Here is a 238,844-nt window from a genome sequence, read left to right on the forward strand (position 1 = left end):
CCCCCCCCTCTGTGTTCATGTTTCCTCCTCTCCTGATCGCCGTTCAGATGATGGAATAGGGGTGCACGGGGATCGCATCAGGCGGGACAAGGGCGTACGGCGACAAATAGACACAGGTACCCATGTGGGAAATGACTAGTCGTCGGCCGACCTACGTTGTGCGCCGTTGGACGGCGACCTGTAGGTCTCGCGAGTGTGGGGAAGTGGGAAGCGGGAGGCTGGCAGCAGAGCAGGAAAAAGGGGGAAGCAGCTGTTATGGACAACTCTTGGGGCTTGTTTGGCCTCCAGCTCGCTGTCGAGCTGACCTGCAGGTTGAAGTCATGGGCTCCGTATAGGATATATTGGCCCTAGGCTCAACTGTTTCGTTGCCTACAGCAGGTTTTGGCTGTTGGCGTCAAGACTGGCAGAAGTGGTCGTTACCTTAATTTTTACTGCTCAACATACCCCGCCTCACTACCATGTCAGGCATAGGTATGAAATAAAATGACGATTCTATTTCGAGATCTCATCGGCCGTCCATTGTGTGGGTAATGTGACCGATGACGGACGCCGGGTAGGCGGGGCACGGGCACGGTCACGGGCACGGGCATGGGCGCACCGGGTATCTACACGGAAAGCCGCCGTGTCATCTCCCGGGCCGAACCAACGCTTCCCTTCCCGACGTCGTCCGAGGATCGTTCGCTGCTTCCCAGAGTGTCACAGGATTTTCATCCAGCCTATGAAGAACGAGAGGCTGTCAGGGTGCGGGGGGAGCACCAGAGATCGCAGCATCGTAGCATGCTTTTTTTTTTCCCCTTCTCCCTCATTCCTGTGCTCTGTACTAACTCAGACGCCGTCATGGCAGTTCCACGAAAACTGAGCCCCTCTTTTCATCCTGAGGTTTGTTCTGCAGGCTCCCGTTGACCTCAGGGGGCTGTGAAGCTATTTTTGAGGGTATTCTTGGTGGGATTGGAGAGCTGTACGAAGGGTATCGCGAAAGGGTGCACAGCGTCTCGAATCAACTTTTTGCGTTGCAGATTTTGGGGAAGGTACACCGCGTTGGACTCCGTGGGTCACTGTCCCAATGCGACATGCTTTGGCTTTCGTCTCCTCTAAACCTGACGAGGGCGTCAGGAGTATCTTGCCCCTCGAACGGGACTATGAACACCGTGCACATAGCCAGCCCTCCTCTACCCAAGGTTAGGTACCTTAGATGGTGAATGGAATCCGACCGTCTATACCAACCTCACCTCACCGTTTCTGGTGGCTTCCGTTTTCCCCAAGCAGCATAACCCCTTCCAAGGACCATATCGGCCTACGAAACGGTGGCAGCGCCTGTCTTGATTCAGGCGCAAAGAAGCGAAGACGCGAACGAACGCTCGTCATCGACTCTTCACCCAGAGGCGTATGGGAGTACGTCTCCGGGTTCACCTGGACCCAAAGAAATCTTGAACTGCAGTAGAACGTGCCTTAGTCGGGGTAGATGGCACGGGAGTTGTCATGCATTCTGCCTTTCTCTCTCTGTCTGTCTGCGCAACCTAGACCTTTGCGAACCCGCAAGCTCACGCATGCGCGCCGATTTGATGCATCTCTCTGCATGGCCAATGCTAGGGAGATCGATCGCCTCTCACCCCCTTCTCCGTCAGATACATCACGGAGCAGCTGTTCATCTCTAGTCAAGCGTTTGCAGAGAGCGGGAGAGAAAGAAAGAGAAAGAAAATATCGGTGTCGAAGCTAGGAGTTACTGGCTAAGAACTAGGGGCGAAGGAAGGTCAACGGATCCAATGAAAAGGTGCAACGTCAGCAAAACCACCAAGCTTCCCTTGGCCGGTCCTCGCTCTTACCATCGCAAGGCTCACCTTGGCCTCACCTTAGTTCCATTTCGAGATGCAATGTCCGCGACGGTAAGAGGAGGAAAGGAATTCTCCGCAAAAGGGATGAACCGCTCCTGCCTCTCGTCTCCTCTCCCCCATCCGAACTTTGCGGATCGCAGAGACGCAGCTAAACTTTGGCTTGCATTTTCTCTGGCTCTTTTCTGCTCACCTGCCCCCGTCATATTTGGTGAAGGAAGCCGGGCGGGCGAGCGGGCGGGCGGACAAGCCTCGGAAGAAAGGTCGCGGCCCCTTCTCGCCACCAGACCGTTCGTTTCCTTCACCTACAGCATCAGTTGCAGCCTACCAAGGCGATGCCAGGAATGCGAGAATCGCGACGCGCGGAACCGCTTCCTCCTGTCCGCCATCACCTTTCAAGCTAATTTACTCACCGTCCTTGACCTAGACTTTGACCTTGCCTTAGCACCTCCCGTCTTTCTGTAAAGTGCGGTGATACTAACGAGACTTTGACCTCGTGGCGTTTTTCAAGGTATTCAGTCCAGCTCTATTACACGCATACTGCACATGACAATTCAACTTACACGCCTCCTCGCATGTTTTTCTGCATTACACGCAGACGCAGCAGCAGCGGCGGCCGTCGCGGCTGCAGCCAGACGGGGAAGCATCAGGCAAACTCATGCAGGACAAAACCTCGGACTGGGGCGGGAATAAAGACATCCGCGGATGAAAGAAGGAGAAGGAGAGAGAAAAAAAAAACAAAAAAAACATGCTGCCATCAGCTCAAAACCATGGCCCCCTCCACTGCCCGCTCTCGCTCCCGTGAGCGCGAGCCCAAGCATGCGGCCTCTCGAGTGTCTAAGACACACATACGAGCACGGCGGGTGGTGGTGTTCTTCTCTTCGTAACCCTGTCCCACGACGGAGTAAGGTGGTAAAAACACCAATGAAAGCCAACGCGAGGGAAGAAGGATTCTTGTTCCTCCCCTGTCTGCGTCTGCTTGCCGTCTTACCCCCTTCCTTCCTTGCTTCCTTGGTTCATTGATTGCTATTTTCGAAAATGGTAAGAAATGAAACCATCTTGAGGTCCTGTCGCCACCTCACCAATACCATCTGGAACGTCTCTCAAAATGTCGAGAATACAGGTTCATCTCGCCGGCGATCTTCTCAAAGTACCTCACCTCGCCCTCGCTTGATTTCCTTTCCATGGCTTATAGATGAGCTCATCGAAAGGGAGCTAATCTTGGCTCCATTACTGCAGGAAGAAAATCCTGGCAACGCCCACCAGTACCACCACCCTCTCCATCCTCCCACCCGCACCGCCCGAGTGACTACTGTAGCGTTGCGCGTACAAGTGTGGCTTGCCTCTCGCTCTCACTGCACACCTTCCGCAGCCCTTGCTGCCGCGCGGAACAATGGGATTGACGCTACTCTCGGGCCGGAAAGCTCCCTGGCGAAGACAATACCATTCTTCTCCAGCAGCTCTGGTGCTAGCATCTAGGTACTGCATCATAATTGCCCCAAGCTCCAGAGCTCTCCCCGAGCTTCCATTTCCCAGCCACCCAGATTTGTCCCCACACCAAACTCACTCACCTCCGCGGCTTCGCCCCCATCCCAGACTTACATCCTCGGCCGGCCGGCCGGCCGACCGGCCTCACTTCACATTGGATTCTTAACAAACCGAAAAAGTCCGTCTCGCTGCACCCGCGTGTCACTAATGTAGAGTAAGTAGCAGGTAGCTCTGCCCACACTCGACTCAACCCTCGCACCGGTCTCACGCGCCACGCGGAGAAAGAAAAGATGTATTATCGACCAATCCTACTCCTCAAACCTCCCCCCCCTCTCTCCTTCAAGGCCCCATGCAACCATTCAAGAGACCAACGCTAACGCCCGCCATGTTCCCATACTTCTTCTCCTGGCTGCCTCTCCCATCTTGCACTATTCCCGGTCTTCTAGGATGAGAATGATCATCCCGAAAGTGGAAACTAGAGTAGGCAACCTTGTGATGGTCAAAAAGATAATAATGGTCACTCACTCACTTCTCTCGAATCTCAGTGGTCAATATTCACCACTAGATCCGAATCCTACCTCGCATTCCCTTTACCTTTACCTCTGCATTACCTCCTCCCCACGGCTCGTGGTACCTAAACAAACGTTGCCAAACTACGATTGCTGGCCAACGGAAACAAGTCACACCCACGCACACACATACACACACACACTTCGGAAACCGGGAACGATCATGTTGCTCTCTATACCTTGCCCCACCCCCCTAGCTACCTGACCTTATATGCGCATCTTATCACGTACAACCGAACAGACCAATAAATGACCATTCGCCGCTGCGTTTGACAAAATCCCTTTTCCGCAATTCGTTCGTACTGTGGCCCCCCCATCCGTATCTTCGCCATCTTTCCAAGTTTCCGGACCGGCGTCGCTTGCTTTCGTAACTTCGCTTCGCACCACCCCCCGCCCCCCCCCCCCCCTCCCCCCCCCCCCCCCCCCCCCCCCCCCCCCCCGCCAAACACCCCCCCCGCGCCGCGGCGGCCCCCCCTGTCTCCGCTCATGGAGACCCACCTGTCTCTCACCCCCCCCCGCCTCTGCGAACGCCCCCCCCCCCCCCCCCACCACCCCCCCCCCCCCCCCCGCCTCCCCCCACCCCCCCCCCCCTTCCCCCCGCCCTTCCCCTCAACGAACCTTCCCCCAATAACAAGCCGTTCAGGCCGAGAGATGACCAGCTTTGATCGTCGTAGTAGAACCGATGCTATATGGCACCCGCCGTCCTTTGGACAAGGAAACCTACACTACTCAGCCTCTGACCTTGCCCGCACTGGTGTTGCCTACCCTGTTTCCTCTCTCCATCATCAAGGTTTCCCGCGCTCCTCGCGGATCGGATCAACGATCAGCGACGCACGAGGAAGATGGCTTCTAATTTTATTTTTTAAGCCTTGACTTCATCCTCACCTGGGCAACGAGAAGCAAGGATCTCAGTGTCACCTGTTCGTCATGTTGGCAGTGTGTCACATTGTGAAAGTAACGATATGCACATTGCAAGAGAACCTGATGATAACGTCCATGGTATCTTTTGGATTGGCAAATACCTACACGAATAGAATGGGCCAACGGCAGACTGTTTGGCTGCTCGTCGCCGAATATCCAAATGCTCCCTCTCCCTCTCCCCTCGCTTGCTGTCTGTCCTCTGTTTGTGCGCGCGGATGTGTGCGGTATGATTGTCGGTATATGTCGCAAAAGTTATCAAGAAATTGCAAAAGGTGTAAAAAAAAAAACAGGCTTTCGAAAAGCAGTGATGTAATAATTTCGTTTCGTTTGATTGTCATTGATCATGAGGTTCGTTTCGACTCATTTCCGTTTCCACGTTTCGTCGCGAGACGCATTCTCGTTTCTCGTCAACAATCTGCAACTTGTGCGGTGCTGTCCATCTTTCCAGATAAGCAAAAAGGAAAAAGAACAAAAGAGAAATCAGACAAAAGAATAAAACCAAAAAAAGAACATGAATCCCACCCAAACACCACCCCTCAGTTCCCCCTGTCTCCTGTGAGATGACGTCCCTCGTTGTGTGAGACCTGCTCTCCTCCGGTAACCCAAGATCCCATGTGACCACCCCTTCGTTTCCAAGCCGATCCCCGTTTCCCCATTGTACAAACGTCGGATAAGCTTGCCCGTCCCGTGTTCCCAAGCTCTTCTCCTGCCCACCCCACCTTGCCTAGATAGAGCAATAGATACCAAACTAGATATGTGAAATACAGTGACATCAGACTAAATCCAGAATGCTCGCTCGCTTGCTAGATACCGGAGGGAAATGGCGTCCCAAAAATGAAAACACAAAAATAAAACGGTTGAATGTAAATATGTCCGAAGAGCTTCGATCATTTGGCGGTTAAAAGAGGATTGTTTGGTGCGTGAGCAACAATGTCTGGGGTTTTGTCCGCGGGAGCGGTAGAAGTGTATGACGAGCTTCGGCTGAAAGAAAAATAAGATGTTTGGTAGAATGATATTTTGTGCTGAGAGTTGAGAGTCGTTGATATGATCATGGGATCGTGTTTTTTTTTGTCTTCGTTATTCGTCAGCGCCAGCTTTTGCGCTGTTACTTTCGGACACCATTTTGGCAAAGTTTCTGACAACTTCGCTGGGGATCTGATCCCAAAGTAGTGATCTAGTGTAGACGTCGGCAGCGGATTGCTTATTGTTCCGCATCGCTGAGAGAGCATCGGCAAGGTTCTTGCGTCCTTGGCTGGTGGTGCGCTCGGGGGCATTGTTGAGGAAGTCTTGGGAGCTAACGCCGTTGTACTGGGCAGCCGAGAGCCCAAAGAGTTGCTCATTGGCTTGTTCATCAGTAGGCTGCGTAAGTGAGTCGCCAAGCTGGCCGAGCATCGAAGGCGCGACACCGCCCATTGAGGTATCACCCATAGGCATGGCAGAGCTGTCAACCCACGAGCCGCCAGAAGGTTGAGGAGCGAGAGCGTTCATGGTGTTGGATGCTCCATTCACACCGGCATCCTTGAAAACGTTCTCGAGGAGCGTGGCAGCTTCAGCGCGGATGTCCTCGGACACTCGGGGAATGGCGGGAGTAGAGCGGCTGGACAGAACAAAGGCGCCGACGAGGAACAGCATGAAGAGGATGCCGCCCTGAGAGGAAGACTTCTCGGAGTCGACGGGGAAGGAAACATCGGCCTTCTTGGCTGGAACAACCTGGAGCTCCTGTTTGACTTCCTGCTCCATGGGGTACTCGCCGAGGAAGTTGACATTGTCCCAGCTGCCTGGCATAGTCATGCCATCCATGTCGTCGTAGCCGGATACATAGTTGTTGTTGGCAGGGGCAGTCATGGCGGCGCTCTCGAGACGCTGGACGTGGTCGGTCAGGACACTGACCTTCTTCCGGAGTTCGCCCGTTTCGATCGTGTGGGAGCGTATCATCTCCTCCTTCTCCATGGTGAGTGACTCAATGTACTCCTGGTTGAACTGCTTCTCTCTCAACAGCTGCTCCATCTGTTTCCTCATGTCGGCCATCTCTTCCTCCATGTCGGTGAGCACAGCAGTGAATTGCTTCTTCTCATCTTCAAGTCGCTCGGTGTGTTGCTTTTTTCTCTGGCGAGAGTCAAGACTTCTACAATGTCAGTGGGTGGGATTCAAGGGACGTGGGTGTGCACCTACGCTGCCTGGCGATTTCTCAACAGTCGCTTTTGCTGCTTAAGCTCCTTGATCTCTTGCTCATCAGTGGACTGCGCGATGAGGTGATCGATGTTGCTGAGATTGCGCTCGGCCGGGATATCGAAGCGGGCGTTCTTCTTCCGAATGCCATCACCCCTTCTCATGTCGTTGTGTGAGCGAATCGTAGGGCTTCCGGGGCGCATCTTCTTGGCCATGGATTCCGCCTGACCGATCCACCCCTTTTGCGGTGAGGTTGGGATGGACTGGTTGCCTGATCCGATGGGTGCAAACATGTTGATTTGACCGGTAGGGTTGGTGAAAGGCGTCTGGCCCGGGACGGGCCTTTGGAACATGGGAGCACCATTGTCGTATTCAGCCGGCATACCATCGAATTGCTGGAGGGGAGTACAAGAGCCAGAGGTATTGCTCAGAGACCAAGCGTTGCCTTGGGGGCCGAAAGGGGAGGGCTGGGCATGATCAAGGCGCATAAAGGGGTTGTTGTTGTGCTGCTCGATGAACGGGTTGTTGGATGGCACAGATTGCATATCGACCGATTGCCAGTCCTCCGTCTTTGGTGAGAAGAGAGAACCGCCAACGGCGAAGGAATCTCTTCTGCTATCGACCATAGGAGGCGACATTTCCAGGCCCGAGTCGAGTGCGCTGTGGTCCAAGATAGTTTCGTCGAGGATGCTGTGGTCCTCCTCTTCGTAGTACTTTTGCGCTTGTGTTGTGTCTACGGTCAAAGGATTCGGTCTGTAGTAGGACGGCATCTGGTAGTTTGAGACCATTTCTGGTATGTGCAATCAGCAGTCGAGAGTAGACTGCGATGTTGTGCTGTGATGGCAATGGTGGCCTATTTTTCCAATCTTGCGAGGCGTGTTAGTCGAGGGCAGCGGTGAGGATGGTTGGTGGCCCAGGGTTTATTTTTGGGTGAGTGAGATGTGGAGACGGTGCTGCGCACTATGAGAATTGCAGTTGAGGGTAATGCGCTTGGGCTGCTGTGAATGTGTATAGAGCGACGAGGATGCATGTAATGTACAGCGGGAACTGGCAGCCAGAGGCGAGAAGCGAGCTTTTTGTGCGAGACTCGTTCAGGGAGCCAAGCAAGACGTCCGCGGGTTGAGTAGAGGGCAAGAGGATAGGGAAAAAGCAGAGGGCGGAGGTGGTCGAGCGGGATGAGTGACAGGAGAGGTTGGTGGGGATGGGATGAGAAGATGGATGTGCGGGCGGAGGGTGGTCGGAAAGTTTTAAAGGGCAGTGCGTGCAGGACGAGGGTAGAACAACGGCTGTGAAGGGGGAAAACACACTCACAGGCTTGGGGGATCGGTTCTTCCTTTTTTTTTTTTTTTTTTTGGTGGGGTATGGGGCGGGGGGGCCCGGGTTGGGGGGGGGGGAAGGGGGGAGGGGGGGGGGGGGGGGGGGGGGGGGGGGGGGGGGGGGGGGGGGGGGGGTTTTTGTTTTTTTTTTTTTTTTTTTGGAGTGGTACGGTGCTGCGATGCACTCCAGATCTTGTGGCGAGGTAAAGAGTTGCAGTTCGGTCAGACACAGGGCGGGGAAAAGCCTTGAGTATGTGCGTGAGTCGATGATGCGGCGTAGATGGCTGCGTCGAGAGTGAGACGATGTGGAAGAGGGATGATGGGACAATAATAAACAAATGTGTGTTGCAACGATAAGGAAAACCGTCAAAGGATGGGGAGCCGAAAGTATGTATATGTATGTACGTGTATGTACGAGGGGGAGCGAGTGCGGATAGTGTATGGATATATGTGTGTGCGTGTGGTGTGTGGTGTGTGATCTCGTCTTCTTGGTGGGCGGGCAAGGTAGAGCTGGAGGAGGAAGAGTGATGGTTTTGTATTTTCAACAGCAAAGGCAGCACTTCTGCGCGAGTCCCGGGATGAGGTACCTGTTCAGAAACGGTGGCCGGGGGTGAGGTACTTTGCTTGGCTTCGAGAAGAATACGGTGGACATGGGACGGGGGGGAGGAAAAGAGTCGCAATAAGGAAATGGAAGGTCGCGGGTAGTGTGGAAGGAAGGTCAGGCTGGCCCGGGTCCAGATCCCAGTCGAGGGTTAAAGGCAGTGGGGAAAGAGCAAGAGACAGAGGTATTCGGACAGAGAGCATGGGATCTTACTGAGGAGTTGTGAGCACGGTACGGTACGGTACGGACGGCGCGAGAATAGAGAGGAGGGGAACGAGACGGAGAGAGCTGAGTGGAGCTGGAGAGACAGAGGAAGGAAACACTCTCCGAGGAGTCTACCTGGGACTGGGAGAGAGAAGCCCGTTGCGGGTGGGATGCGATGCGCATTGGTGGGTGTGTGGTCACTCGTTTGTGGAGGGTGGCCGATTAGATGGACAGGGTGGGTGTGTGGTAAAACGGGCCCAATCAGTAAGAGAGCACCAGACAAGTTTCTGGCGAGTGGGAGCTGCCATGGTCTTCGGCGTAAATACTTTGGGTAGGCTGAGCCAGATGGAGAGTTAGCCGAGGGAATAGATCATGATGCCAAGGTGAGATAAGTCCTCTTGTTCCTGTTGCCCCAAGATACTTTCGGGCTCTTGACGCTGGATACCTACTACGCTATATCCGCCTTATATCTCTGTATGCAGTATGCCTTCGCCTCGTTCCTTGGGAGATCTCCAGTCAGAGGTGTTACCGGTGTCTTTTCCACAATGTCTTGTGGCGATGACCCGATGCAAACCTGGCGAAACCGAAAAGCCTGAGAACGGCAACGGAGGAGTAGGTAATGCGACGGGCGGACGGCGCCGTAGAATGCTTCCTTGGAACAAGACGCGAGACAAGGGGCGCGGGCAGAGTAAAGGAGCATTGGGCAGGGGTTCCGTTTGGCCTTAGACCGCCTCGAACTCTCCTCACGGACTCTATCAAATTGATAGACTTGGTTGCCATCATCTTCTGTTTTCTTGGTACCCAAGAAAAGCCAAGTTGGACGAGCTAAGGTACTGTTCGGCGTACTAAACTAGGGGCGAGGTACCTGAAGACCTAAGGGACTGGTGGAAGAAGGTCTGGGGCTTGCGAATTTCAAAAAAAGACTCTGGGGGTTGATAGGAACGCGGCGCGCGCGCCAGGGCCGGCAGAGGAGGCAAGGCACGAATACAGAGCAATGGGCGGACGGGGATGCGAAACTACACCAACCGACTACTCATAGCCAAAGCGAAACCCAACCCCACGTCCAGCCGATGCGCTCCGACTGGATTCTCTGTGCGCTCTCTCGGTCCAGTGGCTCACTGACGGGGGGGAAGTGTGGCCGGGTGCACCGTATGCGTCTGTCAGTGTAGGACTGCTGGGGACGACAGCCTCTGGCCGGCGAATGAGGTCGGAGGTGAGCAGGATGACAAGAGATTCTGGGTTCTGGGCCTTTTGGGTCGTGACCTCGATGCGCCGGGTCTGGATGGACGGGGATCTTGCCGGAAGACAGGCGAGCGGCGGGCGGGTCTGTCCAGGGAGAGGAGACGACAATGAGAGGCCGAAGGAGGGGACACGGCTCGGCCGCAAGCCGGAGCCGCCCAATAGAAGGCAGAAAAAAAAAAGAATACTTTTCTAAATTAAAAAGAAGCAGACAGAGAGAAGGAAGGGAAAACTTGGTGAGCGAAAATGGAATGGCGGTCACGGTCACAGAACGGTGGGGGTTGGGCTTGCAGCTCGGGCCACTGTCCGTTCGGCAAGTAGTTGATCAATGGCTGAGGAAGCTGGCACGAGCAGGGAAGGCAGCGTGGGACGGTGGACTGAACGGAACGGTACCCACTGCGGTGGCGGGCGGCAAGGTTGGACGGTGGGACGGTATATACACCGTTACGACTGAGATGCGGTTAAGGGGAAACGGTCACGACGTTCGACGTGGGGAGGTGACTGGACTCTTCCTACCTGACACTGCTCCGTATGGCGAAGACCGAACGGCCAGGGATAACGTATCCTCGGTACTTTGATGGGCGAAGTCGTGGTAATGACCAAAAACGGAAGGAAAGATACAAAATCTAGAGGTGAGATGAGCCATTGAGTGGTGAGCACACCCAGGACCCTTGCGAATAACATGATGGCCCTGGCGGTTCATCCTTCTTGCCTCCCGCATCCACTGGACCAGACTGAACGAGCAGACTTGCGGAGAGGCAGCTCCAACAGGTTGGGCATCGACGGCCGCTGCCTCTCGCGCGATAGGCTCATTCACTCATGTTATTGATACCCAAAAGCCCAAGAATACCCCCAACTGCCCCGAGACGTGACCTATGAAGCCCGTTGCAGCCCTCCTGCATCCACTAGCAAGCCACTGTTTCTCGTCTCCGGGTTCCTATTGCTCGGCTCTCAGTGGGGTGATCACACGGGTCTGAACACTGGCTACGAGGCAAAGGCGGTACATCGGGGATCGTTGTGAACTTTGAAGCGTGAATGGAACCCTCCCGTCCCGTATCAGATCCCATGGAGATGGTGCTATCAACTGTCATGCTCAGCTCTCTCTCTCTCCAGTGTCATTACAGCCAAATTAGATAACGAGGCAAACAATGACAAGGCGAAGCACAAGCAGCCACACTGGGCTAGGGGAACTGACCGAATCCAGCGACGATATCAGTACCTTTGGGCTCAAAGATGGAGCATGACGAGTCCTCGTTCAGAGTCGTATCGTCCAATATTCCCCAGATCATCTGGTCCGGGTCGCGACTCACGGTCTCACCTGCTCAACCACCAAAAATCAGAGACCCAACTGGCAACAGGAAGACAAAGCCCCGATCCGCTCGATTCCTCTGCCATCCTTGGCCGGAATGCCGTAGCCGTAGAAATTTTTTTCTCTGTTCCTAACTAGCTTCATAGTATTCCTAGAATGCCCCATTTGTTCTCCCAGTCCCGCGAGACACAATGCGCAATTGGCCAACCTCGTCTCTTGAGAAGTCGGGATCATGCTCGTACTCTCAGACGAATCCTCAGCCACATCCCTGGAATACGGAAAGCCACCCATCGCCTATATTTCGGACGCATCGTCCGACAGACAAAGCCAATTCTGACATCGGGAGAAACTCAGAAGGGGCAGCAGACACTCACAGAAGGAGCAGGGGCAAAAAGTCGGTGGCTGGGAAATCAACATCCGGGTAAGCTCTCCAATGCCGCCGGTGATGCCCAAGCAACAACGTCCAAGAACAGCCAGCCACTCAGCCTGGAGAGACGCGTGAGCCACCAGCTCCACTGTGCTTCATGGCCGCATACAGAGCGGCCCATCACCAACTTGAAGACCCTCATTTGCTTTGTCGGTGTGCCACGGTGCTTGTTTCGGGCCTCGTGCCCAGAGCAAGTATAAGCAAGCAGGTACATCGAGGCCCGCTCTATCATATTGAAGAAACATCCTTCCATACGTCTCGGCCTCTTTTCACTCATGAGGAGGTCTGGAGGAGAGGCCATTGTGTGCGTGTTTGCTGCATCCCCGCCAGTGATTCATCTCACGCGTTTCGCGTCCTGAAGCGCGCCAGACGACCGGACCAAGACCAGCGAGGTGCTCCAGGAGTCGCGACGTCACGGAGATGCATCGGCGACGTGAATCATGCGCGACTCCACCGATGGACCCGGGGGGGCCACAATCTGGTGAATCTGCAAAGGTGAGATGCTGCACTCCCACGTCCTCGCATTGATGCCGACTCTGCACTTGCTCTTTCCCCTTCCCATCAACCTTACCTAATGACACCAAGGTCGACTGGGCTAAGGTAGCTGCGTTTCTCGCACCAATCCGGCAAGTGGACCCCCGGTCGTCTCCTCACCTTCTGGAAAAACTCGGCCACCGCGAAAGCCGGAAGGAAAGAACCTGGAAATAATGGAAGGTGTGCAAAAGTCTAGTGGGTACTGGCAGTAGTGGGAAACGCGATGGCGCCGCTGAAAAAGTGGGAACGCCCTTAGACGACCCGTCAATGGACCGACGCCGTCCCCGTCATAAACCAATCGTCCAAGTGAGGCGAGCGAAGTCTGCTTCACCAAGACATGAACGAAACTTGCGACATCCACTGTCGATTGCTGTGAATCCCAAGTCAAGTCCACCTCACCAACCAAAACTCGAACGGCCCTTGGCCAAATCGGTCCCTTATTCTCAGCTGTGCTTTCCCACTCAAGAAACCACTCGATGAGAACGTCACCCACATAGCCGCAGATGCCTAACCACACCTCCGCTGTGCCTGAGGTACCTCGACACCAGCCAACACAAGCACACAAGCCAACGCCGAGGTCAGCGGCCATGTGGGAGCTGGCGCCGGACCTCGACTCCCCATACGTCGTATCTCCTCGTTGCCTCTCGCGCGTTCCTGGCGACGGAGCCCAACGTATGGCCTAGACCTGGCCAACTTCGGCCCACGACCCCTTCATCTGAACGACTCCATGTATACAACGACGTACAGCTTCAGACCGCCAAACCCGTCATTGGGTGCACCGTGTACGACACACCTCTCTCCGACGGCATCTCACCCCATAACGCCCAACGCCCGCATCGCGCCTGTCACTTGGACTCGGATTATCCACACGGAAACCTCCCCTGCCTCTTTAACAATGATCGCGTTGCCTCATCGTACTGCTCATGCGCCTTGCATGAACAAGAGAGACACTTCGTCATGTCATTCCCCGGTCACGTCCACGGCCCTTCATTTCCCAAAACTCCCACCGCCTTGTCATTCTCTCCTGCCAACTTCTTACTCTTGGAAGGAGCCGCGGCTGACATCGGGATCGTACCCAAACGTATGTTGTTGCCCGAGTCTGCATATTGGATCGAGATCATTTGTCAAGTTGTTCCTCTGCCTCAGAAGAGCCTCCTCCGCCGCATCCCAACTTCAGAGCATCTTTTTGGGATGCTTCGGCAAGCAAGGGGACTAGTCGTCTGTCGGCAAGCGCGGCCATTTCCTTGTCGTTTGCCCTTACCCAACAAGCTGGGCGAGGCTTCGTCTCGCCATTGTGTCTTACACGTGAAGCTAGGCAGGCCAGCCACTAAGAACATGGCCTGCAAGGCTTTGGCAAACATCCTGCAAAGTTCGACAGTAGCCGACGTTCGCTCATACTTGGAACCCTTTGCCGAGAAACTTGGTTCAACTTTGGTACCAGGTCTATGGCTGCCGATGAGAATCAATATCACTCTTGGGACGGTTTCCTGACAGGGCTGACCCCAGCGGGGCATGGAGGCTTCAGAGCACCCCTGTTCCCTGGATTTTTGACTTAGATCCAAGACCATCTTCTCCGAATTAGCATCCCGGTGAGGATCCCCGGTCTCACTTCGCACTGGGAGCAAAGGGTTCCCAGTTCATTATGGCGGCTAGTGTCGCGGACCAGCAAGTCAATGATCAAAAACTACGCGTGCCCTTCGATGATCGAAGGAAATGGAACACCAGGCTCCTTCACGCAAAATTTCTTCATTTGAGTCATAGACAAACCGTCTCTGCCACCAGCTTTTGTGTCGGTGAGTCCCAACCGGCAGCTTAAGCTTCTCATCCCCGGCATCCACTCCGGAGCCACCGTAGAGTTTCTCCCTTGCCCTTCCACCTTCAAAATCGGAGATTGAGCGTTAAGCGATGGATCCGACCCCCTTCGCTTGTCATGATGCGAGGCCGCGATCCACAGCTTCCGTTTTACTCTTCCGACGTCATTCCAGAGTCCTGGGCCGTCGGTTGTCTTCCTTCTCACTGTTCCTTTCGTCCTGCGCCAAAAAAGACCAGGATCGATACGCACGGTACCGCCATGTACTAGAACTTCAACAGAGCTGTATCCTGGCATTCAACCTTCGGAGCTTGGATCATTCGGTTCCAAATTTCATTCATGCACACGCCCAGGGTTCCCGTCGTGCTGCAAACAAGTGACTGAGACTGGTGGATTCGAAGAGCAACCGGAATCTGTCCCCGTCCACAAATTCGACGCCTCCATGGCGGTGAACAGAGGCCTTGCAGGCCACCATCCCACGTACGGCTATCATCCCGCTTGTACGGTAATCTTCAGAAGCAAAAAAACTTCGTCTCCAGGGCAATGACTCTTTGGAAACGAAAACTCTGCGCTCTGGGCGTGAGACGCAGTCAAAAGTATCCTATCAGTTGTCACGATGTGCTGAAGAAAGGGAGCGAAGGTCCCGCCACAGGACATTGCGCCTTCAACCACGTTGTCACTTCTCACTAACCTCCACACGCAAGCGGAAAGTTTATGGCGCATCGCAGAAACCCGCAGCGCATGCGTTATCGTGTGGCCCCCAAACGGATCCAAGCGATCAAGATCCTGTGTTGCAACAGGCCGAACCGTCACTGGCACCTCGGACCCTTCAGTCTACGATCGCAGTCACTCTCCGTTTGTCCGTTGCAGAGTCGTAACGATATCCGCCGATGAATTTTTACCTCTTGATATCACTCAGTAACGCCAGGTTTTCCCAACCTTTCATTCAGGTCTGCATGCTTGTGGGCGATACAGGGAACTGGGATCTGGTCTTAGGGTTCATGTCCGAATGGTCGACAAAGGCCAACCGGTAGGAAGACAAACTCTCGGTTGCTTCACCCAGCCACTTGCATCGTCTTCTTCTGCTCTCCCAGCCCCGAACTGTTGGTTTTCGAAGTTGGAGATGTTGACTCATCGCTCCCTGCCCGAAGGGTTGGGCATGGTTGCTTCTTTCGTCCCACTTTTTCGTCCAGTCGTGCCTGGCAGACGACTCATCCCAGGTTGGCGGTGAAGCTGTCCAGGGATTCCTTTTCCCTGTCCCTTCGCGCTCCTTTCGCTCCCCTTCCAACCTGCATGTCCGGATTCGGATCCCTTGCTTGCCCGCCGGGGGATTTGACGTTTTCTTTGGTTCCCTCAAGTTAAAAACAGATTGGTTACTTGGGTTTGCTGGCTCCGGGAGCCACTCATCTGTACATTTGACGGATATTCTGAAACGGAGCTTGTTGCCTGTTGCATACGCAAGATGCGCGCCGCGCGCCGCGGGTAACTAGGTTTCCGGACTATCCCTCTGATTCATCTCTAGTACTCTACAAGCTGCAGAAAAACAGGAGGAAATCTCCACTGGTCATACGACTGAGACTCTTCGACGTCACGGGCACAGAATGTTCCCTCTCTCGGGTGAGGCGGTCGATCCGATTCTAAAATTAAAGGAATACGGAAATGTTCGGTGCTTGGCGGCGGCAGCTCTGACTAGCTGCGGATACTAACGCTGAGCTGTTGCGATGGCCATCGAACTTGGGGGAAGGGAGTCGAGATGTGTCAGGGATGAATGCTTTTTCTATCAGAATATTAGTGCCGCTCCAGTATTGGAGTATTAGTAACAGAACGTGATGATTCCAAATGGCGCCCAATGATGTAGAAAATAGAGAACCTAGCAGGCTTCCCAAACCCCCTATATCCCAGACTGCTTTTCAAACAATTACGAGCTTCTTTTGGTACGGAACACTTGCTTTGATGAGCTGAAGCGCGAGAAAATGTTCAGAGCACGTGTTTGAGTAACGGCAGGTGCCAGTATCGGATCGGCGCGCTGAGCCTGTGCGACAGCTTGTTTTGCTCTGCTTTTTTTCTTCTCTCTCTAATTGGAACAATGGGCCTTTCTCGGATTTCTCGGGAGGCACATGGCGAGCTTCGTGTCATTGCATCTGGTTTATCATGGGCGGGCTTGTCGATGAATGACCTGAGTGTGCATAATACCCTATGGATTCCCCCAATGTATGATGTAGCTTTGTCTTGAAGCTAGAGACATTGGGGTGTCAGGAAAGAGTGAGAATCAGAGCAACATTTGTTCCCCATCGGCTGTATAGGGGCATGGTTATTCATAGAATAATATGTGATCCGGAAATGAGTCATCGATTCATATGGCCGTGGCTGCGTCGATAGTCTGTTCCTTAGATTTTAAATCAACCTTTCAGCTCGGAATTTTTGAATAGACCATGCCAAATCACTCTTTTATTTCTCAACTAAAGTGATTCAGATGATTCTTTTTCGAGAGTTTGCGCAGTGCATGCCTTGTCTGATAGACCTTGCTGCCAAAGTCTATGTAAACATGCCGTCTGTGTGTGGGGAGATCAGACGTCCCGAGCTCTATACACATGTCGTCCGAGCTTCAGGGTTTCATTAGAGAAAGTCTAGAAAGGGGTATGCCATTGAACATCTCGATGGGAGGTTATCGATCTGGCGAGATCCGGAACCGAGATGGGAGGTTCATTGGCCTTACGGAGCAGCACACTTCTCAGTAAGCTGAATTATGTGCAAGTCGGCCGACATGTGGCGATCCAACGAATAACATGATCAAAAAATATGAACTACATGGAATGTTCTTCTGTTTACGTTGTGCTTTATTCAATGGACGTAGCTAGTCCTTGGGGAATGAAATGCATGCTGAATCCTCTGACGTGCCGGAGTGAGCTTCATGTAGAAGCCTGTATACGGAGCCAGGTCAGAGAATGCTTGGAACGACTTGACAGTATCCTTTTGCCTGTCCTGTTTCGCTGAATCGAAGGAGGCATGCTCCGGAACTGCCGTCATATGCAGTCTTCACACCTGGTGTAGACAAGATGTGGGAGAGTCGGTTCCAGCCATCCTGATATTGACGAATATCTGCGCGTCCGGAAAACATCAGGTTGACCGACGCAAGACGATTCGGGTTCACAAACTCTCCGAGGTTCTGACCTTGTCATGACAGTATCTCATTCAGTTGCAAGAAGAGTACTAGAATCCACTCAAGCTCCTCTGCTCTGGATACGGCTGCAGGCTGCTGGCCGTGAGATCCGTGACATGTTGACGCTCTTCAGATGCATCGAGAGGGAGGGTGAGGACGGGAGAAACAGGCGCGACGGTTTTGAAAACGGTTTCGTCGTCCGATGTTGAAAATTTAGGTTCCGTCATGTCCGGTCTTTTCCCACTGACAGCTGACCGTCTCATGAAATACCATCGCAAAGGACCCATCCAGAGGCCAAAGGAGGGCCCTGTGAGTTTTGGTCTAGGTTACTGGATTTCGGATTACAGCAGAACGTGTAAGCCAGTAGGTTTTCCGCCACGGTCCTCGAGCACAAAGAGAAGCATGCGGTTGCCTGTGATAGGCTCGTCACCGTGGCATGATGTTTTCTTCTGGTATTCATGTTAGGAAGAGACATCCCCCAGGCCTTCCAGTACTTACAGATGGAATATCAGTTGTCTGAGCGGCCGGAACCAAACACAGCAACTGGCCGTAGGTCCAAGGACAAGATTCTGAACCCTTTTACGAGACTGTTGTTGACTCCAAGTCAATGACAACCAGAAATTCCACCCCCTTTTATATACAGGTATCTCTAACACACAGAGTGAGATATTCCAGAGGATCGTACTAGTTATGCTTGACTGTGTCGACACCTCGCTGTTTTCGATTAAAAAGGGCCGGCAATATGCGGAACTCTCCATGCAACTCGACGCGTAGGAGGAGTAGGCGACTCCAGTCATAAAAGTTTTCTGACAGAAAATGGTTGTCCAAGAGGACCCAAGTGAACGAGCCATAAGTCTCTCTATCGACGTGAAGTAAACTTCAGCGCCGCTTAAGACGTTATTTATTGGACCAGTAAGACTTGTGTAGATTGTTGCTTGTGTAACGACTGATGGCATGCAGTAACATGCAGCAGTCTACTCTTATTTTCGAAATTGACCACGCGAGATAGTCACTAACAGGATTTATACCATCAAAGTCGAGTTTCTCCCAGAGTCAAGGATGAGCGAAAACTGTACATTGTGAATTCCCAGCCAGCTGCGGCTGACCACACCCGACATGGCATCGTCGGACCTTCTAGGGTTCATAGTGTCTTTGGTAAGATCAACTACAGAAATGGCGAAGTGGACGCTTGAGCATTCCTCTTTCACTTTCGATGGATCAAAAAATATCATCCCGTCAAGTCAACTGTGATTTGTTTATGGAATCGTCGTCTACCAATAATTTCTCTTTCTGAGTCTTCCCTCCCCCCCCCCCCCAACCCCAATGGCCATTCCCATGCGTGACGATTGGTCGATCGCCTCTCTTGATGGTGTGACTCAAGACCTTGCCTGGCCTCGTAGCAAATCCGAAACTCCAATATACAGCCCGTTCTTTCTCTTTTCTCCCGGGGCTGCTGCAAATGCAATGCGTGCTTGTGTTTTAAAAAAGCGTTCCCTTAGTTTTCTTCTTGTTGTCGTGTTTGGCTCTGAACCCCGTTTGCTTCTTAGGCTTTCTGTGGTAAGAGCGTGAACCAAGTTGTCAGATGAGTCCAAAAGCAAGCTTTCCAGAAACAGATATGCTGAAAGGCACAGTGGAACGGCCATCATCTGTTCAGGTTCGATGCTCCTAACCGCCGTGCCCGACTCGTGTGCATAAATTGCCTATCAAACGCCGGCAAGTTGCATCAGGCGCTCGCCAGCGCGAAGGTTGGCATATTCGTAAGCCTTGGACTCGGGTGGGAAGGTGCCGTTGGCGGCCCAAAGGTCAATCAGCGGCTGCATGGGCTCGAGCTCATGAGGCTTGAGCATGTCGAGGGCCGTGGCGGTCAAGATGAAGTGGCTGAAGCAACTGTTGAGAGATTTCTCGAGGTTGAGGTGGTAGAAGGGCTCCGTGAAGTGAGCCCAGTAGAGGTGAGAGTAGACGCGGAACATCTGGCGGAAGATGGTCTGGCAGACGTCGATGAAGTTCTGGGGAAAACCTGATCGCTTGCCGATCCAGTCGGGCTCACCGGGGTTCGTGAGCTGCGAAAGTGGCGTGGTAGTGATGTTTGAATTGTGAGCGTACGAGACGCCCGAGGGGTCCGTCGGGAAGATATTGGTGTCGTCAATCTTGCCCGAGATCCATCTCTGCATAAGAGTCATGTATTCGTAGGCAGGAAGCTCGACAGGCTCACGGCGGCTGTTGAGCCAAGTGAATGAGTGGTTCCTGCGAGGGGTTAGATCGTGTCGAATCAAGATGTCAGCGAGACTTACGCTCCAGCGGACATTCTGGGGCACGTAGTGCCGTTGCAGATCGTCGAGCCATCTTCCTCCTTCTCGTGGAGAACACGGACGAAGTTCCAGAGGTTGCGGTAGTGCTCGACCACTATAATGGTTAGCTACCAGGTATATAGGAGCAAGAATAAATACATACCTTGATGAGCGATCCACTCGCCTTGTTCAACCGTCTTTGGTCTCGCACTCAAAGTCATGAAGTTACCCTTGACGATATGCTTGCCGTAGTTTGAGTTCAGCCAGACGGGCATAGGCCGCGGCAAATGGTAGGAGCCGAGGAGGCCGTCGCCGTCGGACAAGCTGCCCTGGTCGTCCATGCCAATAGAATGGGCGAGGGAAGGAGAGTTGGGCAGAGGCGGGACCTTAGGAGCCAAGTTGGTAGATGACTGGCTTCCCTGAGAAACGGTCGGTGACGTAGGCTGACCGACGGTTGAGGATGTCGGAGACTTGTTCGAGCCAGGCGGTTTGGCGGCTTGGCCCCGGAAGCGGGCGTTGCTATTCATCGGCGTCTGGTTAGCTGATGGAATCTCACGACCATAATCAACACTCCAAGACATAGAAAGGAGTCGAGCATGATGGTAACGCCGACCACTAGGCCAGCTACCGAGGGGTACCAGGCCTCAAGGGTTTGCTCCATCCATGTTGAGAGGACCTGACTGAGACACGGCATCTGCGCGTCCCAGAGGCTTATTCTGGTAATGGAAGGGATGTCTGAGACCTGTGCCGACGAGGCCACAAGGCACTACTAATGGTTTTGAGATTAAAATATTTCGCGAATATAGTGTTTGATGAAGTTATTTGGGGGGGAAAAGGTTAATTGGAGGAAAAGAGTCCGCGGGTTTTTGGAAGTGTCGTAGTTTCTGGAAGATAGGCTAAGATTGCCCGGCTGGATCGGATCCAAGGGTAGTAAAAATGTGCTGCTCTCGAGAGCCTCGAGCTGATGAAGATGATCATGTGAGGAAGGCGCAGGTCTGAACATGTGCGTGAGGGCGGGTCCATACCAGACAACTATCTGGGTGTCATGGAGCGGTGAAGGATCAAGATGCATCTTGCTGCGCTCTTTGTCAGGGAGATGATGAAGGGATTCGAGACTTTCATCTTGTTTCCAGCAGTGATCCGTCCTCCTCTCTTTGGAAAGTCCTGCTCACTCAAACGAAACACAGGCGTGGTGAACATCCAGTCCGGCTCCCGTGGTTGTTGGGTACGGCTTTGGCATGATAGCAGAGTCGGTCAATCAAGACCTTCCAATTGGAGACACGGTTTCTTGGCTTTGAGTTCGTTGCTGTCCATTGCGTGTATCCGGATGTTTTGTGTTGGTTGTACCACGCTGATGGTTTCGAATATGCCTGGGTTTCTTGTTGCCACCTGTTTCTCTTTCCGCTTAAAGTTGAGGATGTATTTCGCAATTGGCAGCCGAGCTGAATGATTGGCAAAGGGCAATGCTGCAACCAAAGGCAATCAAAGCATCCACTCTCCACTGACCTCACACATATTTCTGTGACTGATGATTCCAAGCCTGACATATGGCGGCAGCAGTAATGTCGAACATAGCTGAGGGAGGAATTCGATAGCTCCTCATCCTCGAACAAGAAACCGTCGACAGGACCCGAAGCATGCCGATCGAATGCCCAGGTCTGGCTCGCATCTTCATAGCGGATGTTCTGGCAATGCCTTCATGTGTGATGATGCACCCCATGTCTCGGCGGTGGTGGCCGGGCCGTGTTGCATGTACCAAAGTACGGGCTGCTGCGGCACTAGCCGAGAAATCAAACTTCACAGCTGTCTGCTATGCAGCCGCCGTAGATCGCTCGATGGGTTCTCCCTCTTTCCATCATGCAAAGAACAATGAGGGGAAGGGGAAAGAAACAATTCGCATATTGGAAAGCAACAAAAAGCAACAGATAGCAACAGAAAGACAATGAAAGGCAACTCACATTCCTGAAAAGAGGTTCGACATGATAAGAGGAAGTATCGCGGTGAGGGGGAGTCGGATGGGGTTATAAAGTTGGGTCGACCGGCGCACCTCCTGGGAAGAGTAAAGAGGCTGGGACCGTCGAGTTTCAGCTCTGCTGATTCGAGTTCAGTCCGTTTGATAATCGAAAATGATCGGATATCGAGCAAGGACAGAGGGTTAAGCTGAAAAGGGGCGATTGAAGGTGAGCTTCTTCGGACAACGTTCGCTCCTGCATCCACGAGGAGTAGCGGCATAAGAAACGCTAGACTTGAATTGTCACATTAAGCGAGCGCACGGGCCTAATCCCCACAGCATTTGGGTCCGAATGGTATGGCTCCATCGCCATTGGGCTCGCGCTACCTAAGGTAGATGCGAAGGAAGGAACGTTTCTCAGCCTCGTGTGGCGCAAAAGAGGTTGGGAGATGAAATGCACAACTTGGTTGTTATTCTATCTCCATTCCTCAAAAACAAAGAGGAACAAGGTTATTTGGAGATATTGCAAATTTCTTCCAGCGACTACCCCGGGAAGTATCCACTCTAGCTGGCGTATATACCGAAACTGCAAGCAAGTGTGGCGGTGCCTCAGCCTCATCGATAGGTACTTGAACTCAGGTCGCTGCAAGTGGGTCAGAATTTGGGCAGGGATCTCTCAAGCCTCACTCTTCATCTTCTTCTGCGCAACAGGAAAGAAGCTGGGCTACCTACCTACCAACAACGCCCAATTGACCCCCAACCTTCCATATCAAACACACTCCATTGCCCGTAGCAAAACCAGCGCCGTCATGTCAGATTCGGAAGAATTGAACGAGCTTCCCGAGGATGAGGAGGAGGATCTCTTTGGTGACGCGCCAGCAGATGAGGTTCAAGAAGACCGGAGTCGCGCCGGCAGCGAACGCGAAGACGCATCCGACCAAGATGAGGGAGACGGCTATGGTAGAGATGACGAGGCCCCACTACCCGCTGATTATGAGACGAAGGTCATCGAGGCTGTTGAGATGCAGCGTCATCGCATTCCCAAGGCGAAAGACCAGAGAGTGAGTTAATGGAAAAGTTGAGTACACCCGGCAGGCGCTGACAATGATCAGCTACGATCTCTTCGCGTCCCGAAATTCATGAAAATCATTCCAACGATTTATGATCCCGACACTTTCGAGCCCACTGAGCACGATATCGAGAACGCAAAAGCCGACGTACCAAAGGCCGACATCCGTGTCCGAAGGCAGGGAAACAAGCTGCAAAGCAACACCATGATTCACAGATGGAGCGATGGTTCTGTGACAATGACAGTCGGAGACGAGCATTTTGAAGTTTCGAACAAGGCATTGGCTCCTGGCCCTGACCAACCCTACTCTGAGCTTCAGGATGGACACTACTATGCCGCCGCGGCGGAGTTGACCAGTAACTTCCTCATGTTCGTTGGACATGTTACCGATCAGTATATTGTACGACCCGGAAAGGAAGTGGCGGACGACGCTCTCGCCGCACTCGCTGAGCGCATGGCGTCGATATCGCAAAAGCCTCAAGAGAAAGATATGATCATCAACACCATCCAAGACCCCGAATTGCGCATTAGACAAGCGGAGCAGGCAGAGAAAGAGCGCATGAAGATGCAGAGACGTCGGGAGACACAGACTGCTCGCATGGACGCTAGCCGGGGCTTCGGCCGCAGTGGAGGCCTCTCAATTGGCGACCTCGAGGGTGGAAGACGTGCCGGTGGTTCGCGAAAGAGAGGCATGCCTGGCGCACCGAAGCAAAAGAGAAGACGTCCTGAGTATGACTCTGACGATGATCTGCCTTCTGGTGCTCGCAGAGGAGACGAATACGATATGGAGGACGACTTCATTGTGGCGAGTGATGACGAGCTCAGTGAAGTAGATCACGACGATGACGAGGAGGAGCTCCTCGATGAGGCACCACGATCCAAGAAGCGACGCGTTTCGGACGACGAGGACGCCGATGGAGATGATGATGACAACATGGAGCCAAGTGGTAGAGGAAGACGCCGTCACGTTGTCGAAGACGACGACTCGGAGTGAGGTCATCGACGATTAAGGGGTATGCTTGACCGCGGCTTCAAGTTGGTCGGAGATCATCAACGTTTGTACTATACCAGGGCATTCTCTTTCTTGCAAGCCGCGACTGTAACTGCATTCAAATCCATGATTGGCATGTGGAAGACGAGCCCTTTCGATGAGTTTTGATTTTCCGAACCTGATGAGGCAAATCATGTAGTTTGCTTCGTGATAATTGTCCTCCGAGTCTTGACCGTACTGAGACTGGCGCGAATAAGCGGCACGACACATGCGGCGTTTGACCTTCGTCTTTGTCATCGCTCTCAGACCGGACCGTTGGTAGCTGATTTGACTTTGTTGGGACCGAACAAGTAGCACATCATTGTGGCTCAATGATCCAGCGGGCTCTGCATCCTGCGCTGATTTGATAAACTGAAAAAGTCGAACACTATGGCATCTCTCGGTATTCACCGAAATGCATGTTGAGTACCTTGTGGGACCTGGGTGACGTGAAGGCCGTGGAGCCTGGATACGGCGGAGCTACGGATACCTTGCACTGTCAAATTGCATCCATTGTCACATGTCGAAGCTTGCCTCAGGGGGCCTGGGGCATTGGGGCGGCACAGTCTAGGAGCTGACGGAGCTTGGCCGCCCTTCCCCCAACTTTACAGCTCGGGAAGCAGCGCAAGTGTGTGGGGTGGGGTCTCGTGGTCAACATGAACCATGGCATTGCGGGCAACTGCAGCACTACACTGCAGCAACACACGGCACTGGAAGCGCAGCAATTGGGCAGAGAGGGGATCCCCAGGGGAGGGGGGACCTGCTGCAGCCTGCCCCAGATCATCCGGCAGCATCCAAGGGAACGTCAAGCTGAGGTGGAAATCGGCGGGAGATCCGGACGCTGCTACCTGGTTTCCAAGCAGGTGCAGGCGTAGTCGTGTGTATCCGTTACTCGTTTATTGCCGTGGGCCGAGCCAAACCACAGACAGCTGCCTGTCGTCGGCACGGTGGTCGAGTCGAGTCAACAAGTACCTTTTCCTTCTCCAATTTGGCATAGAAGAACACACGGGCTGCGAGTCGTCCCTCTCCCGCAGATCAGCAAAGACACGATTCTCTCTCGCGTCTCTCTCCTTCTCCATCTCAGTGTCCACCATCCGCTCGCCCGCTCGTTCGTCCGCACGCGCGCTCCTTCTCTCCTTGAATTCCGATCTCATCAGACCCGCGAGAGTCACCCTCAACCCCAGTTTCGACGTTGCAAACCTGACGTCCCTCTCTCCGTGTAATTACCCATCAATCTACCCGACCTACTACCTATCATCCAACCTGTCTTATCCGTCCGACCTTCCGTCGGAACTGGAATGCAAGCACCCTCCTAATCAGAGACACGACGCTCGCCTCACTCGACCCGCCCATAATGCCATAATGCCATGACCGCCCAATATCACTCGTCATTATCCTCATCAGCATTGCTATTCCCCACCAGCTTGGGATCCTCCATGGTCTTCACCACCATAGTCGCCGTCGCGCAACCATGGGAGTAGTCGTTGCGCTCTGGCAAGTGGCCGTAGATGTGACGCAATTCTGGCAGCAGGTACGTGTGATGATTTCTTGTAAAGCCCCGTGGCAGCGTGGCACCGCCTCCTCATTGGACACGGGCTTGTTCGCGAGCGACAGATAGCTTGACTTGCCCGTACTGCAGCTGACCTCGATGCGCATCTGCAGAAACTCCGCGATTGGTATACACGCAAGACCCCCGTCGAACTATGGCTCGAACTCCTTCGCCATGCCGAAGCCTTCGAAGACTGGGAAGAGGCGGCCCTGCATCTAGATAACCTGCTTGGACTGGACCTGTGGTGAGAAAAATTGTCGCCTCGTGTCAATGTCTCACAAGCACATGCTAAAGGCTTCGTGGTGCAACAGGAGGAATAACCCAACGTCCAAGTACTATGACTACCGCCTGATCAACGAGCGCCTCAACTCCCTCATTACCGCGAGAGAAGACGGGAACCTGAACCAGCTGGTCAACCTCCTTCGATCCGGCCTGGTTCGCAATCTTGGCAACATCACTGCCCCGACCCTTTACAACCGGTCCTTCGCCGGCACCAAGTACCTGATAGAAGAATATATTACGCAGATTGCTGAAGCGGTCGAGGACATCACCCATTTGCCAACGACACCTGGCTCCGACCCTCATGGAGCACCCGTTGGATTGACAAACCAAATGAAGCTGGATTTCATCCACGACACTCGCCAGGCTTTCGGTAGGAGCACGCTTGTCCTGCAGGGCGGCGCCATATTCGGCGTGTGCCATCTCGGTGTCGTCAAAGCACTGTTCCTTCGAGGTCTCCTGCCGCGGATCATCACTGGAACCGCGACAGGTGCTCTCATTGCCGCGTTGGTGGCCATTCACACTGAAGAGGAGCTTCCCAACGTGCTCAAGGGAGAGGGTATCGACCTGTCTGCCTTTTCTGGAAAATCCAAGTCTGAAAAGGGCCCGCAAAAGGAGCAGTCCTATGCAACGAGATGGAACACGCTTCTGCGGAGGCTGAACAGATTCACTCGGGAAGGCTATTTCCTCGACGTGAAAGTATTGGAGGACTGCGTGCGAGCCAATGTGGGCGACCTGACTTTTGAGGAAGCGTATAATCGAAGCAAGAGGGTGTTGAATATCACTGTTGCAACTGCCGATCAAGGCGGTGTTCCGACGTTGCTCAACTATCTGACAGCACCAAACGTGGTAAGTACTGGGGTTTCTCCAAAAAGGAAGCGGCAACGTACTGACACGTATAAGCTTATCTGGACTGCCGCAGTAGCTTCGAATGCTTCCACTGCAACACTTTATGGTCACCGGGAAACCACAGTTCTTTGCAAAGATGCCCATGGCAACATCGTGCCTTGGGCGCCCGCAAATACCATCGACTTCCATCACTGGACTCACGTGTCGTATTCGGATCGCGAGTCACCGCTTCTGAGAATCGCCGAGCTGTTCAACGTGAACCACTTCATCGTCAGCCAGGCTCGACCTTACCTTATTCCATTCCTGCAGAGCGACATGCATGGCCCATCGCTCATGGAGACGCGTAACAGCACGACGTCAATTACGGCATTCCTGGCTCGTATGGTCGGGTTGGAGCTCAGACACCGGCTGCGTCAGCTCGACACGTTGCGCCTCCTTCCGGCAGGCATCCGGCGCTTTCTCGTCGACGAACAGGTGCCGGGAGCGTCTATGACACTAGTTCCAGAAGTTACTGCCGGCGACTTTGTGCGCCTGCTCGAGACACCGACTAGGGAGACACTAGATTACTGGATCTCCAGAGGGGAGCGGAGCGTATGGCCCGCCGTGGCTGCACTTCGTATTCGTTGCGCGGTTGAGAACGAGCTAGACAGGTCCTATCAGACCGTCCGGAGGTTGAAGGCGGGCGGGCTCAGGAGGAAGGGTTCAACGGCGGCGGCGGCATCAATGGACCATAACAACAAAGAACGGAGGGCCAGCAGCCTGGGGGCCGCGTATTGACAGCATTGATGTCAAGCAGGCTGCGAATCGCGGCTGATCACAGGAGGCGACGACAAGGGAGCTGCGACTCGAGGTATTTGCCATGGTCCTGGAGCATGCAACGTCCACGTTGAAACCAGACGCGAGGCTAACTACTCCACGAGGCGCACTGCAGTTGGGGGCGGCTTATACACAGATACAAGTAGATTGTGGTTGGCTGAGGCGGAAGCGAACATGCAAGCTCAACAAAGGGCACGGCGTTCTTGATACCATGTGGGTATTGCGCAGGATTGTGCATGTACTGGTAAGACCCATCGGTAGCGATCGACGTCAAGATGTTCTCGAAGCTTGCCCTATTGAGTTGTCGGTCAGGCTTGGATGTGGGCTCCGCGAGGTTCAGGAGGTGCAGGAGGTTCAGCTCGGCCGGGATGAGTGGAGATGCGATGGGTGTTCATAGCTTGTATGACGAAGAGACGCGTCCGGTGACGAGTCTGATGACCCAAATTCACGAGAGCCTTTTTTTTTTTTTAAACCTCATACCAAACCTAGAGACAACGGATGGGCAGCTGACGAACGCACATTGAGCATGAAGCATGAAGAAGAGCGGAACCGTGAACGCCTTGCCGCGCGCCCTCTCCGTGCAGGTGCCTGCATGCTCGTTTATCCCTCATCAGAGTCGCAGTTGCCCCCATCGACACTTGTGAGCCTTGCCAATGGCCCGGATGGCTAGGCGGAGGTTTCCGGTGCATGAAGCGAGCACACCCTACAGGGTCAGCAAGCAGATACAGGTACGAGAGCGTGAGAGCGATTGGGAAAGGGGGCTGGCCAGTGAACGAGGAAGTGACGGCCTGCATATCTTGGGCGGCGCTGCGGCGGCAGCCGGCAAGGCCCCGGCGCGGCAGAGATCGGCACGTCGCGCGCTAGAAGCCTTCTCGAAGTTCATGAATGGGGCAGCCAGGAGGACCGACGCTAGGATTGGTAGGCAGGGCTGGCGGCGATGGGTTGGGCAAACAAAAAATCGGGGAACCTCACTGCCTTAGTTTCCTTTTCCCTGGGTCATTCGGCACAACGGCTCTCGAGGCAGGGCCAGGAAGTATTTCGCGCAGAGGTCACGAGAACCCGGAGGGTGCGTGGGCCTCCTCCTTCTCGAGCAAGGCGCTCTCTTTCAAAGGGCGCTGGTTGGCGGCTGAAGACCCTCGATCCTCAAGCCGTTGTTATCGTTGCATGCCAAGGGGCCCGGGGAGGTATTCCGGGCTGCCCAGGAGCACAACAATCTCAAGGGCCGGCCGGGTCGGACATGTCGCCATCCTCTTTGAGCGTTATTTCGAGGGCAGTTTAAGAAGCTGACAGAGGTGGTCGGTCGGTCCGTTGCCAAATACAGCGTCGCAACGTGTAGGAGTCAGTCGGGAGTCCTGCATATGTCCTAGGATGGGACAGAGTTTAGGACTCGCGCCCGAGAATTGTGGCTCCGGGTTTCGAAGCTGCCGTTCGGTGGTGCCCGGGCTCTGTGCCGTCATTTGAGAAGGACCACGTCAAGTATTTTTCCTGTAGCAGCAGGAGTTGGGCCCCGTGGTGCTTTCGAAGGCTCCTACTCACTCAATAATAGCCCCTTGGGCCTTGGGTGCTATTGTGCCTATAGTAGACCGATATAGTCCGGCTCTCTGGGTGGTTCGTCAGCTTGCATGCACTTCCTGCACCGATGCTGTTGGTGTTGCCGGCAGCGCGCCTATGGGGAGCTGCGGGGAACTTGGACACCTTGGAAGACGGGGAAGCAAAGAGCAAAATGGTTGGCTGCTCAAAGATCCAAGTGATTCAGGCCAGAGGTGGCATCCAGACGTACAGTGTCGTGACGTCGATGAACCAATCTGTCCACTGTAGGGTAGCTGAAAGGTTCCCCTCGTGTGTGCTGGCACTGCTGCTGATGCGATGCAGGGCCGGTATGTCGGCAGGTTATTGATCGGTGTACGTCCCCGACGTCGGGACCTGTGCGGTGACTGACAGGCATGCAAGACATTAGATGGCAGTGCGCCAAGACGTCCGAGTCTAATGTAAAGTTGAGTCACAATCCAAGATCCGACGAAGATAGGTACCCAGATGGCCTGATAAGTCGCCGTGAGACGTGAGAGGTCCTGAGCCGACTCGCTGGCCGCCGGCACACAACCGAGAGCAGAAGCGGGTGAGCTGATTCCGCACGGAACAAAAGATATCATTGTTTCGCTAATGAAGCGTCGGTATCGAACCAATGACGCCGCCGAGTCCAAGCATATGGGGAGTCCAGGCCGAAAAGTACCCGTCCGCGCTACCAACTGTGACCAGCTCACGCAATGCCGTTGCGATCTTGCTCGGTAATCTTGTAGTCGTCGAGAACAAGTGATTGGGCCGGGGGACTCCTATCTGGCCTAGAAGCGGAATAAAGGTCAAGGTGTACGCGATTTGAAGATTGAATTAGATAATCGTCCAAACGACTCTCTATAGGGCAACGCCAATGTGCAATCATGTCGCAGGTGGCCGGCGGGCTGCGTCACACAAGGGCGGGAGATTACCAAAAGCCGACATGCCTATTCGCAGGCCCCTTGAACAGAAAAAGTTGGTGGTGCACTGCCCGGTATTGGTTTACGCGGGGAGGAAAGACTGGGAATTCATGACGAGGTCCGATTTGCTTCCGTACGGAAGGTATGGCTCTCACTTATTCGGTGAGAAAGCTTAGCTAGATGACGCTCATCTTGACGATCTCCAGAGGGCACATGGCCGGCGTGGGCAATGCACTGCAAGACATTGGTCAAAGGTCGGCGCAGCGTCTTGTGTTTGTTTGCTTGCGACATCATCCAGCGAGATCGCCCCAGGATACGATGTCCACAGCGACCTGGCGTGGCTTGGCTTTGACAAGACAAAATGAAGCGACATCGCAGTGATATCTTGGTGTGAGAGCGCAGGTATGCTTACTTGTCGAGTGGCTTGCGTCTTAGCTCGGTTCGAGGACGGGGCGGATGAGTTGGCAACGGTTCGTTGGGTTTCTCGCTCTGCATCGGACCGCGAGAGCTCAAACCTTGTCAGGATTCGAAGTTGATGCGGCAGCCAGTGTTGTCATCTGTCATGTCTCACGACGCAATTGCGCGGGGTAATTGGTCGGTCTCGAAAGAAGCTAGAGCGAGGAAGACAAACATAAATATGTAGCTGCTTCGAAAACGCGAGCGTCAAAGCGGTAAGACAAGAGCTGGTGTGAAAGTCAAGGTCCTTCCCTCCGGTTGCTAGCCAAATGGAAAAAAACGAGGCGGGCAGAAGGAGGGAAGAAGACAAGACTAGGTAGTTCAATGGGTGTCGTGCATATAGGTAGCGCCAGCCCAGGTCTTGGGCCATCGCTTTCCTGGGGAAGGTGAGCACGTCAGGTAAGGTACAGAGAGGTAAGGTAAGGTACCTACCCACCTTAGTACCTTAGGCGGGAGGGGGGTGCGCTGAACAGAAGTCGCTTCATAACATCTAGAGGTTTGATACCTTATGCTTTAATAAAATAATAATGCCCTTACTAGTCACTGCCTACGTATATAATACAGTTCAACATTAACGTGACGGTAAACACGCGCCTTTTTCTCTTTTAGAGGTGCTGATCCAGCAGAGATCTCAAGGGTTCAAGGAAGTCCAGCAATAGTCACCTAGATTAGAGAGTAATTAAAGGCTTTTTTTAATATTCGTATCAATTGCTGGTACAATAAAGGGCCAGACTGCCAACGGAGGGACCCCATAGGGACGTACCCCCTCTAAGTGGCAGCTAGACAGAGCTGTGTCCATCGTACCCCCTTCCCGGGGAGGTACTTTTCACCTGGCCCTGAAGAGAACCTGCGCACGAGGTAAGGTACGCTGCAATGGCGATGACCAACGCAACTTGGGTACGAAAAGTCGCAAGGAGGGAGCCGCTGAACCGGATTTGGAGACAACGTCCAGTGTTTCTGCTCTTTTCCTTTCCCTGAAGAACTAAAGAAAAAGTACCACACATGAGGGTACCCCACCTCCCCAATCCATCCTCCTCCTCCTCCTCCTCCTCCTCCTCCTCCTCTTCACTCTCCTAGGTACCTTACACCTCGTCAACCCCCTCTTCACGCATCCACGGACAGTCGCACACACCTCGCTCCATCACCCTGGCTTTGCCCACATGCACCAGCTTACAGCTCGGCATAGGCAGTCAAGTAGCTGCTGGGAGTACTGTGCCTGACATGGGTCAGTGAAGGGTCCAAGGTGGGAGCAAAGAGGGAAAAAAGTGACAGAGAAAAAATAAGGGAATAATACTGGCCAACCCATTCTTGCATCCACCGGGCCACCCCTTTCCCCCCAGCTCATCACTACTTACCTACCAACCCAAGTCAGACGCCTACCTACCTTGGTATAAAGCTCTCACGTTCACCCTCCACCTTTTCTCATCAGTTCCCATTTACTCCCCAGCATAATAAATTATCTTGTAAGAACAACTTTATCACCTCGTACGATTCTACTCTTTCACCTCAGATATAAGAGATCTTGACCACTGCTATCCTGGAACGGACGGCGACCTTGCTTCTCAGAGACGAAAGCATCGAGAGGTCCTTCTCATAGCTGGATGCTGACAAGCTCAACACCATCACTACTCTTCAACTCTTCTCCGCTGTGCCTTGTCAAAGCTTCCTTGACTCCTGCCGGACTTGTAGTGAGCAACACCACCTCATCTCCTACCCTTGGGCCGCTTGACAAGGTCTGACGTCGTCTCCGTAACAGCATATTCTCGTCCATCTGCGACCGGCTTGCATCACTTGATCGCTAAGCTCACACGCACTCGAATTACTCTCCCCTTTTCGCACATTCTTCTTAGATCACCATGATGGCCCATCAAGAAGACAACATGCCCCCACAACATGGCTTCCAGAACGCCACGCCGAAACATCATTCCGTTGACAACTACTCGGAAGATCGCAGTCCGCAATACAAGGTCTCCAACGAGCCTGCCTCCTCCATCGCTGACCGTCGGGTCGCCCTCAATGTTTCACGCTCCGACCAAACATACACGTCGGATGTTGACGATGACGACGGCTTTGACATGATCTCTTACGGCGAGGTCACTGCCTCAAGGACTTCCTCGGAGACAACAGGCTCTGACGACACTGTCGTCAATTCGCTCGCTATTGTGGCAATGGCTGCAACTCCGGTTGTCCCTGGGTCTGCTCTGACCAAGGACAATATGAACCTCCTCGATACGCAGTTGCCCCTTGGTAACGTGAGCACATATCAGTGGATCTGGGGCCAGTCATGCCCTGGTGGCTTCGATATCAAGGACAACTCGTCCAAAGACAGCATGAAGGTCCACATCTCGCACTCGCGTGTTAGCAGGGCTACGGACGCACTCGAGAACGAGTACGGCATGGCCAACCACCCTTCCGAAGCTTTCATCGCTTGCGCCGGCGACTGGGCCGACGTTGCAGCCCGTCCCGCTGCACCCCATCTAGATCTCTAGTGTGATGATCTTGTTGGTTTCCTTCATGTCCGATGTCATGCGCCACCTTGCGTCTCGACTTGCCCCAACCCTTTCTTCGCTTTCCTTACCCCATGCCGAAATATTCGGGGAAGTAAGGGCGATGGAAGAGATCGCCAGTGGTCGGTCATGGCTACTCTTCAATTCCTTCTCTCGTTTTCCAACGCTTTGGCTCGGCGCTTCTTCTTGATTGATACTGTGGTAGATGGATGTTGTCCTAGGAATGTCGCTCACTAGTCGTTCGTTCGGTTGTAGTTGGGATTGTTTGGATGAACCACGTTCGTTTCTGGGCGGACTCGAGCCGCTCGCCCCTCTTCTTGTACACAGGTGCACATTGGTGTACAGTTGGAATGCCAATCATTGATCTTCGCTCCCATCCTCGTCATTGTTGCATTATCTCCCGTGACCAAGTCTCATAAACCTAGTCCCTCCTTCCCCGTTCGTCGCCGACCCCAAGATCTTCCCCAGGCCAGGGCAGCACCACTGGAGTGTACCCAAGCGGGGAAGACAGCGGCCCCAATGTGGGACTTGGGGAAACGGCGTTGCATCGCACGGGACGAACTGAACGAACTCATCTCCGGTCCCCAAATATCGCCACGATATTACATTGAATTTAGCCTGAACTTCAACCGGGTTGACCCCATTACCCAGCGCCCACCAGTTCCGCGTTACCGGATGGCCTCGCCATGCCAACATCGCGAGCGTTGCAATGGAAGCCCAATTGGAAAACAAAGTTATATTGAGGGACAGACGACGCAATGAAAACACCGAATTCCGTACCTGGGTGCCTGTATAAGACTCACGGTCTCCTCTTCGTTTCGAGCCCGGAAACCAGAGTGATAGACCTGTAGCCAGCCCTCGTTTCTCAGTAGCTTGCCACAATGATCCCCTCCTTCAAGACGGCCTTTACGGCCTTGCTCTTCCTGTCGCCTCTGGCAGAAGCACGCCCCCAATACTCCACGCGAGATGAGAGGGAATGGGTCACTGTCTGGGGAACGATGCCCCAGCTGGTTGAGCCGGGCAACCTACCCCCAACCCCATTTGTAAGTTATCTCCTTATCAGACCTCAATGATACCCTTAGAAGCGACCCCTGACTCTCCCCAGAACGAGACAGGCCGAGTCTTCCGCGATGCGACCCTTCGCCAGACCGTCAAGGTCTCCCTTGCGGCCTCAACCCTCCGCCTGCAGATCAGCAACGCCTTTGGCGGCTCAGACCTCCCCATAACATCCGTGACCATTGGCCGAACGGCGAACAACACAGCCGGCACGAGCGGCGTCGACGCCAACTCCCTCCAAGTCGTCACCTTCTCGGGCAGCGGCGGCTTCGTCGTTCCCAACGGCGCCGTCGTCTTTTCGGACCCGATCAACCTCACCGTCGAAGCGCAGTCCATCGTCTCCGTCACAATCTACCTCGCCAATGGCCAGTCGACCAACAGCATCACCGGCCACCCGGGCAGCCGCACCACGTCTTTCCTCGTGCGCGGGAACCATGTCGCCGACCACGACCTCGTTGCCGCCAGCAACGCAACCACGACCGCGACCACGACAGATCACTGGTACCTCATCAGCGCCCTCGAGGGCTGGGTTCCAAAGGGCGCTTCGGCGGTCGCCATCGTAGGCGACTCCATCAGCGACGGCAGGGGCTCAACGACCAACGTGAACAACCGTTGGCCCGACAGGCTCCTCGCGCGGATGCAAAACGATTCTTCCACGCAGGACATCGCCATTGTCAACGAGGCCGCGGGCGGAAACCGCGTCCTGGCCGACGGTCTGGGCCCCAACGGTCTCGGCCGCATCGACAGGGACGTCGTCGCGCAGTCGGGTATCATGTATGCCATTGTCTTCATCGGCGTCAACGACATTGGCACAGCGGCCAACACGACCGCCGCGCAGGAGGCGGTGGGTGACCGGCTCATCGCCGCGTACGATCAGATCGTCACGCGGCTTCACCGGTTCAATATCGCGGTATTCGGGGCGACCATCACGCCGCTGACGGGAGACGGGCAGCCGTACTCTGATCCACAGAGGGAGAAGACGCGGCAGAGTGTGAATAAATGGATTCGGAATAGCGGGCGGTACGATGCCGTAATCGACTTTGACGCGATCGTAAGGGACCCCGCTGCGCCGGAGAAGTTGAAGGTCGAGTATGATTCGGGTGACCACTTGCACCTGAATCCGGCGGGGTATAAGGCCATGGCTGCTGGTATCAATCTCTCGCTGTTTGATAAGTTCAAGCACGGGGTGTCCAGCATGACTTAGGTACGGATCAAGGGCAGACTGCTCGGCAGTAAGATAGATAGATGAGGTGGCGTTGTTGGTGAGTCAGAGATCCTGTATAAGCGAACCCAACCTATAAGCGAAGTCAGGTTACCGGGGAGGGTTCGTCAGATAGTTGGCTGGGTACGTGCGACTTGATGATTGGGCCGCCAACGTAATTGGCCGTACGTGAAGCATTTGGAGCTTGCTCAACAGAGATTCTCGATAGCGGAAGGGGACGCCACAGATCTGTTCATGAATAACCAGCCATAGCAAGCTTGACCCAACCAAATCCTGTCTTTGACTTCTTTTCTCATGCTTCAACACTCTCCTTATCGGGGGAATAAAAAAACTAGAAGGAAAAGTCCAATAATGAGCAAAAGAAAAGGGAAGGAATGGAAGGGGGAACACTGACCTGTTTCTTCACGCCCGTGTCAGAATCGAATACCTAGAGCGCCCCTTGGTAGCCAGCACTTCTACTTCATTGGAGTATTTGTTTCAGAGTTGGTATCACTCTGCCAGACGCCTTCGATAGAGGAGGCCCTGGTTATACTTACGAGTGGGTGCTGGTGACGGGAACGGCGTTGGGATGTCATATATACTGGATAGGTAAGAAACATGGAAGGAAAGATCGGTGAAGTGTCCGCATGACGGCGCTTCCTTCTTTTGTGTCACTTCCGCGTTCCCAAGGCAGGTACTCATCTACTCAGACGAAGGGCCTCGGGCCAAGATTGGCACGTACGTCCCTCTGACATCACTGGAACTCATTATTGTATTGTATGTACATCTTACGGAACTCAATAGTGTGGGCAGAAGCAGTATGTCTACCACAGGTGTACCGCCATGTGCGACATGTGATTAGATTATGTCAGATAACGAACTTTATACCAAGATTTCTGTTGTAATTTTGCATTAATTATCAAGTCGATTTCCGCAGTTTGAGCTAAAGTATAAATATCTACAAAGAACATTGAGCTAATAATAAAGCCATATCAAATATTCACCAAGGGGGCCCTAGACTGCTTCATGCAACTTTTTCATCACAAGTATTGAAAGTTGTGACGTTTGTTTACCAGTCAGCCTCCTGAATCTCGAGGACAGCAACACCCGCAACGGTGTTCTCATCAGAGACCTTGGTGCTGTTGCCGTCGGCGGTGCTGAGAACGGCGTAGACCTGGCCCTCAGGGCCCTCGGGCAGCTGGTCGACAATGTACTGCGGGAACATGTCAGTATGGAAACGAAGACCAAGGGTAGTATTTGAAAGAAAGGCGGACTTACATCGTTACCACTGATGGCGACCTCGGAGTAGTAGGTGTCAAGACCAGAGAAGAAGACAGCGTAGACGGTAGCCCCGGCAGGGACAAGCTGGGCGTCGCTGGCGGCCTTGTACGCACCCTCAAAGAGGGCACCGTGGGAGGTCGAGGTGGGGGAGACGGTCAGCTTGGGGAAGGCCTTGAAGGGGAGGGCGGGGGTTCCCGGCGCGAAGGCGACGACGAACTGGGAGGCGAGGGAGTGGACCTGGTTGAAGTCGAGGGGTGTGTCAAACGGCGTGGGGAAGGGCTTCTCGCGGAGGGCGGCGCGGATGTAGGAGGAGTGGCGGGCCTCAACGGTCAGGATGCTGCCGGCGACGGGGATGTAGGCCTTGTTTGCGATGACAGCGGCCGCGCCGAGGTAGGCGGACACACCGACGCCCTCGAGGACGGAGGCGAGGGCGAGGAAAGAGTCTGCGTCGGAGACGGGGAAGTCAAAGGTCGGCTCTGGGATGGCGGAGGCGCCGAGGGCGTTCTTGAGGAAGTCGACGTGGGTCTGGGTGTTTGTCGGGCGTTAGTTTAGATACATCCCAGTGAAGCAGTATTGTGTTGATTCTCAGGGTCTACTATCCAGAGGTTTGGGTTGGGTGTGTTGGGGCATAAGCCTTTACCTTCTCGTCCTCATAGATGGTCTTGAGGTTCTTGTAGAACTTCTCTCCAACCTCACCGGCGTACTTGCAGAAGTCGGCCTCAGTGTAGTTCGCCAAGCCCTCCTCGTAGAACTTGCGCTCAAGGTACTCAAGGGTAAGAGCGTAGCTAGTATACTCATGTTAGATGAGGCCAGACAATTGCTTCCGCAGAATAGATTTACTTCAGAATAGTGATATCGCCACCAGGAAGGGGGTCATAGTTGGCCTTCTTCTCCAGAGGGGCGCCGAGGATGGAGGCGGCGGACGCGGCCGCGAGGATGATGGATGAGGTGCGCATATTTTGTGTACTGTATTAGATGGAGTTGGAGGGATGAAGTGACTATGTGCCTGTGTGTAATAGATTCACGAGAAGAGTTGATAATTTGTTGGTAAGGAAGGACTGTTGGTGAGATGGCTGTACCTACTCAAGACTCTTCCCCATCCATGTCGCCCGCCCTGCTGCTGTTATATATATCAGATACTGTGAGCACCATCTTGTCAACAACATGACGCCTTGTGATAAACTTTGCAACAAGATTACTCAGAGACAACCCGCTTTTCACAGGAATATGCTTACTGCACTCTAAATGCTGCTCCCTCGGATAGACCCTTCCCATGGAGCTATGGGAAAGGATATGAGACGAACGCACGCTAGCGTGGTAGTACCTCGGAAACTCACGAACATTCCCAGAGAGATGATGGTGATCTCGTCATGGAGAGGGACAGTGGCGAGATCTGTGGAGTGGTAACAGCCGTATCACGGCTATGGAAGAACCAGGAGCCCTACTGCCCGACTTTGAAGAAGAACCACTAATACCAGTCCAGTAGTCTGACTGCATGTAGTGCTAGCGTGCATAGAGGGCTTCTCAATTTCTTCCTCCGTACATAGTAGAGAAGGAATCCACTTCAAAAGCCTTGGTTGGTTGAGATTCAGCCGAGCTGAATTCCAGACCATGTGAGGAATGAATAGCAAAGAACCCAATGGCATGTTGGACGCGAAGGACATTGGCACTGCGATCTGATAGTCTTGGCTTGTCTCGGACCAAGACAGTCGCCAGGAGCCGAACTTTAGCCTGGTGGCTTTCCTCGTTCCCGGGCTCAAGCTCGTCGGATGGCGAGCATTCCGGCACTGTTAGTGTGCGGGGGAGAAAGGTGGTCCGCATCATGCATTTTGTTGTTGCACGCTGGTCAAATCTCAATGAACCCGTGGAGAGTGTGATCAGATCAAGGAAACGGGGCTACGATCGACACTATTTCAAAGAAAAATAAGCTTGTATTCTTCCAGCGTTAATATAGCGAATGCGACAGCATTGAATTCCCGGCACAATGACTTGCCGGTTCTGCCAGACCCCAGTTCGGAAGCAAACGATTCGACATCACAGGTTAGCCTTCACATCCCCGCCGTACCGAACCTGCCGAAGGATGGAGGGCTTGAGCTCGGAGAGAGTCTTGAAGCCGGACAGTCCCATGGTCAGGTCCAGATCTGCGAGTAGTCCAGCAATGACAGCCTTCGCGCCCTCTTTACCCGCAATGCCCAGGCCGTATATGGCGGGTCTGCCAACGAAGACAGCCTTAGCCCCCAAAGAGAGGGCCTTGACAATGTCCGCCCCAGTTCGGATCCCGGAATCGAACATAACCGTGAGCTTGTCGCCCACGGCTTCCACAATCTCCGGAAGCACCTCCAGCGAAGCGACCCCACCATCGAGCTGTCGACCGCCGTGGTTGCTGACGATGATGCCCGACACGCCGTGCTCGACAGCGAGCTTGGCGTCCTCGACGCTCAACACGCCTTTAAGAACGATGGGCCCGTCCCAGTTCTTCTTCAACAGCGCTAGATCCTTCCAAGAATGGTGATCACCGGGGAAGGCCTGGCTGATCCAGTACCGGGAGGCGCTAATGATGTTATCCTCCACCTGGTCGCCGTCGTTCTGCTCAGAGAACTTCTTGCGGAAGACGGGATCGCTGAAGCCAACCGAGTTCCCCGTGCCCGTGATGAAGGGGAGATATGCCTGGTCGAGATCTGCAGGTCGCCAAGCCACGGTCACGGTGTCGAGAGTCACGACGAGGACCTTGTACCCGTTGGCCCTGGCGCGCCTGAGGATCGAGCCCGTAATATCATTGTCCATGGGCCAGTACAGCTGGAACCACCGGTGCTGGTCGCCGCAGACTTTGGCGACCTCTTCGATGGTTGAGGTTGCCGCCGTGCTCAACGTGTACGGCACTTGCAGCTCAGCGCAGGCGGCAGCCAGACCTAATTCCTTGTCCTCATGGAAAATGCTCTGGACCCCGATTGGAGCCATCAAAAGGGGAGACTCTGAGCTTGTTGTCTTAGAATAATGTCTCACTTCGAAATTGGTTTGGCATCTGCAACGTACCATAAGTTGCGCCAAACAACTCAGTTCTCAAATCCCGAGGATTGCTCGGTCTCAGGAAGCGTGGGACGATTTTCCACTGGCGAAAGGCCAGGCGGTTCGCGTCCATGGTTGACAGCTCCCCGGCCCCTCCGAAGACGTAGTTGAAAGACTTGGGGTCCATGGCCTTTTGGGCCTGGGCCTGCAAGCCGTTGGGATCCGTCGTCACAACGGGCAATTGGCCTGCCATTATGGCATTCTGATAGATGCTGACGGCGTATGCCGAGTAAGGGGTCCGTTCATCTCCGTCGCCTGAGTCTGCCATTGTGAAGAGGTAAGAGCTCGTAGAAATTTGGAGGAAACCAAGGAGGTTTGATTGGTTCAGATACGTATGCCGTTTTATCTCAGCGTGTCTAGAAATTGAACAACGATGGATCGCGGGGATGGCATTGGCGTCTTGAAATACTCTGAAAAGTGTCAGATGCTTAAGTTCCCCGATCGGGACCCTCGGCCCTCCGTGTTCCTCGTCATAGTAACATTAGGAAGCGAGCATTCTCCGTCGGACTGTTCGTATAATCGGGAACACGGCAGCAGCGGAACGACCGGCAGGTTGTCTACCAGGATCCCAAGGTAAAGTATCTGCGGGCAATTCAGAAAGAAATAAACCAGTAGCAACTTTCTGTATCACAAAAAGTCAAGGAAATAGACTTGTTGGTTAGAAAGAAGCTATGTAAAGAAGGTGATGACAATGGGAGAATCAGGTAGATAGAAAGATACCTTGACCCCAGCTTCTTTCCGTGGCGCCTGTGCGTATCCTCTTATCTGCGCTCCATGTAGCTCCATACCTACCTTAGCCCCACCCTCGGCTAGACCCCACCATCGAAGTCAATTAGCACCCCGCGATTCTTCCTTTCTTGAGTATCCCGCGATCCAAAGTCGACCTCGAAATCGCGTTACCAACACCGCTGCCGAACCTAGCCGCACCATGTTATAGCACCCACTCTTGATTGCATACGCATAGAAGCCAGCAACAATGGACATTGACGATATCCTACGCGAGGTCGACCCGGTCTCGTACTCGATTCCTTCAGAGACACGCGACTTACAGGCTCTGACGCGTGCTTGGGTAGCAGAGCGGTCCGCCCCAGAACTTCTAGAGTGTGTGCCTGCCTTCCGTTGCCCAGCCTCTCTCCAACGGACGATACGCGACTATACAACATGCTGACTTGCGACACCTCAGGTGGCCTGCCGATGGTCTCTTTGAGCGCGTCAACGACCGCATCAAACGCCAAATCGAAAAGGTCGAGGACATGACGGGTGACATGGACCCCAAGACCAACTTCGCCCTCATTGTCATACAGACTGAGCTAGAGCGCTTCAAGTTCCTCGTCAGAAGCTTCCTTCGCGCTCGAATTGCAAAGGTACAAAGTCTCTGCAGCGCTCCAACCGAACCCGGCGCATGTCCATTGGCACGAAGACTCAATGGCTAACAGTCTACTCTGCTACTGTAGATCGATAAACATGCGCTCCACTACCTCTCGTCACCGGCTCTTCGCGCCCGTCTTTCCGAAACAGAACTCGCCTACGCAACCCGCCATCAAGCACTACTACATAACCACTACCTTTCCTCCTTCCTCTCCTCCTTCCCACCAAACCTACAGAATCTCAACGATACAGCCGGCAACATCAGCATGATCGACGGGCCAGATCTCGATACTGCAGTCTTCATCCGTATGTTGCGAGACACAGTAGTGGAAGGGAAAGGAACGGACTCGGACGGCTCTGTGCTAGCGAAGACAGGGGACATCTTGATCTTGAGATGGTCTAGCGCAAAGCCTGTCGTTGATGACGAGAACGCTGAGCTAGTCTGATGCTTCCTGCCAGCTTGTAGAAAGGAAGCAAACAGTCTCGTCACTGGGTAGTGGTTTGGATCAAACGGTTAGAAGACGGCGAGACGTGACTATGAGGATAATCTGCCTGCGATTAAGCATCCACAGGGCTTGCCCGGATGTCAGCGGTAGAGTTGCTCACTAGTCTAGGATAGATCCGGATATTATACCGCATATCACGGTATAGGACTATCCTGCCACGACGGCTATGCGAATTACTTGCCTAGTTCGGACTCGGGCTGAGACTGCCTCAGGAGAACGCAGGTTCGAGTCTTTTTGACTGCTCAAAAAGCCGTGTAGGAATTGAGGAGCCTCCCTACTCCTTGAGTCCTTGCTTTGAGTCTGCGCCGTCAATGGCAAGGCTTGTTTCGGCCAGCCAGATCTGAGCCGGAAGTTCTCACTTGTTGATGGGCATGATCGCACGTTGATGTGTCCAGGTTCTGGGGACAGATCATGGGAACGTCAACTTTATGTGACGTCTGGATGGTAGACAAACAGAGATGCTATCAAGGGCTAACAAGGACGCTTGGAGTAATGACCCTCTGGTAAGGATAGTTTCGTAGCTAGGGAATTTTTCCAAGATCAAAGGCTTTTGCTACCACAAATCATCTATAATAAGCAAATAGTATCTGAAGGATCCAAGTGTCAAGTAGAGGAATACCAAATCCGCTGGTCATTCTCTAACTCATGTAGGTAGCCTGCAGAATGCGGCACAACTAGACAGTAAATTAGGCCATGACCACAACTTCAAAGCCAAAGCTGTGCTATGATAAACTTCATCCACGGAACATTTTCATACCCGGCCAGTCAGCACGTGGCGAGTGCCTGAAGGGGACTCATCCCCCACTACAATCACATCACAGGCCCCACTAAAAGGCGATCGGCGGAGGTGACTTTAGCGGCAGATGTCACTGCTGTGGACGGGCAAGACCCGACCGCCCGTTCCCTAAACTCGACAATATCGCCGCTAAAGCACAGCACCAACGGCCACACACCTCAGTCACTTAGCCTCATTCAGAGAATTTTTTCGCAGATGACTCAACTTGACTATCCATCTCATCCACTTGATCTGCAAGAGCAGACCTTTTGTTGATACCCAATTAATCACATATGACAAGGAACTAGATTCTTCGTTTGATATTAGAGACAGCCATCTAGTTAGACCCTCTGCTGTCAACTTAGTCTCCTCCAACCTTTGGATTTTATGCAATCTCGACCCTGTTGTCTTGTTGCATTGGCTCTCATCCATCGTATAAGTCGCCAAATTGCAACTTCTAGCCACAACTGCCGACGACTACTTTCAACACAACACAACAGCAAAGGCACAATGGAGACCCGCATTGTGAAAGTTGATGCCCAAGGGCTTGGGAATTTCAGAGATGTGGAGGGACCAAAGAGGTTAAGCAACTGGGAAATCGCCAACTCCGCCTCCGGCGCATCCATAGCCGCCCTACGAGATGCCGCGGAACACCTGCGCACCAGGGACACGCCCGTGGCATTCCCAACCGAGACTGTCTACGGCCTCGGAGCTGACGCCACGAGAAGCGGCGCCGTCAAGGGCATCTACTCGGCCAAGGGTCGGCCATCAGACAATCCTTTGATATCGCACGTCTGCGATTTGGATATGTTGAGGGGGCTGCTGCAGTCCGAGAAGCAGACCAACGGCGATGCGTCAAAGGACCCGATTCCGGAAATTTATAAACCGCTCATCGAAAAGTTCTGGCCTGGACCCCTGACGATCCTGCTGAGGAATCCAGAGCCGAGCAAGCTCGCTCCCGAAGTCACGGCGGGTTTGGCGAGCTTTGGTGTGCGGATGCCGTCCTCGCCGCTGGCGTTGACGCTCATCAAGCTCGCCAACGTGCCGCTGGCGGCTCCCTCCGCCAACGCATCTACCAAACCGTCTCCCACGACAGCACAACACGTTTTCCACGATCTGGAAGGGCGCATCGAGCTCATCTTGGACGGTGGGGCTTGTCAGGTCGGTGTGGAGAGCACCGTCGTCGACGGTCTCTGCGACCCGCCCGTCGTCCTGAGACCGGGCGGCGTGGGCATGGAGGAGCTGCGAAGTTGTCCCGGCTGGGAGGGCGTCGTCAAGGCGTACAAAGACGAGAGCGAGATGGGCAAGTCGACGCCGCGGGCCCCTGGGATGAAGTACAAGCACTACAGCCCCAAAGCAAAGGTGGTGCTGTACGAGTGGGCTTGCGAGGCGGGGGCTGATGGCATCATCGCCGAGGATCTGCAAAAGGCGCTCATCCAGCAGAATGGCGACGTGACCGCTTCGAATGGCTCAGGGCCGATTTCGCTCAACATTGGCATCATTCGCACGAGGAGGTGGAAAATTGCGGGTGGTTTGCACCACGGCGCGTTGCAGGTCTCAAAGGTCCATGTTGACGGGGCCACGGAGGCCAATGTGAGGGACGAAGCAGCGTATGAGGTTCAAGAAGGCGAGCTCCAGGACGCAGAGAATAAGCCAATGGCGACGATTCTCGACATAGACCTGGGTGACGGCATCAAGGGGATCGCTCAGGGGCTATTCTCAGCTCTTAGGGATCTGGATAGAAGAGGTGCCAGCGTTATCTTCGTAGACGGCATCGACGACAGAAATGACATTGCAGAAGCGGTAATGAACAGGCTCCGCAAGGCGGCCTCCGAGATCCGAGCATAGACAGGGTTTGGACAAAATAGAATCAAGCATAAATTCGAGGCATTCGTCATGACATCCTCCTTCAGAGGACTTTACTTTTGATGATGGGTTCACTTTAGAAGCCACCATAAAACTCCCGTTTATAAACCGTCCTTGGTTTATATCTGCATCCCCTCTCCCTTACACCGCAACCCCTTACAAGCCTTGCCGCAGCCAGTCCGCCAGTTTCGATTTACCCAGCTGGGCCAGGTTGTTGACACCTTGTTCACTGAGGTCGATGCGACGAAGGTCGACGTCTTGCGCCGGCGCCTTGCTGACTCTTTGGACGATAATGGTAGGGTCAGTCTCGAGGATAATGCCGTCGTCCACAATCTCGTCAATAGCCAGGGAGACGAGGTCGTAGTTCTCGACGATTGTACGCTTGTCGACGGATTGCCTAGCAGAGCTATTAGAACCACCAGCTTCCTGCGACAGCCGGGGAACACAAAGGGTATGGCTTACTTGAAGAGCAGGTGCAGGGAGTCCCTCAGGGCCAGGATGACGTTGTAAAGAAGAACCTCGTTCTCGTCGACACCTCCAACAACGTACATCATGACGTCCGATTCCATCTTGTAGAGAACGATCCGGTTGTCGTATAGGATGATATCGCCGGTCTGCTTGGCCGTCTTCTCCAGGAGACCCTTCTCGAAGGCCTTTTGCGACTTGACATCGGGGTAAGGGCTTGACTGACCTATCATGAATCGAATCCGTCAGTCATAGAGCTCCAGAGCTCGGCGTCGGAGGGGGGCCAGCGCATACCGTCCTTTTGTGTGCCTTGGTGGGGTGCGCTATAGTACTTGGAGAATAACCGCGATCCGTCCTCAATGCTGAGGATCAGGATCGCATTGACGGAGAAAAGTGACATTCCGGGAGCCATCTTGATGTTTGTTTGGGGGTCGTTGCGCCGGACTGCGCTTGTTGGTGGGTTGCTAGGTAATGTCACTTTACTCAACGGTGCCAGGTAGGCAGCTCTGGCGGGATGCAATTGACCACCTCAGCATCCCAGGATCGGTGCAAGTCGGTGGGTGGTTTCGCCGATGGCCGGATAGCAGGGGTCTAGGTAAGGTACCCACCCACCTCACCTCGAGGCTTTACCTTAGCGGTAGATAGACGCACAGGCCACGCTTCCACAGCGCGTAAAGTGGAAAACGCGAAACTCCTTTTCGGAACGCGTTGAGACCGGGTGAGCGCGTAAAGTGCTTTTCAAGATTGCAATGCAGCCCACCTTTTAGTTGCTCCTGAACGACGCCTCTCCACAACTCCCCTCTCCCCAGCAACGCACATATTCTTTCAGTCGCATCCCCCATCCCGCCCCCCGCTTGACCAGCAACCGTAAGGAAGATTACGAGCGTCAACAAGAAAATGTCTTCACCCTCGAAAAGGTCGACGAGAAGCTCGACGGCTGGAACTCCCCGTCGTTCTACGAGAAACAATCCGGATGCTGATCGCAGTACCCCCGCGCCGGCAGACGAAGAGGCGCAACGCCCTGCAGAGACCCCTCGCACAACCCGCCGGTCCCAGCTTGCATCCAGCCCTCTGTTCTATGAATCCTCCTCGCCGGCGCAATCTAACAATGGTCGTCGCAATGCACCTGCCAATGGCGATGTTTCGTCTCCCTTGCGGAACATGAGCAACAGTCAGAGCACCGCCGTTGGCCCTGCTCCCAGCTCACCGCTGCGTCAAGACATTGACACCCAATCCACCGGTGATGGAGATAGGACACCGCGTGCCAGCGGTATGATGAGGGGTAAGTGCACCATCAGTATCTTGGCGTGCAAATTACTAACTTACATGTCCAGAGTCGTCGCCTATCCGATACGAAGCTAGCTCCAGTCCGGGACCATCGATGCGGCCGCCTCAGTCAGACTTGCGCAGTGAGAGCAGTGGTCTCTTTGTCTCTGATCGAGCATCCCGTTCCCGCAGAGGTGATATCAACTCAGAAGGCATCAGAACCCCCCGCCGCCGCATTGTCTTGGATCCCTCCGGCAGAGTGACCACAGATGCGCCGGGCTCCGATGCGCTTTCTTTCAGCAACCCAGACCCGAACACTTCAGAGGCAGATCGCCTTGGTGGGACAGGAGAGAGTGCCATCTGGGGTACCACGGTTTCTGTTGACGACACTTTTGCAGCCTTCAAGGATTTCCTCAGGCACTTTACACGGAAATACCAACTGTACAGAGAGGGCTGGAGTGAGGCAGATGTTCAAAATGCGCCCGACGCCGAGTCCAAACCATACTGGGAGGCTCTTGAAAACATGCTTCTTCTCGGTACCACTAGGCTCTACCTCGACGTCGCTGATCTGAATACCTACCCCCCGACGCGCAAGCTCTGGTACCATATCCAAGCCTATCCGCAGGAAATCGTCCCCATCATGGATCAGTCGGTGAGCGACATGATGGTTGAGTTAGCAAGAGCCGAAGATCAAAGACAACGTGCTTCTCAGAGCAGTGCTGGCGAAGCGGCCAGACGAAGCAATACTGCACCCAGCTCCGACATTGCCTTCCCGAGCTCAGACCATGCCGGCTCTGACGCCCCGACACCTCGACCTACTCTGGATCTCCCTTCGAAAGAGGACGAGGTTTCTGGCTTGCTATTCATGGTCCGACCTTTCGGATTGGAGAAGACGACCAACCTCCGAGACTTGAACCCCTCTGACATGGACAGGCTCATCACCATCAAGGGTCTGGTCATCCGCACCACGCCAGTCATCCCGGATATGAAAGACGCCTTTTTCCGTTGCAGTGTCTGCAATCACTCAGTCAACGTTGGTCTCGATAGGGGCAAAATTCGCGAGCCCACCGAGTGCCCGCGTACTCGCTGCGCCTCCAAGAACTCCATGCAGATTATCCACAATCGCTGTGTGTTCGATGACAAGCAGGTAATCAAGCTTCAGGAGACCCCCGATGCAGTTCCTGCTGGACAAACGCCCCACTCTGTCTCGGTTTGCGTGTACAACGAATTGGTGGACTTCTGCAAAGCTGGTGATCGAGTTGAGCTCACAGGCATTTTCCGCGTCAACCCTGTGCGTGTGAACCCTCGTCAAAGGACCATCAAGAGCATCTACAAGACATATGTCGATGTTTTGCACGTTCAAAAGGTAGACAAGAAGAGGATGGGTGTCGACCCTTCTACCCTCGGCCTTGAAGGTGAAGAAGAAGAGACTGGCGGCGACAACAACCTTGCTGAAACCAAGAAGATCAGCCCAGAGGAGGAAGAGAAGATCAAGGAGACTGCCGCCAGACCAGACATTTACGATCTTCTTTCCCGCTCACTCGCTCCATCTATTTACGAGATGGACGATGTAAAGAAGGGAATCTTGCTGCAACTTTTCGGCGGCACCAACAAGACTTTCACCAAAGGTGGCAGCCCCAGATACAGAGGCGATATTAACGTCCTGCTCTGTGGTGATCCTTCGACGTCCAAATCCCAGATCCTCTCTTACGTGCACAAGATTGCTCCTCGCGGTGTATACACCAGTGGCAAGGGTTCCTCTGCTGTTGGTCTCACTGCGTACGTCACGAGAGATCCCGAGACTCGCCAGCTTGTTCTTGAGTCTGGTGCTTTGGTCCTGTCGGACGGGGGTGTTTGCTGTATCGACGAGTTTGACAAGATGTCAGAATCAACTCGTTCCGTTCTCCACGAAGTGATGGAACAGCAGACGGTTTCGGTTGCTAAAGCCGGCATCATCACCACCTTGAACGCCCGGACGAGTATCCTGGCTTCCGCCAACCCGATTGGCAGTCGTTACAACCCCGACCTGCCTGTGCCTCAGAACATCGACCTGCCACCCACTCTGCTGTCTCGTTTCGATTTGGTCTATCTTATTCTTGATCGCGCTGATGAGAAGAGCGATGCTCGTCTGGCTCGTCATCTGCTTTCCCTGTACTTGGAAGATAACCCAGATTCTGCCCAGCAAAAGGAAGACATTCTCGTAAGTACCTGATAACTCCCCTGATTTTTGACAGTTCCTGACATTGATGCAGCCTGTTGAGTTCCTGACCACATACATCTCTTACGCCCGCTCTCAAATACAACCTACTATCGCCCAGGATGCCGCTCAAGAGCTGGTCAACCAGTACCTCGAGATGCGCAAGCTCGGCCAGGATGTTCGCGCTGCAGAGAAGCGCATCACTGCCACCACGCGTCAACTTGAATCCATGATCCGCCTGTCTGAAGCTCACGCCAAGATGCGTTTGTCTACAACCGTTGTTCGCGAGGACGTTATGGAAGCCGCGCGCCTCATCCGCTCCGCCTTGAAGACTGCCGCCACTGATTCTCAGGGCCGCATTGACATGAGTCTCCTGACAGAGGGCACCAGCGCTGCCGATCGCCGCAAGAAGGAGGAGATCAAGAACGCCGTGCTTCACCTGCTTGACGAGTTGACTAGCAATGGACAGACCGTCAAGTGGAGCGAGGTCGCACGGAGGCTCAGCGAATCGGCAAGCGTGCCCGTCGAGCAGAGCGACTTTAACGAGACGATGCGGACCTTGGAGATGGAGGGTCTTGTCATGATCAGTGGTGACGGCGCGAGGAGAAGTGTCAGGAGAGTGACGGCGGTCGTGTAAAAGAGCACTTTTGGAATAGAAAATGGTGTGACGACGCCCTTGTAGATGAGATTACGTGGAATGTGGGCTTCTGATACTTCGGGCCGCCGGCGAGGAAAGGAAAGTTCGGCGTTGGTATTTTTTCTTGTTCTCTGCCATTTGACAAGCTGCGAGATTCCTTGCAGAGGAAAATAATGAAACCAAAACGCGTTATGGTAGACTTAGAAATCAAGCGAATGTTGAGATGTCAACCCTGACCTTTCTGTGAGGTCCCAAGGCCGGCGTCCGCCTTTACTAGGCTCATCAGAAAATAGAGGCTCCCTCGAAGACACGCAGTCTCGCAAGGCTGCCCCTGTGGATATTGGGCATTGCTTGCGTCACTGTCACCTCTCCTCTTTGCTTGCTATGGTATGGTGTTTGGGATGGATTGGTCCACGATGTGGCGCTGTGATAACACATAATGGCACCCAATCCTCAGCTCCGTGATTGAGGAAGCCAGTCATGCCTGGGACTCCCCGAAGAAAGATTCCCTTGTCCCAGTTTGGCGTATGCGTAAGATCTGGTGACTGTACTCTCAATATGGCCGGTGGTTCTTCTTAGCCCGCACTGCTTCACTTACAACAGATCGCGAGATCAGAATTAGATCATCCGCATTGAATCCTTGCCTTCCCTTCGTATGCTTGTTTCCTCAGCTTGCCAGTACCAATGAGCTCTTGCCCATATTTCGCTTTGATCTTATCTTCCCGACGAACGAACTCGGTCAGCACTAAGCGGAGGCTGTGGCTTCTTCCCTCTCAGGCCTACGGCCGACGACCGAGTAGCTGGAGAAAAGTGAATCAGCAAAAGATTAAATTTTCATGGCTTGTACAAAGAAAAGGTTTGGGACGTACATGGGAAAGTAGGCGTGATAGCTCCTGTTGTTCAAATCCTTGCGGACGTTGACGAGGAAGACGTCGACTTCATCGCGGGACCAACCATGAACACGGGTGAGCAGCGCCATACAAACGGCTTCGAGGGCGCTAGAGAAGTTCTCGTGGCACCAGAGGCCGAGCTTTTTATACCTATCGCGGGGTGTTGGTGTAAGTCCCCTTCGGCTTGACCATTGACTGCCTGTCCCCGATACAAATGGGGATGAGGAAGATGGAGAAAGTAAACTGGAGGAAATACCTCTTGTCCTTTGACCAACCGTTCATGGGCCACTTGAATATCCGGAGCTCAACGTCAACGAAGCCAGCCTCGATAACGAGACTCTTCAGTGTAGAAACGTCGACGAACACACGACCCATTTTCTCGGACCCGGAACGGATGAGATGGACGTACTCCAGAATCGACGAGTCTTTGGGAAGGCTGTTGTCGTCGGACACGGGATCGACTTGGTTTTCGAGAGGCTCGAGGTATCCGCCCGGGACAGTGTTACTGTGGCCGACGTCAGTTGTGAACCTGTTGGTTAACTAGATGACCAAGGGCTCGGAAAACACCAACTTGTAGCATTTTTTGACATATTTCTTCCAGTCTGCGATGCTCGCGTTCATGAAGCGGCTGTGAATGTAGTCGAACGGCTTCGAGTACGTCCACTCTTCCTCGATATCATCTATTTCGAACCTTACATTTGGAGGGACGCTAAGTTCACGTGTATCAGCCTAGGCGAAATTGAATAAGTGCTTGATCTGATACCCAAGACCGACTTACAAATCATGCTGAGGAGCAGAGAGATCGACACCAAGAACCTGGCAAGAGAAGTATGTTAGACGCGTGACCACTCATGTACGACGGCCCACTGAGCCAAACGGGGAGGGTCAAATATACCTCAGCTTGGGGGTGCAAGTCTCCAAAATCGTTGGCCCAAACCCCGGTGCCGGTTCCGACGTCGAGGACGCGGCCGACTTTGGAGTCCACTTTGCAGGGAGGGGCCAGACCGAGTTTACCTTCGAGAGTGTAGATGAAGATTTCATGTTGCTAGTCTGCTCCTCGAGAAAGATGGTTGAATCAGATGAGGTGCTTCCTCAGGAGGGGCGAATGTAAGAGTGCGTCAGAAAGCGAATACGCACCTAACCTGTCGCTCTCTCTTTTATCGTTGGGAAAGATGTATTCTGCTTCAACTCAGCTTCCCAAGATCCGAATGTTGTCCCAAGTATGGTGTGAAAGTTGTAGTAGAAGAGGAAAATGCGTACGTACTGCCGTCTTTACATCGGTGGTACGTTCTGCAATTCTCGATCCGGTAGTCGAGGATAGAAGCGGTGATGCTTGTACTCGACGAAGCAATGCTCTGCTATTCTTTCAGAGATTTTCCAGTATGGCACCAACGTATAGAGATTATGGCTTTGATCAAAGGTTAAAATATGACCTACCTCCATATCTGATACGTCGTGGTCCAAATCCTGCTTGGTAGAGATAAGCTTCGAACTTCTGAGGTAGGTAGAAGCAGACGGCAGGTGTTATGAATCAAATACCTCATCTCCCGGCACAATCATAACCTCGTGGACGACCTCAGCCATGATTTTTATATGTTGTTTTCCCAGGGACTTGTCTACGTCGTTTGATTCTCAGCCAATGTCTCGGATCTTCCTCGATCGTGTTCCGACGCAACTTTGACAACAGAATCAAGCGGTGACTCTATTAAGCACTGAGATACAGAGAGAAGTGAATGATGGGGCGATTAATCGCTCCTTTTATGTCAGCATATACGGGCAACAACCCCTCTTCTAAGATGGACGGATGGAACCATATTCCTGCGAAACGGACCAACATGCATATGCGGTTTGACGGCGAAGTGGCATTTTTGCCCAATTGCAGGGATTCTCCTGTAGAAATACTTTTAGAGGACCTAGCAACGCTTTCTGTCGAGAACAGCAGTGAGAACGTCTATCTACTGATGTAAGAAGGACAACAGTTGAATGGTAAGCACGCTAGACTGTACCGTTCCACGCCAACAGGTAATCAGGCAGCGACACCCAGACCGGCCGCGGCCTCCACGGTCCTAGAGACCTCGTCCAATTTCGTCTTGGCCTCCTTCGCGACAGCCAACGCATCATCCAACGTGTCCAAGAGGTCCTGCACATCCTCCAGCCCGGCAGAGATGCGCACCGTCTCCTCCAAGATCCCATACGACCGATGGAACGCCGCCTCGCTGGGGTCTTTGCCTAAGGCGAGCGTGTTGTAGGCCAGGCAGAGCGTGCGGTGCGCGCCGAGGTGGGGGCCCGGGTAAAAGGCCAAGCGGTCATAGAATGCGCGCGCGGCGTCCACGGAGTCGAAATCGACGCTCAGGAGGCACCCCGCTCCTGGGTCGGGGAGCTCCGGGGTAGGTTTGCGGAGGAAGGATTTGTAAGTTTCATAGTCTGGGAGGACGGACGGGTAGAGGACTTTTACGACTGGTGACGACGACGACGACGACGACGACGAAAAAGGGTTGTTCTGATTCTTCTCGGCTTCCGCGTGGAGGTGAGCGGCCATGGCCGCGGCGTTGCGGTTCAGGATCGCGGTACGCGGGAGGTAGTCTTCCGAGTTGGAGAGGAGCACCTCGGCGTCGCCGAGGAAGAGCTCGTTGTGGTGCGTTTTTGACCAAAGGAGTGAGAGGGCAGGGTAGTGTGGTGAGAGCGGATTGAGGACGATGCTGCCGCCCATGACGTTTGCGTAGCCCGAGAAGGACTTTGTCAGCGAGGAGACGAGAATGTCGGATCCGGGCAGGACGTCGATGTTGCTGAAGGAACCGACTGTATCATCGAGCACGAGAACAAACTTGTGCTTTTGGGACTACAAATGGGTGTTAGCTTTCAGTAATTTTTGCGCAACCCCCCCCTCGGCATCTCCTGATATTATCACTTACAAGCTTTCTAATACGGCGAATATCAATACTAGCCAGCAGAGGGTTACTGGGGAACTCGGCAATCACATAGCTCACATCTCTCCCCGATGCCGTTTCCGTGTCGAGCCAAGACTCGAACTCGCCCACGCCCTTTGCGTCGACGGGGCCAAAGTGCTTGTAGCCATGCGGCGAGGCATCTTGGAGGTAGTGCACGGTACTGTGGAAGGCGATGCCGAGGATGACGACGCTGCCGGGGCGGTACTCGAGCAGAGTTCTGTGGGTGGCAAAGATGGCGGCCATACCTGTGGGATACAAAAAGACGTCCCCGGGCTCGACTTTCACCTCGTCCGGGTCGATGGCGGCCCTGTGCAGGAGTCCCCTGATGCGTTCTCTCAGCTTGCCGTGCGCCTCTCCCTCGGGGAGGTACTCTGTCGGCGGTGGCGAGTCTACCACGCCGCCGAACTCGACCTCTCTCAGCGAGTCAATATCCGCCAGTAGCTTCTCGGCCAGACGGATAGAGACGCCGATGCCGGGGTTCTGCCAGGCGCCGATGACGCCGGGCGTCTTGGGCATCGGGTAGGTGACGAGGTAGAGCCGCACGCCGCCGAGTTCCACGCACCGGTAGCCCAGATCCTCGTCGGCCAGGACTTGCTGCTTTCGGTGGGGGTGGAGGGCGTGGGCCCGGACGGTGGCGAAGGAGATCGGGGAGGTGAAGAAGAGCGCGCCATGGCCCTCAGGGGTTTTGATCTCAGCACATATGGCCATGAATGTCTTATATTCTCTTGTCAGTCATGTTTCTCAGTATGGCAGGTTCCGCATCTGTGCACCAGAGTAGTCTTGTCGATTCAGGGGGGGGTTCTTCAGACAAACTGACCTTGGAAACGGGTCCAAAAGGCCCAAATCTCGGATATATGTGCACCACACGAGCCATTATGGCTCGGTCGCCTTCCCTGAACTTGATGGCGTTTTCCCATCCTGGTGCGTATGTGGTGATTCCATACTGCGTCTCCGGGGGCACGCAATGCCCGAATTCTGTGTTGGGTTTGAGTACGGGCATTGTTGGAGCTCGGTATACTGTATATCGTATGTATCTCGTATACACCAAGCTGGATATCGTATGTCTTGGATGACAGTCTTGGACTCTTGACAGCTTTGTAAAATAACGACTATTGGACCATGCATTTCTACCAAAAACAGAGAGGATCCCAACGTCTTATCAAGAAGAACCCGGCGCGCCCAGCTAGCCCAAAGAGTATAGCTCCGTGAGGGGCAGCTAAGACAGGGTTGAATTCCTTCGTCGTCAAGCTGTGTCTTACTCGACGCAGTGCAGCCACTCGGCTCGGCGGCATCTCAGCCTCTCTCAGCTCGCACTCGCTTCTCGGGCAAGCCGCATGTAGGCCCTACGCCAAATTTGAGTCTCGACATGATGCCGATAAGTCAATCTTCAGTACTTCTCCAAATGCGATTTGGGGTTCACCAAAAGTTCCTTGTGCTTATTTCCTTTGGGAATCTGCTAGAATAAGCTGCTGCTGCTGTGGTAGCTTCTGATAGCATGGAGACAAGACGTGCCTAAATATGCAACCTTCGTCGTCTCTCGTTGATAGGACTGAGTGATGCTGGGGAGGGCTGGCAAGGTTGACGTGAGATATGGCTGGCCATATCAGACACGTGTTCGGTCACGCGCTTCTAGCCTCGCGGCATACAACGTCTGTCTGTAAATTACGTCGAATAGTTCCGACTTTGAGTTCCTTTCAATCATAGCTGGCAATTCGACTCCCTCACCAGTGTAAATTATAGAACCCTTCTGGTCTGAACCCCTCACCAAGGAGACAGCGAGACCTTGCAGATTCGTATCATACCTAGCCGCATGTCCATACCCCTGTTACCGACCATTTAGACCTCTATAATGCCAGGTCTATATCATCACACTACACGAAGATTACTCACTAAGCCGATCTTCTATAAAATGTACTGTTGTGTCTACGTGGACTTACTCCAGACCTGTTGATATCTAACAAGACATACTGTACGATACACACAAAGGGCAGCGTGGGAAGAATCAATGAATCCTTCTTGTGACCACTCACAACCCCTACTATCTGGCATATTGTAGACAGCTGCATAGGCGAGTGAAACTGAACGGGCCAATGCTCATGTGAGAGCAAGAGCTAATAGTCTGTTGCTTGACAGCATCCATCTCGTTTACGCAAGCTGCTCTTCGCACTATCAAGTCAGCTCACAGGGCTCAGAGTCGCAGCCGGGATCGTCCCGCCGGACCGCTTCCGCAGCCGCGTGAGATATCAACTTCCTCATTCTTGATACGGCCGGCATCAAAGTGCGAGCCGGGTTGCAGCACCCTCCAAGTCCTGTCAACTTGATCTAGCATGATGAGCATGAGACAGCCAAGCACATTCATTAGTTGTTCTTTATGCCGATGGAGGCCTCGGGGGTACGGCGCGGTACAAAAGTCTGTCAACAAGTCCTTACTCGCAAGAGTCACTCCGAAGTTACTGCCGCCCGCAACTCTCATCCGCCTAAGCCGCGCTTGCGTCGGTAAAGCTGTGTCGGATCATGCGGGTAAGGCGTCCGTCCGTCACCAGACGACCCGGCAGCTGGGATGACACCAACCCAGGGCAACTCATACAGCATATGTACGTATCTATTCGGCATGTGATCGGGATATCCTAGCTGTCGACTCCTTGTAAACTACGACTGTGATATGTTCAAGCAGGAACTGTTTATGTGGTATGATTGAAACAAAGTCTCATGAAAGATCCAATGCATGAAATGCAGCCGAGTGAGACGGTCTGTCGGAAATAGCTTCCTTCCGTAGAGCTTTATGGAGGACAAGATATGCGAGAAGACATCTGAATCTCCAAGTGAGCTCAGAAAGTCAGTCTGCCAAGCGAAGTTCTCGCTTTTCCTTCTATATGAAAAGGAGTGAGTAATTGGTCCCAGCACCGTAAGAAGCCCACGGGAAGAACAGACGTACCTTGGCTTACCGAAGGTACGGACGGCGGGAATAGGATGATTTCAACCAGCGGACGAAAGCTTATCCCAACGATCCCCCCACGTGATAGCGCCAAAAACCCCAGGGCCCAGCGCGCACTCAGCACTCTTGCCAAGTGGGCATACGTCAGGGTGGTCAGGGGGTCAGGGGGTCTGGAAGCCAGATGTCAGATGCCAATCCCAGTCCCCAATTCCCCCAAATCTGCCCCACTCTCAGGAGGTGATGGGCCATCCAAAATTGTACTCGCAGCCACGCCGACACTTCCCTACCTTAGCTGACCCTAGCTGCCATGAACGCAGGACAGGTTTCGAAACCACCAACTACCACCACAACCACCACCACACCCCAGAACCAAGTTGTCACTCTTTTCTCTTGTTGTCCTTGGTGTAGCCCACTTTGCATTGACAAGCACATCCAACCCCCGAACTAGCCGCCCTGCCACCCGTCACTTATTGCCATAAAGCCCGTCATGCACTCCTTCGCGCCCCGTCTGCTCTCCCGAGCTTCTGCTTCTTCCATCTCCCCCATCCGTTCTTCTAATATCTTGACTTCCACTACTCGATCTTCTCTCCGTCTCCAGCAGCGACTCCCGGCGCGTCGCTTTTACTCCTCGGAACCCCCGAAGAAGTCCTCGGGCGTCAAGTTCTGGCCCTTCCTCGTCGTCGTCGGTGCTAGTAGCTTTGCTTATAAGCTCCTCGTCGATCAGAGAGCAGGTAAGCCATCTTTTGTCGAAACCCTCTCTCCAACCAAACAATTCTCTTTGGCCCCGGGGCAACACGCAGTCTTTCCCCCCCCCCAACAACAACAAGACGAGCGCAGAAAACAAATCCTCCACAATCCGTTGCAGCCTCAGAAACACTTGACTGACAAACCACACCCAACCACAGAAATGGCCGCTCTTCCCGCCCCCGAGGCTAACCAAGCCCTCCCCTCCCCGACAAAGTCGACCCCGACCTTCTCCCCCTCCGATGTGACAGTCCTCTTCGTCCTCGGCGGCCCCGGTGCCGGCAAGGGAACCCAGTGCGCCCGCCTCGTCTCCGACTACGGCTTCACCCACCTCTCCGCCGGCGACCTCCTCCGCGCAGAACAGGACCGCCCCGGCTCCCAATTTGGCCAGCTGATCAAGGACTACATCAAGGACGGCCTCATCGTGCCCATGGAAGTCACCGTCCAGCTCCTCGAGAACGCCATGACGGAGACGATTAAGACCAACCCGGGCGGCAAGGCGCGCTTCCTGATTGACGGCTTCCCCCGTAAGATGGACCAGGCTGTGAAATTCGAGGAAGCCGTCTGCCCCGCCAAGCTGGTCTTGTTCTACGACTGCCCCGAGGATGTCATGGAGAGCCGCCTCCTCGAGCGCGGCAAGACGAGCGGCCGCGCCGACGATAACGCCGAGAGTATCCGCAAGCGCTTCCGCACGTTTGTCGAGACGAGCATGCCCGTTGTGGATTACTTTGAAAAGGAGGGCCGCGTCGTCAAGCTCGACGCCACACCCCCGCCGCAGGACGTGTATAGCAAGACGCGCTTTGAGCTCTCTAAGCGCTTGGGTATCTGAGTTTTGGCATTGGGGAAGGATGTGACCCCCAGCTGCTACTCGGCCAAAGAGATGCGAGTACAGGTTAGAAGAAGGGGATGGCGACACACCGCTGTCGGCTAGGAACTGGCGTGCGTCATCCTATTTTGCTCCCGCCCTGTGACTCTGGGAAACGTCGTCTTCCCAGTGTCACGGGGCGTTGAAAGCGAATGTCAAGCTCACTAGAGTGTCTGGAAGGTATTTTAAAAAGACAATCGGTGGCAAACGAGTGAGGGGGGAGGAGGTGGTTGGTTCGTTGTTTTGGCATAGACTCTCAACAGAGGCCCCTTGCCGCTTATGGTGTGCTTGTATAAGAAGTTTCGGACTCTAAAAGGACCATTTGTTTTCTCTTTTGTCGTTGTCTATTGTATATCCTAGATAGATACTTTTGAGTTTTTCAATCAAACTGTGGAAAGAATAAAGACTTGAACAGCGAAGTATGAATCACCAACTAAACGCTCTTCTCACAGTTGAATTCCCGCCTTGTGGTGGGCCTACTATTAGTGAAATGCCTGTGACGTCTATGCCATCAGCAGTGGATGTATCAAATGCGCCGTTAGTCGTTCAAAAGTCATCAACCAACAACAGCCCAAGACAGGAGTATCAAAGTCAAGCATAAAAAAAGACGTCTGTATCGTAATCTCTTCGTTACGCCGGATTCATTCGGGGACTCCCTAAAACAAATTTAAAAAAAAAAAAAAAGACCTTTGCTTTTTCTTTCTTCCCGCGATGCAGCAGCCAACATGTCCCCAAAGACACAAAGCTCTTAGATGTGGATTCCGTGCGGTCTCATGGACGTCCCCTCTTCCCTTTTCCCTCGCCGTAATTACATAAACACGAACGAAGTTTCCTCTCTTCCCAGTCCCCTCACAAAGACCCTTTCTGTCTTCTTTCGCCGTATAAGTGGCTCTCGCTTCCCCATCATACTTTGAAACCCCCGCAAGCCGCGTGGAGGGGAGGAGGAACCTTCAAGGTCAAGAGGGGAAAAAAAGCCAAGCTAAGCACAAGGCAAGTTCCTCATCAACAACGGACCAAACTCATGCCCTCTCCCTTTAATCGTCGTCCTCCGTCCGCTCCTTGGGCTCGCGCGGCTCTCTAGGCTCCCGGGGTTCTCTGGGCTCCCGGGGCTCCCGAGGCTCCCTGGGCTCACGCTGCTGGTTGTTATCGCGACGTCCCTGTCCCCTCTGCTGACGACCGCCGTCGCGGCCGCCGTCGCCACCGCCCTGCTGCTTGCGCTCCGCCTCTTGCGCCTCGCGCTCCTTTTGGGCCTTTGCATTGGCCTGCTCCTTGCGGATGACATCGTACAGGTTCGTAAAGGTGCCCTTCCACGAGTCGAGGCGGGTGGCGAGCTCCTGCCATTGCCGCGTGCCAAAGACACGGTAGGTGACCTTGTGGACGAGGAAGACTTGGTCCTGCTGGGAGAGCTTGCCCTCGACGAGGCCGGCGCGGATCACGTCAATGGCCCACATCTCAACCTCCTCGGCGGGGACCTGGAGGGCTTTGGCGACAGCGGCGTACTCGATGCGGCGCGAGGTCGTCTGGGCAGCGAGGGAGGCGAAAGTCAGGAGGCGGATCTTGCGGTGGAGCTTGTCGTGGTCGAGGTTCTCCTTCTCGACGAAGCCAGAGTGCTCGTCGTTAAAGTCGTTGTAGTCCTCGAGGTCCTGCTCCGCAAAGACGTCGAGGAGCTGCGAGTAGACGGGGTGGGTTTCGGAAAGGTTCTGGACCGAGGGTATGCTGCGGATGTCCGTGAAGAGGTAGTGTGTGTTGGACAGGAGGGCGTCGCGGACCGCGCGGAGGGATAGTCTCTGGGCGTCCTCAGAGCCGATCTCCTCCTTATCATCGGCGTCAAAGGTGCGCAGGGCCTTGAGAATATACTCGTAGCTCTCCCTATTTAGGTAGCACATAGTGTCAGCATTTCTGTTGTTCCTCCAGATTCTCTCGCCATGATGCGACATGGACCGGGTATATCATATGATAAAAAAAAAAAACTCACTCTTCCTTGCCAGCCTCCTTGGCAACCTCAGCAATCTCCTCGTACATCTGTCTCTGGAACTCTTCGCCGGTGGCCCACTCCTCGAACCAGCTAGGGAGGTGCTTCAGGTAGGGCTGAACGGCGTCGTACATGCCATGCGACTTGAGGAAGCGCAGGATGGCCATGAAGACGTTGAAACGGATCGGGTTCTCGGGGCTAATGAGGTTGAAGATGGTGCTGAGGGCGTTGAGGCTCAGACCCACGCCGTTGACGGGGCTCGAGGCGATGGGCTTACTGAAGGCGCTGCACAGGGCCGGCAGGTGCTTCTTGGGCTCCTCGGACTGCAGGACGAGGTGGACCATGAGGTTCGAGGCCGCCGTGAACTCCTTCTCGGGCACCGATGACAGCGCCGCCGACTTAGCCACCAGCTTGCTCAGCACTTCCTCCTTCTTGGCCTCGTTCTCGACCAGGGGCTTGATCTCGTCGGCGATGTGGAGGTACTCAGCCATCTCGCGGGCCAGCTCCTGGAAGGAGCCGTCCACAAAGAGCAGCTGCGGCTGCGCCTGTTGTTGCTTCGCTCCCGCCGCCATGATGTCCGGTGGTATTCGGGGGTTTGGGGTTCGAAGACGAAGAGGGGGTGGGTGGGTTCAAGTCGGTGGTTTATGCGGTTGATCGGGGGAGTTGGAAAGAAAAACCAAAAAGAGGAGGTTCCAAACCCGGGAAAAACCAGACGGCCGAAAGTGTGAAAGAATGAGAGAGAGAGAGGGGGCGTGTCGTTTGAGAAAACGGAGACAGGGGGTCGGTCTGTCGTGCGGTGAGTCCAACTGCTTCGATTGCGAAGGCCGACTCCTTCTGCGTCGTCGTTGATGGAGGGGTGGTGGTAAGCAATTTTTTCTGCCACTTTTGCAGTTGTGCGAAAAGCCGTAAACGGGGCTGTAGGCGAAGGCGGTGAAGGAAGCGGGGTGCCAGTCTTGAACTTCAGGCGCTGTACCAAACTACAAGCTATCCATCAAATCATTCACGGATGGACTTTGGCATCTATAGAAAGCTGAATCATTGTTACAGTTCAATTTCGGCTCTGAAATTAACTCTGTAATCTTGCTAAAAACGAAGATCAGGAAGAAAATGGGATGAGTACCCAAGGTAAGGAAAACACGTCGTTGTTCCGGCCCCACCCCGTGAATCTGGTACGCCGGTGAGACCCCACAAGAGCCTGGCGCCGCCCTGTTTCCTCGCGGAGCCGAGGTGTTGGTGCGTACCACCGCTTTCCTCTTGGGCTATCCGGGCCCGATACGCCGCCAATATACTGGCTTACTCTACTCTGTAAGCGCTGCGAGCTTTATCGCGATGCTCTCAACTCTTTCGAGTATCTGCAACCGCGAGCACATGCTATTGACCCATCATGTTCTCAGAAACAAATTTGCATGTCGTTTAAGCTTATTGTTGTATTGGGCCCGGTGGGTGCTTCGATCAAAAACAGCGTGAAACTCCAAACTTTTGCCCATCCGTGCCCGCGTGTCTGTAGAGGTCGTCCAATGCTATACTGCACGACTCATCTCTCTGAGCCTTTGACACTACCAAAAACAATGACTGTTATGTCACAAGCAAGGCTTCTGCCTGGATGGCCAGACGTAGACCCAGGAAGCTAAGAAACCCAAAACAGCACCGATGCTGTCCTCAGACACATCCCATAACCCATGCTCCCAAACAATGAACCCACAAGAAACATTACACAGCATTACTTCCCCCCGTTCTTCTCGGCGCTAGCAATATCATTCTTCGAGTAGATGCTCTCCCCATCGGCCCCATAGAGCGCCTCGTCGCCCTTTCCGCCCATCTCCACGAACTCACCAACAGCCCTCTGCCCGTGAGGGTCAGCCTCTTTTGGCGTCATCTTCTTTGTGTTCTTAGCATAAATGTGAACGGGCTTCTTGCTGTCCCCAACAGGCGGCCTTGTAGTAACCTGCACCGAATTCAAGGAGCTCAGTAGTGTACGTTCTCTGGTCACACCTCGTCGATGAACGTCCAGGCCTTGAATGCCACCAACAAGGCCATCAGTGCTGTCGTTTACACCAGGCTGGTTCTGGATCATCCACGGATGGTTGAGACACTGGTCCACAGTATACCGACGTTCGGGGTCGACAACAAGCATAGAATCAATCAGGTCAACTGGTATAAAAAGTCAGTTTTCGCACAGAGTAAGTGTACTTCAAGGACACTTACGAGCAGGGTCGCCAACGGAATCCCAGTAGGGCGAGGGGTAGTCGAAACGACCGCTCTTGATCTGTTGCGACAGCGTGAAAGGGAATTCCTTGGAGTAGAGCTCGTCCGAAAAGGGCGGGAAGCCACACAAGCAGATGTATAGCACGACACCCAGTGACCAAATATCTACCGCTTTGGTGTACTTTCTGTGTCTGCCCTCGGCCAGAATCTCCGGCGCCACATAACTGGGTGTGCCGCATAGCGTGGTTGTGAAGGACTCTTCACCAATAATCTTCGCCAAGCCGAAATCAGCCAGCTTGACATTGAGTTCCTTGTCAACCATCAAAATGTTCTCGGGTTTAATATCTCGGTGGACAATATTGCGATCGTGCTGCTGTACGTTAACGCTCAGCTCAGATACTTGCGTGATTTTGGACTTACCAGATATTTGATACCCTGGAAGAGCTGCTTGAAGAGCTTGCGCGTCTCGTCCTCGCTCACCTTCTGCCTCATGACAATGAAGTTAAACAGTTCGCCTTCAGGAGCTAGCTCGAGGACCAGATACACGGCGTTCCGTTCGTTAAACGTGTCCTTCAGGCAGAGGACGTTGGGGTGGCTGACGCCCATGAGAACAGCAATTTCCTGCTGCAGGCCCTCCTGCTTTGATCTCTCCTCCATGCCGGTCGTTTTCGTGAAAATCTTGACGGCGTACCTTTGGCCGGTAGATTTTTCGACACATAAAAACACTTCGGCAAAGTGGCCCTTGCCCAGCTTCTCTAGTAGAGTGTACTGACTCAGGAAGGCGCTGGATTGCCGACTTTTCGGATATCGGAAGATAAAACGAGCCTTGTCAATAACTGCGATCTCGTCCTGTTCCTGCAGCTCTCTCCGCTTGTTGCGGCCCACGATGGCCTCGTTGACGAAGGTTCCGTTACTTGACAGGTCCTCCAGAATCGCAACGGTATCGCCGCCCTTGTTCTCGGTGAAGATCAGGCAATGTCTGTTAGAGATGATGGGATCGTCCACGACGATGTCTGCGGGCTGTCAGTACCAACACCACCACGGCTACGCCCGGAAACACGCTACGGGCTTACCGCACTCCGGATGACGTCCAATCAAGTAACCGCCCGAGGCAACTCCCTTGACCTTTGTGCGCTCATATGCCTCTTCCTCCTTTTGCAGGGACGACTTTCCCTTCTGAGCCAGGCTTGTTGACTCTTTCACCTCGAGGGCGTCCGGCAAGGGGCAGGCAGCCCGCCTCTTCATGACCACAACCTTGCCATATTTGGTATCGAGCGGGAACAAGTATCCCCATACACCCTCCTTCACCTCGTCCTCGACCTCGTCCGAGAGGGCGTCCTTGATCTCGCTAGCATATTGCGAGAAGGCCTGGGTAGCCTCCTGGGGAGGCGATGAGATATTGTTAACGACTTGCGACGCGTCCTCCTTATCGCGGTGGTTAACCTGACTGGGCCGTCCTTCCGGGGGTGTGGCGGTGGGCTCCTTGTAGACCTCGTCCGAATCGCCGGACCTTGTGACTGGTGAGGGAAGCTGGTGCTTCTTGGAGACTGGCGTCTTGTGCTCGGGTTCCGGTGATGTCCTGTCGGAGCGGCGGGGCTTCTTCGCATCCAGCTCGGATTCTGGCAGAGAGCCCTTTGGCAGGGAAAGACGATTTAGGATTTTACACCAGAAGGCCGGACAGATCAGTAGACGACTCACTCTAGTTCGCTTCAATTGGCTCTTTTCGGATTGAGGAGGAGCCATGGCCTCGGTTGGTGAATACTACGGCCTTGTTGGATTCGCGCAAGTGGGATCTCGAAGGCAGCAGGCGAGTACAGTAAGGTAAGGAATGGTTACGTCGGAGGTGATTAATGGATACCAGGTATGTGGCGATCTCTGGTTATGACAAGCTAGTGACCTCTGTACGGCTAAACGATTTGTGCACACAGCTCTGGGGATAACGTATAACGTGTGTGAATGTTATAACGAATTGGGGATGTGAGATGTTGGAAGTGTTGCCTAAGGTAAGGGAGAGATGACGGATGGAGAGGCTCTTCCCGTTAATAAACCAGCTGCTCAGGAAAGGCAAGCCCCGAGGAGTGAGCGTGGAGTGCAGCCTGGGAAATGGACGAGCAACTGCGCACTGCGGCCTGCGTATTGGACGGGCCCAGGAAGTCAGTTCCCCAAAGTGGAGAGGAGGGCCTCGAGGTGCTGCCGTGCTGGTGCTCGAGCTAACGAACAGGCCAGGCAAAAAAGTGGAAGAACCAATCAAACGCCCCTGGCAATTGACCTGTGCAAGCTACCGGGTCTCGTCAGGTTGTCCCTGTGCCCCGGTGCTGGTTGCTGCTGGTTCTGGTGCTGGTCCTGGGGGTCCCGTCCGCTGGCCTGGGCTGGGCTGGCAAGCTGGATCCGTCACCCGTACTGGGCTGAACTATGAACACCGCCTCAGACAAGCTGTAGGTTGACAGGGCCTTCCTTTTCTCGGATCGAGGACCACCTCATGCCAGGACAAAGTGGGTCCTCGAGGATCGAATGACTGCAGCGCTGCAGCCTAGACATGCGGTCATCGGCTGTTTCCTGCAAGCTCTCTCTTCTTGTCCTCTGCCCGGTTGGCTAAATGCAGGAATTCGAAGGGGGGTTTTCCCAGTTCAGTCCTTTTTTTCTCGGATTTCGAGGCCGCAGGTCGCGTCCAGATCTGACAGACACAAGTGCAGATAAGATAAGGTGCAGAGGCAAGGTAACGTCGAGAGGTGGTCGTGGTCGTTGTTAACGGGGTCGCACAAAATCGAAACGACGAGCGTATTGGTGTTTCAACAAGCAAGAGGACGAGAACAACGACTGTGTGAGAAAATGAAATGTTGATTGAACACTCCAGGTTTTTTTCCTTGGGAATCGGAATGACTCCCATACCCTTCCATATGAATGCGCCGCCAACCCATGAAGTGTGAGCAAGAACCGCCCCGCGTGAAAGAGATAGCTCTCCCTTCCCTTCCCGCCTCCGCTCTAACATGAACCATGTGGCGGAAGAACAGGTCTCATGTGGCCATGTTTTCTCACAAACCTCAGCTGTCACGTCCTGCGATGCTTGCTTTGACCCACTCAACCACCAGCAGATGATTAAGAGACAAACACATAAATCATACGGGCTACTGCTCATGCAAGTGCTTCTTCATCATCTCGAGAATTCCGACATTCTGGTCACTGTCCCTTCCGACATGGTTCTTTGACAGGTTCAAATCGTCCCGAACGGGTTGGCGAACGAGCTTTATGCAAAAACCCGCTTCTTCCCCATCTCGATTCGCCAACCTAAGACATCTCATCATGTGCCGCTCGAATAGTGATGTCCCCCTCCAAACACCCTCCAACGATGAATCTCCATAGAGAGAGAGGGGGGGAGAGAGAGAGAGACGGGCAAGTCCTCATCGCATGTGACCCTCTGCCCTAGTCCTTTTGGCCACTTCGTTAGAGAAGGTGCGCCTCCCGTCGCCTGCTGTGGCCAAGTATTATACCACAGAAATCGGGAGGTGTGATTCAAACCCCGCTGAATTTACACGTGAGTGGCTCACCTGTCACCAAACGACTCACGATTCCATTCCTCTGTTACCTTTTCTTCTTTTATTCAGGCTGTCAGTGGCAACGACTGTTCCGTGTTCAATGCCTCGACCAGCCAAAACGTACTAGTTAACTTTGTATTCATCATTTCATTACTATTACTATCAATACATACACACACACACACACACACAGACAAGCACTCGCGCACAACGGCCGTCTCTGCCTCTCCAACCCTTGGCCGTATCCAATGAAGGACTACTCCAAATACACCTGCTGGTCGCTCGTGCCTATCATCGAAAGAGCACACATGCTATATGTGAGAACATGGTCCCGTGACTCTCCTCATGTCCCGCAATGAAAATAGGTAGCCTGTCGCCCGGTAAAGAAAAATCACTCCAGGCCCTCGAAACGCAATATGTCCTCTCGTAACGACAGTGTCAAAGTATGCCAAGCATTTCCTCTTCGCCTCTTGTCACTGCCAAGATGTTTTCATCCATCGTCACACTCAAAGTCGTAGTCGTCTGTTGATAAGTGAACTTCGAGAGAAGACCTACGTCTCGTGTGCAGTGCAAAGGCCAGGCACATATTCAGTTGTCCTAGCCGCTCGAGACAGGTAGGTCGCTACCTTTCCGGAATCGGGCTCTTAGCCAGACGTCCTCCCGCGCTTACTCTCTTCTGTAAACGGGCTTCTCTTTCCCGCTGTAGCTTTTCGTTGGGACTGAGATTGCCTGGCAGTGACCCGACGCTGTCGTTTGAAAATCCGGTGCTCCGTCCTCGTTTCTCTTCAATATACAATTGCGCGCTTCGGCTCAAGGGGAAAGCTGGCATCGTCAACGGAACTTCTGCGCCGTTCTGTAGCAGCATTTCTGCCACCGGAAATGGCACCATTCTATCTGTCTCTGGAGGTTGCCCAGGAGTGGGAGAAGGTGACGCGGGATCCGCAGCCGCCAGCGCCAGGAAAACTGCGTGGGTTCCACGAGATCTATCCGTGACATTGGGACTGGCTCTCAGAGCCAGGGCGTATATCACCTGCTGAATCTCGTTCTTCTTGATAGCCGCCAGCAAAGTATCTTCGGGATTTGGATAACGCGAAAGAGTGGCTGAAATCGGCTCAACGTATGCCCTATCCACGTACTTTGCCGTGATGAACCTCAACCGCATCTCTCGGGTTGCCTGGGGTGTCGGCTTGTATCCAGGCTCGAGCCTCGCTTCCCAAATCATGTTGGACACCCTATTTCCAACGAGAAGCAAGAGCTCGACAATATCAGAGGTGAAGGAGTTGATGTCCAGGGTTAGAGACCGCACTTTGCTGATGTGCGTGCCGAGGGAACGGTGAATGCCGCTACACTCAATGCACAGAATAATGGCTAGGTTGATTGAGACCCATTCGACTTTGGTGCCCGACCCGCAGTCAGCGCACCAGCAATTCCCTTGGTCGTTGTCGCGAAGCAATTGGAGCAGCTTGTCGGGATTCTCGTCAAAACTTGAGCTAGTCGATCGATGCGTGCTGGGCCGAGCGCCCACAGTGATTCGACGTACGGGTGCGCTGTTTGGGTTCGTGTGATTGTGGTGGCTGTTATGGCCAACAGATGGGCTCTTGCCGGTGAGGATTGAGCCAATATCTCTCTTGATGTGCCCTGAATCGCTCGGCGTGGACTTTTCTCTCATGATGCGGCCTTCGACCGCACTCTGCAGTGCGTTGTTTATAGACGTTATCCAACTGTTCATGTCTTCTTCGGATGTTGCTTGGTAGACACGTTTAAATTGGGGCGTGATGACTTCAAAGCAGAATCGACGCTCGGCATTTCGCGCCTCTCTTACGGATGCCATTCTCAAATCGATTGGATCGTTGTGCAAATCTAGCCTCTGTTTCCAGTTGCTATATTCCGAGAGCTTGCCCTGATCGAGAACAATCCAGAACCTGCGGCTTGTCAGAGCGGGCAAAATGCCACGGGGTTTCCCAGGTGAACTTACTTGTGCCAACCCTGCTTGTTCAGGTTGCGGGGGTCGACGTGATTGCTTCCGCCCTTGCTAAGAGACCAGAGTAGGCCTTCTTTACGCTGGGTGCTGCTGGCGCCGGATGATTGTCCATAGTCTTTCTCTTCCAAGTCACGAATTCCTTTGAATTTTGAGGCTTGAGCGGGACTTCCAACAGAAGAATTGCCCAGACTACCCGGGGACCGAGATAGTTCGGGGGAAGCCATTGAAAGCGAAGGATTCGAACCAGAGGACATTGCTATCTTCAGTTGAGATCCTGTGCTGTCGGCACGGCCTAGATCACTATCGGAAACGCACGCATTTGCGGTTGAGCTCGCAACTTGACCACTGCTCGTACTAGATACCGGCACGGGATCGGGCTCATTGTACGGCTGGTTGCTTTTCTCGAGCAGTCGTCTCTTTTCTTCACGCTCGCGCCTTTGGTACTGATATTCCTTATCGGCCTCTTGTACTTCGCTTGATAGTGCCTCCAATTGCGGTAGAAGAGTATCAATCTTCTTCGCCGCCTCGAGGAAGCTCTTCGTCTGAGCATCAGCGTACCGCGTGAGGTGGGACAGCACTTCCTGTTCTTTCCGGCCGCCATGCAAGTCTTGCATGAAGCTGGAGTAGTCGAATCGCTTGAGCTCGAAGTTACGACGTTTGGTTTGGTACTTTGAGTCGCTCTCTGCCAGTTTCTTAGACTTGACGGAGTCGTGTCGCTGACCGAGATATCTCGAGACGTAAGCATAGTAATCCTTGCTTTCCTCTTCAAAGTCTCGTTTCTTGGCTTCGGCTTGCTTGATGTCCACCGTGTAGAATTTGTCCAGTGGATCGATCACAATCCGCTTCAGGTTGACAGTGTTTGTCCGCTCATAAGCAAGGATTTCCCGAGCAATCTTGTCAAAGTAATGTTCAATGGCTGGTTGAACAGCATTGGCGTTTGTCGAAGAGGCTTCCCGAAGAGTATCAATGAACTCGGAAAAATTCTTGTTCGCCTCCTGTTGTGCCTCGTGTGCTTGTTTAGCCATCTTGAGCACGCGCTTCATCTGCGTCCGCATGTTACCCGTCTTTTGCTCCAATGACTTGATTGTCGCTCTGAAGACAGGTCCATCGTCCGGTACGAGAACATCGTCGGTGGGCTTGGGGCATGCGACGTCTACTTTGATCGGCTCCGATGCAGATTGTGGCAGAGGGAGTACGGTGGTTGAAGACGTATTGCCTGGCAACGGCGATAAGGGCTCGTCTAACTCGGCATGGCTGACCCGAGAATCCACAGTCTGAGACGAGGCGACACGGATCTTGGGAGGGGCGGTCAGTAGGAAGGGAGGGGATGGCGAGTTCGGGTGGCTGAGCGGCAAGACTGGGTCTGAAAGAAGTCAGCTGCAAGCCACGGGTAAGAAATACGAGCGAAGTCTTACTCGACACCCAGTAGGAGAAACTAGCCAGAGTATGTAGACAGTGGGCGCGAGGGTCGTACTCGACGAACTATGACGGGGTTAGCGATGCTCCAAGCTATGATCCGTAGCCAACATACGCTGCAGGAATTCCTCCATCCACCGCCCCTGTCTTCTATACTCTTTGGGGGTTTCCATTTCCAAGTCCATTCAAAAGAGACGGAGGGAGTGCCTCCAGTCGCAAAATCGCCTACCAACTCAACGTTGGAATTCTTGTGTAGGTTCGGGTCCGCGTGAAACTCGCGTGTGACCAGGTTCTCTACTTCGCGGGGTGTAGATGCATAGACATAGGTCAGTCCGTTGATTTGTGTATCGGTCGTTGCTACGGTGTCGGCGCCGCCGTTGGTGACGAACTGCTGCCCTTGACGAATAACGAAGGTAAAGGTGAAGACTAGCTCGTCGTCTTGGTTGAGCTTCAGGATGAAATTCGGTACGCCGCCGGGACTCGTTACGACTTCAGTATCCTGCAAATGCGATGTTGAGCGCATGTCACCGAGAATCAAAGGAGCAGGGGAGAAGCTGGTGCTCCTATTTGCGCCGACGAACCTGAATGAATTCTATGGGAGTGCCGTCGCCTAGCGGACGAGAGGCCGAGACTCTAGTGGCGGGGAACGAGTTGGGAACGATGTTTACAGAAGAGCACCTTCGCGGGTTGCAGATGACGAGAGAAGATATGGATACTGCGTCAAAGAGTTAGCAAGCGGGCGCGCAAGGCTGCATGCTTGAACAGGCAAGGCAAGCAGGGCGAGCAGAGGGCGGGAGATCGCACGTCGTTTCTGGTCTTTAAGATAGAGAGTAGCCCCGTCATCGGGCTTGCTGCTAACGATGCCCATGTTGAGATATTGATCTGGGAATTAACGGCGCATGAAGATGAAGGATGTCGGAGGTGAGGCAGAGGGAGCGCCTCTTTGGTAGTCGGCGGGCTTCGCAGCGCGGGGTCGCAAGTTAGCCAGGATCGTGAACATTTGGCGACGCAAGACGAGACCAAGCCACAGCCACGGGCAGGCGGTACGGAAGTGTGGACTGAGTAGCCAGGTTCGAGACGCTGCGGGAGGCGGCGACGGCCTGAGCGAAGGGGTAAGGTAAAGGCTGCGGGGGAGATAATGGCACCGGTGGCGTCGACGACTATTTGGGTAGGGTTGGGAGTCAGAGGTAAGATGCCGGAGAAATTGTGGTAGTTGTAGAATGAATGGGAAATGAACAAGAGAGTCACGGAAATGCAAAGATTGAATGTTGCGATCCAATGTCGAAGGAGGACCACCTGCCTGCTGGGCTGCGGAACGTCTGCCTCAGAGGCCTGTTGCTTGTCGCTCGCTGTCACCGTTGCCAGCTAGGTATTGCTGAAGTGCTTGCCTGCTGCCGCTGATGGGCTCCTCTGGTTCCCCCCCCTCCTTCACGGTGTCGTCAAGGCCCGCATTCGGTCCAAGATACCTGTGTCGCTGCGGAGATTTCCCACACCAACCAGGTACATGCACTTCGTAAGGTACGCAAGGCATGTAGGCTGGACTTGGCCGGGCCGGGCGTGTCACTCTGGTGGTCTGGAGGAAGGTAAGGTACCATGCCACATTACCCAGGTACTGTGCACAGCGCAGGTGCAGACTGAGGCCCCAAGTTGTTCCCCCGTTGTGACGTTGAATCAAGCCCGCCCACTTCATCTTCAGGCGCCAGGGTTGGCAAAGACGAGATTGGCGCCGATTTCACTTTTATCCCGACCCCTGTCCGCCGGCCTCAATTCCCAATATCCACCTCTCCTCGTTCAGCCTTTCCAATCCCAAGCATCGGGCTGCATCAACGACAACAACACAAGGTACGAAGAGCTGTACACTCACGGCAGGCATGGCATTCAGGAACGCCGACCACCTCATGGACACAAGACGTCTCGTAGCCTTGTCGAGTCCAGGAACAGCACCAACACCAACACCAACACCGCCAGGCATCTCATCTCGGGTTTCATGTGCCCTCCTAAATCCTCTTTGGGGTGCTGAACAGCGTCCACGTCTCTCCTTCATTCCAGGATCAGCGGCGGCCTCTTTCACTTTTTAGCCATCTCTGGTGGGGTCAGCAGCTCAAGGTCCGTCGACAGTTGACCAAAGCGCATGGGATCACCACACCACCTGGCCCTGCCTATCCTACACACATTACCTTAGGCGGGCGGTAGGCCGTAGCAAGCACCTTGGCACTCTCATTTCTTCATGACAAGCATGAACATGCAACAAGCTAACTGGGCCCCCTCCACCCTTGGTGTTTGCCCCTCCCAAAAGTCCCGACTTGGGGAAGCGAATCAAGCCCGGCAAGTCGCGAGATCTTGAACACCCTCTCGGACACCATGCGTCCGTCCTTCGAGCTGCTTTGCGTGGAGACATGGCCCTGTCTGTTGGCGGCAGGCCAAGGATTTCGTTCATCACATCGACGAAGCGGCTCTTGCAAGCTGCTCGCTTGATTCTGACGCTTTTGCCGGTTTCCTGGTCCAAACTTCCAGAGAGTCGGGATCCAACTCGTCAACTTGCGACGACACCACCTGCAGGTTACCCATTGTGCCTCTGCATTGCATCAAGAAAGGGGCAGCTGTTGAGGGGCCTTTGGAGAGGGGCTTCGCAGTCCTCTCAAGTCTCGACCGTCTTGAAAGTCAATTGGCGCTCCTCCTTCTCCTCCCACCAGGAACTGACTCCTGGCTTTCTCGAACCATTCGTCTAGCCATTTGGGTTCAGTCTTGGGTTCATCATTTTGTACTACTACCTACTAAGGTTCCGGGGAGCATTTACGCCTCTCTCCCATGCCTCTGGGCCAAGCTGGTTCCAGCCGACTCTCAGGTAAAAGAGGATGGAGAGCCGTTTGAAACTTTCTCCCGCAGAAACAGCGTGCCTGTCAACGGTTAACGGGCGCCGGCCGCCATGGCCTGCGCGGCGTGGCTGTCTGATCGGTGCAAAGCTAAGAGAATCCCATACGCGCCTTGATAAGTACTATCACCCTGACTCCTTTCGAATGTGGCGGTGGTCCCGTAGACACCGTCAGCAGCTTTTTGTTCCTACAATGCAAAAACCAAAGTGTCTCGGCCACGTCTCTACACGCTAGCATCGAACTTGCAACCTGCCACCAAATGCCAAATACTCTGCAACGCAGACGTTCCGACTTGTTGGCGCCATATTGGGTAATCTCGCCTCTTTGGCTCATTACGGCTCTAGCATCCGGACTCGACCGTGCGTGTGAGATAAACGATGGACCATGCAATCCCCAGCATCCCAGCGGCAGACAAGGAACATCCCTCGGACAAAATTGAGACGAATGATTGGGCAGTTGCGCACAGAGAACACAGCGCCTAGAGCCCTTATTAACCTTGGGCAGCTTGGAACTACGAGTTCCCAGTCTGTCTGCCAGGACGCATCGTCGATCTGCCTAACCTGACCATGATGAGAGACTATCATCACCAGACTATCATGACATCCATAATGTACGCACTGCTGCTTCAAACGACCCGAACTTCATATACGCCGGCGTAACCCATTGTTTCGTAGAAAAATGTGAACAGTGTCGCAAAGCTTCCGCCGGCGAAAAAAAAAAAAAAAGCAAAAGATTTGACCGAAACAGCAAATGTTAATTTGGTCAAAGAAAACGCTTAATAAGTACCCGCATACGGAGGTAATATCAGATGCAGAGGATGATGAGGACTGGGAAATGAGGAGCTGCGCATAACGGACTAGACATGCGCGTTTAGGACGCTCCCTCTCTGCTCCAAACGAATTACTGATTCGCTGGCCATGGAGATAATCTTGGGCCCTTTGGCGGATGCAGTGGAGAAGAAAGAAAATTGAAAGAACAGAAACAAATCGAAATAAGCGGCTAAGACATATGAAGCGGAAACATGTGACTTGGTGATATCTTTTGGCCCTTTCAACTTTGAAACTGCTTACGTAGTATAGGCCAAACCGCTTTTAATGTTTTCACAACACGCAGGCAGTTTCCTCTGGTACTGGTAGTCTCAATTCAAGTAGAAAAGTGAGGTGATCTGCAGGAAGACAGGCCACTGCTAGGCCAGGGAGAATCTTCGTATTGAAGGCGAGATAGCCAAGCATGGCGGCGGCAAATGTCGCATCGTGAGTACAATAGTACGCGGACTTACCGCAGGAGAGCTTGAAAGGGAATCTTACACGAACCGATGAAAGAAAAGAAATATTCAACGTCACCGACTTTTCTCTTGGATCTTCGATCGGGGGGAAGTTCCGTGAGAGTCTTTTTATTCAGTTTTGTCGCAGCGCAACTCAAAGCCATTGTTGAATAGTACTTTTGCCTCAAGAATTTGCAGCAGAACACCGAGACTCTTTGCATGCCGGTATTTTGGTATCTCTTCGCTCGTAGCTTTCTAGAGTCCAGATTGAGTTTGTCGTATCGTCAGGCCAGAAGTGCAGTGGCCAGTGGTCCGGCCCTGTCCACGGGTACCTACCCGCCGGTCAGGCATCATCGATACCCGATACGCCCAGCAGCTACGATTACCTACCGCCACCAACCGATACCACCATAAGCACCAAGTTCCTCTCCTGTGGTATGTATCTAAGGATTGAAAGTTAAGGCAGGTGGGCAGTAGGTAATTAATTGCTGTATGTACTAGCCTCCCCGCCCCTCGTGCTCTCCCTACCGGGGCCGCTTAGCGCCGCACAGGGCCGCAGGTACCACCGTGCCACCTTTTCCTGAAAAGTACAAGGGGTCCCGGCAGTCACCACATCTCCTTTTCTGCCAATGACGTGTGTCACCTGCTGCACCAAACATCTACCCCCAAACCTTCTGAGAGTCCCCAAGCGGCTGCAGTGTGCTTGACCGATCAACACCACCGTCGAAGTCTACGGCCACCGCATTTCGCCGCAACCTTCATCTTCTCCAATCCCCCCGACCAACCGATTTCTCCCGCTGTCGCGACCAGAACCTTCGTCACAACCCCAGATCGACCTGTCACGTCTACGAAAAAGGTCTACGGCTGACCACTGCGAGCCACTAAGCTGGTCATTCAGCGCTGGTACGAGAATGATCGCTCTCTGATAAATTGAGCCCCGTTATCGTTCACGTCCGACGTTCGACCCCACGCATCTCCGGACCCGTTACGATCAGCGATCATGTCATCAGCTTCTAGGAGCTCGTGGATGCCGGGCCGTCGAGTCACTAGCAACCGCCTTAGTATGAGACCGAGAGGAGCGTCCAGGGGCAACATCACCGTCGTCAGCCATGACGATGCCTACACCTTTGCTTTGCGAGTTGCATACCTCAACCACATTCTCCAACCTAGACAAAAACGAAAGCAATATGTTGCCGCCCCGAAACCAGCCCAGCGAACCCATACGAGCGTCACCGAACTGGTCGGTCAATTCGTCTCGTCGGGTTCCAACAGCATCAAGCTACCACATGGCTTCCAAAAACCCTTGGAGAAAAGACTCAAGAATGTCCTGACAGGGAAGGAACCCATGCAAGGCTTCAACGACTCGGCTTTGAAACGAAGCTTTGCCGAAGCATACACAGCTTTCACCGACAAGAATTTCCAAAAGTCGGTGGAAAAGGATCGAAAGCTCGAGCCTTACGTCCTCATGTTTTACTCGTCTGCAACCAAGGCCAACCAAAAGTACGCCCAGCTGACATCGGCGACGGACGACTCGTGGAAGGAAACGGCAGACAGACACATGGCCATGTTCATCAGGCTAGTGGCGCAGACTCTTCGAGACCAGGGGCACGACAGAGACAGGCCCGAGTTGATGAGCCGGTTGCATACTTTGGAGAACAAGCTACTCACTAGGGACCAAAACTTGTCCCTAGACGCTGCCCAGGGAGAGGGTAACACGATCGAGATCGTTGTTCCTCCGAGTACCGATGTCAAAGACATGCCGCTAGTTCTCACTGTGGCCCGCATATTCGGTCGATCCAACTCCGAAGTACAGTCTGATATCGAGGCCAGCCGATATATTTGGACCGAGGAAAACGCGATCAAGGACATGAAGAACTACCAACAAAGGCTGGCTTCAGGTGCGCCTGGCGCCCTGAGGAGTCAGGACTTTGATGTCGAGGAAGCCTTCCAAGAATGGAGGAGGGCCGAAGCGCCGCATCTCTCTCAAATCATTCTCGATATTTTGACGGTCAATCCTGAGTTGGCCAAAACGTCAACCGGCGGAATGGAAAAGCCGCTTCCCGGGCGGCCCATGTCAGTGTTTGGGACAGAGCAATCATACTCTGAGATCAGCAAAGCAATTTCTAGCCCGGATGGTTCCATCCTGAACTTCGACAGCTCCATTAACTTTGATTCTCTATCTCTTGATGACTCCAGCCCGGAGTTCGAAGAGGCGGTCTACACATTCATACCGAACGACACAAGAGCATTCTACAAAGCTATCCTGAAAGACTGCATGACGTACGACCAACTACACGCTGATCCGGCAGCAGAATTTACTCCAATTTCGAAGCAGTCTGGGGATTTGCTCATGGAACTAAGCGTATATTGGCGCCTACCACAGATTTCACGGCTGATTGCTTTTGTGGAGGTCATTGTCAAGAAGTTTCTCGACGGAGAGCTTCCCGCCGAGGATCTTCTCACTGCAATGAACCGCGTAAAGACATCGGGCGAGGAAGTGAAGAAACCGCCACACTTGCACCAGTACAACGCCGGCTTGCTCGACGTTGACCAAAGTCGTTGGACGATTCACGATTTTGCCGTATATCAGCAGACACTACACAGTCTCTACGACGCTCTGCTGCGAGATCTTTACAATCTGATGCTCAATTGTTACGCAACTAAAGCACCAAGCATTGCGGCCGTGATGGAGCTATTGGAAGACCACATCCATTCGGATCCTGCATTCTCCGCAAAGCCTGAGCAAGCCCAGGAGTTTGCTACTCATCTCACCGACGGCATGAGACGTGCTGCCACGGACGCGTACAATGCGTTCGTTCACGACAAGCTCCCTAATCATGCATCCGAGTGGCAATTTACCCACGTTGTAGAGCTCGGCCGGGCGGTCACCAAGCTTTCGAATAAAATTCAAAAGCGATACAAGAATATCCCGGATATCATGGGCGTCAAGCCCTGGCAGGTTCTCGTGGATGTGATGTTTCCCAGCTACGAAAGAGACGCACAACACATTATTGAACGGACTATCGCGGTTGCAAAGGAGAGTGGCGAAGAAATCAACATGCAGGATGGGTTCAATCTCTACAAAGAGCTAGTTGACATGCGTCGGACACACCACGCGGCGTTACCTGACAAGCCATTCGAGTTCCAGATCGAGGAACTTCTGGTGGATTTCGTTTGGCGATGGGTACGCAACGCCGAGAGCGTCATGGTCGAATTGGTCGATAACGCCATCAGCGAAGATCCGTTCCAAGTCAAGACTCATAACCCCGACGGCATTCCTTCGGACAATGAACGACACAGCTCCTCAGTTGTCGACATCTTTTCAATGTTCCACCAAACTATGGAGCAGGTCTATCAGCTGGAATGGGATAGCGACGTCCACCACGCCAGGTTCATGACGGCGCTAGCTCGCTCTTACGCAGCTGGTATTGGCCAGTACTGCGAAGAACTTGAGAAACGGTTTGCCAAAGAGATGGACAGGCCAACGGCGCAAGAGGCTGCAGCCGCGAACCAAACAACCCAAGAAAAGTTCATGCAGTATGCTCAGTATGCTCGAGACGCCTGGAATACCAAAGATGCCCCTGAGCCTTTCCAATTCTATCCCGAGGTTTGTACCTGCTTCACTAGGGTCCAATTGACTTACTAACATTCTCCTAGTCTTTCGTCAAGCTCAACAACATTGAGCATGCCATGCAAGCGCTGGACAAGCTAGAAAAGTCGATGAACGTCGACGCTTGTGCTGATGTTTTGCAAAAGGCTGAGCGCCTCGGCAAGCAGCAACCAAGACGGCCTAATAAGTACGTCTTCACAATCAAGATTGTTGAAGCCGAAGATCTGAAGGCTTGCGATCCCGGCGGTTTCAGCGATCCGTACGTGGTTCTCGGAGATGAGTACCAGAAGCGCCTCTACAAGACACGGATTGTGTACAGGAACCTGAACCCTCGCTGGGACGAATCCGTCGATATTACAGTGTCGAGCCCACTCAACATTATTGCCACTATTTGGGACTACGACACCTTTGGCGAACACGACTTTGTCGGCCGTACATCGCTCAAGGTTGACCCGATCCACTTCAGTGACTACCTGCCTCGCGAGTACTGGCTCGACTTGGACACCCAGGGTAGAATTTTGTTGCGCGTGAGCATGGAAGGCGAGCGCGATGACATTCAATTTTACTTTGGAAAGGCGTTCCGGCACTTGAAGAGAACAGAGAGAGATATGGTCCGCAAGATCACGGATAAGGTATGTTTCATCCCGTCGCACCTAGATTCAACTGCTAACACTATTCTAGCTCCGAGCTCAAATCAGCGCTACAATCTCTATCGAGACTCTGCGAAGATTAGTCAAAGGTGGCGGCATTGGTTCGCAGGTGACCAGTCTGTGGAAAAAGAGGGCTTCGACCATGCCAGTGGTCACCACAGCAGGCGACATCGAAGGGGCATTGCAACCATTGTTCCACTACTTTGACCAAAACTTTGCCATCATGAAGCAAACTTTGACAGATGCCACGATGCTAGCGGTCATGACACGTCTGTGGAAGGAAGTTCTTCAGGCGATAGAAGGTCTGTTGGTGCCACCTCTGTCCGAGAAGCCCTCTTCGCAAAGGCCCCTTACCCAAAAGGAGATTGACATTGTCTACCAATGGTTGAACCTTCTCTTCGAATTCTTCAATGCCAAGGACGACTCGGGAGAGCAATTAGGTGTGCCGCAGGACGTCCTGAAGTCACCTAAATGGCACGAGCTAGCAGCTTTGAACTTCTTCTACTTTGAACCAACAGATACTCTGATTAGGGAATCTGAGCGGATGGCCGCTGCCAACGCCCAACGCGCGACACAGATGCTTCTACAAGAGAAGCACGAAAACCGACTCTCGGCTCCCGCAACTTTTGGGCCAACCTTTAGCGGCGGGCCTGGAGCTTTCGCCAGCATGGGCACCATCCGACGCGGCAAGAGCATCATGATGAGCCGAAACCTGGGCACGATGAGGAAGGCCAAAGAAGAGAAGCGTAAAGAGGCCCAGGCGGACCCCAGCGATGACATGATCCTCCGCATTCTCCGTATGCGGCCCGAGGCGACGAACTATCTCAAGGAAAGACATCGCCAAAAGGAGCGTCAGGCGGCAGCCGCGGCTGCGGCGCTGATTGTCAAGAATAGCGTCAATCAGGGGTGGAACACGGGAGGTGCGTCAGCCTATCGGGCCAACAACCTGCCCAGACGATGAGAATGATCGACAGCGCGAGGGTGGATGCGGCACAGCGAAGCAGGGCGGACATGGCGAGGCGTTGGCTCTCGTCTTTTTTTTTTTTTTTTAACCTTGCATTTTTGTTTGCTCATCTCGTTCTTGCTTATCGGGCATTTAGGAGGGAGGGAGGAATACTTCGATACCATTCTGGGGAGAGAGCAGAGAGAGAGAGGGAATGATGCCGGAGCGTGGGAGGACTGAGGGACAGTAAAGAGCAAACACACAGCAACCAACGGCCTATTTTTTTTAACGCACGCAAATGTGGTAATGGTTCGACGGCATCATGGGATATATGTAGATACCCCCCCTTTAGCTACGTTATTCACCTCGCCGGCGCCTGCGACTTTTTTTTCTTGTTTTCAAGGAACGAGGGGTTGGTTCTTTCTATTTTCCTTTCTTCTTTGGCTTTTACACGGATAGATTGTAGTTGCAGAGGAATGATGATTCCAGGATTAAAGTGATGAGTTTAATCCAAGACTTTAGTTTTCGTCCCGGATATCAGTGAAGTGTTGCTAGTGCCTGCCGCCTTGTTTGTTCATCTTTGTGTCTGTCTGTCTCTAGTAGTCAGAGAACCGGTGCGTTCGTCAGCGTCGAGGGACATGTCAGCTCGCTGGCTTTGCTGCGTAACTCCTTTGTGTCCATCATCGTGCCTGTCCCACCGCCACCATCAGTATGAGGCGAGGCGAGGCGAGAGCCCCTTCCCCCCGCCGGATAACTCCTGCAGTCTACAGCCATGTCGTGCCGTATGCACTGGAGCTTGCCTGCCCTCATTCTTTTTCTCAGCATCGTTCGACGGCGACCGAAGCCGACAAAAGGGTATCAAATCAGACGGGGCAAGCCGCGCTGCAATGGAATTCATGCCCTGCGTGTTTAAACTTTCGTCTCTTTTCCTTTTCCTCTTGTCTTTCCGAACGCTCAAGGGAAAAGGAGACGAAGTTGGGAGACTTCCAAGAGAGAAAGCTGGATACCGACTAGAGCCGGATATAGGGCAGCAGGCGGATTTGAAAAGCTTATGATAGTCCACTTTCGCAACTACGCAGAAGGCCCCAAGCAGCAGGACAGGACGCATCCGTGAACTGTATTCCCCTCCCTACGAGGAGAGGGAATCGTCTTCAAATGACGACGTTCTAGGCAAGCCGCTCGACTCCCGCCTCCCCCGCCCCCCGGGAGCGACCTAACCTTGCCGACTATGCGATACGACGACGGTTGCTTGTTCGAGAGAGGGCAGGGGAAGTTGCCAAACAATATCAGACACCCAATTATAGCGTCAACCGGGATCATCGCGAATACACCATCCGTTCCGTTCATCGCCCGCCTTGACCTCTGCTAAGCTTAATGGCCTTGAGGGTTCGGTGCTATAGCTCAAGTTTAGCTCGGGCGGGGTTTGTCACAGGAGCTTCACAAGAGCTTCATTACGACCCTGAATGTAGGGCACTTCGGCACCGCTTCAGATTCCTCTCGAAATCGTATCCGTTCATCGACGCACAACGACTCGGATCAGACGCTGTTAGGCTTGTACCTGTAATCTCCTCATGTTTCCATGTGCTTGCGACGTTCCTCGTTCCTCGGCTCCGGAGAGGATTCATGCGCGGTTTGCTTGCGAGGACGGAGTTACAAGCGCGGGGGTCACGACCACCGTCGCATACGTTCTCCCGTATGCGCCGTGGAAGCTTGGGGAACGGCCCGGAGCCCATGCAACAGGCGACTCCGCAAGACGGCCGTCCGCCGAGGGGTTCGAGAAACGGTCGAGAACGACCCTGGAGGGAACACAGAGGAGGAAGGGGGGGGAGTGCGGGGGGTTACGGCGCATCGATGCCCAAAGTCAAATGCCGCGATGGTCGACCGGGACAGTTCCATCAGAAAGACCCCTGACCTGGTCCTCAGATGCGGAGTGAAAGCAAAAAAAGGGAAAAGAAAACAAGATGAACAAAAAAAGCTTTCATATTTCCAAGGCCTAGGGTCCTGTCGGCCGAGGGCATCACGAAGCGCTCATGCGCAGCCCCTCACCCTCTCTCCCTCAGAGCCAATTCTCTTGGCCGAACCATGGTCACGTGCAGGCATGTGAAGAAGGCATACGTCACCAAACTCAAAATACGGCTCAATGTGTTGTTGGCTCCAATCCGTGCCATCAAGAGGTTATTACGATCGTCCGCCTCTGGGTTAGGTACAGCCGTTCAAGGTTTGGGGGTGAAGTTGAAAAGTACATTGAGAGCATGGGATGGCCGGACGCCTGCGATTGCAGAGAGCTCCAAGTGGCAGTACAACAGTACACGATTCCCTCTTTGGTTTGTCGCGTCTTGGGTAATCCTGGGGAAGTTGGGTCCGCTCGGCCAGGTCTTGAAGTTAAAGATATGGAGGGAGCTTGTGCCAGGTCAGAGATATATTTTCTCCGAGTGCAGCGGGCAGCCCGCCGTGTCATGACAACTCTAAGCTCGCTCTTCGATGATGTTACGTGGAGCAAGATCGTGACTGCTCTGCGGTTGCGCGCGATTTGCATTTGCATGAAGACCGCACGAATACATAACTTGGGTCCTTGGCTGTCGGTTCTGGTTGCGGGTGGAGTGCGGTTGAATTCTTTCTCTAGGATGATCCCCTGTGCTTGGGCCTTGAGGTCATAATGTGAAGGCATGGGGACAATTGAAGCTTTCGTTGCCCAAGCATTGCTTAGAGCCTAAGGTTCGAGGTGTGGCTGCTCTCAAAATAGGAACCGCAAGAAACGGACCCTAGTCCGTATTGTCAGACGGACCCTTCTACATGGGAGAAGGGTCTTCTGCTGTTGACAAGTGAGGCTGCCGCAAACTCCCCATCGGTATGAGCTTGACTCGGGCGAAGTTATCGATAACGAGCAGCCCGGTTGGCCAGCGTCACCTGTTGATAACCACCGAGGAGACAGCCCTCCCAATCTCCGCCAAATCAGGCAGCCCGCAATGCATCTTCCACGTTGCATTGCGCTCTGCACCCTGAAACTTGAGCATCCACGTTAATCCGTAAATCAGCAGCTGCTCCACGTGGACGGAGCGTATGAGCGGGTCATGGATAGAGGCCGACCGTTGGCAAGCAGTTAAAGCAGTTGCGTATCAAAACCACAATAGCTCCGAGCGAGCTCCGATGAGAGCCGGCCGAGAAAACCACAGCGGCACAGCCAGCATGTTGATACGACAACCCCAAGTTCTGCATTGCTGCACCGAATTTGCACCTCCGACTGACCCTAGACTTTCACCGTTTCTCTGGCATCATTCTACCGTCGTGGGAACGGAAGCTGGGCAGTGTGACAGTGCTCTAGAGGACCTCGCAGCACGAATCCTTACCGGCTCAATGGTTGGACCAGCGTAATGGGCCTGTTCAGGTCTTCAGGATGACTGCAACGACGACGAGGGTGACCAACGGGCCAATCAGAAGACAATGGAAGGTCTTGCATTCCCTTCTCGTCGGTGAACACCGACTTGATGGGACGCTTGCTGGCGAAACGACCTGTCGCCGACATAAAACGCACGCTTGGAGCGGTGACTGGCGTGCAGTCCATGATTTGGTGGGTGCGGGTTGCAGTGGCAAGTATGCCGAGCCCCCCGATCTCGTTCAAGGATACCATACTTCGTCCTTTCACTGGATGAGACGAGTGGGGGGAGATGAACGCATCCGTGATCCAGAAAAAAGTCATTCCAGCCTTAGCGTGACAGGAAGAAAGAAATGATCCCGTTTGGTGGACGGCTCACGGAGTCGCCGTTGCCCAAGGTTGTCTAGTACCGTCTCATGGCGAGTTCCACTCGATCTTCTTTTTGAATCAACTGTCGGAGACTTGTCTGTGGCTTGATGCTTCGCAAGAAAGTTTCTGTCGAGAATAATGATGAAGCTGATCATGGCTGGCTTGGCGGATGTTTAATGCGGAGATAGAACCCCTCGAAAGTCGCGACTCACGGTTAGGTTGCGTGTTAACCACAGGATACACGAGTCAATTATTGATACAGGGTCCTTCGTGGGAGCTCGCAACGTGATACGCTGAACAGTCCCATGGCCCGGCATCGTGCAACCGCAGTCCCCAGTTCCAGCAGCCATGCCAAGCCAAGACAATGCTTTGGTATGCTACTTGGGGCTTGCCATGTGGCTGGCGCAAGGTCCTGAGGTGAATTGCCAGGACACACCTAGTAACCTCTGTTCCGAGAGCGCGCGGCTTGAATAGGCGTCTTCGATCCCAACTAATCACTGAAGAAAACGCTCTGCAAATGCCCTTCGCAAGCACGACCCAAAACCGTCAGTCGCTTTTGAAGCTGTACCATACTGGTAGCGATTACACACCTAATTAAGTTGGATGAGTGCAAGATTTTAGGAAATCTCTGGCATTATTCGTAGTAGCAGCTTTGTCGTGTGGCATATCTACCTAGTCAAGATAAACTCGCGGAGTGGAGTCTACGGGCCAGGTCAACTTGATCAATTTCTGAATGAATGTTCTTATTAAACAGTGAAAGAGGTCAGGTTTGCCTGCAAACCATCCGGCAAAGCACACCGCTTAATATGGCTTTAAGCATCCGCCGTGCGGCAGAAGGAGATGGGATAATTGGTTTCCCGGCCCTGTGTAGCAGGCTAGCAACCTGCGATAGGTTGTGGCCTGCGAGGCGTCATGCCTTGGTGTTGAAGCCTACTTGGTGTTGTCGAACACACATTTGAATCGTGGTATGGGAGCTGTTCATGTTGGTTTAGCTCCTGGCATAGGCAACAACGAGGATCCTGCTAGTTAAGTTAATCTGGTCAGCATGTATGGTGGCAATGGCGTACGGGAAATAGGGGTTAAGCGGTTAAGCCCAAGCCCATTTTAGCCTCCGTTCCGGCAGTTCCTGGGAACTGGCGGGTAGCCGGCCGGGCTGTGAGGAAAAGAAAGGTGGTCGATGAAATTCCAGACTGAGCTGGTCGAATAAGGCCTTCCTTCGGGTTGGCTCATCCGAGCCATCGACAACATCACCGGGGGTGGGGGGGGGGGACTTTGATACTGGCATCGACCTCATTTATCCAGAAGTATCAGAAGTATCCGTATATTCTTGAACAAGCGATCGTTAGGCTAGAACCAAGAATAGGCAGTCCCTGAGTGAGAGGCTTTCACGAGTCAATGATTGCTCTCAGAGCAGGGCGGTGTGGCTTGGGGTCGAATCAGATTAGGGATCTCCTGGGCCACAGTGACGTCGATGGCTTGGGCTTCTCGGCAGGCGGCAGGTATCCGTACCCGGTAGAGGATACCACCGTTGAGATTGGTCTGGAGGACAAGGCGATATATTCTCTTGGGACAGAGGTACAGGTCGGAAGTAGTGATAAGCTTGGGCCGTCTTGGTTTCTTACGAGGGCTGTCCAACAACTGCCAACTGAGCCGGTGTCCTGATGGTCTGTTTCCGGGGAAAGGAGACACTGGGGGGCCCGGTACCTGGTGACTCGCGAGGGACGTTGAGCAACATGGCTGCATGGGTTGGAGGCCTGAGATCTGGGAGTTTGAACTCTGGAGGGTATCCCGGCGATACGGTTGTGATGAAAGGATGAGCGACGCGAGATGTTGAAACGAGCGAAGAAGGCATTGCGCGACGATCTTTGGACGGCGTCCCGGACAGTCGTTCTTGACGGGTGGAAACCTTGCGAGTTGACCCTGACGATCGCAGTGGCTGCTGTACAACGGTGTCGTCCGTTGGTCAGTGTCGGCGTTAGTATGAAAGTCATAGGTTGAGAATGAGAGGCGCAAGGTGGAAGTGGGCATTCATGACTCCCTGGCCAGTGGTCGGAGCAAACTTCAAAGTAACGGGCGGGGCAACGGACGGCGACTTGCCGAGCGCTCGATGTTTTCGAGGAGTAGGTACCGAATCCCAACTTCCCAAGGGATGTCGAGGGCAGTCAAAGAAAGTATGTGGCTCCTGTTTTTTTTTTTTTTTGTCACTCCTTTTGCTAGCAGAGGAAGAGAGGCACTTGGTGTGAGAGGGAGGTGGGAGGCAGAGAAGAAATGGGATCGGGATGGGACGACGGGATCCCTGACCTGGACCCTGGCACTTGCTTCATTGTGAGTTAGCTCGCACTTCCTTTCTTTTCTCTTTTTCCCGCAGGAGCCCAGCGCAGACACAGGAAGGAAGCAGACTCCAGATACTCATACCTGAGGCAAAAGCCATGTGCGATCAAGATTTTGACACTGTCATTTAGAAGCATCAAGTCTTTCCAGAACACTGTGCAGCAGCTCCACCCTGATTTTTGACTTGACTTCACTCCGACATCCATGCCGATTCATCCTGCCTCCAAGAGGCAAAGCAGCCGACCCAACGCAGCATATCTGCTTGGTTGGGTCTCGTTGGAGAGAGTATACGGATACGAAAAAAAGAGCATAGCGTATAAAACGACGCAGACGATCAACCAGCTACCGTTATTCTATCCCTACTTGAGGAGAAGCTTGACTTGGGCACATGCGCCTTACTCATCATCGGAATCTCGATCTCAACATCAGCTGCGACATCTGGAATTGATTCCCACTGCTCGCAAAAAGATATGTGAAGAGAGACGTGAGGTTGGGCAGGCAAATGAAGCACGTCCCTGATACGCCATGTGACAGCCGGGCGGCTAGGCCTGTCGGGACTCGGGATTCTCGAATCTCGACTTTTTGAACCCATGGACTCGTCCACTCTGGACCCGATCCTGGATCTGAAGCGGGCCGCGGAGGCATGCCTTACCTAAGACACCGCTGTCGTTCAAGTTTGTTTGTACCTATCCGTATAAAGTACAGCGGCGGCTGGGCGGTCCATAAAGTGTGGCACGGCGTAGCAGCAGTAGAGGGAGAAGGGAATGCAAAGCAACGCTGTCGGTGGCCATGCCGCCATGGGAGTCGGGACAAGGTGGTGTGGATGGGGGCGGCCAGGAGCCTCCCGCCGTCATCCAGCTGAGAAATACTACCCTGCCTTCCCATACGGAGACCATCGTCGCTACCAATCGCCGGTGCTCCAGCTCCGGAAACTCATAGGGTACCCTGTGGGTTGGCAGCAAGAGGGATGGCGTCGACTCCGTCTCTCGAGAGGAAGTCTGGGAGTCTGAGGGTCTGGAGAGATGCAACAAGTGGTGTTGTGTTTGCTCAGTCCCAAGACCCCTATTCCGTGAAAACCGAGGCGCAACAAAAGTTGCGGGAAGAGAAGCACACTAAGTCAAGCAAGCATCCAACCAAGTTCTCCACCTTAGACATATGCGTTGGTTTTCCCCACACCAATGGCGAGAGAAAACGGTTCTAACTTGTCGCGCCCGTCACGCCCGTCCAGCACGCAGCGCTAGGCCGCCTCGGGAGCGCTGCTGCAAGTGCCCAAACAGCCACAAGCCACAAGACTCTATTCCTACGGGATACCAACTCTGTACGTTCACTATGCAGGTAGACGACAACAGAACACACGCTAACAGGCTGGGGTCAAGGGAGTGGCATCTCTCCACTCCCACAAGCCCGTACTGTGTAGTGTGCGCTGCTAGCACGTATCTCCCTTACGATACGGATGCCTCTGTCTTGCCTAGCAGACTTTGGGGAGCGGATACATTTGGTTAGGCATGCGTAAGTCCTTCGGCTTGAGGGAGACGGGATACGAAGACCACGCGAGATGAGATAGTTAATATCAGGTAAGCCAGGTGGTCAGGTGGCGGCAACGGTCGACAAGGCCGAATGCGTTGACCCAGACGGCAGAATCGCCAGACGGGGAGTAGACTCAGCCCGACCGTCTGGACTAAGGTAGTTATGGTTAGTCTGGCCCCCATCCGTTTCCTGACAGCAAGGTACCCAGAGCCTAGGGGAGGGAACGGACGGTGGAAAGGGAGGCGGTGGTGAAGGAACTATGAGATCCATTAATGGGATGGGCTGTTAAAATGTTCAGCGGTCGACAGCCACACCTCGCAAGCCTGGCTTTAGTATACCCCGTTCCTAGATGGAATGAGTGAGAGTGCAGAATACAGACAGGCACAGGCCACAGCAGAGATGATGGCCGGAGATCGATGAGATGCAAAGAGGCAGTGTCGCTCATCAACTAGTGAGACGTCAGAGGTCAGAGGTGAGAGAGGGGGAGAGAGAGAGAGAGCGAGATAGAGCGTACAATGGTATCCAATGTCCATGGTATGCGTGCGAGGCATCCTCCCTTGACCTGGGTACATTGCGATACTTGCTCATCCTCCCACTAACGTTGCAAAAGACAAGCCGGGCTTGGGGGAGGGGCATAACAGCCGTTCGAACCAATGTTCATCTCCGAAATTGTCCATGGTCTGGGACAAGCACGCTGGCGACCTCTGACAATCCCCTTGGGGCGTCGACGCTTGTGCTGCGTTAGGAAAGAAGGTCGACCGATCACCATTCGTATTCCATGTCGACCGCGGGCTGGAGGAGCGAAATGCTTTGGCGCAACTTCGCGAGAGGTCCTGCGTGGCCTGCCCCCCTTTGCGGAGACTGGGCCCCATATCCATCGGTCTCATTCGCCGAGTGCCTCTTGGGTGCTGCCGGGGGCTGCTCGACTCAGTATGTACACTCGCCGCGACTCTGGCGGCACAAAGTACACGCAAGGCTGGACCGACTTATACTAGCGCCGTCTCCTTGCCCCATTTTTCACCCTTGACGTCTGATGTATTCCTCAAGTATTCCGTACCTTTCTACTATGCACGGGAGCTTCTCCTCCACCTCTGGTAATCACAGGCGCACCGAAGCTCACCGTTTAGGCGTAGAATCTACATCTCGATGCAATAATTTTCGATACGCCTCCCAAGTACCGAATACGTACTTGTATCTATACGCAGACGCTACCGATGCCTTTCACTCTTTCTCTCTCTCTCTCCCTGGACCTCCAGTGTCCAACCAGCGTCAGATAAACCAAACAGCGCCAATCAAGCACAGGAGAAAGGCAAGCGAGCGGTAGAAGGGAAATCCAGTGTTGCGCCAGAAGAGCCATTCGTCCTACGACATTTCACCGTTCGCCTCGCCGACCAATCTTGCTCTCCACCTTTGCTCCCAAGCATCCCCCCCTCGCCGTCGCATCCCACCCCAATCCCTACATCCGCCCTCCTTAACCCGCTGTGATATCCGTCCAACCCCCGGTCCCAGGTACCTCAAGTTCCGCCTTATCTCCTCTTCACCTACGGATACTCCAGCGCTGTAGTTCTTCTCTCTCGCTCTTGCTCTGTTCCTCTACAACCTCTAGCCTCCAGTAGCTCACCCGTCCTACGTTATCCGCCTGACCACTTTCGGGGCGTGTCTCCTCGCCATTTGTTCGCCTCTTTGCTTTTTTATTTTTTATTTTTTTTACTCTCTCTCTCCTTGTCCTCTTGCTTCATATTGCCAACCCACCGACACCACCTTCTTCCTTACTCTTCCCCTCCAAACTCCTCCGATATCACCCTCGCTCCGCAGAAAAAAAAAATAGGAGCTCCATTGTCTTTGACACATCGGGTCGTTGAGATTCGAGCGAGTGTTGAACGATTTGGCTCCTGACCAACAGCTACTGGGTTTCGATATTCACATTGGTTCCAGGCCTTCACTGAGCTAATATGCTGCCGGTTGACCACAATTCTTCTTGATCCATACCCGCCCGCCCTTGCCCATCCATACTCTCCAGCCTCGGCCTACTTGTTTCGACAATCCGCGAACCCCGCGCTACAACATCACAAGCAGCGCCCTCTCTGCTCTGCTTGCAGATTCGAACCCCGACAGTAACTCAATATGGTTGACGACTCAGCATTGGCCGCGGCAGCGGCCATCGTGCAATCCCTCGCCGCTGATGGCTCCACGCCAATGTCTCTCCCCTTTAAGGTCGACGCGCGGATCGAGCTCCCCGGACGAGATACCCCTGCCAAGCGAAGCCTCGAGAATGAGCTCGCCAGGCTCGCCCAAAGAATCGAAAAACTTGAGAGTCGAGCCCACGCCTCTGTGGCATTCCCGGAAACGCCCAACGAAGTCCACGGTTCCCTCTTTGGCGACGATTCCGACGGCGCTTCACCATCATCATCCAACAGTCGCACTGTTGCCGCCGGGCCCACCAAGTTCCAACGCGAAGGTACCGCCACAGCCGATCCGAGCCTCGCAGACAGCCCGCTGACTGACGAAGCCTTGGAAAGCTTGCAAGAGAAGGTACTTGACCAGGAGAAAGGAATTTCTAGTGCGAGACAGGAAATCAGCAGCGTAAGCGCCCAGCTCCTTGAACAGAAGGAACTCCAGGAACAGGCCTTCTTCAAGATTGAACAAGAGAGAGTTGCGACTCTGGAGCGGGAATTATGGAAGCACCAAAAGGCGAACGAGGCCTTCCAGAAAGCTCTGCGAGAGATTGGTGAGATCGTCACAGCCGTTGCGCGCGGCGACCTTTCCAAAAAGGTCCGCATGAATACCGTCGAAATGGACCCTGAAATCACAACGTTTAAACGGACAATCAACACTATGATGGATCAGCTGCAGGTTTTCTCAAGCGAAGTCTCCCGCGTCGCCCGCGAGGTCGGAACCGAGGGTTTGCTCGGCGGACAAGCTCGCATCGAGGGTGTTGACGGTACCTGGAAGGAGTTGACGGACAATGGTGCGCCTACAGTGCGACCCGCGGTTTTGAATCACCTTGCTAATTGATCGTTGCAGTCAACGTTATGGCTCAAAATCTCACGGATCAAGGTCAGTCACTACCTAACCGGAAACCGCACCAGAGAACTATACTGACATGGCGCAGTGCGAGAAATCGCATCGGTAACCACTGCTGTCGCCCACGGTGACTTGACCAAGAAAATCGAACGCCCCGCCAGAGGAGAAATCCTGCAACTGCAACAAACGATCAACACCATGGTAGATCAACTGCGAACATTCGCCTCCGAAGTAACTCGAGTAGCCCGTGATGTCGGAACTGAAGGTATCCTCGGTGGTCAAGCCGACGTCGAGGGAGTCAAAGGCATGTGGAATGAATTAACGGTCAATGTCAACGCAATGGCAAATAATTTAACGACACAAGTACGAGACATTATCAAGGTAACAACTGCTGTAGCCAAGGGCGACCTTACACAAAATGTCCAAGCGGATTGCAGGGGAGAAATCTTCGACCTCAAGTCAACCATCAACTCCATGGTGAAACAACTACAACAATTTGCCCGAGAGGTTACCAAGATCGCCAGAGAGGTAGGAACGGAAGGTAGGCTTGGTGGCCAAGCCACCGTCCATGATGTCGAGGGAACCTGGAGAGATCTCACCGAGAACGTCAACGGCATGGCGATGAACTTGACGACCCAAGTACGCGCGATTGCCAAGGTCACAACGGCTGTGGCGAACGGCGACCTAACGGAGAAGATAAGAGTACCCGTCAAGGGTGAAATTCTCGACCTGAAGAACACTATCAACACCATGGTGGACCGCCTCGGCACTTTCGCCTTTGAGGTGAGCAAGGTCGCCAGGGAAGTCGGCACTGACGGCACGCTCGGCGGACAAGCCCAGGTCGACAACGTGGAAGGCAAATGGAAGGATCTCACCGAGAATGTCAACACTATGGCTTCGAATCTTACGATACAGGTCCGCAGTATCTCGACCGTTACCCAGGCCATTGCCAATGGCGACATGAGCCAGAAGATTGAGGTTGAGGCTCAAGGAGAAATACTAGTCCTCAAAGAAACGATAAACAACATGGTTGACAGACTTTCCAACTTCTGTAATGAGGTGCAACGAGTGGCCAGGGATGTCGGCGTTGACGGCAAGATGGGCGCGCAAGCAGACCCCGCCGGCTTAAAGGGTCGTTGGCGCGAGATCACGACGGATGTCAACACTATGGCTAGTAACTTGGTAAGCGCAAACAGCCCTATGTCATGAAGTCTGAATATCGGAACCGACGGCTAACTGCTCAAATAGACAACTCAAGTACGTGCATTCTCGGACATTACGAACTTGGCAACAGACGGAGACTTCACGAAACTCGTCGAAGTAGAAGCCTCTGGCGAAATGGACGAACTCAAACGAAAGATCAATCAGATGGTGTCCAATTTACGGGACAGTATCCAGAGGAATACACAAGCTCGCGAGGCGGCCGAGCTGGCCAACAAGACCAAGTCCGAGTTCCTGGCAAATATGTCTCACGAAATCCGCACTCCCATGAACGGCATCATAGGCATGACGCAGCTGACACTGGACACGGACTTGACACAATACCAGCGAGAGATGCTAAACATCGTCAACAGTCTGGCGAACAGTCTACTCACCATCATTGACGATATTTTGGATTTGTCCAAGATCGAGGCCCGCAGGATGGTCATAGAAGAAATTCCGTACACCCTGCGAGGAACGGTGTTCAATGCGCTCAAGACACTGGCAGTTAAGGCGAACGAGAAATACCTCGACCTCACCTACCGAGTCGACAGCTCCGTGCCGGACCACGTCATTGGAGATTCATTCCGTCTTAGGCAGATTATTCTGAACCTGGTCGGAAACGCCATCAAGTTCACGGAACACGGCGAAGTCAGTCTCACCATTAAGAAGGCCGATCCTATTGTTTGGGCATGCGGCCCTGACCAGTACGCTATCGAATTCATCGTTACGGACACTGGTATCGGCATTGCCGCGGACAAGCTTGATCTCATTTTCGACACATTCCAGCAGGCCGATGGCTCCATGACCAGGAAGTTTGGCGGTACCGGACTCGGCTTATCCATCTCGAAGCGCCTTGTTAAGCTCATGGGCGGAGACTTGTGGGTTAAGAGTCAACACGGCCAAGGCAGTGAGTTCCACTTCACATGTCGTGTTCGCCTGTCGGATCTCGGCGTGGAGATCATCGAGAAGCAAATCAAGCCATACAAGGGTCACGAGGTGCTCTTTGTTGACAAGTCGCAATCTGGCTACGGAGAGCAGATCGAGGCAATGTTGTCTCTGATTGGCCTCAAGCCCGTCGTCGTTGAGTCGGAGAAGAACCCCATCCTCACCAGCGTTCGTGACGCTCAGGCGATGCCGTACGATGTCATTATTGTCGACTCCATCGACACGGCCAGGAGGCTTAGATCGGTGGATGACTTCAAGTACCTTCCCATCGTACTGCTGGCGCCTGTTGTTCATGTGAACCTCAAGTCGTGCCTGGACTTGGGCATCACATCTTATATGACTACGCCCTGCACGGCTGTGGATCTCGGCAACGGCATGATTCCTGCCCTCGAGAATCGTGCCACGCCATCTCTCGCCGACAACACCAAGTCTTTTGAGATCCTTCTTGCAGAAGACAACCGAGTCAACCAGAGACTCGCTGTTAAGATCCTCGAAAAGTACCACCACGTGGTCACAGTTGTTGGCAACGGTTTTGAAGCCGTTGAGGCTATTAAGGCGAAGAAGTTTGACGTGATTCTCATGGATGTTCAGATGCCAATCATGGTGAGTCCCGGAATTTCTGTTGTTGTCTGTCCATGTTGATAGCAAGCTAATCCCACCCCAATAGGGCGGTTTTGAGGCAACAGGCAAGATCCGTGAGTACGAGCGCAGCCTGGGCTCGCATCGTACTCCCATCATTGCTCTGACAGCTCACGCCATGATGGGTGATCGTGAGAAATGCATTCAGGCACAGATGGACGAGTACCTGTCGAAGCCTCTACAGCAGAACCACCTCATCCAGACCATTCTCAAGTGCGCGACGCTCGGCGGCCAGCTCTTGGAGAAGAATCGGGAGAGGGACATGGCTCAGAAGACCAGAGTCAAGGCGAGCTCCACCGAGAATCCTCAGTCTCATCTTCGGCCGCCTCTGGAGACCCGATCCTTCACTTCAAAAGAACCAATCATGGGACCCAGTCCGGCCAGCCCAGCTGTGGCAACGGCGGACCAGGAAGACCCCATTTCTAGGGCACGTAACGGCCTTTCCGACTCGCGCAGCCTAACAAGCTAACTTGGTTTCTTGTTCGTGCGCGCAGCTGCTACTGAGGTCACATAGTTCCTAACTGGGATGTGCAGGGACAGGCTCAGAAAAAACGCAAGTGGAACCCCGAGTAAACCACAATCGACTAACATCGTTTTCGATGAAATACCCAAGAGAGTTACAAGACCATTGGTGGATACAACACGGACAGCATCGCTTCCCCTTCCTATCTTCTACTCGACATTCTTACACATACACCAATCACATACGATACAGCCAATCCACCCCCTTTTAGTGGCTGAGAGCTTCCCAGGAAGAAGGGGAGGCAAGTTTTGAGAGTTCACAAAGTGGGTGTGTGCAGCAGTGTTCCATTACGCAGGGAGAAGCTAGTCTCTCTGTTTGGTTCACAAAGATTCTCAAGACGGGCTTTGCATACAGATGGGTCAGGCAGGGGCGGCATTTGGGGCTCTGGGGGCCGTCGGGAGTTTTTCATCATGAATTTTGTCGTTATCAAAGGAGCAAGGGCAGGCGTCATGCTGTCCTCATTCTTCACCTTCTCGTTGACCTTCCCGTTGTAGTTTTACTTGAGTTTGACAAGGAGGGAAACGGTTCACACAGCCAGCACATGAAATGGCTATGCCTTTGTGTTCTCTCCTCTGTGGGTGACGTTGGTGGTTGGATTCATCGACTTTGACTCGGAAGCATTCAGTCTGGTCATCGACTCCGTCGGCTAACGCAACCAGGGTCGGGGGTAGGGGATATGCCTCCTTTTCTTTAGGAACAGGATAGGGGGGAGAGAGGCTCAGAGAGAGAGAGAGACAGATTTTGCTTTTTTTTCCCCATCCCGTAAGATCAGGTTACCAGCAACAAGGGCGTCTATCAGGGATGGGGAGGGTACAGAGACTTGACATTATTTGATAACAAAGAAGCCCGGTCGAGTTTTGGTCGGGCTGGATACCCAGACTTGGATTGCTCCCCCTTCGTGACTAGTTGGAGTTGTGAATGTTACCTTGGTCGACTCATCTTTTCTCTGTTGAGAAGAACTGCTGCAGACTCTTATGCCATTGCCCCCATGAGCAAGCCGATGTTTTATTTCCACTCTCCCCCAATCGTTCAAAATCAACTTGACATTGGCCTACTTTCCCTGCTTCCGTGCTAATGTGATTGATGCAATGTGCCACAGCGGTCAAATAAGTAAGTAGCCTTGGATTCAACCTGTAACATGCGTTCTTGCATGGACAGCTTTTACTTATTTCTTGAAGATGTCGTCCACATCAAACGTACCTAATGAGGAGCAGATCTCCCCCCTCCCTTCTACCATTTCCTTTCTCATAGGCGACGGGCCAATACTTCTGGGATGGCTTGAATTAAATAGAGGACGGTGACGACGTTTGACAAACCGCAGATTGTGTGACATGCAAACACGTATCGTATCGTTGGGGTCATTCGCTTCTCTTCTACCTTGATCAAGGTCTTTATGATATTGTTCAGACAAGTTGGGTAAAGATATGAAAAACTACAAGGCTGACTAGACTCCCCCCCTCCCCCTCTCAACGTCAATAAGGTACTATCCACATCTCCGCTTTTCCCTCTACCTAGGTGAGGTAGTAAGTACTATTGAGGACTTTCTGTAAACGTATATAATACAGAACCTGCGAGAATATTCGCGGCTGTTTATGCTACAGCTTAAACCCCCCTATTTAATTTTATTTTAATTATTTTCAATCGAGGTTGGGAAAGTTGACCAACGTATTAGCAAGGAGATGCAATAATCATTTTGGCTCCAGACAGAAGAAAGAAAATAAAAGACGTACCGTTTTCTTTCCTGGCCCAGAGCTGTGTCAAAATGTCGATTGAGCTAGGAGTTCCAGACACCAAACGTATTGCCACCTGCAAGCCGGGCATTTTCCACAATCACCAAACAAAAAAATAAATAAACGGAGCGTTTGATCCGGTATGTTAATACTGACAGGAGTCTTTGGGCTCGCCCCCCGATCGGGGATCTACGTTTCTCACTTCTCATTTGTCGACGACGATCCTGTCAGGATTGGACGCTGGATACCCCCCCATTTGAATATGCAACGACGAGGAGAGGGAGGGGGGGTTCCATCTGGTGGAAAGGGGAAAACTAGACAATCGGCCGAGCCACTTTTGGCCCCGGGGGAGCGGGTGAGGCCAAGTCAAAGGATGTATTTCAAGGAGGTTTCGCTCCTGTCCGGGTAATCAGAAAATCGAGTTAATCACATTGATCACAATTCTCACGGAGCGGCCCAATGCAAGCAAAGTTCTAGACTCTTCAAGGAGGACTGCAAGGAGGAGGATCAGAGTGGTTCCTAGGTATGTAGATGGCAGCTGTAGAGGCGCGCCCCCCTTCCCCCAGTTACAATAAGCGAGTGGCAACGTCGCCTAAATCCGGCACGTAGTTCGCCCCCCCGTATCCCAAAGCCGAGAACTTCTACTCCTGGTACCATGAGAAATCCTCTAATGCCGGTACCTCTCTCGCAAGCCCGAAAAGAAATCACCACGTGCGCGTGCGCATTTGCATCAATGGGAGTTGCGACTGTGATGGGATGTGGTCGGTGAGAATGTATATGATAGGCCAGGCCGGAGCAAAAGAACCGCTAGCATGGAGTAGAAGGGGGTTTTTGGGAGCTTTGGCACCGTGGCACCTTGATCCCTAGCCAGGATCGTTGGCCTAGGCATGCAGGAGCTATTATCGCCACCTCGATCTGTCGCAAACCCCAGAATTCGCTTCCATTTGGAACCGTAAAGGGCCAGAATACGATGCAATGCGATGCGGGAGGGATGGACTAGACAGCGTGACAACATCACTCATGCTGGCCCTTCATTGCGGCGGGCGGATCTCCCAGTCAGGGACTAGCCGGCACAACGAGTAGACCAGACCTAGGCTTTTTTCGCCGCCTCTTGTGACTTGGAGTCCGGCTCATTTGAGCCTTTGCCTGGCGGTGCCACGGTACCGTCCTTGCTGGGCTCTTGAGCCGATTCAAAGGCGGCTAGAAGTGCATCGAGTCGACCCTCCAGGTTCGTCAGGTTTGCCTCGAGTGCGCTGGCCGCCTGCTCGCCTCTGTATGCGATTTATGGTTAGTCCAATCCTCTGAAATGATAGCGGTCACGAGGGCTCTTCTTGATGGGTAACGGGATATGGGAATTTGTCTTCTCGGTCCTGCCGCTTGGCTAGACCCCGGCGGGGAGCAAGGGGAAGTGCAGTAGTCCCGAATGTCTGGCGATGCAGAGTATTGGACGTGATCTGACAACGGCCCTGGGCGTTGCGAAGGGCTCATGGGCTGAGACTGATGTGGCACTAGCCTTGGAGGTGTAAGATGCTCGAGGCCGTATTCGTCCCTAGGCTCTCGGTGCCCGCGGATAGTCTGGTCTAAAGGGAGGGTCTAGAACTTTCAACGATATGGGCTTTCTGCAGGAGCGGTAACCGAACGCAGTCGTTACACATGGGTTTGTGACAGCGAATTGGACAATGCCGGACCAAAAGCCGTCCAACCTCCCTCCCCAGATCGAGTGAGGGAAGCACATGTCTCGCTTCTGTGCGACATCCCCGATTGAGAGTGAGCGGCCAGACTAATGCTAGGTCGTGGATTGGTGATTATAGCCCCTTGCGCTGGAACATATACTTGCGGAGTTGAAGTTTAGAATGACAGCGACTGGAGACCAAAAAAAAAACTCTGGCTGGATTTCGAGGACAGGCCAGAAGAGTAAGCCAGCGCCAAATCCGGGATAGTTCAAGGCTGAATGCGCCATGAACAGAAAGGGGAACTTCCAAAGATGAGAAAGGTTCGGCGATGTCTTGCACGAACGAATGAGTGTGCACAGGCACTGCCTGCTGCGCCGCGCAAGGATCCGAGGGAAAATCTGGGCCACTGGGCTAGACGCTGGTACTGATGCGCTTTGCTCGGAGTTGCAGCTTCGGAGGCAGCTCCGACTCGTTCAGGGTACAAACATGCCATTCTCAACTTTGTGGTGAGTGAAGCAAAGGGAGGGGCGTTTCATCCCTTCACACCATGGGCGCGAGGACAAGGGGTGTTGGCATTCGTCCTCCCAGACGGGGGAGTGGGGGGGGAGAGCAACATGAAGGGAAAATAACTCGTCGAATGAGCGTACCTTAGCAGGTCCTTGTAGGCCTAGAACGTGGTCAGCCCTGGAACAGTCTAGGTGGGGTGGTTTCTCCCATTGGATGCCACCCCCTTCTGCCCTCACCTGGCCTCTCCTCTGCCGCAGTTACAATGAGCACCGGCCAAGTCCCCAGCCGCTCCGTTTGTACGAGCGGAGAGCAACCAACGGGTGTGCCAGAGGTGGCAAGTGGGAGAAGGGACGGGACGAGGGACTTGGGGGCGGAATGGGCGAATGGGAGAATGGGAGAATGAGAGAATGCGAGAGAGGGAAAGACGGGAAACATTGGGCAGACGGTAAACCGAGGTATACAGAGTAGTGGCCAGCAAAACACCTTAGGGACCACGGTTTAAGCCCACCTCAAGAGCTCTGCGCCTGACAGCGCTATCCGCTCAGGTGTTGCTGCCGCCTCCTTACGGTGTCGGGGGTCCCAAGCCAAAGCAAGCCGCTTGAAAATACGGACAACAACGTACCTGGGCAATGTTATCCACCGGCGAGTCGCCATCGTGCCCGGTCGTTGTCGTGGAGGCGGACTCGGGCGCCTTAGATGGTGGGGCCATGTTCGGAAGACGTTGAGGTGCTGGCGAATCAAACGGTCGAGAAAATAAAAATTGGCCGGGAAAAACAAAAGGGGAGAAGAAGGTGGCCTGATTTTGGGGGTCTCAATAGAGGGATCACCCTCTTTTTTTAATCCTCTACGGACACCGGTCCAACCCTGGTATACGTGTCGTAACGATGGGAAATGCGGATACGGCGATTTTTGGTGCCTTTTTGATGTTTGTCGTCGATGGCCGCCGTTGAACACTCGATGCTACTCTGTTTTTCGTTATTTATTTTGGCCAAGCTAGGGCGCAAGCTTGCGTGGATTCGGCCTGGAGCCCAATTCTTCTTCGTTGTGGCTCAGCGTACCAGGTGACACGGGTTCGGCGATGCCGGGAGAAAGGCGATAATTCGGAGTCGTGTCAAGAGATAGTAAATGCAGAATGTCCCGGGATGGATGTATGGGATTTTGTATGGTCTTGAGACGTGCGTGGACAAGTTGTCGACGACTGGCGGCAGAAATGCGGTGCCACTCAAACCCCTCACACTCGGGAAGGTGCCTGCAAGGAGCCGCTTATGTAATGAGGGCAGTCCACGGTGAGCATAACTATCAAATTTTATGAGGTCCATTATATATGCCATTTTGTCACAAGTCGACAACTACAACCAGTGGCCCAGATCGTCTAGTTGGTTAGGATGATACGTTGTGGTTCTTCTATACAGCGATCCGTGTTGACGGCGGTTCGAATCCGCCTCTGGGCACTAGAAATTTTTGCGGGCCAACCCTCTCAAAGGCTCAGTATCGTCGCTTGCGGCCTACTCGTAACCATCTGTAGCGGTGAGGCTTCCCAGCATGTGAACTAGAGCACCGTCGTATTAAGAAACCGTATCTCGTCGGATGTATTTCCTATAACAAGCTGTGCAGCAAGTCCGAGGGATGCCAAGGATGTCAAAGTACTGCGAGCACTTCGGCTTGATTCCGAATAGCACCTTGCCGTCACTCTTTCCGTCGATTGCCCTACACTTAATGAATTGGTAGTCGAGTCGGTTCCGATGTAGACTCATCACACATGGCCCACATGTCCAAGTTTGTAAAGGGAAAAAAGCATCGTGCCAACCTAACGCGTCGGGAACCGGGTTGATTGATGCTATCTGATGTGTGTTCTCCCACACAACCTGGAAACCTACCGATAGGCTTCCTTACCACTGCAGGCAGAGAACAGCGCCGATGCAGCCAGAAAGCCAAAAGGTCGTAGTTGAATGAATGTGGTCGTTTGCCGCGGTAATTCTTTATGACTGCTGTGGTTAGCTTCACCGTCTTCCATGGGTACCTTGTGGTGGGAGGTAATGGCATAGGCCTTGGATAGGCAGACACTGTGTGTTTCTAAGGTCAGTGGCCCTCCAGTGGACGTAGGTACTTTGTGAGTCGAAGAGAATAGATAGGCCCGGTTCATGATAAACTATCATGGTATTCCACTAGGCGGAATGGCTTTTTGATTCTCCTACTTATGCGTTCCCGACGATAGACAACTCGGTTAGCTGATGTTGTTACGCGTGACAGAAAAAGTGAGGTTATCTTCCATACAGACTACTGTAGGAGATGGGGCAAGGCGAGTGAAGAGAAGATGCGACGCTGGGCCAGAGTCTGGATTCCCCCGTTGCAGAGTGAGCCGTATCGTCGTCATACTACTGCCTCAGTCAACAGGGTGGATTACCTCAGGCAACAGAGCGGGTGGCTGTACACTTCAGTCTCTCCAATGGGTATCGTCGGGGCCTGGGACTAACCCAACTTGGGTCCGGGTGGACTCAGCCGGAAACTGTCAACATTCCCTCCCCTATCCCCTACAGGCTTAGGTGCAGGCTTACTACGTAGGTAAGGCCTGTACAGGTGAAGGGAGGTAGGCACGTAGGCAAGTAGGCACCCGACACGCTGGGAAGGAAACTAGGTTTTCCAGGTCACCTTCTTTTTCGATGCCGCAGCGCATTCCCAGATGCCGACCAAACCCCCCTCTCTGGTCCGATCGGACTTTCGCTGAGTCTGATCAGGAAAATAATAATAATGACATCGGATCCCAAACAACACCAACCCACTGACGCAGCTGTGCGGTCCAATCTTTTTTTCCCCTTCCCTGAACAAGCTCAAACCAGCAGCAGGTGGCATTTGGCTCAAATCTCGATGACTGGGAAATGGGCGTTCGCGATCGAGATGTTGGAATTCACCGTGTCGGAGTCAATGGAACCTGCTTGCACACCCATCCAGTGCCATCATTGCTTCCCATCCATCCATCCTCCGTAACTTACGGTTTCGCCTTGAGCAGTCTGACAGTTCAGCAAAGTCCCTTCTTTTGGCTTGCTCGCTGCAAAGTCACGTCTTGTACTTCTGCTTCGGCCTGGTGCTCGTACAGATACTTTTGTACCAGTAGATTTCTAGGCCATTGTGACCTCTCCCACAGAGTACTAGAACAGCATCAGCCCTGTCGCTTGTGCTCACATCGTGATCGTCTGTGCCGTCTGCGATCGTATTCTCGAATGCCCAGTATGACGATATGCTTCAACTAGGCCTGCAGGCCACGCGCAAACATCGACGATTCTTACCTCCCCCCGCGCGCGCAAGCTTGTCTTCCTCTCATGCCTCTTCCCAGTCTCTCACGCTCACAGTCTCCGTTCTCTCGGCGCCTAGACGAGCCGATGGGTTATCATCAGCCCATTCCTTGCCCGCTAATCTTCATTTTTTTATGAAACCACGGCCCACGAGCTCATTGCGGTTCCCTTTAGCCTGTCCTCGTTCGGCGCGGACATCGTCGACGAGATCCAAGTATTCCCAGTTGGCCCGAGGTCGTCGGTTCCGCAAGCCTCGCGCTGCATCAAATTTACGTCACGGCGGGAGGCCAATATCGGAGGTCGGGAGGTGACTAGCGCGTCGATGCTCTGTAACACTGCCATTAGGCTTGCAGGTAGGTAGCACGTTCCGCGGCGAAACCATCCGTCGTTCATTGGAGTCCATGGATAGATCAACCCCCTCCGCAGGCTGCCGCGAGAGCCCACAGCCATGGCGTTAGGATATAGAAGGTGAAATGAACTCTCGTAGCAATGCGAGTTGTTGACCGTGGGTATCCGTACACTGAACCAAGATACCTCGTGTTGCTAATATCAGAGTCCTCAGTTTGACCATTTCTATCACGGATCGAAATTAGCATGCGAACCACCACGGTCGATCCGCCAATGGTCAATCGTCGACAAGCTCGAATGTGGCCATGATTGTTATTCTCTACTGGCGCGTTGTCGCGTATTTGGGCTGCAGCGTGGTACTAACGGGGTACGGAATGGCTTGGATCGTGTTCTGGCACTGCGGGCGGGTTCAGTCTGGCAGCGCTGGGCCGGTCCATGGTCCTAATCCGTGCTTGTCAGCTTTCGTAAAGCATTGTTTGATGCATATCTCTCGTTCCAGAGCCCCGTCAAAAGGGTCTGCACGCGCCTAGATGCCGTGCCAATCCTGCTCGCCTGTCGGTTTGTCCAACTTCGTTGAGATGGCCCGAGTTCCAGAACGCTCTTAATGGTTTGTGGAGACAGTGACAACCGAGAAGTGAAGATGCATGTGCTCTCAGCCTCACTTTGCGACCCAAATGCCATCTCCAGCCGAATGCACAATCTCCAGGCTGACGATGGCTTTCGTCTTTTACCCCTCCGTCACAAAGCGAAATTTCGGTTAAATGGGAGGCAATCCAGTTGCTTACTAGGTCAGCCGACGGCGAAGTTGCCTCTGGTGTCGGGCCCAGAGTTACACGACATAAACGGATAGGTAATCAGTAATCGCATTGCGCAAATCCGATTCTTCTGCAAATTCGGTGACATATCCTACCGGCAAAGCACTTACCATGCGAACCCCCCTGATGACGGACGGCCTTTGCTTTGGGTCTGTCTGATGGGACAAGGACTTCGTGTTCTGGCGCACACAACCTCTCGTCTTGGATCGGCCAGGGGTCGAATTCTGACTTATTGATCACCGAAACATTGCCATGTAGTTTGTGTGGACGCTGGTACAACCACTTGGGTTGATCCGCCAGGTACGGATAGACTTTTGCGAAGGGAACGAGACGTCAACGCAATTATTACGTCGTCCTGATTCGCAGTCTGTTGTCTCACCCGCACAGTGCTTTGGGACAGCTACCTATGGACGAGGTGCGTTACTCGAGGCCCGTGGTGGCCAGATTCATCCGCGTGAGCGTGTGTAGCAGGGGTGACAGCGGCTTTCGATCGCTGCGCAATTCTTCGATTTCAGTTGTCTCTCAATCCTTGATGCAATGCTCCGTCTCCCCGCGTAGTGGCGTGTGAATAGCCATCTGTGGTGGTCCAACCAGTCTAGCTGGCTGCTCAACCGCTGACACGTCGAAAAACGCGAGTGTTGAATTGTCTAAGAAGCACAATGAATTGCAGGTGTAATCGACATCGAGATTCACTTCCACGGCCAGGTCTTCATTGGTGTGTAGGCAATGGTAACTTGATCGCAGGGTTGTTTATAGAGTCAGACATAGTTCCGTCGACTTAGGTCTCGTGCTGCTTGGTTATTGTCTCCAGCAATTTGGCGTGCCTACATCATACCGCAGCAACTTGCCAGTGCCAGTCTACATTGAAAGCGATGTTCCTTCTCTGGGTCAGCTGATTGACGGCGGTGTTCCGCGACCCAAAGGTCGAGGTTCGGTCCCTGCTGTCTTGTGGGAGAGATGAAGAGAGAGAATGCTCTGGAGACGGCGGCATGACCCGCAATGGTCTCGAAGGGCCCGTTGCCGAATATGAGCGCCAATTCAGGAATTATTCAGGAATTGTTGATGCAGGTGCCGTCTTCAATCTAGGGTCAGCACTGGCTTTTCGATAGTGCTGTCCTGGCATCGCGTGTTCTGCAATTGGTGTGAGAGAGTGTGTGCAGGTACGGCTTTGGAATGCTGTCTGTAGGCGAGGCGTGCCACGATGCCGCTACCGCGCTCGCAGTCGAGTTAGGTACGGAGCAGATTCCGTTCATGAGAGAGTGGTGGGCTGGCGCATCAGACCCTAGCGTGTCTGCGGTGTCTGTGTTCGCGCAGGTACTCTGTAGTCGAGGGGAGTGACTTTGAGTGCGAGGAAGACGAGGAGGGTAAGATGGATGATGGATGAACACCCACCCCCCTCTCTGCCACTAGCAGCACCCTTTCCAAGTTCCGTAGGAAGTACCCATGTGCTGTTCTGGCCTGAGGCGTCACTGCCTTGGGTGCCTTGGGCTTACCGGGATAAGGAGAGAGTGCCCTCACAAAGACAGAATGAGGCAGAGAGGAAGGGAAAGAGGCATGGATCAGGTAAGGTACGAATCTCATGTACCGGTACAGGCACTGCATGTATCCCGAGGGCCCATCTCAAGCGGCCGTTTCCTGTTCCTGACTCGCTGAAAACCCATGTCTTTCCATCTCTTCCCAAAAGGCTCCATATTTGTCTGTCCTTGTGCTCGATCCCGCTTTTCTTTGCGATGGGCTTCCACTCAACATGCGCACTGTTGCTGGTTTCCTCCTTGCCGACTTTTGAGAAGTCGGTTTCTGCGATCAGACGCCAGAGAGCTTGTCCTGGGTACCTTGAGCTATCCATCAGTCTGCTGCTCTAGCTTCTCTGTTTGGGCTTGGGCCATTGGACATGCCACCCTGGATTACAAGTCTGCGGCGACGTCTGAGGCTACCAGTGCCATCAACACACACCCACCCTCGAGGTTTCCTATTGACACCTCTGACCTCACCTCTTAATCCGCGTCGATCACCGCGGGGCTAAGTCTGTTCAATCTTCGAACCGTTTACCTCGCCCTTCCTCCGTTCCATGCGCACCTTTGCTCACTGAAGGTCGCTTTCCTCTCCGTCTCGGTAGACGGCCATCCCCCCAGTTCTTCTTCACCGTTCCAATTCCCAACTCCAACCCGTGCAAAGGAAGACGAGGGGGGAAAAAGGAAGACTTTGCCGGCACTGTTCACTTTCTCCCAAACCTAACCCCCTTCTTCGACCAAACCATCTGGGTCCAGTCCTCATCGCTCCCACCATACCTAGACGCGCCGTGCTTTCATCCACCAAGCCATCTGCTCTTCCCCGTCGTTCATGTGGCTGTGAACCGCCGAGCCGGCTCAGAAAACGCATTCTCACAAAGTACGTATTCTTTCCTGAGCGCACATCCCATTCCATCAGAATCCCGACGCCCCTCTTTGCCTGGTCTGGTACTTGCCGTTGTCCCACACCCTAAAAGCTCGGTCTCGTTCAATGTCATCGAGATCCATCTTCCATATTGCAGCCACCAACTTGGTATATCCACGCCATGCTTGCCACACGCCTTCCTCTTCTGCAATTACTTATCATCGACGCCCCAAACAGACGTAAACCTCGCTCAGCACTCGAGGGAAAAAAAACTGATCTACTTCAACGTCGTCGCCTTTAGACTGTTTTGCGCACCATTGAAGCTCACGAGAGGACGTTACTTGCCGACCGAAACTTATTAGCCTCGAAACAGGCGTCGCCTGTCGCTGCCCAACTGCCGCGACTCGATTGAGCAGGAAGTTTTCGATGATTGTCGGTTGACCGTAACACAATAAAGAAGTGCTTCGACTTCGAGCGACGGAAACCGAGACGTAGCGAATCGAATCGACGACCGAACGAGAGGATTCGAACCTGAAAAGAAAATCGATCAAAAAATAGAAAGCTGTGCACGCCAATTTCTTGGTGGTCATTTTCGACGCGCCAAAGGTCTGCCAATCATCGCATTACCGCTCCGGAACAATAACACTTCTGAGTCGACGGTATCCGATATACGTCCCTCATTTCAACCATGGCGCAAGAACTCGACAGCATTTTTGCCGAGCTAGGCATCTCGCAGTACCTGAGCATATTTTTCGATCAAGGATTCGATACGTGGGAGACGATATTGGACATAACCGAGTCTGATTTGTGAGTGAACCGCTCTATTGCTACGACGTAGTCTCGAGACTGACGACAATACCTTTCCAGGGACACGCTTGGAGTCAAATTGGGACACCGACGTGTGAGTTCTGGTGCAATTTTGTGGCCGCCATCAAGTCCTAACACAAAGTAGAAACTGCAAAGACGTATTGCCAACTCTCGCGGGCTCGCTCCGGAGGCATCACTAGTATCGCCCTCTAGAGCAAGTGCAGAAGAGCCAAAACCAGAGACGCAACGTCCTGATCAACCCCGAAGCGAGGTTAAGGAGGGTCCGGTTACCACGAAGCGAAAGTATCGCCGTCATCCAAAGGTACGTATTGCGATCTTTTCCAGTCGTACACTTGTACCTGAACACAACTGACCAAGACAGCCCGATGAAAATGCACCTGAGCGGCCGCCTTCGGCTTACGTCCTCTTCTCAAACAGTACGACATAATATCAAAAGTGGCGAGAAACGAATAGAGCTGACTAGCCCCACAGAAATGCGCGATGACTTGAAAGGTCGAAATCTGACTTTTACCGAGATAGCTAAGCTTGTCGGAGAGCATTGGCAAAATCTGACTCCTGGTGAGAAGGAACCATACGAAACTTCAGCGTTGAAGGCGAAGGAGAAATACAACCACGACTTGGGGGAGTATAAGAAGACATCCGAGTATAGGAAATACAACCTGTACCTACAAGATTTCAAGGCACGGCAAGCCTCCGCTAATCAAGGTGCGTGGAGGTTTGTCGCTTCGAATGGCCGCCCAACTGACCAAGTTCCAGCCAAGGAGTCGTCGAAACGGCAGAAGCTCGATTCGAGTGTTCGTCTGCCTAATGGTGGGAGTGCTAGTGCAACACCAGGGAGCCTCAGTAGCACGGGTAGTGGAACTGAGAGCCACCAGGGAAGTGAGCCGCCTCCTAATCGCAAGCAGCGTGTGGGTTCTGTGGTGTCTCTGTCCGAGTCGCAGTATTCGACGGCCGTTCCAACTCCAATTTCCCATCATCATCCGGTCGATGATTCGGTACACTCTCCTGTCAGCTTGCAATTCGACCGGGAAAGCTTGCACTCTACAAGCCCTCGTACTTCGCAAACTCGGAGTCATCGCCCAACGTGGACGGAAGGCCAAGTAAAAGCAGAAGCAGTGGCACCTCCACACCTTCCATCACTGTCCGACGTGTTCAATAACGGGCGAGGATTAAATGGCGTCTCGAGATCACCGGAAGCAAACGGTTTTGGAAACTTCGCGCCCCCAACACACCCTGGTCCCTCCGTACCACCGTCGTTGAAGCACGAATATTCTTCCGCAGGAAGTTTATCCTCGTCCGCCTCTGGACTGTCGTTCCCTAGAACACCCAGCGAATCTTCGCTTCCGATTCACGCTTTATTGTCGAACAAGACGTTGCCAGGCCCTCCTTTCGAATTGCAGCCATCGCCGTTCTCGACTGCGCCGCCCACTGGACCGCCATTGCTCCAGGATCAAAAGCCGCCATTTGCCGGGCAGGCACAAGGTCCTGTTGGGGCAATAAATGGTACTCACGGTCAACCCAAGCAAGGCTTTCCGCAGAGGCTAATGAGGTTTCAAGGTTACCAGTCCCCACCTGCCTTATTGCGATTCCAGTCTACCTCCTCAACGGGGACTGAAGGATCGAACGTGTCGCACGCGTCGTCTGGCGCTTCCTCCCAAACCTCCCTCGGTGTGCAGGAGAGGAGCGACCCGAAGCTTGACGGAATGAGCGCTTTGGTGCGGGCGGGCGAGATTGTGAACCGTCGTGTTCAGTAAAAGATTGGGAGTTCGGTGAGCAATGGGCAGCGGCGGACTGCACTGTTTGACAAAAACATTGCGCAATCTATTGATATAAGCTCCCAGTCCGGATCGGGTATTTCGCAGGAGCTTCTTTTTTTTCGTTGATGGCATCAGCGTTTCGGTCACGTCCAGCCAGGTTGGCTGAGGTCGGTGTGTTTGTTTACTTGAATACCCTCGTGGATTGGCACCGTTTCGGAATCTTGTTTGAGGTGGCGCAACTGGAAAGCCCTGGCGTTTTTATCCGTTTGGACGTGGCACCTATTTTCAGTCCAAATGGCGTTGCAAGCTGTTTGGCATGGCCAGACGATGAACCAACTCTGGGATATAGGGTGCTAAATGGTATTGCATGATACAAAAGCTTTTCTGGTCGCTCGAGGACCGCCAAAAAAACCAAACGTACTGTATGAACAAAGCATGCAGTCTCAATTGACGAAGCTGTTCAAATGACAGAGAGTAGAACGAGAGGAATTCGGAATGCAGGTGTTCAAAAGGAAAACACAACGAGGCAGGAGGTTATGACGTCAATCACAATAGAAGGGGGACCCTTCCTCTGCCTCACATTGTGACGGACCATCACGGGCGTTACCTTTCAGGAGCAGCCAATCCTTTTGCCGACGCCCGCCACGCTAGTGTCCACGCCAGTGTCCACGCCCAAAAAAAATATTAAAAAAATAAAACAAAAAACCGAACGACAGGCAATAAAATGAAGGGTCTTGCCCAATCCGAGGCGCCTGCATGGCTGAAGTTTACCATTCATTGGACTAGTGACAAAGGTACCCTGAGGCACCTCCAACGTCATAATTTGGTCAGGATTTCAGGGTCCTGGCCTGATTTCCAACCCCCCAGTCTTGGCAGGGTCGGTTGGTTGGCTCTTGTTTTTATTTTTTTATTTTGCGCCTCACTTTTTGTTCGGCGGAACCCCCTGTCGCTTCAAACGAAACTAGTCTCCGATCGCCAGTCCCCAACAGTACTACCACCCCCTGCTTGTGAGCGCCCCCCCACCGGCGATGAGTAGGGTGAGGTGAATATTGAACCTAGAGGAAAGTTGTGTCTGTCTCGTGGGATGTTGCGAGTATGGTTCAGTTGCTTGATAGTTTTTCTTCGCTTTCCTAACAATCGTGGGGGTTTGATTGGACGAAGTGGGGGGGGGGGGGGGGGGGGGGGGTGGGGGGGGGGGGGTGGGGGGGGGGGGGGGGGGGGGGGCGTGGGGCTGGCTGCTTGGCGTGGGCAGACAGGGGGGGGGGTTGGGGGGGTGGAGGGGGGGGGGGGGGGGGGGGAGCAGTGACGAGGAGAAGGAATCTGTGCAGGAGGAGAGTTCGACAGTCTTATCACGGTTTGGTATCATTGGCAACTAGTCTACCCATGAACCAGCAACGCCCAAATGGGGCACAAACTGGGAGGCTTACGTTGCATCTCTCGCGTAAAAGGCCGGTGAAGGTATCTGTCTGCATGCTGCATGATTCTCAGATCCTCAAAGGGGATGTTCCTCCTCTCGTTGACGCCTCTGCATAAAGTAGTGCTGCACAAATAACGGGCTTCGCGACTTTTTGTGTGAATGTTATCCGATGGATTTTTCTCAGCGGCTCCAGGTCAAGAAAAGGTCCGTCCCCATTCCGGGTTCTGCCCGTTGCGCGACCAGCCATCCGACCATTCCTTTCGTCGTCCCTTCAGATTGCATTGGAAGAAGGAAAAGAAGAAAAGAAAAATCCTGATCGGCAAAAATGTTGTGTTTTTCATCTCTACTCAAGTGCGATCTGAAAAGCAAGGTTACGGGGACTACTGTACGCCAAAACGGGCACGAGCATTTTTATTTTTACTTGGGCATTTTAGCTCCCGGCCGTCTCATAACGGTCAAGCTAATTAAGACGACGGAAGCAATACTTATTTATGCATATCACGAACCGTGGCCTGGGCGCGCCGTCTGCAGACAGACAAGCAGAAAAAAGAAGGGGGAGGGAGGAAGAAGATGAAGCAACAAGCAAAATAGGAAAGAGACCTCCTCGGCCCCTCAGCGAGGTTGGTCTTGCTCTCTTGATCCATTACATACGACGCGTTCGCAATACATCGTTCAGACCCCTCCTTTTCCAGCTCAAGCCCGCCCTGTAGTACCCTGAGGTAGAAAACGGCAAGGCTATAAAAATGGAATGTTTCCGCCCAGGTCATTATGACACGTCAAGGTTACCCAACACACTTTGCTAGAAAAATCAAACATGCCGTCGTTGAGCAAAGACACACAAAACGCCGATTCTTCGGCGCGGGAGAGAAAAAATCACAATCATCCCGCCACAACTCTTCCCTCCGTTCTTTTCCCCTCTTTCGTTACGAATAATCCACCACCACTACAACTTACTCCCCTCCCACGATCTCGGCCGTCCAGTCCTTGCGGATGTTCAGCTCAGTGAGCTCGGGTGTCTTCTCGATGACGAGGCCCTTCTCGTTGGCGAGATGCAGCAGACTGATGAAGCAGAAACTGGTCGAGATGTCCTCCATCATGGCCTTGGGGTACACCGAACCTAGGCTGTTCATGACCTCGGTGAACTTGAGTTCGGTATCCTTGGTGGGTGGCGCGGGCGGTGCAGCTGCGTCATCAGCAGGCGGTGCCGCTGAGAGATGTGTGGAATCCTAGTGAGAGGTTAGCAACAATTCGTTCCTTGAAGTGAAGGGCGACTGGGGGGGGGGGGTCGACTTACGCTGTCCAGGCCCTCGAGGCCCATGCCCTTCCAAATCTCCTCCTTTAGGCGCCTCACATCCACCTTCTTGGCAACACGCGCGAACTGCACGTAGTCTGGCCGCATGCGACGGGTTTGCGTGACAAGAGTCGTGCCAAAAGCGCCGGTCAGAGCATTAGTAGTAGCGTCGCCGCCGAGCAAAGCCGTCATGCCGAGGGCTTCCGTCGCGCCCACGTCCCCTTCGGCCCCGGGCGACAAGTGCTCACGGGCATCCGCAAACTCATCGTCGTCATCGTCCAAGCCTCCGGCAAACGGAAGAGCGTCGTCCTGGAAGAAGTTTGCATCGTAGTCTCCCTCCGGCAGCGGCTCGTCTTCGCTCTTCACCGGGGCCTTCTGCTGTGCCCAGAACGCCTCGTCCATCTCCCCTTCTGGGACGTCTCTGTCTTGTCCAGCATTGCCAAACATGCCGCCTCTGTTTCCGAGAATTCGCCTCCTGCCGAGACGTGCCTTGGGCTTGAGGAAGAGGTTGAGAAGTGATTTTGAGTTGAAATGTTTGTCATCAGGCAGCAGGTTGCGAGACTTTGACTTCCAGTCCTTCTTGGGCATGGAAACGGCGGAGTTGCTTGAAGCCTGAGTGTACAAGATGTCGGCCAAGGCTTGATCGAGGGGTGCTGAGAAGTCGATCTCAAAAGGCTCCTTCTCCTTGCGCACCCTGGCAGGACCGGCTGGCTTGTTGACGTCCTTGATCTTTCTGATTCGCCAGTGCTCGGCACTGGACCAGTTCTTCTGCAATGCTTGGTCGAAATACCCGAGAATGTCCTCATGCATCTTGTCGGCACTCTTAGCGTGAGACATGGATACGACGAAGTCTCCATTGTCTTGGTCGAGCATCTCGACTCCGTCACCGTCGGCAGCATCTTCTCCGAGGCCAGCATCGTAGACCCGCATTTGAGGCTCAAGAGCGGCTTCCCTGGCCCAAGCCTCACCGCCCTCACCAAAGGCCACGTCGGCGCCGAGCTCGAAGCCGCCTAGACCAAGATCGTCGTCATCAAAGCCGGCAGCATTGTCACCGTCAATAAACATGCCAGAATTGTCGCCCAACAAGTCGGGGTTCTTGTCCTTGTCTTGGTCACCTCTCCAATCGTCCGGTGCTCTGAGGAAGGGAATGTCCATGGAACCAGAGGGGTCGCCAAGGTCGAAGTTCTTCAATGATGGACAGACGTCAAGCTCATCGAGACGACCAAGGTCGGAGAAGAATTTGGCGCCGAGAGCTCCGAGGTCGATCTCAACATCTTCAGTGTTTTCCTCCTGCTCGGGCTCGTCTTGTATTGCCGAAACATCCTGCATTTCTGTGTTCTCGTCATCCTCATCCTCGGCGTCGTCGTTCTTCTTTCGGGTCTTTGAGGTATGTGCGTCACCAACTTCGTCACTGCTATCGAAGACGATGCGTCCTTGGGCATCAATCATGAGGTGGTTCAACAGTAAGCCCTTGGCGCCGCCTTCGTCGAAATCTGCGGAGGTTTTCTTGAAGAGAGGGTCCACGGCGAACTCCAGTTCAAACTTCTTGAGTTGAAGCGAGGAGAAGTTGGGCGCGAGGGTCGCCTCGGAGGATCGTTGTGTCTGTCCACAAGTCAGCTAATCATCACAGCCAATATGCCTTTCCGCACATACCTTTCGCTTCGGCTTCTTCCTGACGTTGCCATCTTCGTCGACTTCCTCCTCGCTCTCTTCTCCCTCGACTTCGTCGCCCTCCTTGCCCTTCTTCTTGTTGTTGCTGTCTGCGAGACCACTCAATAGCTTGCCGGTTTCAGTTGCGACACTGTCAACTCTGCTCGTGTAAATCTTGACACAACCATCCAACGTGCAACTAGCTTTCTGAAAGTTTACTCCATCGCCCTCCTTGAGAAGTGACATATCGTGAAAGTAGTCGATCAGGGCGAAGTTCCAGGAGTTATTTGCATTGATCTTGTTGTCTGTGGCCATCTTCATCCACTCCTCGAAATTGGCAAGAATCGGTACTCGTTTCATAGGCGTGACCGCGCTTCCGCTAACCACGAAGCCTTCATCGTCGTCGTCATCAACAATGACTTGTCTGCCTCGACTGCCGCGAGCGTGGGGTGTCTTGGGATTTGAGCCCGGTGTGTCATTTTCGATATCTTCTAAGCTGCCATTGTTTCTGCGCAGAGGAGTCGCGGCAGCGGCCTTTAATTCGTTGCGCTGGCGCTCGTGAAAAGCGTGGCGAGAGTGCGCTCGTCGCGCCTTTTCTTCCGCATCGTCGTTGAGGGGGATTCTGTGCATTGTTTAGTTTCGTTGCTATGCAAAATCGGAAAGCGGGCTGTTGTCGCAAACGTACTTGACGGGTGAGTTCTTGAAGGGCGACGTATTCATTGACCCGGAGGTCGCTCTGACGCTGCCTGCGCGCGGAACCTGAGCCACTCGAGGCATCTTCTGTGTGTTATTGGCGCTGAGGTTGTCGTCGAAATTGTTGACTGCTACTGCGAATGTGTTGCGCTGTGCTGTGCTGTGCTCAATGGGCGAGCCTTGTGTTTACTTTCCCCACCAAAACCACGTCCCGAGCGACGCGAAACAACAATACAGAGGTTTCGGCCTGGAATATTAGGTGTCTATTTTATCCTTCCGGGCCGTATGGGGCGGGGAAGCTGAAAAGCCGCTTCGTCCAAACATCACATTGGATCGGCCTCGTTATCTGCACGTGATGCAACGCCGCTACCTATCTGCCGAGGGCTATCTAAGGTATGGAATTCTTCTCTTGCAGTTGCCGTTGCAAGCAGCCCCACCACTCTTGGAGTTGCCGCTCCTTTGAAGCACAGCCACGTCGGAGGGGGATTTCCCACGCAAATACTTGGCGCAATCAGGGTATTGCCTGCCTGTGGTGGCCAAGAAGCTTGCGTCGCTCATAGTTCCTGAAGGAGGCTGGGCAGGTTTTCCCGGGCTGCCTCCCTCAGACCCCATGAGTCGTACATGAAGGTGAGAAGCGCTTGCATTTGCATTTCAGCTCAAACCCGCTACAGCCCTCTTTTTGCTGTATAGCAACTCCATTGAAAGACACCTGTTCCTCCTTATCCGGCGGAACGAGCGGCTTCACGGCCACGCCAACGCGACAGCGCGGTCTGCCATGGCTTCGGATGAGCCAATTACAATCAGCATTTGACGTCAGCATGCCAACGACCTCCAAGATCCGAGGGGGCGCCCTTCGCTTGCGGCCTTTCTACGCGACCGTCTTTTTAATATGCCTTTTGGCATCCTGGTCTCTCTTGACCAGGGCCACACAACGACAGCTCCAGCTGCAAGACGTCTCACAGTCACCCCTCGCCAAACGATCCGAGTTCACTGAGTGCCGAGATGTCCACAGCGCTGATGACCAGTGTGCCTTTGTCAAGGCTAACTGCGCCGACGACGAGGTTGGCCTCCTCTCTTACTTGACGCTGTATTACTGCGACCTGGGCAAGGCTCAGTGGCTGGCTTTTATCATCTTGGTCTGCTGGCTCGGCTTGCTCTTCACAACCATTGGCATCGCCGCAAGCGATTTCTTCAGCGTTAACCTAAGCACCATCTCTGCAATCCTGGGTCTCAGCGAGAGTTTGGCTGGCGTCACCTTCCTAGCCTTTGGCAATGGCTCGCCCGACGTCTTCAGTACTTTTGCAGCCATGGGCTCAAACAGCGCCAGCATGGCTGTTGGCGAATTGATCGGCGCAGCAAGCTTCATCACCGCGGTGGTGGCCGGCTCCATGGCTTTGGTTCGCGAATTTAAGGTGGGCAGAAAGACCTACGTCCGGGATCTTTCCTTCTTCATCGTGGCTGTCTGCTTCACCATGGTATTCCTAGCAGATGGCCATCTGCATTTGTGGGAGTGCATAACAATGGTCTGCTACTACATCTTCTACGTGGTTACCGTTGTCACCTGGCATTGGTACTCGACAAGGCGGAGCCAGCAGCGGGTCCGGGAAGCAGCCGCGCGAGGTTTTGTCTACGGGACTGTGGGGCATCTCAGCGACGACCTGGCCCCGGAACCATACCGCGATGATCCCGATGACGAAGACCGGCAAGTCACCTCTGCAGCCGCCTCCAGTGCAGGAGATATCAGTGCACTTGAAGCCGGACCTAGGATCGAGTTTGACGGTCAAGGAGGGAGTGATGATGAGGCTGAAGACAGTGATCATGGGCGACACGTCGTGGCGGAGATGGCCAGTAGTATGCGAGTGTTACGTTCTAGAGGCAGACGGCGCAACACACTCACGCCCATCCGTCCCAGTCTCGTCGGCGCTCTAGAGTTCCGGTCTGCTCTGGCTCAACTGCAAAAGGAAAGCAACCACAGGATGAGACCGATGCATGGACGAGCCTACTCGGTCAACCACCTTGGAGGACAGAGTGAAACGAATACAGTGAGAGGGCCGCCGTCCGACTCGGGGCGACACACGATAGGTGCCGTTGAAGAATTTGGCCAGAACAGGAATCGGGCCTTGTCATCCGGCGATATCCCCGGCTCCGTTAACGGTCGTGAACAATCGCCGTGGCGGTTCCCAGCGCCAGCGGACCCCATCCAACAGATAAAGGCTCAAGAGGGCAGAAACCGGAGTTTGTCGCCAGCTTACAAAATCGGTGGTAACTTGGCACCTCCTCCTGTCGACACAATACCTCAAAGACAGGATACCGGCGGGAGCGAACCTTTAGAGACCAGGCCCTTACCTGGTCAACTTTCCCTGCAAATACCCAGTCGGCGTGGCAGTTTCAGTGTCGGATCTTCGCCCGCATCGCCCTTCCCCGGATACACAGAGTCGCCCCTTGTTTTGACGCCAGCTGCTCAAAGCGAGCCGACCGAATTCTTTGCGCCGCCTGGTCCGGCTCGCCTGGAAGTGCCATTTGCGCCTTATGGGATGGCCAACCCCAAGCCCATTAGGTGGTGGCCATACGCCATCCTACCCCCTCCGCACATCTTCTGGGCAACCTTGTTCCCAACCTTGCTAGGTTGGAAGCAGAAAAGCCATTGGGACAGATTTGTCAGTGCGATATCAGTGCCAAGTATCCTGCTTCTGGTGTTGACACTCCCGGTGGTCGAAAACGAGAGCGCGGACGATTCATTCGACGAGACTGCCCTGGATCCCATGATGCGGGATCATGCTCACTGCGATGCTCCTGTTCCCGCCAATGCCTACGACGACAACGAGGGAGAGTCAGAATGGCAGCGCTTTAGACGGTCTACTTTGTCACACTCTCGCGGGCAGTCAATCGATCACTCACCGAAGGGCTCTCCAGCACTCATCGCAATCGACTCCCCGAGTGGTGCGCGGTTGGCAACCGAGATACCTACAAGTCACCCACAAGCTGTGAAACCTGCAGCGCCGTTGCCTTCGGAGAGCAGTCTTGCTCCCGTCGATGAGTCAGGTCAGTGGAACAGATGGCTCGTCGCGATCCAGCTCTTCACTGGGCCTTTGTTCGCCGTCATCATTGTCTGGGCAAACATGAAGGAAGACTTTCATCAGCCGTACAAGGTCCTCGCCAGACTCGTCCTGTACACACTCTTGGGATCTACGATTCTCCTCGGTTTCCTTCTCCTGGCAACTAGCCCCGACAAGAAGCCAAAGTACCACTTTCTGCTTTGCTTCATGGGTTTCATCATTGCAATCGCCTGGATTTCTACCATTGCCGGGGAAGTTGTTGGCGTCTTGAAGGCAGTGGGGGTCATTTTCGGCATCTCCGAGGCCCTCCTCGGACTGACCATCTTCGCAGCGGGCAATAGTGTGGGCGATCTGATTGCCGATATCACTGTTGCCCGGCTTGGATTCCCCGTTATGGCATTGTGAGTCTTTCTTCATACCTTCTTTTTCCCAATATCGGTGACAACCATGCTAATTTTCCGCTAGGTCTGCCTGCTTCGGTGGTCCCATGCTCAACATCCTTCTCGGTATCGGCATCGGCGGCGTCTACATGATGTACCAGGCTGCCAACCACCGACAGAAGAAGCATCCCGATAAGCCGTTCAAGTATCATTCGTACAAGATCCAGATCGGAGGTACCTTATTGATCTCGGCCATAACGCTTCTCATCACACTGCTAGGCCTCCTGATCATCGTTCCGATGAACAAGTGGGTAATGTCACGGAAGATAGGGTATGGTCTCATCGTGTTGTGGATGATCAGCACGGTCGTCAACGTCATTGTCGAGTTGACTGGAGTGTGGACTGACGTGTCATATTCCTTTACTTTCTAACGGTACATTTTTTCCTTTGCTGCTGGCACAGGTACCAGCTGCATCAATGTTGCGGTAGTGTATTACGCGTATGAGTATACCCAAGCATAGCGTGCGACGAGAAGCTGAAAGAAATCTGTGTCTTTTCACTTATAGACAGTCATTACCTCATACGTACAAAGAAGGGGAAACGAAGAATCTATATATACATCAGTTTATAAACATATATTACACATTACAAAACCCTTGTCTTTGAGAAGCACCTCGGCTGATTTGATCATTCGTTGGCCTTCAAACAACCACAAAAATGCTGTGTGTGTTGGTGACGGAGACCGTTTCATCTAGCGAACGCATTTTGTTGCTGAGAGTCGCAGGCACTCAGAAGTCCAGGCACGGTCCTACGTTGCAAGCGTCGATCACCATCTGATGTGTTTTTGTTCGTGCACCAACGAGGACCCTCTGCGATCAACAAGGCATCAGTAACCGAACCGACTTGTGACGTGCCCAATTGAGACGAACATTATGGAATGCCAAGTGCGCCATGTGCACCATTGTGATGCCAAGACAAAGCAAGGCTTCATTCATCTGGTGTTGATCTCTTCTAGATCTCAGCTTGGTACATATGTGTGTGTGGGTGTGCCAAGCCATGTCATTGTGTAAATGTCTGTGTTTTGGCCAGCTAATGCCCTTCCAGAGGGACCTTCGTGGGAGTTGTGGTAGCTACGATAACTACCAAAATTGATTCATTGGCATGATGTGTGAAGCTATAAAGAGTCGTGACTGGTGCAAATAGCATGAGCATTTTGAATTGGGTAGCTCATGGCATCAACGGGTATCAGACCAAAAGCGCTCAAGATCACATTACACGCACAGCAGATTTACCCGCTCAACAATTTGTAATTTCACTGAGAAAAACAAGAGGACTCAGCAATCAACATGGGAGGCTTCAGCAAATTCACAGACTTGGCTCAACAAGTCGCAGGCAAGGACCAAGCCAAGACAGATCAGCAGCAGCCGCAGCAGGGCTCATCCTCCCAGACGACCGCAACTAATGACCAAAAGTGGGTCGAGGTCGGCTCAGCGGCTAAGAAGGCCTTTGCTGGCTTCCAGACGGACCAGGCCGGTGGCAAGGGGCCTGATTACACAGAGATTGGAGTTGTTGCGCAGAGAGCGTTTACGGCTTACAACGATGGCAGCGGCGGTGAGGAGGGTGGGAAGAGAGATCTGACTGAGATTGGGAAGGGGATCGCTGCTGGGTTTGGTGGTGATGGTGCAAAGGATGGGAGTATGAAGGGAATTGGTGGAGGTGGGGAAATGGAGGAGGGGAAGGTTGAAGGGACTGACAATTTGATGGCTGCTAAGGGGATCGGCGAAGCTGAAGATGACGCCTTTGGTGGAGGGCAACGTACCAAGATCCAGGATGGTGATGATGGTGATCTGGCCGTCTCGGTTTCGAAAGCGGAAGATACCACCACCGGCCTGGCGAGTAAGAAGCTCTCAGGAGGGGAACTGGACTCCTCTAATGAGAAGCCGGGGTTGGATCCGCACACCGGGCAAGACGTACGCGGGGACGGCTCTGGTTGTGAGAAGGGCGGTTTGGGTGAAGATGAGGGCGTCTTTGCTGGCGAGGAGGGGAAGAGCAGTAATGACAACAGGAGTGGCGAGACGACAACTGGGCAAGGTAAACTTTTCTTTTAAAAGATTTCTTCTTCTGATGTTTGGACTGACGTCGGCCTCGAACAGGACTCGGTGGCTCGGGACAGCAGTCTGTGGGCATTGCCGGCGACGAAGAAGAGACTGTTGGGTATCAGTCGGTGAAGAGACGGAGCGAGTGAGCTCTCACGGCACTGTAAGATGATCTGTACTTTCTCCCAATGGGGATGGTGGTTGATTGAGAGGATGTTCGCGGGCTCTTTGTCTCGAATGCGTGACTCATCCGTCGGCCGCACGTTTCGAAACAGAGGCGCAGCATGATCGTCACCAGGAAGGTGGTGGATTATTTCGCGTAGTAATTGGATTGCGTTGCTAGAAGATTGAAAAGAGATATCTGTCCTTTGGCGCCCTGTTACCCGTTGGCAGTGTAAGGTTGGTCGTGTAAGTGGTGGTTACGAGAGATTGAGACTTTGCGCAGTCACCGGATCGGAGCCGCGCTTGACCTACCATGTACCGCCGGCCCCCGACTCCACCGTCGAGCCCCGGAGCACGCATCCCTGCCAGAGCGCCGCAAGGGGCACCTTTTCCAGGCCGTCCCCATCACAAGCCCGCGATCCTCTGTGGTCTAGCGTGGTATTAGCGCCCTCCTAGTCCACTGTAAATTGTAATCTATCGTTCCTTGCGCCTCTTGGTGATCTCCTCAGGGATTTTCACAGAGGCCACGATGTCTACATTGTACATGTCCCCAGTATTGACCACGTTCCCGGGACAAGCAAAACAACTCGTCATTTCAGCACTGCCTCAGACATGGCGTGGACGATCCAGCCGGCAAGTTTCAAAAGTGATCACTTGGGGATGGCGTAGCTATCTCATTTCGTTTCAATGCCAATGCCTCCTATCGATGCCAGTTCCTACATGGGGGAAGAGCAAGCTGTCCATAACTCTCTGTGATGTCGACATTTGTAGACAAGGACAGATCATAGGCACATGGACAATCGAGAGATCTGTCAAGTTGAGAGCTACTATGGCTCGTTCAGTAGATGGATGGTTGAGCATCCATTGTCGAATCACATCTGGCAATGCTCGTGGTAAACATTGAACATGGCTATAATGCTCAAAATTTATAAAGGAAGTACGGTATCACGCTGGCTCAACATCCGGGTTCTTCGTTCTCTGCACCACCACCAGCTCCAAATCCACTCTAGGCCTAGACCCAGCCCAGCCAAATTCAGACCCAGTTGGGGGACCCTTGAACAGCAGCACACCTGCCCCGCCATCCAAAAAGCAACCCCGCGCCGCGCCTACCACATCCCGAAAAGGAGAGCTTCCTTTCCTGAAAGATTGGCCGCCCTCCCTTTGCTCGGCTTTTCCCAACAACCCTTTCTTTAGCTTCTTCCCCCCCTTGCCAAGTGCGCAATTCTCACGACAAGAGCTTTCATAAGCTTCATCAAACTCAATACCGGAATCGCATCCATTGTGCGCGCAACCGCAAGAACAACACCATCACGATGGCTACCTCTCTCCCCAGCTACCCTCCCCTTACGGAGCGCCCTCTGAAGAACACCATCTGCCTCTTCGACGTTGACGGCACCCTCACTCCTGCGCGTCTCGTAAGCTCTCTTACAAATTCAAAATTCTTTCCGATACTTTCCAGCTTTACCCGTTCCAAAGCAATTCCCTGTCGCAAACATCAGGAACAGACCCAGCTAACACAAACACCTCTCCTCCTTCCAGGCCGCCTCCCCCGAGATCCTCGACCTCCTCGCCCGCCTCCGCCAAAAGTGCGCCATCGGCTTCGTCGGCGGCTCCGACTACTCCAAGCAGCAAGAGCAGCTCGGAAACGCCACCACCCCGGTCACCACCCTCTTCGACTTCTGCTTCTCCGAGAACGGCCTGACGGCCTACAAGCTCGGCCAACCCCTCGCCTCCAACAGCTTCATCAAGTTCATTGGTGAGGACCAGTACAAGGAGCTCGTCCGCTTCGCCCTCCACCACATTGCCGACCTCGACATCCCCGTCAAGCGCGGCACCTTTATCGAGTTCCGCAACGGCATGGTCAACATCTCCCCCATTGGCCGCAACGCCTCCAACGAGGAGCGTATCGCGTTCGAGGCCTATGACAAGGTTCACAACGTTCGTCGCGACTTTGTCGCGAAGCTGCGCGAGAAGTTTGGGCACTTGGGTTTGACGTTCAGCATTGGTGGTCAGATCTCGTTTGACGTCTTTCCTACCGGCTGGGACAAGACGTACTGCCTCCAGCACCTCGAGAACGAGGCGAAGAAGGAGGGCGGCGTCAAGTACGACCAGATTCACTTCTTTGGCGACAAGACGTTCGAGGGCGGCAACGATTACGAAATCTTTGTCGACGAGCGTACCATTGGTCACTCCGTCACCGGTCCCGAGGATACCATTCGCATCCTCAAGGAGACTTTTGACTTGTGAACCGCGGCGGAGAGCAGTAGGCTCTGAGAGATGGATCTGGACAAAGGATTGGAGGCACTAAAGATGATTTGGTCGAGAGAGAGAGAGAAAGGCTGGAAGACTAGGCCAACAAAATTGGGGTTGGAGAGGTTTATGGGGCTCTCTAGACTTTGTGGTATGTGGCCTTGGGGAACAACAGACCTGTGCATGTCGAGGGCGGCAAAGTTCCCTCTCTAGACTTGAATTTCGGTAGAGCAGCAAATGGAATGAATTACAATGATCACTCATCCAGCGTACCATCAATGATGAGAAGTCACATGTCAGAAAACTACAAACGATTTCAAATTGTGAAGTAAATTTGAAGTGTATCATCAGGTCGTCAAGCTATCGCTGTATACCTTGTCCATCATCCTCCAAGTGTGCCTAGAATGGTGGTGAGGGAGGATAGAGAGAGAGATATTAAGATAAATGCATGAAAAAAAGATAGACCGCGAAACAGCCCGCCCGCCCACCCACTTCTTGAAAATCACACACCCAACAGCCCCTTTCTTACCTCCCAAACTCCAAATGGGGCACAATCACCGGGCCATACTTGGTCGGCGCCGTAAACGCCCCGTCGCCCTGCACAACAAAGTCGACTGCCAAGCTCAACTTCTGCAGTCCCTGCTGCTGCTGCTGCTGCCCACCTCCGTTGGCAATACTGCCCGCGTACTGCGAGCCGCCGGCGCCGGGCCCGGCAACGGCCTCTGGGTCGTACGCGACCACGGCAACATAGTTCCTGCGCCCCATGAGCTTCTTGAGCTCACGCGCGGAGCCGCTGGCGTCGGTGTGGAAAATCTCCATCATGTCCTCCTTGGAGTCCGAGACCTCGTGGTTCGACTTGTGCCCGTTCTGCGGCACGTAGAGGCTTTTGTTGTTGTGGAGGAGCTTGAGGATGTAGTTGCTGGCGGGCTGGGCTACAATGGGGGAGGTGATGACCTGGTACATTGTCTTGTGGTCGCTCGGGTGCGTCGGGTCGTGGACCAGGCCTGCTCCGGCGCAGTTGACGTCTGTACGCGAGACATGTTAGAGGTTGGGGGGGGAAGGCAGAGACGGCGCGTGGAGCGGCGGGTTCAAAACTTACCTCCTGACAAGAACGTCATGCGAATACCCTTCTGCTGGGAGATGCCCTGGAGGGTCCGGATGAAGTACGTCCTCTCCAGGTCCTTGGAGTCGTGGGTCCACATGTCCTTGAGGATCTCGGCAATGTCAATCTCGCCAAACTGGTTCAGGACATTGCCCATGAGACCGGATTTTCCGACCGCCTTCTTCACTTGCGTGAAGCCCTGCGCCACGACATCCTTGCCGCCGACAACGCCGGCCACCGAGCTCGTGACCTTGCCGAGCAGGTTGTACGACGTGTTGACAACCTTCTTGCCGGTCGCGACGGCGCCGGCCAAGCTCTCGACCGCCTCCAGGCGGGGGTACAGCAGCGGCACGGATACCATCCAGATGCAGTGCTGCACGCTGGGGGGGAGCGTCGCGACCTTGGGGAATATCCCTTGATAGGTCGGGCCGGCCATGACGCGGGCCTGGTTTCTCTCGGATCTGCAGTCGGGTCCGACGACGACGACGGCGGGGCCGAGGTATTTGACATAATGCCAGCCCTGGCTGGTGACTGTGAAGAGGTCCATGTCGTTGCTCACGTTGCGGAGAATCTCTACGGTGGTGTGGTGCTGGAAGAGCAGGTACATTTCGACGGCGATCCGACCGACGTTCTTGAACATCTGGGACCCTTGCATGTACTCGGGATACGAGCCGTAGCCATCGAAACTGGCCGAGGTCAGTACAATATGTAGGAAAATGGAGGATTTAAGAAAAAAACACTTACATGTCGTGGTCGTCGATTTGCAAAATATGCGGGATCTGAGCAAAAGCCTCTCTGAGGTAAGGTTGGTCAAAATGGCTGGTATAATAATGGAAGTAGGCGTGCGAGACGTCTTCCTCGTGGCGCGCGGTCCACTGTGCGTTCTTCCTGTTGTCTCTGCCGCTCATCGCCAACCACTGCTTCAGCAGGGGGACTTCCTTCCACAGCCTGTCACCGTAGATCTGGTTACCCAAACCAAGCTGAACGTGGAAGCCGCCACAGTCGACGTTCTTTTGAAGCACATCCTTCCACATGAAGCCCACGCCGCCAAGCTTGGAGCGCTCGGCTTGAGAGGTGGATGCGGCGAAATCGTTGTTCGAGTGAGCGAGGAATCTCCAACCGACTTCATGTCGACCGGCAATGACAAACTCGTATCTCGTGCATCCCAGGTGAGAAGTCACGGCATACGTCCATCGCTCAGTTCCGCTCTCACTCATAGGCAGCTCGATATCGTACTTGTAAAACGTCCAGCGCTGATGGGTGAAGATATTGTGCGGCACCAACTGTCGTGGATTAGGCGAAAGGTCGTTACTCGGGTGGATGTGAATCGTCGGGGGCTGCGGCGCGTCTGTCACAATCATGATACTACCCAACCATGTCCCCTTTTCAAAGTCCATGTTGCAGTAACGGAGGTACGGCCCAAAATACACGCCGTTTGTAGGCTGAATTCTGTACATGTCAACACCAGCACTTGGAGGCGGCCCAGAGAACCCAGCTGTCGTGGGCGTCTGCGACGCCGCGACGCTCATGATGCTCTCAGCGTAGCCCGGCGTCTGAGGCGGAAACATTGGAGAGCCCATAGCTTGTTTGCCAAACATGGGCGATGCGAGAGGATTACCGTACGTCGACGCAGTGGGCGACAAAGGCGCTGTCTCGTGTGTCATGGGATTAGGGCCCTTGGGAAACTCCCATTGCGTGGCCTGAGATGCCAGATGAATGTAATAGTACTGTCCCGAGTTCTGGTCGAGGTGGGCGATCCAGCCCTCGGGTAGCGGTGGCGGTGAAGAAGGGCCAGCGCCTTGGAAGGAAGGAGGTGCCTGTACTGTCTGTGTGACAGGGGGATTCTGTGCTTGAGATGACGAGGGCTGTCCGTTCTGTTCTGGTCTCGGGTCGTTGGCGAAGGCCGGATGGCCTTGTAACGAAGGTGATGCCAGCCCTGCCGCTGCAAGACCGACAGTTGCGGGCTTCTTCGGGGGCAACTGAGCAGCAGAGGTCGTGCACACGGACGGCGTTGAGTCTGCCCTCTGCTGAGCGGGCCGTTGCTTTTCGGCTGGATAAGACGGGTTGCCCGAGGGTGTGACACTAGAGTAAGCCGGTGGAGGGTCGTTCAGGCCCAGTCGCTGATAATCCTGCTCCAGAACGCTGACTTGAAGGTTCGGCTGGTCGCCTTGGTTCTCCGCCTGCTGAGGAGGAGGACTGAATGTAGGTTGCGTAGGACTCGTAACCGGGTTCATACCCTGGTATACTGTAGGCGGCCCATGAGGTTGGTTCTCTGGGTTCTCTGTGGGAGTCCACGGTCGCGCGGGCGGCGGTGCCCCGCCATACTGGGCCAGTCTCTGCGAGGCCGCGGCGCTCTGAGCCTGTTGCGCCTGGAGGCTGGTCAGGGTCGCCGTGCCTGAGATGCCAGAGGCCGCATATCGCGCCTCAATACCACCGCCGGGGATGACCCCTGGTTCCACAATCGGGGTCTCTGGCGGGGGCGGAGATCCTCGGCTGGCGCGGGTCGTGGAGGTCGAAGCTGTCGAGGCGAACCTGTTCACGCTGTTCTGGCCGGGCATCTCGAGATGATCAGCACTCTGGAGTGGTCGGGACTGGTGCTGGCTCTGGCTTTGGGCGGGGGGCATAGAACTGGATGCGCCGCCCGGTGGGGGGTAGTAGGGCTTCTTGGTGTAAGACGGGTAGTTTGTGGTCGAAGCAGCCGGACGCTGAGGCTGTGGCGCCGTCAACGGCTTCGCGAAGAGGCCCCCGTCGTCACCAGCCGGGCTCTGCGGAGACGTAGCGCCCAAGGGCCTCGGACCGGTGCCGCGTCGCTCGGCGAGGGTAGGACTCTTCGTCTCTACGGGACTGGTGGCGTTGAAGCGCGGGGTAGTATCATTGTAGTCAGAGCCAAATCGCTTCGGGGCGGTGATGGTAGGTTTAGTTGGTCTGCCGGGCCGAAGATCCTCCTCGTCGGGATACGGTAGAGGAGCAGCTGAGCTCGAGGCGCCTGGTGGTAGAGGGAAGGTCGGCTTCGATATGAAGGAGGACGAGCCCGACGCGGACGAAGCCGCGGGGTACTTGAAGCGGTCGTTGGCGGGATTAGGACTCTGCGGTTTGAATATCCTCAGGGGCTCAACCGTCGGGCTATCGCAGTCTTCCTCGGCGGGTTTGTGAAGGAACAGCTCGGCGTCGGGAACGCCGCGACTGCGCTCCATGATGGGTGGTTTCGTCGAATCTAGATGGATATGTATCTGGGGCCGACTTGCGCAGGTACGCGCAGGCTTGATGCGGGATGCGAATGACGCACTGCGAAAGCTCAAGTCTGCAGGCCAGGGGGAAAAAAAAGTTATTTATAGGAGCTGTCGAAGGTCGCCGTTTCGTGCCTATCGTTGGATGCTTGGGAGGATCGCAGCTGCTGAGGAGGGGTGGGTGGTGGGGTTCGAGTCTCACGGGAGAGGTCGCAGATATGGCCGGCCGCTTGTTAGGCCTGTTAGATGGATGAAACGGTCGCGGCACAGAAACAAAACCAGTGTATTTCAAAAACTTGTGTGTATATCAAGAAAGAAGTCAGAAGTCGAGGACTGTCAACCAGAGGGGAGCGCGTCCAGGACACAGAATAAGAACGTGCCAGACAGGACAAGGGAAGCAAGCAAGCAAGCGCCAGGTAGGGTTTGGGTCTGGCAGCGGGAAGCATTGGGCAAAGTGCAAGGCGGCATGGAGACATGGGGACATGGGGACAGGATAAGATGGGACTGAGAACCGGGGGGGAGGGCTCGTCAGCGGCAGAGAAGAGAGGGGGAAACTTGAATGTTCCTCATGGCACAGGTACAGACGCCACCACCTCACACGGGAGGGCGTGGCCGGGCTGGCATGGCATTGCAGGGGATGGGCGAGATGGGCCTCCTCAGTCCTGGATGATGAGAGCCAGCTGCCCAGGACCGTCGAAGAGGAAAGCACAAGTGGTTGAGTGTGCACTCATCAGTGACCAGTGACCGGGGCGGGAGGCATCAGGAACCAAAGAGCCTGAACAACGACGAGCTATGGAGCCCTGCATGGTGGCATCTTGCCTAGCGAAGCTCCATGATTGGCTGCATATCGTGGGCGCTTAGAGAATGTGCAGCAGCAAATGGGCATCTTCACTTTGAAGTTGCAAGCGCCTGCCCTTGAATGCGAACTGCTTGGCTCGAAAAGTTCCAGTCTTCCAGAGAGCCTAGGGCATAGTAGCGGGGCCACTCAAGCTTGTAATGCGCATAGAATGAGATGAGAGTGATTTGTCGAGGTGGAAAACGTGCGGCATCTGGTATCCGGTGAATCGAAATGCGCCGAGACAAGCAGTGGCAAGATAGGGGGAAGTGCCCGCTCATCTGCAGCTCTCGTGAGCCATCACTTGATGGAAGCGCCAACGAGATGCCTGGTCGGCTTCTCTAAGTGGGAGGATGTAGGTAAAAGGAAGGAAACAGAAAGAAGGTTGAGCAAGCAAACAACCGGAGCAACGAAGTGACAGACAGACGGGACTCGGATCGACGCGGAGGGAACCGAAGCAGACCACCTCGAGAACATGACCGGATGCACGGGCCATTTTAGAGGTAGTAGCTGGCTCGAGCTTCGACGGCTAATTACATAAGCCCGGGTTTCCACTTTTCAGGCACAAACTGCACCGCGGCGTCGTTCGTTTGCCTCCGAACACGTCCCCGGGGTTGTCGTCGTCTCCCTCTTGTATCCGCACTCATATGATTTTCATTATCGAAACTCCTGGCTTCAATGGGGGACTCGGACATAGTCAACTTGTCAACGATATCCCGGCAAATTATCCCGAATGCGAGTCACATTCAGGGGAATGTTGACTCACACGAACCAGCCTTACGACAACTACACGCATCGCCAAGACCAGCCGCAGGTTGAGGCCTCGGTTTGGCGTGCGCGTCCTCCTCGCTGTCAGTGGCGAGAGGCACCACCACGGTCACCACTAACCATCGCACTAATTTCCATGTGCCAAAGTGTGGCACATTCACGCAACTTCCAACTCCCGAGCCCATCGCACAGCGGGACCGAGTTGCGCCACACTTTTTCCCACCATACCCTTTCCCCCCGCCAGCGTCGGGCCCGAGCTCTAGCTGCCCGCTCAACGCTACCGCACTTCAGTCTTCAGCTGAAGCTTTGCTCGGCCCCGCGCAGGCTGCGTAACACAACTGACATGGGACATCAAAGAAATGCGCTCCTCAAGGCAATCAACAGTACGTGGCTCAAGACGTTTTGCATGACTCTAGAGCCATGAAGGCGTACTGCTGGATCCTCGGTCTCCGATACCTCTGTGCCTGCTGCGAACATTTGCCCTAAGGTACGCCATCAACTGTCGGAGCTCGGTGTACAAGTCTACCGCCCACCGACTTCATCCAATGAGCTGTTGGCCGATCCCCTAACTAAGGGGACGCGTGGCGATGTTGTACCTCCCATGTCCCTTCATTCGAAACCATTCTGGCCTGTTCGACGTGGGAAACTAGAGGTGTATTGTGTGCGGCTCTGACTGGTTCCCCCTGGCTTCGCAAGTGCTTTTGCCTTCCATATTGCTACTATCAGACGGAGGCGTACGCATGCTCCTGCCTTGCAATGATATGACCATTGTCGTCGTCTCATGATGTATAAATGAAGTCTCTCATCAACATCGAGTTACTTCTTGTCTTCCCCTCCTCAGCTTCATTGCTTTCCGACAATCACTACAATTCTATCACACATTCTCTCTAACTCATATCTCATCAACTCATCCCACCAACAATACCACACAAAACAAGCAATTATGTCTTGGGCAGGTCCAAACGGTAATAACAATCCTTGGGGTCGCCCAGGTGGTCCTCAAGGCTTCTGGAACTTCATCCACTCTCTCGATCCCAACATGCGCGCCGGGGTTGGCGTCGACCACTCCGCCGGCCCCTGGGCCAACTTGCCTCCGGGCTTCGCCTTCCACGGCGCCGAACACGGCTTCGGCGGCGGCGGTGGCGGATGGGGTCCCTACGGCGGCTGGGGCGAATTCCGCGGAGGATTTGGTGGCCGCCGCCGCGGCGGTGGTCGATTCGGTAGCCGAGGTCATCACGGACGACGCGGCGACATGAATGAGCGCGAGGGCGAAGACGAGACCACGCGCAATGCCGACGAGACCGCCGAAGAGGCCGAGTTCTCCGACAAAGAAAAGGACGACTCTCCCGACACCATGCGCGACGTCGGCCCCAACGAAGACGGCCCCGATGAGCAGGCAGGACACACGCACCATCACGGCCCTGGCCGCCGTGGTGGTCGCGGGGGTCGCGCCGCTCGCTTCGGCGGTGGATCTCCCGGCGATGACCCCTGGCGCCACAGCAGACACGGCCACCGGGGTCATCGGGGCCCACCGCCTCCCCCACCATTCGGCGGCCCTCACCCCCCTCCACCCCCGCCCCCGCCCTACCACAACCAGCCCGGCAACTTTGACATTGCAAATTGGCAAGAGTGGCTGAACCAGTTCGCCGACCACCCCTTTGCCCAACAAGTCCGCGACTGGGCCACTCGCTTCGGCGGTCTCAACACCGGTGCCACAGCCGGCACCCGCGACGGAGTCGACCTCAACAACAATGACAACAACGATGTCGACTCGGCATTCACACCTCCCGTAGACATCTTTTCCACGGAAAGGTCCTACGTCCTGCACTTCGCCCTCCCCGGCGCCAAGAAGGAGGACATCGGCGTCAACTGGGACGCCGACAAGGGCGAGCTCCGCGTCGCGGGCGTCGTCTACCGCCCCGGCGACGAGGAGTTTCTGGCCACCATGGCGTCGGGCGAGCGCCGGATCGGCATGTTTAGTCGCTCTGTTCCCCTGCCGCCTCGCACTCGCTCCTCGGAAAGGGAGAGGGAGAGGGAGGAGATTGACGCGCTCGCCATCACGGCCAAGATGGAGGATGGTATTCTCGTCGTCACTGTGCCCAAGGTGGAGAAGGAGTGGACTGAGATCCACAAGGTCGATATTGAGTAAATGAGCTAAATGTCAGCTGTTTTTGCTTGGGAAATAATTATTTTGGTGGAAATTGGTTTGGTTTTAATGGAAGCTGGAAGCTTGGATTTGTTTCGCTAGGATAGTATGGATTCTCGGGTTTTGCTTGTATAAGTAGCTTTGTATTAGGTAGCTTCAAGAACCGTTTACACCACTGTTTCTATTAGTGCCTTTTTGCAAGTGAATATTTGCGGTTGACATGTTCTCGACGTGAGCCACGACCAGAGTGAAATAACCATGAATTTTGTCTCTATGGGCAACTAGTCCAGAGCTTCATGACTCAAAATCCTTCTCGGGTGAGTGTTCAGAAACGCGGCGTCCTTTTGCTCACTGGTATCAACTGAACGTATAACAGATGCCGCTACTACTCACCAGTTCTCGGACCATACCTTGTGTGATACGTAAAAAGGGAAAAAGAAAAAGCCCTCGTCAAAAAATAAGAAATTGCAATTTCATTGTAAATTTGAATTTGATCAATATATGACTTAACACCCCAAAAGAAAGGCATAGCTGTAAAATCTTGATCTTCTCTTTCTCTTCTTTAAAGTCCAAAGACGTGCTGACCATGACCTCCTCTGAGTGCACCAAAATTGCAGTGAAGAAGATGTCGGAGGCCATTGAACACTAGGCAAGGTACCTAAATGGAACAGTTGGGACAAGGCCACTGATTTCCAGACTCGGTGCGGATTCGAGGTACGACATGTTGCCGTGGCATCAGAGCGCCAACTTGATGATTCGTCAAAGTCGACAACCCCGGGTTTCCGCAGAATGACCCTCTCGATGGCCTACTATTGATTTTTAAAGCTAAGCATGTGAATGCCAGAATTTCCTCACAGCATCAGTGTCTACTGGATCCACTTAGCCTCCAGGAAATACCAAGAAAACACGAATATCAAATGGCAAAACGATGTCTCTCGCCATTATATCAGCTAAAAAGTTGACCAAACCCTCGTCGAGTTTAAACAGTACCTTTGGATATCATAAAAATGTGTCTGATTGTTCCAAAAAGCCGTTGTGGAAAGAAGGCATCGTGTTACTGAGCGGAAACGAAAGTTCCTCGTTACTTCAAAGGACGGAGAGTGACACCATCGCCAACACCAAAAAAGAGAAGAGTTCCAACTGGTGCTGGTGCGTATGCTCTAAACTTTTGAAACCCGCTCCGGTGCTACAGGAGACTGCAGAAATGGTACCTCTTCAGCATTGCTCGACAATGGTTGACGGTTGGTTGCGGCACCGCCTGGCTTGGCACATGAAGTCGTCTTCTTCAGCATGCCGTCGAGACATAACAGTGGATTTACATCGGCAAGAATAGAACAGTCCCGCCAGCGAAGTCTACCAAATCATGTGCAAAGAGGTAACCGTGTTCGCCATATCGTCACCCCCAAGTCTTCAACTGCCCATCTTACGACTAATTATCAGATCGTTTGCCCTAGAAGACCGCCGCCTCTCCCAGGCTCTGACTCTGAGCCCCCAACGAGGCTAGAAGCCTCTCCATAGCCTCCATATTATCTTCTTCCTCCTCATAATATTCCACTTCCTCTTCCTCTTCCTCCTCCTCGTCGTATTCCTCCTCCTCTTCCTCTGCCTCCTCCTGCTCCTCTTCATCCTCCTCTTCGTCCTCTTCCTCTTCATCATCCTCCTCCTCCTCTTCAAACTCCTCTTCCGAATCGAATTCAGGCCACTCACCCGCCTCCGAATCAAACACCTCGTCGTCATCACCAGGCCCTCCCAAATGTCCGTCACCGCCATCAGCCCGTCGCATCCTATCCTCCTCACTCATAGGCCCCTCGACAAACCTCCACGTATCCATCACGACAACATACTCAACCGTTTCCCCCTCCCCATGATGAGCCCACGCCTTCCCACCAAGCTTACTCGGCCCCTTCCACCGCCACTCCACCAACGCCGTCCCCTCGGCACTCAAATACCCCTCCTCCTCCTCTCCCTCTTCCCCTTGTCCCACCCCATCCTCCCCTACCACCCTCTCAACCCTCCGACCAGACGTCAACAACCCCCCCACAGCCAACTTCCACCCCTTATTCCTCTCCACAATCCGCATCATCTCCCCCCTCTTCCCAACAAGCGTCTCATACTCGACCCGCAACTCCCTCAGACCCCTCGGCCCCTGGAACACCCTCAACCAATTCTCCGACATGCGAAGCGGCTCGTCCGTCTCCCAGTACCACCAATCCGAGTACCGCACCGTAATCGTCAGCACCTCGGGCCGGAACCGCGGCTGCCGGAACAGCGTCCCCAGGTTCCACCCGCCCTCGAGCCAGTACATTTGCGTAAAGAAGCGGACGCGTGTCAAGTCGCGTGACTGCTGTTCCGTCAGGGCCCCAAAGAAGCGCTTGCAAGCGGCGTTTTTCGTTCGGCCTTTTGGTCCGCGGTCTATTTTGGTTGATTGGAATCACTCCAAGTCAGCCTTGGATCCACGCACAAGGTAAACCCCCCCCACCCTCCTTCTTCCTCATCTCGCTCCGTTTCTTCAACGAGGTTCCGCAGTTATGTCGATGTCGAGACGGGCAAAACTCACCAAACCAAAATGCCCATTCAAGCTCCCTCAAAAACACCTGTTGCCCCTCCGCATACGCCAACTTACACGCCCGCAAAAGTGAACAACTACTCCTCCTCGGCCCCGTAAACCCGGGCCGGTACCAGTACGAATCAACAGGGTATGCAGACGGCCCCTCTTCCTCGTACTGCACCAGCGCGAGTGCAAAGATCTCGTTGCGTATCTCGCCGGGCAAGGTACCAAAGAGCGGACATTGAAGCTGGTGGTCATATGTCGACACGTCGATGCTTGTGGAAGTAGCAGTGGTATCCATGATTTGGCAAGAGCAAGAGTTCGTTTTTTCGTGGATGAGAATGGCGAAATAGGCGACTTCGGGGGGGTGAAGTGGTATGTCAGAGGCATCGTCCAAGTGGTGGCGTACAGACCGCATGCCACTTATACCTGCGACGACTGTGTTGGGCGTCGCACAGAGCGGGGTCGGCTGCCTGTTCTTGCCTGCCTACTCCCCCAGTTGCCTACCTCAGGTACACGCCGGTGGCATCCAACGGTATTGAAGCTCTCAGCGCCCAACGAAATCGGTAGGGCTATGGCCTTGGGATTTTCCCATATACTGGGGCCTTGAGAAGAATTTTCTTGGCACAACCTCTTCCGAGGTTGCGGTGGCAGGACATAATTGGAATGAGGTGGGATATCAAGGAAACAACAAGAGTAGAGCATAAGCATTTTGAATAAAATCAGGCACAAGTCAGATCCAAATCGAAAAAAGATTCGCGGAATTATCATGTATTTCATCAAAGCGCGGCCGTAAGAATGGTATTACATACAAGCATTAACATCTCCAACCCCAGCCTGTCGGTCCTGATGTCCTTCGTTCAAACTGGAAAGCATTGCAAGCCGCATCCCCGTACTGCTCTAGTGAGCAGCAACAGTCTCGGTCTGTCTGGTTCCATTGCTCACAATACTATCATTGTCTTTCTCAGAAACCGCCTGGTGCCCAGGAACCGAGCTAGCCACAATGTTGGCGTCTTCGTCGTGGACCGCGTCCTGGGTGCCCCTAGCGTTGGACACAGAGTCGGACGGTGCGACATTAAAGTCATCCTGCTCTGGGCGCCAGTCACGCAGGTCGTCCTCGGCGTCATTGAGAATTTGCCGCGCCTGTTGAGCGTGGTGATACGTGGGACGCACGTCGCCAGGGACGACAGGGGTATCGTCAAGGAGGTGCAGAAGTCTACGGCCATGTTTGGCAAGAATAATTTGCTTCTCGGCTCGCTCAATGGTGGCAGCGAACTCGGCTTCGTAAGCTTCCTTGAGCTTCTGGCGAGTCTAAGTTTCCTATTGTCAGCGCATCAGTTGTAGATTGTTTCGAAAAGGTGTTTGCGTACGATGTTTGTCAGTTGAGCCTCGGCAACCAAGTTCTCTGCCTCAGCGCGGACAAGCTCCTGCTCGAGGACCACGAGCCTTGCGCTCTGGGGCTCCTTCATTTTCAACTTGGCAATCTCGTCGGCAATCTTGTCCTTGCCATCCCGACTCGGCTGGACACTCTTCTCAGTGTTGCGGATGTGCTTCAGAACACCCCGAGCATCGTCCAGAGAGTGGGCGTACTGCTCCTCCTGCTCGCCGAGCTCGCTGAGGATGACGCCAACCTTGTCAGAGACGTCTGAGACGGCCGCGTCGTTGGTCTGCTCGCCCCACTCGGACAGCTGGGTGGCGATAGAAGTGCGCTCGCGGCCGGCGGTCTCGTGGGCGTTGATCAGGTTGTTCTCGCTCTTGATGATCTTGTAGAGCTTGCGCGAAAGCTCGGGTTGCACGTTGCCGCGAAGAGAGTTGAAGGAGAAACCAGCGCGCTTGGAGGCACCGTTCTGGGAGCCATTACGGCGGTGGTTGGACCTGATGGAGAGTGATCGATTCCTGTGAGTCTGTTAGTCAACGGTTCGGGTGGGTATGGGTGTGTGTTCTGCCAGACGTCGGAGGAGGTGTGATGGCGACCACAGAAGGGGGGACACTTATGAGCTTCGTGCTGATGGTGAGGCCATCGCACTCCTCGCTATTACGGGGGGAGAACCAACGTCGCATCTTGACCGATCTGGTGCTGGATGGTGTGGTGTTTGAAGCGGATCTCACTTACATCCTGGCGATTGGTAAGGGTCACAGAGTAAAATAACTCTATTATCCGACCTGCACCTTCTGGTGATGTCGAAAAGCTCTCAAAGGAAGAGATGCTACGGTTCGGTATGAACGTGGGAAGGAGGGAGCCTGGTCCCGGTAAGGTGTGATGCGTCCGTTTAAGCAACTGAGTCTGGGTCTCTACAGATCTTCGAAGCCAAGGTCCAAGTGCGCCTGTCTGGTTCACACAATTGGGGCAGGGCGCAACTCGTTAGGTAAGAGAAAAAAGTTGCAGTGCAGAATGCGACAGCTGCGATGCGACAAGGGTCTGTCGTTGACTTTAAGAAGGGGTCCTGGGAGGCAATGGGGAACCTTGGACGGCACAGTCGGGATGAAGGAATGGACCGAGTGAGACACTCATGTCATAGTTTGGACTTGCTGGCAGGTGGCATTCCACATCACAAGAGGGAAACTAGACTCCAGAGAGGGTAGCTAGCTGGTAATAACCCGGGTAGCTCTAGCTCTAGTCTTCTTCGGGCCGGAGAGAGCGAGGCAGGCCACGACAGCAGCTTCCCGCCAGTCTGGGCGGGTTGAGCTAGACAATTTGGCTTCCTTGACTGATGAGTGCAGGGAAAGAGTCCTTTTTGCAGGAGAAGCGGGCTCATGTGCAGGTAGCCATGAGGCACGCCGAGAAGACTGAGTTCGCATGGGCGGCTAGCTCATCTGCACACAACAAGCTCTCCCTCGAGGTGTGGTGATGATGATGCGGAGGATGACGAAGGGGTTGGAGGGGTCGCGCCATGATGTCATTACCGTCCGGGGACCCTAAGCGACATCTCGGGAAAAGGTCCCGCCTCCCTGCCCCTCCCCCTCCTCTCTGGCTCCCCCCAGAATCGCATCATCCCGAAGCACCTCGCGGAGGACGTCTGCCAGCAGGTGTTCACACAACTTGTAGCGTTCCATCCACTGGGCTGGTAAAAATTCACTCGTCCACTCGGGCAAACCCGAGGTGCTCATCCGTAGTTTATACGCACGGCTGTGCAATGCGCAAGGCTCACAGATGATGCAGGCGGGATGAGTTTGTATGCGCATTTCCTTATTCGTCAAAGACATGGAAATCCCTAATCTAGGTATAGATGAGAGAGGGAAAAACACTTCATGGCGTAGAAAGCTTGCTGTACAACCCGGTGTCAAATAACTTTGAACTTTCATAGCAGTCATTACCGCCCAATCCAAAACACCAGTAATCATACAGAACTCCAGATCCCAAAAAAAAAAAAACCGGGGCACGCGTTTACACTGTACTCGTGATCTCGCGATGGAGTGCCCGTCCAATGGGCTTTGACAGATGTTTGCCAACTAAAACAGACCGATGCCTCCCATCCTCCTCGTCGCTGTACGCAATGTCTTCCATCGTTCGTGCAAAGAACCTTCTTTTTTCCCGTCCCATTTGTTGCCCATGTTTCCCCACTCTCTGAAACATCCAAACCGTGCCCTCGTCTAAACACTCAAAGCTGGACACTCCCGCTGCCGCTCCCACATGCTTAACGCCAAGCGGAGCGGAACGAGGATGGAAGGGAGACGAGAGCTCATCGGTAGGTGCGGCTCGTCCTCTCGTAGACGACGGGTTCGACGTAGCTAACCCTCGGGCTGTTGGCGACGTAGGACCTCCTCACGCTGGTGTAACTCGCGCGCGGGGAGTGTCCGTGGTGATGGTGGTGACCGTGGTGGTGATGGCCGTGGTGGTGGTGATGGTACCTGTTCGGTACGATCTCCTCCTGGTAGTAGTACCTGCGGCCACCTGTTCCAAAGCACATTGTGAATGGTGGATGAGTCGTCACACGGGCGTCTGTTTGGTGGATCGTTGGATTTAGTTGGTGTTCGAGGCGACGGGAGCTATTGGAGACGAATATTTGCTGTATGTGCCTTGAGGTAAGGTATGTTGATGTTAGGCCGCTTCAGCTAATCAGATATCAAGCTGGATAAGGTAGGTAAAGAGATACGAGTAGAAGATCCAAAGAAGGTTTAATTGTTCAAGTGCTAAGGCTATGCATGCGCCGGACTGAAGGTGACCGGTGGTGGTGGTGGGCGACAGGCTGCCTTTTTATGATTTCCCGTCTTATCCCCCTTCACCAGAGCAAGGCTTGGACCTCTCTTCCAAGCAAGTGTCTGTTTATTACTAAGTAAAAATAGTCAGGGGAGGGGGGTTACTCGAGCTTTCCAAGGATTATGCAGTCAGTCATCCATCCATCCCTTCTACATCCATCTCACCATTTGCCCTTCAGACGGGGAGCGCAGCGGCGCGGCGGCCCTCACCGAAACCCTACGTGCGTGGGTGCTGGTTGGTTGGCTCACGGTGGGGGGAAGGGGAAGGGGCAGTTACCTATGGTGTAGGTAGGTAGTGTAAGAAGAAAGCGGCTTGGCTTTCTGATGCCCGTTTCTGCTCATTGCTGCTGGTGGCAGTGTCGTCAATACGGCAGGTTTATCTTCCAAGGTCGTGGGCGCAGCTGCCCTGGTTCCGACCCTTGCTCCAATCCGCGGGCGGGCGGCCCACCGGGAACAATTACGAACAACACTTTTGGGTCTGCCATCCTTGTCCAGAAGAGACAGAAACCCAGAATGGCACCAGCAGAATGACAGACGGAAGAATTTTGGGGCGTGTCTAGTCCGCCTGCGTCAGCCGATTCGAAAGCCAGGGTCTCCCCACATCGCAGTTTAGATCCGCGTGAGATGGGGGGCGATGGGTCCCCCAAACTGCTTTACATTCTACTCTAGCAGACAGGGCGGACGACGGTCTTGCTGCGAAGAAAAAGTTGGTTCTTCTGTCGTGAAGGGAGGAGCAGGGTCAGGGGAAAGTGTTCCAGACTTTCAAAGTCTTTATAGTTGCGGCCTTTCGAGTCACAGATCGTGTAGGGCCTCAAACCGAAAAAAAGCCTCCTCACAGTGGACTTTATTTATTTATTTATTTTAGCTTTCTTTCTCTCGAATAGCCTACTCCTCTCTGCCCAATACCCGGTGCTTGAATACCGGAAGGACCTTTTGAATGACGGTACCATCGAATGTTACCGTTACAACCGATGCCAACCCCGTTCCTGCAAAAAAAGCAGGAAAACTAGGTAGCAAAGCCCGCCGCGAGGAATAATAGAAACACACCTACTTAATATCTTGGTGCCAGGCTTGGGAAACACTATCAAACAAGCTTACCCGCGACCGACAATCTCGAGCCCGCGGGATTATCTACTTACTGTACGGAGTACCTACAGTAACTTACCTTGCCATGACCTCTTAGTGCTGCCGCTCCTAAGAGACGGCAGGTAAGCGTGGTGAGATTAGATCTTGCCATCTGGTCTACTCCACCCACACACTCGACCTCCTCACAGCACTGCCCTGCCCACACCTCTATTCAGCCCTCGACGTCAGTCTGCATCCTCCCGGGGACCGGTCTCGTCTTTTGATATCAGGGATGCCTTTCTCGAAGGCCTCGCCGAAATACACTAATAACTGAAGTGCAAACCTGAGAATCCATGACCCTGCCAGGCCAGCATGACGATAAGTAGGAGCGACTTCACGTAGTAATAATCCAGAGGTAAGATACTAGTTTGTCAGTCCAAATCGTGATACTCTAAAGCCATTTCGTTCCGCGTTCTGCTTTTGAATGCCCATCTGATGTTACATATACAGTGCTAAGGAAAAACGTTCCCCATCCCATCCCCCAATGTCCAAGGTATTGGTTGCATCTATGCCTTGGTCGAAATCTTGGGGTTCAGTCCTCCAATGAGCCATGCGGCGGCGAACAGGGAAACGGTGCTGGCGAAGATGACAAGGGGCTTCCGCAGGGCGGACACCACCGAGTACTCGTAGGACACAATCACCTCCCGGTCCCGGAACTCATCAACGAGGTTGTTCGCCTTGATAATGACTGAGGTGCGTCCAATGGTGTCGAGGTAGGTCTTGTGGATGCTGACTGCGGAGTCGACAATGGCGGACTGGGGAATGCTGGTGTAGAACTTCACGTTGCTGCATGTCTATGTTAGGACCCAAATACAATCATGACAGGCCTTTTGCTGTTTTCACTTACGTTGCTCCCTCTGGCAGTAGGATCTGCAGGTTGACCTGTCCGTACTCGACGCCCTCGGGCTGCTTAGGACCCTCGAGGAAGGGTACATTGACAACATACTTGCCAGCCTCGACATTGCGGACAAAGTTCTTGGCGTCCGAGTTCCAGCCGATGGTGAAGGGGTACTTCCAGCCGCCAAAAATAGGGTAGCGCGGCTTGATCTCCAAGAGCGCCTCTCGCTTGTTGCTGCGGAATCTCGATGTAGAGACGTTGCCGATGGCATCGACAAAGTACGGGTCGGCACTTCCAACCTTGAGGGGAAACTTCATCTCCTTAAGAGCGTAACTGTTGGGGTTGTAGTACGCCGCCTGTGCCCACTTGACACGGTTGAAGAGCTTTGACAGGTTCGCGCCGCGGTGGTAGAGCTCGTATCGCTCCTCAAAAGCCACGTTTCCGCCCCAGTGGCTGACCTCGACGTCGCGGTCAAGCTTGGCGACGTGGGTGACGGGCTTGGTGAACTCGAACCGCACCCGGGCGAGGGAAACGGCACCCGCAGGCTTCTCCTCGAATGGACCATAGGTAAGCTTAGCACCTTGCTTCTGGGGGAACTCCTTGATGTCTCCGCTGCCGGGCAGCTTGGTGTAGTCGGGGATGTTGGACGAGTGGGACTTGAGCTCAGTCTTCTGCTTCGAGGTGACGTACGCCGAGGGCGCGTACACGGAGAAGTCGTAAGTGAGGAATTGTTGGTCCTCTTGTGCGATCGAGGCCGGCAGGGGTTTGTAGGCCTGGAGGAGGTAGTAGGAGATGCTCAGCGTCTGCTGGCCGCCCGCCTTCAAGGGCGTAGGGAGCTGGATCTTGTAGTACTGAGTCTCGCTGTTGCGCCTGTCAATTCTGCCATGTGCATCGTGGATTGTACTCAGAGTCAGAAGTCAAACCTACCTCAGAGGATCGTATTCGACAGCATCAACGGCGAACGGACCAGCTTCGGGGTTCTTCCTATCCTTGGCCTCGAAGCCTCCAATGCGTGACATCTGGTCGGGGGTGAAGGGTAGGTAGTATGCATCTTGGGGTTGCTTGTCAATGTTCTCAATCAAAACATTGATAGACTCCTTGACGTAGTTCTTCTCGAGGGAGACAATGTGGACAAGGTTGGCGTTCTTGAAGACCTGAGGCGGCTTGAAGTTGGCGGGCAGGTTCACTTTCGACACCTTGTCAGTTGCAATCGAGTCGGAGCTTGCGACAATCGGGGAGAGCAGGCTCAGAAGCCCAGCGGCAATGGCGAAGGCTCTCATGATGTGGAAAGGTCGAGGAAGTTGCTCATCGACAGAGCGCTCCCGGCAATGAGAATCAAGAATGAAGTAAAGCGGTTGTTGAGACGCAATTGGGGGGCTTTCACTCCATTGCCGAATAGATGATCTGGCTCCTGAGACAGCTCCCCCCAGCCAAAAAGCTTACGGATACGTTGCTTGACGAGGTGCACGGGCCATGGATAGCTGGGGATAACCGGGTCGGGGCTGAATTAGTCCGAACTGAGCACGCGGCACTGGCGCGGCCTCCACGAGGTCCAGCCACAATCAATCTGTCCCGAAGGTGCCTCTGTGGGAAAGCTTCAGCCACGCGCGCCTTACCCAGTTGTATCCCTTCGCTTAGGTACCTGTGTACCTGGAAAGTTGGCATGTGGGGCCCTGCTCAATGATACCTAGGTGACTGGCTCCCGGTATTTGGTGGGGGTGGTGGGCAGCTATCCGTACACACTTCCTTTCCTTGAGCTGCGATTCGTCTCTCAAAAGAACGTCACACCTCCGGACCTGAAGGACGCTTAATAGCGGCGCTTCCGGTGCTTCCAGTCCGCTTCTCCCGGGATGCTCACTATACTATGGTACTACGTCGGCATTACATCCAGGTGCTCGTAAGATGCGGCGCGTGGGCATCCACAGTATCACGGTCTTCCAACATGTCCTAAACGTAAGATACCTTATCGGAGGTACACTATCCTTAGCTAGGTATGTATCCCTATGGTCAGTTCAGGTCAACCCTAGGGGTCCACCATTGGCCGCCATCTACGTTAGGCCATCCCAGCTACGGTAAGGCCGCTGCAAATCTCGTGGTAACCTTGGGAGAGAGAGACGCGGCTCAATGGCTCCGGTCCGCGACCAGTGGGACGACTGGGAAAAGGTACGATGAAAATTAGTTTGCATTTTTGGAACCCTGGCGAGCCTGGTGCCAGCAGACTGCCAGACAGACATTGGCTGCCCCATCGGAGAAAGACCCAGCGGCTTCGGAGGACTCGACTCGGCGAGGAAGGGGCCACAAAGTAAGGTAAGGTCACAGTGGTGCAGCAGCGTGCAGCTGGTGGCCTGGTGCTGAGTGAGTGATCTCCAATTTGGTGCAGGACCTGACAAGGTCGAGTCCACCTAAGTTTGACCTCTCACCTCTCACCTCCCACCTCCTTCCCTCTCGGTCAGATGATCCACGCCCGTCCACCTTTTCCTCAACGTCACTTCCCTCACCCGACGCAGGCTTAGGTACTGACCGCCCACCTAATAACGACGATAGCAACAACAAATTATTTTATTGTGTGGTTTGCATACATACCTACGAGTTGCCGACAGCTTTTACTTGCTGCACTCATCATCTCCTATAGCCCAATCGCTACCCCTCATCAGCTTTTACCCCGCCATCCTTCAGAGCTCTGGTCAAAATGGTTGGTCTTGGTCCCAAGGTTCCGCCCAGTAGAAAGGGTAAGTTCGCAGTCATGTTTTCCTTCCCTCACCTCTTCTCCCTAGACTCTTGGAACCACTCAAGGGCGATGGCCCTGTGAGATGAACATGGTTCACGCCGTTGAGACAGCTCTCGAGATGATGTGGTCTTCAAGCTGCTGCTCCCTGTACGCCATGCCGCTGGCGCTGGCGTCGTCCCACCCTCCAAGTCATCCTCAACGCCTCACCCTCCAAGCTCTTTTCCCGCTCACAACCACCACTGTCCAATCCCGACTTCCATAGATGGCTAGAACGGCCAATTGCCCTTCGGAGATGATGCGCCACGAAGCTGGACCTCCATGCAGCGCCCCCGGAGCTTCCCCAAGCCATAGGGGTAGCTTGTCAAGCACACTCTCCTGGGAAAAGCTCAAGCTATTTAGCGTTGAGGTGGAAGACATTGTCTCACTTGCCAGACATTCCCCCACCTTATCCCCCAGCTTTCTTCTCCTCATACTGCAGCTTTCAGTATAAACAGGCGGGCAAGTGCCATCTAGGTCTGCTTATCTACGCTCCAGCTCTTTGCGCTGACCGCTACATTTGCTTGCCTGTCATTATTTGCCCTTTGTTACGAGAGCTTTAAGAGCTTTGAGCCTGTTTTTCTGTACACAATCATTCTGTGATACCCCTCCACCAAGATTGTCACGCTCGAGTGTGGCAGACCCAAAATCTTACAACCGTCGTCAGACAACCGTCATCATGGTGGAAAGGGCGATTGCTCCTGCTACAAGGGAGAGATCCTACCACCACACCGATATCTTTGTCCCGTCACGTCAAAGCAAGAAATACTGCTCTTCAAATTTGATACGACTCGTGTTCGCTAACCATGTGTGAAAATTCAGGTTCTATGGCCGATGTGCCCAAGGATCTTCTCGCCGAGGTCAAGAAGCTGGAGCAGCAGTTCACGGTCCCGACTGAGAAGCTCAAGCAGATCAGCAAGCACTTCATCACAGAGCTGGACAAGGGTGAGCTTATATCCAGAAAAAGACGGCAACTCTTTCATGCAGCTGACACCAGAGCACAGGTCTGAGCGTTGAGGGAGGTAGTATCGTAAGTCGATATGACCTCAACAATTATTGGGCTTTGGAACAAAATTCTGACCACTTTCGTAGCCCATGAACCCTACCTGGGTTATGTCCTTCCCTGATGGCTTCGAGACTGGCACCTACCTCGCCCTCGACATGGGCGGAACCAACCTCCGTGTCTGCGAGATCACCCTGACTGACGTCAAGTCCGAATTCGACATCATTCAGTCCAAGTACCGGATGCCCGAGGAGCTCAAGACCGGCCAGTCTGAAGAGCTCTGGGAGTACATTGCCGACTGCCTGGCTCAATTCATCGATACTCACCACCCCGACCACCCTCAGTCTCAGAAGATTCCTCTCGGTTTCACCTTCTCCTACCCTGCAACTCAGAACTACATTGATGAGGGCATTCTCCAGCGCTGGACCAAGGGTTTCGATATTGCCGGAGTTGAGGGCCACAACGTTGTACCGTTCCTCGAAGCTGCCTTGGCGGCCAAGGTAAGAAATCCCGCAGTAATGATGAACCACTCGTCACTGACACCCGCACAGAATGTCCCCATCAAGCTGTCTGCGCTCATCAACGACACCACTGGCACCCTGATTGCCTCTGCTTACACCGACACCAAGATGAAGATCGGATGTATCTTTGGCACTGGCTGCAACGCTGCGTACATGGAGAACTGCGGCTCTATTCCCAAGCTTGCTCACATGAACTTGCCTCCCGATACGCCCATGGCCATCAACTGCGAGTGGGGTGCTTTTGACAATGAGCACAAGGTCTTGCCTCGCACCCCCTACGACATCATCATTGACAAGGACTCTCCTCGTCCAGGTCAACAAGCCTTTGAGAAGATGATTGCAGGTCTCTATTTGGGCGAGATCTTCCGCTTGGTCCTTGTTGATCTCCATGACAACAAGTCTGTACACATCTTCGAGAACCAGGATATTGCCAAGCTCCGTAAGGCTTACACCTTGGATTCCTCGTTCCTGTCCGCTATTGAGGAGTAAGTTTTGTCTTGATCTCCAAGTCCCCCGCCCCCCCAACCAGTATGCTGACCTGATACAGCGACCCCTTCGAGAACCTGCAGGAGACGAGCGATCTCTTCCTTTCCAAGCTGAACCTCAAGGCCACCAAACCCGAGCTGGAGCTAGTTCGCCGCCTCGCTGAGCTCATCGGCACCCGTGCCGCCCGCCTCTCGGCCTGCGGTGTTGCTGCCATCTGCCTGAAGAAGGGCTACGATACCTGCCACGTCGGTGCTGACGGCTCGGTGTTTAACAAGTACCCCCACTTCAAGGCTCGCGGAGCCCAGGCTCTGCGAGAGATTCTCGACTGGCCTGCTAAGACAAACCCCAAGGAAGAGGACCCCATCGAGATCCTCGCCGCAGAAGATGGCAGTGGTGTAGGCGCAGCCCTCATTGCTGCCTTGACCCTCAAGAGAGTCCAGAATGGTAACATGGCTGGCATTCTCCATCCCGAAAACTTCAGATAGTCCTTGAAGATGAGGTATGAATCGCGAGGACGGGTTGAGGGGGAAAAAAAGCAAGTAAAACCAAAGTCTTAAGACGGGGGAATTGTTGATAGGGACTTTTTATCTGCATGGGTTCTACGGTCATATCCACCGGACCTATCCGATAGCTCATACAAGCATCTTTCCTACCCCCAGCGTCAATCAACCCATGAACGTGCAGGTGGGCAAGCGGTACTCTGTCATCAATTAGCGTAAGTGATGCGGTGTAAAATGGAGACTCACTGTCCAAAGTCCAGTACCTGCGCACCACTCCCTCCCACTCGCCGGCGCCAGCCTTTTCCAACCCCTTCATGTCCACATCCATCTCATCCCACTCGACATCTAGACCCGCATCCGCCATGTGCATCTCCACCACCTTGATGTACACATCGTAGCATATCCTCCGATCTGCCCCCAAGCCGTTGAAGAAGCTGAAGCGTCCTTCAAAATCCAACAGACCCGGGATGAACTCGGTGAAGAACATCTTTAGCTGGCCGTAGTCTTCGCCAAAGGTGTCAAAGTAGATTGCATCGTAGACCTCGCCGGCCTCGAGGAGTTTCGGCACAACGTCCTGCCAGCGGCCGCGGTGGATCTTGTAGGCGCCTTGTTCGGGACCGCTGGCCTCCCATGCTGCGCCAAATTTGGAGGCATCGGAGGGGTTGGCGTCGATGTGCGAGAGGACTTCAGGGTGAGCTTCGATGATGTGGTGTCTTGAGGGGGAGGTTGAGCGGAACATGGTGTCGATGATGCCCATGCCGAAGCCGATGTTGAGGATGCGTTTGCCGCTGGTGGCTGAAACGGAGGCGGGGTTAGGGGGAATGAGGGCGTCGACGCTCTTGCGCATGATGTCCGTCTCCCAGGCCATCATGACACCGTTGCCGCCATCGTCGACGAGTTTGCCGTCCGAGTAGGTCAGATTGGAGCGCAGATACTCTTCCGAGTTGAGGCTTGGGTCCTCGACGGTGGGGGGCTGGAACCTTTTTTGTTCTGCTGGTGCTTCGACGAGCTCTGGGGCCTCTTCTGTGTCTTCTACATCCTCGATAACCGCGTCTGTGGAATCAGTCACCTCGACAGCCTCGTACTGGTCCTCGTCTTCGTCCATCTCAGAACCCCCCGAGGAGAGCGCCTCGTACCCGTCGAGAAGTCCAAAGAGCATCTCGGCGCGCACGCCCGCTTCGACGCAGAGCTTGTAGAGCGAGGTCTGGCCCAGGCGGAGGGCGAGGCAGCCCGGCGTCTCGTTATTGTTGTCGACGTCATTCCAGATTGCGCCGGAGAGAAAGAGCTCGTGGACCGTCTCCTTGGCTTCTTCGACCTGTAGGTCTTCACCGTTGTCTCCGTCATCGTTGTCATTGTCGTTTTCGGTGGTAGCGGCGGGGGCAGGCCCGCAAGCGCGAATGGCGGCGTGGAGGGGTGTCTCGCCGGTCGTCGGATCCTGGCAGCTCGCGTGGCCGGGTTCTTGTAGGAGTTTCTTCAGGGCGGAGGTGTCATGGCTCCAGGCGTGGAGGAGGATTTCGCGAGTTGCGTCGGGGCAGTCTGTTGTGATGCGGGACTGCATCGAGTCGTCGATCGCCATGGTTGCGAATTTAAATTGGGGGGTCGGAAGTGTGGTACTGCAATCGGGAGGGAGGAGTGCCGGAGGTAGGGGTGCTTAGGTCCGTGGTACGGTAGGGAATTCGATATGCGGCCGGTGTCTAGAATTTTGTTTTCTGCCGTGTCCGGCCGGCATGCATCCCCCGCCGACCCCGCCATCGCCGAAGAAAAAAACTAGAGAAAAATAAATTCTCGAGCCCTCCCGCAGTCGCTGTGACGTCTGTCGCACGTGCGCATCCGTCGTTCACAATTGGCCAATGGACCCCCTGTCACTCCCTACGGCTAGCTCTGGGTACCAGCGGAAACTGGAGCCAGACACCCAGACTCCCTGGAGCTAAGCCGGGTTGGAGCTGCGTTTTACTGGGTCAGGACCGCTAAGATCCTGCGAGGGAGAGACGACGGGAGGAGGGCGAATGCGCCAGCGCCCATCGTCTATCGTATCGCGTACTTAATGTGCCCTGTGAGATGAAAGGATCTGGACAAACTGTCAGGTTCTGAAAGTATGAAATAGATCTGTAAACCGAAGAAAGAGAAGAAGCTTTGCATGTGATCATAGAGGAATATAATAGGAGAATAAGGGACCCCAGAATAGTGGATGGCAGAGCAGATTGCCTGTGCGGTGTCACTCCGTTAACGTGGTTGGCATCGCAGGCACTACCAAGGTAGTTGACCCCCGTCTGAGCCCCCCTGTCCGAAGCTTGTCTCGTAAATGTCGGCCGCCGCCTCGCATTCCATCGCCTCCATTTGTTTTGCCTGCATCACCCGGCCGCGCCCCATGCGAAAGCTTCCCAACCCTACATGCTTTTCACTCATATCTGCAACATTTCGCGCAGTCGGTTACACGGCGCCAGGTGCACAAGGTGAGACTCCGTCCGAAGAAATCTCCTCAATTGGCTCCACCGTCAACGACCCCCTTCCCTAAGTCACTCTGGGCGATTCTTGACTCGCATTTTTGTTTTTACCATGCCAATGATGCCATTACCCTTGAGAGCCGACTCCTCATGCTAATTGTCTATGATACAAAGACACAGGAACGAACTTGGCGATCAAGTCTAGCACCCAGCGAATCCTGGCGCGCCCCTCCTGGCATTGTCGTCATGAAGTTCGGCGAACAGCTCCGTTCGAGCATCATTCGCGAGTACCAATGGTACTACATCGACTATGATGCCCTCAAGGCCGACCTCAAGACCGCCACCGGGCTCATCACGCCCACTGACAATGGCAAGGGCAAGGGCGGGAAGCGCGAGTGGTCCGAGGAGGATGAGGGCCGCTTCGTGAAGAAGCTCGAAGCCGAGCTCGACAAGGTCCACACCAAGCAACAGGTCAAGGCCATGGAGATCTCGAGGCGCATTGCTGTAAGCGAGCGCGAGGTCAAGAGCGTCGTCAACCGCCTCGTCGAGCGTGGCCCCCGTGAGGACGGCCCGAGCGAGGAAGAGTTCATGCTGCTGGAGGAGGACTTGAGCGACATTATTGCCGATGTGCACGATCTTGCCAAGTTTGTCCAGCTCAACTATACTGGATTCTATAAGATTATCAAGAAGCATGACGTGAGGCCCCATCTTTCGACATTGTCCGCATGGATCGCTCGCTGACAAGGAATTAGAAAACCACTGGCTGGCACCTCAAGCCTGTGTTCGACACCCGACTCAAAGCGAAGCCATTTTACAAGGAAAACTATGACGCTTCCGTGGTTCAGCTTTCCAAGTTGTACGACTTGGTCAGGACGAGGGGCAACCCGGTCAAGGGCGACAGCGCTGCTGGTGGCTCTCAGGGAAGCTTCGTTCGTAATACGACAAAGTACTGGGTCCACCCGGACAACGTGACGGAGCTGAAGCTCATTATCCTGAAGCACTTGCCCGTGCTGGTCTTCAATGCAAGCAAGGAATTCGAGATCCAGGACTCGGCCATCACTTCCATCTACTACGACAACCCGGAGACCTGGGATCTGTACGAGGGCCGTCTGAAGAAGACGGAGGGTGCGGAGGCCATCCGTCTGAGATGGTACGGTGGAATGCAGAGCGAGAACATCTTTGTAGAGCGCAAGACCCATCGCGAGGACTGGACCGGCGAGAAATCCGTCAAAGCGCGATTCTCGGTCAAGGAGAAGAATGTCAACGCTTACATGCGCGGCGAGCTTCTCCCCGCCGCTCTCTTCGAAAAGGCGCGCAAGGAGGGCAAGAAGCCCGAAAAGCAGATTGCCGAGGACGAGAGACTCGCAAAGGAGGTCCAGTACTCGACTCTCAAAAAGGGATACAAGCCGGTCTGCCGGTCCTTCTACAACCGCACTGCCTTCCAGCTCCCGGCTGACGCTCGAGTGCGAATCTCGCTTGACACGGAGTTGACCATGGTCCGCGAAGATAATTTGGACGGCCGTAAGAGATCCGGCGACAACTGGAGGCGTATGGACATTGGTATCGACTATCCCTTTTCACAGCTACCACCCGAGGACATTGTGCGGTTCCCTTACGCTGTTCTCGAGGTCAAGCTTCAGACGCAACTCGGCCAAGAACCTCCAGAATGGGTTCGCCAGCTCATTTCCAGCCATCTCGTGGAAGCCGTGCCCAAGTTCTCCAAGTTTATTCACGGAGTGGCTTGTCTCTTCCCCGACCGCATCAACTTGCTTCCCTTCTGGATGCCGCAAATGGATGTGGATATCCGCAAGCCAGTTACGCACGACTTTGGTATCCACCGGCCCAACCAGTCGGCTACCACCACCACATCAGACGATGATGAAGACGACGAACTAGACTCTGATGACGAGGAGGGTCCTTTGGTTGCCAGTAATAACGGCGCCACCAATGGAGAGTCCAGCGGTCAGGGAGCTACCAGGAATGGCGGGACCGCGCTCGATGTCGAAGGCCAAACCGTTGATACCATTGCTCCTGTCGACAATGAGGACTTTTTGTACGACTCTGACGAGGAGTACGATGCTGACGAGGTCCTCGAGGAAGCCAGACGTGTTGGAGGCTGGACTTACTACAAGGCGCTTGCCTCTACAAAAGCACAAGCGTTTGGCGAACGCGCCGTGGATGTGCTCAAGTGGACCGTGCCGCATCCTCGCGGTTCTGTGATTCCTAGACGAGAAGCGCAAACGACACTCTTCGGCTCGGGGGCTATCCAGACCAAGAGGTACAAGGCTCCCAAGGGCAAGAAGATTTACGTGCCAGTCCGCGTTGAACCCAAGGTTTACTTTGCGGCTGAGAGGACCTTCCTCGGTTGGGTAAGCCTAATCGCCGCTTAAACAGGAATCATTGAATGACTGCTAACACAATCCAATAGCTCGAATACTCCATCTACGTCGGCACAGTGGCCGTCACGCTCCTCAACTTCGGCTCCAAGCCTACCAACGCGTCCTTCATCGTTGCTGGAGTCTTTACACTCCTCGCCATCTTGTCTCTCTGCTACTCCGTCGTTATCTACCTGTACAGAAGCAACGCGATCCGCAATCGCAAGGCCGCCAAGTTTTACGACAAGTGGGGTCCCAGCGCCCTCTGCGCTTCGCTGTTCATCGCCGTTCTGCTCAACTTTGCGTTTGAGGGTCGGGAACGAGCGTACTGGTGAGCTCTGGCTGCCTCGGTAGTTCTGTGTCGTCTCCCCGTTTCTAGTACGGTTGGAAAAGCGAGTGTTTGTTATTTCTTTGTACTATGTATCATCGTAGCGGAGTCGTATAAAAATGGTCTATTAAATATGGTGAGCTAGTGTATTTATCCCCCTTACTTGTTTCAGTTCGATACGGATCATGTTTTCTATTGCGATATCAACGTTCGACGTTATATCCTAGATTGTAGCGGACAGAATCGGATTGTATTCCCACTGCTTGTGCTTATGATTCAAGATCTCTGGCCTTTGGTCGTGACCTGCTCTCCCTCGTTGAATAAACTATCCCGCGCCTTTCGGTCCCAATTCCATCATGCCTCGCACGCGCCTCGACGACTTCGGAGGATTTTCCGACGCTGAGGACGAGGGATACTCGGGGCGTGGCCCCCTTCTCCCTAGCGGAACCCCTATCTCTCCGGAGCCGGAGAGCGACGAAGAGCCGGAGATCGAGGATGAAGAGAGCGACAATGGAGACGACGATTACGAGGAAGACGAAGAGATGCTCGACGTTTACGAGGAGGACGAGGACGAGAATAGCGAGGGAGACGCTGGCGATGAGGAGGAGAATGGTGACGACGAGACCGAGCCCGAGCCCATTCTGATTGAAGAGGATGACCGCAGCGACTCTGGCGATGAAGGTACATCGCCTGGGAGGAGGAGGAGGAGGAGGGGGGAAGAAGAAGAAGAAGAAGAAGAAGAAGAAGAAGAAGAAGAAGAAGAAGAAGAAGAAGAAGAAGAAGAAGAAGAAGAAGAAGAAGAAGAAGAAGAAGAAGAAGAAGAAGAAGAAGAAGAAGAAGAAGAAGAAGAAAGACCTGATTTGTTCTATTTCTATAGAACTGATAGTGACCGTGACACTGGGTCAAATTCGTGTTTTACTGTACCAGCCCGCGTGGGTCTTAGAGATCGGCAGCGCGCAATACCTGCTCTAAATTTTTACTTCGCATGCTCTTTCTACTCTGTTTCTCTTTAGTCAACTCTCTTTTTCTAGAGCTGCAACTAAACGGCTAAGATGTAAAATGCGCCATGTGGTTACTTTTCACCCGATACCATAATCCTAAGCCGAGTCTTGGTCGCCCGGTCGCCGATGACCGCCGAAAACTATGCGGGCCCGTTTTCTGATTACGGAGACGGCCCCGCAGGTAACTGGCCTTCGTCACACCGTTGTCCCACCGTTTCGACAGTGTCTTTTTCCTGATCATTGACAACGCGCGCCTTTTGGCCGTTAAGCCCCATTTATCAATAGTTCTTGGTGTTTGGTAACGCGTGGTCATAGGAAGCGGGAAGCTTGCTGTAAGTGATAATGGTCTCAAAACTGTTGAGGGCCCTTGCCAAGTTTCTTTGGAAGACCAAAACAGGAAGTAAGAAGTACCGGGGGCGAGCTGAATCCGCCAAGCTATGAATGGAACATTTTTAGGTTGCCCAGTACATGATAATCAGTCTCGGCTCCGCCAGGGATTTTACAATACGTCCGTTAGAAGTCGGGAAGATCACGGAAACGACTGGGTCAGTCATCTTGGCTACCTTATGGAGGGTGACTGATCATCATTTTCCCTTAGCCCTATGCAATCTTCGGAAGATGGAACGACTCCGATAGGGAAAACATAGACTTGGAAGGATAGGCTCGACGGGAGGGGCCGCGACTAGCCTCGACATGCAGTTCGATCCGATGTTGCATTGTCATCCGAAAACACAACTACTGCTTACAGCCAATCCTTTGGTTCGTTCGTTTCTAGCCATATAGGGATGTCTCAAGTGGGTTATCAGGTTTCCTTCTGGCCTGATTGATGTTTTGAACTGAATAGCCCATTCATGTCTATCCTTTTCGTGATAATGAGACTTTTTGTCTGACGTGAGGCGGGTATTCTATCCACCTCCCTGCAGACTATTGAAAACAAAAGTGGCATAAGCCGTAGCATACCAAGTCTATCTATTCCCAATTTGATATATACTAGAGAATCTTGAGGATGCTGAGAGAAAGTTCAAGTACTAGCTCAAAGACAAGTCTACTCTCAAACAAACGGGACTTCCCTGGGGATCACAGGCAGTTGGAGACTTGGTTCTAAGTCACAACGACATAGATTTACCTAATTAGATCAATATCAACTCAAATAAGAACAAGAAATGTGGAAATCTAGGCTATGCCTTCAGACTGTCTCGAGAGTCACGACTATAGGATCCTCTGTGTCAACGTATTCGCCTTCTATAAAAGGGCATGCTGCTCTCGACATTTTCCTCGTCTCATCCTCTTCATCCCCAGCTAGAAAGCAGTCAAAGAAGTAAACTACCACATCCAATCTCGTTTCCAAAACTCCCAAACCCCCTACTCGCAAACATGCAATTCTTCCAACTTCTAGTCGGCTTCGCCGCCGCAGTCTCAGTCTCCGCCATCGACATCCAAAAGCACTTTGGCCAAAACTGCGGCGGCAATTTCCGCGTCTGCCGGGGCCTGAACCCAAACATCTGCTGCGTCGGCGCCACGGCCGAGAGCATCCTCTTCCGCTACATCCCGTCCAACTGGCGCATCGAGTGCCGCGGCTACGACGGCGGCGACTGCCGCAACCGCCGCGCCACCATCCTCTCGGCCGGCGCCACCTCCATCTGCATGCGCTCCGGCGGGTTCCTCTTCACGGGCGCCGGCTACGGCTTCGTCAACCGTAAGAGGGCTCCTCAGGAGGCCGGCGAGACGTGTACTGTCGACGGCGAGCTGGTGGAGGGTCAGCCGCAAAAGTGCGAGTCCAGCCAGGAGCCTGATACTCTTGTACTTGTCGACGGTTCAGAGTTTAATCTTGTTGGCCTCGAGGCCGACAAGCTCGATAGACTGGTATGATATCTAGTGCCCAAGAAGATCCCATCATTGAAAAAGATGGACACAGCTAACCTTGGCCCTTTTTGTTCTATCTAGTATGCGCTTCCTTTGATCTCTTCTCTTGTCGCCCAAGGAAACAAATAGACGAATTTCCTTGCCTTTTTATCCCTTTTAGCACCGACTGATTTTGCTAACTGCTGCTTCCTCGCCATCTAGCTTCGAAATTGCCGCCGATCCCAACGTGACTTCTGCTGCCGACATCCCCGCCGAGTTCAAGCCCCTTGAAATCGTGTAGGTAAGGAACACACGGATCTGCTGGCACCCATCCACGCTCGTGGTACCATAGGTGCTGTTGTTGACGGGATGGAGAGGGGGGGGAAAGAGGGGGGTTGGGGGTGGTTTTCCTGGTGTTGATGTTGGATCGGACAGTGGGAGAGATGTGTGTTTCCGACTTTCTCTTCTTTGGATGTCAGGTAAATGGTCATTTCTTTCTTTATGCTTTCAATGTTGTTGAATAGCATTATCCGCTCCTTCACTGAAAGGGCTCTGGCGCCGGATCTCCCTTTTAGGATAAAAGAATGACAAGTGATCCACCAATCAAGACTCATTGCTTGTGATTTCCATATAAGTCGTCCCGGAATTTGCTCATATCAGGTGGTGGGTGCTCTTGGCGATGGTGTTCTCTGTCCCTAACAGTTGGCGACGTTGGGGTTGATTGATTTTGCTATTATGATTTGAACTCATAGGAAAAGCCGGTTTCTGATTTGTATTAGCATGGCTAGAACATCTGATCATACGACTGTCATGTAAGTCGTTCCGACTCGTAAGTGCAAAGCGAGAACACATGCGAAATGCTCATCAAGTCATCCGCTGAAGGTTCTGTTGAAGAAGCAACAAGACGTGGAGGGAGATACAAGTTTACAGTGTAAGTCGTTTGAAATGTCATCAAGTCGATTTCTGCAGCGTCTTTGTACGCGTTAGAAACACATTCATAGATACACAAAGTATCTTTTGGGGAAATGTCACAGACACAACACAACGTCATATTGGGGAACTAAATAAGTAATGAGGATGAGTAAAGTGAAGCAAATTGACCTGAGGTCAACAGTGGTCAACCATACCGAGTGGGGTCCGAGTGGCAATCAACATTCGAACGGTAGTATCAAGCCCTTTGCTGAGTTCATGTTGTATGCGTTCAGTCAGGTCTGAACAGAACCTCGGAGTCCAACGTACTAGAGGAAGGCAGCGAGACAAGGTTGAGGTGTCATCAAGGTATCTTGTGTGATCAATTGCTTTCTCAGCTTCTAATAGTTTTGACGCCTCTATTCCAGGCCCAACCCACGTCTACACCGCAATCAAGCCAGGTAGCCGTAATGTACATGATCATCATGCCTGGATTTCCCCTTTTACTTTTTGGTTTTGATTTCGTGACTCATATTCCCTTCCTCATCTAGTAAGGGCGATGTCGTCTATTCTGAGGATCATCTTCACCGTCTCCGCGGCCAACTCGATGGCGCTGGTGCTCACCAACAAAGGCTGCAGGACGTTCTCCTTGGAAATGTTGGTGTTAACACCGCCGGACTTGATACTGACACCCGCATTCCTGTCACCAAGCTCGTGTCTGTGACGAAGCTCGGTCACGACCTTGATACTGTTGAGACCGGCGTTCTCAGCCAAAGTGGTGGGAACAACCTCCAGAGCGTCGGCAAATGCCTTCCAGCAGATGGCCTCGGTACCCGTCAGCTCACGCGCACGCTTGGAAAGCTGGGACGCGATCTCGATCTCAGCGGCACCGCCGCCGGCAATCAAAGCCTTCTTCTTCACCAAGCAGCGAACAACGCAGTGGGCGTCGTGCAAACTGCGCTCGGCCTCATCGAGAATGAGGGAGTTGGCGCCGCGGACAACGACGGAGACGGTCTTGCCAGTTGCCTTGGCGCCGGTCACCTTGACCATGCGAGCTCCGTTAGACTGGACCTCCTCAACAAGATCGGCCGAGCCGAGCTTGTCCTCCGTGAATGAGTCGACGTCGGCAATCGGCTTGCAGCCGGTAGACTTGCAGATGAATTCGATCTCGTCGCGCTCGATATCCTTGACGGCAAGGATGCCAAGCTTGGCGAGGAAGTGCAGGGACAGGTCGTTGACAGCATCGCGAAGAATGGACTTCTGGATAAAGAGAACGTTGCACTTTGCCTTCTTGATCTTCTTGACCATGTTGAGAAGGTAGAGGCGCTCCTCCTTAACGATCTTGTCCATCTGTCTGTAGTCGTTCACTTGAATAGTGTTTTCCATCTGGATTGGTCAGCAACCGCGAAAGGGGTACTTGAAGGGTAACCTTACATCGGGCTTGGGAGGGCTGAGCTGGAATTGAATGAGACCAATTCTGGCCTTCTCGATTCTTGCGGGACCACCAGCACCCTTGAGAACAGGCTGCGTCAAGATCAAGCCATCCGAAAGCTCACTGTCCTCGATGGTTCCGCCAACCTTCTTGACGATTCTGATGTTCTTCAGATCGACGTTGTCTGCCGTCTTGAGGTCGATAGTCTTGACAACGGAGTTGACTGCCATGGGGCCGAGAATGTTGGAGTATTGCGACACAATCTTTGAGGAGAGCGATGTGTTGGCTGCCTGGAGCAGGGATGCTGTGTCGGTGAGGGAAATGGGTTGTGACATATCGTGGAGAACCTCGACGGCTGCGGCAGCAGCTCTCTGGAAAGCCTCTGAGATCACGGAAGGGTGGATTCCTTTTGACAGCAGTCTGTCGGCGGCGCCGAGCAAGCTACCGCAAATGACAACCACAGATGTTGTACCGTCTCCCGCCTCCACATCCTGTGCCGCCGAAAGGTTGACCAACATCTTTGCTGTCGGGTGCATGACGGACATGCTCTTCAACATTGTGTTGCCGTCGTTGGTAATGATGGTCTCGCCCTTTCCGCTTCGAATCATCTTGTCCATGCCGCGGGGGCCCAGAGAGGTTCGGATCGCATCGGCGACGGCTAGCAGTCAAGCCAGGTCAGTTAATGATTCGTGAAGCTCGTAGGCCTGTCGTCTTGCTCACCTCTGGCAGCAACAATGTTGGAAGAGCGGACGGCGACGGGCTTCTCCTTGTCCTGTAGGTAAATAATTAGCAATAGCTCACCTCCAGAAGCTTCGTCATGGGCGCGCAGTTCACACCTTGAAAGTAGCATTGCTAGAGCCTCCTCCGGCCGGGGCTGGTGCAGTTGTAGCCATTTTGACGAATCTAATTTGTGTTGTGCTTGTTATCGAGAACTGGATGTCGGGAAGACAAGCTAAACACGGGGTGCAAAGGTATCGGTATCGTCGTGGGCCTGTCCCGCTGCCGCCTTCTTTTGCGATCGCCCACTTTCTCTCAGGTAGCAACCCCCCAGCGGTGGGATATTTTTTAGCGGCCGCCAGGTTGTTCCTGCCCCGGTGCCTTCTACGCAAAGCCATCGGGTCTGTTTGCATTTTGCCCACACCGGGCCTAGCTCCACAGCAGCCTCGCATTTGTGGCCCGTGCTTTGGAGCTCAAGGCAACCTGGATTACGGAACCGTCTTCCATCACCACCTCAATCGACCCCAGCACCAGACTCACTGACGACGAACGCGACCGCTTCCTTGAAACCCCGTGAACCTACTTCGACAAAACCTACGAACCGAACTCCCCCAACACCACTCCAAGCAAATAATTTGGCAGTAGGACGTCCAGTCTTCATCCTACATCATGGTATGGGCCATTCGTGTCCACTCTGATCGATAGCAGTGTTAACTCGAGCATTAGCCTTCCGCTACCGGCCAGAACTGGGAGAAATACCAGAAGACCTACGCAGACGATGAAGTTGAAGAGAAGAAGATCACACCGTTGACTGATGAGTTCGTCACCCAGCCAGCTCAGAGCTGCGATTAGTTGCCGACTAACACTACCCAGAGATATCCAAGTGCTGAAGACGTACGGCGCCGCCCCGTATGGTGCTGCCATCAAGAAGCTCGAGCAACAGATCAAGGAAAAGCAAACGAGCGTAGACGAGAAGATTGGTGTCAAGGTAGCCACGCCCCTCGGTGGCTGATGCAACTAGGGCTGACTTGACTAGGAATCCGATACGGGTCTTGCCCCTCCTCACCTTTGGGACGTAGCAGCAGACCGGCAACGCATGTCGGAAGAACAGCCTCTTCAGGTCGCCCGGTGTACAAAGATCATCCCCGACGAAAAGGACGACTCCAAGAGCAAATATGTCATCAACGTCAAGCAGATTGCCAAGTTCGTCGTGCAGCTGGGCGAGAGAGTGAGCCCTACGGATATCGAGGAGGGTATGCGAGTCGGCGTCGATAGGAACAAGTACCAGATCCTCCTGCCGCTTCCACCCAAGATCGATGCAAGCGTTACGATGATGACGGTCGAGGAGAAGCCCGATGTTACATACGGAGACGTTGGTGGTTCAAAGGAGCAGGTTGAGAAGCTGCGCGAAGTCGTCGAGATGCCCCTTCTATCGCCAGAGCGGTTCGTCAACCTCGGTATCGACCCACCGAAGGGTGCTCTACTCTATGGACCCCCCGGTACCGGAAAGACCCTCTGCGCACGAGCTGTCGCCAACAGAACAGACGCTACCTTCATCCGAGTCATCGGCAGTGAGCTAGTCCAGAAGTATGTCGGTGAGGGTGCGAGAATGGTGCGCGAGCTTTTCGAGATGGCGCGGACGAAGAAAGCCTGCATTATCTTCTTTGACGAAATTGACGCCATTGGTGGTGCCCGCTTCGACGATGGTGCTGGTGGAGACAACGAGGTTCAGAGAACTATGCTGGAGCTCATCACCCAGCTGGACGGTTTCGACGCTCGTGGCAATATCAAGGTCATGTTTGCCACCAACAGGCCTTCCACTCTCGACCCCGCCCTGATGAGACCCGGTCGTATCGATCGTAAGATCGAGTTCTCCCTGCCCGACCTCGAGGGCCGCGCCAACATTTTGCGTATTCACGCCAAGAGCATGTCAGTCGAGCGGGACATTCGTTGGGAGCTCATCTCGCGTCTGTGCCCCAACGCTACGGGCGCCGAGCTTCGCAGTGTCTGCACAGAGGCTGGCATGTTCGCCATCCGCGCCCGGAGAAAGGTAGCGACGGAGAAAGACTTCCTCAGCGCCGTGGACAAGGTTATCAAGGCTAACCTCAAGTTCAACTCGACGGCCAGCTACATGCAATACAACTAAGGAGGAGGGGATCCAAAGGTTACGGACGAGACGGTGGGGTCATGGAGTTTCGTCATGTCCTTTTTTTTAAAAGGCTGTAAGAATAGGCAGGCTTCGGAATCGGGCAAGGTCTAGAGGGCGTGATACCTTTGAGAGAAAGGAGAAATAGATCATGCTTTTCTTGTGCCAGTCGGGTTTTCTGCCTCGAGAAGTGATTCACCGCGGGAAGCGATTTACAAGTGATTTTTACAAGCCTGGCCTTCTCTGCTTCCATATCTCGGCTTCAACTCCTTTTCCAGTGATGACGGTCAAACCTGTGGGCATGAGACGCACATGCAAAGCAGGGAAAAACGAGAAAACGAGAGCAGAATCCGTATTGCAATATTCCGAGCAACATTCATTTGGGAAGGAAAAGTGGGAGAGAAACAAACCGAATGGAGAACCCAAAGACACTGCACAGTTCTTGGCGTCAGCGTAGCAGATTGCCAGAGTTGTCCAGTAATGTGACCAACGGCCCGAGGAGCGAGATACTGCCTCATCATGGGAATGAATATGCAGAAGGAAACGCCTAGACATGAGGCTTGGCTTGACAGACTTGGTATTGTTGGCTGTATAATTACATTGAAAACTACAGCTAGATGAAGCTCTCTGGCCTCTCTCCAGCCCACCTGCCTTGATGACAAAGGTCGTAATACGTCGACCCCTTGATTTCGCGGTTTCCCTAATGATATCTTCCTCCCATGTGAAACAAAACCTCTCATGCTGCCTCAGCATTGCTCCAGATTTCCCCATTACCAAATGATATGCATGCCTTCATTAGCAGGGCCGTACGCTCAACAGGTCCTTCATGAGTGTTTTGACAATCAAAAAAAAAAAAGAAAAAAAACCTTGAACGCTATGATATGAAAAAAAAAAAAGAGAAATGCCACCGCTGGCTTCGAAGTCATTCAAACTGATTCTATACGTGACAGACAGCCCAGGCAAACAACGTCGCCCTCGGTGCCCTTCTCGATACAGCAGCGACTGCAGACCATCTGCCTATGACCGCCGCCCGTCCAACCGTCGTGTCGTGTGGCCTGACCGGTCCTCTTTGACTCCTCGTCTGCTCTTGATTGTCGTTGTCTGTCATCATCGACATCATCCATAGTACACGATCGTGAGAGGTCGACTCCGCCATGCTCTTCTTGCTCCTGTTGCGCGCTGTTGATGCCACCGTTGCTGCTCGGCCGTCCATCCTTCTCCCAGCCCTGGCACTCTCTAACGCAGACGTAACACGATCGCTGGCCACAACCCTGGCAGTCTGCAAATGAGTCGAGGTCTGATTTCTTGGTGGGGCGGCGATGGCAGATGTGGCAGGGGGCCAAGGATGAGGGCGTCTTGGGTCTGTTGCCAGCCGCGTCCGCTTGGTCTCGCGCCGCATGGGAGGTGGGGTGAGACTCTGTCGACGACCTGCTGCCCCGTCTTTGCTGCGGATCATGCTGTGGTGTAGGATCGCTATTCAAGCTACCCAGATCCACATGATCAATGTTGTCGTCGTGGAACACGCGCTGCCGTTTGGCTACAGGAAGTGGCGCTATCTTGCGAGGCAACGAGTCGAGGTTCTGGCGAGAGTCTTCGGGGACGATGGTGCTGGGGAAGCCATATTGGAACCTCATCAGGTCATTGTTACTGCTGGGGAAACGGGGGAAAATGCTTTGCTGTTGCTGCTGCTGTTGTTGAATCTGCTGCTGAATGGGCCTGCCTCCAAAAACGCCGTCAGCGTTCCAGTTGTTCGTCGCGGCCTGGTACTGGGCGAGCTTCTCGTGCAGGGGGCCTTGTAACTGCAATTCGTTGTTGGTGTTGGCGTCGTTGACGTCTCGTCTACGCTTCCTGCCGGACGCCATCAGCCGTGGATGCTCCTCGGCGATGGATGGCATTGGGCTCTGTTCGGTTCGGTTCGATTCGGGCTGGGGGGGTTGAGGATCGTCTGTAATGCTCGTGGACAGATGCAGAGGTTTTTCCTTGGTTGGAAGGAGGCAAGAAGCAAAGCGTTGGTGGTGGTTGGAGTCTTGCTCGGCGAGGTAATGTTCGCTGACAAGGTTCCTCCTAAGTTTCTCTAGTCGATAAGAAGAACCAAATGGAGAGGGGAAAATGGCGACGAAAAGAAAGCCGTTGAGGGTTTTCTTTTTATTCAAAGAGAGAGGAAGCGAGAGCACACAAGAAGAGGGAGGTCGTAATGACGAGCGTAAAACGATCCTTCCCACTCACTCTTCTTGAATCGGCAGCTCCTGCATAGAGGAGGGGAAAGGTGATTGCGGTGGTGGTGTTGCTACTGCAGTTAATTAGCTGCAGGCACATCCGTCCATGTGAGCAGGCTCTGGCCGGCAGGGAGGTGGCCAGGCTCGGCGCGGAGCTTTTGGGCCTGGCGGCAGTTGTCCAGTTGGGTGATAAGGTGGACACCGCCTGGCATGAGATCACAAACTGGTCAAGTCGGCTCGGGCTTTCTGTCAGCGCAGTCATCTCAGTGGGCTCAGCGCTTGATCCAACTGTTCGGAAAGCGCGCCGGCCGCTAGGAAATCGGTTATTCCCCTCCGTAAATTCCAGTCATTCCTGTCCTTTGAGGTTCAGGTTGCTGGAGGGAGCACCTTCAAGAGACCCACCAGATTCGTCCTCCCACCAATTGACAACCCCTGACTACCTTACCTGCCTATCCACTTAGGTGTCCCCGGCCTCTCCTCAAAGTTAGGTTGCTCAGAAACTGCTGGTCATCGACGACAAATGGCACTTAGAATGCCTGCAAAGTCACAGGACTTTGTAGCACAACAGGTAGGGGTCTAGGAAAACATGAGACGAAACATCGTTTCGACAATTCAATAAATTATGGATAACTTGAAAACAGGTATCTATTTGAATTGATCAGTGTCACTTTTTCGATTCATTTCACGACTGCATCTCAGCCGTTGATTCGCCGAAATGTTGTTGAAGACGTCGTTGTTCCCAGCTGCCCCTGGTTGCGAAGAGGATATGTTTGCCTGTACATGACTCCATACCGAAAGAGGTGCGTTTCCGTTGTTGGCTCGGAGCAGACTCACAGTCCTGCCTCGGACAAACTCGGCTTGTATTTTGTTGCATTGCACATGAATGAAAACATGAGCATACGAAACATTGCATTGTAATCTTGTCTTGTCATTATCAAGGAGTCAGGTATTGAAAAAGGACCATCTGATTTACACTCTATCGCTCCCCATATTGCTCCCAACGATGAATCTCGTCTCTGCCGCCTCCACTAACAAAGGAGCTGTTTTAGAGAGCCTAGTATAACATACACAGAGACAACCGAAATGTTGCCATGCTAGTTTAGTGGCGAACCTTGGTGTCCTTGGGAGGGTCGTAGGCGAGCTTTCTCGACTTGAGCCAGGCCCACTTGTACTTCTTGACCCAGACACTGAGGGCCCAGAGGGAGGCCGATACAACGAGAACCTTCATACCCATGCGCTTGCGATCGTCCATCTCGGGCTCAGCGGCCCAGTTGAGGAACTCGACAACGTCCTTGGCCATCTGCGAGGTGGAGGCGGGGGTGCCGTCCTCGTACTCGACGAGGTCCTCGTAAAGGACACGGGCCATGGCGATACCGGTACCGGGGAAGTAGGGGTTGAAGTTCATGCCGGGAGCGACGACGGCACCCGCGGGGGGCTCCTCGGGGTAACCGGTCAACAAGCTGAAGATGTAGTTGCAGCCACCGTGGCGGGCCTTGACGATCAAGCTCAGGTCGGGGGGGAGGGCACCGTTGTTGGCAAAACGGGCAGCCTCCTCGTTCTTGTAGGGGTCGGGCATGTAATCGGAAATCTTGCCGGGGCGCATCTCGATGTCGCCCTGCTCGTTGGGCTCACCGGGGTACTCGTTCTCCTCGGCCATGGCCTTGGCCTCGTCGACAGTCAAGACGGTACCGACGAGAGTTCGGTAGGGGACACGGCTGAGAGAGTGGCAAGAGGCGCAGACCTCACGGTAGACCTGGAAACCGCGGCGGAGACTGCATTTCAGTGTAAGCGTCATACATCCCGGATGGTCGGAAAAGTGGCGATGTGCTTACGCCTGGTGGTCGAAGGTCTTGAACCATTGCTCGTGAACCCAAGGGTAGTTGGTAGGGTGCAGACTGGAGATGATAATTTAGCTCAATGCTCGTTTGTTGTCGGTCGGCCCCGGTTTCATTGCCGATTATGCCTCAACCCCAGGGATTCGGCGGCATTCGAGCAATTGACACGCAGCGACCGTGAGCGGATATGCAAGACTCACCCCTCCTCAGCCGGTGCCGCAGCATTGGCGGAAGGTCCGTAGAGGTGGTAGTACCAGGCCATGGAGCCCAAGGCGAGAGACGTCGACGTGACGGCGGCGAGGTTCAGTCTAGAGGAAGCTTCGGCACCAGCGCCGCTGGATGTAGAGGCCGCACGCTGTATCAATCATTGTCAGCAATTTGCTCCGAGTTCAATGATGTCCGTCGATGACAATTGAGGCGGCTCGGGTGTGTTCGTTGGCGGTAGGTCGGATTGCCTCGGGACTTTCGACTCGTGATCAGCTCAGTGATTCTGCGTACCTTTGAAATCGTGACAGCGCCATTTGTGAATGTGCGCGCCGAGCGCAAGCAGGACCTTGCCAACATGATGGGCGAGCCGTATCCGCAGCTACAGAGACAGCCGCGAACAGAATGATGGGGCAATTGGTGGTTGGTCCTCTTGTGGCGGAGGTCGTTTCTATGGTACAGCAGTCGAGGCAGGAGAAAATCGCTTGAGGCAGTTTTCGAGTGCCTTAGGTATGGGACGTCTCTGATTGGCCGATGGGCACGGTCAATGACATCTTCCGTTCCGGCGACTTCTCGCTTCCTTCGTCTTACCCGTAGTTGCCCGGTTGCGCTCAATTGACCAGACGTATTTCCGATCGCCCGTATCACCCAACAGCTGGCGTCCGCCATCCCTCGGACTGAGAAATATAACCCCCATGATTGGCCTGACTTGGATGCAACTGCAACGATCTACTACATGCATCACAACACGACATTAGACGACAATTCGTGTTAATTCTACCAAAAAAGGAAAAGGAAAAAAATTCTCTCATCCATCTATAGACCGCGACAAAAATTCAAAAACACAGAAACAAAAAGAGAAGAACCAATTCGGAAAGCCTTGGCTGCATCACAGACTTCGAAAATGAGATGAACTTGCGGCAAACAGCTAGTAAGTTGGGTATCAGGTGGGTTTTATTCGACAAAACTACAAAACTTTTAAACCTTCGCCAAACCGAATGTACCTCCTGCAATCAATGGCAGGTATGCTATCGGTGTATGCATACTTTTTTTTTTAAAACCAAATGGACAGCCACGCCTTTCAGATGCGTACTGGATCGACTGCCTTTGCGAACATCAATCGACAATCAGCTACTTTGGTGTGGTCATTTCTGTTCAGGACTTCGCGAGGACCTCGCGGCGCTGCTTTACTGCGTCGGCCAACTGATCAAGGACAGATACGGTGTCGTCCCAGTGGATGCATGCGTCTGTGATGCTGACGCCGTACTTCAGGCCCTCCTTGCCCTCCTTCGGCACCTTTTGGTTGCCTGTCGAGAAATTAGCGTCTACTACTACATGCAAAACCTAGACAGGTACTCACCCTCATTGATGTTGCTCTCAATCATGACACCCATAATGCCAGTCTCGCCACCGGCAATCTGGCCGGCGAGGTCGGCAGCAACTTTGGGCTGGTTCTTGTGATTCTTCAAAGAGTTGCCATGGCTGCAATCGACCATTAGTCTTTGTGGAAGACCGGCCTTCTCCAGTGCAGCCTTCGCCTCTGCGATATTCTTGGCATCGTAGTTGGTGCCTCGAGTACCGCCTCTGAGAATCGTGAAGCAGTCCTCATTGCCCAGCGTACCGACAACGGCCACGACACCGGGTTTGGTAACAGAAAGGAAGTGGTGAGGATGCCTGACAGCGCCAATGGCATCAATCGAGACACCGAGCGAGCCGTCAGTGCCGTTCTTGAAGCCAACGGGGAAACTGAGACCACTTGCCAGCTCTCGGTGCAACTGGCTCTCGGTGGTCCTGGCGCCAACTGCGCCGACGGACAGCAGATCAGCAAGGAACTGGGGCGAGATGGTATCAAGCATCTCGCTGGCAATGGGCATGCCCTTGTCGGTGAGGTCAACGAAGAGTTGCCTGGAGAGGCGCAGGCCCTTGTTAATCTTGAAGCTGTTGTCGATATCCGGATCGTTGATGAGTCCCTTCCATCCAACTGTTGTGCGGGGCTTCTCAAGGTAGGAGCGCATCACGATGAGGAGCTCGTCCTTATGCTTCTCCTTTTCTTGCAACAACATATCGCAGTACTCGAGAGCAGCTTTGGGGTCGTGGATAGAGCATGGGCCGATGATGACCAGCAATCTTTCCTTCTTATCGGTGCCATTGACGATAGCGACGGATTCATCGCGACCCTCAATCACGGTTTGCTTCGACTTGGGTGTTTGGGCAATCTCGTGCTGGAGAAGATCGGGCGACGTCAGCGGGTTGTAGCCGCGAACTAACATGCCAATTAGCTTCGGATGGCCTCTGGGAAAGGATCGGTGCAGTGTTTACTTCTCCAATCTTCGCTCTCGGCCTTGTTGCCGACGTTCTTGTTCTCGATGAAGAAGCTCTGCGGTAGAGTGGTGAGTCAGAGGTGTATTCGCGCGCAATGGACCGGGGGTTTTGGTGAGAGACGACTTACAGACATGGTGGCAGCGAGGAAATTCAAAGGCAAGACGCAATTGGACGCAGAATGCTTAGTGAAGGGTGAACAAGTTTGCAAGCAACAAAAGTTGACGAGTGAAAATGTGCAATTGAAAGAGATAGACTTTTTTGGGAGTTGTCTCCTTCTGGATTTGTAGGCTGCGGTGTCCCAGGAGGGCAGCTTCGAGGACGGAATACCTTACATCAGAGCAAATGGGCGAAGACTCATTCGTCCCCTGCTCAGTGCCACCCCGGCCGGTACCTTAGTACCCCGCCGAAGACGGCCCAGAAAAAAGTTGAGCACCACATCAGCCAGGGCATCTCATGCAAGTTGCACCAAACTTGCCACCATCTCATTGACCAGTGACTGAGGTGCAGTGAGGGGTATCCTTGCCGCGCCTTTCTCGCTGAATTTGGCTGTGACGTACGTACCCCTGTGGACCTATCTACTATGTAGGTAGCTGGAGTCAGTGGCGCCACAAAATGGGTCTCACCGCCTGGAAAATGCCCGCAACAGCACCGAAGAACGGGCATTTGCAGACTGCAGTCAGTGTCAGTGCTACGTCGACTTGGGATGCCCTCAGCTGGCGACTCCCATCCAATCTGCTCCAACCTATCCGGGACGAACACTTGGAGCACATGGCACTTTAATTATAAAGACGCCCTGGTCTTATAAGTCATCTAACCACATCCAATCTACTCTTAGTACTCCAAAAATGCATTGGACATCACCGATGTCGCTTGGAACCCCAGATACTAGTCACACAATACGACAAGACATTACATCAAAGCCTAGATTGTCTTTTTCAGGGGCTTATAAGCCTCCTTTTCCATTTTCCCGTGGCCGTTGAAACGACCATAAACCCACTTCAAAAGACTCGTGCTTGCAGTCATCAGCACCGCCGAGAAGGTGAATAACCCCACACGCTGTACGGTGTTGAGAACGGCGAAAATAGGGTAAGGGTACCTGCAGCTAGTTAGCGGGCTAGAAACCTAGTCGAGGAGAGAGCATCATTCATACCATCCATTCCTGCTGAAGCACAGTTCAACCCAGCCCCAGTACAGGAAAGCAAAAATCATGCTAATTGCCATGGCCGAGTACGCGCGAATCGTCCATGGCGGGCTGAACAGGACGAGGTCGAGAGACAGGACGACAGCAGGGACCAGGTGGAATCCAACATCCGGTAGCCAGTGAAGCTCATACCCCTCAGGAATCAACAACCGCTTATCGATGGAGCGGATTCCCCAGTATAAGATGCTGATGAGCACCTCGAGCGGCGCTGCCGTGGTCGACAGAGCATTCTTCACAGCGAACAATGAAGGGCTTAGGGTGATGTCGGCCAGCAGTCCCGTCACAAACGTCACAAACGACAGGATCAGTCCGATGTTGGTGAGGTGCTGGTAATTCCCTCCGAAGCCCATGGAGATGTCATGAGTGAGTCCGTTCAGGAAGTTGAAGGATGCTAGGAACGAAACGATGCCGGTAACGTGCAGCAAGAGAGATGCTGTCCGGGAAGGCGATTGCAGCCGTTGCAGCTGATGTTTGGCCATCTTGTCTTGCCTTGACCTGAATTCTGACGAAGATGTCGTGTGTTCCGAAGTGGTGGTTTTGGTGTAGATTGATCTAAGAAGGGATGAGATGGCAGTTCAGCAATGAGACGAGCCCAAAGGAAAGGAATTGTTGAGGGATGGCGCGCAGGGAGAGGGATGCCCGAGGGGTTGGGTCGTCATTTGTCGTTGATGATTTGAGACGAAACTTTGTGAAGGAGGGGCAAGGAGCTTCTTTTTTCTCTATCCCCTTAAGAAAAAGCTTGCAGTCAACTAATCAGGGCGCTGAAATGATGCATCGTCAGGCTGACGACGGGACCGCGGCAACTTGTAATTATCCGGTGCCTTTGGAAGGCTTCGTCATGAGGTCACTGATGGATCCCGGCGGCGCGGTCCCCGTCCCTGATCGCACCCTACCAAGATGCACGCAGGCCCCCTAACCTGGAAGCCCCATCACAGCCCGCGGCATGTTTTGCCGGCCGCTAAAGTCAAACTAGGAACCCTCTGTGGGTCCAGCGCCAACAAGGCTACTTTACTTTGGCTGCCACTTCCCTGGTAAGTTGACCTGATTGGATCAATTGAGAGCTTCCTGCAAATCACCACAAGCTTCCTAGATTTCCATCTCAGCCTTACCACGCCTCTGGCAGACACACTCTCGGCCACCACACTCGCCGCAGCCGCAGCCGCCGCCATACTTTTGACCTTGATCATTGACAAGATGGCTGACGAGGACGCCAAGAACAACAAGCGAAGCCATGCGGACCTTGTCGCACAGGATGACGGTAAGCACACGCGACTCGGAACTCTGCTCTAGTGCTTCCCTCTGACCAAGGTTGGACTGACGGCGTGGGTAGACAGCTCCTCCGACGACGATATGGGCCCCCAGCTTCCCTCCCAAGCACCCAAGAAGAAGAAGCGCCGCGTTCTCCCATACGAAAAGCTGTACATCGCTGCGCTGCCCAAGTCGAGCCGGTATTCCAAATCTCTGATGCACAAGGAGCAGCTGTCTTTCGTGACAGTGACGCCTCTGACGGACTTTATCGTGACCTCATCAGTAGATGGTGTTGTCAAATTCTGGAAGAAGGTGGCCGAAGGCATAGAATTTGTCAAGGAGTTTAAGGCGCACGTTGACGAAATCAGGTCCGTCTCTGTCAGCCAAGACGGAAGAAGCTTCGCAACCGCTGGGTCAGACAAGACTGTCAAAATATTCGATGTCATCACGTTCGATCTCCTGGCGATGCTGAAGTTGAACTTTGTACCGAGTTGTCTTTGCTGGGTTCACAACCGAGGGGCTTCGCTGCCTCTACTTGCAGTCTCCGAAGAAACAAACTCCAACATCCACATTTTCGACGGAAGGGGAGAGAGGCAAGACCCGGTTCATACCATCAGGTCTCTGCACAGAAGCCCTGTATCGATCATGGCTTTCAACAGTGCCTATGACTGCGTGTTGTCTGCGGACGAGAAGGGCATGCTGGAGTATTGGCGACCGAGCGGTGACTACGAGAAGCCAGACAACGTGTTTGAGTTCAAGGCTTCCACAAATCTGTTCGACTTTAAAAAGGCAAAGTCAGTACCAACATCGATTACGGTTTCACCAACAGGCAAGCGGTTTGCGACTTTCTCCCAGCCAGACAGAAAAATCCGAATCTTCGACTTTGCCTCTGGAAAACTGTACCGCACATATGACGAATCTCTTCAGGTAATTGAGGATATGCAGCATGCTGGGTTGGCGCTGCAAAAGCTGGAATCCGTGGAATTCGGTCGCAGATTCGCCGTCGAGCGAGAGATTGACTCGGCTGCTTACAGAGACAAGGCAAACGTCATCTTCGACGAGTCTGGCAACTTCATTCTCTACGGCTCAATAGCCGGCATTAAAGTGCTAAACACCTACACTAATCAGATCATCAAGGTGTACGGCAAAGACGAAAACTTTAGAGCTGTCAACCTGGCGATATACCAAGGTCAACCGCAGAAGAAGGGCATTACTACAGTCGAGATGGGTGCTTCTGCCAATCCCCTGCTTCAGGAGTCCGAGTCCAGAGATCCCATCTTGATAACGACTGGAGTGAACAAGCAGCGGTTTTACATGTTTACCAATGACGAAGAAATCTCAAAGTCTGTGCGAGATGTCCAAAATGAGAAGCCTACTATGCTTGGCCACAAGAAGGCAGCAGAGGCCAAGAAGGCAGAGACTGGAACCGCCGCTGTAATCCACACCAACTATGGCGACATTCACATTCGTCTCTTCCCAGATGCGGCACCCAAGGCTGTCGAGAACTTCGTCACCCATTCAAAAAGCGGCTATTACAACAATACAATTTTTCACCGTGTTATCCGCAAGTTCATGATCCAAGGCGGAGATCCACTTGGTGACGGCACGGGTGGCGAGAGTATATGGGGAAAAGAATTCGCAGATGAATTCAGCAGTTTGAAGCACGACAAGCCGTACACAGTCAGCATGGCTAATGCAGGCCCGAACACCAATGGCAGCCAATTCTTTATCACAACGGAAAAGACGGTGAGTACAGTCTCTCAAGTGACCAGATGTAAAGCAGTCCTAACAGTTGCAAACAGCCTTGGCTGGACGGGAAGCATACAATTTTCGGGCGAGCAACCCAAGGGTTCGATGTTGTCCATAAGATCGAGAACGCGCGGACGTATAAGGAGAAGCCAGAGGAGGACATCAAGATTCTCAACATCGACATCATATAGCCCGTTCCGTCGAAAGACGCCAAGTAATGAAAGAGATGAGACCAAGCTACTCGAGACACCCCCACACAAGGGCACAAGTGAAATGGGACGGAAAAAGCAATTCGGGGATGCAGCATCCCCGCAAGCCTCGTCGCTGATACAGACAGGCTTCACGATGCAGCTGCAGATCGACTCGAGTCCACTCAAGTAAGTGAGGCTGTACTTTGTTCACGTGGACGCAAAAGGCCAGTATTGGGCCGCTTACGATCCCGCAATCGGCGGCGCTGCATCACCGCAACCCAATCTGGGCCCGATCTCGCCTGCCAGTCACCCCCGTACTTAAGGACGACGTTTGGGCGTAGCTCGTCTCCTGCGACGCGCGCAAGTCCGTTCTGCGAAGCGGGAAGGCCGACGTAGTTGCAACGCTCTCAACGTGCCTAGTCTACAACTCACCCTCGCCGTACATAGTGAAGACAGTGCGCTCAACCATTCCACAGATGGAGATTCCATAGACGCGGGCCCCCGGATTCCGTACCTGCGCTGCATGTTCGCGTAGCATGAACTAGCCAATCAGCCTGGTTCGACCCCGCCCCTTTCGGTTCGGCTCGTCCCTTTCTCGTTGCCAGGATTGAGGTTTCCGATCCAGCATGCCACGCCCAAAGAAGCCAGGGGCACCAGAGCCAAGGCGACGGAGCCGAAATGGCTGTTGGTGAGTTCACTATGCTCTGTAAAGACAGCTTATACAGCTTCCATTGATATCAGTCTTCTTACTGATTTCAACTGACTAACACGCCCGTAGGCCGTGCAAAGCTCGAAAGGTGAAATGTGGTGAAGAACACCCGACGTGTATTAAGTCCGTTTTATCTACAAACTAATGCCATGGCTTAGTAAAAGTTGTTTCAATGCGAGATTATGGTCAGTGCAGGGCTAACAACACATGAATAGTTGCCAACGAAGTGGCGAACCTTGCGATTACAGCGTACGACTGAACTGGGGCGGCCGTCGAACGAAGAGATCTCTTTCTCTAAGTACACTGACGGATACCACTCAGTCATCTGGAGAATCCCTTCAGTCACAACAATTGCCTTTCAATCATACGTTCGCTATCAACCCACCAAATCAGGGATCACAGCCGAAGCCTATGGCGAAACGCGTCCAGACCGCTCCTGTCAGTACCGAGACGGGGAAGAGAAAGCTTGAACAGCTAGAGACCCCGAACGAGTACTTAAGTCGATCTCAGAGTATTTCCACTCAAGCGACCCAGCAACAACATGGCAGTCCTCTTTCTCCGCCTCTTAGTATCACAAATCGTAATGCCCGAGGCTACTTGACGTCAAGTCTCTGTCGGATCGTTCCTGCAACCATAAACACTTCGCAGAGACTAGACAAGAGGTCGAATTCCTTAGTTCAGCCAAGCAACTCAGAAGTGTTCCGCCAGTACGGCCCTACATCTTCCCCAGTTTCTCTTATCGGGACCACTCCTCCCGCCTCTCTTCTTCGCCCTGATGCCATTTCAAAGCTAGTCGATCCCCCCTTGACACCCGTCTCGCTAGGGCTCAAATCTGACGATGAGACGAGATCACCAATTTTGAGTCTGCCCTCGCCAGCCTCCCCCGAGAATAGTCGACTATCCGTGGACTATCTGCTGACGAGTTCTCCTCGCCTTATCCATGGCGTGAACAAGGGAATGGTCCCCTCTTTTGACCCGCCACGATTCAACTCGGGGTCCAAGCAGGGGATGGCAGAAGAGGCCACATTCTATGGCTTCGATCTCGGTATTCCAGACGCTGACATTGCCCAGAATGATGACATGGGGGCCATATCCCAAACAGTGGCTTCTACAAGACATGTTGCGCGTACCCCTGTGTATACGTGTGGTGAACCATATCCCCAACACCCCGAACCCGGTCATAACGCCATGTCAGGGGTCGGGTACTACGGCCAGCCAATACCGATTTGGATACCACGAAACATTGGACCATTTCCTGCAAAGTGAGTCTCAACTAACTTGGACTGATTCAAGGCTAAATGCTAGAAGGCTTCGAGACAATCCCATGAATCTTCTTGTAAGTCAGAATTTGGATCTTCAGCTGCATCTTTTAATGAAACTGATGAATCCAACAAACAGTACTTTGTAAGCAGTCACGTCGTCTCCTTGCTTGCAGCCACGGAATAACGTTCAAACGGCAGCATCACTTTCTAAACCACACTGCGAAGGGTAAAGATTTCTAGAGATACTATTCTCAAGCCTGCTAACCCAGAAATAGTTCTCGTACCATATGACGACCCCAAATCCAACCCCTTTCGGACGATTTTGCCGCAAATGGCCGCTGGAAATGACCACCTGCTCAGCTTACTCCTAGCCTACTCGGGTAATTGGTCCCTCCGCGTATTGTTTCGCCCTGACCTGACGAGTTAGCCACAGCCGCCCACAGGTCAAGACTTCTCGGAAAGAAGGAGCCGCAGATGAGGATAGCACTCTGGGTGCAGGATATCTTCCCCGCCCTCCGGCATGCCCTCAACGATAGGGAGCAGATCATATCGAACACAAGCCTGGCCACCGCCATTATGCTCGCCTCGTTGGAAATTATCTCGCCCAGTGCGTTCGGGTACGATATACCATGGCAGCGGCACCTGAACCTGGCCCGGGACCTCATGTGGAGGCGGCTGGCCGACCTCCGCAGGATCGAGAACGGCCTACGGGAGGATGGCGCGTGTGCCTTTCTATGGAGTTGGTTCGCGTATTTAGATGTCCTGGGGAGCTTGAGCGGCGGGAGTCCCGACGAAGATTCATCGAGGTTCTGGTTCCTGGAGTACGCGGTACACAGCCCCGGCGACAGCCAGCATGAGATTGACTGCATCATGGGGTTCACCACGCGATGCGTCCAGATACTAGCCCAGATCGCGGAACTGGCGCGCCGCTGCGACGAGCAGCGGTTCGAGCTCAGCGGCCACCCACCACAGCTCGTCTGGTCTCCGAGCGCGGCTTGTCTCGAACGGGCTCAGCTGTTGGAGCAGGAGCTATTGTATAGCATGGCGCAGCCGTCACGACCGTGCAGACACATCAACCAGAGCCAGAGCGCCGAGGTTGAGGTCGAGGGATGGGACAACAGGGGCGAGGTTGTCCTCTTGAACGAGGCATTCCACTGGGCTGGGCTCGTGCACCTGCACAGGCGCGTCCTGGCCAAACCGCCGGATCACGAGGACGTCAAGGGGCCAGTAAGGAGGATCATTGCGTGTTTGGAGGGTATCAGGCCCGGCGGGTCGGCGGAGACGGGGTTTCTGTTTCCCATGTTCACGGCTGGCTGTAACGCGCTGGAGGGGGTCCAGAGGAGGAAGGTATTGGAGAGGTTTAGGAGCGTAGAGAGGAATGGGATGACGCAGGTACGTTGACTGTGTGTATCGTTGGCAAACTTGCTGGCGAAAAGCCATGAGTGGTGGTATTGAGCTGACTTGTTGTGAGAATAGGTACACAAGGCGAGAATGCTCATGGAAAATGTGTGGGTGACGGAGCAGCCGTGGGAGCCTTTTCTATGTACGGAATTTATTGGGTGATTTTTGGTCTCGTTTTGCGGATAGGGAAGAGACAGCAACCAGTATCGTTGTTTTCAGTGGAAAGGCATTTCTTTCTTGTCCACATATAAGGATGGCGTTAGATGGACATTCAAGGGCACATCAGAGAAGCATCGCATCGGTATCTGCATTTCATCTTAACGACGCTTACGAGACCTGATTAGAAATGGTGCTTTTACTTTGCGAGAAGGAAGCTCAGGCGGGATAAATATTAAGAGCCAGAAACAATACACGTGCTTGCCTTGATATCAAATTGCCTTTGAGGCGGAAGGATACCCTCCCCCCCAACAACAACAACAAGGACTTGCAAGATGAGAACTTTTGTTCGCATGTCTGGGGTTCAATGGGGAGGATGCCTGATGCTGTTAGTCTTCCTTCCCGGTTTTCCAGGCCAAGGGTGTCGGTGCCGAATCAAGAGACCATTTAACCAGACCGAGTAGTTTCTTTTTTCCCATCAAAAAGATTTTGAATCTAAATGGAACTCCTGGTCAGACGTTGTCTTGCTTTAATGGCAGCAACTTGCATGGCAAAAGCCACATCTTCACCGTCGCCGGCTTACATCGTTTAAACGTGTTATATTATTCCTCCATCACCATTTCCACAATAGTCAGAATATGTCCAAATGACTATAAAACTCTACCAGACGAGAAGGAAAGAGAATTCAAGAGTCTTACAATACATGGAAAAGTGAAAAACAAAGGAGGAAAAAAAGGGGAAAGAATTGTGCGTCAATCGCGGACGGGAATTGAGCCCGACGTGGCTGGTTCATGTTAGTTCAAATGTTCTTTGCGAGGTTGTTTTGGGTCACGGGCAATGGTGCTTACGGGTCGAACCCACAACCTTGAGATTAAGAGTCTCACGCTCTACCGATTGAGCTAGCCGGGCAGGCTTTTGAGGATTGGTGTATGTTGAGTACAGCGGAACGGTTGATACTGGGTTGGGATTTTGGTGGGTGGTGTTTGCGGATGGGATGGGGTCTCCGTCTCCGAGGGCATGGAGACCCTCCTAAACTGGGACCGTCGTCCCCGTCCCCTCCAGGTACTTGGGTTATTCAGTTGGCCATCCTCGGAGTAGCTTTTCACCACGACCTATAATCATGACTCGGGACAGAGGACTGGAGAAGCAAATGGCAGTCAAGCATGCAAGGAGCGAGAGAGAGTTTGCGCGCAAATTGTACAGTGTTTTGGGTTTAAATTACTGCTATGAACCAGCCAAAAATATGTCCCATCCCAAAAAAGTTCAACAAGGTCGAGTCTTTCCCTGTTCTTAATTCCTTTCCCAACGCCCAGAATGGTATATAAACTTGATTCCTGTCGATTTCGACAAAGAGAGGAAGAAATGGTTGGAGGAGGTGTTACGGTGAGATAAAAAAAAAAAGGCCAGCTCGGCTGAGTACAAAGAAAAAGGGATAAATAAAACTTGTTCCTTAGAAACACACTCTTGTTTTCGTTTCGACTTTCTTTCACTCGTCCTCATGATCATCACAGCGTCTTTCTTCAACCGCCCCCAGTTTATCTTGCTTGCCCAAAGGAGAACTGGTGTGGCGGCGGGCTCTTCACAGGCGCGTCGGCGTAGGCGCCGGGGATTGGCACGGCGTCGTAGACGGGCTCGTCCGCAGCCATGGGGGCGTGTTGCTGAGGCTGTCCCTGAGATGGCTGCTGCTGCTGCTGCTGCTGCTGGAAGGGGAATGCCGGGCCGGGTCCCTCGGGCGAAGTGGGCGTGTACGCCTCTTGTCCAGGCTTCGTTGCCGCGCGTGCCTTTGTCGGGGGCGCCTGGAGCTGGAAGGTGGGCTTGGGCTTGTTGAAGCTGGACTCGGGCTCGACGAAGCGTGTGCCCGGCGTGAAGGGGGAGGCCCCCGCCTCCTCGATGCGGGACAGGCTCTCGAACGTCTTGTCCGGGTGTCGGGGAGAAAGGGCGTACTGGGAGTAGAGGCCGGGTGACTTGAGACCAGGTGACTTGAGGCCGGGGGTGTTGGGTGCCGACTGGGTGCGGAGCTGGGCCAGGTAGAGGTCGGAGCGGGCGCGGTCGCGCATATCCATGGACTTGTGGAGGCGGCGCTTGGTGTAGTAGCGGTAGAAGATGATGCTGTAGAGCAGAACGCAGATGACGTCGATGACGATCTCGATTACCATACAGATGAGGGCCCAGTTCTGGAGGCGGCAGATGAGGGCGTAGTCGACCTTATCGCTAAAGACCTCAGCGCGCTTGTTCTCCTTGCATGACCAACCCCACATGTCCTTTCCGCCGCCGTTATTTCGGCTCGTCTGGAAGATGCCGGCGGCGATGGCCCACATGACCATGGAAATGATGAACCAGCCGATGGCAAAGAGAGTGTAGTAAGTTGAGACCTTTTCGGCACGTTGATGTCCGCCGCGGCAGTAGGCGAGTAGGACGCCAATACAGACAGCAAGGGAGATTGAAGACACTGTGTACGTTGTTAGATAAGGAAGAGACTGACAATGCCGTGAACCCGTTGACTTACTGGTGATAACAAGGACCTGGGGCCAGACGGCGGTTCCTTCAGCCCATGATGGCAGACCGCTCTGGGCAGGGAGGCGTTTTGTAGCGTTGAAGATCTGGAAAGAGGCGGCAATCATAGAGATGATGATCAGACTGCAGCTAAAGCTGACGCCACGAAGAGCGAACTTTGCCATGCGGACGCGGGTCTTGATTTTCTACACAGTGAGAGTTAGCTTTATGTGGGCTCTGCTAGACCAAGAGCATACATACCAAGTCGCGTGCTTGTTCCTTGTCGGTCGCCGCTTCACGCTTCTCCAAGATATCCTCCTCGCGGAAAGTCGGGCTGAGCGGGTTCTCGACAATCTTCCTTGCGGGTGTCCCGGGCACCCTCATGGCGCTCTTGAGCGGTGATCTTGGAGTCATGGGGACGGCGACGGACTCGCGGTTGCCGCCGCTGTTGTTGATGTACCCGAACCCGATATCCCCGGGTTGGGACTGAGGCACTTCAGACCTCACAGGGTCGGCGAACGGTGACCGTACGCCGTCGACGGGAGAGTGAACTGATGTGGCCTCTGCGAAGCGAGGAGTGCGAGGGGGCTTGAGTGATGAGTCTGAGGAGGACGAATCTGTGGATGCTGATCTAGCCGGGGCGAGGTTGAGAGCGGCAGGCCGCCTTCTGTCTTCTGGCAAAAGTTGTTAGCATACAGTGTTGAATGACATTACTAGGCTCGGGTAAAAACACACCTTGGAAAGCCATGGCTATGCTTTGTAACTGTGTTCCGGACAACGAAAGGTGGCAGCAAGAGAAGAGTGTCTAGTATATAGGAAAGGCACTCTTAGACTTGGGGTCGCAGACAGGAAGACCGACTCCGGGACATGCAACAGATTTCGGTGATCAAAGCAAGAATGAAGCAGGATAGGAATCAGATTTCGGAGAGACCAGCTGTCGGAAGGGAGAACAAGAGGTCCTACGACTCGGTCACTCGGGGGAGCAGGCAGTTTTGAATTGGCGCCGGCAACAGATGAGGGACCCCAAGGCAGAGGCCCTCTCACTGCATTACTGCATGGGGGCGGGCAGATCAGCAAGGTGTAAGTGGGACGAAACGGAATGGGAGAATTCCTACATGTAGCGTGGGAGGGTAGGATGGCGCGAAGGTGAGCAGGGCTCTGATAGGTGAGAGGCCGAGGTTCCAGGCCGGCGATTCGGCCGTGATGGAAATAGACGCCCACGAGAGTGGACGGGGTGGCGCCGAGCTTTGGTTGGCTCTGTGCTTCGACAGTCTGTCCTTCAAAGTCGCCTGTTCCTAGCTTGCGGATCACTGATCCGAGCGGAGACTTGTGATAGTGAGTTTCTTGTTGTATGAGACGGCGGTTACTGGATATATCGGGAAATGATCAAGTATGATGAATGGCAGAGACGGATTTCGTATTCAAGAGCGAAGATGGAGGAGGGCGGAGGAGACAAAGATACTGCGAGGAGAAGATTTGTCAAGCCAAGAGTTGCGCGCATTTCTCAACACCCAGACAAATATAAAATATTGAAAGCAACCCCAAATAGGCATCCTGAGAGAGGGGAGGAGAGGGAGATAGATAGATAGAGATGGAGAGAGAGAGAGAGACAAGGACTCGGAGCTTACACACTCGTTCATCCCCCGGAGTGACCAGGCCGCCTCCTCAATATGCCGGCCTTCCCAGCTTACAGACGGAATACCTCCCTCTCTGCTGACCCTCCTCACCTCGACAAAGGCTCACGGAGCTTGGCGGCATCTGTCGTAGCATCCGCATGGTTGGACGATGCACATAAGGTCCGTGATTGGACATGGCTGTCCAAACTGAGAGGAGGCAGGTGAAGTAGCAACGGGAGGACAAAGATGTGGTTGGACGGAAGTTTTGAAAGAGGAGAGGCTTGCGGCCACCCTTGCTCATGGTCCTGATCAACCACCGGCGCCAAATCCTCTCAAATCGACATTCGAACCCTTGCTGCCGCCCGCCTTCCCTGTCGGACAACTGCAGGTGTGATAGGCTCAGGAGGTGCAGCCGCCTCCGGATGCCGCATGCTTGCACGTTGGCGCAACGGCTTGCGACCAATCAACGGTCAAAAGTGCGTGATAGACGTACAGCCATATGCAGACTGGGCGGTAAGCAGAAGTTGGGGGAGGAGTGGGTGAATGGGCAAACACAAGGGCTCCTTGGGGTTGGAGGTGGCATGGCGTGGCCCTGCCATTTTTTGGTGTAAGCATTTTTTGCTCAAGTCACCCCAGTCTTTTAGTTGTTGGTTTCTTTCCTTTCTTTCTTGCGCCTGACACTGACAGGGAGTCGGACCATGAGCTTGATTTTTGACTTCTGTCTGGCGTGGTCAACGACTGCGGGCGCTAATGAATTCCAGGTGGGTCTTTGAACTGCCTAGGTAGTGTCTTTGCTCGCTCTTGATTTATCGTGAGGGTGATTCAGATGTCGAGTGATGGAGCAGGCAGGCTCGGCTGTACGTTGCTCGTTTTGTGATCAAGGTGTAGTAACACTGTTCGACCCCCCTTCGCTGTCACCGGGTCCAAAATCTCACGTTGGCCATGTTCAGTTGAGCAACCGAGAACCGCATGAGTGGCTCGTAGATCCGTAAGCTTGACGGGAACACTGGGACACAAGCAGGATGTGAGCTTGCTAAGCCTGGTTGTGCAATTGAGAGAGGGACTGCCGTGGGATTTGAGATGCGGCGGCCAAGCAGAAGCAAAGCTGGGTTAGGGTGCTTTCATCTTGATGACCATCTTGTTGAGTTCCATTTTAAGAGAGCTGTAAGCTCCGTCAGCGATCGTCCTTTTTGTGCAGGTGGATAGTGTAAATGGTGAAAATGGTGTAAGAACTTGACGGATAATTAGGGAACATCAAACTAAGGCATGGCCCGTGTGCCGTTGCTTCCCTCTGCTCGTCTGAATCAAGCGAGAGTCGAGTTTGTTATCCGTCCTGCCATCTTTTTAACCCTCCATCACAGAGTCACAGATTACAGTCCAGATTAACCCGCAGTCAGAGGCCTATTTTTAGGTGGTGTAGCCAATCAGCCCAGCAGTGGCAACGAGGTGGGTTACCTTCCCTTACTCTGCCCAGCCTATTTTTACCCAACTTCGATGAGCAAGCCGTGACTTGGTGAATATGACCGCCGGCCGGGCATTTCAATCCTTTGCGGCTACGGTAAGCCATATGGCGGATCTTGAGTCCCGGATGACGGTGTGCGGGATGGTATCGGTACTATTAGTATGGCCGACTACATAGAACTCTTCGAGAAGTTGCCTTGCTCAACATAAGATAGTCCGGCTCAATGATCTGGAAATACTAGAATGGGCACGACATTGAAAGCTTCCTTTTCTAAAAGTGCTTCATCTCAGCCGATAGTTCTAATGTCCGTTCCCGGTAGCAACAACATGATCCATTTCTCTATGAATCGTCCTAAGTGATGGCCAGTAGACTAACTGTCTCTGTCATGTGATCTTGCGAACCTCTCAAGACAGACAACTACCTCCGCGACTCACTTTGCGTCAAGTCTCCAATTCTCAACATGACAAGAAACCTTGAAGCACGATCGAAATTTGGGACAACATTTGTAATAGCCCTCTATTGACTCTGCAAGCACCAGTCTGTCAGTTGCAGTAACGCATTGGGAAATCTAATTTGGTATACCTTGGTAGGCTAAATAGGTATACCAAATTCATAATTTGATGCGATTGAGAGCCAATTATTTTGGGTTGGTTAGAGAATTGATTCAAGAAGGCATGTTTGTATGTCACAGGGCCGTGAAGCTGTGTACTTAGTTGAGTGATGCCGTCGCCAGAGTCGTTCTCCGACACAATCCTAGACAATCCTAGGAAGGTATCCGTAGCTAACTTACCTTAGGTAAGGTAAGGTAAGGTACCTTTGCCTTACTCTCTGCAACTCACAGGGCAGTCACCGTGGCAGGGTTTAGCGGGCAAAAGGTTCGGCGGGGCACTTATCAGCTTATCAGTCCAGAAGGGGTTAGCGTCAACTTTGACCACAGAATTCGAATCGACCCTCAGCGAGGTAAATTCCAGGTTGTTACTCATCGGAAGCAAATTTCGCGGATCAACTTCGACGTCACGAAACCCACGAACTGAGGCCCCATCCTCCTCTCCGGTACCGTCGAATACCTGCACCTAATTACCTACTCAGTCGTCAGGCGATCTAACCTCGAAAAAGAGTCCGACGCCCCTAGACCGGTCACAAGTCATCGTAGACGAATTTACCCCGCCATCCACCCAACCCGTTGCGACAATGTCTGCCAACGGCGATAACAAGTACGACGACATCGAGTCGGAGTCCGACTCTGGCGACTCCGTGGAGGAGCAAACCGAGCTCAACGAGGAGAAGACCCTCAAGCCGGCCCTCAAGAAGTCGTCCAACCCTGTCACCGCCGACACCACAGTCCAGCGCCCTGTTCTGCCCCCGCAAACCGATCCCAAGGACCTCGACGTCAAGACCCTCACCCCCCTCACCCCCGAGATTATTGCTCGTCAAGCAACAATCAACATCGGCACCATCGGCCATGTCGCCCACGGAAAGTCCACCGTCGTCAAGGCTATCTCCGGCGTCCAGACCGTTCGTTTCAAGAACGAGCTGATCCGTAACATCACCATCAAGCTTGGTTACGCCAACGCAAAGATCTACCAGTGCGACAACCAGGAGTGCCCTCGGCCGGGATGCTTCAGGAGTTACAAGAGTGAGAAGGAGGTCGACCCGCCTTGCGAGCGTGAGGGCTGCAGCGGCACCTACAGACTATTGCGCCACGTTTCGTGAGTAGCTGAAGCTCAGAGAGAGCTTGTCCCGGAACCGTGAACCGCAAGGCTAACACACAACTCCACTTAGCTTCGTCGACTGCCCCGGTCACGACATTCTCATGAGCACCATGTTGTCAGGTGCCGCCGTCATGGACGCCGCCCTGCTGCTTATCGCCGGCAACGAAACCTGCCCCCAACCCCAGACCTCTGAGCACTTGGCTGCCATTGAGATTATGAAGCTGGATAAGATCATTATCTTGCAGAACAAGGTCGATCTTATGCGCGAGGAGGCCGCCCAGCAACACTACCAGTCCATCCTGAAGTTCATCAGAGGTACCGTTGCCGGAAAGTCTCCCGTCATCCCCATCTCTGCTCAGCTTAAGTTCAACATCGATGCCGTCAACGAGGCTATCGTCAACACCATCCCCGTACCCCCTCGTGACTTCACCCAGGACCCCCACATGATCGTCATTCGATCCTTCGACGTCAACAAGCCCGGTGCCGAGATTGACGACCTCAAGGGAGGTGTCGCCGGTGGCTCCATTCTGCACGGTGTCCTCAAGCTCGGCGACGAGATCGAGATCCGTCCCGGTATCGTCACGAGAGACGACAAGGGCGCCCTCAAGTGCACCCCCATCTTCAGCAGAATCGTTTCCCTCAACTCCGAGTTCAACGATCTCAAGTACGCCGTTCCCGGCGGCCTCATCGGTGTCGGCACCCGCATCGACCCTACCCTCTGCAGAGCCGATCGTCTCGTCGGTTTCGTCCTGGGTCTCAAGGGCCGCCTGCCCGAGATCTACAGCGAAATCGAAGTCAACTTCTACCTCCTGCGTCGTCTCCTGGGTGTCCGGACCGCCGACGGCAAGCAGGCCAAGGTCGCCAAGCTCACCAAGAACGAGGTCATCATGGTCAACATTGGTTCCACGTCCACCGGTGCCAAGGTTGCCGCCATCAAGAACGATGCCGCCAAGCTTGTTCTCACCTCCCCTGCCTGCACGAACATTGGCGAGAAGGTCGCTCTGTCCCGTCGTATTGAGAAGCATTGGCGTCTGATTGGTTGGGCCACCATCGCTGCGTAAGTTTACCTTCCTCTTCTAAATATGTAATTGAGTTGCAATAAGCTAACGTTTCTACAGCGGTGTCACTCTCGAGCCCAGCTCGTCTTAAATCGACGACTGTCCATACAAATCAAAAAAACAAAGTCTCAAAAGCCCATTCTTCAGCATCACAGGAGTCTAAAAAGAATCAGTCAGTCTGGTAGAGCCGAACGGGGAGTCGGGAGAAGAGGCGCGGATCCAGCAATTTTTGAGTACCAGGCGGGTAATGAATGCACATGACGAGGTTACCAACCACCGCGTAAATTCCAATGGCCACAGGAGACAGAGAGAGAGAGAGAGAGAGAGACTAGGAATTCGCGAGATTCAAGGGTCCATTTGGCGGCAGAGATTCGCAGGGAAAAGAAAAACACGCACAACGAAAGCTAGACGGTGTATGCTGGTAGATAGGCCTGGACAATGAATGAGCCCCTTCTTTTCTATTATTTATTTCCTGACCTTGCGTGCGTGCTTGACCAGGTTTTCTATCACGCCTTCAAAGGCCTCTCTGTCGCCTATCTTTTCGTCTGTCTTCTTGGTCCAGTACTCGAGCACCTCCTTAGCCGTGCCCTCCATCGCCTTCAGTCTGTCTACGTGCGCCTTGAGCTCCTCGTCTGTCATGCCGTTCAGGGCCTCGTCCGTCGTCGTGCAGAGCTGCTTGGCCGATACGAGATCCAAGTCCGGCACCGGCGGCGGTCCCTTCTTCTTGGAGGACGCAGTCGGCTTCCCTTTTGAGTCGATAGAGGTCGACGAGGCGTTGGCCTCGGCCCGCAGCCGCGAAACGGACCGAGAATCTGATGATGTCCGCGGTGAGCCGGAGGGCACTTGTAATGAAGGCAGCACAAGCTTCTTCTGCTTGGAGGCTGGGAGAATTTCGTCCAGATCAACCGGCACGCCTAGAGAGACCAGGAAGAGACGGCGGATTCGTGAGCGGATCCAATCTGGCGGAGCCAGGGGTGGGGGCGCGACCAGCTGTGACCACAAAGACGCACTGCGTGGTGTGAGGAAGATGGGATTTTCTTTCGTCAACGGCGGCGGGGAGTCGACGTCCAGGCTTTCTGGTGGAAAGAGGGTGTTAAGGTATGGGTCGACAGCTTGAAGAACGTCTTCGCCGTCTAAGCCGTCGAAATCTGGTATGGCCTGGATCGATGTATTAGAACAGCCTAATCAGCTTCTGGAAGTGTAAGGTACTTACGAAAGGCAGTGATGGTACTTGTGGTAAGCTCGGCGCGGGAGTTGGCACGGGAGCTTGGAACTCGGGTTCTTGGAAGCCTTCTTCAAAATCGTCAAAGTCGCCGTCGGCTTCTGCACCATCCTCAAAGTCGTCGAAATCGTCACCAAAGTCATCTTCATCCTCATCACCACCTTCAGCGCCATCGACGTCATCGTCATCGTTATCTGCTGCATCGGGAGGCGGCGCGAGACCGGCGCTGGACGGAACAGATGAGAGAGCTGTCTTGGAGGGCTTCCGCTTCATGCGAGGCGAACTTGGTGGTGATAGCGCAGTTGATACAGGGGGAAGATCTACGAAAAATGACGCCAGGTCAACAACAAAATGCTCTTTGAATTTCAGGGATCTCTACATCGTACCGGAACTGCCACCCTTCTCAGTCTCGCCGTCTGGCTTGACAACCAAGTCGGCTGCGGCATCTGCCTGGCGCTTCTCCAAGAACTCCTCTGAGTGCAGCCCTGATGAGCCCGGGGCCTCCACGACGACAGTCTTAGGGATGACTGGCGACTTTGGCGCACCGTCTGCGGTAGAAGAGGCCTCGCTGCTGCTCTTTTCCTGGATAGCAATTTCATCCGGCTCAGCATCACCCTCCCTCAAGCGGTACGCTTCTGTTCCAGGAACCTCGCCGTACGAAGGCTCGTCGTCAACTTTCTCTACGCGGGTTTTGGGAATCGGCGACGTTCCGGGACTGAGGGGGGCAGATTGCGCATCGGAGAAGTGGTCTTCTGAGTCGGAGGCGTTGGCTGCAGATTGTCAGACAAATGGCTGCACGATCATCAAGGGAGACATTGACAAGGGGGCCTTACCCAGATCGTGTGCGCCGGGGTCGCTAGTTCCAGACCGTCTCGGTGGTGAAAGGGCCTCTTCGTCTGACATGATGCTGTTGGGAGCCCAATTGAGAGCTGTAGGAATAATAGGGTAATGTTTCTTGAGGCTACGACCAGCTGAAGCAGCTTAGGGAGTTATCGATGGTGGGAGGGAATAGGAGTGGGCAGTGGTGGAGGGGGTGCCTGTCGATTAGCGGATACGTAATTGTGTGGGCCGAGTAATAGCAAGAAAGATATCCCCAACTCGATGTTTTGGAGTAGCAGTAATTTCTAATGATTAAGTTGAGGCAAGACTGGCCGGTACAAAGACGACCGGGAAAAGCGACTTTTCAGGCTCTTGGGCTGAGTGGCACAAGAAGCAGGCTCGCAGACAGCAACAAGCACCTCTGCAGCTCCTACCTACTATTGTAGACTCGCCCGCCAAGCATCACGTGGGGCACACCCCGGTTATTTCCGCGCTAGCACTTGATAGGCAACCTGTCCCTGGTCTTGGACAGGTGCAGCGCGCCAGTCGCGTGGAGGCAGGCCTCAGAGGCTGGAGCATCACAAAAAAAAAAGCTGCCAACCATCAACACCACCTGCAGCTTCCCCCGACAATCGATAGCAACACACGTCGCGACGAGTCAGCGCAATCCTCCAGACAAATTCGATTGCTTCATCGACGACGAACAGAGATTTAGGGGTCGATTCGCACCTCAATGCGACGGCACTGAACTGCACGACATACGACTTCTCGGACACCAGCTTGTTGCAGCTCGCACATAGCTTCCGAGACTCCGCCAGGCTTCATCTCGACAGACCCCGATCGAAATACGGACCTTCGACACAATGTCCTTTAGCTTCGGTAACACATCTACGCCGACGTCGAACAGCGGCTCGACACCGGGGACCTCTGCGCCCGCATCTGGAGGTCTCTTCGGCGGCGGCGCTACCTCCAGCGGCACTCCCAGCTTTTCTTTCGGTAACCTAGGATCTGGAGGAGCAGCAGCTGGATCGAGCACCAGCACACCGGCTTCGGGTGGAGGGCTGTTTGGACAGAACACTGCACAGAAACCAGCCGGCGGCCTCTTTGGCGGTGGTACACCGGCCGCTTCTGCGGGAACACCTGGATCGGCTGGTGGTCTCTTTGGAGCCAATCCTGCTGCCGCTGCGTCTTCGACTCCCGCCTCTGGTGGTCTATTTGGAGGGGGCGCCGCTGCCTCTACGCCTAGCACATCCGCGCCCGCTTCTGGAGGTCTCTTTGGTGGCGCCGCCGCTGCCGCCTCGACCGGCACGCCTGCCGCATCGTCAGGAGGCCTTTTCGGAGGAAATACGGCGTCAAAGCCGGCGTCTGGAGGTCTTTTCGGCGGCGGAAGCACCGCAAGCCCTGCTCCTGCCGGAGGCTTGTTCGGTCAGAATGCTACTGCAAGCTCGTCAACCACACCCGCTCCTGCTGTAGGTGGAGGCTTGTTTGGCAACAAGGCCGCCTCAAGCACACCCGCTGCCGGTGCTCCAGCAACCCAGGCCACTCCCGCGAAGCCTATGTTCTCTCTAGGAGGATCAACGACACCAGCCGGAGCTCCGCCAGCGGACAAGAAACCGGCTACAGGGGGCCTGTTCGGCGGTGCCGCGGTGTCTGGATCCGCTGCTCCGTCTCCCTTCGGTGCCGCGGCCGGGTCCGCACAGCCCACGGCTGCCTCCACAGCCCAACCTGCCGCCAGCGGTGGCTTTTTCGGTGGTGCGGCTCAGTCGAAGGTCGCATCCACGGCGCAGCCGGCTGGTTCTGGTGGTCTTTTCGGCGGACAGGCGCAACAGCAACCGGCAGCCGCCGGTGGTCTCTTTGGAGGCCAGAAACCGGCCAGCGCTGCCGCTCCTATCTCTGGTGGTCTCTTTGGTCAAGCTGCTGCCACCACTACCTCAGCACAGCCGGCTGCAACTCCCGCTGCAGCTCCCGCCGCTGGTGGTGCGTCGTCACTCTTTGGCGGCGCGAAGCCTGCCACTCCCACCACCTCAACACCAGCTGCGGCATCTGCGGGCGGCTTGTTTGGCGGCAACACATCTTCGACGCCGGCCCCTGCGACGACACAGGCCGGCTCAAGTGCAGGAGGTCTCTTTGGCGGCGCAAAGCCTGCTGCGCCTTCAGCCTCTACTCCTACGACCACAGCGGCACCGTCATCACTGTTTGGCGGTGCGGCTGCTGCAACACCGGCGAGCAAGCCTGCGAGCGGAGGACTTTTTGGAAACACTCCTGCCGCTGGCGCCTCTCAGTCAGCATCTACCCCGGCGGCGACAGCGACAGCGACCACCGCCGCTACAGCAGCTGCGGTGCCCAGCACGACTGCATCGGTTGGTGGTCTATTTGGGGCCAAGGCATCTACACCGGCTGCTGGAACAGCAGCTCAGAACAGCACCACGCCTGCCACCACATCTGCCGCAACCGGCAATTCAAATACCCTCGCTGCCTCCACCACAGGCCCTACATCCCAGCTTCCTCGCCTGAAGAACAAGTCCATGGATGACATCATCACACGATGGGCCTCAGACTTGTCCAAGTACCAAAAGGATTTCAAACATTACGCCAACCAGGTCGCCGACTGGGACCTGGGCCTGGTCGACAACGGCGAGAAGATTCAGAAGCTCTACCTCAACACTTTCGAGGCCGAGAAGGCGAGTCACGAAATTGAGCGTCAGCTCCAAGCTGTCGAGAGCCAGCAGGACGAGCTCGAGGACTGGCTGAATCGCTACGAGTCCGATGTCAAGGAGATGTTCTCGCGCCAGATGGGACAGGGCGAGACCCTGGCTGGACCCGACCAAGAGCGCGAGCGGACGTACAAGCTCGCCGAGAAGCTCACGCAGAATCTCGACGAGAAGAGCAGGGACCTGTCAAAGATGGTCAAGGAAATCAATGACATCTCTGGTACTCTCAGCAAGGGCACGAAGCCTGAGGATCCCGTAAGTGATGTTGATTCAGCCGAAGTTGTACCTGCAAGGTTTGCTAACGTACCTCGGCCCGCAGTTGAGTCAGATTGTCCGCGTTCTCAACGGGCACCTCGGCCAGCTCCAGTGGATCGACTCCAACGCTGCGTCTCTGCAGGCCAAGGTCTCGTCCGCGCAGAAGGCGAACAACAACCTCGGCAACCAATACGGAGGGCCGGAGAACGACGCCGCAGAGAGCTTTTACCGATCTTACATGGGCCGGCGTTGATTAGGATTTGGGGAGAGCATGGGGCAACAAGTTCCTGGAGAGTTTGTGTGTTTTGGTAGCATAAGTTACGAGAGATCGGGTTGGGAATCGACATGAAGACTTTGGGAATGTGAGGTCATTAATCGCTCAAGCTGAGGTAGACTTTCGAACAAAATGGGGTCGCTTCGCTATCGAGTTGGATGGTTTCGGCACCGCAGAGAGTGCATTACCACAATTACGTTGTACAACAACCCAGACTTTATGGGTGAATACCAGGTGTTATTTTGGTTTTACATGAGAAAACTTTGAAGTCCGACATTTACTCGCGTTGCTGCGGGTTGTTGCTGCACCCCGGCTTCTGCGGATCTCAGTCTTCTTGCCTTTCAGATTTGGTATATCGTCTGGATTCCCCAGCCCCGCCCTCCATTGGTATTATCGCCTGGAAATTTTCTGAAACGCGGGAGTGCATTCTTTTCCTTAGTTGTGCTCGCCACCCTGGTTCTTGGTGATCTCGTCACTGTTTGAGGTTGAATTAGCAAAGGCTGAAAAGAGCGCAGGAAGTGAAAAGACGGAATCAAAAAGTAGAGGGTGCAATGGAATTGGGTGAACAGGGCGCGCGGGTGGGAAAGGTCGACGAACATGTGATCAGACAGCTGCTGGAGGTGGGCCTGCTGCTCGCTGAGCTTCTTCTTGAGTTCGAGGAGCTTCTCCTTCTCGCGCTGGCGGATGGCGTAGTCCTCGCTGGCCTTTTCGCGCTTCTGGAAGGCATCACTTCATTTCTTGTCAGCTTATTATTGATCTCGTCGTTGCTGAGTGCAGCTTTTCCAATACCATGCGCACTGGGCCTAGAACGACTGGTTGCGTGGAAAGAGAGAGACTTACCCGCCTCCGTACTTGGAGGGAGCTCCAGTGTCGCCCTCGCTCATGGTGCGAGCAGTGGTGCTGAAGCAAGCTCTCGAGGCAAGAGTCAGGGGTCGGGCCGCGGCCTTGGTAGCAGCGATGCGCATCATTTTGAAAAGATTGGTAGAGGGTCTCGAAGAGGTAACGCAGGATCAATTGGAGGTTTTTGTTTTTGTTGTGAAGCAAGTTGGCCGATGACGATGGTGCAAGTTGGACGGGTTTTGTGATAGGTTGGATTGTGGGGATTAGGTGGTGGTAGGTGCTGGATGATGCCTGGAATAGCTCCTGCTGGGGAAGGGAATGCTCCTCGAGAGCTCATTGGACAAAGGGGGGATGATCTGATCCTTTCACACTAGACTTTCGGAGGAGGGAGCTTTTGCTTACTCCGGTCGCCCTTCTTCACCCGAGTATGGGGGTACGGGAATGTGATACGTCATACCCGGCGTGAGCGAGGTATATCATTAACATCGACGGCCGGCATTTCTCGGCTTCGATGGGTTATCAACTAAACGGTACAACGGGTTTGTTTTTCCTCAGGAGACTGGGCGGCGGTCACCTGCTTGCGGCCAACCAAAGCTGGTTCAGGGTCATGTTCGCGATGTTGACGATTCGAAGAAGGCGATGTAATTCCCTACATACCGTGGAACAGGTACGGAGCCTCCACATAATTCCGTGCCGATCGACACGCGATACCATGCTTCCAGACCTAAGTCATCGTTGAATATGATCGATGCCATTTTGGGGATTGAACTGCGAAAGCTGGTCTGCTTCTGTGAAGAGTCGCACTGCTGCGTACGGTGCTCTTCCTGGTGATACCGAGGCGTTGCCCCGAGAAGACTCGTGCATAAGATGGGACTCGCATATCTCCATCCCGATGATTCTCGTAGTCCACTGTGGGTTGCATTCCCCAGGCAAGCCCGTAGCCTTATCCGCGCATTCTCGTTATCTCCGGCAAGGCTGAATCTCTGTTCCAACTAGGATGGTCCCCGGGCCCTCGGGCTGGGAGAGAGATTCGGGAGATCTGTCGCTTCAGAGGCGACCGATGGGGTGCCGGTGGTGTGTAGTCATTGTGGTGCGACGTCTCTCGCCTTTGTCTCGCAGCCCCAGGTACCTTTTCAGTGGAGAGGAGACGTCTGGCTCTGCAAAGTATGCCGGGTATGTAAGTGCTGCCTTGGCCGAACTTGAGTTGGCTTCAGGTTCCTAGCGACGGCAAAGGAAAGGACGGTTTCTTCCTCCCTAACTCTCCTGCCTTCCCCTCAGCCTAGACAGGCAACGGCAGCCGAGGAAACAACCATTCTTAGTTCAAGGGGTCCTGGCTACGAACAGCAGTATGCAACCTACCTTGACGTGAGGTAAGGTGCCTTGCTTTACCTCAGGTTAGGCAGGACAATGTGACCAAAGAACAAATAAGTGCCTGAACTCAAAGGATGAATGGAGCACGGTGGCCGCTCGGCAATTGCATGAAAAGAAGAGACGAAATGGGATGAGAAGACGGGAGGAGGGGTCTGGCTTCGCATCATCTTGCAGGCTGTGTGATTTGGAGCAATTAGGTATACCAAGTAGACAGAAACTCTGAACCTGACAGCTGAGTTTGGCGATGACAGGCGAAGCAACGACGCGCAGAGTGACGTGATATCAGCATAGCAAGGTCGAAGCTGGATAGGTGAGGTCAACAGCATCGATCTGGGAGTCGTCCTCACTGATGCCTTGGATTGGTGTCAGGATTTCCCGTGGCGTGGCATACGAGTGAATGCCTTTAGGTTGGCCGTACCCGAACCTGGATTCAAGGCCTTCCGCGAAAGCAACAAGTCATCCGTACGGATAGACCACACTGAAATACCTTGGGGAAAGAGCACGGCGCCGGGAGCTGGACCTAGAGAAATAGGCGGAAAGAGGCATGGGAAGTATCTCTGCGTACCCCCCACTTTCTGTCACAGAGTCAGGTTGGTAGGAGAAGGCACGGGAGGCATTGAGGATAGCGTGGATGGTACGTTTGGAAAGACTTCGGGGGCTCTCGAGGGGTATCTCTCAGCCGCGGAGCACAGCCGCAATACTTGACGCTACCCCAGGAAGATTCACGTGAGCCGGTGATTCCAGGGCTAGCGCGCAGCAGAGGGGATTGGTTGAGACGCCTCTCGAAGGTGACTGGCCAGAGCATGGCTCACCAGCCCAGTGTGTCCCTGCCAGTCAAGTCGGATCCCGTCAAGTCCAGTCGGTGCGGCAGCCCCCTCTACGGCCCCCCCCAGTCAGTCGCCTTGCCTTGTCTTGCCTGGGCCACCTCACGTATGGTGCAGCCCAGAGCCCCTTCCTCAATTTCACTCCATCACCTTTTCGTCTCATCCATTTCTCAACTTCACAAAACTCTCGCACTACCTTTGCAAAACCGCCCACACCCGCCTCTATTTACCTTTCGTCACGCTCCCTTCCCTCGCTCCGATCCAACTCAAGTCTCGACACGGGAATCCTCCATTGACAAGTTATCCATCGTTCCACTTGAACATCCCCGCCAACCTCAAAACATCGCACCAAGGTACGTGGTCCCCTCCCCCAATCCCCCCGTGCCCCCTCTGTCGTCATCGCATCCCTCGCCGCAATCTCCTTCCACCGATTCCCAACAACCGCCTGTTGCCGACTTGAGTCGATCGCTTCCCGACGCTGCTGTCCATTCCTCTTTCTGTATCCATTGAAAGCTTCACCGACACTGCGCACCCTATCTTGATCGGTCAGGCGCAAAACCCCACCAGGAGCGGGGAGCCGAAGCCAAGTGATGAAGTCAGCGAGGCGCATACGCCGCAACTCGCCCTTCTCCTGCTGAATTCATCCTGTCGCTCCTCCGACTTCGATTCCCGCCTTCATTTGCCGAGCTCTTCAAATTTCATATTGACCAAATACTTGGAACGCCGTTTTGGCTTCGTCTCCTGACACGTGCTAATCGAACCTGACACTCCAGATACCAACCGCCACAATGGGTCAGGATGATGCTGTGTACTTGGCCAAGCTTGCTGAGCAGGCTGAGCGCTACGAGGGTATGTGGCTGTCGCCCATTGCAAAAGATGGATCATACTGATGACTGGGCTTCCAGAGATGGTTGAGAACATGAAGATCGTCGCCTCCGAGGACCGTGACCTCACCGTCGAGGAGCGCAACCTCCTGTCCGTTGCCTACAAGAATGTCATCGGTGCCCGCCGTGCCTCGTGGAGAATCGTCACCTCTATCGAGCAGAAGGAGGAGTCCAAGGGCAACTCGTCCCAGGTTGGCCTTATCAAGGAGTACCGCCAGAAGATCGAGGCCGAGCTTGCTAAGATCTGCGACGACATCCTCGACGTCCTCGATGCCCACCTCATCCCCTCTGCCAAGTCTGGCGAGTCTAAGGTGTTCTACCACAAGATGTAAGCATCTGCGTCCATCCTGGCCGTGAATGCAATTCTGACAACCTCGACAGGAAGGGTGACTACCACCGCTACCTCGCTGAGTTCGCCGTTGGCGATCGCCGCAAGGACTCTGCCGACAAGTCCCTTGAGGCTTACAAGGCTGCCACCGAGGTTGCCCAGACCGAACTTCCCCCCACCCACCCCATCCGTCTCGGCCTCGCCCTCAACTTCTCCGTCTTCTACTACGAGATCCTCAACGCTCCCGACCAGGCTTGCCACCTTGCCAAGCAGGCTTTCGATGATGCCATTGCCGGTTCGTGTCGTCCCACTCGAGGCAGCAAGTACAATTTACTGACATGTACTCTACAGAGCTTGACACCCTTAGCGAGGAGTCTTACAAGGATTCTACCCTCATCATGCAGCTTCTCCGTGACAACCTGGTAAGACAACCCGGTGAACAATAGAATCAATCTTTCGCTAACAACGAGATACAGACCCTCTGGACCTCTTCTGAGGCTGAGCCCGCGGCGTCAGGCACTGCCGAGGCTCCCGCTGCCGCCAAGGAGGAGGGCGCCTCCGCCGAGGCGCCGGCCGCCGCCGCCTCTGAGGAGCCCAAGGCTGAGTAAGGTGTGATTGGTCTCGTAGCATTCTGCAACCTGCGTTCATCGCCGGAATTGGGTGGACTGGTGTCTACGGAGTGTGGACTGGAGATTTCGTTTTTGCGAATCGGCATCGTTTAGGCAATACACACAAGAATTGTGAAGGGGTTGATTTTTCCTAGCACGGGGCTGGCTGGGGGCTAAAGAAGAGCATTTTGGAGGTTGATTCCACGTTTGCTTTTAGACTCTAATGCAAGGCCGTCTGGACAACAACAAAAAAAGACTAAAATTGCTTTCAAAGAAGCACATCCGGCAAACCAGTTTGGAACGTCGTGTGACGACTTTGCTCGATACTGCCTCTATTTTTGAGCTGGTGATGTTGGAAACTGTTTAAGACCGTTTTGGGCCACTGGACATCGTCCATGTCCGCTGTGAAAGGTGAAATGAGCTGACTCAAAGGCCTCGAACCGCAGCGGTAAGCAGAAAAGCGTTGCGTGAGGAGTCGGTGCTAGTATAGACGGCCAAGGCAGGTTCTGGATGAGCGCCTTCGCAACGTTGCCAAGGCTATTGACGCGGCCGATCGGTCTACTAATGATCGGAGATAATTCTGAACAAGTCATAGGGGTCGGAAAGTTTGAAGCTGTAGGACATCAAACCAGAATAAGGGTTTTGGTCGAAGAGAATAATGCCCATACCCCAGCAGGGAACGGTTTTATTGCTCTAGTCGCTGAACTTTTCGTCGGTCGATTTTGATGCAGGTCGTTCGTGCTCTTGGCCTAGGAATATGTACAGTCTCCGCCGTAGTCTGTAAAGACATTTGTTCTGGGCCGTATCACGTAAGGCTTTAATCATTGTGATCGGAAGGAACTTTATCGTCTGTTTCACTCCCCCGTCTGATAGCCCCCCTTTCATTAATCATCCGAGACTATAGCAAAGTGAACCTTCATCCAAAGACTACAGTCCTGACAACCAACGAGCAGCTCCCCGTTCTCACCCACCTCCTCCAGGTCCGCCTCCGTGAACAGGAACCCGCGCGGGTTGCCGCACCTGCAACTGCGATACCAACAGCACTCAGCCTCAGGATCCTCAGACTCGTCGAGATTCAGATCGTCGAGATCGACGTTTTCGATACCCGTCTGGAAGGCCTCCTGCTCCGCATTGCGCTTGAGACCCTGGTTGTTGGGCACCAGGTCCAGGGACCTGTCGTACTCTGCCCTCTGCTTCGGATCCGAGAGGACCTTGTAGGCTGTCGAGATTTGGTCGATTGTGAAGTTGGCAGTGGAGCGAGACAAATTTTGTGTATTGGGTTGTGAAATAGTGGTGGCGGCACCCTGACTCTTGAGTTGTGGGTATTTGTCCGGGTGGTTTTGGAGCAGGGCTCGGTGGTAGGCCCGTTTAACTATCTGTTGCGGCCCCGCCGCTCCTTGTTGTTCCTGGACGAGTTTGCGACTTATACCTAGGATCGTGTAGTGCGTAAGCCCTTTTCCTGGATCTGCAGATGAAGGACTCATTTTGGGCTGTAAGGGGTTGTGGTAGAGCGGCGGCGGACAGGGCCGCTCGAAGTCTCGTTGGGATTGTAAGCGAAAATTTCCTAGCGAATTGGAGTTTCGGGAAGCTTTGATTCTGCGGTGATCACGTGAGTGGTTTGTGGTTGAGACTCTTCAAAAATGAAATCTTTAGTAAAACTCTGTTAACATGACCGGAAACTTGTCTCATAATGTCGAATTATAACACTTGTTACTATGTATCTCACGCCGAGTTTTTGGTGGGGGTAAATATGTCGCCTGCGGTGCTCAGGCTTGGAGAAACCCCCAATATCGTCAGTAGGGTTCAGACGGCGGGAGTTGGTCGAATTCGTTTCTTATACATGATAATACATTGTATATGTACATCGTCTATGGTATTGACGCAGCGCAAGTGAAAAGTCCGAGTAGAGCGCTTATTTGGGAAACCTTGTCCAGTTCTTCTTTCCAACCTAGTGCAAGTTGTCAGTGTGCGATCTTCAGGAAGCAATTGAGGATGTTTGAACGCTACCTTCTTCCACTCCTTGATGAGCTTCGGCATCGCCAGCATAGCTTCTCTCCTCTTCTCCATTCTGTACCCCCGTCGTTAGCATTTCTCAATATGATCAGAAGCGCAGGAGCCGGGGAAGTTTCCGCGACTGCCACTGTTCCGACACAAGAAAAAATGTAGATGTACCTGGGCTGCACCATCCTCTCGTGAATCTTTCCCTTGACCTTTTGTCCAACACCGGTACCCTTCACCCTCAGTCCGTGCTCGACACGGTGCGCGATTCTGTACTCGGTGCCCTTGACCGTCGAGGGCAGCAGCTCCTCCACGCCGTGCTGGCGCGCGAGCTTGACAATCTCGGCCTGGCGGCGCAAAGAGTAGACAGGGTCGTGCCACTTGCCCGTGGCGGGGTGCTTTTGCGGCGCAAAGGGGTTGGCGGTGAGCTCCTGGAAGCCCGTCTTGGGTGTCGTCGCGTTGTGAGGCAGGATGGCGGCGGGAGGCCAGCGGGCAAAGAAGCGCTGGAGCTGCTGTGGCAGGCTCTTGGCCAGCTGGATGTACTGCTCGGCGGCGGCCATTGTGTAGGATTAGTATACAATTTGCGGTTGCTATTATGGCTTCCTGTGCAAGCGCTGTGGCATTGCCAAGTCGTCTCGTCGAGGAATGGGCGGTCGTCGGCAAGCCTCTTCGTCAGTTTATTCGGGGTGCTCAATCGATCTGACGCTGGTCAAATTTAGGAGCGACCAGCCTTATTCACCCCTGTACGTGCATACGACTGGCAGGGTTGGGAGCTTAGAGTCCAGGAAAGAATTGCCGGAAAGTGTGCGATTTGATTGGGTCGCATTTCTGTGGCGCTTTCTCACCTGTGGCGCAAATCGCAGCCTTCTCTCAAGGTGTCTGAACAAATCATCCATCTTTAACTTCTGAAATACACAGTCGCCAGACGTCACTCTAAGTTGTCCAGGTACTCGGCAGTTCCGCAAGGCACCTTTAATCCTTCATAACTGGGTGTTATCAAGGCGTGGACAGCATAGCCGTGGTCACTGCAGCGCCTGACTCCCATCAGTTTCGAAGTCTACTCGATCCGCACTGCCCTACGAGTATTAGGCTAGTGATTGCAACAAAGATCTCCGTCACCAGTATTCTTCCCCTTACCTTTTCGCCACAATATCATACACAACCCGAATATGAGCACCAACCAAGCGAAGAAGGTACCTTTGGACCTTGAGGAGATCCTTAAGAAGAAGAAGGCCGCTGACGCCGCCGCATCGAAGCTACGGTTCATCCCAAAGAAGGAGCGAGAGCGCCAAGCAGCAGAGAAGGCGAAACAGGAAGAAGAAGAGCGCAAGCGTAAGGCTGAAGAAGACGCGAAAAAGAAGGCCGATCTCGAGAGGAAATGGGTCGCCGAAGCGAACGGCGCGGGCGATAGCAGAGCGCAGAATGGATATGGCAGCAGAGTACCCACCGGACCAAAGGCAATGAACGCCGCGGAAAACGGCAGGGACAGCCGAGGCGCCGGAGGCCGGGGGCGCGACAAGCAGGACCGCAAAACGGCGACGAAGGACGGCAAGGAGAAGAAGACTGCCGAAGCTATCGAGGCTGACCTGCTGCGCAACCGATACCTCGGCCCCGAGGTGAACAAAGAGTCCAATTTTTCGGTCAAAAAGAAACGGAAGAGGGCGACCGAGTTCAAGTTCGAATGGGACGCGGAGGAAGACACCACGCTCGAGAACGACCCGATGTACGAGTCCAATTCGACAACCCTGAAATCCTACACATTCGGCAGTTTGTCAGGCGAATACACGGAAGAAGCCGAGGAGATTGCAAGAAGACGTGCGAGAATGATAGAGCAGAGGGACCGCGAGTTTGGAAAGCAACGGGCAAAGGAGTTTATGGAGGACTTCTACAAAGCACGAGAGAAGGCAAAGGAGCGCGCCGACCGGTCAGGCTTGGGCAAGCACTGGTCGAAAAAGACTCTCGAGGACATGCGAGAACGAGACTGGAGAATTTTCAAGGAAGACTTTGGCATTGCGACAAAGGGCGGCCTCATCCCCAACCCGATGCGCAGCTGGAAAGAATCAGGGTTGCCACGAAGGCTACTGGAGATCGTCGACAGGGTCGGCTACAAAGATCCTTCGCCCATTCAGAGAGCAGCTATCCCTATCGCGATGCAGGCCAGAGATCTCATCGGTGTAGCCGTCACGGGTTCTGGTAAAACTGCGGCGTTCCTTCTGCCGTTACTGGTCTACATCTCGGACCTGCCGCCCTTGACGGAAGTCAACAAGAACGACGGAGCGTACGCGCTTATTCTGGCGCCCACGCGTGAACTGGTCCAGCAAATTGAGACGGAAGCGCACAAATTCGCCGACCCACTTGGCTTCAACGTCGTCAGTATCGTGGGTGGTCACTCGATGGAAGAGCAGGTGCACGCGTTAGGAAAAGGTGCCGAGATTATCGTCGCAACTCCCGGTCGTCTGGTCGACTGCATTGAGAGGCGCGTTCTCGTCCTGTCTCAATGCTGCTATGTCATCATGGATGAAGCAGATCGGATGATCGACCTCGGTTTCGAGGAGTCAGTGAACAAGATTCTCGATGCTCTTCCGGTCACCAACGAGAAGCCCGACACGGATGATGCGGAAAATGCCACCTTGATGAAGAGTTATCTTGGCGCCAGGGACAGGTACAGACAGACGATGATGTACACGGCCACGATGCCACCGACTGTCGAAAAGATTGCGAGAAAGTACCTCCGGCGCCCGGCCATCGTCACGATTGGTAATGCTGGTGAGGCGGTCGACACGGTCGAGCAAAGAGTCGAGATGGTGTCCGGCGAGGACAAGAAAAAGAAGCGGCTGCAGGAGATCCTTGCTGCTGGGGAGTTCGCCCCGCCCATCATCGTATTCGTCAACATCAAGCGCAATTGCGACGCTGTCGCGCGAGACGTCAAGCAAATGGGCTACTCTGCAGTCACGCTACATGGAAGCAAGACGCAGGAGCAGAGAGAGGCGGCGCTGGCGTCGGTTCGCAACGGCCAGACGCAGGTGCTCGTGGCGACGGACCTAGCAGGAAGAGGTATCGACGTGCCCGATGTCAGTCTCGTCATCAACTTCAACATGGCAACCAGCATCGAGAGTTACACGCATCGCATTGGTCGCACGGGTCGCGCGGGCAAGAGTGGTGTCGCAATTACGTTCTTGGGCAACGAGGATGCGGACCTTTTCTACGACCTCAAGCAGATGCTCTCCAAGAGCTCCATCTCACGCGTGCCCGAGGAGCTTCGGCGGCACGAGGCCGCGCAGCAGAAACCCACTCGAGGGCACAAGAGGGCCGGTGGAGAGGAGCAGTCGTCAGGCAAGGGGGGTCAGTGGGGCGCCTAATGTAGGGTAATGGGTGACGGTAGCATGGCGAGTGGATGGGAAGAGAGACTGAATAGATGAAAGTGGACTAGATCCGGCCTGATAGATTATCTTGATAATCTGATCTGATAAAAATTTTATGTCCGAGCCATTATCGTCGGCGCCTCGGGTTCTAGCGCGTCTACCTGTCTCGCTGTCGCTGCCGTCACCTTCCACACCGTCCCATGTCGTTCTTTTTGACGAATTTCTGTCTGGTCATTCAGAGTGTTTATGTGCGTCCCAAGTCTCTTTTCATTTCCCCAAAATTGATATCCATTGCTGGAAGTCTATTCCAACAGACTGATCACCCAATGTACTTAGTTTCCCCGACAAGACAACTCGGTCCCTGCCCAGATGGCGGGGCTCCTTGCTGTGCCTGACACCGACAGCGGGGAAGGATTCGGCACCCGCCCTCATCGGTTTGGGTTTTCCAAGAACTCACCCGACTGACTGCCTAGCTCCCGCCGACCAAAAACCCCACCATAAAGCGAGGGTTTTTACGCAATGTTCCTCCCTCGGTCTGATGTCAGGGCCCCCGGGATGTTCTGGGCCTGGAAAGTGCGCCTAGTGTACCGCTGCAAGACGCAGAAAGCAGTGAGGAAATGTACCTCGCCACACAGAATGGAAGCAGGAAAGTGTAAAAGAGAATTTTTTGCAACTCGACCCAATGTGCTTTGGCTCATGAGAGGTACATGTAAATTACCTCAGTCATGGAAGGTAGGAATGTACCTCATGCTAACCTTGCCTTCCATGCTGGTGCGCCCAAAACTCCACCAGCACTTGTAATTCTGCGGTTCCCTCCCTGCGCGCCCGCCCTTCACCGTTTATTTCGCATGGCTGTAGTATAAACCCCATGCCATGCGCCTCTCCAAGTCATGAACTGGCTGTTTTGACAACCACCTTGTCTATTCCTTTTCTCTCTCCTGCTCACGTTGAACCTCCTGGCTGCCTCACTCTCGAGCGCGGGCTTTTTGAACATTGCGAAAATTATCACTGAACGTAGCAAGCTTGGTGCAGAGACTCCCGAACCTGGAAATCGGCCTAAACCCTTCCCGGTATCGGTGGGTATTTTTTTTTTCCCTCGAATATCCACCCCTCCCCCCAAAAGATCTTTGGGCGTTACGTGCTTGCTGGGTGACACACCGTGGACACTGTCGGCTACATTCGCTTTTGCCCCGCGGTACCCGTCCGTTCTCCGTCTCCTTGTATGGCCGTCCCATCTCCCTGATTCAACTCAGTACGAGAGGGAGCAGTGAGGACAGTGCTGAATAGCCTTCTAGGTATTCAACCGGACGTCCTGCACTTGCTCCTTTTTAATCTGCTTCTTCTTTTGTTTCTTTGTGTCCTTGTTGCTTTCGAGGTTCACAGTCGCAATCGAAAAGCTGTTGAGCTGCGCGGTATCCTGGCTGGTACTTCGACGAGCGAATTGCGCAACAAATAACCCCTCCTCTCGTCACACCGACCTTTGAGGGATAACCGGAGGGCGCGCGACCCTTCGTCCGACCTTACAATTACCTACGACGACCTCCAAATAGCTCAGGCAGCTATCACTTAGCCCCAGAACCTCTCAATTGCCATCACAATGGACTCGGCAGCGGTAGCGATGGAGATCCCCCACCATGACGCACCGGTGTCGCTGAAAAAGAGCCGTACCGCGGCACTGGAGGCAATGGAGGACATTGTCTACGGATCGGCAAGTCGTCCAACTTGCAAATGACGCTCAATAGGGAGTTGGCTGACAAGTTAATTTCATCAGGTCGCGGGCGTTGTCGGAAAATACATCGAGTACCCCTTCGACACGGTCAAGGTCCGCCTCCAATCTCAACCCGACAACCAGCCCCTCCACTACAAGGGCCCGCTCGACTGCTTCCGCCAGTCTTTCAAGGCCGAGGGCGTCCGCGGCCTTTACCGTGGCATCAGCGCGCCGCTCGTCGGAGCCGCGCTCGAGAACAGCAGCCTGTTCTTCTTCGAACGGATCGGCCGCGCCGCTGTATACTCGTCCGGGTGGACGGCCCAGGGCCAGGAGCTGTCTTTGTCGGCACTGTGGCTCACCGGCGCCTTCTCCGGCTTCTTCACGTCGTACGTCCTTACGCCCGTCGAGCTCGTCAAGTGCAAGATCCAGGCCCCTCCCCGGGCCGACGGTTCGGCGGCGCCGCAGCAACTGCGCCCGCTCTCCGTCGTCCGCGACATCTACCGCCACAACGGCATCAGGGGCTTCTGGCACGGCCAGATGGGCACCCTGATCCGCGAGTCCGGCGGGTGCGCTGCCTGGTTCGGCAGCAAGGAGACAGTGACCAAAATGTTCAAAGTGCTCAACGCCAGGTCGGCCAAGACAGAGGGTGAAAGAGACGCGCTGGCGGCAAAGCCGCTGCCGCTGTGGCAGCAGGCGTTGGCGGGCGCCTCGGGCGGCGTGTCGTACAACTTCCTCTTCTTCCCGGCTGACACGATTAAGTCGCGCATGCAGACGGCGGCCATTGGTGACGCGGCGTTGAGCCGTTCGTTCTGGCAGGAGGGCGCGGCCGTATGGCGGCAGCACGGGCTGAGGGGTCTGTATCGGGGTTGCGGCATAACGTGCCTTCGCTCGGCGCCCAGCTCGGCCTTCATTTTCATTGTTTTTGACGGCCTCAAGCGACATTTTCCCCTGCAATAGAACTATCTTTTCCCTTTTTTTCGTGTGTTGAACCCTTTGAGATATCCTAGAGTTTTGGGTGGCTGTGGCGGCTCCTGTCGTGGTTGGTGGATGGGGCTTTTACAAAATTTGGATGGCATTTAGATGGCGCAAACGGGGAGGACACAGTTTTGGAAACGTATATATATATACATGTGCATAAACTTCGGGCGGAATTGGATGGGCTAGATGGCTGTGGTTTTACCAAAAATTGGGAAGAGACGCAAGCGTAGATTATTCAGTCCTTTATACAACCTTCGATTCACGATTCCAAGGCTACCTAACGCAGTTTGATAATTTGCCTCTCCAATGCTTAGTTGGTCTCTTATCCCGAAGTATCTATTCAAGACTACCTTTCCGGGTTTCACGAGATTACCACGCAAATTCGCGAGGTGTTGGCTATGATGGTCAAAGCAAAGGAGACGGCTCCAGGGACATCTCATAACATTCGTTCCTCACTCGATGAGACTGACGCGTCTGTTCCTTGATCACGATGGAAGCTTTGTTATTTTAATCGCGTAAGTCAGCCCCCCTATAATTACATTTCGACCAGGCCTATTCCATGTTCTCATAGCTTCCATGCTGCTATGATCTGTGCCAGCTGTGTGACTTGACCTTCAAGACAATAACCCGATACAGTCTTCTTTCTCCGCGGTTCTCAAACTTTGATCTAAGCATGGATATCGATGTTTTCCCGTAATGACGCTCAACATAAGGGGACAGACCAGTAGCAATCAGAACGCCATAGCACGTAGAACCGCCCACCAACTCAACACTTCCTCCTCTTCCCCATGACCGGAATCGCTATCACGGCCTCCGGTGCCGCGACAGAGGTAGCAGTCGCAGCACTACTGCTTCTTGGAAGCCTGGGCGGCATCGTAGCGCTCCTCGGCGCCTTTGAGATCCCAGTCATTGAGATAGCCGGCCCCGGCGCAGAGGTAGGTCGCAAAGGAGAGCCAGCCGAGGTAGGGAACGAGGCAGGCGCCCGCGACGGCGTCGACGGAGCCCCAGAGGTAGGCGAGGTATGAGTTTATGCCAATGAGGGCGAGGATGTCAACGGTGGCTTCGATGGGGCGCTTGAGGAGGAAGAAGAGGGGCATCCAGATTAGGTTGAGGCCCAACTGGATCGTGTAGAGGGTCGCGCCGTGTTTGGTGTCGTTGATTTGTTGGATGGAGGAGGTTGGGGAGAGGCCTGTTTGGAGGGCGCGGTAGGCGGAGTAGCCCATCAAGCTTAAGGAAGCGGTTGTCAACATCAGGGAAAGGCGCGTCGTGAACGGTTTAGACTGTTCGGGAGGGGGGAGGAGTTGGTAGGCTTACCCATAGAGGAGGGTCCATGCTGGGCCGAAGACCCACGCGGGAGGGCGGAAGGGAGGGTTCTTGATGGCGGCGTAGGTCTTTTTAGTGTCTTTGGCTATTTGGGTTTCCATTAATGTCAATTTTGAACGATGGTGTGAGGTGTCTTGAGGGGGGAACATACGTCGCGAAGAGAAGCCCACGGCCGTCCCGAGAGCTATGGGGAGCAGAATCGAGGCGGCGGCATTCTCGAAGACCTGGTGGGGTAAGGTCAGGGCCGGGATGAAGGTTGTCATTGTGGGCAACCGATTTCAATTTGAAAATCTGTTAAAGTTGACTTGGAGGGGAGAAGAGAAAGTATCGACTCTAAGTCAAGCGTCAGCGGGAAGTCTGGTGAGGTTTGCGAATGGTGGTTTTTAAAGTAAATTGCCTGTTCGTCTGGAACATGCGATGGGATGCGCAACCTCGGGGCGGGTCCCAGTCCGACATGCGAGAAGCTATCCTCTTACAGGAGAAGCTATGACGCAATGTTCAGAGGTCTCTTATGTTGTCAGGAACGACCGACTTTATTTCGCGACTATCCGTCCTTCGTACAGAGCATTGAATTGCAATGTGGGGAGAGCGCAAAAGTGCATCAGAGGGTTTGCAAACTTACGATTGAAAAGTGATAATTGTCAATTCTTGAAAGGCGATTGGGTCGAGACATGAAATTGTCACGTTGTCTGCGGCCCATTTATCGGAGCTGAAGTGGCAGATGGGGACCCCGTTCCTCAGATAGACATGCTTCTGACGCTACAGGGGTGAAGCTCTGTAGATCGCTGGGGATCGGCCGCCATTGTTCTGCACCTCAGCTCTCCAGCAATTGAATTCCGCCAGGACTTGACCCGCCTGCCCGGCTGGACGACGACGGTAGGATCTAAGGAAGGTATTCACAGCTGTCTCGCTTTCCGTCCTGGCAACAATCCAATGCCGATTCCCAGCTTCCCAAGACTCATTCTTGGCTCAATTGATTGAAATTTCCATCACACGGTGACTTACAGAATCAGTCAAAGACTCGGCACCGGCAAGCGAGTACTTATGCGAAACGAGATGTATGCAGTTAAGAGTGCCGACGCTGCCGAGGATGCTCCGAATAAACACTAAGCCTGTTTCGCTCTAGTGGACCTCGCCAGCCAACTCTTTGTTCGGGTCTCGCTCCTAGTCGTCTCGTCGCCCTTTGAGTAGGTCAGCCTTCCCATCCTCCATCTCTTCTTCGTGCATCCAAAAACACTCTGCCTTTTGGATCACGACAACATCACGCGTCTCATCGTCGAGGCATACGCCCTCGCCCGGAATAGTTCGTTCTTCCTTTCTTTCTGCATCATCTTTACTCACCGCAACCTATTGTTCATCCATCACCTCAATTCGATTCATCCCCATTATTCCTGTCTTCCCTCCCCCAGACCACCCATTCTTACTCCCGCCCAACTCCCTGTTCAAACATCCTCGTTTGTCAATCATTCTCAGCAGGCCTCATTTGGCATCTTTCTTCTTCTTCCGTTTGCACCGCCATTGTTAGATTGACGAGTCGGTTTTCAATCATCTTTGCCCTCTGGCAGCCGCACCACTTTTTACTGCTCCTGCCCTCCCAAATTCTCAATTCTTTCTCTCTTTCTCTCTCTCTCTCTTCCTTCGTTTCCCTCAGAAGCCGTCCCGTATCCCGCCTGCAGAATGACTTCTCTAACCGCAATCATGTTACCAAACAACAGGCTTCCTCCTTTTTTCCTTACTTCGATCGAGCAAGCGAAACGAAATCATATGAGCAGCAAGCACGCGGCTACCCGACGCGGACGCGATACTTAACCTGGCTGAAGGGACCAATTGAACTCAACATAGACGCCAACTGCCTTCACACACACTAGACTCAGTGCGACACACGCATGATGGATTCTTACTCTTCTCACCGAGACTCCTCCGCGCGCTCGCCGGGCGACAGGACGTGGAGCAGTCGCGACGACACACGAGTCAAGGAGGAGCGCGCTGACACATTCTACCGTGGTAGATCCCCTGGTGCGTAGGATTTCTGATTATACAACTCAATGGCTTCGGTCATTCTGTCCCGAGAGTTTTCTGCCAGGATACTGAGCCTCGTGTTTGCAAGATTTCACTGGTCATTTGCTTACAATTCTTTCAGGCCATGAGCGTCAGCACCGTGACAGACGTCGGTCACGATCCCCAGCCGCTATCGACCGTTACGAGCCGAGGGGCCGCGGCCGCGATGACTACGCCGGTGGCAGGGATCGCGATGATCGCCGGGAGAGAAGGATAGCGTCACCACCGTCCAACATTGATCGCTACGTCCCTGGACAAGACAACAGCGCCTCTGCACCGATGACCATCAACCCCCTCGCGGACCCCGTCAAGCTTCCCTACCAAGTCGGGTTCTCGTATTTTGGAGAATGGTGGAGGATGAATGAGAAGATCAAGGAGGAGAAGGAACGCCAACGCACCGGTCGTCGCCGTGAACCCGAACGCGCCCGCGGCACACGTGAAGCACAAGAAGAACGCGAGAAGGAGAAGGGCAAGATTCAGGTTGCGTATGACGCCTATAAGGAAGAACTTCAAGCAAAGATGGCTCGTACCTTTGTTGGGGAGCACAAGAAAGAGCAGTGGTTTCGCGAGCGCTATGTCCCTGAGATTCGCGACGGTTTCAGAGCCCAGCTTAATGAGTTCCGCCGGGGTGCCTACAGTCAATGGGAACAAGATCTTGAATCTGGAACGTTTGACGAGTTCTCGTTGGAGGGAATCCCCAAGAGCGAGACCAATGGCCTCGGAGGCCTCGTAGAGAAGGAGGAAGGTGAAGCAACCGCCGCCAACGAGATCCTGGGTGTGGGAGACCTTGTGCCAGCCAATGGTGCTGATATCAGAGATGAGAACCTGTATCAGCCGACCCTCCTCATCAAGACTATTGCGCCCCATGTCAGCAGACAAAATCTCGAGACCTTCTGCAAGGAACATCTCGGCGAAGAAGAGGGCGGCTTCAAGTGGCTTTCTCTGTCAGATCCCAACCCCAGCAAGCGGTATCATCGCATTGGTTGGGTCATGCTTCACCCCTCATCAGAGGTTGCTCCTGCGGTCGTTGACCGTGTAGACCCCAAGGACGAGGACGGTGACATGCCCTTGAAGTCGCCTGCAGTCGTGTCGACTGCCGAAAAGGCTCTTGATGCGGTCAATGGCAAGACTGTCAAGGACGAAGTCAGAGGCGACTTTGTCTGCCACGTCGGTGTGCACAACCCGCCCAGTCACCCTCGAAAGAAGGCTCTCTGGGATCTCTTCTCTGCGCCAGAGCGGGTCGAGAAAGATCTCGGCCTTGTTCAGCGACTCGTCAACAAATTCGAGGAAGACTTCGGATCTGACTTCAATGCTGTCTTGAAGATCGAGGAAAGAGTCGACGACCTTAAGAATGGCGGCCGCCTCCAGCCCGCTGCCACGGCGACAAAGAAGAAGGCCAAGAAGGAGCGTGATCTTGATGTCGACGACGGCATGGAAGACGGAGAGGACGGTGCCATTGATGACGAAGAGGACGAGGGTGCTGTCGAGGAGGACGACGTTGACGACGAAGAGCTCCTGGTCAAGAAGAAGCAACTGGATCTCATGATTGAGTACCTCAGACGCGTATACAACTTCTGCTTCTTCTGCGTCTTTGAGAGTGATTCGATTCACGAGCTCACTCGTAAATGCCCCGGCGGTCATCTGCGTCGCCCGAGAACCACGCTCAGCACTTCTGCCAAGGCTGTTGCCCGCGCCAGTGCTAACGGGGAACCCTTCCCTGGGAAGAAGCGCAGTGAGATCGAGGAGGAGGGCGAAGCAACCGAGGACAAGAAGTTCCGTGGTACAACCGGCAAGGCGGAGCAACAGCTGCTCCGCGCTTACAACTGGGTCAAGACGTTCGAGGACAAGATCATGCAAATTCTCGAGCCTGAAACGGCAGACCTGCGCAAGCTTGGAGGCCGCCCCGTTGAGGACGCCGTCAGCGACGAGCTGCTCAAATACGTCAAGCAGGAAGACGAGCACAAGTGGCGATGCAAGGTTCCTGAGTGCGCCAAGTTGTTCAAGGAAGAGCACTTCTGGCGCAAGCACGTCGAGAAGCGCCACAACGAATGGCTTGAGACCATTGAGCAAGAGGTCGGTCACCGTTCACTGCTGCTGTCTGCCAACTGCTAACCAACTCCATAGTTTCATCTCATCAATGCCTACGTCATGGACCCATCTCACATTGCTCCTTCAAGAACGGATGCTAATTCCAACGGTCACTTTCCTCCTGCCAATGGATCGTCTGCGACTGGAACCCCCCGTGGTTTCAACCTGCAGAATTTCACCATTAACGGCATGATGCCTATTCCTGGATTCCCCATGCCACCCGGCGGCTTCCCACCATTCGTCGGTGGTGGGCATCCCGGAATGCAGCCTGGATGGAACGCTGGCGGCGATGACCGCGGAGGTCCTGGCCCCATTCGCCGTGGAGGTATGAGTGGCAGCCGTGGCAACTACCGAAGCAATCCTTATGACCGACGCCCCAATCCCCGCTGGGATGGTGGTATGAGCGGAAGGGGCCGCGGTGGCGCTGGCAAGTGGGGAGACGGTGCTGCTGGCGGAGCGGCTGTCGGCCCACGAGAGGCCACTCAGGGACGCAGTCTCAAGAGCTACGAGGATCTCGATCATGTGGCTGGCGGCGGCGGCGGAGAGCTGAATTATTAGGACAAGAACTACTCCCATCGTTTGGAACGTCGCAAAAAAGAGGTCAAGGAAGCATCGGTTCAATAGTCGCATAGGTTACCCAGCAGCTTTTGAATGTCGGGCGACTAAGCATGGGCGCCGAGAATCGCGCTCCTATCTCGGGCATGTTTATTGCAACATCGGCGTTGCAGACTCATCGGGTTCATTGCGTTGTACTTTGTAAAATAACAAAATTCTGGAGCTAGGTTGGGACTGCGAATTTAGACGGTTTTCTTCATTTTGTTGACCTTCTGGTGGTTGACGAATCGACTCTACTGACCACCATGTATTTGTTTATCCGTTGGCTACTGCGAATGTCTGTTGATGAGCAAGACCATGTAAGCTCTACAGACAAGTGATCATCACTTGACCATGATCACTAGACAAAGGTTTTGACAGTAATTTATCATACCTTCCCTTCACTATAGACGATGTTCCCATCTACCAGATTGACACGGGAAGCCACATGGGAAGCCACACAAAGAGCACCACAAAATGCTCTTCAGAACTTTGCTTCCAAGACGAAAACCCTGAGCCCCCTTTTCAATACTTGGCTAGGTGTTGGAATGTCTCTGGGTCGCTCTGGAAAAGATTTGGGGCAGTTTAACGCTGCCTCCAAGGCGTCCTTGTCGACAAAGTCTTTCCTCATCTTCTTCTATCATCGGTATCCATCAATTGCACTTGGTCGCTTACTTGCGTTGCAGAAGTTTCTCAGATTGCGTATTATAGCCTCATTGAATCTCTTTTTCCCAAGAGAGCACCGCTAGATTCTGTAGACTTGTTGTACAGAGAGTCAAAGGAGGCAGGCCCTTGCCAGTCGCAGTGTGATCAGTCACCACCCTCGTTCGCAGACCGTTTCTGTAAAGAGTTATAAATGCAGTCACTACTGCCGGCGTTTAAATATCCATCCGTATGGCTTCGTATCGCGATCCCACAACTTTGTCTTGTTCTCTGCTTGGTTCAAGACTGCTCCAAGCTTTTCCAGGCAATGTCAGCTGTGATTTCCTTATGTCTCAGCCACAATGCCAGAAACTCAAACATGGTTGTGGGCGTAGTCTAGACAAGTTCGCCTCTCGCTTCACCCTCAAAAACGTATTCGAGCCCGAATAGGTAGATCGAGGCGAGTATCGAAGGTAAGAGCACGCAGTGTGAGATATACGAAGCAAGAGATGCACCGAGTTCCTAGCTTGAAACTAAAGTTCCGCAAAACGCCGCCAGATTTTCTATTCTACATGAGACAAACCCATAGTGTTCTCAACTCCTCAGAGAAGCCTTCAGAACCCCATCTAGCCTTCCCAGCTCGGGACTCACACTCTCGTGGCTCTTCAGCGTCATGACCGCCGCCTTCTGCGCGACATCGATCAAGTCCTCAACCTTGCCTCCTCTTGACAGGCCAGCAATCAGGACACCGAGGAACGTATCCCCAACACCATTGACAGACACAATCTCGTCTAGGGCGACCCTCTCGGCCGGCGGGAAGAGGCGCATGTATACGCCGCCGACGGTGGGATGATCGACGTACCCTCTCGTGAGCAGCCACTTCTCCTCGTTCCTGTCCTTGAGCCTCGGGTCGTTCTTGCCCAGGATAGTGGTTAGGAGAACGCCCTTGGAACCCAGCTTTGTGACGAGCGTAGGGATGTAGGGAAGGAGGTGAACCGTCTGTACGGGGATGCCCGCGTCCGTCATCTCCTTGGACGTGAGAGCCACGAACCGGTCCCGGGCACCGCGCATGTTGAAGGCGTCAATGACCTCGAACCACTCGGGTGTATCGAAGAAGCCATTCTCCTTAGCCGCGCTGTACATGGCGTTCAGTTCGTAATTATTGGGCGACGCAGTGTCGATGCCGGGGTTAGGAAAGACGCCGAGGTGCGGGTGCTCTTTCGGGAACAGACTGATGGACTTGGCTGTCGAGACGGGCTCAAAGGCGACCTTGCAGCCTTGCTCGCGGCCGGCGTCAATCCACGCCCGGATGTCTTTGGGGCTCCAGTTGCCGTCGACGACGAGCCACTGCGGTTTGGCGCCCGCGACGGCGGACTTCCAGTACTCGGGGAAGGAGTGGTTGGCGAAGATTCCCATGTCGGCCATGGCCATGACGAGGTTCTTCTCGGCGTCGTTGACGGCGACGTACTGGGCGGTGCGGTTCGCGACGTGATACTCGGAGGTGAGCTGGCGAATGTAGGTTGTCTCGAGACCCGAGGCCTTTAGAGAGGACAGGACGGTGGCTCCGGCGCTATTGCTTTGTTAGGTGTGAAGTATTAGATACAGGTGAGAGGTAGACTTACATATCATCGCCAATCAAGCTGCACAGGCGTACAGTGGTGTCTTTGCTTACTCTGTGGGCAGCCAGGGCGACGTTGTGGCCCACGCCGCCGATCGACTGGTTGATGCAAGCAGGATTCGAGGTATGCATGTGAGGCGCAACCTCCTTCTTGTCACTGAGGGGATGGTAGTCGCAGCTTAGATCAATCGCCACGGAGCCCGCCACGAGAACATCGGCCTTGCTAGACTTGGGCTCTTCGACTTTGGTCACAGGCTTTGGGGAAATATCATAACCAGAAACATGTGTGCTCGACAAACTATCTACGCAGTCAGAGTCTAACTCCCCGGCTGAGCTATATACAAAAAAGCCAAACTTACGAATTCAAACCACTGCCCGCGTTCAGCAGTTTCGAGAGCTCCACCGAGATCTTGGTAGCCCGCGCCACGTTGGACCTCACCAGGGCCTTGTTGGCCAGCGTGCTCCGCTCCTCCGTTAACTGCCTGATCCTGCCGAGGACGTAGGGTGTATTTTTCGCGCCCGTGAAGCCCTTCTCGATGGCTTCCGTGACCGCCGTCTCGATGACGGCGTCCATCTCCGCGCGGGGGATGCCGTACTCCTCGGGGATGGGGTTGGCGAACAGCATGCCGGACTCGATGCCCAGCCTCTCCTGCGCCAGGATCATGGCGGCGGCCTCATGCTCAGTCTGGACCACCGCGGGGCTTTTTGTGCCGCTCTCGCGGGCCCAAAAGGCGGGGAAGTCGACGTTGCTGCCGGCCGGGCGGCCGTCGGCAAAAGTCGCAACGAAGGCGCCGTGCGTCTCGAGGAACTCGAGCGTGCGCGGGATATCGAGGAAGCCCTTACAGCCGGAGCTCACAACGGCCACGCGCGTGCGGCCGAGCTCCGTGAGATCGGCAGAGACGTCTAGGGAGGTCTCGCCGCCGCGGTGGACGCCGCCCAGGCCGCCGGTGCCGAAGACACGGACACCGGCCAGTCTTGAGAGGAGCATCGTCCCGGCGATAGTTGTGCCGCCGTGGACCTTCTTCCCAGTAATACCCTAAGACAGTGTAAGCATTTAGGCATGTAACATGAGAGGCAAACATTTAGAAACAGAACAACTTCTACGACACAAGCCCAGCATAACGCCACCTAATAAGACTTACCAGTCCAACGAGATGTGCGACATCCCTCCTCGACACCTTGCTCGCAGTGCCAGAATCAACCATCAGAGCAACCTCGGCCTCAGTCAGGCCAACGACGGGCTCGCCATTCAGGATACCGCAGACGGCAGGGACGCCGCCGCCCTTACGGACGATGTCTTCCAGACCGAGATCATTGCCCAGCGCACCATGGGTGTAAATTGTCGACTCCAGGGCCACGACGGGCTTGTTCGTCGCAACGGCATCGGCCACCTCTTCAGAAACACGCAGGAGATCCTTCAGTCCGGCCGGTGACTGGTATGTGGCGGCGCTCATGTGACGGCGGGCTGCGTTGACCCGAACAGCTTGTCGTAAGCTCCTGCAGAGCTGCAGCTGAGGTAGGGCGTGTCTCGCCAAGCGGCAAGATGAGCGTGGGACAATCATGTTTGATAGACGACGGCGGTGTGCCGTGCCCCTGGTTGCTTGGTTGTCTTGATGTACCTAGATACACTGATGAGGCAAATTCTTGTTTCTTCGACGACGGGGTTGCTGCCAAGATTGTTGTCCACTGGTTTGAAAACCGATAATGCCTCTTGAGAAGCAATCACGAACGAACTGAGCTTGCTGGGTGCTTCACGTATAAGTTGGAGGTCAGGCTTTCGAGAGCAATAAGATAGGATGATATGCGAGCCAAAGAGCACGCCCTGCCAAGTACCCAGAGCCGAGGTGCACGCCCTGTAAATTACAGTGCTTACCTTACTTACAAGGAAGGTTCAGTACGAGACCCACCGCGCCACGCTGCCTGTGGCTTAGCGTAGTTGATTTTCGCGATCCTGCGATAGTGACTCTCGCGACTCACCACAATGACAAAGATCTCAAAAATACCGCCCTTTCGTCACGATAACTCATACAAACCTGAGTCAGAAAAAAGATTACTCCTCGACGGGGAATTGAACCCCGGTCCCCTGCGAATCGCTGATTTTCAATGACAAGCAGATATCCTCACCACTAGACTATCGGGGATGTGTGGGTGTTTTCACCCAGTGATAGTGGGTTGATGACGAAGACCCGCAGAGGATATATAAATGACCCATACCCTAGCGCAGGAACACATAGACTTAGTCTTCAGCAGTTTGTTCCTCTAATTCCTTTATACTGTCTGCTCATTCGAATGTGAATACCGCGATGAGGAACTGAAGCAAAGACAACAGCGATAGAACAACCCACAAAAAGGAGCAGGAGAAGATTAATGATAATTGTAATTATGGGTAGAAAATGGAAGAATCAGCAATACGTCTATTCTGTGAGTGAAGAAATCGAGTGAAATTGAGAGCTGACGAGAAGGAATCCATATGTATTAGGTTTTGTCCGAAAGCCAGTCTATTCGAACTGTGGACTCTACACTGACGAGATATGTTGAAAATACAAATGTCTAGGTCTGATGTTGATAGTATTGGCTTTGGTGAGGACGTCGAATCTATTGGATGTCCCTGGGTAAGCTGTTAGCCTGTGTGTTCCTCACTCTTACGTTGGAGGGGTTGGAAATGCCCCGCAATTGAGCCTTATGATGAAATAGACGTTATTGGCTATCTGAAATGCTAGCGTCTTCAAACAATCCAATCAAGTTCTCTGCGTCTCTGCAAGGCTGAAAGCCCCATTAAAAAAATTCTGGACGTCCTCTGCAAGCCGCCCGCCTGTTCTCACCTCGATCCGCTGGTGCGCTCACGAACAGAAGGAGACAGAAACCTCCCCAACAGGCGACAATGGCAAAAGAGCAACCATTTGAGAAATTTTCCGACGAGGAGGAGGAGGTAACCTCCTCTGAGGAATCAGAACTCGAGGAGGAAGCCCCCCGCCAGCGCAAACCCAAGCCCGTTTTCGACGAAAAGGATTCCGACGAGGAGGAGCTCGAGAAGCTGGTCCTAGGAGGCAAAGCCGATTTCCGCGAGCAGCTCTTTCGCAACGATGTGCTGGGCGACATAGAACGACTGGAAAGGGAGAAGAACCACCAGCTCACCAAGCCGGACGACGAACCCACGCTGGAGGACGTTGCCGATCACGACCTCTTCTTCCTCGACACCGGAGTCCCCGCGGCGAAGGGCAGCGCACAGGCAGGAAAGGCGGGCAGCAAGCAAGAAACGACGGCCGCCGACGAGAACGCGCCCGCGTGGGATGACAGCGACGACGAGCGATTGACCGTTTCCCTGGCGACCGCGACGAGATTACGAAAGTTGCGCATCACCGAGGCCGAGGACGTGGTCAGCGGCGCCGAGTACAGCAGAAGACTGAGACAACAATTCGTCCGCCTGAATCCCCTGCCGAAATGGGCGCAACAGCCGTCCGAGGGACGGCCCGCAAAGAGGAGAAGACGCTCCTCGGCCGCCGCGTCCGACTCCTCCATCAGCTCCGACGAAGAAGGCAGCGACGCCGAGCTCTCCGCCGCGCCACTAGAGAAGTTCATGCGCGACGTCCACCGCCTCGCCGGCAGAGACGCCACGAGCGGCAAGGCCCGCCTCCGGCCCGAGGTCATTGACATCCAGCGCACGCGCGAGATCCCCGACGCCCACAAGGCCGCCGTCAACAACCTCTCCTTCCACCCGCGATACCCCGTCCTGCTCTCCTCCAGCGTCTCCTCCGTGCTGTACCTGCACCACCTCAACCCGACGGCCCACCCGACGCCGAACCCGATGCTCACCTCGGTGCAGGCCAAGGGCGTCGACGTCCGCCGCGCCGAGTTCCTCTACCCGGCGGGCGAGCAGATCTTCTTCGCAGGCCGGCGCAAGTTCTTCCACAGCTGGGACCTCCAGACCGGCCACGTGCAAAAGACGTCGCAAATCCAGGGCCACAGGCTCGAGCACAAGAGCATGGAACGTTTCAAGCTCAGCCCCTGCGGGCGGTACATGGGCCTCGTGGCGTCGACGAGAAAGGGCGGCGGCATCATCAATATCATAAGCACCGAGTCGAGGCAGTGGATCGCGGCCGCCAGGCTGGACAGCCGGCACGGCATCGCCGACTTTGCGTGGTGGAGCAACGGCGAGGGCATGTCGATCCTTGGCAAGGACGGCTCCGTCGGCGAGTACAGCGTGGCCGAGAAGAGGTTCCTGGCGGTGTGGCACGACGACGGGTGCGTGGGCGGCATCGTCATCGCCCTTGGCGGCCACCAGGGGCCGGAGCTCCTGGGCGACGACAGGTGGGTCGCCGTCGGCTCCAGCAGCGGCATCACCAACATCTACGACCGCCACGCGCTCGTAAAGACGTCGTCCAAGGCGGGCGACGTCGACGTCGAACAGCGGCCCGAGCCGACGCGCACTTTTGAGCAGCTCGTCACGCCCATCACGGTGTTGACCTTCTCGCCCGACGGCCAGCTGATGGCGTTTGGCAGCACGGAGTCCAAGGACGCGCTGCGCCTCGTCCACCTGCCTAGCTGTACCGTCTACAGGAACTGGCCCACGGAACAGACGCCGCTAGGCAGGATCACGAGTGTTGCGTTTGGGCGGAGCAGCGAGCTTCTCGCGGTTGGTAATGACACGGGCAAGATTAGAATGTGGGAGATTAGGAGTTAGAGGGTATTACAAAAAAAGACTGGGCATGTTTGTATTGAGTTTTCCATCTGGCGTGAGGGCCTGTCTAATTCTATCTTCCTGCATTGAACCAGACCATCTACCTTGCTCTCAATCTGTCACAATCTCATTTCATCTCCAATGTCAGAATGGGCTCTCTAGAGGTACTGGCCAATCTTGCGTCGTAGAGTGAGAAGGGGATCGCCCTTAGGAAGGCCCTTCTTGGGCATCCACATGCGGTTCTTGCGGGTGTATTGCGCAAGCTGGAAGATGTTCTTGAAGAACAGAACCTCATTGTGACGACTCTCGGCGCGGAGGAACTGTCTGATGTTGACGTGGACCGTCTTCAGGGCCTTCATGCAAGAGTCACTTGTTAGCAACTGACCCGACCACATAATGAATCCAAGAATAGAGACGTTGGATATACTCACCTGTCGGCACTGAGTCTTGCTGGGCAAGTCCTTGGGCAGACCCAGGTCGCCGCAGAGGCGCTGCCAGTCGGCGAGCTCCCTCTTGCCAAAGTACTCGTCCCAGCGCTCAAAGAGGGTCGCCTCCTCCTCCTTCTTGGTCAGCTTCTTCTGCGCCTTTGGGGCGCTGTTCTCGTTGTTCGCCTTCTTCGTCTTGAGATTGAGGCCATTCTTGGGATTCTTGGTGCTTTTGAGGTCAGTCACCTCCTGCTTCAGCTCGCCACAGTCGAAATTCTGGTCATGGCCGTTGTGATTATTGTTGTCAATGTCCTCCTTCTTGATGTTCAGCTCAATCATCAACTCCTCAATGCCGTGAAGATGGGCTTCTCCTCCATGGCCATCCTCCCCCTTGTTGATATTGAGCTCGGTCATCATCTTCTCCACATCCTGCAGCTTGGCCCCTCCTCTAGCACCATCCTCCTGGGCGGCCTTCTCCCTGGCCTTTGAAGCGGCGGCTTTGTTCTTGCGAGTCATTGCTGGTGAAGAATGTACAAGGACCTAGGGAAAGGTGAGCATTACATTCGGGGTGAGGTGCGCCCAATCAAAAGAGCATGGATACCTAGTTGGCGATGTTGACCGAAACCGGCTTGTGAAGGTGCTCCGTTTGACTTCTGTAAAAGTTGTAAGGTGTTGGTTTAGTGAGGAAAGTACAATCACACCAAGCCGTTGCAGAAGGATGGTGATTGCTCGGATGAAAGAAGAGGTGAATGTGAAAGAAAATCTTGGATGAAGGCTGGGTTTTATTTTTCTTGCGTATTCAGGTGTATATTCACATCACACACACACACACTCTCTCTCTCTCTCTCTCTCTCTCTCTCTCTCTCTCTCTCTCTCTCTCTCTCTCTCTTTTCACGACTATTTGGAAGCCAAATCTGGCATGCGGGCAACATGGACCTTGATCTGCTTGGTAATTGAGCATGTTCTCCTTGGAGCTTCTGAGATCTTGTCATGACCCGTGATTCCAGTCAAATCAATATGAAAGCCGACGTATGAGAGGCCGATGAAGACAAATGGTGCAATCAGATGAAGACGGCTTGTGTAATCCGTAGAAGAGAGCATGAAAGTGAATCATTCCATCCAACGCAGTAGCCTTACTGTTGAATGCAGATGGAGATGGGAAACCCAATACAACGAAAAGACGGTACCCAACGGCGCCTGAGGCAGATGCAACACTACGCCAAGTTTCTGAGCAACTTCATCAGAGACAATGAGCAACCGAGATAATCGCTCAAGATGCCTGGGTGCTTCCATACTGTGTACTGTGTTTGTTGCTTGGCTTCTCTGGTCATGAGTCGAGATTTGTATCATTGCGCTTCTCACTGCGGACGCATAGTAGTAATTCATCACAATACTGGGCACTCATTGAAGGAAGATTAGAGCGGAATATTGGGGACAAATGCCACAGACTATGTTGCAGCTTTTAACACACTAATCTGGTTCCGTTATTAAGATGAGTTGAGATACACAAAGGTCACGAAGGCCACAAGCGAGCCTGCAAGAGCTCATAATGTCCAAAGCGGTTTCTAGATTTCGTGCTTTTAAATGCCTAATCTTTGTAGCGGGCGACGGAGATAATCGCTTTTGATCAAACAAGATGTGCCCGCCGATGCATCGCTCGCAATTAAAAACCGTCAGTGTCAAAGTAAAGTATCCCAAACGCCAATTCAGGCCAGCAACCGGATCTCTGTCCGGGTGGATGCCATGCCGTCCTCGTATCCCCCCCAATTCATTATATCGTCATATTGTTAGTTCCTCCAGGCGTTTATCCTTCCTGGGCCCAGCGGGCCGCTCAAAACGCATAAGCGTTGCCCAATCCCAATACACCTGCACCTCCAATTCCTCTAGTTTCGCTATTGCGTCGACTGTTACCAGGCACAAGAACCATGCCCCTGTCATTCTCGAGCGTCAACAACACTTGCGATGGCCGTCGCTCTAGCTTTCCCTGATTCTGCAACGCTCTGATACCGATCAAAGCACCACGCAGACCAATGTTGAGACGACGCGGCTCTTGGAGACCAAAGAAACCTGCAGTCGGCGAGGAAAATTGACGCTTGTGGGCGAATGAGCCGCCGAGGGATGCCATACTCGAGTTGGGGCGGGCAAACAGTGGGCGAGGGATAGAAAACTTGCGCATGTGACTCAGATAGCTGTCGCTCGAGTCGTCGAAGATGAATGATCGTCTCTGCGGCGACCAGTGCGAGAGTGACATCGTTTCGTCGTGAATGGCGGCATCGGTGGGGAATTCGGGGAACGGTACGGTAGGCTCCGAAGGTTCTGAATAGTCAGAGTCCTCAGTTTCAGTCATCAACGGCGGGGTAGATGGTTCACGAGCTTCATCTTTGTCGCTGAACGAGGGCGCCGAGTCCGAAGTCGGCGTGCGAGGCGCTTCGACCGAGACGGACTGGGCCGCGGTCAGGACTAGGGGTGGTGAATCTCTGTTTATCTGCTCGGATGGATCAAGAGTCGGCTCGCAGGGCTCCAAGGGAATTGGGTACGGCTCAGCAGCTTCGGGGGTAGAGAGAGCGTCGAGGATGATAGCAGGCTCGTTTGTTTTAGAAACAGGAGAGTCCTCGGCACCCTCGGAAGGATAATCCTCAGATGCTTTGGATACACAGGAAGGCTCGATTGCCTCAGGAACGCGAGGGGCGGAGGTAGGTTCGATCGTGTCAGTGGAAGACGTACAAGAATCGACTTTGACAGTCGAAGCCAGAGTGGATGTCACGTCCTCAAACAGAGAACCGGACACCATCACCTCAACAGCTGATGGCAGAGCTCTTTTTTCAAGATCGAACGAAGGCGAAGCTGAACCAACCCGGTTGGGTGACGCCGTTGTAGAGTCGAGGATCAGCGGCGAAGGTGCCCCGTGTTCGAAGTTAACGGGAGAGTTCAGTCCAGTCTCCGTTGCGGTTGCAAAGCTTGAAGGGCTCGACAAGACGGCTATGGCAGACGCGGAGTCTGCGTCATGGAACTCCGCTTCAGATTCATCCTCGTCCTCTTCAACGATGGTTTCAATAGAGTATTCTAGGAAGCCTTCGAAGCATCGGGGAGGGGTGGAAGGTCTGGCGCGTGGTACATCTGGAGTAACGACAATCACTGGCTGCTCTCTTGTTGTCGACTCGTCGACCTCGTGGGTTGCGGGTTCAAGCGATGCTGTCGGCTCCGCCTCAACAGATCGTTCCTCAGCGTCGACGGGTTCGCAGCAGTATTCGAGCCAACCCTCGAGAGCAGGCACTTGAGGTGGCTGTTCGACCTTTGCGGCAAGCGAAACCGGCAAGCGGGCGGCGGTAGACTCAACCTCGGGCTCCGACTCCGACACGACTTCTTTAGCCTGGACGACGACATCCTCTGATTCTGACAAAGGCAACGGTTCCAAGTCGTTGAGCGACCGCTGCTCGGAACCAGAGTCGGTCGATGCCAGAGACTGTCTGGAAACAGACCGACTGCCTTTGCCCAACAAGCTGAACTGTCGTGGGCCGTTGAAGCGCTGCATCGTCGGTGTCGGCGGCCCTACCAATGAGTCGTCGATAAGCTCGCTGTCGGAAGTCTCTGAACCAGCAATGTTCGGGTCTGCGTCAAAGTGTTGAGGGGTTCCCGAGAGCGTCCGCATAAACGTGGGCGTGATCAATAGGCTGTCGTGGGGCGTACCAATGTCACCGTCGGCAAGGCTTGGAGTAGACGACGACGAAGGATATGTAGTTTCGCCGTCCTCAGTCATCGAGAAGGACAGACTGCTTCGACCGCAGTCGAGCTGATCCTTGAAAACGATTGCTTTGGCTGGAGTTTCAGGCTGTTGCAAGGGCCCCACGGTGTCATTGACGCTTTCGGTAATCGTTTCAACCCCACTGCTATTCTGAAGCGTTTCATCTTCGAGGATCGAAGGTTCGGACGACTCATTGAAGCTGCCATCGAAAGAATCCGGCACGGCCCCATTGGGCGTCGGGATCGGGAGCGGGCTACTAGACGGTAAGGCTTCCATCTCTGCAGGGTCATTCGCTGCGGGAACTGGACGCTCGACAACGCGAATATTCTGTGGCTCAGAGTCGTAGAGCGCGCACGTGTCTTTCACCACCAGAGCAACGTCGGATTGGATTCGGCTCTTGAGTTTCGACACGAAATTCTCCCTCACAGTCTCAGGATCGTCGTCTTGGCGCTGTCCCGTCGCGTAGTACGGCGAACGGGCCACGAGAGTCTTGTCCAAAACCAGGTGACCACGCTTGTGAACCATGAGGGTGATACTCATATCGTTGCCTCCGAGGATATCCGCCACGCCAGTCTGCACTCTGTCCAAAATGGCTTTGACCGTCCTCCGGGAATAACAGGCAGTCGAGTCGAGGCAGACAGCAAATGGCTTCTCAGTTTTCCAGCCACGCCCGGACAACTCGTAGACTGTGACTCTGAGATCATCCATTTCATTCATTTCTTTGTCAGTATCGTCTCGCACCGCTTCGAAGGCATGTTCAAGCTGGCTCAGAAACTGTTCGCAATCGAGACCGTCGGGGTGCTCGAAGAGGAGCAGGTTGCTGTCGAGCTCGCGGCGGAGGTGCCTGTGGTCCAGTCCGAGTTGGTTCCGTATTTGAAATCCAACGTGGACGGCATTCTGCTCAGAGTGATGAGACTCATCCAGGAAGTCGAATCTGTCATGAGACTGACGATGATGTCTATCGAAAGCCATTTTTCTAGCATCCAAAGCACGTTGCATTGCTGTTGACAGAACCCACGCCATATCCTCTCCATGGGATAAAGTTAGCGGGGAGCTCTGCTTGCTCTTTAGCGTGATGTTGCGTTGCCATTCTCTTTGCCTCCGTGACTTGCATCGACTCCGGAAGGACAGGGTGATCTCGTAGCCGGGAACGAACTCCCAATCTTGGGTAGCGTCAATAAAACGCGACTGGGGGACGTGCAGAAGGGAGACCGGGTTGCTTAAAGGTTTAAGGATTTCTAGTTCGCTAGAGGATCGCTCACGTGTCCTGCCATGCGTCCATCTGAAGGTCTTGTCGTGAAGCTTTATGAAAGAACCGATGATTCGATCGGTGGAGCGAGCGATCTCCATGGCAGATGGCTTGTCCATGGGGTACTTCTGGTACGATCTGAAGGTTTTCGTAGCCCATGGTTCCGAACCGCCGCGGTAAATCTGATATGTCAACTCAAATCGAAGCGGCTTCCCTTCGCCGATTTGCGGGATGGTCCGCTCGAGGGCGGTTGAATCTCTGCGGGTGAGAAGCTCATGGGAGCAGTGGGTTAAGCGGCGTATAAGGGCTTGACATAGTTGGTCCGTCGGCTCGAATCCGTAAGATGACTGGTACTGTCTCTCGTAGGTGAGATCCAAGGAAGGCTGAAACTTGATGCAGACTCGGACAGCCAAGCCAGCGGGCGACGGGGAGGTGAATTTCGGGTCGTTGAGGCCAGTTGCGGTTCGAGGTCGCCCCGGGCTTGAAAGAAGAAACCTTCTCCGGAAGCCCGAGGCGCCGGAATGCGACGTTGAAGGACGGACGAGATCAGACTCGGCCATGTCCGTCTAGAGTTGTAAAGGTGAGAGCAGCGCCAATGGCCATTCGGTTGGTAATGTTTAAAAAGGGAGTTTGAATCTCAGTTCCCACCAGACTCAAACCGAACCCGTCAGATAGTGTCCGGGGGAGGGACAACGGGGGGTTTTAAAAAAAGCGGTTTCGACGGGGAAGAGACAAAGTAAGGTAGCACTGGCTGGCCCTAATGCAGGCAGTCTCCATCAAGTCATCCATAAAAAGGACGGTAGCACCCAGAAAGGAAAGGTTGCTTGGGACCAAAGAAAGAGGAACCAAGAAAAGTGACGAAAACGGGTAGGAGAAGGAAGCGCAGGTGCTGCAGAAGCAAGAAAGCCAGAAGGCACCTAGCAGAAGCACCAACCGCGCGGGCGGGTCACGCGAGTGATATGTATGAGATGTTATGGCTACGATTGTGGTGCGGTTCTGACGCGCCGATGCGAGAGGTTGGGCGACCCATGGCATGATACACCCAGCGCAGCTTATTACAGGGGAAGCCTAGCCAACCGGAGGAGCCTCTGTCCTCTGCGCAGGAAGCTTTTCTTCGCAGGGCAACCTCGGATTACCGTTTAGGTAGTCGGGTTGGCGGAAAGGGTGGTGCGGCCGTGTTTGTTTCTGGAATAAGACAAGGCTGATTACGGCTGATGAACTGACAGTGTCACAAGTGAAATAGGTACGTAGTGGGAGCGGGAAGCAGAGAAACCACGGCAGGACTCCATCCATGTTGGTTGGTGAGGTGGGCGAGGCGATTGTCAATGCTACCCGTACCCGCATTGCTGGAGAAGAAAGCAACAAGTGAAATTTGTTCAATGCTCGCTCGGATTGCCATGGTGATTTCCCACGGGCGGCTGCATTGCTGTAGCGCCGTAGCGAATGACGGCAAGACAACACAACAAGACAACAGAGCACCTCAAACCCACCAGCCGCATCCGCAAATTTCTTCGTTTCCTCGGATGCAAGAGTGAGGAAACCCGCGCGAAACACAACATCGCGAGCGTAGCAACGCCCCGAATGAGTCAGCGACGGCGCAAGCAAGCAGATTGAAAATGATGGAAAGGACTCTTAGTCGCCCGAAATGTGCCGCTTGGCCGTGGGCTCCTCACTGCTGCTCCTCTTCGCTGCATGCTGTGCCTTGAATTGCGCTGTCCTGTCCTGTTTCTGAGGCTGACATGGGCATAGTCTCCTGCCTCATCCAACGCATGGAAATGGAGTTCGCGCCTGACATACTATGTAGGCACAAGGGTGAAGCGAAAGCTGGTGGGGATGAGCGGATTCCGTACCCCTTCCGGAGAGAGACGCTGCTGTTTCTGCAGGTGGTCGTCGGCGTCAGCGACTCAGCAAGTCCATCGGCGACTCGAAGCTCGCGCGTCCGTAATAATACAAGGATTCAAATATCAGGCAATTTGGTAGATCCGCTTTGGGGCATGCGGGCCTTGCAAACTGTCGCAACACACGCAGTCTGCAGAAGGCTGGATGCGCCGGAACCTGGGCGTCGGGAACTATCGCTAAGGCGCCTGAAGAAACCCGAATCCGTCACCAGATCCTGGCATGATCTCCATCTAAACCAAGCTGCCAGATGCCGGGCCAAGGGTGAGGCGTGGGAGAGGAGAAGTGCAGCACAGATCGGAGAGGGGCGGGCTCGCAGGAGTCACTGGCGCCAGCTGCTTCTCCTCCGACCCCCCGGTTCACAGTTCGAGATTAGAGGAGCTTGGGAATCGTAGACGTCTTCAAAAGGACTAACTGGACCGGACTGGTTTGCATGACGACAGTCGGGCCCGGGCGCCCGTTCTTGACCGCTGCTGGACCCCAGCCGATCCCTTGAGACATGGCCGGAGGTGGTTTTAAAAAACCAAAAGAGATAAAACCTCTTCCCATGGAACGGCAACGCTTGGAGTCGAACCCCGTAATAAATGGCTCCTGGCCAATGGCCTCTGCTGCATGACGGTTAAAGACTCAAAAAGTCAACATGCTTCGCCCAGTCAATGTCGCGTATTACATAAGGGGGAGCCCCGCATATCCAAGAACCCGAAAAAAGACCCTAGAATATCAAGGGTCGACCGGAACCCTTGTCCCAAGCCCACCTACCAACACCTTGTCGATGTCGTGGTCTTGCATCTTGCCCACTCCGATGGGACAATCCACCCGTAGTGGGAACCGTGGATACTCTCCTGCGACCACTCAAAGATTTGAGAAAGAGAGAAATGCTCGTCACTTTGAGGTCCGAGTCCCTCTGCGCGCGAACTTTGGCGTCATGGCGCCAGCCACGCGCCTTTTCCGCTCTCCGTCTGTCTCTGCCGCTACTGGCACCTTGCCGCCCCGAGACAGAGGGTCTTTGTTCTGGACGGAAATCCCGCTGCTAGAGAGACAGGTGGTCGCCGCTTGTCTCAAAATCTCTCTCTCGGTGTCGCCCAGCATGAATGGTCGGGATACGTCGTCGGGCCATCTTGGTAGATAGTGGGCGTCATGGAATGTACCCAGACTTAGGGCAATGCAAAGTCTCAGGGTCCCCTCAGCATCGCTATGCAAATGCAAAGCGGCTCTCTCTCTCGATCTGCCAAGTGCTAACTACTCCGACTCAAGTCAATTGGACGGATGGCGGTCCGTCTGAAGTCGATGGGCAGCTTCGAGACTCGGCCGATGCACAGAAGAGTTCGTCTCGATCGAGCAGCAGATGATGCATCGAAGCCAGGGCCCGAGCTCAAGGTTGTTCGGGATCCTGGAGTGATTCGACCGTCATTCTGGGGTAGTCGACGCCTCGGCGTCGTTGGCCGCTACCAATTGTAGCGTAGTCTTGCCACGGCCCGCAAACGGTTCCTACGCAGCCGAACCTTCGATGTCTCCAGGTGAGCCGCGGTCGTCATCGATGATCGACCTCGAACCATTGCTACACGCGTGACCCTTGAAACACCGGGACTTGGGCCCTGTCAGTGTACCAAGCCTTTTCCCATCGAGTAAAGCTCACTTGGTTTGCCTCAAGAACTGAGATACAGCACGTGCACAGGGCTTCTCTTGGATAGAGAGTTGGTGAAAGTGAAGGCAAACCTGTCAGCGCGTAGCCCAGCCATCTGATGGGGATCCATTTCCTCTCGTCAGATATCAGCGGTTGCAGACCTGTCTCCGAGGAAGGCATTAAGTCATTTTCCAGGATGCTTGTCATCTCCGGACCTACTTCCCGCATCTGCCCAACATGTTCTCCTCATTCGAAAACCTTGTCCACTATGGTATCCTTCTCACCATTTTTTTTTTCGGAGGGTGGGTGAACTCGAAGTTGGTTTCACAAATCCCGGAAGCTGTTGACTTGCTAAGTGGGCTCAGAAGGAGCAACGGTGGCGGTAGTGTCGCGGTCCGTCAAGGTCCAGATCGATTGATAAGTGCACGAGGATTGAGGCCTATGTCTGTCAAAAACGAGGTTTGCTGCTCACCAGTAAGAACCTCCAAAGGCGTTACATGGTCATGCTCTAGACAAACACTCTCTTCGAGGTCGCCGGAAGGAGTGTTTTGAAGAGCTGCGTGGACTACGGCGTCATGATCTGGACGCAAAAGTGTAGAAACCCGGGATCCATGCTGCTCGCCCCGAAGCTTGACTTACAGCTTTCTAACTCCGTTTGATTCGTTGGGATAAACTGCAAGTAGATGTGCTATGCAACTACATGTTCAACAATCAACTGCTTGAGCCATTCGCTTGCAGTATCAACATCGCCAGGATTCTCTGTGCTTCATCTGACGGCATGGTTAGATTGCTGATGGCAAGACGTGGGATTTAGAGGATCGCGGGGAAGACTGTTCGTTGGGAGTGGAGCTTTCTGGGATTGGAAAAGGGACAAATAAGAGACCTGGATGAATATTGAGAAGGGAAAAAAATGTTTGGGCTCTTGAAAAAAGAGGTGGGGTTTCCTGATCAGGTCGAAGTATCGAGTTGTTGGGAAATAGCGTAGAGCTATAGCATACTCAATTTTTCAAAACGTACAGGATTGTTGAAGCTATCTAGATGTAGAAATTCTCTCGCAGATGTTCTACATGTTGCAGTCCCCAAGCTTATGTCTTGAGACCAGAAAGGTTTACTCGTTAAGATGTGCCCCCTATATCGCCAGAGCAACACCAGCTATTGCACTTGAACGAACATGAGCTAGTCATCTCGTGTACTCGAGCTTAGATTTTCCCTAGGTCAGAAACCATCCCAACTTCGGTCAATAAAGTATGTCCATTATCTGTTCAGCTCGAGGGTAACTTCTGGGCCTTACTTTAGTCCTGTAATTGGGTCCATCTTCGTTACTGTCTTGAGAACAAACCCACTCTAGCTAGCCTAAGGGTGAAGAAGCCAGCTCTTTCTGTAGTGACCAGGCTTTCCTCGGATATCGTTCAAGTATTCCGTTCTCATCAGCCATGGCTGAGAGCTCAGAGAAGCCGGTCAGAAGAACAAAATCCAGTTTTCCGTTAAGAGTCTCTCTATGTATATCTATAGTGACGGTGTGATTTCACTTTGCCAATCAGATGTAGAATCATAAGTTCGGTTCGCACCAGACCAAGGTGATCCCAAATATAGCCCTGACATGTCGTCTTCGTCGTTGTATTAGTAAATCACCCAGTACGTGTATTTGTAACAGTCTTGATAGCATGTTTGTATCTCGACTACCCACCCCTACCGGCAAATATCTTGTTCATGAATTGCCGCTCTGCTGGGGAAAAAGAGGTCATTTCTCATCAACTTTTCTGTATTCCAAATCCCCTCCTCTCTGAATAAGAGCTCCACCCTCTCAACAACGGGTAGCCCGTCTTTTCCTTCTCTCAAAGTTGAACCTCATCCTCTGCGCTCCCTGGACGTAAGATGCCTCGCCCGCCGCCTCTCGTCCTCCGTCAGAACCCAAATCATGCCATCCTCCTCCCCATCATCCGGCTGCGCGGAAACCTCCTCCCACTCCTCCTCCTCCATGTTCGCCACCATCAAAATCTGCGACACCCTTGCAAAGAGCTCCCTGACGCCGTAGTTGCCCTTGGACACGGTGCTGACAATGCTGGAGAAGTCGCGCTCCATGCGGATGACGCCGTAGGCGTTTGCCCGGGCGTCCCAGACCCTGCGTTCGAGTACACGCGAGAGGTACCGTGCCGTGAGGTCATGGAGCGTAGTGAAGGTGTGGGTCGTCATGAGCCGCGCAACGGGCTTCATGAGCTGATCCCAGCCGTGCTCGAAGCGTCGGGACACCTGATCGAGCATCTCCTCCTCATCCTCGTCGTTTTGCTGGGCAAACTCAGCCAACTCCTCTTCGGTCAAAGAGTAGTCTACGTCGCGGAAGGTATCAGTGAGCACGGGCCGGAGCCGTGGTTGGATAACCTGCTTGAAAAGAACCTGAAGTCCCTCGTTGAGAAGCTCGGTAGTCTTGGTCGTGAAGGAACTGTGCAGTGTGTTGAGTGCAGAGGCCACGAAAGCAACGTCCTTGTCAAAAGGGAACGTGTCTCTGAGGGACGGCTCATGAGCATCGCCGTTTGCTTTAGGCGGGTCATTCGTGCTTCCGAGGTTAGTCGTGATGATTCGTCCGAGGTACTCATTTGCAGTGTCGAGACTGTTGATGAGGACGATGAACTGGATGATCCTGTCTTCTGGCGGAAACCCTCCTTGCACAATGGGCTTGGGGTAGGACTCGTCTCGCATCTTTCGCTGAATCATGCCGACAAAGTCTGAGCCGAGGACTCGGCCGATGGTGGGGATGACGGATGAGATGACATCTCTTTGAGACGTCGATATTGACTTTTGAATAACGGCACTGACAACGTACATGACGTCGTCAACCGCAGAGATGATGAATGCTTGGTTCGTGTCGATGTGCTTGTTCATGCTGAGAGATAGTCCACTAGCCGGTGATTCGTCTAGTTGGAACGCTTTTTCGACGGATCTTCGGAAGAAGAAAGTCATCATGATGTTATACGGGGATGTTAGCTTGTCCGAGACCTTCTTCTTGAGGTTGGATTTGACAACAACTTCCGGCATTGAAAGCGGTGCATCAACAGGTGTAGAGGGTTCCTGGAGGGATTGTTAGTGATGAGTTCGCAATGACAGGGAAGCGTTCCACTTACGCGAGTCTTTCCTGCCAGGAACTTTGAGTACAGAGACCACCGGCCGAGCATAATTGCGATCTCACTAAGAAGGCCATCGACCTCCTTCATATTGACGCCCTCATCCTCACTGGCACGCGGGTTCGCGCCGGCGCCCATGGCAGGCGAGTTGACCCGTGGTGTCCCGCCCCTCTGTGGAGGTAGGAAACTCTGCACCAAGAAAGAAAAGGGGTAGCTCTTGACGTCCTTCAACCGTCTGTCAACGTCTCGCTCATCGCTCCATGAGTCGAGAACGATGCCCCCTTGTACGTCGGCCTCCTGTTGCAAACGCTCAATGACACGAACCATCTTGCCAGAGCCATAATGGAGCTCGACGAGACCACCATGGCCTTCCACAATGCGGGCAATATGATCGAATAATCTGGTGAGGGCATTCGCATAGAAGAAGCCTTCTTTCCTCGCCTGGACACCAGGACCCTCCTTCAAAACGGATCTTGCCGTACCGGCCACGCCCTGGCAGACATATCGCCCGTAGACGTCCAGGCCAACGTCTCCTCTTCCAATGAGCGGGAAGAGTTTGAAGAACCTCGTCACCTTGGCGCCATCTCCCTCCCTGGTCGCCTTCTCAAACTCCCTGAGGAACAGCCCGCAGAGACTCTCTTTGGCATTCTCGAGCGTCACCCACGGTGGGTCGGGAACCTCAACGGACGGGACAATTGACGACGCAAACTTGCCCTTGGTGATATCTTCAGGCACCTGCGCCGCCCGCGCCAGGTACGCCGCGGCCGCCTCCCAGTCCTGCGGGGCACCCATGCTACCAACGACGCCCTGGACGCAAGCCTTGAGCTCGACGACCTGCTTGACGACTTCGAGTGTATCCTCGACCCGGCTTTTCTCCAGGTCCAGCTCCTTCACCTTATTGCTCAGCCGCCCCGCGGTGTCCGCAGCCGTCGAGAGCATGTCATTGCCAACTGACCGCGCGGCGATGACCTGACTGCCGAGCCCCGCGCGCAGCAGGTCCAATCGGCCTAGCTCGCGTGCGAGGTCAGCCTGGGAGTCAAGAAGTGCATCGAGGCGGCTCGTGATCGTCGATTCGCGGGCGTGGAGAGCTTCGAGGGCAGCACGCACCTCGGCGACGCTCGATGCTGCGTAGATGCTGCTGGTGCTGCTACTGCTGGGTCGGGCCGCAGCGCTGCTGTGCGCGCCGTCGGCGGCATTGTCGCTGTCCGCGCGATGGGAGGAAACGCCATTCGTGAGTGTTGACATTGGCGCGAGCTAGCTGACGGGTGCATAGCTACCTTGGCCTGCCAGCAGAGGTAGGGGGTGTTGTCTGTGCCGTGAGGGTTGAGGCCGAGGTCGAGGTGTTAGCTGGCCCGAAGTGCAAGGTAGGAGTTTCGGTGAGCAAGGCTCACCGATAAGCGAGGTCAAGGTGTGGGCGCAAGGGAGGAACAAAGTTTGGGCTGATCTGCAAAACTGTCCTATTCAGAGCATCGGACGAAAGCAAGGAGGGGGTTTACGATTGGATTTTGGAAAGGCCGTTAAACTATTTACCGTATTCAGAGATTTACATATATGCTAAGGCCGTTGACCGGTACGACTCCCCCGTACCTCACATGAGTGATGCTTCCCGTTCTACACTGCCTGACTGTAACTGCCGCCCATGCGCCGTCTGGCATATTTCCAGTATTTTCTAACCTCATCCGCCCAAAACACCGTGCTACAAAGCATCAGAAGTCCTAACAAATCGAACAAGCCCAATGCCTCTGTTTGGAAAACCTCCTGGAGCCAAGGGAAGTAAATGACAAGTAATTGGCCCGCAATGCTGAGTGAGACCGCCCAGTTGAACAAGGTGTTTGAAAAGAGCCCAACTTCGCCTCGCAGAATCGACTTTGATTCGGATCGGCAGGCCAATGCGTTGAACATATCAAATAATACAAAGCAAGTAAAGGTCATGGTCGTATCGCGGCGGTTAACCTCGCCATCGGCCAGCATCTCACGTCTATAGACGAGCATCGTGCCCGCCATGATGATGAATGCCGAGGTCATGACCCTGTAGAGCAGAGCCCTCGTGAGGACTGCGTCGTTCCGCTTCCGTGGGGGCCGGTTCATTACGTCGGCGTCAACGGTTTCTACGCCAAGCGACTGAGCGGGTGGGCCATCCATGATGATGTCTGTGAAGTCGTTAGTTTGGATAGAAACTTCCCTGGGAACAGATGGACTCACTGATCCAGAGGATCTGCATGGCATTCAGTGGCGATTTGAAGCCGAGGATTGTGCAGATTAGTACGAGAGACAAGCCAGCTGCGCTTGTACTCAGCTGGAACGTCAAAAAATTCTGGATATTGTTGAAGATTCCCTTGCCCTCTTCGATCGCTCGAAGTATCGTTGAGAAATCGTCGTCCGTCAGAATCATATCGGCAGCCTCCTTGGCCACATCAGTCCCGTGTAAGCCCATCGAAATGCCAATATCTGCCCTTTTCAGTGCCGGAGCATCGTTGACACCATCTCCAGTCATGGCCACAATATCGCCCCTGGCCTGGAAAGCCCGAATAATCTTTAGCTTATGGTCCGGGTTCGTGCGGGCAAATATGGTAGTGTGCTGAATGGCATGGGAAAGCTCCTCTTCTGACATGACATCAACATCCTCACCCCTCAAGACTGGTCGGACTGCGGCTTGATTAGAGGCGTATTCGATGGGCTTTGCAATCGGCATGCCAAGCTGTCTCCCGATTGCCACGGCGGTCGTCTCGGCGTCTCCTGTTATCATGACAACTCTGACACCTCCGCGCAAAAGTCTCCTAATTGACTTGCCAACTCCAGGTCTTGGGGGATCGCTCATGCCGACCAGGCCAGCAAATGTCAGGCCCCTATATGTCTCGTCGACGGGTTGGGGAGTATTGGTACGACTGGTCGGCGCCAGTGCCGTTCTGCCCCTATGTCTCGAAACCGCACCGCTGGCGAATGCAAGTACGCGGAGGCCCCTCGACGCCATAGTCTCGGCAGCTTGCAGTGCCTCCTCACGACGCGTGGAGTCGAGGACGATCTCTCGGCCGTCGCGGGTGAGATAGGTGTCGCAAGCTTCGAGAATTCGGTCGATGGATCCTTTCATGTAGGCAAACTCCTTATCGTGGGTTCCAATGGTGACGCCCATCCATTTACGCTCAGAACTGAAGGGGGTCTCCGTCAGACGCGCACCGATAGACTCGCGAACGTCATGCTCCTTGAATCTGTCAAGCAGATCGAGCATAGCGACGTCCGTAGGTTGGCCACACCATCGTGTGTAAGTTGAAGTGAAGTCTGCTCCTTGCGTTGATGATAGGACGGCCCTAGCGGCCGCACCGTTCTCGGTGTACTGCTGTGCCAAACGGCCATTGTTCGCAATGTTTCCAATCCGTAGGATACGCAAAGTGGCGGGGTCTGGCTTGGTTTCCGTCGCTTCATCATCAGATTCAACATCAATGGCGCCATTGGCACCAAAATACCACATCTTAGCGGTTGTCATGTGGTTCATGGTAAGAGTTCCTGGGGCATGTCAGTAAATACCGAGTTTGATCGCCAATCAATGCTTTCGCCCTCATACCTGTCTTGTCGGTGCAAACGACATTTACCGAACCCAGAGTCTCTACCTTGGGCATTCTGCGCACGATAGCATTGTGGCGAGCCATTCTATGGACACCAAGAGCTAGGGTGACCGTCACGATAATTGGTAGACCTTCCGGAATAGCTGCAACAGCAAGAGAGATTGAAATGGTGAAGATTTCCAACAGTTTCTTTCCCTGAAGCCATCCGACTAGAGAGATTAGTCCGATAACAACGAACGAAGCTTTGCTGAGCTGAGAGCCTAGATCGTCCATTGAGAGTTGGAGAGGTGAACGAGGACTTTCTGTCCCAGACACGCTGGTCGCAATTGTTCCGAAGTTGGTTTGCCCACCCGTTGCAAAGACAATCCCTTGGCCGTGACCGGATCTCACGAGTGTGCCCATCCAGGCAATGTTGTTCTCGCCACTCCCACCCGCATCACGGTTGTCGGACAAGGCGGATGGACTCGGAAGCTGAAGCGTGTCTGCGCCATATGCCGGGGACAAGAGACTTCGCGCTTTCACTTCAGCAGTGATCCGCACTGGCTCGTTTTCTCCTGTGAGGTTTGACTCGTCAATCGTGAGATCTGCTGCCTTGGTGACCCGAATATCCGCCGGAATACGATCGCCCGTGGTGAAGTAAACCAAGTCTCCTGGCACAAGCTGCGAAGCCATGACCTTTGATGAGGTTGCTTCCAGCATTTCTTCCCCAGGCGTAGTAGATCCGACCGACTCTGTGCCGTCCATAGGTCCCTGTGGGGGCCAGGTGGGAGTTCGGGCGCTGCCGGGTGTCTTGCTGGCAGCTGAACGGACCAGATGGGCGTGAGCAGGAACTAAATGGCTAAGAGCCTCTATTGACTTTTCTGAGCGGTATTCTTGCACAAAGCCGACTGAGACGACGATTGTCACGGCGACCGTGATGCTGACTGCGTCATCCATATTGCCTAAAAATAAGGATGCTCCGGCCGACACAAGCAACAGCAAGATAAGCGGTTCCTGAAATTGTTTGATGAACCGAAGCCACAGCGGTTCGGGGGGTTCGTGGGGTATCTCGTTCGGTCCGTAGTCGCTGAGTCGGTTCATGGCTTCTGCTGGTGAGAGACCGTGGGTAAGGGACGTTTGAAGACGGCTGGCGGCTTCTGTCGAACTCATCGAGGAGAACTGGTCGGCGATGCTCTACACAAATATACATGAGCTCAATCCTGAAGATATGGAGGGATAAGGAGAGTATTACCCTTGACTGCGCCGACGTAGTTCGATTGTGGCCTGGCCTGGGCCGCGTTGATTCCGTCTCCACAGGTTCCATGGTCAAACCATTGATGCTCGGCCTCTTGGCCGTCAGAGGCAACAAAGCTTCGCCATCGTTGGAGTCCTTCCTTTTATGCCACGGCCACTGCATACCTGCGTATGGCGAGGCAGAATAACTCGGTCACGACCTTGGATTAGTTGTTGAACGCCCAACGCCGATCATCTGTCAGTGGAGGAGGCGAAAAGGAGGCATGCGCCGAGGCTAAAGGATATGTCGTCGGATCTCAGGGCACGTTCGTTTTCGGAGGATGTAAGGTCCTTTATCGCCAAGGTATCAATTGCGGGGAGCTTGGTCCGAAGACATAGTTTCGCGGAAGCTGGTGACGGGGTGTAGACAAGCGGATGTCGTGGGAAAAGATCAGAAAACGTGTGCCTTCGGCTGGGATAGCAGATGCATAGCCAAATCTGGTCCCAGGGACAGGGCGTGCGGCGTGCCGACGCGACTCTTAGTTTGGCGGGTCCGTGGCTGTTGTACAGGGGGCCCTGGAACGAGGACTCGGGAGCAGTCTCGCCGCTCCGCACATCCCAGTGGACCGTTGCTGGAGCATGCCGCTGCAAGCAATCCAGTGTCGTGGTCACTGGTCAGGCGTCAGACATGGGCATGCACGATATCAGTTACATGTCTCATGATTGCCACGTAAATTTGTCCAAGCCATACCATTACAAATGAATGATCCTAGCCTCGCTATTGGTGTCAATGCTAGGATATCTCATTGCTGGTATCCGTATCTGGCGGCTCAACGCGGAAGCAACGGAAAAACGAGGGGGAATGGTCACCATCAAGGTCGTGGAAATGTTAGGTATACACTGTGTCCAGGCTGCAACGACGCAAAGTGACACCGACACTTGTCTTTTGAAGCCGTAATTTTTATAAGCCAAAATTAGTCCAAATTAGTCGGGGCCTCCAGGTCCCAAGTCATAGTGATCATGTTCGGGATTCAAATTGGAGATACAGGGCCTCCAATAATATCTCGGAGGCTTACACTACTAAAATTTGGTTTCGTCTCATGTGTGTCTCCAAGCGGACCAGTAGGCTTTAGCAGTGGGAACTCCTCGCCTCGAGATTCCTCAACTCACGACAACTCATTGCTGCAGCTGAAGTGTTTGCCGCACTTGACTGCGTGATGCGTGTGAGATGAACAAGATAAAGGATATAATGTTGCAGGAGGTACTTGATTCGGAACTTGGGCTGCATCCTCTGCGGCACCTGGAGTGGTAATCACTATGCATGGTGCCTGCTTCGACTTACAGCTTCCGAGTTGGGAAAGCTCCGGACCTCGTACCTGAAAATGCTTAGATAATACATACGAAGTTGGCATCCTTGCCATGTACTGTTCACACCGCCACAGTATGAGAAAATACCTCCGACCCGCCGCTTCCGGGATGGTCGCCGGGTCAGCGAGTTGATGATCCAAGAGCGGAGCAACGGTCTCACGTGATGTGGCTGGTGCCACCAAATTCTGCGCGGACCAATCCCTGCCCAATCCCAGCCCCGTCAATTTGCGTCCACTGGCACGGCGCCGACAGAGAAGACCACCACACCTTGACTCCCCCCTCCTGCTCGCTTCCTTCATCTCCCTCATCGCTGCTCATCGCGCTCTTGCTACTATTGCTATCGCTGCAAGTTACTCTTCGGCCCTTCGCGATCGTTACGACTTGCTTCATGTCACCGCGCATCGTACTCTGCGCGTGTTAGACTTCCTCCCGACCGCTACATCCCCAACGCGACCCGATTCCCCATAACAACGCGCTTTCGTGTTTACGAGAGCTTCCGCAACCACCCCTCCCACCCCGGCGCGCGTCGCTGCATATATACCTTACGAGCAGTAGCTCTTGCTTCTTGTCTCTCGCATTAACGACTCGCGTTACGATTCGCCGTAGCCGCCATGTTCTATTCGGAGACGCTCCTCCAGAAGAGCGGGCCGCTGGCCCGCGTTTGGTTGTCGGCCAACATTGAGCGCAAGCTTTCAAAGACGCACATCTTGCAGTCCAACCTGCCGGACAGTGTAGAGGCTATCATTACACCCGGCCAGGCCCCGATGGCCCTTCGTCTAAGTGGCCAGTTGCTGCTTGGTGTTGTCAGAATCTACAATCGCAAAGCCCGTTATCTCTTGGAAGACTGCAATGAGGCCTCGATGAAGATCAAAATGGTGCGCTTGCTCCCCACTTGGGTTTTTGACGCGTTTGACTAACTTGTGTAGGCGTTCCGTTCAAGTGATAACCACGATATGGCAGTCGCCAACCTCTACGTTAACAACCGCGAAGCGCTGCTGCTGCCTGACAAGATTACTCCACTAGACAACCTGGATCTTCCTCCGCCTCCCGATGCGGCTTGGCTCTTGTCGCAAATGGACGATGTCACAGCTACGCCAGTTGGCCGCAAGGGGCGCGTTAGCAACCGTGACATCAACCTGCAGGAGGATTTCAACAACAGCCAATTTTTAAACCAGGTGGACACTCTCGATGACGAACTGGAGCTCGCACCTATGGAGGATCTCGACCTCGAACTCGATTTTGGCATGGACATCGATGAGCGACCCACTCGCATGGATACGACTATCGAAATGGGAAGAGATGCGCCTCTGGCTCGCTCAGTCGAGGACGACATGTTCAGCGAGCTCGATATCATGCCGCGAGGCAAGGACCAGACCGAGCGTGAACCCTCACTGGGTCTGAACCTTGACTTTGGCGACGATACCGTTCGTATCGCTGATGAAGAGGGCGATATTCAAATGGGTGACGACAACGAGTTCCAGTTCCCCATCGGCGATCAATCTGTTGTTCCGGGTCTTTCTGGTGGTCCTTTGGACATGCCGCGTGGCCGCATCTCTGAATCGCCACTTTCAGAGATCGACCCTGAGTTCGCGAGAGAGGTTGAAGAGGAATATTCCCGCATTCAGCATACGGATCTCTATGAACCAGATGAGGAAGAGGAGCATACAGTCATTCGTCATCCTCAACGAGCGAAGAAGAGGAAGATTCTGCTGCCAGACGAGCAGACGATGCTTTCAAGCACCCACATCAAAGACCAACAGGCTAACCATGCCAACATTCTCAGAGCTCAATCGTTCTTGCCTAGGGATCCGTTCGTCCTCGCTCTGATGGAAATGCAAAAGAGTGGCGGCTTCGTTTCCAACATCATGCTCGATGGCCGCAGTGCCAATTGGGCACCTGAGCTGAGAGGTATGCTCTCGCTTGAAGCTGTCAGCCGATCCAACGAGTTGAAGAGGAAGCGGGACAGCGGCATCGCTGATGTGGAGAGTGACAACGGTGCCACATCCAAGTCGCCTCGCCTGAATGTCGAAGAAGACGATGCATTTGCTGTCGAGGATGCCGGTCTAGGCAATCAAAGCATAGCAGCAGATGGCACTATCCTTGAGATTCCAGCTGACGAAGAGGGCATCAATTTTGGAGGAGACGACGACAACACCGGCAGACCCGTTTCACGTGAAGGAAGCCCTATGCCCAACTTTGATGAGACAACTGCTCCTGCAGTTCATCCCCAGGACAGTGGCCCTGTCTCCATGGGTACCAAGCATGCTGTCCACGTACTGAGAGATATTTTTGGCCCCGAGGCCGAGCACGACGCCGACCAGCGCAAGAAGAAGGCCGTGGTCTTCCAGGACCTCCTTCCCGAGAAGAGAACGACGAAAGCAGATGCTACCAAGATGTTCTTCGAATGTCTCGTCTTGGCTACGAAGGACGCGATCAAGGTAGAGCAGGGCGAGACCCTCGGCGCTCCCATCAGAGTCCGCGCCAAGCGTGGCCTTTGGGGAGCCTGGGCAGAGCGCGAGGCAGGTGGCGAGATTGCCGAGGAGGAGGAGCTAAACCAACCCGAGCCCGCAGCCGTGAGTGCCCCGGCTGTTGCTGTGGAGGCATAGACGATCACTGCTTGCTTTGACGAAGACCACTCGATTGATGCATAGCTATTGGAGGCTTGGCATGTAAAGTAACCGTTCTTTCTCTCTCTGTTGGACTACGTTTGGGGTCGGTCCTGGAAATGGCACTCAGCCAAGTGGCGTTTGGAGTAAATTAGGATGCTGGAGAGATACCAGATGCAGTTGCGGCCTGGGAGGGTGGGAAAAGCATGATTTGGGTACCCGAGCCGCATCTTCGTCGTTGGAGTGGCTTAATGTCGTTTTTTCTGCCTTTTTTTTTTTTTCAACTGGAGTGCTAGTATAGCTTGTTTTGATCGAGGCCATGGCGGGCCTGTAAGGATACCTCAGTACCTAGTTAGCTGTTCCCCATTGTCAATGAAGCTAGACATTTCTTCATTTCAAACTTTTGCGTGAGTGGTGACAAAGACTGTGATTGCATCTAAGCTTTGCGATTTCTCTGCCTCGAACAGCCTAATGGTTTGAGGGTGTCCACCACTCAAGGCTGTATAATCCCTACTAGTTTACGGATATGTTGTACTTCGTCGCGGACTTGTGCAACCCAGCTGCAATGAGTAGGTGGATTTGCTCGTCGTCGGGGTTGTCGCGTTATGTCCAAACGCCTTGTACATTACAATTTCGGATAGCGTAGTTGCGAAGAGCGGAATTTGAGATTGACCGCTACATAGATAAATATGTATTAATCAGTCCATAACGGGCAACTCTCATCGTTTGTTTGGTGGTTCTAGACGAGTCAGAAACAGATTTTGTATATATGTAGTAGAACATGTCAAAGTGCGCCTGACTCAGATGAGTTTTCGGCTTCTTGTAGACCAGACTTACGGTCTATGGTCAGCAGCTCTGAATACGACTAAAGGTCGTCAGCCACGCCGAAAGTAAGTGAGCTTGGAAAGTTGGACAGCGCCCACTTCTTTGAACCAGTACCGCCTCTACCTATCCCGGGGAATAGTGATATTAGTGATTGCCAAAAGAAATCAGCCATCCATACAACCTCTGGCACCTTTTAGATCCAAAGCTTAATGAGGGTTATGATGACAACAAAGCGTGATTCTATCTACTGAATTTAATTCAAGATTTGAGTAGCGAAGGGCTGTAACTGATTTGCCCCGGCTGTATCGGGCTCAGCAACTCAGCGTACGAGAAAGTGATGATATTTCATAGCGAAATACATCTTGGGGATCACAATGCACGAAGTGTATTCTTCCATCGCTGTCTCCCAGGTCAAAATGAGTCGGGCCTGAAACCTCGACCCACGTTGAGTGTTGTCTATTGAGGGTGTAGCATATTAGATCCAGTGGTGATTTAACCTTTGCCCACCAAGGACCATGCTCTCAACTTCAGCCATCACCTTCAGTTGTAATCGGAAGGCCTTTTGGTTCACACACGACAGAGGGACGACTCGAAGCTCCGATGGCTCCATGAAGTGGCCAGAAGGGACTTTGTCAAACTTTGGCGCGTAACTTCGAAATTAGATTGCAACTCGACCCAGTTACCTGAGTATTACCTCAGTACCCTAGACGTCATTGCAGCCGCGGCAGTGGTACATAAAGGTCCCGTTATGCACAGACCACTCGACTGATAACGATAAGGCGAACAGGACAATTTACATCCTAAGGTAGGTAAGGTACCATGCTGCTCGGGACAAACTATCCTCTGCTCCAAGCCGACCTTGAGGCCTTGCGATACACGTCTTGAACGACTCAGATTTTCATTCTTACGAATCTTCTTTGTATTCTCGTCACTCATTTGCCCTTCAATTTGGCTCCGTAGAGTCTGCCTCTCCTTTCCCTTCCTCGATGCCTCTTTCTCCCTCTACTAACAGCTATGGATGGTGATCCGAACGTTGAGTCGCAGCTCGACTCGTTTAGCTTGACCTTCCCCCTACCCTATCGCATAGGGTGTATCATTGTCCTTGGTAGGTAGCGATTGCGCGTGAATTGAAATGACATGCTGACTATAGCATAGCTGTCTGGGGCTGGGGTGTTAACCTCCACTACCTACACAAAGTCAAGATCGATGTACCGGCCTTGATTCGATATCCCTCACGATCCTCCCCGACACAACCGGCGCATCACCTCTCGACTTACCGCCTTGCAACCGTACTTTCGACGGTTTTCTTACTCTCGATTTCGACCTTCTGGCTCTTTTCCCGTCGAACCCCCGCCCTCGTCATCGAATATGACTGGTTACCGATGACCTTCCTGGTCGCCCTTGCGGCCCTGTTCTTCGTTCCGATTCGCAACTTTTCGCAAGGCGGGCGATCGCGATTCCTCGCTACGCTACGCCGCGTGAGCATCGGAGGTATAGCAGAAGCCAAGGATGGAAAATTCGGAGATATTTTGCTCGCCGATGTGTTGACGAGCTATTCCAAGATCTTGGGAGATCTCTACGTTGTGCTGTGCATGTTCTTCACGCCGTCCGGGGCTTCGACCGCGCGACCGGACCGGAACTGCGGTGGAACAGTGATAGTGCCGCTCATCATGGCAGTTCCGTTCGCGATACGGTTCAGGCAGTGCATCATTGAGTATTTCCGAGTCCGAAGAGCGCCTTACAAGGAGTCAGTCGGTTGGGGCGGACAGCATCTGGCCAACGCCACCAAATACGCCACGGCCTTTCCCGTCATCATCTTCAGTGCACTGCAACGAAGCGTTCCGGCTGATCAGCCAGCGCCTGGTTTGAACAGAGCATGGCTGGTGGCAGTGCTGGTCAACTCCCTTTACTCGTGGTATTGGGATGTTGCCAAGGATTGGGACCTGACGTTGTTCTCATCGGCGCGCCAGCGCAACAATCCGGAACACCCGTTCGGGCTCCGTCGGCGGCTTGTTTTCCAGCAGCCCGTTATCTACTACAGTGTCATTGTGATGGACTTGATGCTGCGGTGTTCTTGGTCGCTCAAGTTGAACGCTCATTTGGACAAGTTCACGGACTTTGAGAGTTCCATCTTCTTGTTGCAGTCTATGGAGGTATTCCGACGATGGGTGTGGATATTCTTCCGGATTGAGACAGAGTGGCTGAGGAACAACACGTCGGGGCTTGCGGTGGACGACATCTTGCTTGGAGACTACCAAGGCAAGTACGACTCTGATGAAGACTAGGAGCTGCGCGAGCTTCCTCGATGAGATAGAGGCCTTGTAATGTACGTGTGTAACTATGGGTGCTCGGAGTTATTGGTCTAGACGGGAGTCGATCTGAACATGATATTTTGACCTGGGCTTAGATTTCTACTCTACTGAATCATACTTCTAACGAGCCTTTCCCAAACATGGATTATGTTCTCTATCAAAACATGGGGTATACTTCTATGTGTCTTTACATGGGCGCGAATACCCAACCATTCTAACCAACATCACAATGCCCAAGAAAACCACGGGCGCTGCGTAGTGTTTGGTTCTTTCAGCTTGTTGAGGCAGTATCCGTTATGATTCCTCCTCACCCTGCCATCACATTCGCATCGGCACCCGATCCCTCCATCAATTGGTGTCGAAAATGATGACGCGTTTCCGAGCGCCTGAGACCCAGGTAACTGTCCGCCTGGCGCATTGGCCGGGCATTGGAACAGCTCGTCGTGCCTGTAGCCGAAATCCTCAAAATGATGCACTTTGTCGGCGTTGAGAAGCATGCCGACGGCCAGCGAGTGTACAGCGGCGTCACCCCACTGAATGCAACACCAAATCCTGGTTAGTGATCTGCTCCAGGCTGCCAGGGGTTTTGGCACAGGGGGTGAAGATTGGGTGGTTGGACGAGAAGCGACTCGGCAGCTGGGAGGAAGGAACGTCGAAGCTGACGTGGAGAAGTACGGCAACGCTTGGTTTTCCTGTCATTCCAATTTCTCCAACGACATGCTTCAACCTCTTCATCTCCTGGACGGCTTTGCAAAGTCCAACTCTTTGCCCATCACATCATAACAAGATGAAAAGACGATCGAGGATCCACTCACCCTTTCAAAATAGAAACCTCCTGTATCATCAAGCGCCTTGAAGAAAGCCTGATACTGATTTCCCCGGAAGAAGTCGAGATCCGCTATTTCAAAATTGCTCCAATAATGGCAGCCGCTCCAGGCGTCACCGGATTGATCACGGTGTGGCAGCAGGCTCATGAGCGACCGCAGCGGGTACGGGAGCCACGATGGCTCCATCATAGCCTTCCACAATGCCGACGACGCCAGATCGAACGCCTCCTTGAACTCGGCCGTGTTTCGAAAGAGTGAAGGCACCGTGTCCCATTCTTCCCACAAGGAAATTGTGAAGCCGTATACCTTCTTGTGCCGGGCCATCTCCGCAAAAGGATCGTATGTCATAGAGCAGAGGAAATCGACATCGGGCTCCAGTCTCCAGTACCATTTGTATTTTCGGAGGGCTTCGAGCTGGTAGAAGTTCCTGCCGGTCTTGAAGTTAGTATACGGCCCTCAAGAAGCTTAAGCTGAACGTTAAAGAACTATGACTGACCCCGAATAGAAACGGCACATGTGGTGGTAACCTTCTTCGCCGGCATGCATGGTGCCCCGCGCCCCTTGTTCCGCAATGCTGCTCTTCGCAGCTGTCTGGTTGATCCACTCGGGATATGTCCAGTCTTCCTGCGGAATCACTTCAAACGTCGCCCCTCCGCTTGCCGTACTATTCAAAGCCTCGATGAAACGGTCGTCGAATGGCTCGTTGTTGAGGAAGACGATTGGGTAGTGGAACCACCGGTTGAAGTGCTTTTCTAGCGAGGCAACTGTATGGTTTGCTTCCCTGAGCTCGGAGTTCTTGGCCAGCATCACTAGAACTCCATTCTCGCGCTTGCCGGTCACATCTGGTTCACGACAAGACGTGTAAAAAGGCTCATCATGCTCGTCGGACGGTCGTGGCGCAAAGAACGTTCTACGATGGATTACTGACTCCATCACGCCCACAGCGAGAAGCAGCCAAAGCCAGCTGGGGAGTCGGAAACGCGTCGGCCGTCGCCGCGGACTCACATATCGGCGGATCATCGCACTGATCGACGTCTACATGAGCCGTTTCCTTCAAAATCAAAACGAGGAAGATAGAAAGATACAGGAGGAATGCAGGAAGAAAGGTTTGCGACGTAACTCAGTAGGCCTAGCTCCGGGCGAGTGGTTCAAGCAGCTGGGCTTGAGGAATAAGACATTCAACTACGCTATTGACGAAACCGCGGCGCAACACGGAATGCTAGGCTATAACCCGCTACCTTCTACAGCATTGACCTCAACCAACACAAGCTAATAATTGCTTGTTCGAGCTGAATCTAACGAAGCCAGCTGCTAGAGCTGACGTGCGCCAAAGACAAGCAAATTCAGGTCCTGCGCTGGATTCTGGATTGGCGCCCATGCGCCGCCTACTATAGTAGACCGCTGGTGCTGTTCAGGGAGAACCAGCATGGGAGAACAACCCCTTGACTATTAGCTCGAGACGAAAGATGGGACGGCATTGGCTCCCACACGCCGGGACGGGCCAGTGCTTGAGCTAGCTGCGAAATGTCAGCCCTTCGCACGAACCTGCATGAGGATCAAGGGTTTAGATTGGGGTCGAAAAAGGAGGTCGTATCAGCATCATTTGTTGCAAACCTCCCACCATCCTGCTGACCAGATCAAGACAGCGAGCGGCCTCCGATGTCAGTCCAGGCATCGAAGTCTAATACACAACAGTCGATCCTTTTTCTCTCTCCGTGCGTATAAGCTCGTATGGTCAAGCAAGACCTCTTTTCTCACCTTCGTCTGTCACAAAGCCGTCCTAGTAAACTCGGCCGATTAGCCAGGTCTGGACCGACGTGGGTTAGACATCTCCACCTCGGAAATGTCTCTCCAACTTCGCCTTTGCACAACAGGGACGGATTGTGCTCTTCTTCAACACGCCCTTGGTTCAGATGGATTGACTTGCAGCCGCAGATCTGGGGCACCGCCTGTCGCTTGTTTTGCCATCTTGTGCATCGTCGAAGAGAAACCACCCAACAGCGGGCCGCCACCAAGCACGTCTGCTAGAGAGAATTGATGCGCCACCTTGCCGATGGTAGAACCCGCCAAGTGTTCTCACCTTTAGCCTCAATGTTTTCTCCATGAAGGCTTTGCTCCGAGGGGTAATAGCTGGCGCTTGCACTTCTTCAGCGAAGAATTTGGCTCTGAATACCACTAGAGAGGCTCACGCATTGGTTGGTGATAATCACGGATGGACCTACTTATGTGGTCAAGGTCTTTGGAGTATGGCACCGGAACAGCCGTGTCTCCAGTGCGAAAGGCGGAAAATCCTGGTCATTGAGCTGCAAAAGATAAGACAACTGCATCTCGCGGAGTTGGAAGAGCGAGTCTGGCGCCCAAGACGGATTCCAGAGAAAACGTCACACAGGGGGGCAGCCGCCAGCCATATCTTACAGAATGAGGGGTTCGCAATATCTCGTACCGTTTGCGGTTGAATGACGCGGGAATACCCACCGAATCAGCGATTTTGTCAGGCCATGTGCATTTTCTTACGCCGGATGCATTCAAATCCCAGCCTTTCAAAACGGCTCTTCCAAGCTCCAACGGCCGAGTTCTGGAGGTCTCTCGCTGACTGTAGACCAGCATGTCGAGACCAGGGCTAATAAGTCAGGCTCATGGCGCTGACTGGTCGACAATGATTCAATCCCCATGTCTCAGAAGGTCAGCGGAAGATCTCCAAGATCGCCTGGTCCCGGGAAAACCGGCTCGTCACTAACGAAGCCCCACGCGGTTATCTTGGCAGGCTCATGGTTTTATCCTCACACGGTTGCAAAGCTCGGCGAGGTCGGCGGGGGAGGCCGAGATCCCTCTGTCCAAGCAGTCGACTGAGACCATCCAGCTTGAGCCATGGTGTTGGGTGGGAGGTTTGAAGAAAGCCAGCGGGCGCAACCTTCCCAACTTGCCAACGTCGTCAACGCACATTTTTGTAACTCGATCTTGCAGCACAATTCCACCGTGGAATTCCTGGTTAGGATGTTGAGCTCTTCGCTTCCTGGTGCCATGCATACCACTCCTGGCCATGCGCTCACCTCGACTCCAGACGGCACGACTCGCGAGTTTCCCATGTTGGAGCGCTCCTTCAGAGCGAAGAGCTGCCTGTTTGTCACCCAGCACGCGGCGCAACAGTTTCTTGGCTTCTTTGTTCGTGTCGACGGCTCGCGGTTACTATGATTGAGTGTCTTTCGACGGTTGATGAAGCTAGTACTACCTGAGCCTTGAAATACTAGCCAAGCAAGCGAGGCGGATCCTCGAAGAACACACCAACCGTGCTCGTTGCGGAGCCCTTGCTTCTGCGCCTGTCAAAGTCAATTAAGCTCATGCTCATGCGGTTCCGCGTGGACTACGGGGTAAATGGGTTGTCAAGGTCGAATGCCAGGGGTGGCACAGGGAGCAGAATAATCACAGCGTCAGCCCTGCGATCCGACTTGCAAGGAGGAGAGCTGGGAAGCATTCTGTACCGACATCCCGAACCATGAGACAACGCGAACAAACAAGCAAACCAATTTTAACAGGTAACGGGATGAGTTTGGCCACCAAAAGACTTCATTGGATGGCGTCCAGGTGGCTCAGTTGGGTTTGGCAAACAATGTCCAGCATGGTAACATCCTTTTTGGATGGTGTGCGTTTGAGGGGCTTTGTCTGCTTATAATACAGACGCAGTGATCCGGAGCCCCTCGAGAACAAACTCTTTCGGACTTCTTATTCCCCGCCCATGCCGCATTTTTGGAAGAGCGCGTTTCTAACCACAGCGACTTTTTGGATTGGAACCGAAGCGGCCTTACCTGACGGAGGCTGATAGATACCGCTTGGCCTCTACTTTGGACACGATTCTTCTTTGTCGACAGAGCCATTCGCTCTGAGCTAGCCATTCCCGATTCAGTCAACAAATCCGACAAAGAGCTTCGAGTTCACTTCTAGAAAATCTTCTGCCCGCATCCGATCAAAGTGTCTCGGTCATCAGCTTTGTCATTCGAACCGGTGGCTACCAGTGGCATGGGACATATTGTGCCAGAATCCCGGATTTCGTCCTAGATGACACCTTGCTACCCTGGCTTTTTTCTTGCCTCACTACACTGACGAAACCCGCTGCTTCCTCGAGATGTCTACCATCATGGAGCCTCGAATCATTGCAAGTCAGCTTCCGCCTGGTTTGGAGATTGCTATTCCGCCGGGAGGCAAGCTGCCTCCTCAGCAGCCGAGAGGCACTTACGACAAGAAACCTCTTCCGCCGCTGCCTCCTCTTCGGCCGGGATTTTATCGCCAAGTTTCGGCCTTTTCTGTCATGTCAGCCATGTCAGTCACCTCAGCTGTGTCAATCGAAACAAAATCGACAACAAGGAATTCTTCGAGGTCGCGAAGTCGTGCTAGAACAACGCCATCACCGCCCCCATCGAGATTGGAGCCTAGTGAGAGGCCTGAGACAATTGAGAGACTGGAGAATGAGATCAGCACAATTCTGATCCAGCACAGCCCGACAACTATATTGCCTGTATCACCAAGATCAGAACATAGGAGTTGCTCGCCTCAGAGTCGTCGGCCCGAACCGGAAATCAGAAAGCTGGCCGTCCGACGTCTCTCTACGCCAATCACAAGCCCATGTACCCTGCATCGATCGTCGGCGAAGATCAAACAAATAACTGGGTTGGATGTTGACTTTAATGGCTTCACCACAACTCCCACCCGACCACCTCGATCACCTTTGATCAAGGAGACGCTGATGCCAGCTACACCCGACAAATCTAGCAGTGTTCAAAGCACAGGAAAACCTAGTTCGGAGAAACCGGCATCGACGTCGGAACCAGCTCGAACACTCAGCCTGATCGACGATTACGATGATGATTCGGAACCCGATAGTAGTGAATGGGACTTCAGTCCTAGTTCACGGAGGCATAACCCATCGTGGATACCCGCGTCTCCGGTGCCGCCTCGGGTAGAGATATTGGATTTTGACGAAGCGAGCCCGCGTCGTCGGGACTCCGAGATCGGTTGCTTGAGGTCGCCTGGCATGCATCACTTTGAGACGCTGCCCGCACGACGAAATAATCATATGGAAGTCAGTTACGTGGGAGCCAAGGACCTCTACCACGCGACGGCAACATCGATTGCGAACTCGGCAAAGAAGACTGCGGTACCTTCACGAGATAGCATCGAGTCAGGGCGGAGCTCTATCCGACCGCCCAAGAATAGGCTGAGCTTCGCAGCCAAGGTGCTTCAATCCGGTAGGAAGCGGCCGCCTACGGGCATCAACACAACTCCGCAATCACCATCATCGTTAGACTCCGCGACGGGTTCTACGGTGGGTAAGCAGTCTTTGGGGTCGATTCATCCGGATATGCACGCACACTCAATGGACGACGACCGGCTGCGGGTCAAGTACTCGGACGCTCTATCACGCGTATTCAGATGGAGCGGCGAGCACAGGAGGGTGGCTTCGGAAGGCGTGTCGCCAAACGACCTGCCGCCGACGTCAGAAGCTCGCAGCACCGCATCGGCTCCGGTGCCCGATTCACCTACGCATCCTGGACTGAAGAGGATGGGTAGCCGGCGTTCGGTGCAGGGCCTGGCAGCTCAGTTCAAGAGAACTGCGAACTCGATGGTCCTGACCAAGGATGAGCGGCGGAGGGAGAATCTACGACAGAGCATCCGGGTGATACCGGAGGGTAGTACACTAGAGTAATGCGTGCCGGGCACTATTCGACGGCGCCGGTGTAGCGTCTTGAGGAGGGTATCGGGACGCGGGTTGCCCGCATTGCGTAGTATGCCGGCTAAGGTACCTTGGTATGCGAACCAACTCGTTGCATGTCAAGGATGGAACTTCTGGTTTGGACCAGAAAAACTTTGGATGGTGTCGTGTCTCGGCGTTTGTGTGCTTAGCGTTGTTTGCCTGTCCTGTCGGAAAAGCGAAGAAGCGTTTGGTGTCGTTTGGTAAGAGTGTGCGTTACGTACCTGCCACCCATGAAAGCCTGGAAAAGTCCAAATGACGGAGGAAAGGAAAGATAATCTCTACTATAGATGAACCCGGTCGATGCGAATCCAAAGTCTGAATGCGCCCGAAGCCGTGTGACGTGAACAGCTCCCCGCTCCCCGATAAAGTAATCGAAAAGTAATAGTGGGAAGAGAGTCCCGCATTCCTGCGTTAACGGGACTGGACCTCCCTCCGTGTTCGCCGGGTCGCCGCCTGCCGGGCTTCAGGTGAGGTCCAGTCCCGCCGAGACGTTCCTAACTTCCTGGTAGTTAAATCCGGTGACGTTAGGTAAGGTACCTAGGTACCTTAGTTACCTAAGGTAGATGTCGTAGCTTCCATCTACTGCACCCCTTCAAATAGCTGTTGCCGATCCAATGAGAGCACATAGCAAGATGGTATCCTGCATAAAACTGATGTTTCATCATTGGATACCGAAAGGATCTTTTGTTTAACTGCACTCTGCGGTTCGGTTGCTCAACGATGACTGATGTCCAGATTGCCTACCTACCACGCGGTTGACAAACAAAAGGACACACCTAACATAGCCATCTAACTACGACTACATTTCTACAATCTATAAAATTAAAATTAATATTTAAAATTTCTTAAATTATGTTTTAATATTTAAAGAATTATAAAAATACTTTTTTAAATATTTTATTTATTTAATTTTTATATTATATCGTATTATAAAATAGGGAGTTAGATAGGAAAACACATGTGAGAGGGCTAAGGTGTGTCCTTTTTTTTGTCAACCGCGTGCCTACCTACCGAAGGCTACTTGGCTCTTCGGGATATCCTAACTAACCCCACCCCCGCAATTCGGCTCGGCCTCTTTCCAATAATTTCCCCAAGACACGTTCGCAGTAAGGTGAGCGATCACGCACCTCCAAATTATTCTGGGCCCTTTGGGTTTCTCCTCCTTCTCCAACAGCACATCATCCAAACATCGACCACCCTCCTCCTCCAACCACGTCGTACGTCCGTGACCTTCTAGGCAAGAGCACGCGCGCCCCCGTCGTCCCCCGCCCACGAACGCTAAACCCTTGAACGCCGCACACTTTTGGACCTCGCTTCCTCGTGTCGGTTTCCTTGCCAATATCGCAGGTCCCAACGATACCGCGGCTCATTCTGGTCAGATACTACAGATGGAGCGAGGCCTGGAGACTCCGAGCGGCCTGGACAACCGGCAGTCGAGCCAAGTCCCGTCCACGCCC

The 238,844-nt window shown here is 53.8% G+C and overlaps 76 protein-coding genes across 76 annotated transcripts; 38 read left to right on the top strand and 38 right to left on the bottom strand.

Annotated features, from left to right (window-relative positions):
- Window positions 1-5,884: 5,884 nt before the first annotated feature.
- Window positions 5,885-7,764, bottom strand: CORC01_08883 (bZIP transcription factor; the record flags this gene model as incomplete). The annotated part of the gene is made up of 2 exons (XM_022620513.1): window positions 5,885-6,929; window positions 6,980-7,764. 2 exons carry the CDS (start codon window positions 7,762-7,764, stop codon window positions 5,885-5,887), a joined length of 1,830 nt encoding a protein of 609 aa, XP_022472903.1.
- A 4,037-nt stretch (window positions 7,765-11,801) lies between these two features.
- CORC01_08884 (uncharacterized protein) lies at window positions 11,802-12,272 on the top strand (the record flags this gene model as incomplete). The annotated part of the gene is made up of 1 exon (XM_022620514.1): window positions 11,802-12,272. One exon carries the CDS (start codon window positions 11,802-11,804, stop codon window positions 12,270-12,272), a length of 471 nt encoding a protein of 156 aa, XP_022472904.1.
- Window positions 12,273-19,279: 7,007 nt separating this feature from the next.
- On the bottom strand, window positions 19,280-20,445 carry CORC01_08885 (Mob1/phocein family protein; the record flags this gene model as incomplete). Its single annotated transcript, XM_022620515.1, has 3 exons — window positions 19,280-19,820; window positions 19,868-19,979; window positions 20,028-20,445. 3 exons carry the CDS (start codon window positions 20,443-20,445, stop codon window positions 19,280-19,282), a joined length of 1,071 nt encoding a protein of 356 aa, XP_022472905.1.
- A 2,179-nt stretch (window positions 20,446-22,624) lies between these two features.
- On the top strand, window positions 22,625-23,878 carry CORC01_08886 (uncharacterized protein; the record flags this gene model as incomplete). Its single annotated transcript, XM_022620516.1, has 2 exons — window positions 22,625-22,876; window positions 22,928-23,878. 2 exons carry the CDS (start codon window positions 22,625-22,627, stop codon window positions 23,876-23,878), a joined length of 1,203 nt encoding a protein of 400 aa, XP_022472906.1.
- Window positions 23,879-25,385: 1,507 nt separating this feature from the next.
- Window positions 25,386-27,368, top strand: CORC01_08887 (patatin-like phospholipase; the record flags this gene model as incomplete). The annotated part of the gene is made up of 4 exons (XM_022620517.1): window positions 25,386-25,445; window positions 25,577-25,707; window positions 25,775-26,591; window positions 26,646-27,368. The coding sequence occupies 4 exons, from the start codon at window positions 25,386-25,388 to the stop codon at window positions 27,366-27,368; spliced, it is 1,731 nt and encodes a 576-aa protein (XP_022472907.1).
- A 4,822-nt stretch (window positions 27,369-32,190) lies between these two features.
- Window positions 32,191-32,823, top strand: CORC01_08888 (uncharacterized protein; the record flags this gene model as incomplete). The annotated part of the gene is made up of 1 exon (XM_022620518.1): window positions 32,191-32,823. The coding sequence occupies one exon, from the start codon at window positions 32,191-32,193 to the stop codon at window positions 32,821-32,823; it is 633 nt and encodes a 210-aa protein (XP_022472908.1).
- Window positions 32,824-33,722: 899 nt separating this feature from the next.
- CORC01_08889 (GDSL-like Lipase/Acylhydrolase) lies at window positions 33,723-35,101 on the top strand (the record flags this gene model as incomplete). Its single annotated transcript, XM_022620519.1, has 2 exons — window positions 33,723-33,884; window positions 33,947-35,101. The coding sequence occupies 2 exons, from the start codon at window positions 33,723-33,725 to the stop codon at window positions 35,099-35,101; spliced, it is 1,317 nt and encodes a 438-aa protein (XP_022472909.1).
- Window positions 35,102-36,167: 1,066 nt separating this feature from the next.
- Window positions 36,168-37,335, bottom strand: CORC01_08890 (uncharacterized protein; the record flags this gene model as incomplete). Its single annotated transcript, XM_022620520.1, has 4 exons — window positions 36,168-36,311; window positions 36,377-36,904; window positions 37,020-37,164; window positions 37,220-37,335. The coding sequence occupies 4 exons, from the start codon at window positions 37,333-37,335 to the stop codon at window positions 36,168-36,170; spliced, it is 933 nt and encodes a 310-aa protein (XP_022472910.1).
- Window positions 37,336-38,413: 1,078 nt separating this feature from the next.
- CORC01_08891 (FMN-dependent dehydrogenase) lies at window positions 38,414-39,713 on the bottom strand (the record flags this gene model as incomplete). Its single annotated transcript, XM_022620521.1, has 2 exons — window positions 38,414-39,351; window positions 39,413-39,713. 2 exons carry the CDS (start codon window positions 39,711-39,713, stop codon window positions 38,414-38,416), a joined length of 1,239 nt encoding a protein of 412 aa, XP_022472911.1.
- A 708-nt stretch (window positions 39,714-40,421) lies between these two features.
- Window positions 40,422-41,259, top strand: CORC01_08892 (uncharacterized protein; the record flags this gene model as incomplete). Its single annotated transcript, XM_022620522.1, has 3 exons — window positions 40,422-40,546; window positions 40,629-40,809; window positions 40,900-41,259. The coding sequence occupies 3 exons, from the start codon at window positions 40,422-40,424 to the stop codon at window positions 41,257-41,259; spliced, it is 666 nt and encodes a 221-aa protein (XP_022472912.1).
- A 1,345-nt stretch (window positions 41,260-42,604) lies between these two features.
- CORC01_08893 (yrdC protein) lies at window positions 42,605-43,942 on the top strand (the record flags this gene model as incomplete). The annotated part of the gene is made up of 1 exon (XM_022620523.1): window positions 42,605-43,942. One exon carries the CDS (start codon window positions 42,605-42,607, stop codon window positions 43,940-43,942), a length of 1,338 nt encoding a protein of 445 aa, XP_022472913.1.
- A 174-nt stretch (window positions 43,943-44,116) lies between these two features.
- On the bottom strand, window positions 44,117-44,837 carry CORC01_08894 (clathrin adaptor complex small chain; the record flags this gene model as incomplete). The annotated part of the gene is made up of 3 exons (XM_022620524.1): window positions 44,117-44,357; window positions 44,423-44,651; window positions 44,720-44,837. 3 exons carry the CDS (start codon window positions 44,835-44,837, stop codon window positions 44,117-44,119), a joined length of 588 nt encoding a protein of 195 aa, XP_022472914.1.
- Window positions 44,838-45,322: 485 nt separating this feature from the next.
- Window positions 45,323-48,525, top strand: CORC01_08895 (MCM2/3/5 family protein; the record flags this gene model as incomplete). The annotated part of the gene is made up of 3 exons (XM_022620525.1): window positions 45,323-45,707; window positions 45,760-47,891; window positions 47,944-48,525. 3 exons carry the CDS (start codon window positions 45,323-45,325, stop codon window positions 48,523-48,525), a joined length of 3,099 nt encoding a protein of 1,032 aa, XP_022472915.1.
- A 745-nt stretch (window positions 48,526-49,270) lies between these two features.
- Window positions 49,271-50,999, bottom strand: CORC01_08896 (uncharacterized protein; the record flags this gene model as incomplete). The annotated part of the gene is made up of 9 exons (XM_022620526.1): window positions 49,271-49,325; window positions 49,395-49,565; window positions 49,672-49,920; window positions 49,987-50,124; window positions 50,194-50,231; window positions 50,311-50,429; window positions 50,680-50,770; window positions 50,853-50,882; window positions 50,955-50,999. The coding sequence occupies 9 exons, from the start codon at window positions 50,997-50,999 to the stop codon at window positions 49,271-49,273; spliced, it is 936 nt and encodes a 311-aa protein (XP_022472916.1).
- A 442-nt stretch (window positions 51,000-51,441) lies between these two features.
- On the bottom strand, window positions 51,442-53,363 carry CORC01_08897 (cystathionine gamma-synthase; the record flags this gene model as incomplete). Its single annotated transcript, XM_022620527.1, has 3 exons — window positions 51,442-52,254; window positions 52,328-53,077; window positions 53,181-53,363. The coding sequence occupies 3 exons, from the start codon at window positions 53,361-53,363 to the stop codon at window positions 51,442-51,444; spliced, it is 1,746 nt and encodes a 581-aa protein (XP_022472917.1).
- A 2,422-nt stretch (window positions 53,364-55,785) lies between these two features.
- CORC01_08898 (UMP-CMP kinase) lies at window positions 55,786-56,871 on the top strand (the record flags this gene model as incomplete). Its single annotated transcript, XM_022620528.1, has 2 exons — window positions 55,786-56,029; window positions 56,204-56,871. The coding sequence occupies 2 exons, from the start codon at window positions 55,786-55,788 to the stop codon at window positions 56,869-56,871; spliced, it is 912 nt and encodes a 303-aa protein (XP_022472918.1).
- A 1,070-nt stretch (window positions 56,872-57,941) lies between these two features.
- CORC01_08899 (PCI domain-containing protein) lies at window positions 57,942-59,451 on the bottom strand (the record flags this gene model as incomplete). The annotated part of the gene is made up of 2 exons (XM_022620529.1): window positions 57,942-58,776; window positions 58,883-59,451. The coding sequence occupies 2 exons, from the start codon at window positions 59,449-59,451 to the stop codon at window positions 57,942-57,944; spliced, it is 1,404 nt and encodes a 467-aa protein (XP_022472919.1).
- A 1,148-nt stretch (window positions 59,452-60,599) lies between these two features.
- On the bottom strand, window positions 60,600-62,827 carry CORC01_08900 (uncharacterized protein; the record flags this gene model as incomplete). Its single annotated transcript, XM_022620530.1, has 5 exons — window positions 60,600-61,030; window positions 61,085-61,454; window positions 61,505-62,097; window positions 62,158-62,716; window positions 62,783-62,827. The coding sequence occupies 5 exons, from the start codon at window positions 62,825-62,827 to the stop codon at window positions 60,600-60,602; spliced, it is 1,998 nt and encodes a 665-aa protein (XP_022472920.1).
- A 2,412-nt stretch (window positions 62,828-65,239) lies between these two features.
- CORC01_08901 (PH domain-containing protein) lies at window positions 65,240-68,882 on the bottom strand (the record flags this gene model as incomplete). Its single annotated transcript, XM_022620531.1, has 6 exons — window positions 65,240-66,539; window positions 66,593-67,961; window positions 68,014-68,080; window positions 68,130-68,513; window positions 68,596-68,729; window positions 68,819-68,882. The coding sequence occupies 6 exons, from the start codon at window positions 68,880-68,882 to the stop codon at window positions 65,240-65,242; spliced, it is 3,318 nt and encodes a 1,105-aa protein (XP_022472921.1).
- Window positions 68,883-73,151: 4,269 nt separating this feature from the next.
- CORC01_08902 (uncharacterized protein) lies at window positions 73,152-77,372 on the top strand (the record flags this gene model as incomplete). Its single annotated transcript, XM_022620532.1, has 3 exons — window positions 73,152-75,758; window positions 75,809-76,393; window positions 76,443-77,372. 3 exons carry the CDS (start codon window positions 73,152-73,154, stop codon window positions 77,370-77,372), a joined length of 4,122 nt encoding a protein of 1,373 aa, XP_022472922.1.
- Window positions 77,373-82,714: 5,342 nt separating this feature from the next.
- CORC01_08903 (uncharacterized protein) lies at window positions 82,715-82,948 on the bottom strand (the record flags this gene model as incomplete). Its single annotated transcript, XM_022620533.1, has 1 exon — window positions 82,715-82,948. One exon carries the CDS (start codon window positions 82,946-82,948, stop codon window positions 82,715-82,717), a length of 234 nt encoding a protein of 77 aa, XP_022472923.1.
- Window positions 82,949-85,538: 2,590 nt separating this feature from the next.
- Window positions 85,539-85,841, bottom strand: CORC01_08904 (uncharacterized protein; the record flags this gene model as incomplete). Its single annotated transcript, XM_022620534.1, has 1 exon — window positions 85,539-85,841. One exon carries the CDS (start codon window positions 85,839-85,841, stop codon window positions 85,539-85,541), a length of 303 nt encoding a protein of 100 aa, XP_022472924.1.
- Window positions 85,842-87,078: 1,237 nt separating this feature from the next.
- On the top strand, window positions 87,079-91,234 carry CORC01_08905 (hsp90-like protein; the record flags this gene model as incomplete). Its single annotated transcript, XM_022620535.1, has 5 exons — window positions 87,079-87,922; window positions 87,979-88,011; window positions 88,067-89,160; window positions 89,227-90,729; window positions 90,794-91,234. The coding sequence occupies 5 exons, from the start codon at window positions 87,079-87,081 to the stop codon at window positions 91,232-91,234; spliced, it is 3,915 nt and encodes a 1,304-aa protein (XP_022472925.1).
- A 2,874-nt stretch (window positions 91,235-94,108) lies between these two features.
- CORC01_08906 (uncharacterized protein) lies at window positions 94,109-95,907 on the bottom strand (the record flags this gene model as incomplete). The annotated part of the gene is made up of 3 exons (XM_022620536.1): window positions 94,109-94,289; window positions 95,339-95,358; window positions 95,821-95,907. The coding sequence occupies 3 exons, from the start codon at window positions 95,905-95,907 to the stop codon at window positions 94,109-94,111; spliced, it is 288 nt and encodes a 95-aa protein (XP_022472926.1).
- Window positions 95,908-101,381: 5,474 nt separating this feature from the next.
- CORC01_08907 (uncharacterized protein) lies at window positions 101,382-101,513 on the top strand (the record flags this gene model as incomplete). Its single annotated transcript, XM_022620537.1, has 1 exon — window positions 101,382-101,513. The coding sequence occupies one exon, from the start codon at window positions 101,382-101,384 to the stop codon at window positions 101,511-101,513; it is 132 nt and encodes a 43-aa protein (XP_022472927.1).
- Window positions 101,514-102,712: 1,199 nt separating this feature from the next.
- Window positions 102,713-104,606, top strand: CORC01_08908 (HMG box protein; the record flags this gene model as incomplete). The annotated part of the gene is made up of 5 exons (XM_022620538.1): window positions 102,713-102,831; window positions 102,892-102,925; window positions 102,977-103,153; window positions 103,214-103,268; window positions 103,372-104,606. The coding sequence occupies 5 exons, from the start codon at window positions 102,713-102,715 to the stop codon at window positions 104,604-104,606; spliced, it is 1,620 nt and encodes a 539-aa protein (XP_022472928.1).
- A 2,370-nt stretch (window positions 104,607-106,976) lies between these two features.
- CORC01_08909 (barren protein) lies at window positions 106,977-109,744 on the bottom strand (the record flags this gene model as incomplete). Its single annotated transcript, XM_022620539.1, has 4 exons — window positions 106,977-107,252; window positions 107,321-108,919; window positions 108,971-109,589; window positions 109,653-109,744. The coding sequence occupies 4 exons, from the start codon at window positions 109,742-109,744 to the stop codon at window positions 106,977-106,979; spliced, it is 2,586 nt and encodes an 861-aa protein (XP_022472929.1).
- A 545-nt stretch (window positions 109,745-110,289) lies between these two features.
- On the top strand, window positions 110,290-113,527 carry CORC01_08910 (sodium/calcium exchanger protein; the record flags this gene model as incomplete). Its single annotated transcript, XM_022620540.1, has 2 exons — window positions 110,290-113,117; window positions 113,182-113,527. Coding segments are annotated over 2 exons (3,174 nt in total), but the record flags the coding sequence as incomplete, so codon positions are not given.
- Window positions 113,528-114,442: 915 nt separating this feature from the next.
- Window positions 114,443-115,341, top strand: CORC01_08911 (uncharacterized protein; the record flags this gene model as incomplete). Its single annotated transcript, XM_022620541.1, has 2 exons — window positions 114,443-115,187; window positions 115,250-115,341. 2 exons carry the CDS (start codon window positions 114,443-114,445, stop codon window positions 115,339-115,341), a joined length of 837 nt encoding a protein of 278 aa, XP_022472931.1.
- A 1,326-nt stretch (window positions 115,342-116,667) lies between these two features.
- Window positions 116,668-117,601, top strand: CORC01_08912 (phosphomannomutase; the record flags this gene model as incomplete). Its single annotated transcript, XM_022620542.1, has 2 exons — window positions 116,668-116,769; window positions 116,894-117,601. The coding sequence occupies 2 exons, from the start codon at window positions 116,668-116,670 to the stop codon at window positions 117,599-117,601; spliced, it is 810 nt and encodes a 269-aa protein (XP_022472932.1).
- A 528-nt stretch (window positions 117,602-118,129) lies between these two features.
- On the bottom strand, window positions 118,130-121,900 carry CORC01_08913 (WW domain-containing protein; the record flags this gene model as incomplete). Its single annotated transcript, XM_022620543.1, has 3 exons — window positions 118,130-118,629; window positions 118,704-119,392; window positions 119,451-121,900. 3 exons carry the CDS (start codon window positions 121,898-121,900, stop codon window positions 118,130-118,132), a joined length of 3,639 nt encoding a protein of 1,212 aa, XP_022472933.1.
- A 2,579-nt stretch (window positions 121,901-124,479) lies between these two features.
- Window positions 124,480-125,685, top strand: CORC01_08914 (uncharacterized protein; the record flags this gene model as incomplete). The annotated part of the gene is made up of 1 exon (XM_022620544.1): window positions 124,480-125,685. The coding sequence occupies one exon, from the start codon at window positions 124,480-124,482 to the stop codon at window positions 125,683-125,685; it is 1,206 nt and encodes a 401-aa protein (XP_022472934.1).
- Window positions 125,686-127,132: 1,447 nt separating this feature from the next.
- CORC01_08915 (uncharacterized protein) lies at window positions 127,133-128,531 on the bottom strand (the record flags this gene model as incomplete). The annotated part of the gene is made up of 2 exons (XM_022620545.1): window positions 127,133-128,094; window positions 128,240-128,531. 2 exons carry the CDS (start codon window positions 128,529-128,531, stop codon window positions 127,133-127,135), a joined length of 1,254 nt encoding a protein of 417 aa, XP_022472935.1.
- Window positions 128,532-129,130: 599 nt separating this feature from the next.
- Window positions 129,131-130,291, bottom strand: CORC01_08916 (sphingolipid long chain base-responsive protein LSP1; the record flags this gene model as incomplete). The annotated part of the gene is made up of 3 exons (XM_022620546.1): window positions 129,131-129,541; window positions 129,601-130,126; window positions 130,182-130,291. 3 exons carry the CDS (start codon window positions 130,289-130,291, stop codon window positions 129,131-129,133), a joined length of 1,047 nt encoding a protein of 348 aa, XP_022472936.1.
- Window positions 130,292-131,910: 1,619 nt separating this feature from the next.
- CORC01_08917 (uncharacterized protein) lies at window positions 131,911-132,138 on the bottom strand (the record flags this gene model as incomplete). Its single annotated transcript, XM_022620547.1, has 1 exon — window positions 131,911-132,138. The coding sequence occupies one exon, from the start codon at window positions 132,136-132,138 to the stop codon at window positions 131,911-131,913; it is 228 nt and encodes a 75-aa protein (XP_022472937.1).
- Window positions 132,139-134,058: 1,920 nt separating this feature from the next.
- Window positions 134,059-135,670, bottom strand: CORC01_08918 (ribophorin I; the record flags this gene model as incomplete). The annotated part of the gene is made up of 3 exons (XM_022620548.1): window positions 134,059-134,338; window positions 134,400-135,269; window positions 135,318-135,670. The coding sequence occupies 3 exons, from the start codon at window positions 135,668-135,670 to the stop codon at window positions 134,059-134,061; spliced, it is 1,503 nt and encodes a 500-aa protein (XP_022472938.1).
- A 1,409-nt stretch (window positions 135,671-137,079) lies between these two features.
- CORC01_08919 (hexokinase) lies at window positions 137,080-139,649 on the top strand (the record flags this gene model as incomplete). The annotated part of the gene is made up of 6 exons (XM_022620549.1): window positions 137,080-137,119; window positions 137,977-138,099; window positions 138,159-138,184; window positions 138,247-138,657; window positions 138,709-139,163; window positions 139,226-139,649. 6 exons carry the CDS (start codon window positions 137,080-137,082, stop codon window positions 139,647-139,649), a joined length of 1,479 nt encoding a protein of 492 aa, XP_022472939.1.
- A 180-nt stretch (window positions 139,650-139,829) lies between these two features.
- Window positions 139,830-141,240, bottom strand: CORC01_08920 (arginine N-methyltransferase 2; the record flags this gene model as incomplete). The annotated part of the gene is made up of 2 exons (XM_022620550.1): window positions 139,830-139,864; window positions 139,911-141,240. 2 exons carry the CDS (start codon window positions 141,238-141,240, stop codon window positions 139,830-139,832), a joined length of 1,365 nt encoding a protein of 454 aa, XP_022472940.1.
- Window positions 141,241-142,354: 1,114 nt separating this feature from the next.
- CORC01_08921 (VTC domain-containing protein) lies at window positions 142,355-144,818 on the top strand (the record flags this gene model as incomplete). The annotated part of the gene is made up of 3 exons (XM_022620551.1): window positions 142,355-142,804; window positions 142,861-144,477; window positions 144,537-144,818. The coding sequence occupies 3 exons, from the start codon at window positions 142,355-142,357 to the stop codon at window positions 144,816-144,818; spliced, it is 2,349 nt and encodes a 782-aa protein (XP_022472941.1).
- A 349-nt stretch (window positions 144,819-145,167) lies between these two features.
- Window positions 145,168-145,783, top strand: CORC01_08922 (uncharacterized protein; the record flags this gene model as incomplete). The annotated part of the gene is made up of 2 exons (XM_022620552.1): window positions 145,168-145,423; window positions 145,476-145,783. The coding sequence occupies 2 exons, from the start codon at window positions 145,168-145,170 to the stop codon at window positions 145,781-145,783; spliced, it is 564 nt and encodes a 187-aa protein (XP_022472942.1).
- Window positions 145,784-147,186: 1,403 nt separating this feature from the next.
- CORC01_08923 (uncharacterized protein) lies at window positions 147,187-147,955 on the top strand (the record flags this gene model as incomplete). Its single annotated transcript, XM_022620553.1, has 2 exons — window positions 147,187-147,675; window positions 147,836-147,955. The coding sequence occupies 2 exons, from the start codon at window positions 147,187-147,189 to the stop codon at window positions 147,953-147,955; spliced, it is 609 nt and encodes a 202-aa protein (XP_022472943.1).
- Window positions 147,956-149,106: 1,151 nt separating this feature from the next.
- On the bottom strand, window positions 149,107-150,888 carry CORC01_08924 (T-complex protein 1 subunit delta; the record flags this gene model as incomplete). The annotated part of the gene is made up of 4 exons (XM_022620554.1): window positions 149,107-149,949; window positions 149,998-150,653; window positions 150,716-150,767; window positions 150,832-150,888. The coding sequence occupies 4 exons, from the start codon at window positions 150,886-150,888 to the stop codon at window positions 149,107-149,109; spliced, it is 1,608 nt and encodes a 535-aa protein (XP_022472944.1).
- A 550-nt stretch (window positions 150,889-151,438) lies between these two features.
- CORC01_08925 (26S protease regulatory subunit 7) lies at window positions 151,439-152,858 on the top strand (the record flags this gene model as incomplete). The annotated part of the gene is made up of 3 exons (XM_022620555.1): window positions 151,439-151,530; window positions 151,586-151,700; window positions 151,749-152,858. Coding segments are annotated over 3 exons (1,317 nt in total), but the record flags the coding sequence as incomplete, so codon positions are not given.
- Window positions 152,859-153,784: 926 nt separating this feature from the next.
- Window positions 153,785-155,110, bottom strand: CORC01_08926 (uncharacterized protein; the record flags this gene model as incomplete). Its single annotated transcript, XM_022620556.1, has 2 exons — window positions 153,785-154,922; window positions 155,085-155,110. 2 exons carry the CDS (start codon window positions 155,108-155,110, stop codon window positions 153,785-153,787), a joined length of 1,164 nt encoding a protein of 387 aa, XP_022472946.1.
- A 1,063-nt stretch (window positions 155,111-156,173) lies between these two features.
- Window positions 156,174-157,473, bottom strand: CORC01_08927 (cytochrome c1; the record flags this gene model as incomplete). The annotated part of the gene is made up of 4 exons (XM_022620557.1): window positions 156,174-156,846; window positions 156,907-156,969; window positions 157,110-157,264; window positions 157,408-157,473. The coding sequence occupies 4 exons, from the start codon at window positions 157,471-157,473 to the stop codon at window positions 156,174-156,176; spliced, it is 957 nt and encodes a 318-aa protein (XP_022472947.1).
- A 795-nt stretch (window positions 157,474-158,268) lies between these two features.
- CORC01_08928 (3-deoxy-7-phosphoheptulonate synthase) lies at window positions 158,269-159,568 on the bottom strand (the record flags this gene model as incomplete). Its single annotated transcript, XM_022620558.1, has 4 exons — window positions 158,269-158,420; window positions 158,474-159,376; window positions 159,433-159,490; window positions 159,563-159,568. 4 exons carry the CDS (start codon window positions 159,566-159,568, stop codon window positions 158,269-158,271), a joined length of 1,119 nt encoding a protein of 372 aa, XP_022472948.1.
- Window positions 159,569-160,356: 788 nt separating this feature from the next.
- On the bottom strand, window positions 160,357-161,115 carry CORC01_08929 (uncharacterized protein; the record flags this gene model as incomplete). The annotated part of the gene is made up of 2 exons (XM_022620559.1): window positions 160,357-160,531; window positions 160,586-161,115. 2 exons carry the CDS (start codon window positions 161,113-161,115, stop codon window positions 160,357-160,359), a joined length of 705 nt encoding a protein of 234 aa, XP_022472949.1.
- A 450-nt stretch (window positions 161,116-161,565) lies between these two features.
- CORC01_08930 (uncharacterized protein) lies at window positions 161,566-161,823 on the bottom strand (the record flags this gene model as incomplete). Its single annotated transcript, XM_022620560.1, has 1 exon — window positions 161,566-161,823. The coding sequence occupies one exon, from the start codon at window positions 161,821-161,823 to the stop codon at window positions 161,566-161,568; it is 258 nt and encodes an 85-aa protein (XP_022472950.1).
- Window positions 161,824-161,830: 7 nt separating this feature from the next.
- Window positions 161,831-163,824, top strand: CORC01_08931 (cyclophilin type peptidyl-prolyl cis-trans isomerase/CLD; the record flags this gene model as incomplete). The annotated part of the gene is made up of 3 exons (XM_022620561.1): window positions 161,831-161,894; window positions 161,967-163,630; window positions 163,687-163,824. The coding sequence occupies 3 exons, from the start codon at window positions 161,831-161,833 to the stop codon at window positions 163,822-163,824; spliced, it is 1,866 nt and encodes a 621-aa protein (XP_022472951.1).
- Window positions 163,825-164,502: 678 nt separating this feature from the next.
- Window positions 164,503-167,358, top strand: CORC01_08932 (C6 zinc finger protein; the record flags this gene model as incomplete). Its single annotated transcript, XM_022620562.1, has 10 exons — window positions 164,503-164,512; window positions 164,603-164,621; window positions 164,749-164,782; window positions 164,855-165,795; window positions 165,842-165,869; window positions 165,932-165,937; window positions 165,994-166,021; window positions 166,071-166,175; window positions 166,229-167,187; window positions 167,272-167,358. The coding sequence occupies 10 exons, from the start codon at window positions 164,503-164,505 to the stop codon at window positions 167,356-167,358; spliced, it is 2,217 nt and encodes a 738-aa protein (XP_022472952.1).
- A 1,529-nt stretch (window positions 167,359-168,887) lies between these two features.
- On the bottom strand, window positions 168,888-170,593 carry CORC01_08933 (uncharacterized protein; the record flags this gene model as incomplete). The annotated part of the gene is made up of 4 exons (XM_022620563.1): window positions 168,888-169,801; window positions 169,859-170,051; window positions 170,107-170,519; window positions 170,581-170,593. The coding sequence occupies 4 exons, from the start codon at window positions 170,591-170,593 to the stop codon at window positions 168,888-168,890; spliced, it is 1,533 nt and encodes a 510-aa protein (XP_022472953.1).
- Window positions 170,594-174,114: 3,521 nt separating this feature from the next.
- CORC01_08934 (eukaryotic translation initiation factor 2 subunit gamma) lies at window positions 174,115-175,784 on the top strand (the record flags this gene model as incomplete). Its single annotated transcript, XM_022620564.1, has 3 exons — window positions 174,115-174,632; window positions 174,706-175,692; window positions 175,754-175,784. The coding sequence occupies 3 exons, from the start codon at window positions 174,115-174,117 to the stop codon at window positions 175,782-175,784; spliced, it is 1,536 nt and encodes a 511-aa protein (XP_022472954.1).
- A 374-nt stretch (window positions 175,785-176,158) lies between these two features.
- Window positions 176,159-177,818, bottom strand: CORC01_08935 (uncharacterized protein; the record flags this gene model as incomplete). The annotated part of the gene is made up of 4 exons (XM_022620565.1): window positions 176,159-176,851; window positions 176,907-177,235; window positions 177,302-177,685; window positions 177,749-177,818. The coding sequence occupies 4 exons, from the start codon at window positions 177,816-177,818 to the stop codon at window positions 176,159-176,161; spliced, it is 1,476 nt and encodes a 491-aa protein (XP_022472955.1).
- Window positions 177,819-178,597: 779 nt separating this feature from the next.
- Window positions 178,598-180,953, top strand: CORC01_08936 (nuclear pore glycoprotein p62; the record flags this gene model as incomplete). Its single annotated transcript, XM_022620566.1, has 2 exons — window positions 178,598-180,700; window positions 180,765-180,953. The coding sequence occupies 2 exons, from the start codon at window positions 178,598-178,600 to the stop codon at window positions 180,951-180,953; spliced, it is 2,292 nt and encodes a 763-aa protein (XP_022472956.1).
- A 456-nt stretch (window positions 180,954-181,409) lies between these two features.
- On the bottom strand, window positions 181,410-181,942 carry CORC01_08937 (uncharacterized protein; the record flags this gene model as incomplete). The annotated part of the gene is made up of 3 exons (XM_022620567.1): window positions 181,410-181,449; window positions 181,572-181,703; window positions 181,815-181,942. 3 exons carry the CDS (start codon window positions 181,940-181,942, stop codon window positions 181,410-181,412), a joined length of 300 nt encoding a protein of 99 aa, XP_022472957.1.
- A 2,855-nt stretch (window positions 181,943-184,797) lies between these two features.
- CORC01_08938 (14-3-3 family protein) lies at window positions 184,798-185,829 on the top strand (the record flags this gene model as incomplete). The annotated part of the gene is made up of 5 exons (XM_022620568.1): window positions 184,798-184,858; window positions 184,915-185,221; window positions 185,275-185,516; window positions 185,573-185,643; window positions 185,698-185,829. 5 exons carry the CDS (start codon window positions 184,798-184,800, stop codon window positions 185,827-185,829), a joined length of 813 nt encoding a protein of 270 aa, XP_022472958.1.
- Window positions 185,830-186,713: 884 nt separating this feature from the next.
- On the bottom strand, window positions 186,714-187,313 carry CORC01_08939 (CSL zinc finger; the record flags this gene model as incomplete). The annotated part of the gene is made up of 1 exon (XM_022620569.1): window positions 186,714-187,313. The coding sequence occupies one exon, from the start codon at window positions 187,311-187,313 to the stop codon at window positions 186,714-186,716; it is 600 nt and encodes a 199-aa protein (XP_022472959.1).
- A 428-nt stretch (window positions 187,314-187,741) lies between these two features.
- Window positions 187,742-188,387, bottom strand: CORC01_08940 (uncharacterized protein; the record flags this gene model as incomplete). The annotated part of the gene is made up of 3 exons (XM_022620570.1): window positions 187,742-187,777; window positions 187,837-187,897; window positions 188,002-188,387. 3 exons carry the CDS (start codon window positions 188,385-188,387, stop codon window positions 187,742-187,744), a joined length of 483 nt encoding a protein of 160 aa, XP_022472960.1.
- A 609-nt stretch (window positions 188,388-188,996) lies between these two features.
- CORC01_08941 (pre-mRNA-splicing ATP-dependent RNA helicase PRP28) lies at window positions 188,997-191,186 on the top strand (the record flags this gene model as incomplete). Its single annotated transcript, XM_022620571.1, has 1 exon — window positions 188,997-191,186. One exon carries the CDS (start codon window positions 188,997-188,999, stop codon window positions 191,184-191,186), a length of 2,190 nt encoding a protein of 729 aa, XP_022472961.1.
- A 1,600-nt stretch (window positions 191,187-192,786) lies between these two features.
- Window positions 192,787-193,854, top strand: CORC01_08942 (uncharacterized protein; the record flags this gene model as incomplete). Its single annotated transcript, XM_022620572.1, has 2 exons — window positions 192,787-192,885; window positions 192,961-193,854. 2 exons carry the CDS (start codon window positions 192,787-192,789, stop codon window positions 193,852-193,854), a joined length of 993 nt encoding a protein of 330 aa, XP_022472962.1.
- An 866-nt stretch (window positions 193,855-194,720) lies between these two features.
- Window positions 194,721-195,461, bottom strand: CORC01_08943 (TspO/MBR family protein; the record flags this gene model as incomplete). The annotated part of the gene is made up of 3 exons (XM_022620573.1): window positions 194,721-195,102; window positions 195,190-195,283; window positions 195,350-195,461. 3 exons carry the CDS (start codon window positions 195,459-195,461, stop codon window positions 194,721-194,723), a joined length of 588 nt encoding a protein of 195 aa, XP_022472963.1.
- A 1,623-nt stretch (window positions 195,462-197,084) lies between these two features.
- On the top strand, window positions 197,085-199,902 carry CORC01_08944 (arsenite resistance protein Ars2; the record flags this gene model as incomplete). The annotated part of the gene is made up of 3 exons (XM_022620574.1): window positions 197,085-197,214; window positions 197,339-199,329; window positions 199,381-199,902. The coding sequence occupies 3 exons, from the start codon at window positions 197,085-197,087 to the stop codon at window positions 199,900-199,902; spliced, it is 2,643 nt and encodes an 880-aa protein (XP_022472964.1).
- Window positions 199,903-201,174: 1,272 nt separating this feature from the next.
- On the bottom strand, window positions 201,175-203,760 carry CORC01_08945 (indigoidine synthase A like protein; the record flags this gene model as incomplete). Its single annotated transcript, XM_022620575.1, has 4 exons — window positions 201,175-202,150; window positions 202,203-202,496; window positions 202,558-203,234; window positions 203,341-203,760. 4 exons carry the CDS (start codon window positions 203,758-203,760, stop codon window positions 201,175-201,177), a joined length of 2,367 nt encoding a protein of 788 aa, XP_022472965.1.
- A 1,319-nt stretch (window positions 203,761-205,079) lies between these two features.
- CORC01_08946 (U3 small nucleolar RNA-associated protein) lies at window positions 205,080-206,879 on the top strand (the record flags this gene model as incomplete). Its single annotated transcript, XM_022620576.1, has 1 exon — window positions 205,080-206,879. One exon carries the CDS (start codon window positions 205,080-205,082, stop codon window positions 206,877-206,879), a length of 1,800 nt encoding a protein of 599 aa, XP_022472966.1.
- A 155-nt stretch (window positions 206,880-207,034) lies between these two features.
- On the bottom strand, window positions 207,035-207,817 carry CORC01_08947 (uncharacterized protein; the record flags this gene model as incomplete). The annotated part of the gene is made up of 2 exons (XM_022620577.1): window positions 207,035-207,229; window positions 207,308-207,817. The coding sequence occupies 2 exons, from the start codon at window positions 207,815-207,817 to the stop codon at window positions 207,035-207,037; spliced, it is 705 nt and encodes a 234-aa protein (XP_022472967.1).
- Window positions 207,818-209,132: 1,315 nt separating this feature from the next.
- On the bottom strand, window positions 209,133-212,852 carry CORC01_08948 (uncharacterized protein; the record flags this gene model as incomplete). Its single annotated transcript, XM_022620578.1, has 1 exon — window positions 209,133-212,852. The coding sequence occupies one exon, from the start codon at window positions 212,850-212,852 to the stop codon at window positions 209,133-209,135; it is 3,720 nt and encodes a 1,239-aa protein (XP_022472968.1).
- Window positions 212,853-213,255: 403 nt separating this feature from the next.
- On the top strand, window positions 213,256-213,435 carry CORC01_08949 (uncharacterized protein; the record flags this gene model as incomplete). The annotated part of the gene is made up of 1 exon (XM_022620579.1): window positions 213,256-213,435. One exon carries the CDS (start codon window positions 213,256-213,258, stop codon window positions 213,433-213,435), a length of 180 nt encoding a protein of 59 aa, XP_022472969.1.
- A 2,019-nt stretch (window positions 213,436-215,454) lies between these two features.
- Window positions 215,455-215,646, top strand: CORC01_08950 (uncharacterized protein; the record flags this gene model as incomplete). The annotated part of the gene is made up of 1 exon (XM_022620580.1): window positions 215,455-215,646. One exon carries the CDS (start codon window positions 215,455-215,457, stop codon window positions 215,644-215,646), a length of 192 nt encoding a protein of 63 aa, XP_022472970.1.
- Window positions 215,647-217,660: 2,014 nt separating this feature from the next.
- CORC01_08951 (COG4 transporter) lies at window positions 217,661-220,176 on the bottom strand (the record flags this gene model as incomplete). Its single annotated transcript, XM_022620581.1, has 2 exons — window positions 217,661-218,878; window positions 218,932-220,176. The coding sequence occupies 2 exons, from the start codon at window positions 220,174-220,176 to the stop codon at window positions 217,661-217,663; spliced, it is 2,463 nt and encodes an 820-aa protein (XP_022472971.1).
- Window positions 220,177-220,542: 366 nt separating this feature from the next.
- CORC01_08952 (calcium-transporting P-type ATPase) lies at window positions 220,543-223,887 on the bottom strand (the record flags this gene model as incomplete). The annotated part of the gene is made up of 4 exons (XM_022620582.1): window positions 220,543-221,081; window positions 221,134-222,432; window positions 222,491-223,664; window positions 223,723-223,887. The coding sequence occupies 4 exons, from the start codon at window positions 223,885-223,887 to the stop codon at window positions 220,543-220,545; spliced, it is 3,177 nt and encodes a 1,058-aa protein (XP_022472972.1).
- Window positions 223,888-224,723: 836 nt separating this feature from the next.
- CORC01_08953 (uncharacterized protein) lies at window positions 224,724-224,895 on the top strand (the record flags this gene model as incomplete). Its single annotated transcript, XM_022620583.1, has 2 exons — window positions 224,724-224,807; window positions 224,860-224,895. The coding sequence occupies 2 exons, from the start codon at window positions 224,724-224,726 to the stop codon at window positions 224,893-224,895; spliced, it is 120 nt and encodes a 39-aa protein (XP_022472973.1).
- Window positions 224,896-225,682: 787 nt separating this feature from the next.
- On the top strand, window positions 225,683-227,677 carry CORC01_08954 (uncharacterized protein; the record flags this gene model as incomplete). Its single annotated transcript, XM_022620584.1, has 2 exons — window positions 225,683-225,946; window positions 225,998-227,677. 2 exons carry the CDS (start codon window positions 225,683-225,685, stop codon window positions 227,675-227,677), a joined length of 1,944 nt encoding a protein of 647 aa, XP_022472974.1.
- A 1,839-nt stretch (window positions 227,678-229,516) lies between these two features.
- Window positions 229,517-230,787, top strand: CORC01_08955 (EXS family protein; the record flags this gene model as incomplete). Its single annotated transcript, XM_022620585.1, has 2 exons — window positions 229,517-229,607; window positions 229,658-230,787. 2 exons carry the CDS (start codon window positions 229,517-229,519, stop codon window positions 230,785-230,787), a joined length of 1,221 nt encoding a protein of 406 aa, XP_022472975.1.
- Window positions 230,788-231,038: 251 nt separating this feature from the next.
- CORC01_08956 (glycolipid 2-alpha-mannosyltransferase) lies at window positions 231,039-232,661 on the bottom strand (the record flags this gene model as incomplete). The annotated part of the gene is made up of 3 exons (XM_022620586.1): window positions 231,039-231,347; window positions 231,630-232,068; window positions 232,138-232,661. The coding sequence occupies 3 exons, from the start codon at window positions 232,659-232,661 to the stop codon at window positions 231,039-231,041; spliced, it is 1,272 nt and encodes a 423-aa protein (XP_022472976.1).
- Window positions 232,662-234,509: 1,848 nt separating this feature from the next.
- CORC01_08957 (uncharacterized protein) lies at window positions 234,510-234,833 on the top strand (the record flags this gene model as incomplete). Its single annotated transcript, XM_022620587.1, has 1 exon — window positions 234,510-234,833. The coding sequence occupies one exon, from the start codon at window positions 234,510-234,512 to the stop codon at window positions 234,831-234,833; it is 324 nt and encodes a 107-aa protein (XP_022472977.1).
- A 928-nt stretch (window positions 234,834-235,761) lies between these two features.
- On the top strand, window positions 235,762-237,339 carry CORC01_08958 (uncharacterized protein; the record flags this gene model as incomplete). Its single annotated transcript, XM_022620588.1, has 1 exon — window positions 235,762-237,339. The coding sequence occupies one exon, from the start codon at window positions 235,762-235,764 to the stop codon at window positions 237,337-237,339; it is 1,578 nt and encodes a 525-aa protein (XP_022472978.1).
- Window positions 237,340-238,844: the final 1,505 nt, after the last annotated feature.

The sequence above is a fragment of the Colletotrichum orchidophilum genome, assembly GCF_001831195.1.
Source record: "Colletotrichum orchidophilum strain IMI 309357 chromosome Unknown Scaffold_78.1, whole genome shotgun sequence".
NCBI lineage: Eukaryota > Fungi > Ascomycota > Sordariomycetes > Glomerellales > Glomerellaceae > Colletotrichum > Colletotrichum orchidophilum.